Source organism: Pseudophryne corroboree, chromosome 6 (assembly GCF_028390025.1).
Source record: "Pseudophryne corroboree isolate aPseCor3 chromosome 6, aPseCor3.hap2, whole genome shotgun sequence".
NCBI lineage: Eukaryota > Metazoa > Chordata > Amphibia > Anura > Myobatrachidae > Pseudophryne > Pseudophryne corroboree.
The window spans coordinates 265,778,297-266,066,654 of record NC_086449.1 but is presented as its reverse complement, the minus strand read 5'-3'; the positions used below and the strand labels follow the sequence as shown (position 1 = coordinate 266,066,654).

The following is a 288,358-nucleotide window of genomic DNA, read 5'->3' as shown; positions in this document are numbered from 1 at the left end:
AGGATTGAGGCAATGAAAAATGTATTACACATTTATGATTATACCCCAGGTACCACATAAAAGGGTATTGTGTTTGGTGAGAGAAAACTATTAGTAGTTTTTCCTGCATCTGAGAAATTAAATGAGGTGTGTGAGGAAGAGTGGTCTTCCCCCGGTAAGAAATTGATAATTTCTAAAACGGTAATTGGCAGCGTACCCTTTCCCGCCAGAGGATAGGTCACGCGGGGAAACACCCCATAGGGTAGATACAGCGCTTACACGCTTATCAGAAAAGGTGGCACTACCGTCTCCGGATACGGCCGCCCTGAAGGGACCTGCTGATAGAAAGCAGGAGGTTACCCTATAAGATATAGTCACACACTAGGGCATTATATTGCGACCAGCCGTTGCTTCGGCATGGATGTGCAGTGCTCCCGCTGCGTGGTCAGATTCCCTGGGGTATATTTACTAAGCTCCCGATTTTGACCGTGATGGCGTTTTTTGTTCTAAGTGGCATCTCGGTCATTTACTAAACAGTAATCACGGCAGTGATGAGGCTATTCGTATTTTTTTTCTTGTCCAAGTGAAAAATTACGAATGAATACACCATCGGTCAAATTACGCCTGTTTAAGTATGAATCTCGGTCATTTACTAACCATTCGTAATTGTATTTGCTGCCGCGAAAATGGTTTCGCGGCCGCGAAAAATTACGATTCGCATTTTTTTCCTAAAAAAAAACGCGCCAGCCTTTGAAAACCGCGTTTACATGTGAACTGAATTATCCATTACTCACACCTGTTTTTTTGGCCCTATAAAAGTGTTTCAGGCACATTCTGAACTTCTCTCACTCTGAAATGGCGGCTGTGGTGTGTGGCAATGGATTTTTGTTGGCTGTGGGATACGTTAGACTGCTCCATGAGAATTCCAGGAATCAGGACCAGGTAAGTGAACATGGCCAACAGGTTGTCCAGGTACCGCGGAGGCTGCGCCAGCCTCGTTTTTTTAGAGGTCGTTTAAACCTAAATGCATTGTCCGATGATAGGGTCATACAGATGTTCCGCCTAAATAGAAACAACATTTTTCACCTGTATGACCTTGTCAAACTGGGCATAGACCCTGAGACAGCACGCTCTCGCTCTGTCTCAGGCCTACACAAACTCCTGGCTGTGTTACACTTTATGGCTACTGGGAGCTTCCAGGCTGTGGCAGGCGACGTCATTGGGATCTCACAGCCCACCTTTTCAAAATCTTTGATGCAGGTGAGTCTAAAAATACATATGCGGTTATGGCTAAGTGTTGCTTGTGTAAGTTGAAACACCACAGTATTGTAGAGAATACCTAACATGACACTCACCTTAGCTTATTTAATGTCCACTCAGGTTTTGGATGTGTTGGAGCCACACATTAAAGCCTCAATCTGCTTCCCTACTGAGGAGTCGGAGTGGAGTGCTGTCAGGGTAGCTTTCTATGAGCTTGCTGGCATGCCCAATGTGCTGGGGGCCATAGATTGCACACACGTTCAGCTGAGATCACCTAAGGGCCGCCAGTATATGTATACTAATAGGCATATGGATCAATCAACTAATGTCCAGGTGGTCTGTGATGCAAACTTAAAAATTATGAGTGTTGTTGCAGGTTACCCTGGTGCCTGCCATGACTCCTTCATCCTCAGTCAGTCATCGCTCTTCGATAAATTTGAGGAGGGACAAATGCCTGATGGCTGGCTGTTGGGTATGTTGAAAATATTATGTGTGTATGTCTTTTAACCACAGCCTAGATTTTGGAGGAGGTGAGAGAATAATCTAACATATGTCCTAATGTTGACTATATATGTTTTTCAGGTGATGGGGGTTACGGCTGCTACTCTTGGCTCCTTACTCCATTGTCCCTACCTGATTCTCCTGCTGAACACAGTTATAATCATGCACATAAGGCTACGCGGAATGTGATAGAAAGATGTTTTGGGGTGCTGAAGTCACGTTTTCGGTGTCTTGATAAATCTGGTGGCCTTTTGTTGTATAGTCCCTCAAAGGTGACTCGAATTGTGTTCTGCTGCTGTTTTCTCCATAATCTGTGTTTAAGTCAACATCTGGCACATGGTGAGGGAGAAAGCAGTCAGCAAGCAGAGGAGTTAGATACATCTGGTGACAGTGTGAGTACAATTGTAGGGAGGCAGGTACGTCAAGAAGTGATCCTGCGATATTTTACAGGTAAGTTTTATTATGCTGTAATTATCCTTCACTAAACACTTTGCTCTACTTTCTATTGTGTGTTCTGTTACTTACTGTTTGTTGTTTATAGTGGTGTGTCCATTGTGCTTAGTTGATGCTAACAAAACATTTACAGTCATTACCCTTGAAAAACATAACTACATACATACAGACCAGCTTCTTAAATTTTGGAGACGGACACAGGAATGTGTTTTTTTAACAAATTCTTTTATTTATTTGCACAAAAAGTTTTATGTTATTTTTTTCTTTTGTGTGTGCTGGGTGCTGGCTCACTGGCACGTGCTCTTGATGAACGCCGGACAGGGGAGGTTACTGGCGTTTGAACAGGGGTCGTGGTTCCCGAGCTGGAGGTAACTTGCTGAGCACCCATCATAGCAATATTGCTGCTCAGATTATTTAAACTGGCAATCAGCTGAGTGTTTGTAGCAGTGTGGCTGGCTACAATCCTGGATAAGGCCTCATTCACCACTTGATTGTGTTGAATTATCTGAACTAGTGCCTGCTGATGTCGCTGTTGTTCATCTATAATGCGGGATAAATTAGCATTCATTTGGCTGTTTTCTGCCCTAATTTGCTCCATAGAGGTAGCCATTCTCCCTACTTGTACTATTAGTCTGCCCGAGTTGCGACTAATACGCGGTAGATGATGGGGCAGACTGGCAAGGTGTTGTGTATGTTGGGTCAGGGTGGCATTGCTTTGGGCCTGTTGGCTTGTCCAACTTGCCCAAAAATCGTCCGGAATTTGGCTTGGGGGCGGAGCTTGTGGCAGTTGTGGACTGCTGGATGGTTGGGGTATATCCTGCAACTGGATTGGCATGCTTGGATCCACAGCTGTTAATTGCAGTGTGAAGGATGGCTGTTGTTCTGGTCCCTGCTGGTCCTCGGCGGACATCAGGTTGTGCTCTGTATGGGGTAGGCAACATGCAATGTTGTAATTTTTAGAATTTGTCAAGGCTAATGCAACACATTATTACATTCCTAAAACTACATTTTTGCATTAGTAGCTCTTGTTTTTTGCAACTTAAAAAATTGTTAACATTTTGTGATAAAAAAAACAACACAGGCGCAAACATTGGCAAATTAGCATATTCCTCACCTAACTAACTTCCCTCCACAACATTACACTGTTAGATTCCCTCCCCTCACCACGATATAGACTACTTACCTGTATAGTCCAGAGGAGCTGAGCAAGTAAGCCATCTACATACTGGACAGGGGCGATGTGTGAACACTGTAATAGGTTTTTTTTTTGGGCCCAAAATTTATTTGTCTTCATATTTTTGAAAAATGTGAACGTGTGTGTGCTTAATGTATACTCAAATCTGTTCTTTTCATACAAATAGGTTGTCTAGACCATCCACTAAGACCTTATCTATTTTTAATAAAGCACCTTGAGCAATTGAAGACGTGACATCACATTGCTTGTTGAGGAAAACATGTAAACTCCAAACCAACTAACAACATCTTAAGTGTACTGTGTATATTATTGCTTATGTGTTTAATTTATGTTTTTACTCACCAGATAACTGAGGTGATCTGGGCTCATCACTCTGCGAACTCGCCAATAGTGCCAGTGGTGGCTGGGGTGACACTGCCGATAGTCTTCGCCTGGGTGGGGATGATGGAGGTGCAGAATCAGAGCCAAGACGCCGTGTCTTAGTTGGCCTCCTGGGTAAGTGTCCCAAGCCCTGTGATGGGCGCCTTACAGGAGGTCGGCTTCCAGAAGCAGAACCTAGGTGCAAAATTTAGCATTATTATTTTGTACTTCTATGTGTTTTCAGAATATGTGACTACAGTGAAGACTTACCTGCAATACCACCATCATCCTGACTGGTCTGAGGCCTGTCTGGGCGGCTGGTCTGTGTGACTGTGGAAAAAGTGACCCCAACATTATTACCATGTTTTTTGTCAAATGAACCAGTGAAAACCATTAATGTACTGTAAGCATCTATTTGGTTTGGTTTCCAAAAAAAAAATAAGCTTAAGAGCTTCTATATTCATGATTTTTAGTTGAATATCAAAATGTACTTGATGTGGCACACAATAAAGTTTATACCTAAAAGATTTTGGACTCAGATATTGCAGAGATTCAGTACTTGGCAATTTTAAAATAATTTAATGTTTTAAAAATTGCCCCGCTTTTAAGTTTTTACTTAAAACAAATACATTTTGAGGTTTTAAAACAAACACACATGTTCAAGCATTATCGCAAAAAATTGCACCAAAAAAAAAAAAAAAAAATTTAAAAAAACTGCACGTTTTTGTTATAAAAAAAAATAAAAAAATAAAAAAGGAGCAAAAAAACACATTCAAAAAACAAACACACCTTAAGGGAGCATAGGCATGCAATCTGTTTTTTGCAAAAAAAAACATCCTTAAAACTTTAAAAATTACATTAAAGAAATTGAACACACATTTTAAGAACAATAATACAAAACAAACTTACCATCCTGCGTGGGTCGGTCCGAATCCCGGACATGAGTAGCAGACACCACCTCGCCAGGAATCAATGCCCGCACAGGCTCCTCCCAGTCCCGATAGCTTACACGTAAAGGTGGCCCACCTCCGGTTCTACGTGCAGATTTGGACTCTTTGGCCATCTTGGCCTTGACACGCCGCTTAATATCGTAAAATCGCTTGCGGCACGTGTCCTCTGTCCGCCTCACCACACCCTCACTATTTACAGCAAGTATAACTTGCCCCCACAGGGCAGACTTCCTGCGGGAGGACACCCTGGCAGCATCCTGACCAAACAATTGGCGATGGTGCTTCATCAGCTCACGTACCAACGCCATGTTTTCAGCATAGCTGAACTTTATATTCCTGCCAGTCTTGGTAGTGGTGCGTGGCTGCGGAGCCACAACACCATCACTATCACTGGAAAATCCAGCAACAGGCACCCCCTCCTCCTCACTAACCTCCTCCCTCTCACTACCCCCCTCCACCTCACTACCAGCCTCCACCTCACTACCAGCCTCCACCTCACTACCAGCCTCCACCTCACTACCAGCCTCCACCTCACTAACCTCCGCCACCACACTGACCTCTGAGTCGGACATGACAAACAACATAAAACACTGAAAAATGAAAACACAAAACACACTCCTCCACTACTCCTACTACACACCACACAGCCAACACACGCTCACTCACTCACAAACAATGACAAAAGACTGAAATAATAAAACAAGGACAAAAAAGCTTACAAACTGGGAAAAAACAATACTACAAAGTTCACAAGACTCCTAACACACACAGTACAGCACTCAACAATCACCAAACTCCTCTCCAAATCCACCAAAAACTCCACCAAACTCACCAACTCCAAATACACCTTCCTCTCTCCTCTCCACTAGCTAAACCCACGAGGTGCGGAGTGTTTGGGGCGTTTTTATAGTAACATGCACAGACACTCCTCCTTTACGAATACAACCAATCACGGCCGCGTGACGTAAACGAAACTTAGAAGTCAAAACGCGGCAGCAAATTCCAAATCACTGCCGTAACAGACTTGTGACGCAGTCGTAAAAAAAAAACCCCAACGCGGCCGCGAAATAGCAAACGCGGCCGCAATCAACAGCAGAAAAGCACGAATGACATCGACATCGGAAGATTGAAAAAATACGAATACGAACGCTTAGTAAATGAGTCGTAATCAATTCAAAAAGTTGCAAGTTTACACTGTCGATGTCAGTCGCGATTGAACTTGAACATGATTCTGAAATATACGAATCTTAGTAAATAAACCCCCCTGTCGGAAAATAACTATGGATAGGGACAATATTTTGCTGAAAATAGAGCATATAAAAGACGTGGTCTTATACATACGTGATGCACAGAGGGATATTTGCCGGCTGGCATCAAAAATAAGCGCTAGGTTCATTGCCGCCAGACGGGGGTTATGGACTTGGCAATGGTCAGGCGATGCCGACTCAAATCGGCACATGGAAGTTGCCCTATAAGGGGGTAAAACTGTTTGGGGATGGTTTTTCAGACCTCGTTTCCACAGCTACTGTTGGGAAATCGATTTTTTTGCCACAGGCTACCCCACAACAAAAGAAAGCACCGTATCATCAAGTACAGTCCTTTCGGCCCCAGAAAAGCAAGAGGGCTAGAGGTTCATCCTTTCTGCCGAGAGGCAAAGGTAGAGGAAAAAGCTGCAACACACAGCTAGTTCCCAAGAGCAGAAATCCTCCCTGCGTCCGGTAGGTCCACAGCATGGTGCGGGGGCTGCTCAGGCGGACTCGGGTACGGTGGGGGCCCGTCTCAGAAATTTCAGCGGACAGTGGGCTCTCTCACATGGATCCCTGGGTCCTTTAAGTAGTATCTCAGGGGTACAGGCTGGAGTTCGAGACGTTCTTCCCCCCGCCGTTTCCTAAAATCTGCCTTACCGGCACCTCCCTCTGCCAGGGAGACGGTGTTGGTGGATATTCAACACTATAATCACAACAAGTGATTGTCAAGGTGCCCCTCCTTCAGCAAGGAAGGGGTTACTATTCCACAGTGGTTGTGGTACCGAAACGTTTCGGTGAGACCCATCTTGAAATTAAAATACTTGAACTTTTATATCAGAAGATTCAAGTTCAAGATGGAATCGCTCAGGGCGGATATTACGAGCCTGGACGAGGGGGATTACAGGGTCTCCCTGGACATCAAGGATGCGTACCTGCATGTCCCCATTTACCCTCCTCACCAGGAGTACCTCAGATATGTGGTACAGGACTGTCACTATCGGTTCCAGACGCGGCCAGTGGAGTTGTCCACGCCACCGAAGGTCTTTACCTAGGTAATGGCAGAAGTGATGATACTCCTTCGCAAGAAGGAAGTTTTTATTATCCCGTACTTGGACGATCTCCTGATAAAGGCGAGGTCCAAAGAACAGTTGGTAGTGGGGGTAGCACTCTCTCGGGAAGTGCTACAACAGCACGACTGGATTCTCAATATTCCAAAGTCACAGCTGGTCCCGACGACACGTCTTCTGTTCCTGGAAATGTTTCTGAACGCAGACCAGAAAAGAGTGTTTCTTCCAGTGGAAAAAGCCGAGGAGTTGTCATCTCTAGTCAGAGACATCCTATAACCAGGACAGGTGTCGGTACATCAATGCACACGAGTCCTGGGAAAAATGGTAGCTTCGTACGAAGCATAATTCCATTCGGAAGACTCCACGCAAGGACGTTCCAGTGGGACCTGTGGGACTAATGGTCCGGGTCCCATCTACAGATACAACAGCGGATAACCCTGTCAGCAAGAAACAGGGTGTCGCTGCTGTGGTGGCTGCAGAGGGCTCATCTACTAGATGGCCGCAGATTCGGAATACAGGACTGGGTCCTGGTGACCACGGATGCCAGCCTTCGGGGCTGGGGTGCAGTCACACAGGGAAGAAATTTCCAAGGAGATTTCACTTCACATAAATATTCTGCAGCGAAGGGCCATTTACAATGCCCTAAGCCAAGCAAGGCCCCTGCTTCAGAACCAGCCGGTACTGATCCAATCAGACGACATCACGGCGGTCGCCCATGTAAACAGACAGGGCGGCACAAGAAGCAGGATGGCGATGGCAGAAGCCACAAGGATTCTCCGATGGGTGACCTACACCCAGGAGAATGGGGACTTCATTCAGAAGTTTTCCAAATGCGGGTAAACCGTTGGGAATGACCACGGGTGGACATGATGGCGTCCCGCCTCAACAAGAAGTTGAAAAGATATTGTGCCAGGTCAAGGGACCCTCAGGCGATCGCTGGGGACGCTCTAGTGACACCGTGGGTGTACCAGTCGGTTTATGTGTCTCCTCCTCTACCTCTCATACCCAAGGTACTGAGAATAATAAGAAGGCGAGGAGTGAAAACCATACTCAGGGTTCCGGATTGGCCATGAAGAGCTTGGTACCCGGAACTTCAAGAGATGCTGGCAGAGGACCCTTGGCCTCTGCCGCTTAGACAAGACCTGCTGCAGCAGGGACCCTGTCTGTTCCAAGACTTACCGCGGCTGCGTTTGACGGCATGGCGGTAGAACACCGGATCCTAAAGGAAAAGGGTATTCCAAAGGAAGTCATCCCTACCCTGATCATAGCCAGGAAGGATGTCACCGCAAGACATTATCGCCGCGTTTGGCGAAAATGTATTGCTTGGTGGGAGGCCATGAAGGCCCCGACGGAGGAATTTCAACTATGTCGATTCCTGCACTTCCTGCAAGCAGGGGTGACGTTTGGGCCTCAAATTGGGGTCCATCAAGGTCCAGATTTTGGCTCTGTCGATTTTCTTCCAGAAAGAACTGGCTTCACTGCCTGAAGTTCAGACTTTGGTTAAAGGAGTACTACATATTCAGCCTCCTTTTGTGCCTCCTGTGGCACTTTTTGGATCTCAACGTGGTGTTGGATTTCCTAAAGTCGCATTGGTTGAGCCACTTAAAACCATGGAGCTAAGGTATCTCGCGTGGAAAGTGGTCATGCTGTTGGCCTTGGCCTTGGCCAGGCGTGTGTCAGAATTGGCGGCTTTGTCATGTAAAAGCCTTATCTGATTTTCTATATGGATAGGGCAGAGTTGAGGACTCGTCCTCAGTTTCTCCCAAAGGTGGTCTCAGGTTTTCACTTGAACCAACCTATTGTGGTGCCTGCGGCTACTAGGGACTTGGAGGATTCCAAGTTGCTGGACGTAGTCAGGGCCCTGAAAATTTTATTTTTCCAGGACGGCTGGAGTCAGGAAAACTGACTCGCTGTTTATTCTGATGGCACCCAACAAGCTGGATGCTCCTGCTTCTAAGCAGTCTATTGCGCGCTGGATTTGTAGCACTATTCAGCTGGCGCATTCTGCGGTAGGATGACCGCAGCCTAAATCAATAAAAGCCCATTCCACAAGGAAGGGGGCTCATCTTGGGCGGCTGCCCGAGGGGTCTCGGCTTTACAACTTTGCCGAGCAGCTACTTGGTCAGGGGCAAACACGTTTGCAAAATTCTATGAATTTGATACCCTGGCTGAGGAGGACCTGGAGTTCTCTCATTCGGTGCTGCAGAGTCATCCGCACTCTCCCGCCCGTTTGGGAGCTTTGGTATAATCCCCATGGTCCTTACGGAGTTCCCAGCATCCACTAGGACGTCAGAGAAAATAAGAATTTACTTACCGATAATTCTATTTCTCGTAGTCCGTAGTGGATGCTGGGCATCCCATCCCAAGTGCGGATTGTCTGAAATACTTGTACATAGTTATTGTTAACTAATCGGGTTCTTGTTGTGAGCCATCTATTCAGAGGCTCCTCTGTTATCATGCTGTAAACTGGGTTTCATATCACAAGTTGTACGGTGTGATTGGTGTGGCTGGTATGAGTCTTACCCGGGATTCAAAATCCTTCCTTATTGTGTACGCTCGTCCGAGCACAGTATCCTAACTGAGGCTTGGAGGAGGGTCATAGGGGAAGGAGCCAGTGCACACCAGGTAGTCCTAAAGCTTTCTTTTTGTGCCCAGTCTCCTGCGGAGCCGCTATTCCCCATGGTCCTTACGGAGTTCCCAGCATCCACTACGGACTACGAGAAATAGAATTATCGGTAAGTAAATTCTTATTATTCTGCTCCTGCGCATAACTATACGCAGGAGCGTGCGATCTTCTGCAAACTAACACCGGAATATTGCTCTTAAAATACCCTACAGCTGGATACCAAACACCTCCTTATAACCTAGTTCTGTCCCCTCCTGTCCTGTAAAGGGGTGGTATTCATGTGACCGTCGGTCAGCTGACCGACAGTCACATGACCTCCTCCACGAGCCCGACGGCTCACTTTCCCGATGGTCGGCATGCCGACCAATAGGGACTTTTTCCACTCGTGGGTGTCCACGACACCCATAGAGTGGGAATAGAAACCGTGGCGACCGCAGGTCGCCACCGAGCCTGCAGCGTGGCGAGCCCGCAAGGGGCTTGCTGCACTCGCCCCTCCCCGGATCCCGGCGTCGGTAAGCTGACCGGCGGTCAGGAGACCGCCGGTCAGCCATACTACACCCCTGTTAAGGTGAATCCCTTTGTTCTTATACCATTTAAACGTGTAACTCACTGGTGTGGTGCAGGGAGACTATGTGTACATTGTGCACTATTTGGATTAAATATGTAATGTGTTTTTATGGCTTTTCCATGCGATTACAAACACTACCGTAATTACTCATACCACACGCTAATACGCAGGGCCGCGGGAGCGACCATATGCAAATTGCGAATATGCGCACGCACGGCAGAGCAAGTACGCGCACGGAGGCCATCTGTGTGTAGTTTGTACGTGATGTGTGCACTGCAATATTTTTCTACTTCAACAGTCCACCCTTTGGCAGTCATCAATAACTGCCACTAACTAATCGATAAACAGAAAAATATTACCTATACAATATATACAGAAGCTGGGAGAGTTGTAGGTGGGAAATGTATGACCTAGTGGGATAGTAAAAAGCATGTATGTATGAATCAATGTCTGAGGGGCATGTATCATTGTGCCGTATATGTTCTAAATAAACTTCGAGGTATTGCGAAGTATACATGAAATCCTTCTCATCCCGTATTAAGGGTCTGTAAATGGGCAAACAAACACTACCGAGCTCTTTTCGTCTTCTTATTCCAACAAATGGGGAGCACATTTAGTTGATGATACATGGAGGGGGAACATATGTGAGTGCTACTATATGTGGCTATCGCCTGTCGACTATGTGTGCCATTAACTGGAGGTTGCAGAGATGAAGATAAGACACATATATAAAAATACATTCACATAAACATTTTGGTAGGGTTGACGTCTTTTCCGGTTGGATGTATCTGGGCAAAGGGGAAGACAGAGAAAAATGGGTGAAAGAAACAGGCCATGAAATTCGTTTTTACAATCCTTATCATATCACAGTTTCTATCGAGGGGTCATAAATTAAATCTGCTGCTGTAACAGCGCCCTCGCTCCTTAGACTCATCAAATTTGTGCTGCGCTTGCGCCGCGTTAGAATTCGAACACACCTGAATATCAGACCAATAATTATGATGACTCCCATGATACAAAGGAGAAACTTCCCCACACTCATAATGGCATTTTGAGCCCACTCTCCTAACCCTGAGAACCATTTGCGTGGGTTCAACCATGAGACCCAGCCAGTCAGTTCATTACCCACAGTCGCTAAAGTAAGGTTGTGCTTCCTCCTGAACTCCCACTTCAACTGTAAGATCTCGACCATTTTCTGATCGATGATCTCCATGGGGTCATCAGTGCTATTCGTGATATACATACAACACTTCACGCCATATTGAGTTACCAGGGTAACACAGTACCCACCTGTCACGACTGTAACATAATTAAGGACCATCCTGTGCTGGATCAGTTCCTTCTTGTAGGCTTGTAACTCCCTTCCCGTATACCTGAAGGTGTCATCATACATCTCGGTGATATTGTCTATCAAGTTCGCTAGCGCATGGATGTACCTATAATTTATAGTTCCTCTGGCAGTACGGGTGATATCTAATGCGAGAAGGAACTGAATCCCGGTGGATTCATGGATCAAATCAGAGGCTGCGTGCTCTGCCCTATCTATGAGGTGTCTCTTGATGATGTGTTCATAGTGGGTATGAGTATAAGGAGTCTGAGCGCTGTGGTGAACGTCTTTTATTTTGTCGTGGGTTATGGTCATGACCTCTGGTAGTACTCTCCCAATATAACACAATCCCTCAGAGCTTGGAGTAAGCCACTTGTACGCTTTCCTCCCACATATGAAATAGGCATAATCTGGGAGAACATAGGGTACAAAATGTAACATCACCATATTGCAAACTTTCCATGTAAAGAAACCAATCCCTAGTTCTCTCCTCTGCTCAGTACAAGTTTCAGGCTGGATGATATGGGCACAATACCCTGATGATACTTTTCCAACCCACATGGTCTTGCTTCCACGTGTATACCTATACCGAAAATACCTCCCACTGTTGGCTATCTGGCGTACAAGTTCAGAGTCAATAGGAATCCTATCAGCTCTGTGTGAAAAAGTCATTGTCTGGTTATTCCAAGTCACTTCCCAATTTCCGGGTTTTCGGTAATTGGAAATATTGAAACACAACAGGGACCTATCTACATTGTACTGGTGGAGCTTCAAGCTAGGGGGCCTAGAGATATTGAATTTCTTGTCCACCGGTCTCCCACCCCGTAATTCGAGTACCTCATCTATTGCTAAAGGGTATGGTACTAATCCTGACTTACTCTGTCCTTGAGGTACTTGTGAGCACACCCAACATTCCGTCTGGTTTAAGACCTTACCCACTAGTGAGTGGTAATCACTCAACAGATGTCGGTCCATGTCGATATTAATGTTGGACTGACATCTCTGGATGCACCCATCTTCGACTATGTTCTCACAATTCCTACAAATACAGTATTCATCAGACAATAACCCTTCACATTGCCTCCGAGCTCCATGACTACCCGAGCGCTTACTGATACTAGCCTTTACTCGAGTGATGTGCTGCTCCTGCGATCCGACAAATTCGTACTCGCCATCAGAACCCATTCCAGATCCCCGCTTGACCTCTCTGGGACCCTCACTAAAACAAATTGTCCTGATCAAAAACAGAATTACTAGTAGAACCCAAAACTCAGTCTCTTGTGATAGATCCATTTTGTTAGGGGAAAGAAGGAAAATAAGGAAGAGAAAAGAAAGGAAAATGCAGGGGGTGAAAAAAAGAAAATGGTGCGACAGCCGTCCTTGGTCTTGTTGCTCTCCGCGCTCAGGTGCAGTTCAACTGTCCTGCCTCTCAACTTTCCACTCTAGTGATAGGAGGTTCTCTTCACCTTGCTCTTTGTCACGAGTTCTCTCCGGGTCAGCGATCTTCTTGCAGTGGGACGAGTGGACCCAAGTCTCTCTTTCGGTGACCTTTAGTGCTGTCGTGCTGGTTAACAAGACTTGGTATGGTCCTTCCCACCTTTCTATGAGGCAACCTGAGCGTAAGAAATTTCGAATCATCACATAATCCCCAGGCTCAATGTCATGACAATTACTGTTCGTTAGGTCAGGAATCACCAGCTTTAGATTTCTTTGTTGATTTCTCAGCTGCTGGTTCATTCTAACCACATATTTCACAGTCACTTCATTATTGCATTTCAATCATCCTGAGGGTCTATCATTACATGAGGTTGTCGATCAAAAAGAATTTCAAAGGGTGACAAGTTAAGCGGAGACCTGGGAGTGGTTCTGATGCTGTACAAAACTAGTGGCAAAGCTTCTGGCCACAGCAATCCAGTTTCAGCCATCACTTTGCTCAGCTTGTTCTTAATAGTGCCGTTCACTCTCTCTACCTTTGCACTTGCCTGTGGCCGGTACGGAGTATGCAGCTTGCTATTAATTCTCATCAGTTTGCACATGACCTGAAAGACTTCACCTGTAAAATGGGTACCCCTATCACTTTCAGTCATTCTAGGGATACCATATCTACACACAAATTCCTGCACAATTTTCTTTGCAGTGAACACAGCAGTATTTGTGGCAGCAGGGAACGCTTCTACCCAGTTGGAAAATACATCAATACATACTAACACATATTTCAAATTCCTACATAGTGGTTACTGTATGAAGTCGATTTGTATTACCTGAAAAGGTCCGTCTGTCGGAGGGATATGGGATGGCTCTGTTGGTATTGTCTTACCAATATTCTTCCGCAGGCAAGTAAAACATGTCAATGCTCTCTTACCTGCATGAGAAGAGAATCCTGGCGCACACCAGTAGGCTCTTACTAGCTTGCACATACCCTCTTTGCCCAGATGAGTCAGACCGTGTGCCGACGCAGCTAGACTTGGAAGATATGCTCTGGGGGCCACTGGCTTACCGTGTCCACCTGTCCAAAGTCCTGAGGACTCCTGACCATACCCCTTCGATTTCCAGACCGCCTTTTCCTGTAGGGAACACAAATTTTGCATTTCAATTAGCTGTTGTGTGTTGACCATGTTAAATGTCATCAGTGATGTGATGTTCATCTGTATGGGGGTGCTTGCTGCTGATTTAGCAGCTTCGTCTGCCCGGCTGTTACCATTTGAAATTGGGTCTTGGTTGTAAGTGTGTACTTTGCACTTGATAACAGCCACTCTGTCTGGTTCCTGTATTGCTGTCAAAAGCCTTTTGATGTGGGACGCATGTGCTACAGGTGTGCCAGCTGCCGTCATGAAATTTCTGAGGCGCCACAGGGCCCCCAAATCATGCACCACTCCAAAGGCGTACCTAAAATCTGTGTATATATTAGCTGACTTACCCTTGGCCAATTCACATGCTCTGGTTAGGGCGACCAGCTCAGCAACTTGTGCTGAGTGCGGTGGGCCAATGGGTTCAGCTTCTATGATACCTTCGTCATCTACAACTGCATATCCGGTGCACAAGTCTCCCGATTCCGTCTGTCTGTGGCAATTACCGTCAGTGTAGAAGGTAAAGTCTACTCCTTCCAGTGGGTTGTCACTGATGTCAGGTCTTGCAGTGAAAGTTTGGTTCAGGTATTCCATACAATCATGCGTATCAGTATTTGCACTAAATCCTCCTTCACCATCATTCTCATCCTCCACCCTTTGTGCCTGTCCAGGCACACTTGGCAAGTAAGTTGCAGGATTTAGTGAGCTGCATCTCTTAATGGTGATGTTTACAGGGGCCATCAGTGATAATTCCCACTTTGTAAGCCGAGCAGATGAGACATGTCTGGTTTGGGCGGAGTTTAGTAAGGCTGATATTGCATGAGGTGTATGGATGGTCAAGTCGTGTCCTAACACTACGTCCTCGCTTTTACTTACCAGCAAAGCTATAGCTGCAACACTTCGCAAGCAAGTGGGGAGAGACTGCACTACAGTGTCCAACTGTGCACTGTAGTAAGCTACCGGTCTGCTGGCATCACCATGTCTCTGTGTTAAGATTCCTGCCACGCACCCAGCACTTTCAGTACCGTATAATTCGAAGGGCTTCTCATAATCTGGCATACCTAATGCAGGTGCTTGTGATAGACACTGTTTGAGTCTCTCAAACGCCAGTTCAGACTCATCTGTGTGAGAGATCCGTTCCAATTTGTTAGAAGAGACCATTCCTTGCAAAGGTAAAGCCAGTATAGAGAACCCTGGAATCCAGTTTCGACAGTACCCACACATTCCAAGGAAAGTGCGGATCTGTTGCTGAGTTTGTGGCAGAGTCATGTCGCGGATTGCCTGTATTCTGTCAGCGGTGAGGTGTCTAAGTCCTTGTGTCAAGCAGTGTCCCAAATATATGACCCTGGTCCGGCACAACTGCAACTTATCCTTTGAAACCTTGTGTCCTGTATGGGAAAGATGAAACAGAAGCTGTTTCGTATGTTTCAAGGACGATTCGAGTGAGTCAGAACACAACAATAAGTCATCAACATACTTTATTAGCACTGATCCACTCTCAGGTTGAAAGGATTGTAAACAGTCATGTAAGGCCTGGGAGAAAATACTCGGGCTGTCAATGAAACCTTTGGGAAGTTGAGTCCAGGTGTACTGTACTCCCCTGTACGTAAAGGCAAAGAGGTATTGGCTGTCAGGGTGAAGAGGGACAGAAAATAAAGCAGAACAGAGGTCAATGACAGTGAAGAATTTTGCAGTAGAGGTAATCTGCATGAGGATGACAGCTGGATTGGACACTACGGGGAATTGGCTCTCAACTATTTTGTTTATCCCCCTTAGATCCTGCACTAGCCTGTAACCCCTCCCCCCACTCTCACAGGGAAGATGGGACTATTGGCAGTGCTGGACGTCCTGACTAGGATGCCTTGCTGTAGCAGCCGCTCTATGACGGGGTACACTCCTAATTCTACCTCTGGCTTCAGAGGATACTGAGGGACTTTTGGAGCTATCCTACCATCTTTTACTTGTACTGCTACTGGAGCTAGATTCGCCATCAATTCAGTGTCCTGTCCATCTTTGGTCCAAAGGGAACCCGGTATTTGCGAGATCATTTCCTCTACCTTTGATGGACACGTGTCTATAACAGTAGAATGCGACATTAGCCTTTGAGGAGTGTCTAGTATATCTTGCACTTCCTGAGCATGGTTCTCAGGTATATCCAAAAAGACACCCTCAGGAGTACAGTATATGACACACCGCATTTTACACAATAAGTCTCTGCCGAGTAGATTAGTCAGAGCCGATGCAGCCAACAGAAAAGAATGTTTGGTTTGCAAGGGCCCTATCGTAATCTCTGCAGGTCTACTCAAAAGGTATTGTTGCACCGTTCCTGTTGCTCCCATTGCCGAAATCGTTTTAGCCGTGGTTTTTACATCTGATGTGGAATTCAACACTGATCTGGCCGCCCCTGTATCTACAAGGAAAGGTAATGGTACACCAGCTACATCAACTATGACCTCAGGTTCACTACCAAGGCTAGCAATCAACTTCACTGGCTGCAGACTACAGGTGTGGCCCAATCCCTATTGTGTAGTGGGACCCTCCCACAGCGCATTGGCAGCTATAATATGTGAGGGGGGTAGCTGTGATTTTTCGGAGGTCTGCCAGTCCCTCCTTGGTGGGTACCTCCTTGTTTCCCCTCTATGTGGCTCATAATCTCTCCTATATGGTCCCTGATCCCAATTATGTGAATTGTAGTATGGCTCATATTCAGGTCTAGGGGGTCTGTATACGTTATGTGTCCCTTTATTCCTACAGTCCCTTGCAAAATGTCCTTCCTTATTACAATAGAAGCATACTATTGACCGTCACGTCAGGGGTCTGGGGTTTTGGCTGATGGGGTTTTACTGTAAGAGCCTGTATACTCACCGTCATCAGCTTATCCCCTTGCGACTCCCTGTGCTTACTGATGTTCCGATCGTGCTCGACAGCGGACTCTCTCAACGCAGCCACCGAGATACCTCTCCAATTAGGTAGAGAGGTTTGCACCCTTGTTCTCAGTGCCTCCTTTAACCCGTCCATTAATACAGAAACAGCTACCTCCCTGTGATGTGCATTATCCTTAATATCCTCTATCCCAGTATATCTAGCTATTTCCTGCAGTGCTCGATGGAAATATTCAGATGCCATTTCACCTTCCTTTTGACTTATGGAGAAGATTTTATTCCATTTAACAACAGTAGGGAAATACACTCCTAATTGCAGGTGGATTTGCTTTACATTGTCCTGATTGCATTCATCAGTGAGAGGTACCGCTGCATCTAACTTACAATCTGTTATGAATTTCGGGATGTCAATATTTGAGGGTAAACACACCCGTAGCACTGTTCGCTAATCTTTATTTCTCTGACGTCCTAGTGGATGCTGGGAACTCCGTAAGGACCATGGGGAATAGCGGCTCCGCAGGAGACTGGGCACAACTAAGAAAGATTTAGGACTACCTGGTGTGCACTGGCTCCTCCCTCTATGCCCCTCCTCCAGACCTCAGTTAGAATTTTGTGCCCGGCCGAGCTGGATGCACACTAGGGGCTCTCCTGAGCTCCTAGAAAAGAAAGTATAATTTAGGTTTTTTATTTTCAGTGAGATCTGCTGGCAACAGACTCACTGCTACGAGGGATTAAAGGGAGAGAAGCGAACCTACCTGCTTGCAGCTAGCTTGGGCTTCTAGGCTACTGGACACCATTAGCTCCAGAGGGATCGAACACAGGCCCAGCCTCGGTTGTCCGGTCCCGGAGCCGCGCCGCCGCCCCCCTTACAGAGCCAGAAGCAAGAAGACGTTCCTGGAAATCGGCGGCAGAAGACTTCGGTCTTCATCAAGGTAGCGCACAGCACTGCAGCTGTGCACCATTGCTCCCCATACACACCACACACTCCGGTCACTGATGGGTGCAGGGCGCTGGGGGGGGGGGGGGGCACCCTGGGCTGCAATAATAGTACCTTGCTGGCAAAATAAACACATAATATAGTCATTAAGACTATATATGTGTAAAATCCCCTGCCAGATATACATATAAAAAAGCGGGAGAAGTCCGCCGGAAAAGGGGCGGGGCTATCTCCCTCAGCACACTGGCACCATTTTCCCTCACAGCTCCGCTGGAAGGACGCTCCCCAGGCTCTCCCCTGCAGTTTCCAGACTACATAGGGTAAAAAAGAGAGGGGGGGCACTAAATTTAGGCGCAAATATGTGTAATATCAGCAGCTATAGGGGAAAAATCACTGTGGGTAGTGTGAATCCCTGTATATATAGCGCTCTGGTGTGTGCTGGCATACTCTCTCTCTGTCTCCCCAAAGGACTTTGTGGGGTCCTGACCTCAGTCAGAGCATTCCCTGTGTGTGTGTGGTGTGTCGGTACGGCTGTGTCGACATGTTTGATGAGGAGGCTTATGTGGAGGCGGAGCAGATGCCGATAAATGTGATGTCACCCCCTGCGGGGTCGACACCTGAGTGGATGGACATGTGGAAGGAATTACGCGACAGTGTCAACTCCTTACATAAAAGGTTTGACGACATAGCAGATGTGGGACAGCCGGCTTCTCAGCTCGTGCCTGCCCAGGCGTCTCAAAAGCCATCAGGGGCTCTAAAACGCCCACTACCTCAGATGGCAGACACATATGTCGACACGGATACTGACTCCGGTGTCGACGACGATGAGACTAGTGTACATTCCAATAGAGCCACCCGTTACATGATTACGGCAATGAAAAATGTGTTGCACATTTCAGATATTACCCCAGGTACCACAAAAAAGGGTATTATGTTTGGGGAGAAAAAGCTTCCAGTGGTTTTTCCCCCATCAGATGAATTAAATGAAGTGTGTGAAGAAGCGTGGGTTTCCCCCGATAAGAAACTGGTAATTTCTAAAAGGTTACTAATGGCGTACCCTTTCCCGCCAGAGGATAGGTCACGTTGGGAGACATCCCCTAGGGTGGATAAAGCGCTCACACGTCTGTCAAAAAAGGTGGCACTACCGTCTCCGGACACGGCCGCCCTAAAGGAGCCTGCAGATAGAAAGCAGGAGGCTATCCTGAAGTCTGTATATACACACTCAGGTACTATACTGAGACCTGCTATTGCTTCAGCATGGATGTGCAGTGCTGCAGCTGCGTGGTCAGATTCCCTGTCAGATAACATTGATACCTTAGACAGGGACACTATATTGCTAACCATAGAGCATATTAAAGAAGCAGTCTTATACATGAGAGATGCACAGAGGGATATTTGCCGGCTGGCATCTAAAATAAATGCAATGTCCATTTCTGCCAGGAGAGGATTGTGGACTCGGCAGTGGACAGGTGATGCTGATTCTAAAAGGCACATGGAAGTTTTGCCTTACAAGGGTGAGGAGTTGTTTGGGGATGGTCTCTCGGACCTCGTTTCCACAGCTACAGCTGGGAAATCAACATTTTTACCCCATGTTCCCTCACAGCCGAAGAAAGCACCGTATTATCAGGTACAGTCCTTTCGGTCCCAGAAAGGCAAGCGGGTTAAAGGCGCGTCCTTTCTGCCCAGAGGCAGAGGTAGAGGGAAAAAGCTGCAGCATACAGCCAGTTCCCAGGAACAAAAGTCCTCCCCCGCTTCCTCTAAGTCCACCGCATGACGCTGGGGCTCCACAGGCGGAGCCAGGTACGGTGGGGGCCCGTCTCAAGTACTTCAGCGACCAGTGGGCTCGCTCACGGGTGGATCCCTGGATTCTACAGGTAGTATCTCAGGGGTACAAGCTGGAGTTCGAGACGTCTCCCCCCCACCGTTTCCTCAAATCTGCCTTGCCGACAGCTCCCTCGGACAGGGAGGCAGTGCTGGAGGCAATTCACAAGCTGTATTCGCAGCAGGTGATAGTCAAGGTACCCCTCCTTCAACAAGGACGGGGTTACTATTCCACAATGTTTGTGGTACCGAAACCGGACGGTTCGGTGAGACCCATCCTAAATTTGAAATCCTTAAACACTTATATACGAAGTTTCAAGTTCAAAATGGAATCGCTCAGGGCGGTTATTGCAAGCCTGGACGAAAGGGATTACATGGTATCACTGGACATCAAGGATGCTTACCTGCATGTCCCCATTTACCCCCCTCACCAGGAGTATCTCAGATTTGTGGTACAGGACTGTCATTACCAATTACAGACGTTGCCGTTTGGTCTGTCCACGGCACCGAGGGTATTTACCAAGGTAATGGCAGAGATGATGATACTCCTTCGAAAAAAGGGAGTTATAATTATCCCGTACTTGGACGATCTCCTTATAAAGGCGAGGTCCAGGGAACAGTTGTTGATCAGAGTAGCACTGCCTCGGGCAGTGCTACAACAGCACGGCTGGATCCTGAACATTCCGAAGTCGCAGCTGGTTCCTACAATGCGTCTACTGTTCCTGGGGATGGTTCTCGACACAGAACAGAAAAAGTGTTTCTCCCGGAGGAGAAGGCCAAGGAGTTGTCATCTCTAGTCAGAGACCTCCTAAAACCAAAACAGGTGTCGGTGCACCACTGCACGCGAGTCCTGGGAAAAATGGTGGCTTCTTACGAAGCAATTCCATTCGGAAGGTTCCATGCAAGGATCTTTCAGTGGGATCTGTTGGACAAGTGGTCCGGATCGCATCTTCAGATGCATCGGCTGATAACCCTGTCTCCAAGGGCCAGGGTGTAGCTGCTGTGGTGGCTGCAGAGTGCTCATCTTCTAGAGGGCCGCAGATTCGGCATACAGGACTGGGTCCTGGTGACCACGGATGCCAGCCTTCGAGGTTGGGGGGCAGTCATGCAGGGAAGAAACTTCCAAGGACAATGGTCAAGTCAGGAGACTTCCCTACACATAAATATTCTGGAAATAAGGGCCATTTACAATGCCCTAAGTCAGGCAAGACCCCTGCTTCAACACCAGCCGGTGCTGATCCAGTCAGACAACATCATGGCGGTCGCCCATGTAAACCGACAGGGCGGCACAAGAAGCAGGATGGCGATGGCAGAAGCCACAAGGATTCTCCGATGGGCGGAAAATCACGTGTTAGCACTGTCAGCAGTGTTCATTCCGGGAGTGGACAACTGGGAAGCAGACTTCCTCAGCAGACACGACCTCCACCCGGGAGAGTGGGGACTTCATCCAGAAGTCTTCAAAATGCTGGTAAACCGTTGGGAAAGACCACAGGTGGACATGATGGCATCCCGCCTCAACAAAAAGTTGAAAAGATATTGCGCCAGGTCAAGGGACCCTCAGGCGACAGCTGTGGACGCTCTAGTGACACCGTGGGTGTACCAGTCGGTTTATGTGTTCCCTCCTCTACCTCTCATACCCAAGGTACTGAGAATAATAAGAAGAAGAGGAGTAAGAACTATACTATTGGTTCCGGATTGGCCAAGAAGAGCCTGGTACCCGGAACTTCAAGAGATGTTATCAGAGGACCCATGGCCTCTGCCGCTCAGACAGGACCTGCTGCTGCAGGGGCCCTGTCTGTTCCAAGACTTACCGCGACTGCGTTTGACGGCATGGCGGTTGAACACCGGATCCTAAAAGAAAAAGGCATTCCGGAGGAAGTTATTCCTACACTGATTAAAGCTAGGAAAGAGGTGACCGCAAACCATTATCACCGCATATGGCGGAAATATGTTGCGTGGTGTGAGGCCAGGAAGGCCCCAACGGAGGAATTTCAACTGGGTCGTTTTCTGCACTTCCTGCAGTCAGGAGTGACTATGGGCCTAAAATTGGGCTCCATTAAGGTCCAGATTTCGGCTCTGTTCATTTTCTTCCAAAAAGAACTGGCTTCACTGCCTGAAGTTCAGACTTTTGTTAAAGGAGTGCTGCATATTCAGCCCCCGTTTGTGCCTCCAGTGGCACCGTGGGATCTCAACGTGGTGTTGGATTTCCTAAAGTCGCATTGGTTTGAACCACTTAAGACCGTGGAGCTAAAATACCTCACGTGGAAAGTGGTCATGCTGTTGGCCCTGTCGTCGGCCAGGCGTGTATCAGAATTGGCGGCTTTGTCATGTAAAAGCCCTTATCTGATTTTTCATACGGATAGGACTCCAAGTTTCTGGACGTAGTCAGGGCCCTGAAAATATATGTTTCCAGGACGGCTGGAGTCAGGAAAACTGACTCGCTGTTTATCCTGTATGCACCCAACAAGCTGGGTGCTCCTGCTTCTAAGCAGACTATTGCTCGCTGGATCTGTAGCACGATTCAACTTGCACATTCTGCGGCTGGACTGCCGCATCCTAAATCGGTAAAAGCCCATTCCACGAGGAAAGTGGGCTCTTCTTGGGCGGCTGCCCGAGGGGTCTCAGCTTTACAACTTTGCCGAGCTGCTACTTGGTCGGGTTCAAACACTTTTGCAAGATTCTACAAGTTTGATACCCTGGCTGAGGAGGACCTTGAGTTTGCTCATTCTGTGCTGCAGAGTCATCCGCACTCTCCCGCCCGTTTGGGAGCTTTGGTATAATCCCCATGGTCCTTTACGGAGTTCCCAGCATCCACTAGGACGTCAGAGAAAATAAGATTTTACTCACCGGTAAATCTATTTCTCGTAGTCCGTAGTGGATGCTGGGCGCCCATCCCAAGTGCGGATTGTCTGCAATACTTGTATATAGTTATTGCCTAACTAAAGGGTTATTTTTTAGAGCCATCTGTTGAGAGGCTCAGTTATTTTTCATACTGTTAACTGGGTATGGTATCACGAGTTATACGGTGTGATTGGTGTGGCTGGTATGAGTCTTACCCGGGATTCCAAAATCCTTTCCTTATTGTGTCAGCTCTTCCGGGCACAGTATCCTAACTGAGGTCTGGATTAGGGGCATAGAGGGAGGAGCCAGTGCACACCAGGTAGTCCTAAATCTTTCTTAGTTGTGCCCAGTCTCCTGCGGAGCCGCTATTCCCCATGGTCCTTACAGAGTTCCCAGCATCCACTACGGACTACGAGAAATAGATTTACCGGTGAGTAAAATCTTATTTTCTGGGCTGGTGGGCGTTACCTAACTCTTTAATGAATCTCTGGCATCTGACAAGATCTTTCCTGGGATCGGGAAATTCTGACATAATTGACCTTAACTCTGCCCGGGACCAGGGACAATGCATGGCAATGTTCCTGATGGGAGTCACCCCCTGAGTGGCAGTTTTCCCGTTGGGAACTGCAATCACCCTGACAGAATTTAATTCAACTACATCATTCTGGCTTGACTCTATAATGTGGGGTGCTATTGTCTCTGCATAGTGTATGGTGCCGTACTTACCTGTGGACACGACCTCACTTATCCCTCCGCTAGGGTCCCTTGCTACAACTCTTGGTGGTTGGGCCGAGCCCACCTGGGCGTCCTGTATGGTGGCTGCTAGAGAGAGTGTACCGGTATCGTGCTGGGCTCGTCTTCCTGCTCACAGTCCTGAGGAAAATTTAGAACGGGATACAACTGGCAAGGGTTAGGGTTAACACATTTATCAATCATTTTCCTATCCTTTACCGATGCACCATTGCTTGTAGTCAATTTCTCCCCATCAATATATGGTGGTGTTGGTGGTGCGCTCGCAATTGCTTTTCCGCTAGATTTGGAACTTGCTGTGCAAGCCAGTTCCTTTTGCATCTCCCCCTCTTGCTGCCACAGGTTTAAACAATTAGTATGTCTGACCCTTTGTTTTCTGGATTTAATCAGACATACTTTAATCCTTATGTTCTGTAACACTTCTGATTCAAAGCAACCAACCTTTGGGAATGGGGCTCTATCTTCCGCAGTCATACGTACCCACTCATTGCAAAAAGCCTCCGTGTGTGAACCATATTTTTCACACATAAAAAACCTTGCTGACCCTTTCGGCCGCAATTCTGACCTTCTTGGTCCCAACTCTTCTGCCTGAACCCTAGCTACCAAACGCCCACTGCTTGTGCAATTGGATCCCATCGCGGACTTTTTGCCTATAAACACAATCCCCAAATGCACAATACAATAGACGGTGAAAGACACCTAACGCTTTCACTCGCTCCTTCTCCGCTGACGTACCACGACTCACTCCAATAGTGAACACCGCGTACCCAGTGAGGCCCTAACTGGCTTCTATTCACTGGCAGTTTTTTTTAGGAGTAACTTACCTCTTCCAGCGAATATCCGCCGCTGAAGATTTTCCTAAGAGAGACCAGCGAAAACTTCCCATTTTGACTTACACAAATCACGCTTGCGTATGCTCTACACAGCGATAATGATACTGTGATTTTACTCAAAAGCTCGTAAAAGGGGTATCAAGTTGCGCTATGTATCGCACCCACAAATCGGTCCAATCGCACAGCATATAGGTACTTGTTACCTATCCGCCCTACGACCACTGGAATCGAAACACAAGCTGCGAAACCTCAGCCGGAGTGTAATACAAAACCTTTAAACTTCAATTCACAATTTCTATACTTCTGCACAATGCACAATTCTATATCACGCTCCTCTACAAATCACCTCACGATTTGCGTATTTTCTCTACCTTTATTAACGTGAGTCAGCCGCCTCACGCCACCAAGTCTCCACCCACTTGGTGTACCCACGGGACCCGAATTTCCGGGGTTCAAATCCTCTCACTGCGCTTTCACTCACTCTAATACACCTTATTTTTCTTTTCTGTACATAAAATTTTTACTCCCTTTAGGTCAGTAGCTTTTTTCCAGAGGTGCTTACAGTTTTTAAACTACATTTTAGAGTAACCTGCTTTTGAAATCGGATAGTTATGTGCTTATTGTATTAAATGTCTACTATCCCACCTTAATTGAACAAATATCATGTCATTTGTACTCAGCGTCCGTATTCCTACGCAACCTTGCATAAACACGCGACCAGCGTGCCTTTTACGCTACGAGCGCTCTCCTGTACTTTGTTTGGACCACGTGTACAAACGTGCGTCCGCAATAAAACAAATCACACAATCTCTATAAATGTGAGCAATACAAACTATAATTACTCACTTAATACAGCCCACACTTGTTCCGTATAACCCTTTACGACTGGGCCAGAACTGCGTTTTGTGTTTTCTTATAATTAGTCCCTTAAATACATTTATTTCAAATTTATATAGCAAACAAATGTATCCGATTTCACACAGGTTTAAGAATGATTACTACCCTATGGCAACAATGTATGGGAGAGTCTGCAAACTATTGGTACGCTTTGTGTACGCTCTTGGCTCCAAAACTACACAGACTTTTAAATAGCTTTTTTCCTGTTTACCTCCGGGCTCTATCAGCAGCTCTATAGACCAGACAGAGCAGACGCAATCTAATCAGCACACAAATAGGGTTTTTAGAACATCCAACAACCAGGAAAAGGTTTAACGTAGATATCTTTCCACCCTTTGCTGATAGATGAAAGTCTGCTATGACCTGCTAGCCTTTGAGTATGTGAAAAAACCGGATCGAGCTCCCAATTGTAAATGTTGATTTACTTACAGGACTAAAAGCAACACTTTAAACAGACATTCAATACACTTTAAATGGAGCGCTGCGGCCGCTGTAATCAATCCTTAGCTTACGTACTTTTTACCCAGTTTGCGTACAAAGCCCCATACCGTGTACGCACTTTGCGTACAAACACCGCAATGGTCGTACAAAGTACACGCGGTGTGTACACACACAAAGACACGCCGTGAGCACTTTGCAGCTACACGTGTGACTAGATTACACTTATATAACACTAGCAGGGAAAGAGAGACACGACACCAATTTGTATTTCAAAGACTATGGGGGTCATTCCGAGTTGTTCGCTCGGTAAATTTTTTCGCATCGCAACGATTTTCCGCTTAGTGCACATGCGCAATGTCCGCACTGCGACTGCGCCAAGTAAATTTGCTATGCAGTTAGGTATTTTACTCACGGTTTTTTCTTCGTTCTGGTGATCGTAATGTGATTGACAGGAAGTGGGTGTTTCTGGGCGGAAACAGGCCGTTTTATGGGTGTGTGCGAAAAAACGCTACCGTTCCTGGGAAAAACGCGGGAGTGGCTGAAGAAACGGAGGAGTGTCTGGGCGAACGCTGGGTGTGTTTGTGACGTCAAACCAGGAACGACAAGCACTGAACTGATCGCAGATGCCGAGTAAGTCTGGAGCTACTCAGAAACTGCTAAGAGGTGTGTGGTCGCAATTTTGAGAATCTTTCGTTCGCAATTTTAAGAAGCTAAGATTCACTCCCAGTAGGCGGCGGCTTAGCGTGTGTAAAGCTGCGAAAAGCAGCTTGCGAGCGAACAACTCGGAATGACGGCCTATGTTGGGATCTGACCCACCAACGGTTCTTTACTAGCAGGGGGTTACAATAACAACAATACAATACAATAAGAGAAAAAGGCTACAGTCAATGGTACATACATTTTGGTTTTGCCTGCGCTTCCCGGTTCGGTCCTCAATCATCAAGGTTGATGATCTTCAGAGATTGAGAGAGTGACCTGGCCTGCAGCTGGCTATGTATACATTTGTCCAAAACCTAACACAATGGGAACTGTAATCTCTTTATCCATTGGACACAGGGATGGTCATTTACAGTACAGGAGAGGTCATAGGTTAGTTTGAATATGTGGGCGATGTCTGTTCCAGGTGTACTTGCAGATGGTCTCCTCTGGGTTCCCGCTGCATATCAAGTGTACAGTAAATACAGTTAATATTTATATTCTGCTCCTGCGCATAACTATTCACAGGAGCGTGCGATCTTCTGCAAACTACCACTGGAATATTGCTCTTAAAATACCCTACAGCTGGATACCAAACACCACCTTATAACCTAGTTCTGTCCCCTCCTGTCCTGTAAAGGTGAATCCCTTTGTTTTTATACCATTCAAACATGTGTAACTCACTGGTGTGGTGCAGGGAGACCATGTGTACATTGTGCACTATTTGGATTAAATATGTAATGTGTTTTTATGGCTTTTCCATGCGATTACAAACACTACCGTAATTACTCATACCAAGCACTAATACGCAGGACCGCGGGAGCAACCATACGCAAATTGCGAATATGCACACGCACGGCAGAGCAAGTACACGCACGGAGGCCATCTGTGTGTAGTTTGTACGTGATGTGTGTACTGCAATATTTTTCGACTTCGACACTAGGTCAACACCTGAAATAGGTAGACATGGAAAAAGGTCGGCATGAGTTTTTTGTAAAAATGTGGCCGGGAACCCCAATTAGTGCACTGTGTCCCCTCGCATGGCTTGCTTCGCTCGCCATGCTTCGGGCAAGCTGCTTCGCTCCACTACTGCTGTGCTTGGCACAGGTTACTGTTCCCATTCGTAGTCCACATGGATTGTAAAGTATTAAAAAGTTTTTAAAAAAAAATAATTTGTTAAAAACTCATGTCAACCTTTTCATATGTCGACCTTTGCCACGTCGGCCTACTGACCACGTCGACCTAAAGAACATGTCGAACTAAATCATGTTTACCAATAGTAGTTGACCTACTGACTGTTGACCTAAGTGTTGTCGACCTAATGACCGGATACCCTAGCCTGTAGTGCACATCCACGTACTTTAAAAGATGCACTTCCCTATTCACAATTCCTAATGGCTCTTCAGTAACAGGGAGGAAGGCATCAATCAAATGGATATTATGGACCGGATGTAATTAGATGCGATTTAATCAATAGTGCAAGTTTAGTGCAAAACTCACACGTTTTGACCATCTTGCAAATGTAATAGGATGCGAATGTGAGTAAACTCTAATTTTTCAACCTTACTACACTACAAACTCTCATTCAACAACTCGCATCCAGATGTTTTCCAATAGAAAAGATATGTTGCGGGCAATGTAATGCAATGCGAGTTTGTAACTCGCACCCAAAAACTTACTAAAAAATGCAAAAAATTTAGACCAGGTTCAGGTAGGCGAGTTTGATGGTATAATTACTTTCAAATATCCCAAAACACAGCTGAACCACATAATTAGCACTGACATCACATATCTCACACAACCACATAATTGAACATTTAACAACTCAACCTTTTTAGCACACCTGAACCCACTATTCAACAATGGCACCCCTATATCTACCACAGCCATTGCACTTGTGTGGGTGTAGCAATGGCGTTGATGCAGTATTCTTTGGAGCTGTATGTCGTGTTCTCATCACTTTGGAGGAGCTGCGCAGGAGGAGGGCTGAGGAGCGACACCAGATCCAGGTCCTAATTAGGATGTGTTGCAGGCGTACCTAAAGAGAGAGTGTGGACCTGGACTCACTCTCAGATAAGGAGGTGGTTCAGCTGTTTAGGCCAGGGATATGCTGACCTTGGGGACATTGCAGCTGTTGTGAAGGAGCCAGACCCAACAACACTAGGGGATGTGGTAAATACACAGGAGGGAAAGAAGGTTCCTTAGAGAATTATACACCAGCATTTTTCAGGTAAGTGTGCTTAAAATGATGATTTTTTTTTTTTTTTTTTTAGAATACTACTGTATTTACTAAATTATTTACTTGATAGGTTTGTTTTTCATTTTAATTTTTTATTTCAGAAATGGTGTAATGGCCTTGAAAAATACTGCCATAAGTTGACTGACGTAAATATTTTGTTCTCTATTGTTTTGGAAGTGTTTGTAAAGTTTAGAAATTAATGTAGAAAACATATCTGTTATATAGACCATCTTGATATTTTGAAAACATTTTTAATTGTATTTAAACATTTCACCAACTAATAATTTTACACTTTGTTGTGTGTATATTAAAGAAAACCAAAACACGTTATTTGTCTGACATATACATTTTTACTGAAATATGTCAGTTTCTGCAGAAAGGATGCAAAGTTTTTGGATATGTGTATTGAATACACGACATTTCAACATTAGGTCATTATCAAAAAATACACAAAAACAAAATTCACATTACATTAACAATTTTTTTTACATTTTGCCTGCATTATCAATGCCTCTACCCTGGCATTTTACTTTACCACCACGGGTGCGGGGAGGGGAGTAGTTGGTGACACTGACACAGATGATGTTGGTCCTCTACTAATGGTGTTACTTGAAGCTGCCTCAGATGTAAGCCTCTGTGCTACCAATTCAGTATGAACATTGACCAGGGCATGAGTTTGGGCATAAATAGCTTGTTGATTTTTGTAGTTGGCCGTAAGATTTTGGTTAAGGCTTTGTATTTGCATCTCTATATTATGGCCCAGCAATGCTCGAGCAATGATAGTTTGCTTTCTCATGTATCATGCAGTCAATTTTTTCAGTTTGTTTCTGCATGAATTGTAACTGCGAGTTCCTTAATGAGTCCAGTGACAGTGTAAATTTCTCCACAGATGGAGTGCAGTGTGGTGTAAGTGTACTTTTTTCCTGCTATTGGTTGTTGCTGTTGGGTATCAACATGACCCACATTTGGGATGTCAAGCGTGTCGATGGGTGTCAACATCAGCACTTCGTCAGCAGCTGCATCTTCACCCTTTTCAACCGATGGTCTGGGTGGTCGTGGACGTGATGGGCCTACAACATAAACATTATAGGTAAGTAATCTAAGTTTTCTAAGAATAATACCAGCCAACCAGCTCCTAACTGTCATTTTTCAAACACAATTGCAAAGACAATCCTATTTTCAGCGCTCCAATTGTTCTTATGTTCCTCAGGAAAAAGAAAATATTTCATAGTGTAGAATGTCTTTTTCACTTAGAGAATTGTACCACCAAAATATGATAAAGTCCACTCAATTTAATGTATACTGTATGTGAAAAATCACACACCTTTAATAATCACCCCTATGGTAATGAGGTTACCTTTAAGAAAACCCCACAGAGAGGTTTTTAAAACAGTGAGAATATTAATGGATTCCACTCTTTTTAGCACACAAGAATCACAACATGTAGAGAAAACGACCACCTTTTATCCACACCCTGGTTGTGAGGTTACCTCTTATTTCTCATACGTCCTAGAGGATGCTGGGGTCCACTTCAGTACCATGGGGTATAGACGGTTCCGCGGGAGCCATGGGCACTTTAAGACTTTTCAAGGATGTGAACTGGCTCCTCCCTCTATGTCCCTCCTCCAGACCTCAGTTTTAGAAATGTGCCCAGGCAGACTGGATGCACTCCAGAGGAGCTCTACTGAGTTTCTCTGAAAAGACTTATGTTAGGTTTTTTATTTTCAGGGAGAACTGCTGGCAACAATCTCCCTGCTTCGTGGGACTTAGGGGGCAGAAGTAGGAACCAACTTCCTAAAGAGTTTCAAGGCTCTGCTTCTGGCTGACAGGACACCATTAGCTCCTGAAGGAAACTGAACGCTAGCCGTGTCTAGATGCTCACTCCCACAGCACGCCGTCACCCCCCTCACAAAGCCAGAAGTCAGAAGACAGGTGAGTGTTAGAAGACAGGTCTTCAATCAAGAAAGTGACGGCTAAAGGTACCGCGCGGCTGGCGGGAGCGCAGCGCGCCATGTTGCCCACACATACACAGGCACTGCAGGGTGCAGGGCGCGGGGGGGTGCCCTGGGCAGCATGACACCTATGGAAACTGGCATAAATGAGGGGCATAAGTTGCTGAGGCACAGTCCTACCCCCGCCAGTATAAAAAAATTACCTCATACAAGCTGAGGAGAAACACACCATTGAAGAGTGGAGCTTCCTCCTCAGTCAGCCAGCACACTGCTCAGCGCCATTTTCTCTCTCTCCTCAGACTGCAGAGACAACGCTGGTCCTCCTCCACTACAGAACAAGTATCAAGGTGCAAAACAGGGGGGGCCACAGTGAATTTGGTGCTATATAATTGTGTGATTAACATTATAAAAGCGCTGCATGTCAGTGGGCATTTTGTGTTCACAGACATTGTGTTACTGGCGCTGGGTTGTGAACTGGCAAATCCTATCTGTGTCCCTCTGACAGATTTTACTGTGGGTCTGTCCCCTATAAGTCCCGGAGTGTCTGTGGTGTGTTTGTGCACGTGTGTGACATGTCTTTGGCAGGGAACTCTGTGGAGACATGTTAGGGACACAGAGGTGTAATATGACACCAAGAGCCTGACTGGGTGAAAGGTTACATGATAGTGTGAATCATATCAGTAAGAGGTTGGACTGAATCTCATACAGAAATGAAAATAATCTGTTGAAGATGTGATTTTTAATAGTTCTGCCTTTCATCCACAGGGACCTTTCTGGGTCACATACAAATTTGCACAAGTAGTACAAACTGATACCGACACGGACTCTGATTCCTGTGTCGACACTAGTGATTCCAGGGGAATAGGTCCTAAGTTAGCAAAAAAGCATTCAAAACATGTTTTAAGCTATAAAGGAGGTGTTAGAAGTTACGATGCCCCCTCTTTTACCACAAGGAGAGGGTTTACTTTAGTAAAGAAGAAAATGTTATTTTCCCTCCACCTCAGGCAGCTTACCTTTTTCCAAAAAAGGTGGGAGTCACCCCGCATTTCAGACAGGGCCCTGTCATAAAAGAGAAAAGGTGTTTCTCCCTGCGCCTGGAATGGCTTCACTTATGGAGCCGACAGACCGCAAGTGAGTGAGGTGATTTATTGATGTGGCCAATGGGACACTACTCAGGCCTACCATTGTCTGTGAGTGGGTGAGTACTGTGATGTGCACCGGACATTTTTCGGGTTTTGTGTTTAGATTTTGGATTCGGTTCCGCGGCCGTGTTTTGAATTCGGACACGTTTTGGCAAAACCTCCCTGAAAATTTTTTGTCGGATTCGGGTGTGTTTTGGATTCTGGTGTTTTTTTACAAAAAAACCCTCAAAAACAGCTTTAAATCATAGAATTTGAGGGTCATATTGATCCCATAGTATTATTAACCTCAATAACCATAATTTACACTCATTTTCAGTCTATTCTGAACACCTCACACCTCACAATATTATTTTTAATCTTAAAATTTGCACCGAGGTCGCTGGATGGCTAAGTTAAGCGACCCAAGTGGCCGACACAAACACCTGGCCCATCTAGGAGTGGCACTGCAGTGTCAGGCAGGATGGCACTTAAAAAAAATAGTCCCCAAACAGCACATAATGCAAAGAAAAAAAGAGGCGCACCAAGGTCGCTGTGTGACTAAGCTAAGCGACCCAAGTGGCCGACACAAACACCTGGCCCATCTAGGAGTGGCACTGCAGTGTCAGGCAGGATGGCACTTCAAAAAATAGTCCCCAAACAGCACATGATGCAAAGAAAAAAAGAGGCGCACCAAGGTCGCTGTGTGACTAAGCTAAGCGACACAAGTGGCCGACACAAACACCAGGCCCATCTAGGAGTAGCACTGCAGTGTCAGGCAGGATGGCACTTCAAAAAAATTGTCCCCAAACAGCACATGATGCAAAGAAAAATAAAAGAAAAAAGAGGTGCAAGATGGAATTGTCCTTGGGCCCTCCCACCCACCCTTATGTTGTATAAACAGGACATGCACACTTTAACCATCATTTCAGCGACAGGGTCTGCCACACGACTGTGACTGAAATGACTGGTTGGTTTGGGCCCCCACCAAAAAAAGAAGCAATCAATCTCTCCTTGCACAAACTGGCTCTACAGAGGCAAGATGTCCACCTCATCATCATCCTCCGATTCCTCACCCCTTTCACTGTGTACATCCCCCTCCTCACAGATTATTAATTCGTCCCCACTGGAATCCACCATCTCAGGTCCCTGTGTACTTTCTGGAGGCAACTGCTGCTGGTGAATGTCTCCACGGAGGAATTGATTATAATTAATTTTGATGAACATCATCTTCTCCACATTTTCTGGAAGTAACCTCGTACGCCGATCGCTGACAAGGTGAGCGGCTGCACTAAACCCTCTTTCGGAGTACACACTGGAGGGAGGGCAACTTAGGTAGAATAAAGCCAGTTTGTGCAAGGGCCTCCAAATTGCCTCTTTTTCCTGCCAGTATACGTACGGACTGTCTGACGTGCCTACTTGGATGCGGTCACTCATATAATCCTCCACCATTCTTTCAATGGTGAGAGAATCATATGCAGTGACAGTAGACGACATGTCAGTAATCGGTGGCAGGTCCTTCAGTCCGGACCAGATGTCAGCACTCGCTCCAGACTGCCCTGCATCACCGCCAGCGGGTGGGCTCGGAATTCTTAGCCTTTTCCTCGCACCCCCAGTTGCGGGAGAATGTGAAGGAGGAGATGTTGACGGGACACATTCCGCTTGACTTGACAATTTTCTCACCAGCAGGTCTTTGAACCTCTGCAGACTTGTGTCTGCCGGAAAGAGAGGTACAACGTAGGTTTTAAATCTAGGATCGAGCACGGTGGCCAAAATGTAGTGCTCTGATTTCAACAGATTGACCACCCATGAATCCTGGTTAAGCGAATTAAGGGCTCCATCCACAAGTCCCACATGCCTAGCGGAATCGCTCTGTTTTAGCTCCTCCTTCAATGTCTCCAGCTTCTTCTGCAAAAGCCTGATGAGGGGAATGACCTGACTCAGGCTGGCAGTGTCTGAACTGACTTCACGTGTGGCAAGTTCAAAGGGTTGCAGAACCTTGCACAACGTTGAAATCATTCTCCACTGCGCTTGAGTCAGGTGCATTCACCCTCCTTTGCCTATATCGTGGGCAGATGTATAGGCTTGAATGGCCTTTTGCTGCTCCTCCATCCTCTGAAGCATATAGAGGGTTGAATTCCACCTCGTTACCACCTCTTGCTTCAGATGATGGCAGGGCAGGTTCAGGAATGTTTGGTGGTGCTCCAGTCTTCGGCACGCGGTGGCTGAATGCCGAAAGTGGCCCGCAATTCTTCGGGCCACCGACAGCATCTCTTGCACGCCCCTGTCGTTTTTTAAATAATTCTGCACCACCAAATTCAATGTATGTGCAAAACATGGGACGTGCTGGAATTTGCCCAGATGTAATGCACGCACAATATTGGTGGCGTTGTCCGATGTCACAAATCCCCAGGAGAGTCCAATTGGGGTAAGCCATTCTGCGATGATGTTCCTCAGTTTCCGTAAGAGGTTGTCAGCTGTGTGCCTCTTCTGGAAAGCGGTGATACAAAGCGTAGCCTGCCTAGGAACGAGTTGGCGTTTGCGAGATGCTGCTACTGGTGCCGCCGCTGCTGTTCTTGCTGCGGGAGGCAATACATCTACCCAGTGGGATGTCACAGTCATATAGTCCTGAGTCTGCCCTGCTCCACTTGTCCACATGTCCGTGGTTAAGTGGACATTGGGTACAACTGCATTTTTTAGGACACTGGTGACTCTTTTTCTGAGGTCTGTGTACATTTTCGATATCACCTGCCTAGGGAAATGGAACCTAGATGGTATTTGGTACCAGGGACACAGTACCTCAATCAAGTCTCTAGTTGCCTCTGAATTAACGGTGGATACCGGAACCACGTTTCTCACCTCCCAGGCTGCCAAGGCCTGAGTTATCCGCTTTGCAGCAGGATGACTGCTGTGCTATTTCATCTTCCTCGCAAAGGACTGTTGGACAGTCAATTGCTTACTGGAAGTAGTACAAGTGGTCTTCCGACTTCCCCTCTGGGATGACGATCGACTCCCAGCAGCAACAACAGCGGCGCCAGCAGCAGTAGGCGTTATACTCAAGGATGCATCGGAGGAATCCCAGGCAGGAGAGGACTCGTCAGACTTGCCAGTGACATGGCCTGCAGGACTGTTGGCTTTCCTGGATAAGGAGGAAATTGACACTGAGGGAGTTGGTGGTGTGGTTTGCAGGAGCTTGGTTACAAGAGGAAGGGATTTAGTTGTCAGTGGACTCCTTCCGCTGTCACCCAAAGTTTTTGAACTTGTCACTGACTTCTGATGAATGCGGTCCAGGTGACTGATAATGTCGATATTATCTTAGACCGCAAAGCTATACCTCTAAATACACTTTTACCGTTGAGCCGCTATGGCCGCTAGACTTAATACACGTGCTACGCACTTTGTACGCTATTTGCGTACAGAGTCCCGCAGTGGTACGTACTTGGCGTACACACGCCGCGCTGAGTGTACAGAGTACGCTCAGCGTGCGCACACACAATGGATAACCTTTAAACCTTGTTAATGATGCAATGTAATGTAATGATACGCTTATACTTTAAACCCTTAACAGCAAAGTACTGTGATGATGTAATACCTGTAAACCTTAAGTAGCGCTGGCGATACAAAGTACCCGCAGTGCGTACACCTTATCAATGCTTATACACCTTATACAGATTAATCTACTTTAAAGCCCAGGCAGGAAAGTGAAAACACAGCACTAATTTGTTGTTGCAACCACAGGGTTCTAAGGCCTCAGTGGATTAATTCCAAAAGGTAAAAACAATACAAATCATACACTACAGGCTAACAAGTAAATCTACACAGAATAATGGCTACAGAGAATGTACATACGTGAGAATGTTCGCAAGCGCAACCCGAGTCGGTCCTCCGCTGGTCATACAGATAGCGTTCAAAGTCTTCTGACCGGCCAGGCAACAACGGTCTTTTTATACACAACATGCATACACAATACAATGGTCACTGTAATCTCATTGTCCATTGGACACAGGGATATGTCTCTACATTACAGAAAAGGTCATAGGTGGATTTGAATAGGTGGGCGATGTCTTCCCCCAACTGCTCTTGTTTGTGGTATCCTCTGGATACCCTTGCATACATAAAATACAGTAAATACAGCTAATGTTCATATTCTACTTTTGTACATAACTATATGCAGGAACAAGCGATCTTTCTATAACTAACACCGGAATGTTACCCTCAAAATACCCCACAGCTGGATACTAGACATCACCTTCCAACCTTTATCAGACCCTTCCTATCATGTAAAGGCGAATCCCTCTGTCCAGGAACTGTTTAAACTATTAATACTCGCTGACATGGTCTAGGGGAACTATATCTACAATGTACACTATTTGGGTTAAATATGTAATGTTCTAATAACCCGCTATGTGCTCACAAACACTACCATAAATGCGCATACCACGCGCTAAGGCGCATGGCCGTGAAAAGCTCCCTTACGCAAATTGCGGATATGCGCACGCACGGCAGACTGAGTGCACGCGCAGCGGGCATGTGCATGGGGTTAGTACGTTAGGCATGCATTACAATATTTTTCGACTTTGACAGTCCACCCTTTGGCAGTCAACAATAACTGCCACTATCTAAACATTAAACAGAAAAATATACAATACAATATCTATAAAATAATTGGATGGTAGGAGGTGAGGAGTAGGCGAGAAATGTATGGCCTAGTGAGATAGTAAAAGCATGTATGTATGAAATCCCTGTCTGAGGGGCATGTATCATCGTGCCGTACATGTTCTAGATAAGCTTCGAGGTATTGCGAAGTATACATTAAATCCTTCTCATCCCGTATTAAGGGTCTGTAAGTGGGCCAACAAACACTACCGAGCTCTTTTCGGCTTCTTGTTCCAACAAATGGGGTGCACATTTAGTTGATGATACATGGAGGGGGAAACACATGTGAATGCTAGTATATGTATCTATATCACCTGTCGACTATGTGTGTCACTACCTGAAGGTTGCAGAGATGAAGATAAGACACGTATCACAAATACAATCACATAACATTTGTGCAATCGTCCTTGGGTGTTGGTTGAAGTTTTGTCCGGATGGGTGTATCTTTGCCGTGAGTGTTAATCAAAGTCTTTTGAGTGTCCATAAAAGTCTCTAGAGTGTCCATCAAAGTCTTTAGAGTGTCCATCAAAGTCTTTAGAGTGTCCATCAAATAGTCTTTTCCGAATGGATGTATAATTCATCAACTCCTCTTCCGAATGGATGTATTTTTGCTTGAGGGAAAACAAAGGAGAAACGGGTGAAAGAAATGGATCGTGGAATCACGTCTTATCACAACATTGTCTCAATTGATGGGTCATAAATTAAATCACTTGTTGTAACAATGCCCCCGCTCCTCAAACTCATCACTTTGGTACCGCGCTTGCACCGCATTAAAACTTGAACACATCTAAATAGCAAACCAATCATTATGACAACTCCCAGGATACAAAGGAGAAACTTTCCTACACTCACGATAACATTTTGAGCCCATTCTCCTAAACCTGAGAACCAATTGCGTGGGTTCAACCATGAGACCCAGCCGGTCAGTTCATTACTCACAGCAGTAAGGGTAAGGTTGTGTCTCCTCCGGAACTCCCACTTCAATTGCAAGATATCGTCCATCTTTTGATCTATGACCTCGGTTGGGTACTCAGTGCTGTTTGTAATGTACGTGCAGCACTTCACACCATACTGAGTTGCTAAGGTGACACAGTACCCGCCTGTCACCGCTGTGATATAATTTAGAACCATCCTGTGCTGGATCAGTTCCGTTTTGTAAGCTTGCAACTCCCTCCCTGTATACCTGAAGGTGTCATCATACATCTCGGTGATATTATCTATCAGGTTCGCTAGCGCATGAATATACCTAAAATTTATAATTCCTCTGGCGGTACGGGTGATATATAACGTGAGTAGGAATTCAATCCCGGTGGATTCGTGGATCAAATCAGAGACTGCGTGCTCTGTCCTATCTATAAGGTGTCTTTTGACGATGTGTTCGTAGTGAGTGTGAGTGTAAGGAGCTTGAGCATTGCGGTGAATGTCTTTCATCTTATTATGGGTTATGGTCATAACTTCTGGCAACACTCTTCCAATGTAACACAATCCCTCTGAGTTTGGGGCAAGCCACTTATACGCCTTCCTCCCGCATATGAAATATGCATCATCGGGGAGAACATATGGGACAGAATATGACATTACCATATTGCAAACTTTCCAAGTGAAAAATCCTATCCATAAACTCTCTCATCTGTTCAGTACACGTATCAGGCTGTATGATATGCGCACAGTACCCTGGAGATACTTCTCCAACCCGCATGGTCCTACTTCCTAGGGTATACCTATACAGAAAATACCTCCCACCGTCGGCTATTTGGCGTATAAGTTCAGTGTCTACGGGCATTCTATCGGCTCTGTGTGAAAATGCCATGATTTGGTTATTCCATGTCACTTCCCAATTTCCCGGCTTTCGGGGATTGGAAATGTTGAAACATACTAAGGATCTATCCACATGATATTGGTGGAGCTTCAAACTAGGGGGCCTAGAAATATTAAATTTCTTGTCCACCGGTCTCCCACCCCTTAATTCAAGTACCTCATCTATTGTTAAAGGATACGGTACTAGTCCTGACTTGCTCTGACCTTGAGGTACTTGTGAGCACACCCAGCATTCTGTTTGGTTTAAAACCTTACCCACTAATGAGTGATAGTCACTCAATGTAGGACGGTCCATGTTGATATTAAGGCTGGACTGACATCTCTGGATGCACCCGTCCTCAACTATGTTTTCACAGTTTCTACAAATACAATTTTCCTCAGTCAGTAACCCTTCACAGTGCCTCCTAGTTTCTTGACTACCAGATCGTTTTCTGATACTCGCCTTTGCTCGGTGAATGTGTTGCTCTTGGAATTCTACAAATCCGTCCTTGCCATCAGAACCCATTCCAGATTCCTTCTCGACCTCTCTGGTACTCTCACCGAAATAGACTGCTCTGGTCAACAACAGAGTTAATAGGAAAACCCGGAATGCAGTCTCTTGGGGTAAGTCCATCTTGCTAAGGGGAGAGAAAAAGGAGCAAGGAAGGGGGGAAAGGAGGGTAATGGGAGATGGAGAAAATAATAAAAAGGAAAAAGAAATTTGGTGCGACAACCGCCTCTGGTCTTGTAGTTCTCTGTGCTCAGGTGCCGTGACAACAGTCCTGCCTCTCAACCTTCCTGGAACAGGCACTCCAGTGATACGATTTCCTCTACACTCTGCTCTTTGTCACGGGCTTTCTCTGGGTCAGCGACCTTCTTACAGTGGGACGAGTGGACCCAAGTCTCTCTCTCTGCAACCTTCAATGCTGTCGTGCTGGTCAGTAAGACTTGGTACGGTCCTTCCCACCGGTCAATAAGGCAACCTGAGCGTAGAAAATTTCGAATCATTACATAATCCCCAGGTTCAATGTCATGACAATTACTGTTTGGTAGGTCAGGAATCACCAGCTTTAGATTGCTGTTTTGATTCCTCAACTGTTTGCTCATCTTAACCAAATATTTCACAGTCACTTCATTATTGCATTTCAAATCATCCTGGGGGTCAATCATTACACGGGGTTGTCGACCAAAAAGAATCTCAAAGGGTGATAGGTTAAGGGGGGACCTGGGAGTGGTTCTGATGCTGTACAATACTAGTGGCAAAGCTTCTGGCCACAACAATCCAGTTTCAGCCATCACTTTGCTCAGCTTGTTCTTAATAGTGCTGTTTACTCTCTCCACTTTCGCACTCGCCTGTGGGCGGTACGGAGTATGCAGCTTACTATTAATTCCCATTAGTTTGCACATAACCTGAAAGACTTCACCTGTAAAATGGGTACCCCTATCGCTTTCAATTATCCTAGGGATACCATACCTGCACACACATTTCTGCACGATCTTCTTTGCAGTGAACGTAGCAGTATTTGTGGCAGCGGGGAACGCTTCTACCCAATTTGAAAACACGTCAATACAAACTAACACATACTTTAAATTTCTGCAGGGTGGCAACTGTATGAAATCAATTTGTATTACCTGAAAAGGGCCGTCTATTGGCGGTATATGGGATGGTTCTGTTGGTATTGACTTTCCAATATTCTTCCTCAAGCAGATAAGACATGTCATTGCTCTCTTACCCGCATGAGAAGAGAATCCTGGCGCACACCAGTAGGCTCTCACCAGCTTACACATACCCTCTTTGGCCAGATGAGTCAGACCATGTGCCGCCTCAGCTAAGCTCGGAAGATATGCTCTGGGGGCTACTAGCTTACCCTGTCCATCTGTCCAGAGTCCTGAGGACTCCTGGCCATATCCTTTTGACCTCCAGACTGCCTTTTCCTGTGGGGAACACAAATTTTGCATATCACTTAATTTTTGTGTGTTGACGGTATTGAATACCATCAGTTGTGTGATATCTGTCTGTATGGGGGTGCTGGCTGCTGATTTAGCAGCTTCGTCTGCCCGGCTGTTACCAAGTGACACTGGGTATTGACTGTAAGTGTGTGCTTTGCACTTGATAACAGCCACTCTGTCAGGTTCCTGTATCGCTGTTAGAAGCCTTTTTATATGGGATGCATGCGCTACAGGTGTGCCAGCTGCCGTCATGAAATTTCTGAGGTGCCATAGGGCCCCGAAATCATGCACTACTCCAAAGGCATACCTAGAATCTGTATAAATATTGGCTGACTTACCCTTAGCCAATTCACACGCTCTGGTTAGGGTGACCAGCTCAGCAACTTGTGCTGAGTGCGGTGGGCCCAGGGGTTCAGCTTCTATGATACCTTTGTCATCTACGACTGTGTATCCAGTACACAAGTCTCCCGAATCCGTCTGTCTGTGGCAACTACCGTCAGTGTAAAAAGTAAAATCTACGCCTTCCAGTGGGTTGTCACTAATGTCGGGTCTTGCAGTGAAAGTTTGGTTCAGATATTCCATACAATCATGTGTGTCAGTGTTTGTACTAAATCCTCCTTCACCATCACTCTCATCCTCCACCCTTTGTGCCTGTCCAGGCATACCCGGGAGGTAAGTTGCAGGATTTAGTGCACTGCATCTCTTTATGGTGATGTTTACAGGTACCATTAGTGCTAATTCCCACCTTGTAAACCGTGCTGATGAGACATGTCTGGTTTGGGCAGAGTTCAGTAAGGCTGACACTGCATGAGGTGTATGGATGGTCAGGTTGTGTCCCAACACTACATCTTCGCTTTTACTCACTAGCAATGCTATCGCTGCAACACTTTGCAAGCATGTGGGGAGAGACCGTGCTACGGTGTCCAACTGTGCACTGTAGTAAGCTACCGGCCTGCTGGCATCACCATGTTTCTGGGTTAGGACACCTGCCGCACACCCAGCACTCTCTGTGCCGTACAATTCAAAGGGTTTCCCATAATCTGGCATACCTAATGCAGTTGCCTGCGATAGGCACTGTTTGAGTCTCTCAAATGCCAGTTCGGACTCATCTGTGTGCGAAATCCGATCTGGTTTGTTTGAAGAGACCATCTCTTGCAAAGGTAAAGCCAGTATGGAGAAACCTGGGATCCAATTTCGGCAGTACCTACACATTCCTAGGAAAGTGCGGATCTGTTACTGGGTTTGTGGCAGAGTCATGTCGCGAATCGCCTGTATTCTATCAGTGGTGAGGTGTCTCAGTCCTTGTGTTAAGCAATGTCCCAGATATTTCACCTTGGTCTGGCACAACTGTAACCTATCCTTTGAAACCTTGTGTCCCGTATTAGAAAGGTGAAGCAGAAGCTGTCTCGTGTCTTTCAAGGACGATTCGAGTGAATCAGAACACAGCAGTAAGTCATCTACATACTGTATTAATACTGATCCGCTCTCAGGTTGAAAGGATTGTAAACAGTCATGCAAAGCCTGGGAGAAAATACTTGGGCTGTCAATGAAGCCTTGGGGTAAGCGAGTCCAGGTGTACTGTACTCCTCTGTATGTAAATGCAAGCAAGTATTGGCTGTCAGGGTGCAGAGGGACCCAAAAGAAAGCAGAACAGAGGTCAATGACAGTGAAAAACTTTGCGGTAGGGGGAATTTGCATGAGGATGACAGCTGGATTTGGCACTACGGGGAATTAGCTCTCAACTATCTTGTTTATCCCCCATAGATCCTGCACTAGCCTGTAACCCCTCCCCCTACTCTTTTTCACAGGGAAGATGGGACTATTGGCAGTGCTGGACGTCCTAACTAGGATGCCCTGTTGTAGCAAGCGCTCTATGACTGGGTACACTCCTAATTCCACCTCTGGCTTCAGAGGATACTGTGGGATTTTTGGAGCTATCCTACCATCTTTTACTTGCACTACTACAGGAGCTACGTTTGCCATCAATCCAGTGTCTTGTCCATCTTTGGTCCAGAGGGATTCCGGTATCTGGGAGATCATTTCCTCTACCTTGGATGGACACCTGCCTATAACAGCAGAGTGTGACATTAACCTTTGTGGGGTGTCTAATATATCCTGCACTTCCTGAACGTGATTCTCGGGTATATCTAAGAAGACACCCTCAGGAGTACAATATATGACACACCTCATCTTACACAATAAATCTCTCCCAAGTAGATTAGTCGGAGCCGATGCAGCTAGCAAAAAGGAGTGCTTGGTCTGCAAAGGCCCTATCGTAATCTCTGCTGGTCTACTTAAGGGATAGTGTTGCACTACTCCTGTTACCCCCATTGCTGAAATTGTTTTACACGTTGTTTTCATACCTACTGTTGAATTTAACACTGACCTGGCCGCCCCTGTATCTACAAGGAAAGGTAGTGATCTACCAGCTACATCAACTGTAACCTCGGGTTCATTTCCAAGGCTAGCAATCAACTTTACTGGCTGCAAACTACAGGTGTGGCCTAAACCCTATTGTATGTTGTGACCCTCCCGCAGCGCGCTGGCAGCTACAATATGTGAGGGGGGTAGCTGAGAATTTCCAGAGGTCTGCCAGTCCTTCCTAGGTGGGTACCTCCTTGCTTCCCCTGCATGTGGCTCGTAATTCCTCCTATGCGGTCCCCGATCCCAATTACGTGTGTCATACTGTGAGTCATGTTCTGGTCTAGGGGGTCGATATACCTTATGTGGGTTTTTAAGATTACATTTCCGTGCGTAATGTCCTTCCCTCTGACATTTATAACATTTTACCACATACGACTTACCATCAGGGGTCTGGGGTTTAGGCTGATGTGGCTTCGTTGTCAGGGCTTTTATACTTACTGTCATCAGCTTATCCCCCTGTGACTCCCTGTGCCTAATGATGTTCCGATCATGCTCAATAGCGGACTCTCTTAATGCAGCCACCGAGATACCTCTCCAGTTAGGTTGAGTGGTTTGTACCCTTGTTCTCAACATTTCTTTTAAACCGTCCATTAATACGGACACAGCTACCTCTCTATGATGTACATTTTCCTTAATATCCTCGACCCCAGTGTATCTAGCCATTTCCTGCAGTGCTCGATGGAAATTTTCAGAAGCAGCTTCACCTTCTTTTTGTCTAATGGAGAAGATTTTATTCCACTTGACAACAGTTGGGAAATATACTCCTAATTGCAGATTGATCTGTCGTACATTCTCCTGAGTGTATTCATCAGTGAGAGGTACCTCTGCGTCTAATTTACAATCAGCAATGAATTTCACAGGGTCAATATTGGAGGGCAAACATGCCTGTAGCACTGTCCGCCAATCTTTGTTTGTGGGTTCGGTGGCGTTACCTAGTTCTCTAATAAACCTCTGACATGCGGCTAGATCTATTCTGGGATCAGGAAATTCAGACATAATTGTCCTCAATTCTGTCCGGGACCAGGGACAATGCATAGCAATGTTCCTGACGGGAGTGATTCCCTGAGCGTCAGTCTTCCCATTGGGGACTGCGATCACCCTGACAGGATTTAGTTCAATTACATCATTCTGGGTTGCTTCTACAATGTGAGGTGCAATTGTCTCTGCATAATGTACTGTACCGTACTTACCTGTGGACACGACCTCACCTGTCCCTCCGCTAGGGGCCTTTGCTACTACTCTTACTGGTTGGGCCGTACCCACTTGTGTGTCTTGTATGGTGGCTGCCAGAGAGAGTGACGATATTGTGCTGGGCTCATCTTCTTGGTCGCAGTCCTGAGGGAAGTTTAAGATGGGATACAACTTGCACGGGTTAGCATTAATACATTTATCAAGTTCACTCTTATCATATATTAGTATGCCATTCTCTGTAGCCACTTTCTCCCCTGTAATATACGGTGGTGGTGGGGCAGTTGCTATCAGTTTCCTGCTAGGGTTGGAACCAGCTGTTTGAGCTAATCCCCTTTGCATATCACCCTCCTGTTGCCATAAATGTAAACAATCTGTATGTCTAATCCTTTGTTTTCTGGATTTTATTAGACATATCCTTCTCCTTAAATTTGCAACACCTCTGGACTAAAACTGCCTACCTTAGGGAATGGTTCCCTATCTTCCGCAGTCATACGTTCACATTCATTGCATAAAACCTCTGCGTGTGATCCATATTTCTCACACATTATGTACCTCGCCGACCCTTTGGGCCGCGGAATATCAACCTAACCCTGGTTGATCGTCCCTTACTTGAGCAACTGGCCCCCATCTTTTGCAGGTATTGCCTTCTCAGCTAATTCCTACAAAAAAAACAAAATACTCAGTGGTAAGGCAACGGTGAAAGTTCTCCGAGCGCTCTCACCCACTCATGCCCACGTTGGCCAATAAACCTAAACACTGTCGTCAGCGCCGGTCGTACCCAACCTAGGGCCCTGTGTAACCTCTATTTACTGAGAGTGTGTGGGAGTGACTTACCCTTCCCAGTAAATATTGGTCGTTGGAGATTTCCTGAGTGACCAGCGAAACTCCCTTAAAATAAAAAAACTTACACAAATCACGTTGCGTGTGCTACAATTAGCGTCTATGATCCCGCGATTTTATGCAAATTTCGTAAAGGGTATCACGTAGAACTAAATATTGCACACACTAACGCGCGGTACAATCGCACGGCGTATAAGTAACTGTTACTTATCCGCTGTACGACCAATGGAATCGTTTTTTCAGGCTGCTAAACCTCAGCCGGAGCTTTTCAGAACAGGCCTATATGGGTACTATGCCAACCCCCGGGGCTGCGCTCTCTATACAACTCACCGCTGACCTTTTAGGCCACGGTATTCAGAGCTTCGCGTGACTTTGTCAGTGGTTTTCTGACTTCGCTGACCTCTTGGTCTGCTGTTATACTAATTGCTCCTTTGTACTCTAATCAATGTTAACGTGAGAAAGCCACTCCCACGCCACCTAGTGTCCACTCACCTGATGTGGTCTCCTACGGGATCCCGAATTCCCTGGGTCCACAAAACCTTTATTGTTTGCACACTCACGCTCGTTCACTCATATACACTTTGGTTTTTCTGTACAGAAAATTTACTTTCATTCAGATAAACAGCCTTAGTCCCAGAGGTGACACAGTAAGAGAAGGTTCTTTTAAACTAAATATTGGAAACTGAACAAATTTGTGCTATTATCGCGTGGCTACCGTATCGCCTAAACTGAAACAATGCTATTGTGTGATTTGTATTTAGTGGGCATACCTGTACGCACGTTGCATACACACGCCACGTGTGTAGGCCTTTACGTTGCGTACGCAGTACCGAACGTTGTCTGAGACACGTGTACAAAGGCCGTACGTCCGCAGTACTACAAATCCCACACTTCTATAAATGTAAGCGGTATTTAACTATAATCACTTACTTAACACACACACAGTTTCTACTGTATAAACCTTTACAACTAGGCCAGGCTGCGTGTGCGTCTTACACTTCTTTAACTATTAACACAATATTTTAACTAAATAGCAACAAATTTTCTCAGTACAGGTCAAAATGAATATAGTAATCAGTAATTATGGCAATAGTGCGAGCAGATATGCACAGTACAAAATACCGGTGTGTGCGTGTGTTGCGTGCGCATTTGGCGCCAAAACAGAAATTTACAGATTTAAAAAAAAAATAGCTTTTGCGTTCTTACCTTACGGATCCCTCCAGCATCCCTTCAATCCGTGCAGGGCAGACGCTTATCTAATCAGCACTTATTGTATCCCCCGACCAAGAGAAGGTTTACAGGGGATACCCTTCCGCCCTTTGCTGATAGACAAAGTCTGCGAAAACTCTGCTAGGCTGCGGGTATGAGAAGGAACCGGACAAGCTCCCAATTGATAATGTCGATATTATCTTAGACCGCAAAGCTATACCTCTAAATACACTTTTACCGTTGAGCCGCTATGGCCGCTAGACTTAATACACGTGCTACGCACTTTGTACGCTATTTGTGTACAGAGTCCCGCAGTGGTATGTACTTGGCGTACACACACCGCACTGAGTGTACAGAGTACGCTCAGCGTGCGCACACACAATGGATAACCTTTAAACCTTGTTAATGATACAATGTAATGATACGCTTATACTTTAAACCCTTAACAGCAAAGTACTGTGATGATGTAATACCTGTAAACCTTAAGTAGCGCTGGCGATACAAAGTACCCGCAGTGCGTACACCTTATCAATGCTTATACACCTTATACAGATTAATCTACTTTAAAGCCCAGGCAGGAAAGTGAAAACACAACACTGATATGTAGTTGCAACCACAGGGTTCTAAGGCCTCAGTGGATTAATTCCAAAAGGTAAAAACAATACAAATCATACACTACAGGCTAACAAGTAAATCTAAACAGAATAATGGCTACAGAGAATGTACATATACGTGAGAATGTTCGCAAGCGCAACCCGAGTCGGTCCTCCGCTGGTCATACAGACAGCGTTCAGAGTCTTCTGACCGGCCAGGCAACAACGGTCTTTTTATACACAACATGCATACACAATACAATGGTCACTGTAATCTCATTGTCCATTGGACACAGGGATATGTCTCTACATTACAGAAAAGGTCATAGGTGGATTTGAATAGGTGAGCGATGTCTTTCCCCAACTGCTCTTGTGGGTCCTCTGGATTCCCGCCGCATACATAAAATACAGTAAATACAGTTAATGTTCATATTCTACTTTTGTACATAACTATACGCAGGAACAAGCGATCTTTCTATAACTAACACCAGAATGTTACCCTCAAAATACCCTACAGCTGGATACTAGACATCACCTTCCAACCTTTATCAGACCCTTCCTATCATGTAAAGGCGAATCCCTCTGTCCAGGAACTGTTTAAACTATTAATACTCGCTAACATGGTCTAGGGGAACTATATCTACAATGTACACTATTTGGGTTAAATATGTAATGTTCTAATAACCCGCTATGCGCTCACAAACACTACCGTAAATGCGCATACCACGCGCTAAGGCGCATGGCCGTGAAAAGCTCCCTTACGCAAATTGCGGATATGCGCACGCACGGCAGACTGAGTGCACGCGCAGCGGGCATGTGCATGGGGTTAGTACGTTAGGCATGCATTACAATATTTTTCGACTTTGACATGACGTATAAGGGAGGATGTTCCTAGGTGGTTAACGTCCTTACCCCTACTTATTACAGCTTGACAAAGGCAACACACGGCTTGACACCTGTTGTCCGCATTTGTGTTGAAATAATTCCACACCGAAGAGCTGATTTTTTTTGTATTTTGACCAGGCATTTCAATGGCCATATTCGTCCCACGGACAACAGGTGTCTCCCCGGGTGCCTGACTTAAACAAACCACCTCACCATCAGAATCCTCCTTGTCAATTTCCTCCCCAGCACCAGCAACACCCATATCCTCATCCTGGTGTACTTCAACAGTGACATCTTCAATTTGACTATCAGGAACTGGACTGTGGGTGCTCCTTCCAGCACTTGCAGGGGGCGTGCAAATGGTGGAAGGCGCAAGCTCTTCCTGTCCAGTGTTGGGAAGGTCAGGCATCGCAACCGACACAATTGGACTCTCCTTGGGGATTTGTGATTTAGAAGAACGCACAGTTCTTTGCTGTGCTTTTGCCAGCTTAAGTTTTTTTATTTTTCTAGCGAGAGGATGAGTGCTTCCATCCTCATGTGAATCTGAACCACTAGCCATGAACATAGGTCAGGGCCTCAGCCGTTCCTTGCCACTCCGTGTCGTAAATGACATATTGGCAAGTTTACGCTTCTCATCAGACGCTTTCAGTTTTGATTTTTGGGTCATTTTACTGAACTTTTGTTTTTTGGATTTTACATGCTCTCTACTATGACATTGGGCATCGGCCTTGGCAGACGACGTTGATGGCATTTCATCATCTCGGCCATGACTAGTGGAAGCAGCTTCAGCACGAGGTGGAAGTGGATCTTGATCTTTCCCTATTTTAACCTCCACTTTTTTTTCTCCATTTTTTAATGTGTGGAATTATATGCCAGTATCAATAGCAATGGCCTACTACTATATATACTGCGCACAACTGAAATGCACCACAGGTATGGATGGATAGTATACTTGACGAAACAGAGGTAGGTAGAGCAGTGGCCTACTGTACCGTAATGCTATATATTATATACTGGTGGTCAGCAAACTGTGCAAAACTGAAATGCACCACAGGTATGGATGGATAGTATACTTGACGACACAGAGATAGGTACAGCAGTGGCCTACTGTACCGTACTGCTATATATTATATACTGGTGGTCAGCAAACTGTGCAAAACTGAAATGCACCACAGGTATGGATGGATAGTATACTTGACGACACAGAGGTAGGTACAGCAGTGGCCTACTGTACCGTAATGCTATATATTATATACTGGTGGTCAGCAAACTGTGCAAAACTGAAATGCACCACAGGTATGGATGGATAGTATACTTGACGACACAGAGGTAGGTACAGCAGTGGCCTACTGTACCGTAATGCTATATATTATAAACTGGTGGTCAGCAAACTGTGTAAAACTGAAATGCACCACAGGTATGGATGGATAGTATACTTGACGACACAGAGGTAGGTACAGCAGTGGCCTACTGTACCGTACTGCTATAGATTATATACTGGTGGTCAGCAAACTGTGCAAAACTGAAATGCACCACAGGTATGGATGGATAGTATACTTGACGACACAGAGGTAGGTACAGCAGTGGCCTTCTGTACCGTACTCCTATATATTATATACTGGTGGTCAGCAAACTGTGCAAAACTGAAATGCACCACAGGTATGGATGGATAGTATACTTGACGACACAGAGGTAGGTACAGCAGTGGCCTACTGTACCGTAATGCTATATATTATATACTGGTGGTCAGCAAACTGTGCAAAACTGAAATGCACCACAGGTATGGATGGATAGTATACTTGACGACACAGAGGTAGGTACAGCAGTGGCCTACTGTACCGTAATGCTATATATTATAAACTGGTGGTCAGCAAACTGTGTAAAACTGAAATGCACCACAGGTATGGATGGATAGTATACTTGACGACACAGAGGTAGGTACAGCAGTGGCCTACTGTACCGTACTGCTATAGATTATATACTGGTGGTCAGCAAACTGTGCAAAACTGAAATGCACCACAGGTATGGATGGATAGTATACTTGACGACACAGAGGTAGGTACAGCAGTGGCCTTCTGTACCGTACTCCTATATATTATATACTGGTGGTCAGCAAAATTATGCACTGTACTCCTGCTATATACTGTCTACAATGCAGCACAGATATGGAGTGTTTTTCAGGCAGACAACGTATACTGGTGGTCACTGGTCAGCAAAACTCTGCACTGTACTCCTCCTATATAATATTATACTGGTGGTCCCCAGTCCCCACAATATAGCAGCACACTGAGCACAGATATGGAGTGTTTTTCAGGCAGACAACGTATACTGGTGGTCACTGTCAGCAAAACTCTGCACTGTACTCCTGCTATATAATACAGCTGCTCCCCAGTCCCCACAATTAAGCAGTGTGAGCATAGATATATGCAGCACACTGAGCACAGATAAGGAGCGTTTTTTTCAGGCAGAGAACGGATAAAACTGGTGGTCACTGATCAGCAAAACTCTGCACTGTACTCCTCCTATATTAATATACAGCTGCTCCCCAGTCCCCACAATTAAGCAATAAGTAAAGCAAGCACAAATATTTGCATCAACAATACACGGAGAGGACGCCAGCCACGTCCTCTCCCTAACATTTCCAATGCACGAGTGAAAATGGCGGCGACGCGCGGCTGCTTATATAGAATCCGAATCTCGCAAGAATCCGACAGCGGGATGATGACGTTCGGGCGCGCTCGGGTTATCCGAGCCATACGGGAGAATCCGAGTATGCCTCGGACCCGTGTAAAAAGTGTGAAGTTCGGGGGGGTTCGGTTTCCGAGGAACCGAACCCGCTCATCACTAGTGAGTAGTGCTATTGAAAAGTGGTCAGAATAAATGTCATTAGACATTGGCACAATAGATGGAGACGAGATACTCTTAAAGTTAGGTCATAACAAAGACGCTGCTGCGTACGTACTAGAAACCATGAAATATATTGGTTTCATGGGATCAAGAACCGCTACCATGGCAGTATCGGCTCGGAGGGCGTTGTGGATTCGCCAGCGGAATGCTAATACAGATTCCAAAAGAAATATGGAGGCTCTCCCGTATAAAGATGAGGCCTTGTTTGGTGATGGGCTGGATGCTTTAGTCTCGGCGGCTACCGCAGGTAAGTCGACATTCTTGCCTTATGCTCCTACACCGGCAAAAAAGACACATCACTCTCACATACAGTCCTTTCGGCCCAACAAATACAAAAAGGCCAAAGGTTACCCTTTTTTGCTAGGGGAAGGGGAAAAGGAAAGAAATCCGCAGCGTCTCCCGGATCGCAGGAGCAGAAGTCCACCCCTGCTTCTGCCAAATCTGCAGCATAACGTTGGGGCTCCCTTGCAGTAATCCGCTCGGGTGGGAGCACGTCTGAAACTTTTCAGCCAAATCTGGATTCAATCTGGCCTGGACCAATGGGTCTTACAAATAGTGTCCTATGGGTACAAACTAGAGTTTCAAGACGGCCCCCCATGCCGATTTTTCAAATCGACCTTGCCAGCTTCTCTTCCGTGAAGTGAGGCAGTAACAACGGCAATTCAAAAATTATGTCAGGATCAGGTCATTGTCCTGGTACCATTGGCACAGTAAGGAGAAGTTTTTTTTATTCAAGCCTCTTCGTAGTTCCGAAGCCGGACGGCTCGGTCAGACCAATTTTAAACCTGAAAAATCTGAATCTCTACCTGAAAAGGTTCAAGATGGAATCCCTGAGGGTAGTGATTTCCAGTCTGGAAGAGGGGGACTTCATGGTGTCAGTAGACATAAACGATGCTTACTTGCATGTTTCCATTTATCCTCCTCACCAAGCTTATCTGAGATTCGCAGTACAGGATTGCCATTACCAGTTTCAGATGTTGCCGTTCGGACTCTCCACGGCACCGAGGGTATTCACCAAGGTGATGGTGGAGATGATGGTCCTCCTTCGTTAAAAAGGAGTCAATATAATTCCTTATCTGGACAATCTCCTGATAAAAGCGAGATCCAGGGAACAGTTGGTGCAGAACATCGCACTCTCCCTGTCAATACTGCAACAACACGGTTGGATCATGAATTTTCCAAAGTCGCAGTTGGAACAGACGACAAGATTGTCCTTTTTAGGGATGATTCTGGACACAGAAGTACGGAGAGTATTTCTTCCAGTGGAAAAGGCTCTGGAAATCCAGAAAATGGTCAAGCAAATATTGAAACCAACAAGCGTGTCAATCCATCAATGCATTCGGTTGTTGGGGAAAATGGTGGCGACCAACGAGGCCATACAGTTTGGCCGATTTCATGCCTGAGTATTCCAGTGGGACCTGTTGGACAAGTGGTCCGGATCCCACCTACACATGCACCGAAAAATAATCCTGTCCCCCAAAGCCAGGATTTCACTCCTGTGGTGGCTACACAGTTCTCACCTACTAGAGGGACGCAGGTTTGGGATTCACGACTGGGTCCTAATAACCACGGATGCAAGTCTCCGAGGCTGGGGAGCTGTCACACGGGGGAAAGCTTCCAAGGAAAATGGTCAAGTCAGGAAGCCTGTCTTCACATAAACGTTCTGGAATTCAGAGCCATTTACAACGGCCTTCTACAAGCGGTACATCTTCTTCAATATCCCGTGCAGATCCAGTCGGACAATGTAACAGCAGTCGCGTACATAAACAGGCAAGGCGGAACGAAAAGCAGAGCGGCAATGGCATAGGTGACAAGGATTCTCCTCTGGGCAGAAAGACATGATAGAGCTCTGTCAGCAATTTTCATTCTGGGAGTGGACAACTAGGAAGCAGACTTCCTCAGCAGACACGATCTCCATCCAGGAGAGTGGGGCCTCCTCCAAGAAGTCTTCGCAGAGGTGACAAGTCTTTGGGGAGTTTCACAAGTAGACATGATGGCATCTCGTCTAAACAAGAAGCTTCAGAGATATTGTTCCAGGTCGAGAGACCCTCAAGCAATAGCAGTGGATGCACTGGTGACCCAGTGGGTGTTTCGGTCTGTATATGTTTTCCCTCCACTTCCACTGATTCCAAAAGTTCTCAAAATAATAATAAGAACAAGAGTTTGAGCAATCTTCATTGCCCCAGACTGGCCAAGGAGGGCTTGGTATCCAGATCTTCAGGAGTTGCTCATAGAAGATCCTCGGCCTCTTCCTCCTCGAGAGGACCTACTACAGCAGGGGCCATGTGTGTATCAAGACTTACCGCGGCTACGTTTGACGGCATGGCTGTTGAGCGTCGGATCCTAGCCCGAAAGGGTATTCCCAAGGAAGTCATCCCCACTCTTATTCAGGCCAGGAAAGGAGTAACGTCTAAACATTACCACCGTATTTGGAGAAAATATTTGTCTTGGTGTGAATCCAAGAAGGCTCCTATGGAAGAGTTTGAGTTGGGACGTTTTCTCCATTTTCTGCAGGCTGGTGTGGATGCGGGCCTTAGATTGGGGTCAATCAAGGTCCAGATTTCGGCCTTATCAGTTTTCTTTCAAAAACAAGTGGCCTACTTTCCAGAAGTTCAGACGTTCGTGAAAGGGGTTCTGCACAACCAGCCTCCATTTGTGCCTCCAGTGGCACCATGGGACCTTAATGTGGTGTTGCAGTTCCTTCAATCAGATTGGTTTGAACCTCTGCAGGAGATAACATTGAAGTTTCTAACTTGGAAAGTGGTGATGCTTTTGGCCTTGGCATCCGCAAGGCGGATGTCTGAGTTGGGGGCCTTGTCTCACAAGAGCCCTTACCTGATCTTCCATGAAGATAGGGCAGAGTTAAGAACTCTATGCAATAGGAAAATATGGAATGGTATATATCTATGTACAGAGCGCATGAGAAACACTTATCACGTAAAGTACATCCCTTATTACTGAGGAGAGGAGGTATCCTTCGTATGGAGGCTTGAGAACTTCTCTGGTTTATTATTCCTCCTCTCGAAGCACCGTGCAGTGGTCCCAATGTTCATAAAAGACAAAAGGCAAAGGAAACAAATGTGTAGAACAGTTTCACACCACTCTGGATAGTTCCACAACTCAGAAAACAGAAGGGCGTACCCCACTCACACAGAAACAAGTGAGTGGAAACCCATAAAGGTATCTTTGGTAAATGGATGTCCTTATGATATTAAGGTATAAATCACGGGAGCGTACCAAAACTCACACTGGAGGTACGATGATAAATCACATAAAGGTATCTTTAGAATCTGTCAGATGCGTACCCCAACTTACACAATTTGCAGTTGAAACATACATATAAAGGTATCTTTTATTTCCTAACACCAATAATATGCGTACCACAACTCACTGAGTATATGGATAGTCGACTCCTATCAAGGTATCTTTATCCAAAGTCACGTAAGTTCCAACAGAGCCTTAGTCCACATAGGATACACAGGAAAAATAAAAGAAGTTCCTCTTTGTATGTTTACAAAAAAAGGGGGAATTTATTTCCGAAATTCCAAAGTGCATCAGAAGTGAGTACTGTTTGTTCAACGCGTTTCGGTCTTTAGCAGGACCTTTATCAAGGGTTCTTTGCGCCACACAGGAGAACGGTTCAAAATCCCCTTTGTATAGAGTTAAGAATTTGTCAACAATTTCTTCCAAAGGTGGTTTCGTCCTTCCACATAAACCAACCTATTGTGGTGCCAGTAGCTACTGACACTTTCACTGAGTCACAGTCTCTAGATGTGGTTAGAGCCTTGAAGACTTATGTCGCAAGAACAGCTCGATTACGGAAAACAGAGGCTCTGTTTGTCCTGTATGCTCCCAGCAAGATTGGGTGTCCTGCTTCTAAGCAGACTATTGCGCGCTGGATCAGAGGGACAATTCAGCACGCTCATTCTACGGCAGGCTTGCCGGTACCGAAGTCTGTGAATTCCCATTCTACTAGGAAAGTGGGCTCATCCTGGGCGGCTGCCCAGGGTGTCTTGGCTTTACAACTTTGCCGAGCAGCTACTTGGTCAGGGTCAAACACATTTGCTAAATTTTATAAGTTTGACACCTTGGCCGATGAGGACCTCAAGTTCGATCAATCGGTACTGCAGGGTCATCCGCACTCTCCCGTCCGTACTGGAGCTTTGGTATAACCCCATGGTACTGAAGTGGACCCCAGCATCCTCTAGGACGTATGAGAAAATAGGATTTTATTACCTACCGGTAAATCCTTTTCTCCTAGTCCGTAGAGGATGCTGGGCACCCGACCCAGTGCGTACTTTACCTGCAGTTTGTTCTTTATAGTTACACAAGTTGTGTTTCATTTGTTTTCAGCATGTTGCTGTAAATGGTTCATGCCTGTTGGCGTGTGTCATGTTGAATGCCATGTTGTGCGGCATGGTTGAGGTGTGAGCTGGTATGAATCTCACCATTAGTATAAAAGTAAATCCTTTCCACGAAATGTCCGTCTCCCTGGACATAGTTCCTATAACTGAGGTCTGGAGGAGGGGCATAGAGGGAGGAGCCAGTTCACACCCTTGAAAAGTCTTAAAGTGCCCATGGCTCCTGCTGCACCATCTATACCCCATGGTACTAAAGTGGACCCCAGCATCCTCTACGGACTAGGAGAAAAGGATTTACCGGTAGGTATTAAAATCCTATGTTTATATGACGTTATAACCACACAATAACAACTCCCATAAGGCATCAGCACCTTCATAGGACAATTCTCCTTTATTCAATCTCCCTTTTTATAACTCCAAGGCAATTTGTGCAGAAAAAGATAAAATGTGCATAGCATACTATTGCTTTCAAAGTTTTTATTTTACACACATAAAACAAGAAAAATAAGGCCCTATAGGTTTAAATGCCTACCATATAAAAAAAAGATCTGAGCAGAATCAGACAAGGCATGAAATTTACTCCAAATGTCCAGTCCGATAATAATCACCAAAGTCCAGGCATTCAAGTCCACATGGGTTCCCCCACCAGCAACACATTTCAGTTACCCTTCTTCAGGCTGCGGATATTCTTCTTTTGGCTTCCTCAATATTTATCCCCTCTACAGAATCTCAGCTGTAAGACATCGGGAAGCCGGCATCCTGGCCTTAGGTGGAACACATAATGCGAGATCCCAGTAAGAGGGCAAGACGATCAAATCCGGACAGTGGCTGCACCAGGGTCAGTGACACCTGGTGCAATCAAGAAAACACCTACATGTACCCGAAAAGGGTGTGGCTTCGTGAGAGCTCTGCTGTCATCACTAAAAGGCGCATGATGATCTCCAAGCGTCACCCCTGCCACGTCACCGCTGACGTCACCAACCCGGCAATATGCCGGTTGGCAGACAGCCGATGTCTGGCACCCTGATCTCACATGCCTGATGCAGCGATCGCCGAGCAGGCTGATTACTGTCCCCTCTGTGCTGCACCCTGTCAGGACTGCATTACTGACCGGACGCCTGGGTTAATCAAGGGTGCCACTGGCACCGGCTTTCAAACTCCCGGCTCCACCTCCATGTACAAAAACAGCGTGATGTGATGTGATTACGTCATGCTGCTCGCACGCCCACCCGCCACATGCCCACCTCTCTCCTTCTATGCTATGCCAACGCCAGCCACTGATGAGTATCAGCATGCAGCCAGCGTTCCTCTTAGGAAGACAAATTCAATACTGGCAGGCGGTCCGCAGCAGCATTGACACGTCACTCGTTTTTCCAGCAGCAGCAGTACTAGTTTGCGACTGTCAGTGTCAGTGAGTTACTGCAGCTTGCAGGGGAAAGAGGGGGGGAGGGGAAGGGGGGCAGACCAGGCTGATCAGGAGCAGTGTAATTGCAGTGAGTGCCATCAGGGGTGCTTGTTTGGTGCACACCACAACATCTGACAATGTATCTGCTTTATTAGGATTGGTACAAGGGTGAATATTTTGTACTGCTTCGACCATCAATAGATGGTGCTAGACACGCCCAAAAGGTGGGGCTAGACACCCCTCTGACGGTGCACCCCCTAATAAAATGTGCTGCGCACGCCTATGCAGACAGCGCAGGTCGCACCCTGGGAGCTCCCGTGTCAGGCTCCCAGGTGCGACCTGCCCTTTAGGTGGTGTGAAAGGGGCAGAGGCGGAACTAGCGCCAGTGCAGGCAGTGCCTTGCACTGGGGCCCGCCTCTATCAAGGGGCCCAAAGCCAGAGCGGCATGTAATGAGTCAAACTGACTCATTACATGCCGCCTGGCTGCCGCTGTGTGCCGCCGCCGAGGAGAGGATGCGCACCGGCTACGGGAGGGGGGTGGGAGGAGGAGGAGGGGGGGTGGAGGAGGGAGCCGCAGCAGCGCTATGTCATTGGTAGAAGCGCTGCTGCTGCTGCTGGCCCTCTCCTTTACCATAGGCTGCCCTCCACTGCTGTGAATGCTGGGATGCGCATCCCAGCATTCACAGCGGCGGAGGGCAGCCTATGGTAAAGGAGAGGGCCAGCAGCAGCAGCAGCGCTTCTACCAATGACATAGCGTTGCTGCGGCTCCCTCCTCCACCCCCCCTCCTCCTTCTTCTCCCCTGCCAGAAGCTGCAAGAGGAGCCTGAGCCAGTGGAAACGGTAAGTATACCTATTCTATCTATCTATCTATCTATCTATCTATCTATCTATCTATCTATCTATCTATCCTGTTTGCCATAATGTGTAAAAAATGGGACGCTGTCTGCTGTAATGTGTAATAATTGGGACGCTGTCTGCCGTAATATGCAAAAAATGGGACGCTGTCTGCCGTAATATGCAAAAAATGGGACGCTGTCTGCCGTAATATGCAAAAAATGGGACGCTGTCTGCCGTAATATGCAAAAAATGGTACGCTGTCTGCCGTAATGTGCAAAAAATGGGACGCTGTCTGCCGTAATGTGCAAAAAATGGTACGCTGTCTGCCGTAATGTGCAAAAAATGGTACGCTGTCTGCCGTAATGTGCAAAAAATGGGACGCTGTCTGCCGTAATGTGCAAAAAATGGTACGCTGTCTGCCGTAATGTGCAAAAAATGGAACGCTGTCTGCCGTAATGTGTAAAAATGGGACGCTGTCTGCTGTAATGTGTAAAAAAGGAACGCTGTCTACCGTAATGTGTAAAAAGGGGACGCTGTCTGCTGTAATGTGTAAAAAATGGGACGCTGTCTGCCGTAATGTGCAAAAAATGGGACGCTGTCTGCCGTAATGTGCAAAAAATGGGACGCTGTCTGCCGTGATGTGTAATAAATGGGACGCTGTCTGCCGTAATGTGTTAAAAGGGGACGCTGTCTGCCGTAATGTGTAAAAAAGGGAACGCTGTCTGTCGTAATGTGTAAAAAAGGGGACGCTGTCTGTCGTAATGTGTAAAAAAGGCACGCTGTCTGCCGTAATGTGTAAAAAGGAGACACTGTCTGCCGTAATGTGTAAAAAGGGGGGACGCTGTCTGCCGTAATGTGTAAAAAAGGGGAAGCTGTCCGCCATAATGTGTAAAAGGGTCTCTACATGGTGTAGTGGTAGTACCGTGCGGCGTAATTTGAATAATGGAGACTACTGTGCACCGTTATATGAATTGGTATTATTTTGTGGCCACACCCCTTCCCCACGAAGCCACGCCCCTATTTTTTGGCGCGCCTGCGGCGCGCACTGCCCCTGTTTTGCATAGAGGAGCGGGGCTCCGATGCCGTTTCTTGCACAGCACTAAAATGACTAATTACGGCACTGTTGCTAGGTATCCATTTCCCTGGCCCTGAGCAGGTCCCCCTCACCAGATCCTCTCCAGGGGTGAGGCGGTGGACTTAGATGGGGGGGCAAAGCATTTTGTTGCACATGGGCCCACCGCTCGCTAGTTCCGCCACTGGAAAGGGGTATATTGTTCCCGGCATTGCAGGTTTATTACCACTGTTTTCCCCCACAATCCCATCTCTGTCTTGCTTCCACCACACACCATTTCTCTCTCTTTCTCTTGTATCTCTGTCCCCGTCTGTGTCTCTTTCACACTTATATTTGAGGAGGGACTCTGTCTCTTTCCCTCATCTTTGTCCCCCCCTCTTCATCTTTGCTCCTATCTCTGTGTTCTTTTTCTCCTCCGAGTTTCACCAAAAAGGCTGTTTCTGATAAGAACAAAAGTGAAGACAGCAGGAAGTGTTGCCCTTTAGGAGATGCTGTGTGTTCAGGGGTAGTGTCGACCTTCTGACCTGATACCTCTTGGAAGGTAGGAAAGAAGATTAGGCAAGCATGCTTACATTACGTAGAACGTGCATGCACAAACAATCATATTTTACGTAAACATTTCTAGTACATCATAACATTACATTTCTTTTCATGTGTTTGATTATCTGTTCATGATATTGAAACTCATCTGCACGTTTTCCCACGGCCAACGTAAGTGCCGGCAAATAGAGAAGAAAAGAACACGGTTTTGGGTAAACACTCATCTTGAACAATAGTATGATTTGCAAATGTCACTGTCACTGGCCTATTCTAGTCCATAGTTCACACATGCTCTCATTTCATATGTTGATATCTTTCTAATGCAAATGTGCTTATTGTCTCAGTAATTTCAACCAATTGCAATATACAATATGAAAGTGTTATTAGAAATGCAATATTCACAACAAATGAAAAAATTAAACCACTGCCTATTCTACCAAGGTCCATCTTCTCAGTTGGTAGCATGCACATTCAAAGTGGTCAGTAAAAAACTCGGGGGTCTGTTGGTGGACCATTATTCTGATTTGGACATATAAACATGTTTCACACAAGGAAAATGTAGGAATTATTTTAAGGCCTATTTACGAACTACAGAGGTGTAAAACTGGAGATAGGAGACAATTGCTTTTACGCAACTGCACTCTATTTAAAAGCAATCACATTGTTTTGCATTACAAGATGGTGCCTGTGTGTATACAAAATTAGCATTGACTGATGGCATGCATTGGTGTGTTGCTCACTGGGTGTAGATTAGGTAAATTATATTGCATTTTAGTCAAATACTTTTATTGAATATTATGAATCACCAATTCTCATTCCTGTTTGTATTCTGACTGTCTCCTAGCAACTAGGATGCTGGCTGCTATGTGCAGCAGCACACCTGTTTGGAATTCCTTGTTATCTGACTCCAGCCTGATTACTCCTCTGATTGGACTCTCTCCCTTTTATTAGGGATCCTAGCCAGTTCCTATTGCCAGTGATATTCCCTTGTTCCTGCACCCAGTGAGCTCATCAAACCGTTGCTGTACCCTGTACAGTTCCCAGTATGTCCGTTCCTGAGTCCTTGTTCCCTGCCTCTGTGTGTTGTCCGTGCTAGTCCTGCATCTGTGCCCTGTTGGATTCTGCCCTGTACCTGCGATCCAGTGTCCATTGCTGCTCAGTGTCCTTGTCTAGTTGTGGCCCTCCAGTTACTCTCATGTCTGGTCCTGATCCATGTCCAGGCTCTTGTCAAGTCTAAATCTTGCCAGCTTTGGTTCTGTGTACATGCAGCCTGTGTGTCCATGGTTACCCATTGCAGCAAGGTACATTCACTCCAGCCGTGCCAAAAGTTGCAAGTCTGCAGCATTTCCAATACACCTGAACCTGTACCCAAAGTCACAGCTTAGCCACTGTGTGTTATTACAAACTGCGGCCCAGTCACTATTCATCCAGGAAGTCTCTACAACTAGGTTCATGCTGCCAGCACTCTGCTTTCAATTGTCATGCTCGGCATAAATTGGGGTTCCGACATCCGAGTTTTGGCTGAAGGGACAGCTACCTGTGAGGAGAGTAAACAAGGTGGCTGAATGTAATTCCTCCTCATGGGGTGGAGGCCAAACTAAGTGTTAACATTGGCCGGAGGGCGTAAAGAAAAGGAGGACTCCGTAGGAAGATAACTGTAGTTTTAATGAATAACAGGCAGTACACGAATATTGGAGAAATTGACGAAACTGGAAGAATTAGAGTCTGTGGTTAAATGACTTGAAGAGTGAAGCTGAAGAACTCTTGTAAAGAAGAACTAAAGACTATGATTAAAAGACGAGGCTGAAGAACTTGGACTTTGAAGAAATGAAGACTTGTGATTTGTGATTGAAAGACGAGGCTGAAGAACTTGGACTTTGAAGAAATGAAGACGTCTGCGAGAACCACCGTTAGCACCTGGAGCTCCTCTACGACCTGGGACCCCGTTAGCGCTTCCACGAGTGGCGATGGACTTAGACAGCAAGACTGCAGCAGCGTTTAGGTAACCGATAGATGAGAGCAACCATGACCAGGGCACCAGAAGTAACCTGGGAGCACAGAGCTGGAGAACCTCTCACAAGGAGGTAACTTGAAGCACTGGCACTCTCCCTCTGAGCCAGCCCCCTTTTGTAAGGGGAGAACACGCAGGTTTGGCTGGACACAGAATGGGAACTTAATTGGTAATGCTCTGGTCTCCAACATGGCTGCCCCCAGCACAGTAGACATACTCAGCTGTTAGCACACAGTTTTAGCCATCTTCTGTCTCTGACAGACTATACTGTGTCACTACTAGAGGACCTTACCGCAGCGATCCTCGCCACAGACCCCCGCCCTCGGCAGTCGCACATCCGTCCAGGAGGACCCACCACCAGCAGCTCCCTGCCGCCGCAGCCGCACCAACCAACCAGCGGGACGGCAACCCCGGGAGCACCCGCCGGAGGTAAGGCTCTGGAGCCTGACATCAATCACAGTACACAATCTGCTTGCTTCCCAGCAGTTAACACAGCCGTTCACCTGCAATACACACTTTGTTACTTCAGTTATCATTGTTCAGTTACCATTGCATATCCTGCAGTCTTCAGTCATCATACCTTGTCAAGCCTGTCTGCAGTTACCATTTCAGTAGCCAGTCTGCCTGCAATTAACTGTTGCCTTGCCAGTTGCTACATTCCAGGTTTGTTACCTAGTGGTCTCCAGTCTATTGTGTGAGCCCCTTCTGCTAGAGGTTTAAGCCCAGGCGCCCCCCTCTAAGTTAAGGTGTGTGTGTTGTGCACTAAGGGAACAGCGGGTGGCTGTTCTTGGCAGAAGACCCTTTACCGGCTCTAGGGTCTCACACACATATGGGGGGGTCATTCCGAGTTGATCGCACACTGCAACTTTTTGCAGCCTGTGTGATCAACTAGACGCGGCCTATGGGGGAGTGTATTTTTGCATAGCATGGCTGCGATTGCTTGTGCAGCCCTGCTATGCAAAAAAAGTTTTGTGTAGAACAAGACCAGGGTAAGAGTTACTTACCCTGTGCGATGAATTCAGCGTTGCAGGTCCCGGAATTGACATCAGACATCCACCCTCCAAATGCCTGGACACACCTGCGTTCGCCGCAACACTCCTAGAAAACGGTCAGTTGACACTCACAAACGCCCTCTTCCTGTCAATCTCCTTGCGATCGGCTGTGCGAATGGATTCTTCGTTAAATCCATCGCTCAGCAACGATCCGCTTTGTAGTCGTACGATGCGCTTGCGCATTGCGTTGAATACGCATGTGCAGTAGTAGCCTGTTCACTGCCCTGCAAAAAATGGCAGCAAGCGATCAGCTCGGAATGACCCCCATAGTGCTGGAGTTCCCTAACATTGAAATAATAGGTAGAAACCACATTTACAATTCTGCTGTTTATCTGTGATCTGTTTCAAAGACTGCTCATTAGGCATATTTGCACCCATAAAGAAGCGCTGCAGATACAGACTTGTATCTATTTTAAATATGGACGGAGGGGACATGTCCAAATGGTTAGTCCATTTTCTTAACTTATCTATATCTACTCTGGAAAAGGCCCTTTTGTTTTATCGGAAAACATTACCAGCTGGTATGTACACTGAACTTTTTCTAAACATATATCACAATACTTACCTCTTTCCTCTCAGATGTTTCCATAAGGGAACCTCTGAAACCCACTCATGCCCAAAATGGCATCAAGAAGAGGCAGACACATATCATTGTCTTTGGGCCTGTCCCATTGTCCAATATTTGAGGCACCTAATACGTTGATACACAGAGGCTAAAGTTGTTAATTTTGTACCCTTCAATCTGAAATGGGCAATACCTGCGTGAGTGCGTTTGACCTTGAAGAGTAAGAAGCTCTTGCTAGCCCTAAGTGCTGCAAGCAAGAATACAATATTACAGGGCTGTCTCGATAGTACGTCTCTACAGATTTTTACTTTCCCACCACTGGTGCGCGGAGGGGAGTAGTTGGTGACACTGACACAGATGATGTTGGTCCTCTACTAATGGTGTTACTTGAAGCTGCCTCAGATGTAAGCCTCTGTGCTACCAATTCAGTATGAACATTGACCAGGGCATGAGTTTGGGCATAAATAGCTTGTTGATTTTTGTAGTTGGCCGTAAGATTTTGGTTAAGGCTTTGTATTTGCATCTCTATATTATGGCCCAGCAATGCTCGAGCAATGATAGTTTGCTTTCTCATGTATCATGCAGTCAATTTTTTCAGTTTGCTTCTGCATGAATTGCAACTGCGAGTTCCTTAATGAGTCCAGTGACAGTGTAAATTCTTCCACAGATGGAGTGCGGTGTGGTGTAAGTGTGCTTGGTCCTGCTATTGGTTATTGCTGTTGGGTATCAACATAACGCACATTTGGGATGTCAAGCGTGTCGATGGGTGTCAACATCAGCACTTCGTCAGCAGCTGCATCTTCACCCTTTTCAACCGATGGTCTGGGTGGTCGTGGATGTGATGGGCCTACAACATAAACATTATAGGTAAGTAATCTAAGTTTTCTAATAATAATACCAGCCAACCAGCTCCTAACTGTCATTTTTCAAACACAATTGCAAAGAAAATCCTAGTTTCAGCGCTCCAATTGTTCTTATGTTCCTCAGGAAAAAGAAAATATTTCATAATGTAGAATGTCTTTTTCCCTTAGAGAATTGTACCGCCAAAATGTGATAAAGTCCACTCAATTAAATGTATACTGTATGTGAAAAATCACACACCTTTAATAATCACCCCTATGGTAATGAGGTTACCTTTAAGAAAACCCCACAGAGAGGTTTTTAAAACAGTGAGAATATTAATGGATTCCACTCTTTTTAGCACACAAGAATCACAACATGTAGAGAAAACGACCACCTTTTATCCACACCCTGGTTGTGAGGTTGCCTCTTATTTTACCTCATATATGACGTTATAACCACACAATAACAACTCCCATAAGGCATCAGCACATTCATAGGACAATTCTCCTTTATTCAATCTCCCTTTTTATAACTCCAAGGCAATTTGTGCAGAAAAAGATAAAATGTGCATAGCATACTATTGCTTTCACAGTTTTTAGTTTACACACATAAAACTAGAAAAATAAGGCCCTATAGGTTTAAATGCCTACCATATAAAAAAAGATCTGAGCAGAATCAGACAAGGCATGAAATTTACTCCAAATGTCCAGTCCGATAATAATCACCAAAGTCCAGGCATTCAAGACCATATGGGTTCCCCCACCAGCAACACATTTCAGTTACCCTTCTTCAGGCTGCGGATATTCTTCTTTTGCCTTCCTCAATATTTATACCCCTCTAATTACAGAATCTCAGCTGTAAGACATCGGGAAGCTGGCATCCTGGCCTTAGGTGGAACACATAATGCGAGAACCCAGTAAGAGGGCAAGACGATCAAATCCGGACAGTGGCTGCACCAGGGTCAGTGACACCTGTTGCAATCAAGAAAACACCTACATGTGCCCGAAAAGGGTGTGGCTTCGTGAGAGCTCTGCTGTCATCACTAAAAGGCGCATGATGATCTCCAAGCGTCACCCCCGCCACGTCACCGCTGACGTCACCAACCCGGCAATATGCCAGTTTGCAGACTGCGCAGGTCGCACCCTGGGAGCTCCCGTGTCAGGCTCCCAGCTGCGACCCGCCCTTTAGGTGGTGTGAAAGGGGTATATTGTTCCCGGCATTGCAGGTTTATTACCACTGTTTTCCCCCACTATCCCATCTCTGTCTTGCTTCCACCCCACACCATTTCTCTCTCTTTCTCTTGTATCTCTATCCCCGTCTGTCTCTCTTTCACACTTATATTTGTCTCCCTCCTCTGTCTCTTTCCCTCATCTTTGTCCCCCCTCTTCATCTTTGCTCCTATCTCTGTGTTCTTTTTCTCCTCCGAGTTTCACCAAAAGGGCTGTTTCTGATAAGAACAAAAGTGAAGACAGCAGGAAGTGTTACCCTTTAGGAGATGCTGTGTGTTCAGGGGTAGTGTCGACCTTCTGACCTGATACCTCTTGGAAGGTAGGAAAGAAGATTAGGCAAGCATGCTTACATTACATTTGTTTTTAAGCAAGCGCTACTTTTTGTTTAGGATGGATTGGGTGGAAGCTATTTAAACTAAAGAGAAGCAGGTGCAACGCTTTTTTATGCTATGGGAATCATATTTGACACTCTTGCCCTCACTACTCGACAGCAAATACACCACAGTCTTAAAAATACTAACTGCTTTCTCACAAGAATGGCGGCGCAAGACCCACCTGTCTCGCTAAATTAAGGGGTATGATGCTGGTGGGCGTCCCTCTCCAGGGCTCCAACACTATGAGTCAGTGCTGAAGTTGATATAATTTAATTGCTTTTGATATGTTCCTGTTTGTCAAGTCTTTCTTTATGTTAACTCATTCTGTACCACACCCGATGAAATTGCTATGGATAGTACAGTCGTCATCATACCTTTGTTGTAATGCTAATGTCTATTGTATCTAATTTTTCTGTAACAAAGTATTAAATATTGTAGTGTAATTGATTCACGATGCCTCAATAGAAAATTTTGGAAAAAATATTGGGGTGGTTATTATCTTTCTGGCATAGGGCACCAAAGTTGAAAAGGTGGCACAATCTCTGGCGCTATGTATGCATCAAAGTTAGATGTATGTTTAGATTAGTGTAATGAAAGAATGAATATACATTCCTTTTAATTATGATAATCTTGTCCATGTAGCCTTGTTCTCCCCGACAGTTGCAATTCAGTCATTCATAATATTCAGAAGACACAGGGAAGATTAAAAATATAGTAATATGTTATGTTGTCTAAAAAAAAAAATCAGAATAATTAGGAAAGAAGCAGATGGATAGATCCAAAAAATGACTTTAGTCCCAGAGGGTGTGGAATGGCGTACCCAACTCACAATTAGGATGTGTCATGTGTACAATGGTTTCTTTGCTCTTCTATATATGTGGTTAGAACCACCACAAAAGAGCCTTATTGTTGGTAACGTACCATAACTCACATGATATATAGCAAGAGTGCATATGTAAAGGTATCTTTAAATAAACAAACACAGCACAAAATTGCGTGTCACAAGACTGGTGGATTTTCTACGCCCTTCTGGGTTGCTTTTATTTCCTCAAATTGCACATGGAAATACAAATAACAGGTGGGAAAAGGTATCAGTCCAAATGGACTATATTAAAAAAAATGTATTCACAAAAAAAAAATATCAAACAGATTCCCATAGGTGGGTTAATATATATACAAAAGTTTTTCAAGAAAAAGCAGGACACTTGAGTTAAAAAATACATCCTAAAACAGTGAATTGAACCTGGACCATCTAAAGATTCAGAATGATAGATTACCTCTTATCGTCCTGCAAGATGTAGTCCCAGTTATCGACTTGTGTCGAAAATGGTTGACACAAGTTTTTTGGGGGGGTTTAGGCCAAATCTTGTATATTCCATGTTATATGATCATCATCAGTACAAATGTGTACCCTCACAGGCGCACTTCGGGCAAGGCAACTCGCTGCTCCCCACTTCACTTGCCACAGGTTGCTATTCCCAATAGATGTCCACATGGATAGTAAATCAAGCAAATTTTGGGAAAACTTGAAAAATCCCAAAACACGTTTCAGCCATTTGTGTGTCGACAATTGTCACATTGACCTTTTGAACATGTTGACCTTTTGTACCTGTCGACCTTTCATCTGTTGACCTTTTGAATCTGTTTCAAGCATGGATATCCTTAAAACTTGGACTGTTAGTGTGCATTGAGAACCGTGGTTGGGAACCCCTCACCCTTTTTATTTTTCATTTGTAACCCTAGTCACAGAGATCTGTGCAGTTGTTCTTCCAAAACTGACTGCCACATGCAGATCCATTGTTTAGGTGGGCAACCCTCGATTTCGAGGTTGGTTTCTGATTTGGGGATCATATAGTCATCTGTGGAAAAACATTGGTGTCTTTTTTGGTGATTTTTCAGTCGGTTTTGCCGTTCGTAAATCTCCGATATGCAAGATCAAATGAAAATCTGGGGTTAGGGGGGTTAGAAATCGAAATTGACCTTTGTTAAACATATCCGTAACTGTAGGTGTCATTTTGGCTGTTCCTACACTGCATTGTTCGCTGACACTAGTTGTCACAGTTCTGTGTAGTATAGGAACGTTGGTGCTAGAAGAGACGTGTAGCAAGTGCTGATAAAATTTTTTAAAAGTGAGATAGGAAAGCTCTGGGAGGCCTTAGGCAATTACCCTGCTTGCCTCTCCCAATGCCAACTTTAGTAATCATAAGAGGAGGGAAGGTATGAATAGTGAGGGATATAAGGGGTGAAAGGAAGTATAGGGATGATTTGAGCGCAGCGGAGGGCTAAAGACCGTAATTTACTCCAATACAAAACTTTAAAAGGATTCAGGTGATGGCAACTTTCTGACAAGCTTTTTTTGAAACATTTTTCTACTGTCTACTTTGGAAGTTCTCAGATAACACATAACATGGTCAGGGCTTCTCATTTTACAAACAATGATGTGCAACACATCTGTGTCAAAATCAGAAAAATAGTTTTAGCTATTTTCTGCCTAAATATATGTGTCACGCATCTCTCATCCCCACATAAATGAAAACAATGAGTGTGTGTCATCATTAAAAAGAGATAGGCAAACAAGTAAGTACTTATGATCATACTTCCTAACCTGACTGACTTAGTCAGGATAGTCCCAATTTAAGAGAACTTTCCTGCAGAACAGAATATTTGTCCCTAAGACAGTTGGAAGGTGTGCCCTGATGACAGATGCTACATCAGTGCTGCATGTACATGTGATAGGTGTAATGGCATTGTAGGGCAGTTTTAGGGGCAGGGAGAGGCATTGTTAGGCAGTTTTTAGGGGCAGGGAGGGGGTATGGAGGTCACCAGGGGAGGCACGACATGCTGCAATGTGTTGTGACCATGCCTATGTGTATTTTGATCGTTCCCCCAAAATCATTCATATACAGTTTTCCTCTTTAGGGACATTCATACTTTTCCAATCTTTACATTAAACATGAACATGTAAATGCTATCTAGTGGTATCAAAAGTTATTGCAACTTTAAAAGACGGAATCTATTGCTTACAAAAGGTCTAGTAGTGTAATTAAACCATCCACCACAATGTGGTTGGGAATTTTATTAAGACAGCGCAAGATCCTTCGTTTTCTAGTTTCCCATTTCAACCACGTCTTCTGTATGAGACACTAGACAGATCAGGGTGGTTGCCTGTAAATTTAAATGTAAGTTCTACCCACATTAAGGCAAATCCAACTTAAGAGATTTATGTAGAGTGAGATTATTAACATAGTATTGCAACCTGCTTCATTTTAAAGAACTTCAACCAGTTTTCACTAACTGTGGAAACCCCAGGCTTGATTTTCAACAGTTAGCCCTGTAGAACTTGCCCAGATTCTGTGAAATGCCTGCAAAACTCCCATAACAAGCCCATAATGTCACGATCCGGGTATCTGGACGCCATTTCTTACCCATCAGATGCCTCCTAAGGCTGGCTCAGCGCTCCAGGACCGGATCCCATCTGTTATCCTAATGTTCACATTCCTGCATCCTCTCCTGTCTCTCTGAGACGCTGTCACAGTAACGCCTTATTACATCTGGCATGGCGTCTCCCGCGGCCTCCGCCGCCGTCCCTGAGCTTCTGCATGCAGAGTGTCAGAGTGGCGATTACGTCAGCCGCGGCCTCCGCTGTGTCCGCGTGGTTGGATGTGCACTTGTCAGCCTGGCGTCTCCTGTCTCCAGTGGCCGGCGCCGCCATTACTGTTTTCATTACCACATGGATTACAAACCAAACTTCCCTCCAAGTGTCTGCATGGGCGCAGCCATCTTGGATTCTGTCAGCTGATCATTTCCTCCAATCTGTTGTCAGTATTGTTAATCTGCATAATTGCCTAGCCAATCCCTTCCTTGCTGCAGGTATAAATACACTGTGCCTGAGCAAGGAAGGCGTCAGTGCTTTGGTTGTCAAACCTAGTTCCTGTTTGTCTCTCTCCTGTGATTGTCTTCCAGGTTCCAGCTCCTGTCTCAAGACTTCCACCATAGAGACCCGCACCAGCATTCCACCTGCGGTGTAGCCTGACTCTCCAATCCATTGTGGATTCATCTGTTTCCAGCTACAACATTACCTGCTTCCAGCTCAGCTTCCAGCAGAGTACAGCTTCCCTTAAAGGGCCGGTGTCCTTTCTACACTTTACCACTCTCCACCGGTATTATTATTTCTCCGCTCTCAAGTTCTACATTTCAGTTCATATTTCATCGCTCCCAAGTTCATTTATTATTTAACTGGTTCCAGCCAGTATCCACTCCGTGCTAACAACAGTCTGGTTCCAGCCAGTATCCACAGCAGCTGTTTTATCTTCAGCAACCCAGCTTTTCCTGGAACACCAGCTGGCACAATCCTGGGTTATCTCCATTGCTACAGTCGGGCCTGGTAAGGACTTTCCATCTAGAAGATCATAAGAACTATCTCACACTACCAGTGCCCTGTGGCTCCTGCCATCCTGTAGTACCCAGGAACTGTATTTATTCTTTGCTGACTTTTACGTTTTCTTTTACTGCTGCTGTGTTGCGGAGTTGTCATAATAAACATCATTGACTTTTATCCAAGTTGTCGTGGTCACGCCTTCGGGCAGTTATTATTCATGTTACTTACATGTCCAGGGGTCTGATACAACCTCCCAGGTTCCGGTACATCTCAGCCCCTACAACTGAGGCTGCCTCCCGTCAGCTCAGGCCCTCAGTTGTGACACATAAAATGGTAGATCTCCGTGCATCTGAATAGCCATCTCCCAGTCACCGCCCAGGAATGCCCATTACATTTCCAATACATTTCTGATACTGTGTGTCTCAATAGTCACTTGTTATGAGCCACCACGCTACCTGTGATGGCTCACACGGAGCCGAATCTCTTCTAGTGGCTGCACTGGCTGCTGGCCCTGGCTGTTACTAAGCAGCTGGGATGCCTTCATGTGCCACTTCCGCTGCTCACACCTGTGCGCTACAGCATGATTAGATTAGGGGGGTTTGTCCCTGTTGGAAAAGTCTGATTGGATTCTGTATATGGTAAAAGGCTGGAAGGGATTAGCCTACCTACCGGCAGAGCCGGCCCTAACCAACATGATGCCCTAGGCAAGATTTTGGATGGTGCCCCCTAGCACTACCGCTGGTTCCGCCTCTGACCTTGCACCTCTTTCCCAGCACCATCACCCCTCACCCATAGCAGTCCTTATTTTGGTGTTTGTACCCCTATATTTTAAATAGGAACAGTTCGCACATTTGGCGCACAGCCCAAAAAGGGGTTTGTTTGCTGGCAAGGGGCATGGCCACACAATAACCCCAATTCTAATTACGCCACACAGTACTGCAACTTTATTCACATTTGATCATGCGATAGTGTCCATAATTCATATTACATCCCACAGTAGTATCACTTTCCCTTATAAACGTTACTCCTCACAGTAGAGCCCCTTATTCACATTACATCACCCTGAATTGCTCCTTAGTCACATTACACCACACCCATTTGCTCTTTATTCACATTAGATGGCACAGTAGTGCCCTTTCTATATGCAACGCCACATAGTAGAGCACCTTATACACATAATGCCACACATTAGTAATGCATTTATACACATTCCATACAGTAATGCCCCTTACACATGAGATACCTTATTACTGTCTTTATAAACATAATGCGCCTTACACGTTATGACAACCTTTATTAATGCCCTTTTACACATAATGTCCCTTACAGTATACATACTGTATGCTGCACATTAATGCCCTTATACACATAATGACACATAGTGCCCCTACACATTTGCTGCACATTACTAGTGCCCCTATACACATAATGACACACATACAGTAGTACCCTGTTACACATATGCTGAACATTAATGTCCTTATACACGTAGTGCCCCTTATACATATGTTGCACATTATTAATGCATTTTTACATGACACACATAATGCTCCTTACACATATTCCGAACACTACTGCACAACCATCCCACTCACGTGCACACAGCACTCACACTGCCACTAACACTGTGACCTCTGCCTTTGCTTGGATACAGATGTGTCCTCATAAATCTTGCCTCAATGCTAACGTCGGGCACACCTTCTTTTTTTTTTAATGAAAATGCATCTTATTTGCATTGCTATGTGGCTAGGATGCACAATCAGTTTCTGCTGATTAAAATGATATGCAGCATGCCTATATATTGTGTGAGACTGTGGCTGTATCTGCATATGAAATGCTACACACAGAATATAGGCATGCCGCATATCATTTTAATCAGCAGAAGCTGCTGATGCCCCTAGGCATATCAAATGCCCTAGGCAATTGCCTAGTTTGCCTATGCCTATGGCCGGCTCTGCCTACCGGTTATAGCATTCTTGCCCTGCAGAGAAGCTGACTCGCCCGTGTTCCTGCCCTGACTGCTCTGAGTCATCATTATCTCCTGGATTCCAGCCTGTGTTATTACCAGTCAGCAGTGTCTTGCAATATCTCAGCACCTAAGCAATAATTGTTGGATTCCAATCTGTTACTTGTCAGCAGTATCCAGTTATACTTCAGTACCTCAGCATAACCTTATATCTCACCTGCATGTATTTGGCTACCATCAGTATCCATATCCTGGTTACTGACCAGTCTTGACCTACTCCAGCTGCTCTCACTGTCGCCATCTGGTTTCCGACATAAATTCCTACTACTATGAGTATAAGTACTGGGGTACCCAAGTACCTGTGAAAATATCGACCTCTACGAGAAAAGTTGCTGCTATCGATGATGAACTGTCTAGCCGGGGTCTAGTAGTTCATGCGGTTACCTGGGTGTGCCGTAAAACTACTGAGCCTCTGTGCACACACACCATGGAACGCATGCGCTGTGAGGCTTTTTAGCTACTTAGATGCATTCTCTTCATCTGCACTTCTCAAAGCTGCATGCATTCTCTCCCACTGATCTCATGCCATAGTCCATACCTCCCAACATGACCCTCTCAAGGAGGGACACAATGCTCTGCTCCTGGACTTCCCTCTTAATTTATGATTGCTATCACCTGTGCTGAAACACCTTTCTTATCCAATTCACTTGTTCAGCACAGGTGATGGCAATCATACATTAAGAGAAAAGTCCAGAAGCAGAGCATTCTGTCCCTTCTGGAGAGGGTCATGTTGGGAGGTATGCCATAGCCTGCCTCTCTGGCTGCCTCATATTAGATGTCTCCAGCCATGTTACCAGCTGCCTTCACATCTAAAAGTGCAAACCGATATATGGCATATAATGAAATAAAATATGAGATTGAACAAAACCAAAAATTGTGTAAAAGCAATGTAACCAAATTAAATATACAATTTTAGGCAAATATCTAGGGATGACATCATTAAATTGATAACCATTGGTAGTTTACATCAATGGCAGAAAACCATCAACAGAAAACCATTGATAGATTGCACTAGCTGGGGAGACGATGCAGATATCTGCCATTATAGTAAACCATCACTGGTTGCAAACCACCACTGGCCAATGGTCATCCCTATAATTATCTCTGTGGAATTTCCATAAATCCTATCTCCTTGTTACACACTTTTCATTTGAATAGCAAAGTCTTTCAAACCAAATGAAAGGGGATTTCAAAAGAGGTTCATAATGACTCTGAGACCCACGTATAGCTCCCTTCCCCCTTATAGGATCCAATCAAGTAACCTGCATTGGGGAGCTACCTACTTGCTAAATATGATCAGGGGCGGATTGGGATTGAAAACCAGCCCAGGAAATTTATGGAAGCAACCCTAATGGGGGTGTGGTTTGATGAGGGCATGTGGTCTGTTGAGTGGGCGGGATCCCTCCTCATAGGGTCTCATTGTACACAGTTGCGGCTTTCCTTTCGTCTTTTGCTGCAACTGTGTCTGAGACCGGGGGGCACATTGAGAACTAAAAGTGGCCTTGTGATCCAACCCGACATGGGCAGCACACGAGGTATAACATACCATGAAGCCATGGCAGCATCACTGGATGGCAGAGTTGCTTTACTGCAGAGCTGTAATAACAGAATGAATGGGGACAATGCAGTGTACTAAGTGTTATGGGCTGCCTATTACGTGGGGTGGGCACATGACAACACACAAAGCAGACCCCACAGACATGTCAGCCTATCAGGAATCATCCTGGTGAGCCCTACGGCCAATCCACCCCTGAATATGATGGTGCCACCCCTTTGTGGGCACTCATATCAATCTATAACTTAAGCTTGTTAAAATCTTGCAAATAGTAAACTAAGGGGCAGATATACTATCCATCAGCTTTGTCTGTTTTAAAACAGAAATAGGAGTTAATGCTAAATCAGGCTTATTAGGCATAAATTTACATCTCCATTTTAAAATGATCAGTCAAAGCCGCTGATGATCAATGTCTCACAAACTGCTCCTTATTAAATTTAAATCTACTCTTAAGTGCCCTGTTTAGTCCCCTCTAATAAAACCAATCAATACCTCTCTTGTACGTTCAATGGTGGTAACATTATTAAGCATTAGCATAGAAAATAGCAGCTGGTTATATGTATTTCCAGCAGAGAATGAGGCTCCTCGAGCATCCACTGTACTGATTATGAATGGAACTGGCTGTGTAGATACAGCTGAAGACATCAAAGATAACAGAGAAAGCAAATAGTGCTTGAGAGTTTCTTTTATTTCAAATCAACATGATGGAGTGGCATATGCAATAAATGGAATAAGATAGCCTGTTTGCGTAGACAGGAATAAATATAAGTGACGTATGACTGAGAGATAACAGGGGTATAAAATATTAGACATGAGAGGGAGGTTCATACAGACAACTCTCGCCAAAGCCGGATTTCACATACTGATATGCAATCTGCCATGGAATCAGAGGAATACAGGAGGAGAGGTATGTTACATGGGCTCTACGGATGTCAGATATGCAGATTAGGATATTATAGTCAAACTCTCTCTTCGGTAATTAAACTATATGTTTTACATATGATTTATATCTTCCTTAAATAAACTATTAGGTACACTGAAATAGTTTTTACATGAATCTAGAAAATGTGCATTTGTGTGTAGTAAAAGTCACATCCAGCTTCCAGGGACACGTTGCTGAATGACACGTTTACATATTGCTTGTTGCATATTGTATACTCTTCATCAATACAAGTCATTAATCTGTGCCTTATCGGGATATGTCGCCTCAAACTAGAAGTGCACTCAGATGTGCAAAAAGGTAGTAGAATCAGGAAAGGCGCACTCTGCAAAAGTGTAAATGTAACTTTAATGTGCAGCTTCCTTAGAGACACCCCTCTCAAATTTCAGTTTTTCTGCTAAAATAGTCCCTGGTTTAGCCTCATTCTTCCTTAAATCAACAGGAAAATCAGGACTGCCTATTGTGTGTATGGAGCTTTGTTTGCACTCGGCAAAGTGCACAAAGAAATACACTTCTCCGTCATAGTACAAATGAAAGCACAATGTATGTCTCATTAATAGTATAGGATGAGCATGAACTCTGGCAACTCAGAGTTTGTTTTGAATAGTGGACATAGTCACGTGTCCCTCACACAGCAAGGACTGTATAGAAAAGGGTATCAGGATGGAAGATAGACAGTAAATAGACAGTCGATAGGTCAACACCAGATGGCCGACAGGGTCAAAAGGTCAACAGTTAAATAGTCGACATGGACTTAAGTCAACAGTGTCAAATGTTTGACAGGATCAAAAGGTTGACATGTAAATGGTCAACACAAAATAGGTTGACACATGATGTTTCATGATTTTTAGAGTTAGGGGTTAGTATAAGGCATACAGTTAGGGTTAGGCACTTTGGGGAGGGTTAGGCAGGCAGAGGGGATGGTTATGGTTAAGGTGTCAACCTTTTTCATGTTGACCATTTACATGTCGGCCTTTTGAAACTGTCAACCTTTTGACCCTGTCGACCAAAGTCCATGTTTACCATTGAACTTTCGACCTACTGACAGTCTAACATCTGGTGTCGACCTATTGACTGTCTATATAGACACTGACAATCTTTTAATCCACACCCATAGAAATGCACCCTAACCTCCACTTCCATTGCAATCTCCTCCAATTCCCCTAACTTCTTCCCCCAACTCCCTTCCCTTTCATCTGTTCTTTCATGTTTCCCTCACCAACTCTGCCACATTTCCCCTCACTTCTCCTCCACTTCATCTCCACCACTTCCCGATATGTCTTCTCCCCCATCCCCTCACTTATTCCCCACTCCTTTCTCTTTTCCCTTTCATCTCTTCTCCCAAACTTCCCTCACCTTCTCCACTTCTGTCACCTTGTCCCACATTTCCCCACTCTTTTACCATACTTTCCCTGCCCCCTCTCCTCCAATTCTCTCCATCTGCATCTCCCCCACTTCCCCTCACTTATCCCCCACTCCTTACCACCTTCTCCTCCACTTATGCTTTCTCCCACATTTCCCCTCACTTCTCCCTTTCCCCCCCACTTCACCTCCACCATTTCCCTATACTTCTTCCCATCACTTATCCCCCATTATCTTCCCCTTCATCTCTTATCCTACTCTTCCCTTGCCTTCTCTGCCACCTCTGTCACCTTCTCCCACTTTTCCCCCACACTTTCTCTATCCTCTCCTTTACTTCATCTATCTACAGCTTCCCTTCGCTCCTATCCCACTCCATGCCTTCTTTATCTCTTCTCCCATGTAACCCTCACCTTCTCCTCCACTTGTGTCACATTCTCCCACACTTCCCCTTAATTCTTTTCAAACCTCCCCAAGCTACACTTTCCCATTTGCTCTGTAGTATATTTGTTTTGGTGGAACTGAGGAGCACTTGTGCAAACTGAAGTATACCTGGGCCATTGTTCTTTGTAACAGATCTTCTGTTTTATCCCCTTATTAATCCTGACTTTCTGTTGTTATTTCTAAAAACAAATAAGACAAATCAATCTATCCCAGATTTCTTTAATATAACATGTCAACCTCATGTAATCTTTATGCTAAAATGAAGAATACAATCTAGGGATGAGATAGTGATCGGTAGAACAAATCTCTCTCTATATAAAAAAAAACACATAAAAACCTTGGTCTCCTGTATAAAATGAAATATTATCTTGACTCTGATGCCCTTACAAATAATGGTTATTTTCAGTTTAAGTTTAGTGCAACAAAATGTTAAACTGGCATGTTCGTTATTATATAAATTACTCCTGGTCATAATATGGTTTTAGACATTAGGTATAGAAGGATATAAGATTTAAGACTGTAAGAACCATTATACCAATAATAGAAACATAGAATTTGACGGCAGATAAGAACCACTTGGCCCATCTAGTCTGCCCCTTTTTTTTTATCCTTTAGGTAATCTCAACCCTTTTTGAACCTTAATTCTTTGTAAGGATATTCATATGCCTATCCCAAGCATGTTTAAATTGCATAATACATGTGACAATAAACATACTGCTATCATATGTTATTTTTTTTTTTTTTTTATTATGGTGCAGAAAAGTGGTTTAAGTCATTTTTTTATGTAAGCAATAATCACCATATTCTATATTTAGTTGTATGTAGCTCAGGGGTATTGCCCCCCCGTATTCCTGCCCTGTCTAGTGTCAATGTTTTAGTCTCTGATAGTATAAACATTATCTTTGCACCCAGGTAAAGAATTGGTGGATTATATCTGTCAGTACCTCAGCACAGTGAGAGAGAGGCAGGTAATTCCAGATGTACAACCAGGCTATATGAGAGCCCTATTGCCTGACAGTGCCCCGGTGGAGTCGGAGAGTTGGGACAACATCTTCAGGGACATTGAGGACATCATCATGCCTGGGGTAAATGGATATATACCTATGTATAAGAAACTTCTAAAATGGTAACTATCACTTACCTAAAATTTAGATTTAGGTCTTACATATGGCACTTGTCACATGATAAAACAGTTGCAGATTTAAAAAAAAAATGCATGAAATATTTCACTTAGTGGTGAAACTATAAAGCTTCTGTAGCATTGGTTGCTAGGTCCAGGGGCACTATGGGAGCAGCTGCTTTTCCTACATGCAAAGAGAAGGCAATGGCGGCTCAGGTAAGAAATAAACAGGAATTAACAGGACCAGCACATAGAGCCTGAGGCAGTGTGGCTGAAACACCTATATATAAAATGTGTCTGATACGTGTGTATGTGGTGGGTGTGATTAATGGGGAGGGTTGTGAGTAGGTGCCCAGAATCCTACTTACCAGGCTTCATGGGCTGTGCCTTGTCACTTATAATGGGATTCCAGAATTCTGCAATTTGATGTGGGAAACTGGACAGAAGCTGGATGCATCTAAAACGTGTTTTGTTGACGGAAGCAAACGAAGGGGAACCATTTGTATTGTCTCTTTATACTTTGCACATCGAGCCTTCTCTCTATTGCATGTAAATATGGACAGGCTTCTAACAAACAAAGCACTTCTTTATCTTCACAACTGCCAACATCCTGAACTGAAAATCCAGGGTCAACCATGCTACAGGCTGCACAAAGTACTGCCATTTTGTTGTGCCTCTTCTGGCCTTGAAAAATTGGGAGTACATGAAGATATGTCATCTATCTATCTAATCTATCTATCTATCTATCTATCTATCTATCTATCTATCTATCTGTCACAAGATCATATATATCTATGTATCACTGCTGAAAGTATAGGAATTCCCATCATTTTTGCAATTTGCCAATTAGTGCAGAATGTTCCACTACTGTTATTTGTTATTGCAGGTGGTCCACTGGCAGAGTCCTCATATGCATGCATACTTCCCAGCGCTAACCTCCTGGCCTTCCTTGCTTGGGGATATGCTCGCAGATGCTATAAACTGCCTTGGATTTACATGGGTATGTCGAACCTGTCAAATCTACATTAGCTGAATGTGAGATTATTTTTTTCTTGATTGCTACACACACATTATTATTATTATTATTATTATTATTATTATTATCATCATCATCATCCTTTATATATATTGTGTCACAAGGCTTCTGCAGCACCTAAAAAAGTACATAAACAAATGAGCAAAATAATAAAACAGTACAAGACATTGGGGGTCATTCCGAGTTGTTCGCTCGTTGCCGATTTTCGCTATGCTGCGATTTGCTGCTAAATGCGCATGCGCATGGTACGCAGCGCGCATGCGCTAAGTTGTTTAACTAAAAACTAAGCAGTTTTGCTGGTGTTCGTACGACGCTTTTCAGACGCACTGCTGATCGATAAATGATTGATAGGAAAGGGGCATTTCTGGGAGGTAACTGAGCGTTTTCCGGGAGTGTGCTAAAAAACGCAGGCGTGTCAGGGAAAAACGCGGGAGTGTCTGGAGAAACGGGGGAGTGGCTGACCGAACGCAGGGCGTGTTTGTGATGTCAAACCAGGAACTAAACGGACTGAGCTGATCGCAATCTGTGAGTAGGTCCGGAGCTACTCAGAAACTGCAAATAATTATTTATTAGCAGTTCTGCTAATCTTTCGTTCGCACTTCTGCTAAGCTAAGATACACTCCCAGAGGGCGGCGGCCTAGCGTGTGCAATGCTGCTAAAAGCAGCTAGCGAGCGAACAACTCGGAATGAGGGCCATTGTAGGACAAGTACTTGGTATATAAACATTTCTGCATCAGCAGACACAACACTAAAAGATGCATCAGGGTGGCAGAGACCGAAGTTTAGTTGTTGTTGTTGTTGAGAGTATGGAGTAGAAGATAGTCTAAGTAAGTGAAAGAAAAACACATGAGGGGAGAGGGCCCTACATGTGAGCGCTTACATTCTAAAGGGGAGGTGAAGACAGACAAGGGTGACACAGATGGGGTAGAAGTGAGTATGGAACAGAAGGTTAGGATGAGAGACGCCTAGGATTGATGAAGTGGGTCGAGAGCCTGTTTGAAGTTTTGTAGAGAGGTGGAGAGTCTGATGGGGAAATACAGAATTCCAGAGGTAAGGAGCACCACAGCGAAAATCTTGGAGGCAGGAATGAGAGGAAGTAATCAGTAGGCAGGAGAGGTGGCATGCATCTGAGGAGGGAAGAGGGTGGGTGGGAGTGTAATGGGAGATAAGGTCATATATGTAAATGGGAGAGGAATGAGTGAGGGTTTTGTAAGTGAGTGTGAGAAGCTTGAATTGGATTCTGAAGGGGAGGCAGACATAGTATGTTTGGAGAGGAAGATGAGCAGGGCAGTAGCATTCAGGATAGATTGGAGTGGAGAGAGGCTGTAGTCAGGGAGGCCAGATAGGAGGAGATTACAGTAGTCCAATCTGGAGATGACTAGTGAGTGGATGAGGCTCTTAGTAGCATCTAAGGTGAGACAGGGTCTGATCCTGGAAATATTTTTGAGATGGAAATGGCAGGACTGTGAGAGGTACTGAATGTGTAGTTTGAAGGAGAATGAGGAGTCAAGGATAACTCCAATACAGGGGGCTAGAGGAGAAAGTAGTGGCATCAATAGATAATGAAATTGTGGGAGGTGAGGTTAGGGGTCAATCCAATTAGGTGCGAGTTTCTTTGTACAAACTGCGAATTGCCATTTTTTGGGAAAATTCCCTTGCTTACCCACCAACCCCCCAATGACTAATTAGGCATTTGGAATCTTTCAATAAGCTTAATTGGGCCAATAAATACATGTAATTATTGGGAAGGACACAAATTACCCCAAAAACAACTTTTTAAATTTATTATGCACCCCAATGTAATGAAAGTATTTATTTAAATGAGAAACAATTGCTTTTTATATTTTTTTTTAGAAAATATAAAGTCATCTCAAATTACCTCAAAATCACCCTTTTCCACTTTTTGAATTACATTTTCCGTTTAATTCCTCAGTAATTAAACAAAATTTGTTTGCTTAATATCATTTTTTTACTTAAAAAAATAAAAAAAATCCCAAAACAGCCATTTAATAACTTTTAAAGTGTCCAGTACTTTCCTTATGCCCACCAACAGCTGTCTGGATGATTCTGCTAATGAAGTTGGCACTCTTTTGGGGACCAGGAAGTTCTCCCCACTCTTTTGCATTCGTGCAAAGTCTGCGAGTTCCATGAAAGAAACTCGCATTCGCAGACTCGCACCTAACTTGATTGACCCCCTAACATGATAAAAGCATTGTCACTGCGATCTGTTTTTAGTAATAAAACCCTTTCACGTTTATATCCTCAGTGCTTATAGCTGCTCTGCCACCTAGGTAAAATATCAGAGGCATTACCTCTAGCCAGGGGCTACCACAAGCAGTCATTTTATCCAGGTCTCTGTTTGGCTAGGCGGTAGGGCACTTAAGTGAAATCTTTTACTTGCCGGTTGTACAGTTATATGAAACACTGGAAAAAATGTATGGAAATTGTTATACAGAAAACTGGAAAATCTGTGGTGTTGCCCACAGCAAGCAATGATTTGCTTTTATGTTTTTAATATGTACTAGAAAATCAGCATTTGAATTTTTTTTTTATTCTGGTCCAGTTATTTATGCACTTTAAAGTTACAAAAGGATGTTTTATATTGATTCAAATCAATATAGTAACCTCAGTGACATCTGACAGGGAGCCATCATGAAGAGGAGCCCTAAAGTGGACGCTGCTGTTTCCTATATACCCAGAGGAAGAAAATTGTATAATGACGGAAAATCTTATTTATATATATATATATATATATATATATATATATGTGTGTGTATATATATATATATATATATATATATATATCAGTTGTAGTTAATGAATATTATGGGGATACATTTTTGCTAGCTGACTGTCTTTGTCACTAAGAATGTGGGAGAGGCTGTCACAGAAATATGGCAGCACAAAGCTTCTAGCTGTGAGCAATAGCTAAGTATTTTTATTTTTCAATTAAACGCAACTGTTCTGACATGTAAAAAAAGACAGACAGTATAGCTGACTGACCTTTACAACAAGGCAATTTGCTGTTTCGCAGGTAATTATGCAAATAAATCTGCAATATATGGAGTTCACAGATCGTGGATTTAGACCAAAATTTGATTGTGATTGTTAAATCAGGGTCTCCAACATGTTGGGTTTCACAGATCAATTGGGGCTATAGATTGCTAGTATATGGCAACAATCAGCAACTTTGGAGACCATTTCTAGTAAACTAATGAGCTCTTCAAGATTGGCAGATCTGTATTTGTTGCAAATTATCTGCAAATCACTGAAATATATCTGTAATGTATGGGCGCAGATTGGTGGATTGGGGAATTTTTAAATTTGGGATAAAGGGCAGGATGTAATGAAGACCAAGTTCACCAGTACATCCCACCCAATGGGGCTAATTCGGACCTGATTGCTAGGGTGCGTTTTTTGCATCCCTGTGATCAGGTAGTCACCGCTTACAGGGGGAGGGGGAAATCGCTGTGCAAGTGTGCGATCGCATGTGCAGGAGAGCTGCACAAACAGAAGATTGTGCAGTCTCTGCACAGCCCAGGACTTACTCAGCCATTGCGATGATCGGGGCCGGAGATGACATCAGGATTCCTCCCTCCAAACGCCTGGTCCCTCCTGCGTTTTTCTGGACACTCCTTAAAAATGGTCAGTTCCCACCCACAAACGCCCTCTTCCTGTCAATCTCCTTGCGTTCGCCGGTGCAATGGGATTTTTCGCACCATCCCATCGCTGCCCGTCGCTCCCCGTTGCTGCGTACCGTCGCGCCTGCGCATTGCAGTGCATGCGCAGTTCAGACCTAATCGCCTACTGTGTGAAAACGCACAGCAGCGATCAGATCTGAATTGACCCCAATGTGTTATTCTGGTATTAACTCAAATGTATTTCTTACATCTCTAGGCTTCCAGTCCGGCATGCACTGAATTAGAAATGAATGTGATGGATTGGTTAGCTAAAATGCTGGGGCTTCCTTGTCACTTTCTGCACCATTATCCAGAAAGCAAAGGAGGAGGGGTGCTACAAGTAAGTTATTCTAAGGTGTGCTGAAATATATTTAATGTAAGTTACACACTGCAGAGTACAGACAGATGATACAAAGCACAAGCTATATAACTTGTTTATTTTTTTTTTATTAACTATTTAAAGATAAACATAGAGAAGTTACAAATAAATTGAGCAAATTTGAGAAAGAAACATTTCTCAACTTCCCCATTGGAAAATAACAAATAGACAATGGCATTTCTTTAACATGGCAGTCTATGTTGGGGTCTATTTATAAAGCAGTGATCAGTGGCATACACAGGACACACAACACACAAACACACACACACACACACACACACACACACACACACACACACACACACACACACACACGTTTGGAGATTACAAGAAAGCATTGTATTCGGAGGGAATTCCACAGATTAGGTGCTGGCCAAAAAAATACTTTAACCGATAGAGGAGCAGATGTATTAACCCGGAGAAGGCATAAGGAAGTGATAAACCAGTGATAAGTGCAAGGTGATAAACGCACCAGCCAATCAGCTCCAATATGTAAATTTACAGTTAGGAGCAGACTGGCTGGTGTGTCTATCACCTTGCACATATCACTGGTTTATCACTTCCTTATGCTTTCTCCAGGTTAATACATCTGCCCCAATGGGTGCAATGAGTGTGGATGACAGGCAAAGATCTTGCGCAGAGCAGGGAGGACAAGCTGGGAGATAGTTTGAGATAAGCAAGCTATATGTTGGTGCAGTTTGGTTGATAGCTTTACCCTTACACTGTATGTGAGCAGAGTATTAGCAAAGTATTTTATAGTGAATTCAGTAAATTACCGGCAACCAATGTAATGACTGACAGCAGAGCAGCTCTGGGGAAGATCAGTCTAGCCTCTGTATTCAAAATAGATTGTAGAGGTGAAAGTATGTTTATAGGAAGACCAGCAGTAAGGAGACTATTACAATAGCCAATACAGGAGATAAGTACATGAATCAGAGTGTTGCAGTGTCATGTGTAAGATATGGTCGTATTCTGGAAATATTTTTTAGATATATGTAACATGATTTGGAAATAAATTGAATGTGAGGATCAAAGAACAGTTCAGAGTCAAGGATGGCACTTAGGCAGCGAGCTTGTGGGGTAGGGTTGATTGTCGAGTTAACAGTGACAGAGATATCGGGTTGGTAACTACTATTGGCTGGTGAGTATATAATTAATTCTGTTTGGAAGATTTAGTTTGAGGTGGTCTGATAACATTCACAATATAATGGCAAAAATATATTTTGTAACACAGGCCAATACAGAGGATAGGTAGATTTACGTATCATCTTACAGTTACAGATGATACAGATTACTGGTTTTCCAAGAGAGGTGGGATAGATAAAGTAGAGGATTTAGGATTGAGACTTGCGGTACTCCAACTAATAAAGGAAGCAGAGAGGAGATGGAGCCAGGGAAGAGAACACTGAAGGCGGGATTTGATAAGTAGGACGAGAGTAAGGGTAGGACAGTATGCTGAAGACCTAGGGATTGTAGTTTTGTATGACAAGAGATGGGTCAACAGTGTCAAATGCAGCAGAGAGGTCCAATTAGAATTAGAAGTGAGTAATGGTTTTTAGACTTAGCAGTGACCAGATCATTCACTACCTACATGTAAGTTAGTTTCTATGGAGTGTTGGAAATGAAAGCTGTACTGAAGTGCGTCCAATATTAAACTAGCTGATGTGCCCGGTTCAGCCGGGCAAAGGTTTGCTGGAAGGAACATCTTACCCCTTTTCACCCTGCAGTATCCCTGCTTAGTGGGTGGCTGCACATAACTGTGGCCGTTTCCAGACCTCGCAGCAGGTCACATGGTCCAGGTCACTGGCAGATGCACATGCAGAGTTTATCAACTGTCACATTTTCAGAGAGCTCAATGGTGATGCAATGTGATTGGCTGGCACACGTTTTGCCACACAACTCTGAAATGAAGCAACTGATTACAACGGCAATATAATTCTGAACATCTATGGACCAAGAGCTTTCATTTGGTATTCATAGAAATGAGTCACTCATAAAAATTGTCCTTATGCTATTAATATATAGATGTATAACACATTATGAAATGTTTATTAAATTACATAGAAATATAGAATTTGGCGGCAGATAAGAGCCACTTGGCCCATCTAGTCTGCCCCTTTTTTTTTTTTACCGTATTTTTTTTTTTATCTCAAACCTTATTTGATCCTCATTTCTTTGTAAGGATATCCTTATGTCTACCCCATGCATGTTTAAATTGCTCAACTGTCTTAGCCTCTACCCCCTCTGATGGGAGGCTATTCCACTTGTCCACTACCCACTCTATATTTTAACTTGATATACAACATAAAATATACATTTCTATGTCCACTCTGTCATACTTCCCACTATTTAATAGCTGGAAGTCGGGCCCCGCACTCCTGAAAAAGGGGCTTGGCCTTGGGCATGGTCTCACGTCACATGCCCAATTTTTGTCATTTTGGGGGGTGGCTCCCTGAGCTGATGGGCAGCACCCTGGCTCACTTCCCTGCCCTGTTTAGATGCTGTGCGGAGCAGCGTGATCAAAGGCTCCCAACCTTCCTCCGCTGCCCGCAGGACACTGTGACCTGCAGATGGGACAGTGTCCAAATAGCGAGACTATTCCATTGGAATAGGGACAGTTGGGAGGTATGCTTTGTGTTGGAGGAAATATGGGAAACAGAGTTCATATATTTTGGGAATGTGCTGGAATTAGACTACGACAATAATTTTGCAACCAGAAACTGCAATTTACAATTCTACTCTGATATTTTCTCTTATAGGGGCAGATGTACTAAGCCTTGGAAAGTGATAAAGTGGAGAGAGATAAAGTATCAACCAATCAGCTCCTAACAGACCTTTTTTCGAACACAGCCTGTAACAAGACAGTTAGGAGCTTATTTGCTGGTACTTTCCAAGGCTTAGTACATATCTCCCATGAGATAGATTTGTTACAGGACACCCATCCCCTATGTTGGTGCTCACTCATCTCACCTAGTATAACTGACGTTGAGGCATAAGCTCATTGGCATTATGAGATTGTAGTAACTGATGTTGAACTCTTCACCTTTATTCTTCTTGGATGAAGTGATCTGAGTGGCATAGACACCACCCTGGTGATTAGAACTGTTAGCCTGGGGATGCCTTTTGTGTTCCACTCTCCCTTCCTCCTTCTTCCTTTGATGTTGGCCTTCCTGATAAGTTCTTTCTTGATTGGAACCTATTTATTTTATATGTGCCTTTAAATTGTTTATAACTGTTACTATGTGTCTATTCATATGTACCTATCCTTACCCTTTTTCTTTGTTGCTGTATCACAATTATATTTGAAAATGAATAAAATAGTAATTGGAAAAAAAAAAAAAAAGATAGGAGCGGTAGATAGCTTTAGATTTGTGTTATTAGGAATACAAGATTTATGCCAATGGTGTTATACTTTACAAGAACATTTTTGTAGATATTTGCTGACATCAATGTGGAGGGGGTAGAGTACCTAGAGTTACATCATCAATGGCTATTTATATGGCTTGACTAAGATGTGGCTCAGCTGTATCAGGAAAATCTACAAATTGGTGACAGAAGTTACTGCAGAGAGGTGGAAAGTTTGTCATATTTCTGCAGGTTTGAGGAGGCTTGGCAGAGAGCTTAGAGTCATAAGGAGAGCTTGCAGGTAGGAGTGTAACGGAAATCAGAACGCAAGCATAATCTAGTGAATGCAAGATCAAGGCAGTGGTCATGAATATGAGAGTCAGCCCATTGGGAGCGTCCAATAAGTCCAATAGAGGAGGTTGAGGGAGTAGTGTACAGGCACAAGAACAATGTGGGCTATCAATAGGGAGATTGATATCACCCATGAGGATTGTGGGGGATAAGAAATTAGGGAGTTAGGCAAAGAAATGTTCAAGAAATTGTTGGGTTGTGGACTGGGTTCAGTATGATTTACCGACGGCTACAATACCGACGGTCATAATCCCGACAGCCATTGACTTGCAGTCAAAATACTGACATGGTCAAAATACCGAAATTCATCATGCCGACATAGTCAGAATACCGACATGTTTTCTGGGGGGGGTTAATCAGTGTCGACATAGGTCGACACGGTCAGCGTCTAAGTGTTCCATGTCCCCTCGAATGGCTCGCTGGGCTCGGTACACTGTTATATTCCCCATCCAGGTCCACTGGGATGGTAAAGTATGAACAAGTCTGTTTTGGGCAAAAATTACTTAAAAACACATGTCGGCATTTTGACATGTCAGCATTTCAAACGTCGGTATTCTATGTCAGCATTTTTAACATGTCGGCATAATGAATGTCTGTATTTTGGCCGTGTCGTTATGTTGACTGACGGTCAATGACTGTCAGGATTATGACTGTCTGTATTGTGTCCGTCGGGAAATCAACTGCTACCCGGTCCAGGGGGATGATAGATCACAGCAACACATAAAGGAAAATGTTGAAAATCCTGATCGCATGCACTTAATATAATAAAATATGTTTATTTCCTTTCAGAGTACTGTGAGTGAGTCAACACTGATTGCTTTACTGGCTGCCAGGAAGGACAAAATCCTGAAAATGAAACTTTCTGAGCCTGAGTCAGATGATTCAAACCTGAATTCCCAACTCATTGCTTATGCATCTAATCAGGTACAGCAAATAACCATCATACATCTGATATCTACTGACAGTATGGAAAGAGACATAACCCAGTCATGTGTTTGCTGCAAGATTGTTTTTGCATTTTAATGTAGTGTTTTACATGCTTACATTAATGGAAAAGAGGAATCGGCAAACTATTAATTTTTCATCCTATATTATTTTATTACTAAGTCAAAGCTGTGCAAAATGCCTTGAAAGCCCCAGCGATATCCCGATCCAAAGGCTATGGGGCAGATGTATTAAACCTGGAGAAGTTTGGCCCAAATGTATTAAGCCTTAAAAAGTGATAAAGTGGAGAGTGAGAAAGAGTTAGAAAGTACCAGCCAATCAGCTTTCTAACTGCCATGTAACAGGATGTGTTTGAAAAAGGACACTTAGGAGCTGATTGGTAGGTGCTTTATCTCTCTATATCTGTCTCCACTGTATCACTTTTTAAGGCTTAGTACATTTGGGCCAACTGCCCCTATGTCTGAAAAATTGGTATTACTTACGTTTGCCCTCTTCCCTCTGGGATATGCCCAAAGTAGAGATGCAGCTGACTTAGGGGGAGATGTAATACGCATTGAAACGAGTGGAGAAGTTGCCCATGGCAACCAATCAGCATTGAAGTAACATTATAATTTGCATACTATAAAATTAAACTGAGCAGCTGATTGGTTGCCATGGGCATCTTCTCCACTGGCTCACTTCTCCACTTTTTTCACTGCTAAGTACATCTCCCCCTTAAGGTGGTGGTGGTGGTGGTGGTGCCTAGCGCTATACGCCAGTAGGCCCCTCTCCCTCATGGGGAATGCCGCGAATCACGGCTCGATCGAGAGAGGGCAGGGTAAAATTATGACATTTTCATAGACACACATCATATTGGCCCCCTCATCGTTTACACACATTTCGCTGCATAATCCTCCTGACTAGGAAGTAGACCACTATCTACTCACATTACATCTTTTGATGGACAGCAGTGTATTAAGAGGATTCACGTGTCAGGCTGAAATCTCACTTGAAACCAGTTTTGCTTAGTGGCACCTAACACATAACCAATGCTCTCATTTGCACAGGCTCACTCTTCAGTGGAAAAGGCTGGCCTCATCTCTCTGGTAAAAGTCCGGTTTTTGCCAGTGGATGAAAATTTCTCCCTTCGAGGAGAAACATTAAGAGCTGCAGTGGAGGAAGATAGAAAACGTGGGCTTGTTCCTGTCTTTGTGAGTGATAAAATGTATTTTAAACAGTTTTCTAAAATATTGGATAGAATACCATATGGTAAATCCCAAGTGTAAAACACTCTTGAAATGTCACCACTAAAAAGATTCCTATTGCAGTTCTCCCAGCTAATACGTATCCAATGTACTTAGCTAGAATGGAAATCTAAAGCTGAACGATGGTGCAGCCCAGTGACACTGTGATGTAATGATATATCTCATCACTGTACACACTACACAATTTACTGTACAATGACGCAATATATTGTTACACGTATAATGTAACAATACTGCGTCATCTGTGGCATTGTTCCATCTCATGTGCAGCACATCGGATGGGACGATGCCACCACCCAATCCATCAATTGATGACTTGTGTGGATTTAAGGCTACACACTATTCGATGGTCATTGTGATCCATCGTGGATCGCAACATTAGCCAATATATTGTATAGTGCCTACCCACACTGTCACCACACATGATCCTTTATACAATCTGATCAGTGTTTACGTTTTCTACACACCCATGTGTAGCCTGATTGTACTTTTATGTTATATGGTGCTGAATAACCAGGTAATATTGCAGACATGAGCTATAACACTGCCATGTCGAATGACAACTCTCATGATCTTTAATACTAAATCTTCTTTGGATATGATAAGACCACCATGGTTACAATTCTTGGTCAATTTGGTCTATATGACCAAATTAAGCAAGTCACATCAAACTATATGGGGAAAGTGGAAGCTACCTACATAACAGTGTTCAGGGCACAGTAGTATACGCTTGGACTAAATATGCCCCTACACGGAAGGTTTTGGATAACCAGTCTAATATTAGACCAAAGTCCAACAAACTGTTGCTCGTGTAGTCCCAGAACAACTTGCAGCAACATCTGGTCAAATGTCAGGTGACACAAAAACTAATAAACAGTATGTTAGCCTGTGTGATCATTAGCAAGTTATTACCATATACTACTACACAAATACAGTACTGTAGATCTTTGTCTAGTGGTGGAAGACAGAAGCTTACACATCTGTTTTTATTTTTACTGCCTGCAGCATAGATTCTGTTTCCTTTTATATTCCTGGAATAAATCACTCACACTGTCTGCTCCACCTATATGTACAAGGTCAGCGGCAGTAGGAATGGAGAGCACAGGCTAAAAGCCAATAATGGGAATTTCATATTGCTTGGACATTTGTGACAGAGATTTATTTATCCAATGTATGAATCAAAAGTGACGGTGACTGGTCGATTTTATAGAAAAGATGGTCACATGGTATCCTATCATCAACTGTGCAATCTTGTAATCAAATCTTTGTTCTATAAACAGTATGAAGTGTTAAGGAAAAACTAGCTGATCTTTTGTGTCAATAGTTATTATTTACTTTGGCACACACAGTACCCCCTTCTGCTTGGCACATACAGTATCCCTTTCTGCTTGGCACACACAGTACAGTATACCCTTCTGCTTGGCACGTACAGTACAACCTTCTGCTTGGCACACACAGTACAGTACACCCTTCTGATTGGTACATACAGTACACTCTTCTGCTTGGCACATACAGTACAACCTTATGCTTGGCACATACAGTACACCCTTCTGCTTGGTACATACAGTACAACCTTCTGATTAGTACATACAGTACACTCTTCTGCTTGGCACATACAGTACAACCTTATGCTTGGCACATACAGTACACCCTTCTGCTTGGTACATACAGTACAACCTTCTGATTAGTACATACAGTACACCCTTCTGCTTGGCACATACAGTACAACCTTCTGCTTGGCACATGCAGTACACCCTTCTGCTTGGTACATACAGTACAACCTACTGCTTGGCACATACAGTACACCCTTCTGCTTGGCTTATACAGTACACCCTTCTGCTTGGCACACACAGTACACCCTTCTGCTTGGCACACACAGTACACCCTCCTGCTTGGCTTATACAGTACACACTTCTGCTTGGCAAATACAGTACACCCTTCTGCTTGGCACATACAGTACAACCTTCTGCTTGGCACATACAGTACACCCTTCTGCTTGGTACATACAGTACAACCTTCTGCTTGGCACATACAGTACACCCTTCTGCTTGGCTTATACAGTACACCCTTCTGCTTGGCACATACAGCACACCTTTCTGCTTGGCACATACAGTACACCGTTCTGCTTGGTACATACAGTATACCCTTCTGCTTGGCACGTACAGTACAACCTTCTGCTTGGCACACACAGTACAGTACACCCTTCTGATTGGTACATACAGTACACTCTTCTGCTTGGCACATACAGTACAACCTTATGCTTGGCACATACAGTACACCCTTCTGCTTGGTACATACAGTACAACCTTCTGATTAGTACATACAGTACACTCTTCTGCTTGGCACATACAGTACAACCTTATGCTTGGCACATACAGTACACCCTTCTGCTTGGTACATACAGTAAAACCTTCTGATTAGTACATACAGTACACCCTTCTGCTTGGCACATACAGTACAACCTTCTGCTTGGCACATGCAGTACAACCTTCTGCTTGGCTTATACAGTACACCCTTCTGCTTGGCACACACAGTACACCCTTCTGCTTGGCACACACAGTACACCCTCCCTCTTGGCTTATACAGTACACCCTTCTGCTTGGTACATACAGTACACCCTTCTGCTTGGCACATACAGTACAACCTTCTGCTTGGCACATACAGTACACCCTTCTGCTTGGCACATACAGTACACCTTTCTGCTTGGCACATACCGTACACCCTTCTGCTTGGTACATACAGTACACCCTTCTGCTTGGCACACACAGTACACCCTTCTGCTTGACACATACAATACACTCTTCTGCTTGGTACACACAGTACACTCTTCTGCTTGGCACACACAGTACACCCTTCTGCTTGGCACACACAGTACACCCTCCTGCTTGGCTTATACAGTACACCCTTCTGCTTGGCACATAGAGTACACCCTTCTGCTTGGCACATAGAGTACACCCTTCTGCTTGGTACATACAGTACAACCTTCTGCTTGGCACATACAGTACACCCTTCTGCTTAGTACATACAGTACAGCCTTCTGCTTGGCACATACAGTACACCCTTCTGCTTGGCTTATACAGTACACCCTTCTGCTTGGCACATACAGTACACCTTTCTGCTTGGCACATACAGTACACCCTTCTGCTTGGTACATACAGTACACCCTTCTGCTTGGCACACACAGTACACCCTTCTGCTTGACACATACAATACACTCTTCTGCTTGGTACACACAGTACACCCTTCTGCTTGGCTTATACAGTACACCCTTCTGCTTTGCACATACAGTACACCCTTCTGCTTGGTACATACAGTACAACCTTCTGCTTGGCACACACAGTACACCCTTATGCTTGGCACATACAGTACACCCTCTGCTTGGCACACATAGTACACCCTTCTACTTGGTGCACACAGTACACCCTTCTGCTTGGCACATACAGTACACCCTTCTGCTTGGTACATACAGTGCAACCTTCTGCTTGGCTTATACAATACATCCTTCTGCTTGGCACATACAGTACACCCTTCTGCTCGGCACATACAGTACACCCTTCTGCTTCGTACACACAGTACACCATTCTGCTTTGTACACACAGTACACCCTTCTGCTTGGCACACACAGTACACCCTTCTGCTTGGCTTATACAGTACACCCTTCTGCTTGGCACATAGAGTACACCCTTCTGCTTGGCACATACAGTACAACCTTCTGCTTGGCACATACAGTACACCCTTCTGCTTGGTACATACAGTACAACCTTCTGCTTGGCACATACAGTACACCCTTCTGCTTGGCACATACAGTACACCTTTCTGCTTGGCACATACAGTACACCGTTCTGCTTGGTACATACAGTACACCCTTCTGCTTGGCACACACAGTACACCCTTCTGCTTGACACATACAATACACTCTTCTGCTCGGTACACACAGTACACCTTTCTGCTTGGCTTATACAATACACCCTTCTGCTTTGCACATACAGTACACCCTTCTGCTTGGCACACACAGTACACCCTTCTGCTTGGCACACTCAGTACACCCTTCTGCTTGACACATACAATACACTCTTCTGCTTGGTACATACAGTACACCTTTCTGCTTGGCACATACAGTACACCCTTCTGCTTGGTACATACAGTACACCCTTCTGCTTGGCACACACAGTACACCCTTCTGCTTGACACATACAATACACTCTTCTGCTTGGTACACACAGTACACCCTTCTACTTGGCTTATACAGTACACCCTTCTGCTTTGCACATACAGTACACCTTTCTGCTTGGCACATATAGTACACCCTTCTGCTTGGCACACACAGTACACCCTTCTGCTTGACCCATACAATACACTCTTCGGCTTGGTACACACAGTACGCCCTTCTGCTTGGCTTATACAGTACACCCTTCTGCTTTGCACATACAGTACACCTTTCTGCTTGGCACATACAGTACACCCTTCTGCTTGGTACATACAGTACACCCTTCTGCTTGGCACACACAGTACACCCTTCTGCTTGACACATACAATACACTCTTCTGCTTGGTACACACAGTACACCCTTCTGCTTGGCTTATACAGTACACCCTTCTGCTTTGCACATACAGTACACTTTTCTGCTTGGCACATACAGTACAACCTCCTGCTTGGTACATACAGTACACCCTTCTGCTTGGCACACACAGTACACCCTTCTGCTTGACACATACAATACACTCTTCTGCTTGGTACACACAGTACACCCTTCTGCTTTGCACATACAGTACACCCTTCTGCTTGGTACATACAGTACAACCTTCTGCTTGGCACACACAGTACACCCTTATGCTTGGCACATACAGTACACCATTCTGCTTGGTACATACAGTGCAACCTTCTGCTTGGCTTATACAATACATCCTTCTGCTTGGCACATACAGTACACCCTTCTGCTTCGTACACACAGTACACCATTCTGCTTCGTACACACAGTACACCCTTCTGCTTGACACATACAGTACACTCTTCTGCTTGGCACATACAGTACACCCTTCTGCTTGACACATACAGTACACACTTCTGCTTGGCACATACAGTACACCCTTCTGCTTGGCACATACAGTACACCCTTCTGCTTTGCACAATACAGTACACCCTTCTGCTTGACACATACAGTACACCCTTCTGCTTGACACATACAGTACACCCTTCTGCTTGGCTTATACAGTACAGCCTTCTGCTTGGCACATACAGTACACCCTTCTGCTTGGCACACACAGTACATCCTCCTGCTTGGCTTATACATTACACCCTATTGCTTTGCACATACAGTACACACTTCTGCTTCATACACACAGTACACCCTTCTGCTTCGTACACACAGTACACCCTTCTGATTGGCACACATAGTACATCCTTCCGCTTGGCACACACAGTACACTCTTCTGCTTGGCACACACAGTACACCCTTCTGCTTGGCTTATACAGTACACCCTTCTGCTTGGCTTATACAGTACACCATTCTGCTTTGCACACACAGTACACCCTTCTGCTTGGTACATACAGTACAACCTTTTGCATGGCACACACAGTACACCCTTCTGCTTGGCACACACAGTACACCCATCTGCTTGGCACATACAGTACATCCTCCTGCTTGGTACATACAGTACAACCTTCTGCTTGGCACCCACAGTACACCCTTCTGCTTGGCACATACAGTACAACTTTCTGCTTGGCTCATACAGTACACCCTTCTGCTTTGCACATACAGTACACCCTTCTGCTTGGCACATACAGTACACCCTTCTGCTTGGCACATACAGTACACTCTTCTGCTTGGCACACACTTCTGCTTGACACATACAGTACACTCTTCTGCTTGGCACACACAGTACACCCTTCTGCTTGGCTTATACGGTACACCCTCGTGCTTGGCACATACAGTATACCCTCCTGCTTGGCACACACAGTACACCCTTCTGATTTGCACATACAGTACACCCTTCTGCTTGGCACGCACAGTACACCCTTCTGCTTGGTACATGCAGTACAACCTTCTACTTGGTACATACAGTACACCATTCTGCTTGGCAAGCACAGTACACCCTTCTGCTTGGCACACACAGTACACCCTCCTGCTTGGCTTATACATTACACCCTACTGCTTGGCACATACAGTACACCCTTCTGCTTGGCACACACAGTACACCCTTCTGCTTTGCACACACAGTACACCCTCCTGCTTGGCTTATACATTACACCCTACTGCTTGGCACATACAGTACACCCTTCTGCTTGGTACACACAGTACAACCTTCTGCTTGGCACACACAGTGCACTCTTCTGCTTGGCACACACAGTACACCCTTCTGCTTGACACATACAGTACACCCTTCTGCTTGGTACATACAGTACACCCTTCTGCTTGGTTCATACAGTACACGTTTCTGCTTGGTACGTACAGTACAACCTTCTGCTTGCCTCAGCAGCAAAGAAATATATGAAGTTAGAGGCATTCTCTGATCCTACACCTCATAGTGAGACAATTCCCCATGTGTCTTTTTACAGGTTTGTGCAACACTGGGCACAACTGGAGTTTGTGCCTTTGATAACCTTGCAGAGCTGGGACCAATATGTAAGTAGGATCATCAATGCTAGTTCTTCAATAGTGATAATTTATTTGACTCTGTAGGGTAAATTTACTAAAGCTTCTAAAAGAGAGAATTGGTGATGTTGCCCATGTCTATCATTTCTCTATTGCCTTTTAGAAAATGATGGGCAACATCAGCAATTCCCTGTTTTAGAAGCTTTAGTACTTTTACCCCTGTCTGTTTTTATTGCTAGTCCTTATTAATCTCTAAGCCAACTTTATGACTGTGACCCTACTGTCCAGGTGCCAAAGAAGGACTGTGGCTCCACATTGATGCAGCATACGCTGGCACTGCCTTTCTGTGTCCTGAATTCAGATCACTGCTCAGTGGGGTGGAGTATGCGGATTCTTTCACCTTTAATCCATCAAAGTGGATGATGGTTCATTTTGACTGCACTGCTTTCTGGTGAGCCCTAACATTGTGTTCTGTCTGTCATTAGGTAGAATCAGATGCCTTCACTCATCAATCCAACCATTTCTCTAGGCAGCAAGGTCTAAAGAATTCAGATGTGGGGAATGGCTTGCAATTCCAGGGGTATCATTTAATATTGCTTAGTTCTTCCAAGAAATCAGGAAGAGTTTTAAGGAGAGATGTATCAAGCCTTGGAGAGAGAGAAAGTGTAGAAGTTGCCCAGAACAACCAATGAGCTTCTGTCATTTATCTAGCATAGTCTATTAAATGACAGAAGCTCATTGGTTGCTTTGTTCAACTTCTCCACTTTATCTGCAAGGCTTGATACATCTCCCCTTATATTAGAGTAAGCATAAATATGACTATGTAACAAGAGGGATGATTAAACATGAAGTAATGTGTATTTAAATGCTGAGGGCAGTGTCTGTCTTGGAAGATAAGCTCTTCCCCTCACTTCGGCGGCTTTTACTGATAGTTTTAAAATGGCAATAGAAATCATTGCTAAATCAGTTTTGTTTAGTATTAATTCCTGTTGCCATTTTAAAACTATTATTATTATTTATTTATTAACAGTTTCTTATATAGCGCAGAAAATTCCATTGCGCTTTACAATTGGACACAATGATAAAACAAAACTGGGTAGTAACAAAAGGTCATAGAGGTAGGAAGGCCCTGCTCGCAAGCTTACAATCTATAGGGAAATAGGCATTGATATACAAGGATAGGTGCTATCTATTGCATAGTTGTCCACCGGGTTGCAAAAGTTCTGGGTGGGCTGCATGATATCACATCACAGCAATGATGAACCAGGGTCAGAAGGAAGGGAAAGTGAAGAAATAGAAAATATGTGAAGATATGTGTGGATTGTACAGTGGGGATGTAATTGGATAGGAAAGCTTATAGAGGTTGAGTGAGTGGTTCTGGAATGTGATAAGCTAGCCTGAAGAGGTGAGTTTTCAGGGAAGGCTTGAAGGTTTGGAGACTAGGGGACAGTCTTATTGTGCGTGGTAGGGCATTCCACAGAGTGGGTGAAGCCCGAAGGAAGTTGTGTATGGGAGTGAGTAATAAGTATGGATGAAAGACGTAGATCTTGTGAAGAGCAGAAAGGTCGGGTTGGGAGATATTTTGAGATTAGCGAAGAGATGTACATTGGTGTAGTTTGGTTAATGGCCTTGTGTGTGAGAAATCATATTTTATATTGAATACGGTAGAATACAGGTAGGAAGTGACAGAGTGGATCTGCAGCTAATGAATGTCTAGCGAGGAAGATTAGCCTCGCAGCTGCATTCAGAATGGATTGTAATGGTGAGAGTCTCTTTTTGGTAAGACCTGTAAAAAGACTATTGCAATAATCAATGCCGGAGATAATGAGTGCATTGATTACAGTTTTTGCCATGTTTTGTGTAAGGTACGGTCATATTTGGATATGTTTTTTAGATGCATGTAACATGATTTTGAGACAGATTGAATGTGGGGAGCAAAGGACAGTTCTGCGTCTAGTATGACACATAGGCAGTGAGCTTGTGGGGTAGGATTGATTATTGAGTTCTCAACAGTGATAGAGATATCAGGTTGGTAACTTCTATTGACCGGTGGAAATATTATTAACTCTGTTTTGGAAATATTAAGTTTGAGGTGGCGAGATGACATCCAAGATGAAACGGCAGAAAGGTATTCAGTGACACGGACCAATACAGATGGTGACAAATCTGGGGAGGATAGATAGATCTGAGTATCATCTGCGTACAAAGCCTGACAGAAGTCAGTTCAATAAGTTGTATGAATTAAGAAAGTGTGTGAGGCGAGTGTAGGCAAGTCTCTCAAGTAGCTTGGAGAGACAGAGCCGGCCCTAACCAATATGATGCCCTAGGCAAGATTTTGGCTGGTGCCCCCTAACACCACAGCTGGTTCCGCCTCTGACCTTGCACCTCTTTCCCAGCACCAACACCCCTCATCCATAGCAGTCCTTATTTTGGTGTTTGTACCCCCTATATTTTAAATAGGAACAGTTCGCATATTTGGTGCACAGCCCAAAAAGGGGTGTGATTTTGCTGGCAAGGGGTATGGCTACACAATAGTAACCCCAATTCCAATTACGCCACACAGTACTGCAACTATATTCACATTTGATCATGCGATAGTGTCCATAATTCATATTACATCCCACAGTAGTATCACTTTACCTTATAAACATTACTCCTCACAGTAGAGTCCCTTATTCACATTACATCACACTGAATTGCTCCTTATTCACATTACACCACACCCTATTGCTCTTTATTCACATTAGACTGACACAGTAGTGCCCTTTCTATATGCAACGCCACATAGTAGAGCATCTTATACACATAATGCCACATAGTAATGCCCCTTACACATATGAGACACATTATTAATGTCCTTATAAACATAATGCGCCTTACACATTATGACAACCTTTATTAATGCCCTTTTACACATTATGTCCCTTACACATATGCTGCACATTATTAATGCCCTTATACACATAATGACACACATACAGTAGTACCCTGTTACACATATGCCGCACATTATTAATGCCCTTATACACATAATGACACACATAGTGCCCCTTACACATATGTTGCATATTGTTAAATGCATTTTTACATGATACACATAATGCTCCTTACACATATTCCGAACACTACTGCACAACCAACCCACTCACATGCACACAGTACTCACACTGCCACTAACACTGTGACCTCTGCTTCTGCTTGGATACAGATGTGTCCTCATAAATCTTGCCTCAATGCTAACATCGGGCACATTTTTTAACGAAAATGCATCTTATTTGCATTGCTATGTGGCTAGGATGCACAAGCATCTTCTGCTGATTAAAATGATATGCAACATGCCTATATACTGTGTGAGACTGTGGCTGTATCTGCATATGAAATGCTACACACAGAATATAGGCATGCCGCATATCATTTTAATCAGCAGAAGCTGCTAATGCCCCATGGCACATCAAATGCCCTAGGCAATTGCCTAGTTTGCCTATGCCTATGGCCGGCTGCGGGGAGAGACATGGGAGCTGAGAGATGGGATAGTAGTTTCAGAGAAGGTTAGGGTCAGAATTAAGTTTTTTCAGAATGGGAGTAATCACTGCATACTTGAGCAGTGAAAGAAAGATACCAGTTGAGAGAGAGAGAGAGATATTGGCCAATATATTAAACGTCCAGATATATTGCTGGTCCATCAGCCAGTGTGTATGAGCGATATGTCTGTGAACGCCGTTGTTCACAGACATATCGCGTCAGCCCTGCAGCACAGCCGACGGCCAATATATATAACGATATATTGGCGCATCGTGCTGTGTGTGCAGGCAGTCAGCCAACTGCCCTTACACTTGCTGCAGACACCGGCGGTGATTAACAGCACAACTGGGCAGGTGCATGTAAATAGGGTAAAATGGTGGTATCGGATTGCGCCAATATTTAACGGTAATTAGAGATATCTATCGTCAACTTCTTCTTAAGACTGGTTCATCTATCTTCACCAGTATGTGGGCTCATCAGAGAAGAATGTTCATATGAAAGAGAAACAAAAAGGAAGTCCCAATGTGTAGTAAAGTCTTGATAATGAAAGTCAAAGGGTCAAAGAAATAGTACGAGGGATCTTCAAATCCTCCACATATATATGATTTTGTTCCTAGGATTGGATTGGGTGGTGTTGGAGGGTATAATAAGGTCCTTGTTTCTTACGGATATATGAAAGAAACCGCGATAGGAGTGGACATCGCTGACTTCAAGTAAGCATACATGTACGATTCTATACCGGACGATTAAGAATATTTAAAAGATACCATTATATGAATTGATTCAGCTTGTCAGTGTAAGCACAAAAGTGAGCATCATGTATTTTTGAGACACACGTTGTGGGTGACCCTTTAACGTTTAGCGACACGGTTTTGAGGGCGACTATAACCCGTTTTTCCAAGAGGTCATACAATACAGTATTACACATTGGAATACTCTTTTTGTCTCCACCTGTATATATATCCTGCGGAGGGTGCCTGCATGAGATTGCTTTTAGAAGACGCTTCCCAGGACCCCGATAAAGATACCTTTATATGTATGGACCAGACTTTTTGAAAGTAAGGTTTGAAGTGAGCATCACCTTCTCTGATCCTTACACAGATTGGGTGATCCCATACACCTTTTCATCACTATATACTGTATGTGGAGGATTTGAAGATCCCTCGTACTATTTCTTTGACCCTTTGACTTTCATTATCAAGACTTTACTACACATTGGGACTTCCTTTTTGTTTCTCTTTCATATGAACATTCTTCTCTGATGAGCCCACATACTGGTGAAGATAGATGAACCAGTCTTAAGAAGAAGTTGACGATAGATATCTCTAATTACCGTTAAAGATTGGCGCAATCCGATACCACCATTTTACCCTGTACACTTGTTTTTCTGGTTTGATAACACCAGTAGGTATTGTATTTGCTGCCTTTTGTTGTCCAGCGCAGAGTTGTATTTTCCTTTTCCTAGGTGCATGTAAATGCCTGCCCAGTTTGTGACGTCAATCCAGACAGGTCAGACAGGTATGCACAACACACTGAAGCTATAGATATATATGCTGATCAATTGATCTGCAGATTTATCTATAAGCGTGTACCCAGCATAAGGCACATTTTTGTGTTTTGGAGGGTGCAGGGAGATATGTGATGTTTATGAGGTTGGCGGGATATCTACAGCATATTGCTGGGAATCAGGTGGATGTGAGTGGGCTAAGTGGTTGGGTTCCGGATTCAGTGAAATGTCACCAACTAATAGAAGTAGGAGAGAAAGATAAATAAAGTTGTTGGAGATTTGGGAATGTTTTTTATGGTGACCGTTTATGGATGTTATTGTCAAAGTAGAAAGAGAATAAAAAGCTCATGAGTGTTAATAAGAGGGGAGTGAATAATTGAGGCGGCAATGTGTACAGGGGGGTGAGTTGCAGGGTGAATGAAGGATGTTAATGTTTTTCAGTAAAAACTATGGAGTGCAATGAAGAAAGTAAATATGTGGTACATGGTTCGTTTGACATAAAAGTACAGTTCTTTAGGCTCGGAGTGTAAAGAAGTTGCAATATTTAAATTTAAACATTCAAATAGCTGTTTACTAGGGTTGTTCAGCTTTTCATTTACAAACACTTAGTATTACAAATAATTTGCGTATGTGAGCACAAATTTGTCAGCACAGCTGACCCTAGATTGCATCTAGGCAAATTAATAAAGGATTAGTGCATGAGCGGAAAGATCAGGGGATGAGATGGTTGAATCAAGAGAAGATAGGGTCACAGTCATTAAGGTTTCCCTATGTGGTTGCAGCTTAGGTGGTGAGTAGAGGAGTAGGTGGTAAGTAAACATAGAAGGAAAGAACTTGCAGTCAGATATGAGATGCTGAAATAGAGAAGTTAGCCATTTCACAAAGATGGTTGAACATGAGGTCCAAGTACTGACCATCAATGAGTTGGAAAATGAAGTCCATGGGAAGATGCTGTAGGAGGAGGACAGCATGAGGAGTTTGTCAGCAGCTCCAATAGGAATGTCAGTTGTCATGTTTAATTCCTTGAGAATGAGAGTGGGTAGATCAACGGAAAAGAAGAGGGAAAGCCAGCATGTTAACCCCCCCCCCCCCCTTCCCCCCGCATTGTGATCTTCTTTTCTTGTTCAATGCTGGTAATACAGCTATTTACCAGTATACTACTACGGGAAGCCTTGAAATGTGCTTCGTCCAAGGCACCATTGCAGCATGCAACACCTTGGCCTGGGTGTCTCTGTTTTCTGTTTCAAAATTATGGAAGCTTTATTACTCAGGCCCAAGCAAGATAAAACTGTGCAATTCCAAAAAACAAAATAAAACCCTAAACGCTACAAGTTTCCCATATATTTATTTGCCTATACATCTGCCTTATTTCCATAGGGTGAAAGATAAATACAAGCTGCAGCAAACATTCACAGTCAACCCTATCTACCTCCGGCATGCCAATAGTGGGGCTGCAACTGACTTCATGGTAAGCATGAGCGGACAACTGCCACATCCTGGATACATACCACATTACTGATTCTGGCTAAATGGAACAGAAGCTAAACTAAGCAAAGTCATTCAAGTGGATTTATCGCGTTGGGTATGGAATGCTGGCAGCCGGGATCCCGCTGGGTCCTGGCTGCTAGAATGTCAGCAGGGGTGCGGGCGCAACAAAGCCCCTTGCGGCCTCGCTACGCTCGCCACAGGTTCTGTTCCCACTGTATGGGTGTCGTGGACACCCATGAGTGGGAAAAGTCCTCGTTAGTCTGGATTCTGGCTGGCGGCATTGTCAGTGGTTGGGATTCTGACGTCGATATCTTGACCGCCGGGATCCCGACTGCCGACAATGTAACTACATCCCGATTTATCATGTTGTATTTAATAAAAAATAAAAAACCCTTAACCTTATAGAATATAGTGGAATGAATGTGTTCTAGTGGAGATAGCTTCTGATGCAAAGCATGGGGTATTTATTGACAAGGACAGCTGAGGTATAGCAGTAAAGGAAAAAAATATTCACTACTAAAACAATTATATTTTTACATTGATAAATAAATGATAGCTTTTGTACTAATGTAACAAGGCTTCCGAAGCAGTGAATACGTGTCCGGCTGTGCATGTGCAGAACCTGGACTGGACGTCAAAGCAGCAAGAGTGCTCTTACTGCTGCAGTTGTAAAAGATATTCTGTCACTATAAGCGACGATAGAAAGTCAATTATATTGGCCAGTATGGCTAAATATGACCCTTTGGCTTTATAGTAGAACATCAACAGAACAGAGATGGAGGCAGACAACTTTATAATTAAGTAAGAATCATATGTGTATTAATAACCAAACAACACAATTAGGCTGTGGGATTATTGTTAGATATGTCATTGCAGTACAACAGGTATGCTGTAAATTGCAGACACTGAGTAACAAGAAGGCTACACGGTTGTAGCGTCTTACTCCTTAATCTTGGATGATCCAAGTCAGTCTTCTTACTTACATTGGCTAGGTTTGTTTTGATTGGAGTTTTTGTGCCTTTCAAGGTGTGACACCTCAGAAATATGTATTTCATTGTATTTCTTTAATGGCAGCATTGGCAAATTCCTCTGAGTCGCCGATTCCGCTCCCTCAAACTCTGGTTTGTCATTCGATCATTTGGAATTAATAATCTTCAGGCTCACATCAGACACGTGAGTATCAGCATAATCTGTACTTTGGAACATAAAGGATACATACAGCAGAACATACAAGGTGCCTGTTTATGTGCAATACTATACACTTAGATTTCCTCATCTGTATTTTGAGCTACACTTATCAAGATAAGCAAAACATTAAATCTGGCATACATGTGCACCCATAGAATATATACTGTAAGGCACTTACCACCATCACTGCACCGGGAATATGCAGCAGGGCTGTAACTAGGAGTGTGCACCGCACATAGCGCTGCAGGGTAGGGGGAGCTGTTGGCAGCACTTGTCAATTATCTGTTTTAATTACTTTCACTTGCAGCTTCCCACTATTTTGGAGCCCAGCATCTCCTAATCGCCCCTGTCTCCTACCCCCACCCCTTCTGTCGCTAATAAGTATACAACATTCATGAACTTAACTTGCTAGCTCTTTGTTATTCAGCCACACTGTCCTTTATTACATTTCAAGATGCTGACATATCCGGGATTCAAACCCATTGCCTGTGGCCTTGCAGTCAGACACTCAATTCATGAGCTATCTGACCCCGGATAGAAAACTAGAGAATTCTAACTATTTAAAGCTTACGTTGCACTTTGATGAAAAAATGATCAGCATTACAGCTGAGCAGATCTATGTAGTGTGTGGCTGCACACTACAGGGATTGGATATGTGGCTGCACACTACATAGATCTGATCAATTGCAATGCTGATTATTTTTTACACAGTACAAGTAGCTTCATATTGTTATCTCATAGTTTTTATGCAGGATCACATAAACCAATGAGTAGGACCTTTGACTGGAATGCAACAGGTTATAAGTTTGAATCCTGGGTATGGCAGTATATTTAAATGTGTTATATAATAAAGGTTATTGTAACTAAATAACAGCGAGCTCTCAAGTTAAGTGCGCTAATCTGATATAAAGAGTAGTAGCGTCCAAATCCATTTCCTTGTAGTGCTCTGTACATGTGTGTGCACTGTATATATATATATATATATATATATATAATTGCAGAAATGAACCGTCACTCGTCACTGATGCAGGTAAGGTGTGGTGCCTTCAGTAAAAAAATGTAGCAAGCGTGGAGACTGCGGCACTCGTAGTAAATGAGAAAAAAGTGCTGTTTATTGAATCAAGCCCATAATAAAAATGCCATGCAAGGCCGACGTTTCGGTGCCATGCACCGTTTTCAAGGCAGGCATGGAAAGTGGACAAACAAACATAACACATAAATTGCACTCACCTAAATAGGAGACATGTCACTGCCCCATGGGAGAGCCGGGTCCGGCGTGTGCTTCCGCCAGCCGCAGCCGCGGGTGCGTCACATCCGGTGACGTCAGACGGCATCCGCTGTGGTTACCTTGGCAACGCGTTCCGTTTCCCTGGCGACGCGTCGGTTTGCCGGGCCAACTGCAGGATACCTCCGACTCATCTCCCCGGCCCTCACTGCGGGCACCTACAAACAAACAGAAGTGCATAATCCCAGAATGAGAGTTAAACATACAGATACATGTATTAAACATATACACTAAAATATAGCTCATTACTGTAGAAAATGCATATAATGAACAGCAAATGATCGCCCGGCACATAGCAGCAACAGGCAAGGCACCTATAGGTGGACTAAAGCTCCATGTACTGGCATAGCTAAGGTGCAAATCAAGCAAATTGCAAGAACATAGATATTACTAAAGTCTAAGTCCCTGCAAGAAAAATAAAGAATATAAAGCAAGGTGAAAGGCAGTCAAGAAGACAACCTCACAGCGAGGCTGTCAGCGAAATACGTTCCAGTTAAGTCGCTCGTTCATTCCATGGGGGGCTACAGTGTTCAGGACGTGAATCCACCTGCTCTCACACTTGAGCAGTTTACCGTCCCGATCACCTCCTCTAAGGGACACTGGTATATGGTCTATCAGGATATGTTTCAGTTGCGCCAGAGTATGTCCTGCTGAAAGAAAGTGATGGGCCACAGGTTGGTCCGCCACCTTCAACCGTCTGTCACAATTCAACCGGACGGCCTGCATACGGAGGTATACTCTAAGCCAACGGACAGAAACACATTCCTGTTGGCATCAAGTCACCATCCTAAACCCCTTAAAAAGGGCCTGCCGAAGTCCCAAATGATGAGGGTGGCCAGAATTGCAGATAATCCCGGCACAGCTGCTAGAGGGATTGATGCCGTTATTGATAAATCTATCACAAGGGGATATAGCCTAACCTCCTTGAAGCAGGGGGGGGGGGGGGGTGAGCGCAACAAAGCCCCTTGCGGGCTCTGTGGCTCGCTGCAGTCGCCACAGATTCTATTCCCACTCTATGGATGTCGTGGACACCAACGAGTGGGAATAGTCCCTGTCAGACGGCATGCCGACTGTGGGGATTCACTTGTGCGGGATACCGGCATCAGTATTGTGACTGGCGGTCTCCCGACCACTTGTCACATAACCACTTCCCGTCCTCCCCAGTATAGTGACTGGCGGTCTCCTGACCGCTGATTACATAACCGCTTCCCGTACTCCCAGGGGTGGGGTATAGAAGATCTACAGTAATTAGTTAGACATATGGTCGACATGCATAGGTTGACAGGATCAAAAAGTCAACTTTGGAAAGGTAGACAGTAGAAAAGGTTGACATGGAAATGGTTGAAACAAAAAAGGTTGAATCAAGTTTTTTATGTTTTTTGTGCATCCTTTTCTACGTTTCATGATATATGACTACAATTATAGCAAACCTAGACTCTTGTGGGCTCGCTTCACTTGCCGTGCTTTGGGCAAGGTGGCTTGCACTGCTACCATTTTGCTCGACACAGGTTACTGTTCTCAATTGTAGTCCCTGTGGGTGGTAAATGGCAAAAGTTGAAACATTTTTAAACTACAACCAAAACGTGCGTCAACTATGTGTATTTGACCATTATGTTGACATTTTTAACCTGTTGACTTTTTGTACCTGTCGACCTTAACCACGATCTACCTTTTTTCAAGCTGTGTCACAGCCATGTCAAAGCAGCTTGAAACCCTGTTCACACCACAGGCTGGACTAGGGTTAGTGGCAAGTCTTCCCTCTCCTGGTGCATGAAGATGACATCATCTACAAGTGTTCGTGAGTTGGTTCTTCATCCGACCCGGGTCACCCTGCTTACACTGTAGCCTTACCCGTGTTCTTCCCAGGTCCGACCCTGTTAGCTACCTGGGCTAGAGTCCCAGGTCACTGGACCTGGGTTGTTTTTCAAGGACCCTTTTCCATTGAGCTGTGACTCAGTGACTCAGCTTGATTCAGTGATTCCCAAGACTTCTATACTGCACTGCTGTTGACTACTGGTTACGTGATTTACACAGGCAGAACTTGTTGGGCTCTGTCAGGCCCCTAGTTTGTGGTGCCTTGTGACAATATGCCCAGTAAGTATAAAATAACTAGTAATAGTGCCCAGCAAAATAATTAATGATACTGCCCAGCTACACTCTATTAGCACTAGATAATATAACAGTGATACCACCCAACTACACTCTGCCAGCACTAGGTAATATATAGGGTTACCACCTCATCCCTTTAATTCGGGACACATATTAATTACACAGGATCTGTGGCTGGCTGACATCAAGACTCCATTTCACCTGGTTTTAATCAGCCACAGAACCTGTGTAATTAATATGTGTCCAGAATTAAAGGGATGAGGTGGTTACACAAATAATATACCAGTGATACTGCCCAGCTACATTCTAACAGCACTAGCTAATATACCATTAGTATCCTGCAGTATATACTGTCCCATTGCCGCCATATATTATTATGCCCTCCTCTGTCACTCAGGTTTACTAATCAGGACTACCCATAGAGGAGGGTGGGGCCCATGACAAGGTCCGTGGCTAGTACTGTTATTAGAATTTTTTTGAGCTGCCAGTGCTTATAATTCCACGTCATGGGACTGTGGTGATTGCCAGTGCCACAGATACTAATTAAAACTTTAAAAGCACAGCGTCTGACATTATCGACTACCCATTACTGAACATCATAAATAATGCGTAAGACTGATCTATGGAGCTATTAGCTGGTCATACACAGGAATTGCAGCCTGGTTACTATGACTGTAATTGGGCTGCAGTCAAGTCATGGTAACTCTGTCATCATCTGTAGTGTTGTGACTATCTCTCCAAGTTGAGAGGCCAATCCAGATGGAAGAAAGCCCCCCCCCCCCCCCCCCCTCCCCTATACCCTTAGCAGCTCTTGGTAGCATTTGTCAAAATTGTCAATGAGAAATACAGTGCCCCCTCTTGATTCCACTCTCCACGTGTACTTGCCATCAGGTGTACTGTATTTCACTAGTACAGGGCCTGTTCAGTTAGCCATAAGGTTCTATGGAAACCTATACCATGGGATATTACAGTAGAAAAACCTTACTTATTAGGTACGTGTAAGATACGTAAGGTCTTATTCTACCTATAAGCGGAAATGCACACAGCCACACATTGTACAAGGTTCTGATGGAAGCTCGTGGCTCACTGAATCTGCTGCCATGTTAGTTTCCCTAGCTATAACATCATCTTTATCCTGTGCTCAATTTGATATGATAAAACGAGGAGTGTTGGTAAAACCATTTATTAACTTATCTATCACCTTGTAATTATGTCGGCTTCCACTAGATGGTGGCAGAACATTTTTGTCAACAAGCCTCCCTTGCATTAACTAAATTAACCAGTACAAATCTAACTATTTATCATATTTCCACGAACATACATGTAGTACTTGCAGCATACTTGCCAACATGTGTACTTTGCTGCTGGGGATATACATCAAGAAATAACATATACAGACAGTATAGTGCACTGACTGCACTCCCAGTGACATTTAAAAAAAAACAATAAAAAACAAATCAGGAACATAGGGCCTAATTCAGCATCAGTTGTAGTTTTACGAGAAATCGCAAAACTACAACTCATTTTTGTAGCATACAGGGAGCCGCCCGGCACAGACAAGGCTACCCTGTATGCCGGGTCCTGCCCCCCCCACCGCTAAAATGCAAGCGTATCACTATACAGCGATGTGCTCACATCTTAAGGGTTGCCCCCTGCCTACGCAGCCTAGCTTCAAAGGCAGTTGCCAGGCAGCCATGTTTCGGGTCGCGGTGGCTGCGGCTGGTCTGGACAAGCCTCTGTTGTCCGAACCGCGCACCCCCAATGCAGCAAGCCGCCCCTAAAACACAGTGGGGATGCATGTGATTGCAGTTTAAGTCCTCGCACATGTGAGCAGCAGCGTACGCTAATGCGCAGAAGTGTGGAAATCGCCAAATAGAGATTACCGCACTTTAACAACTCATGCTGCATTAGGCCCATTGTCAAGAACAAACATTTCCAAGAACAAATCATCAAACTTTGATACTGCTGGAGGAACAGAAGATGCTGCCTTCACCTCCCACATGCTAAAGTAAGAAGAAGCTGGTGAGGGGGGCACCATTCTAAGTATGGGGGAGAAGGTGCACCCAGTGCCATAACTAGACATTTTAGCGCTGTGTGCAAGAAACAGCACCGGCGCCCCATCGCCCATATACAAAATAGGGCCAGTGCACGCCACTGGCGTGCGCAAAAAGTATAGGGCCGTGGCTTCGTGGGGAAGGGGCATGCCCACAGAGCTCCGTTTTACACATTACAGCAGGTAGAGTCCCCCTCTTCACAAGGGTCTGGGACTCCAGGTCGACACCAAAAAGGTTGACACACCTTAGGTCGACACTAATTTGTCGACACACCTTAGGTCGACATGGAAAAAAGGTTGACATGGACAAAAGGTCGACATGAACAAGGTCAACATGGAAAAAGGCCGACATGAGTTTGTTATTTTTTTGGGTGTCATTTTCTTTGTAGAGTGACCGGGAACCCCAATTAGTGCACCGCGTCCCCTCGCTTCGGGCAAGGTGTCTCGCTGCGCTCGGCACAGGTTACCATTCCCGATCGTAGTCCACGTTGGTCGTAAAGTATGAAAAAGTTAAAAAAATGAAAAACTCATGTCGACCTTTTTCCATGTCGAACTAAGGTGTGTCGACCAATTGGTGTCAACCTAAGGTGTATTGACCTTTTTGGTGTCGACCTGGAGTCCGGATACCCTTTACACATACTGTAACAGCAGGCAGAGTCCACCTTTTTTACAAATTAGGCAGGTAGAGTCCCCCTTTCTTACACATTCCAGAAGCAGAGTCCCCATTTTTACACATTAGGCAGGCAGAGTCCCCTTTTTACACATTAGAAAGCAGAATACCCCTTTTTACACATTACGGCAGGCAGAGTCCCTATTTTTTTTACACATTACAGCTGCAGAGTGGCACACTGGGTGAGAGCTAGGGAGAAAGCTGGTGAGAGGAACACTGGGGGAGAGCTAGGGATAGAGCAGGTGAGCGGCACACAGGAGGGAGGGCTAGGGAGAGAACAGGTGAGAGGAATGCGGGGGGATGGCTAGAGAGAGAGCAGATGAGAGGAACGCGGGGAAAGGCTAGGGAGAGAGCAGGTGAGAGGAACACTGGGGGAGGGCTAGGGAGAAAGCAGGTGAGAGGAACCAGTGCCGTAACTAGGCATTTTAGCGCTGTGTGCAAGAAACAGCATTGGCGCCCCCCCACCTTATGCAAAACATGGGCAGTGTGCGCCGCAGGCGCATGGGAAAAGGGTGTGTCCACAAAATAATACCAATTCATACTACGGTGCACAGTAGTCTCCATTATTCAAATTACACCGCACAGTAGCGCCACTACACCAGGTAGAGCCCCTTTTACACATTACGGCAGTCAGCGTCCGGTTTTTACACATTACGGCAGACATCGTCCCCTTTTTACACATTACGGCAGACAGCGTCCCCTTTTTACACATTACGGCAGACAGCGTCCCCCTTTTTACACATTACGGCAGACAGCGTCCCCTTTTTACACATTACGGCAGACAGCGTCCCCTTTTTACACATTACGGCAGACAGCGTCCCTTTTTACACATTACGGCAGACAGCATCCCCATTTTTACACATTACGGCAGACATTGTCCCCCTTTTTACACATTACGGCAGACATCGTCCCCTTTTTACACATTACGTCAGACATCGTCTCCTTTTTACACATTACGGCAGACATTGTCTCCCTTTTTACACATTACGGCAGACAGCGTCCCCCTTTTTACACTACGGCAGACAGCGTCCCCTTTTTACACATTACGGCAAACAGCGTCCCCTTTTTACACATTATGGCAGACAGCATCCCCCTTTTTACACATTACGGCAGACATTGTCCCCCTTTTTACACATTACGGCAGACATCGTCCCCTTTTTACACATTACGTCAGACATCGGGGTATATTTACTAAGGTCCCAATTTTGACCGAGATTCCGTTTTTTCTTCAAAGTGTCATCTCGAGAATTTACTAAGCAAAAATCTCGGCAGTGATGAGGGCATTCGTAATATTTTGGAAGTCCTAGGAAAAAATTACGAATCAATACACCATCGGTCAAATACGCCTGCAATTTGGTAGAAATCGGTAATTTACTAAAAAGTGCAAATCACAAACACTGCCGACAATAGCCAAACACTGCCGTGCTGAAATACAATTCGTGAAAAAGTGCTAAAAAAAAACAGACCTGCTTTTTTATCCCGTGTTTGGATAGGCATGCACGGATCCATGAGATCCGTGCATGTTTATCAGTGGGAAGGGGATGGGAAAGTGTTTTTTTGGGGGGGGGAAAAATGCGTGGGGTCCCCCCTCCTAAGCAAAACCAGCCTCGGGCTCTTTGAGCCGGTCCTGGTTGCAAAAATATGGGGGAAAAAATTATAGGGGTTCCCCCATATTTAAACAACCAGCACCGGGCTCTGCGCCTGGTCCTGGTTCCAAAAATACGGGGGACAAAAAGCGTAGGGGTCCCCCGTATTCCTGAAACCAGCACCGGGCTCCACTAGCCAGATACATAATGCCACAGCCGGGGGACACTTTTATATAGGTCCCGGCGGCCCTGGCATTACATAACCAACTAGTCACCCCTGGCTGGGGTACCCTGGAGGAGTGGGAACCCCTTCAATCAAGGGGTCCCCCCCCTCCAGCCACCCAAGGACCAGGGGTGAAGCCCGAGGCTGTCCCCCCCATCCAAGGGCTGCGGATGGGAGGCTGATAGCCGTTTTGTAAAAAAATTAATATGGGCCCTCATTCCGAGTTGTTCGCTCGCAAGCTGCTTTTAGCAGCTTTACACACGCTAAGCCGCCGCCTACTGGGAGTGAATCTTAGCATAGTAAAATTGCGAACGAAAGATTCGCAATATTGCGATTACACACCTCTTAGCAGTTTCTGAGTAACTTCAACCTTACTCGGCTTCTGCGATCAGTTCAGTGCTTGTCGTTCCTGGTTTGACGTCATAAACACATCCAGCGTTCGGCCAGACACTCCTCCGTTTCTCCAGCCACTCCCGCGTTTTTCCCAGAAACAGTAGCGTTTTTTCCCACACGCCCATAAAACGGCCTGTTTCCGCCCAGAAACACCCACTTCCTGTCAATCACACTCCGATCGCCTGAACGAAGAAAAAGCCGTGAGTAAAAATAAGAATTTACTTACCGATAATTCTATTTCTCGGAGTCCGTAGTGGATGCTGGGGTTCCTGAAAGGACCATGGGGAATAGCGGCTCCGCAGGAGACAGGGCACAAAAAAGTAAAGCTTTACTAGGTCAGGTGGTGTGCACTGGCTCCTCCCCCTATGACCCTCCTCCAGACTCCAGTTAGGTACTGTGCCCGGACGAGCATACACAATAAGGGAGGCATTTTGAATCCCGGGTAAGACTCATACCAGCCACACCAATCACACCGTACAACTTGTGATCTAAACCCAGTTAACAGTATGACAACAGAAAGGGCCTCTTAAGATGGCTCCTTAACAATAACCCGAATTAGTTAACAATAACTATGTACAAGTATTGCAGATAATCCGCACTTGGGATGGGCGCCCAGCATCCACTACGGACTCCGAGAAATAGAATTATCGGTAAGTAAATTCTTATTTTCTCTATCGTCCTAAGTGGATGCTGGGGTTCCTGAAAGGACCATGGGGATTATACCAAAGCTCCCAAACGGGCGGGAGAGTGCGGATGACTCTGCAGCACCGAATGAGAGAACTCCAGGTCCTCCTTTGCCAGGGTATCAAATTTGTAAAATTTTACAAACGTGTTCTCCCCCGACCACGTAGCTGCTCGGCAGAGTTGTAATGCCGAGACCCCTCGGGCAGCCGCCCAAGATGAGCCCACCTTCCTTGTGGAGTGGGCTTTTACAGTTTTAGGCTGTGGCAGGCCTGCCACAGAATGTGCAAGTTGAATTGTGTTACAAATCCAACGAGCAATCGACTGCTTAGAAGCAGGTGCGCCCAACTTGTTGGGTGCATACAATATAAACAGCGAGTCAGATTTTCTGACTCCAGCCGTCCTTGCAATGTATATTTTTAAGGCTCTGACAACGTCCAACAACTTGGAGTCCTCCAAGTCGCTAGTGGCCGCAGGCACCACAATAGGTTGGTTCAGATGAAATGCTGATACCACTTTAGGGAGAAAATGCGGACGAGTCCGCAGTTCTGCCCTATCCGAATGGAAGATTAGATAAGGACTTTTATAAGATAAAGCCGCCAATTCAGATACTCTCCTGGCAGAGGCCAGGGCTAGTAACATAGTCACTTTCAATGTGAGATATTTCAAATCCACCTTTTTCAATGGTTCAAACCAATGGGATTTGAGGAAATCTAAAACTACATTTAGATCCCACGGTGCCACCGGAGGCACCACAGGAGGCTGTATATGCAGTACTCCCTTGACAAAAGTCTGGACCTCAGGGACAGAGGCCAATTCTTTTTGGAAGAATATTGACAGGGCCGAAATTTGAACCTTAATGGATCCCAATTTGAGACCCATAGATAATCCTGATTGCAGGAAATGTAGGAAACGACCCAGTTGGAATTCCTCCGTCGGAACCCTCCGATCCTCGCACCACGCTACATATTTTCGCCAAATGCGGTGATAATGTTTCACGGTGACTTCCTTCCGTGCCTTAATCAAGGTAGGAATGACTTCTTCTGGAATGCCTTTCCCTTTTAGGATCTGGCGTTCAACCGCCATGCCGTCAAACGCAGCCGCGGTAAGTCTTGAAAAAGACAGGGACCCTGCTGTAGCAGGTCCCTTCTCAGAGGTAGAGGCCACGGTTCGTCCGTGAGCATCTCTTGAAGTTCCGGATACCAAGTCCTTCTCGGCCAATCCGGAACCACTAGTATTGTTCTTACTCTTCTTTGCCGTATGATCTTCAATACCTTTGGTATGAGCGGCAGAGGAGGAAACACATACACTGACTGGTACACCCAAGGAGTTACCAGTGCGTCCACAGCTATTGCCTGTGGATCTCTTGACCTGGCGCAATATTTGTCCAGTTTCTTGTTGAGGCGAGACGCCATCATGTCTACAATTGGTCTTTCCCAACGGTCTATTAACATGTTGAAGACTTCTGGATGTAGACCCCACTCTCCCGGATGAAGATCGTGTCTGCTGAGGAAGTCTGCTTCCCAGTTGTCCACGCCCGGGATGAACACTGCTGACAGTGCTATCACGTGATTCTCCGCCCAGCGAAGAATCTTGGCAGCTTCTGCCATTGCACTCCTGCTTCTTGTGCCGCCCTGCCTGTTTACATGGGCGACCGCCGTGATGTTGTCCGACTGAATCAACACCGGCTTTCCTTGCAGGAGAAGTTCCGCCTGGCTTAGAGCATTGTAGATTGCTCTTAGTTCCAGAATGTTTATGTGAAGAGACTTTTCCAGACTCGTCCATACTCCCTGGAAGTTTCTTCCTTGTGTGACTGCTCCCCAGCCTCTCAGGCTGGCGTCCGTGGTCACCAGGATCCAATCCTGAATGCCGAATCTGCGGCCTTCTAATAGGTGAGCCTTCTGCAACCACCACAGAAGTGACACCCTTGTCTTTGGTGACAGGGTTATTCGCAGGTGCATCTGCAGATGCGACCCTGACCATTTGTCCAACAGATCCCTTTGGAATATTCTTGCATGGAATCTGCCGAATGGAATTGCTTCGTAAGAAGCCACCATTTTTCCCAGGACTCTTGTGCATTGATGTACTGACACTTTTCCTGGTTTTAGGAGGTTCCTGACCAGATCGGATAACTCCTTGGCTTTTTCCTCTGGAAGGAAAACCTTTTTCTGAACCGTGTCCAGAATCATTCCTAGGAACAGCAGACGAGTTGTCGGGATTAAATGGGATTTTGGAATATTCAGAATCCACCCGTGTTGTCTTAGCACCTCTTGAGATAGTGCTAAAGCTGTCTCCAGCTGTTCTCTGGACCTTGCCCTTATTAGGAGATCGTCCAAGTATGGGATAACTAATACGCCTTTTCTTCGAAGAAGAATCATCATCTCGGCCATTACCTTGGTAAAGACCCGAGGCGCCGTGGACAATCCGAACGGCAGCGTCTGAAACTGATAGTGACAGTTTTGAACAATGAACCTGAGGTACCCCTGGTGTGCGGGGTAAATCGGAACGTGTAGATACGCATCCTTGATGTCCAAGGATACCATAAAGTCCCCTTCTTCCAGGTTCGCTATCACTGCTCTGAGTGACTCCATCTTGAACTTGAACTTTTTTATGTAGAGGTTCAAGGACTTCAGATTTAGAATAGGCCTTACCGAGCCATCCGGCTTCGGTACCACAAATAGAGTGGAATAATACCCCTTTCCTTGTTGTAATAGGGGTACTTTGACTATCACCTGCTGAGCGTACAGCTTGTGAATGGCTTCCAACACCCTCTCCCTTTCGGAAGAGACGGTTGGTAAGGCAGACTTCAGGAAACGATGAGGAGGATCCGTCTCTAATTCCAACCTGTACCCCTGAGATATTATCTGCAGGATCCAGGGGTCTACCTGCGAGTGAGCCCACTGCGCGCTGTAATTTTTGAGACGGCCCCCCACTGTCCCCGAGTCCGCTTGAGAGGCCCCAGCGTCATGCTGAGGTTTTTGCAGGAGCCGGGGAGGGCTTCTGTTCCTGGGAAGGAGCTGCCTGTTGGTGTCTCTTCCCTCTTCCTCTGCCTCGTGGCAGATACGACAAGCCCTTTGCTCTCTTATTTTTGTAGGAGCGAAAAGGCTGCGGTTGAAAGGTCGGTGCCTTTCTCTGTTGGGGAGTGACTTGAGGTAAAAAGTGGATTTCCCGGCAGTAGCCGTGGCCACCAAGTCTGATAGACCAACTCCAAATAACTCCTCCCCTTTATACGGCAAAACCTCCATGTGACGTTTTGAATCCGCATCGCCTGTCCACTGTCGTGTCCATAAGGCTCTTCTGGCTGAAATGGACATAGCACTCATCCGAGATGCCAGTGTGCAAATATCCCTCTGTGCATCACGCATATAGATAAATGCATCCTTTATTTGTTCTAACGACAGTAAAACATTGTCCCTATCTAGGGTATCAATATTTTCAATCAGGGATTCTGACCAAACTACTCCAGCACTGCACATCCAGGCAGTTGCTATAGCTGGTCGTAGTATAACACCTGCATGTGTGTATATATTCTTTTGAATAACTTCCATCTTTCTATCTGATGGATCCTTAAGTGCGGCCGTCTCAGGAGAGGGTAACGCCACTTGTTTGGATAAGCGTGTGAGCGCCTTGTCCACCTTAGGGGGTGTTTCCCAGCGCGCCCTAACCTCTGGCGGGAAAGGGTATAATGCCAATAACTTTTTTGAAATTATCAACTTTTTATCAGGAGCAACCCACGCTTCATCACACACGTCATTTAATTCTTCTGATTCAGGAAAAACTGTTTGTAGTTTTTTCACACCATACATAATACCCTGTTTTACGGTATCTGTAGTATCAGCTAAATGTAACGTCTCCTTCATTGCCAAAATCATATAACGTGTGGCCCTACTGGAAAATACGTTTGAATTTCTACCGTCGTCACTGGAATCAGTGCCCGTGTCTGGGTCTGTGTCGACCGACTGAGGCAAAGGGCGTTTTACAGCCCCTGACGGTGTTTGAGGCGCCTGGACAGGCATTAATTGATTGTCCGGCCGCCTCATGTCCTCAACTGACTGTTTAAGGGAAGATAAACCATCACGTAATTCCACAAATAAAGGCATCCATTCTGGTGTCGACCCCCTGGGGGGTGACATCTGCATATTTGGCAATTGCTCCGCCTCCACACCAATATCGTCCTCATACATGTCGACACCACGTACCGACACACACCGCAAACTCACAGGGAATGCTCTAATGAAGACAGGACCCACTAGCCCTTTTGGGGAGACAGAGGGAGAGTCTGCCAGCACACACCACAAAGCGCTATATATACAAGGGATATCCTTATATTAAGTGCTCCCTTATAGCTGCTTTAATATATATATATATAGCCATTAATGTGCCCCCCCTCTCTGTTTTACCCTGTTTCTGTAGTGCAGTGCAGGGGAGAGACCTGGGAGCCGTTCTGACCAGCGGAGCTGTGACAGAAAATGGCGCCGTGTGCTGAGGAGATAGGCCCCGCCCCTTTTTCGGCGGGTTCTTCTCCCGCTATTTTTCCAGTCAGGCAGGGGTTAAATATCTCCATATAGCCCCTATGGGCTATATGTGAGGTATTTTTAGCCTTGTATAAGGTTTATATTTGCCTCTCAGAGCGCCCCCCCCCAGCGCTCTGCACCCTCAGTGACTGCCCAGTGAAGTGTGCTGAGAGGAAAATGGCGCACAGCTGCAGTGCTGTGCGCTACCTTATGAAGACTGAGGAGTCTTCAGCCGCCGGTTTCCGGACCTCTTCACGCTTCAGCATCTGCAAGGGGGTCGGCGGCGCGGCTCCGGGACCGGACTCCACGGCTGGGCCTGTGTTCGATCCCTCTGGAGCTAATGGTGTCCAGTAGCCAAGCAGCAAATCCACTCTGCATGCAGGTGAGTTTACTACTTTCCCCCTAAGTCCCACGTTGCAGTGATCCTGTTGCCAGCAGGACTCACTGTAAAGAAAAAAACCTAAACTAAACTTTCTCTAAGCAGCTCTTTAGGAGAGCCACCTAGATTGCACCCTTCTCGTTCGGGCACAAAATCTAACTGGAGTCTGGAGGAGGGTCATAGGGGGAGGAGCCAGTGCACACCACCTGACCTAGTAAAGCTTTACTTTTTTGTGCCCTGTCTCCTGCGGAGCCGCTATTCCCCATGGTCCTTTCAGGAACCCCAGCATCCACTTAGGACGATAGAGAAATACCTAACTGTATAGCAAATTTACTTGGCGCAGTCGCAGTGCGAACATTGCGCATGCACACTAAGCGGAAAATCGCTGCGATGCGAAAAAAAATTACCGAGCGAACAACTCGGAATGACCACCATTGTTTTTAGTAGCAGTACTACAAGTCCCAGCAAGCCTCCCCCGCAAGCTGGTACTTGGAGAACCACAAGTACCAGCATGCGGAGGAAAACCGGGCCCGCTGTACCTGTAGTACTACTACTAAAAAAATACCGCAATAAAAACATAAGACACACACCTTGAAAGTAAAACTTTAATGCATACATCCACACCTCCATATACACATACTTACCTATGTTCACACGAGGGTCGGTCCTCTTCTCCATGTAGAATCCATGGTGTACCTGTTGAAAAAATTATACTCACAAAATCCAGTGTAGAAGGCTCCTCTTGTAATCCATTTGTAATCCAGGTACTTGGCAAAATAAAAAAACGGACACCCAACCTCGCACTGAAAGGGGCCCCATGTTTTCACATGGGACCCCTTTCCCCGAATGCCAGAAACCCCCTCTGATTTATGTCTAAGAGGGTTCCATCAGCCAATCAGGGAGCGCCACATTGTGGCACCCTCCTGATTGGCTGTGTGCTCCTGTACTGTATGACAGGCAGCACACGGCAGTGTTACAATGTAGCGCCTATGCGCTCCATTATAACCAATGGTGGGAACTTTGTGGTCAGCGGTTGACCGAAAGTAACCTCACCGCTGACCACAAAGTTCCCACCATTGGTTACAATGGAGCGCATAGGCGCTACATTGTAACACTGCCGTGTGCTGCCTGTCATACAGTACAGGAGCACACAGCCATGTCATCGATGTCATTCGTGATTGAACTTTGACCTCAAACGGGAAAATACGAATTTTAGTAAATATACCCCATCGTCTCCTTTTTACACATTACGGCAGACATGGGATCCGGTCTGAAGATCGACAGTATCTAGGTCGACAATGTTTAGGTCGACCACTATAGGTCGACAGTCACTAGGTTGACATGGATGGATGGTCGACAGGGTTTCTAGGTCGACATGTGCTAGGTCGACAGGTCTAAAGGTCGACATGAGTTTTTCACATTTCTTTTCTTTTTTTGAATTTTTTCATACTTAACGATCCACGTGGACTACGATTGGAACGGTAATCTGTGCCGAGCGAAGCGGTAGCGAAGGCACCATGCCCGAAGCATGGCGAGCGAAGCGAGCCATGCGAGGGGACGCAGTGCACTAATTTGGGATCCCGGTCACTCTACGAAGAAAACGACACAAAAAATAATAATCCTCATGTCGACCTTTAGACCTGTCGACCTAGCACATGTCGACCTAGAAACCCTGTCGACCTTTCATCCATGTCGACCTAGTGACTGTCGACCTATAGTGGTCGACCTAAACATTGTCGACCTAGATACTGTCGATTTGATGAACCACACCCGGCAGACATTGTCCCCCTTTTTACACATTACGGCAGACATTGTCCCCCTTTTTACACATTACGGCAGACAGAGTCCCCCTTTTTTTTTTACACATTACGGCAAACCCCCCCGCTGGGCCAAAGAGAGCAGCATCCCTGTCACACAGACGCCGCTCAGCCGCAGCAGCAGCTGGTTCAGTGGGACACAGGCGGGCGAGCGGCAGCGGCAGCTTCAGAGGAAGTTGCATGGGCGAACGGGCGGTCGGCGGCTTCAGAGGAAGTTGGGCGGGCAGGCGCGCATCCGGCGGCTTCAGAAGAAGTTGCGGCGGCTTCTGGGGGAGCACGGGCGGGCGGCGCCGCCGTCAGCGGGACACAGGCGGCGCCACCTTCAGCTGTCTGGGCCAGCGGGTGTGATGCACGATCGGCACACACCTAGTTACAGCACTGAGAGGAACACTGGGGGAGGGGGGGCAAGGGAGAGAGTAGGTGAGAGGAACGTGGGGGGAGGGCAAGGGTACTGTTCCAGGAGCACACAGATGACACAGTACTGTAACTCATTTCAGCAACTGAGTTTAGAGTTTATGTACACAAATGTGTTTTATGCCAAAAACTATAGCACCTATCAAGTTGCTGATGATGTACAGGTGGTGCTACATGGTGTCAGTGGGCACAGATTAGCCGCATAGTACCAGTGTACACAGGGTGGGGACACATGGGAGGCGTGTGGTGTCAGTGGGCACAGGTGGGGCTAAATAGTACCAATGTACACAGGGTGAGGGCACGGGGAATGCATGGTTTCAGTGGGCACAGGTGGGCTGCATAGTACCAGTTTACACAGGATGCACGGTGTCAGTGGGCACAGGTGGGCTGCATAGTACCAGTTTACACAGGATGCACGGTGTCAGTGGGCACAGGTGGGCTGCATAGTACCAGTTTACACAGGATGCACGGTGTCAGTGGGCACAGGTGGGCTGCATAGTACCAGTTTACACAGGATGCACGGTGTCAGTGGGCACAGGTGGGCTGCATAGTACCAGTTTACACAGGATGCACGGTGTCAGTGGGCACAGGTGGGCTGCATAGTACCAGTTTACACAGGATGCACGGTGTCAGTGGGCACAGGTGGGCTGCATAGTACCAGTTTACACAGGATGCACGGTGTCAGTGGGCACAGGTGTGCTGCATAGTACAAGTGTACACAGGGTGGGGTCACAGGGGGATGCACAGGGCAGTCGAGAGCCGGGCTGGTCCCAGGTACTTTTCAAGGGGTGTGGTCTAATCACAGGAGGTGTGGTCATGTACTTTTAGAAAAAATACTGAAAACCTCCATCAGACCTGGGCCCGGGTAATTTGTACCCTCCCCCCCCCCCCCCCCCCCCCCCTCTCTCGACACCACTGGGGATGCATGTTGTCAGAGGGCACAGGTTGGGCTGCATAGTACCAGTGTACACAGTGTGGGGGCACAGGGGAGATGCACAGTGTGTCAGTGGGCAAAGGTGAGGCTGCATAGTACCAATCAGTGGCAGATTTTACCTATGGGCTGTAAGACTTCGGGGCTGCAGGACTACCTACGGGCTACAGGGAAAATCCACCACGCTTCTCAGTGTCAGTGAAGCCAGATGCAGTCTGTGACTTTACTGGTTTTACTGTGACTGTCAGTGTCAGTCACAGACACAAAAGTCAGACCCATTGGGAGGTGTTTCCTCCTTTGGGACTGCCAGGCAGGGCTGTGATAAGAAGAGAGCTGGCTTCTTGTAAAAAGCCACTCCTTGCCTTTTGTGCAGCCTTATCTGGCTTCTATGGGCTGCAGTCAGTGCAGTCCATAGAAGTAAGGGTTTTCCACCTGTGCATGTGCCTGTCCTGAACATGCTGGATCTATTGCACAGGTGCTGGGACCCGGGGACTGACTGTCTCCTCTCCTCTTCGGGCACAGGGGTAGTGGCAGCCCCCCAAGTAAATGCATTTAGGTGCCGCCGCTGGTACCAGGGTAGGGGCACAAGTGGGATGTACACATAGGTGTGCGCAGGGGGGGTGCCTGGTACGCACAGGCACCCCCTAATGTCTGGCATCCCGATCTCACATGCCTGATGCAGCGATTGCCGAGCATGCTGATCACTGTCCCCTCTGCGCTGCACCTTGTCAGGACTGCATTACTGATCGGACGCCTGGGTTAATCAAGGGTGCCACTGCCACCGACTTTCAAACTCCCGGCTCCACCTCCATGTACAAAAACAGCATGATGTGACGTGATTACGTAATGCTGCTCGCACGCCCACCCGTCACACCCGCCACATGCCCACCTCTCTCCTTCTATGCTATGCCAACGCCAGCCACTGATGAGGATCAGCATGCAGCCAGCGTTCCTCTTAGGAAGACAAATTCAATACTGGCGGCCGGCAGCAGTACTGACACGTCACTCGTTTTTCCAGCAGCAGCAGCAGTACTAGTCTTCGACTGTGGGTGTCAGTGAGTGACTGACTTGTAAGTAAGCTGCTGCAGCTTGCAGGGGAAAGAGAGGGGGAGCCAGACCAGGCTGAGGAGGAGCAGTGTAATTGCAGTGAGTGCCATCAGGGGTGTTTGTTTGGTACACACCACACCATCTGACAATGAATCTGCTTTATTAGGATTGGTACAAGGGTGGATATTTTATATTGCGTTGACCGTCAATAGATGGTGCTAGACACGCCCAAAAGGCGGTGCTAGACACACCCCTCCGACGGTGCACCCCCTAATAAAATGTGCTGCGCACGCCTATGGATGTACAGTGTCAGTGGGCACAGGTGTAGCTGCATAGTATCATGTACCCAGGGGACAGAGGGGGGCTGCACACTGTCAGAGCATACAAAGTGGGGAAACAGGTACGACTGCACTGTGTCAGCTTTACAGTGTCACTGTCTACAATGTGGGGCAGAGGTGAAGCTATACAGTACAATACCAATGTACTAGTTTTCACCTTCTCTAGTTTGCAGACAGCTGCTGACAATACAATCTCTCCAGAGGTGAAGCTGGCCCAGAAGTTCATTCTTTATGCAGGGAGTTCACATAGCACTATTCTAGACTGCTTCTGTACCAGAAAGAGAATTGCCCCCCCCCCCCCCCCCCCCCCCACACACACACACACAAATTTTTTCAATAGGGACATAACGCGTATGTCCTTGTGGGGAAAGGACATGTCAAAATTGATCCCAGAGGAAGCCCATGCTATACATATATATATGTTATACACACACATTTACAGAATACTGCAAAAGAATGGATCTGGACACTAATCCCCGTTAAACCACATTAATGCACTTAATTTGAGAGTTTGTTGTTATTCGGTTACAATAACTACAAGTGAAAGTAATTAAAACAGATAATTGACAAGCCTGCAGCGCTACGTGCGGTGGAACACTCCGCACATACCTAGTTACGGCCCTGCCTATGTATAAGCCTGAACTGCTTCTAGTCATCATCATTATCAGTGTGTAGCTGCACCTACCCAATACTAGTTGGAAAAAGTACACCTGGAAACAGATATGGAGTTGGGGGGATATAACAGCTTCAGTGCAATCAAGAGAGAGATGGTAATGGCTATAGTAAAAAAGTTTTACAATTTTAGGGTGTACCTCACTGACTCTCCACGTTAAGATAAGCTAAAACCTCTCACTTATAAAACTTTTTAGTTGTAAAATTATTTTCTTAAGCATTTTTAGGCTATTTTACGTCTTTTATGTAGTTTTTGAAAAAGCATTTTATATGTACTTCTGGAAATAAAATTGTAAAAAAATTATTACTACAGTCATTACCAGCTCTCTCTTGATTGCGCTGAAGCTGTTATTTCTTCAGGAATAGTTAATCCAGATACCGTTGGTCGCTGACACCCTTATCCCGCCAACGCCATATTTTTTAAGTAGCATGTTACCTATGCTAAATACTTAGGGGCTAGCTGGCACCCTATAATAGTAAGGGAGTATCTGTCTAGGTCAAAGAGTGACCACTTATATAGCCTACTCACATTTGTATGTGGCGCCATACTCCCATTGCTCCCTGGAAACAGATGTATTTACACTTATGTCCAATACTGCGGAGCTCTCATTGAATTTAGCCTACATGATTAAGCCTCATAGCAGCCCAGGACAAGTCTGCAGGAATAAGTGTAGATGCCATTGAATGCATCAGACACTGCATCACTGTAACTTGTGTGCGCTCAATTCCAAAGTTCTTGTTAATGTCTTGAAAACTGCACCAGTTGATCTGATTATGTTCCCAATTTCAGGGTACAGAACTGGCCAAGTATTTTGAGTCTTTGGTTAAAGCTGACCAGCTATTTGAAGTACCTGCCAAGCGACACATGGGACTGGTTGTCTTCCGTCTAAAGGTAAACTGATAAGGAATGGGGACAGTAGCGGTGGGTTTGTGTTGCTAAATATTATCTCTCCTCTTGCCACTTACATTTCTTTTATCTTGGAATTTTATTACTCCCAGAATTAAGACTTCTGATAGACTTGATGGGCGGGATGCATTATTATTATTAACCTTTATTTATATGGCACCACAAGGGTTCCGCAGCACCCAATTACAGAGTATATAAACCAGGGTCGGTTCTAGACCTTGCGGTGCCCAGGGCGAAAGTTTCCTTGGGCCCTCCCCAATATAGAAGTACAAAAAAAATTGTGTGCGCTCCCGGCAAGGGGCGTGGCCTCATTAAAATGGGTGTGGCCTCGTCTGAAAAGACTACCTTACACCCCAGTTCTTTACCCTGCACCAACAGATCACGGCCACCACAGGAAGAAAAAAATAATAATCACCATACTAAGCCCCACACAGTATTGCCTCCTGCACCATATCATGCCACACACCGCAATGCCCTTGATACATTAAATCCCCATTTTACACATTACGGCAGGCAAGAGTCCCCATTTTACACATTACGGCAGGCAAGAGTCCCCATTTTACACATTACGGCAGGCAAGAGTCTCCATTTTACACATTACGGCAGGCAAGAGTCCCCATTTTACACATTACGGCAGGCAGAGTCCCCATTTTACACATTACGGCAGGCAAGAGTCCCCATTTTACACATTACGGCAGGCAAGAGTCCCCATTTTACACATTACGGCAGGCAAGTGTCCCCATTTTACACATTACGGCAGGCAGAGTCCCCATTTTACACATTACAGCAGTCCCCTTCTACAAAGAAAGAGAGAGTGAGAGAAAGTTATACTTATGTTTGCAGCCGTCCTCTTCCATCCCGCTTCCCGCTCTTCGTCTCCTTCCTCCTACTAGCTTGCTGGCTTCCTGGGCGGCTCCCCCTCCTCCCCATCAGTACTCCACTCGGAGGCAGAGTTTTGTGTACTGACGCGTTTGCGTCGTGACGCAAACGTGTCATTGCACAAGACTCCGCCCTGAACGGAGTAGTAATAACGGGGAGAAGGGGGGAGCATACAAACTGAGTCAGGACTCGGGGAGCTGGGACTCAGGAGGGTAGGCGGCGCAGCGGCGGTGCCCTTCAGGATGCGGCGCCCTGGGAAAGAATTCTGCTTGCCCGCAGCAAGAGCCGCTCCTGATATAAACAATCAAAACAGTGACTTACAGCTGAAGACAATATAGGACAAGTACAAGGTAAATAAACATAACTAAATCAGCAGATGACACTGGAATAAGTATCAGGTGGCAGAAGACTGCTGGATTTGGGGCAGTTGAAAATTATTTTAGTATGAAAAGTATAAGCACATGAGGAAAGAGGGCCTTACTCGTGAGAGCTTACATTCTAAAGGGGAGGGGCAGACAGACAGGGGTGACACAGATGGGGTAGACAGAGAGCACGGAACAGAGGGTTAGGATGAGATTTGGTTGGTTTTGGTGAAGAAGTGGGTCTTAAGAGCTCTTTTGAAGTTCTGTAGAGAGGTAGAGTCTGAGGGGGAGAGGTAGAGAATTCCAGAGAAAGGGAGCAGCATGTGAAAAATCTTGGGGGTAGGAGTGGGAGGAAGTAATCAGAAGACAGGAGAGTCAGCGTGCAGTAGCAGATCGAAGTGGATGGGTGGGAGTGTAAAGGGAGATAAGCTCAGAGATGTAAATTGGAGAGGAGTGGGTGAGGGCTTTGTAGGTGGGTGTGAGAAGCTTAAATTGGATTCTGAAAGGGAAGGGAAGCCAGTGAAGGGCTCGTAGGAGAGGGGAGGTGGACATAGGGGGTAATTCAGACCTGATCGCTGGGCAGCGATTTTTGCAGCCCTGCGATCAGATAGTCGCCGCCTACAGGGGGAGTGTATTTTAGCTGTGCAAATGTGTGAACGCATGTGTAGCAGAGCTGCACAAACTGATTTTGTGCAGTCTCTAGGCAGCCCAGGACTTACTTAGCCGCTGCGATCACTTCAGCCTGTCCGGGACCGGAATTGACGCCAGACACCCTCCCTTCCAACGCCTGTGTTTTTCCAGACACTCCCTGAAAACGGTCTGTTGCCACACACAAACGCCCTCTTCCTGTCAGTCACCTTGCGATCACCCGTGCGATCGCTTTTTTTGCACCATCCCATCGCTATGCATCAATCTCCATTGTTGCAGTCCGTCGCGCCTGTGCATTGGGGTGCATACGCATGCACAGTTTGGACCTGATCGCAGGCTGTGAGAAAACACATCCTAGCGATCAGGTCTGAATTACCCCCCATAGTGCATTTGGTGAGGAAGATGAGCCGGCTGCAGCATGGAGAATAGATTGGTGTGGAGAGAGGCATTTGTCTCGTATGCCAGTCAGAAGGAGATTACAGTAGTCTAGTTTGGAGATGACCAGTGAATGAATAAGGGTCTTAGTAGCATCCTGAGTCAGAAAGGGTATTTTTGAGATAAAAATGGCAGGTTTGTGAGGGGTGTAGTATGGTATGCCGGCGGCCGGGCTCCCGGCAACCAGCATACCAGCGCCGGGAGCCCGACCGCCGGCATACCGACAGCGTGGCGAGTGCAAATGAGCCCCTTGCGGGCTCGCTGCGCTCGCCACGCTGCGGGCACTACGCGTGCCACGCTATTTTATTCTCCCTCCAGGGGGGGCGTGGACCCCCATGAGGGAGAAAAAGTGTCAGTATGCCGGCTGTCGGGATTCCGGCGCCGGTATACTGTGCGCCGGGATCCCGACAGTCGGCATATTGAAGACCACCTGTTTGTGAGAGGTGCTGAATGTGTGGTTTGAAGGAGAGGAAGGAGTCAAGGATTACTCCAAGACAGTGCACTTGAGGACTAGAGGCGATAGTTGTGCCATCAACAGATAATGAAATTGTGGGAGGTGAGGTTGTGTGGGAGGATGGGAAGATGATCAGCTCAGTCTTAGATATGTTAAGTTTAAGAAAGCGCTGGGACATCCAAGAAGAGATAGCAGAGAGACAGTTGGAGAAGGAGAGCGGGGGAGAGATCAGGGGAGGAAAGGTAGATTTGAGTATTTTCAGCATAGAGATGATATTGGAAGTCAAAAGAACTAATGAGTTCATGTAAAGAGGATGTATAGAGAGAGAAAAGGAGAGGATCAAAAACAGAACCTTGGGGGACACCTAAGCTAATCTGTAGCCAAACCTCCGAAAATGCAGTTTTCAGAGGTTTGCCCACTTTTCTCATATGCACCAAGCTCCGAAATGTGAGACATTCTGGAGCTTGGATGCGATTTGCAACTCCATCTTCAGATGGCATTACCCTATAGAAGCCTATGTTTTCCATCTCCAAGCAATGGCCGCATAGTGAATGTGGTGCTGCTATCAGTTTTTTTGCTAGTAAAGCAAAATAAAGCTGAAACAATTATCTGTTTTATCCTTGGAAAAAGATGATTCTGTAGGCACTGGCGTATGCATAATGGGTGCAGGGTGTGTGGTGGACACTGGCCCACACCGCACACCCTGCACCCATATAATCATACTTACCTTTCCATAGTCCCTTGATGGCTAGTGCTGCAGACAGAAATCACTGGGAAATTGGTGCAGTGGCCATTTTCCTGGTGTTTGCTCAAACGTAATAGAGATGTACCCCGTAATATGGTGCAGGTCCCATGTTTCTGGAGACCTACACATGCGCAGTAGACTCTGGTTCAATAGTCAGAGTCTACAGCGCTGCGGCCGCTGACAGAGAGATAAAGTGGAGAGAGATAAAATACCAGCCAATCAGTTGCTATGTAACAAGCTGAGTTTGAAAAATGATAGGAGCTGGTTGGCTGGTACTTCATCTCCGTCCACCTTATCTTTCTCCAAGGCTTAGTACATAGACAAAACCATGATTGTCTCTTTAAAAAAAGTACGAGTTCGGCCGGCATCCCACATGGCTGCCATTCTCAGGCGTCATTACATCCCGCCCATTGTATTACAATTCTTAGAGCCCACCCTGCCACTATTAATTGACCCAATGGTCTTGTTGACTTACCAAGAGATCCTTGGGATGCAACTGCAAGAGATATTGGACCCAAATCAGACCTGATCGCAACAGCAACATTTTTCTCTAATGGGCAAAACCCTGTGCAGTGCAGGTGGGGCAGATATAACATGCAGAGAGAGTTAGTTTTGGGTGGGGTGTGTTCAAACGGAAATCTAAATTGCAGTGTAAATATAAAGCAGCCTGTATTTACCCTGCATAGAAAAAAAATAACCCACCCAAATCTAACTCTCTCTGCACATGCTATATCTGCCACACCTGCAGTGCACGTGGTTTTGCCCATTAGAGAAAGATTTTGCTTTTGCTATCAGGTCTGAATTAGGCCCATTGCTCTGTAGGAGCAGTGTGAGGCATTGTTATGGCACTGAGCAGAGGAGATGGGGCAGTATGATATAACCATTATTTTACTATTACTGCTGATAGGCACGGTCAGAAAACCAATAGAGAGAATCACAAAGTGGAGGGAAATTCCTGGCAATGTTTAGGTTATTTTATACAACCATTTATGAATGCTGATTCACCACTTACACATTAACCTGTATACAACATCCCTTCTAAGTGAATCAGTTCCTATAGTACGATCACTGTCTCATTATTGTATTCGCTAATTGGTTTAAAGTCTCCAGCATGGACAGCTTTTTGATACAGATTTCAAACCCAGATACATGTTTAGAAGCTGCAGGAAGTGAGGTGGCCGTACAAACAGGCTAAATGCAAATGAAAACAAACAAGTCTCAGATAAAAAAAATCAAATGACTCTAATCAAAATGGTTTAAGAAGAATGACCCTAATAAAGAAGACTCTAATTAAGTTACATCAATAATTGTAGATTTATCGTTTCAGTAGAAACAACTTGACTATCAATCAATCAATCTGATTTTAGATGTATTATCTCTTATTAATTTAACATTCTCTCTGTTGTTACAACCAGGGCCCAAATATTCTGACGGAAAAGGTGCTGGCAGAACTCACCAAGTCGGGGAACATATTTCTTATTCCAGCCACTATCAATGACAAGTACATCATCCGTTTCACTGTCACCTCTCAGTTCACCACTAGGGAAGACATTCTACAAGACTGGAACCTCATCAGAGAAGCCGCAATCAATGTTACCAATTGGCATCGAAGCACCATGACCAGTGATAAGATGGTGAATCCTCCAACCATAGAAGGCGAGAAAGAGGAAGACACTTTCCAGAGAATCACTGTGCAGCCCAAACATGGGAATTTCAGTCCTAAAGACTGGGTTGAGCAGATACCGGAAGATGACTTGGATCCCTTTGATGACTGCTTCCCAGAGAGTGTACCAGTGGCCAGCAAACATAAACCAATGTCATTTATGTATCGATATTGGTCTATCCAAGACAAGAAAAAGAGTACTCGTTCCCTTAGTTGTAATAGTGTGCCAGGACATAATAATCAAAGGGAGACAATAGTTGAAAAGATTGTACCACAATTTGAACTTCAAAAAGATGGTAGCATACTTTCCAAGCTCCCAGGTAAGGTCATGATTCTAGAAAAAAATGCTTTCAGGAAATTAATCAAGTTTTACAGTGTGCCCAGCTTCCCAGAAATAAGCATCCAGTGTGGTCTTAAATTGCCCTGCTGCCCACTCCAAGCATTAGTGTAAACTACTCTCACAAAGACTATTCAAATCTGTCGCATACACACAGTGGACACAGCCATTTTAGGCTACACATTATTCAAGCTGTCAATTCACTATGATCTAATGACATCACAGTCTACGTCATGCGTCATCATTTCAAAATCTGCTGCATAGACTACATGCTCATAAATATTAGTCAGAAAACAAAATGGCTGTCCCCACTGTTAGTAGATGATAGGTTCACTTTAATATACCAAACAGCTATATACCAAGGGTACATTGTAGCTTTTAACATTATAGTATACCTCCCAACTGTCCTAATTTCAGCGGGACAGTGCCACTGTCCCACCCATGAACAGCAGTGTCCCACGTGCGGTCGGGAGGTTGGGGGATACTCTGCAGAGTATTCGGCAGCAGTGAATGGATGAGTATGGAAGAGGCTGGGGGCAGCTGTCGAAGTGCTGGGACACACAGTCATGCCCCCAAAATGGAACACATCAGGGGGCATGGCCTAGCAGCACCAAGGCCACACCCCTTTCACATGAGGAATAACGCGTCAGTTGTTATCAATGTTGGGAGGTATGTATATGGCAGAGGAGTTAACTGCACTTATAATAAATTCCAATAATTAAAACCTTCATATGCAATCTAATGTATTATTGTGTCAATGTAATGCACAATTAAATCTATCTATCTATACATAATAAACAAGCTGATTATATTATAACTGATGTCTGAAAATGATTATCCATATCTAAAGCCTGCAAACGTTTATCACATACCTAAACACTGCAGACATGGCTGTGCTTGGAACAGCTGAGATACTGTATTTGATGTAGGTACATTTCTGAAAGTAGCCACAATTTGCTCAATTAAAGTATCCTGCATGTTTTATCCCAGAAAAAGTTAATCTGCCATTTGCCTGCTAATCCCTCCCAATCTGTAGTATTTTACAGCTGATACATACCATTACCAACACTGCAAGTAAATTGGGCACCACAAGCTGCAACAATCTATTCTATATTTAGATGAATACTCTTTAAGGCATATGTGTTATATTTTCTGTTCATGTTTAAAGAACCAAACTTGTGACTGATATCAGAAAGAAACTAATCATAAACATTAAACACTTTCTATGACCCGGCCTAGACCAATCTTTGTTTTCTTTCATGTTAAAGAAATTGCCCACTATGGGATAATGACTGCGTTCTAGGCAGTGCCTCTCAAGTAGCACATAGTAGCGTTCCTCACAACTTGGAAACTGTCAATTTCTTGTAGAGTAGGCCTTACTGTAAGACAGCTGGGCATGGCGCACATTTAGTTCACATTGGAGCCTCATGAGAGAGAAGAGCAGATGTACGAGTTTGCTCGGCAGACTGTCCCATTGCATGGAGCAAGACCAAGCCAATTTGCAGTGTTCATCAATCCACCCTCACTCCCCTCATGAAATGTCTGCTACTCCGCAAGTGGTGCCATCTTGAGCTGTAGGCTTACGCACTTGTACAAAGCAATGCCCATTACTAACTTCTGGCAACCAAAAAGGAATTTCTGGTTGATAGGATATATTATCACATTTAATTAATAAGGGGTACATTTCAGTGGCGTGCGGTGAGGTCAGTGGCTGGTGAGGCACTACAGCCATAATGTCTGCCGAATCCTGCCGATGACCCCTACCGCCGCTGAGCCAATGCCCGCTACTACCACTGCGCCGATGCCTGCTGCCACAGCCAATGGCTTACAAACTCGCCCACCATCAACTGACCCAGCCCTCCTCCACTACTTTGCATCTCAGTCCGATGCCACCAATGCCCGCTGCTTGCCTGCTCATCATAATTGTGATATATTGTACATTTTTATAAAAAAAAAAAAAAAAAAATAGTGTTTGGGACTGGGAAGGGAGTGGGAGGAGGACATGATTGAAATTTTGTTGTCCAGGGCTTCCATTAGTCAAATTACGCAGCACAGTAGCACCACTTACACAAATTACGCCAGGCAGAGCTCCCTTTTACACATTACGGCAGGTACAGCCTCCTATTACACATTACGGCAGGTAGAGATCCCTTTTTTCATATTATGGCAGACAGCGTCCCTATTTTTAAACGTAACGGCAGACAGCGTTCCCTTTTTACACCTTTACGGCAGACAGCATCCCCTTTTTTACACATTACGGCAGACAGCGTTCCCTTTTTACACATTACGGCAGACAGCGTTCCCTTTTTACACATTACGGCAGACAGCGCAGCCCTTATTACACATTACGGCAGACAAAGTCCCCTTATTACACATTACGGCAGACAGCGTCCCCTTATTACACATTACGGCAGACAGCGTCCCCTTTTTTACACATTACGGCAGACAGCGTCCCCTTATTACACATTACGGCAGACAGCGTCCCCTTTTTTACACATTACGGCAGACAGCATCCCCTTATTACACATTACGGCAGACAGCGTCCCCTTATTACACATTACGGCAGACAGCGTCCCCTTTTTACACATTACGGCAGACAGCGTCTCCTTTTTTACACATTACGGCAGACAGCGTCCCCTTTTTACACATTACGGCAGACAGCGCAGCCCTTATTACACATTACGGCAGACAAAGTCCCCTTTTTACACATTATGGCAGACAGCGTCCCCTTTTTTACACATTACGGCAGACATCGTCCCCTTATTACACATTACGGCAGACAGCGTCCCCTTATTACACATTACGGCAGACAGCGTCCCCTTATTACACATTACGGCAGACAGCATCCCTTTTTACACATTACGGCAGACAGCGTTTCCTTTTTACACATTACGGCAGACAGCGTCTCCTTTTTTACACATTACGGCAGACAGCATCCCCTTATTACACATTACGGCAGACAGCATCCCCTTATTACACATTACGGCAGACAGCGTCCCCTTTTTTACACATTACGGCAGACAGCGTTTCCTTACGGCAGACAGCGTCCCCTATTTTTACACATTACGGCAGGTAGAGCACTTTACATCCCCCCCTCTACCCTTAGGGTGTACTGTAGTGTTCTGTAGTGTAATGCAGTGTACTGCAGTGTAATGTAATGTAGTATAGTGTACTGTAGTGTAGTGTAATGTAGTGTAGTATAGTGTACTGCAGTGTAATGTAATGTAGTATAGTGTACTGCAGTGTAATGTAATGTAGTATAGTGTACTGTAGTGTAGTGTAATGTAGTGTAGTATAGTGTACTGCAGTGTAATGTAATGTAGTATAGTGTACTGCAGTGTAATGTAATGTAGTATAGTGTACTGTAGTGTAGTGTAGTATAGTGTACTGCAGTGTAATGTAATGTAGTATAGTATGCGGGGGCGGGGGGGCCGCGGGTGCAAGGGGGGTGCCGCGGGAGCTCAGCAGTCAGCATGGGGGCCAGGAGGGGATGCAGGCCGTTGAGCGCACGGAACACTAAGAGAGCGAGGGGGCCGAGGCTAGGAACACGGGGGATAAGGGAGCGGGAGAGGGGGGGGGCGGGAGCGCAGCAGAGTATGCGGAGGTAAAGGGGGGGACACAGCGCAGCACACAGATGCTCCCACTTGTCGGATCTCGGAAGGGTAGAAGCGGCTGTGAGCAGCGGGTACATGCGGCCAATCAGAATACTGGCATCTGACTCACTGCCCATCACAGTCCCAGCCTACCCCCTGCCGCTGACCAATGATTTGACAGGGGTGTGCCTTGATGTGAGCTAAAGGCACAGCCCCTGTCAATGAGGCAGGTCTGGTGGTGCCGCAGTACATTAGTTTTTCAATGGGCTTTTACAGCCCGTGATTTGGCTCCGCCCCCTGCCCGCCCCCCTCTTTAGATACTTTATCATTGTCATTGGGAGGCAGCGCTCTCGCTGCCTCCCATAGAGATTTAGATGCATTCTCAAGTAAAAATGACTAAAATAATACAAAGTAGAATGTGTTGTTAGTGTCTTCTTTGTATTATTTTAATCATTATGACAGGGGAGGCACTGCCTCCCCTGCCTCCCCTGACTGCACGTCCCTGGTACATTTACTAAGCAGTGATAAGAGCAGAGAAGTGAGCCAGTGGAGAAGTTGCCCTTGGCAACCAATCAGCACTGACGTAACATCTATAATTTGCATACTATAAAATGATACAGCTCTGCTGATTGGTTGATGGGGAAATTTCTCCACTGGCTCACTTCTCCGTTCTTATCACTGCTTAGTAAATGTACCCCTAAGTCTCATATGATGGGTATTGATTACTCTATGCTGGTTGTGGGAACAAATTAGATATGGAAATAGTTTTAACATTCCATGTATTTAAAATTTGAAAAGAAACACTAACTAATGTTCCTCAAGAATATAAACACCCCAAATCAATGTAAAAGTATTCAACTAATATCTAAAACACTTCAAATAAACAGTAAGCCAACAATGTTGATTTAAATAATTAAAACAAGCATACCCCATTATATTTATTATAATTGTTACAAACAACTAATGACTAAAATTTCGGGAAATAAATCTCAACAACTACAAATTAATAAATACCTCTCCTCATGCTGATTTTGGTCAGTACATAGATACGTAGTAGGTTATGTGGATTGTAGCTAAGACCTCTGTAGATCTCTTTATTTACAATTACAAATTCCAGGATGCATTGCTGAATCATATTCATATTCAAAGGGGAGTGGTTCAGTGGGAAATGTTGTGCCCACTAGCCACGCCCCCATTTTTTTTATCAGGCTAGGGGGCATGCCCATCCCTCTGGGAGCTGCTGGGCTGCCCCCAGTCCTTCTCTCTAGTGAATAGCTGTTACATGTGGGCAAATCCAGGAGGTAGGTGATCAGTGAAGTGCCCCCCCCCCCTCCATATCCTATAACATTTGTTACCTGCCTACTGCCACTGTATACCCTCCAACATGACCCATTCCATTATGTACAAAATGTTCTGTTCCTGAATCTCCTTGCCATGGGCAGCTGCAGAAATGGGGTTGCAACACAGTCCAAAATTCAAATAGGGAAGCCTCACCAATTGCCAATAAGTCCCAGCTGGCAATGTTTGTCAGTTTGTGATGGCAGTTGGTGTGGATCTCCTAGTTGAATTTTGGACTGTGCTGCAGCCCCTCCTCTGCTGCCGCCACTGGCAAGGAAGTCCAGGAACAGAGCATTTTGTACCTAATGGAATGGGTCATGTTGGAGGGTATGCCACTGGCCACTGTATAGCAACGCAGCTGCACCTCAGGCAGGGAATGAGAGGAGATTGCTGTTGCCCCCACAAAAAATAAATAAATAATAATTTGCACCAGGACAAACCATGTTGTAATATAAAGATGCAAATAAATTTTTTTCACATGTTTGGTAAATACTGGCCCTAGTGAGGTGGTGGCGGCGAGGACACCGGTCTGCATTTCCCGCATTCCTGCTCTCGAACGTGCGCTCACTGGCAAACAAGTTCGCCGAACTGTCCCTCCTTCTGGGCAGCGCAGGGTCAGGCATTACAGGGTCGTCTGTCCTCTGTGTTATGGAGACGTGGCTGGACGACCATTTTGCTGGTGACTCTAAGTCTCTGCCGGGCTTCGGCCTCTTTAGGGCCGATCGCTCCAAGGTTCTCTCAGGAAAAAGAAGGGTGGTGACATCGGCTTCTACATCAACGACAGATGGTGCACCAATGTCATAATCCTAGGCAAATCATGTAGCCCTCACCTGGAGATGCGGAGTATCAACGGCAACCCCTTCTACTCTCTCCCCCCCCCCTCGGGAATTTGCCTCAATTGTCCTTGTGGGAGTGTACATCCCCTTCTCGCCTGCGCGAACGAAGCCCTACACCACCTGGCCGTATGCATATCTGACATAAAACAAAAACATCCAGACTCTCTGCTTATAGTGCTCGGTGACTTCAACAGAACTAACCTGAGCAAGGAGCTACCTAAGTACAAACAACAAATCACGTGTCCCACTAGGGAAGGGAGTACCCTTGACCACTGCTACATTACCCTCAAGTCTGCCTTCCGGTCCATCTCGAATGCTGCACTCGGACTATCTGACCACTGCCTCGTCCACTTACTCCCTACCTATACACAGAAGCTGAGAGCGGTTAAGCCTATCGTCAAGACTGTTAAGAAATGGACAAGCTAAGATTTAGCTCCAGGCCTGCTTCGACTGCACGGAATGGGGGGTCTTCGAAGTCTTGGCAACTGACCTGAACGACCTGACAGACACTGTCACATCTTACATAAGCTACTGTAAGGACATGTGTGTACCTACCAAGACTTACTGCATTTACAACAACAACAAGCCCTGGTTCAACACCCAGCTCAGGCAACTTCGTCGGGCCAAAGAGGAGGCCTATAGCAGTGGTGACAGAGCACTATACAACCGAACTAGGAACTCTCTGACTAAAGAAATCAGGCTAGCAAAAAAGCAGTTCTCGGACAAGCTGACAAACGATCTCTCCACCAATGACCCTGTATCTGTATGGAAAGGAATGCAATCCATAACCAACTACAAGAAAACATTGAAGTCCACCACCATGCACCAAGACCTAGCAGACGAGTTGAACCACTTTTATTGCAGGTTCGGAAAAGAAGTCTCCTGTGACTCAAACAATCACCTCTACGATGCCCCGAACACCGACGGCCAACTCCAGGCACTGCAAGTCGCCCAAGAAGAGGTGGAGGCACTGTTCAAAAGGGCCAAACCCAGGAAAGCTCCGGGTCCTGACAGAGTGTCACCATATGCCCTGAGAGCATGTGGTTCAGCGAAAATTTAAGGAAAAATTACTTCACAGAAAGGGTAGTGGATAAGCGGAATAGCCTCCCATCAGAGGTGGTAGAGGCTAAGACTGTAGAGAAAGTTAAACATGATTGGGATAGGCATATGAATATCCTTACAAAGAATTAAGGTTCAAAAAGGGTTGAGATTGCCTAAAGGATAAAAAAAAGGGGTAGACTAGATGGGCCAAGTGGTTCTTATCTGCCGTCAAATTCCATGTTTCTATGTGCGGGGTCAGCTCGCTCCCATATTCACCAAGATCTCCAACAAATCACTGGAGCTACAGAAAGTCCCTTCCTGCCTCAAAAGGTCCTCTATCGTCACGGTCCCCAAGAAACCTTCTATCACGAACCTGAACGACTACAGGCCGATAGCACTGATGTCTGTGGTCATGAAAACATTCGAGCGTCTGGTTTTGAATCACCTGAAAACTGTGACTGGTCCCCAACTGGACCCCCTACAGTTTGCCTATCGATAGAATTGGTGTGTTGAGGATGCAGTCAACCTGGGCCTGCACTTCATTCTACAGCACCTAGACATTCCCGGTATCTACGCGAGGGTCCTGTTTGTCTATTTTAGCTTGGCCTTCAATACAATCGTCCCCAGCATCCTCCATCCCAAATTACTTCGGCTAGGGGTCCCTGAAGGTACCTGTTCCTGGATAGTAAATCCTCCTAACAGATGGTGAAAGTGGGGGAATTCACCACTCAAGCGTGGTCCATTAGTACAGGGGCCCCTCAGGGCTGTGTCCTCTCACCTCTGCTCTTCTCCTTGTACACAAATGACTGCACCTCAGAGGCGCAATCAGTAAAGATCATCAGACTCGCAGACAACACCACCGTCAACGGCCTTATCAAGGACAGGGACAAATCGACCTATAGACGGGAATTAGACCGGATGGCCCAGTGGTGCAGCCACAAAAACCTTGAGCTCAACCCCCTCAAAACTGTCGAGATGATAGTGGACTTCAGGAAGAAGTCAGCTAGTGCACCTCCACTAACGATTGCAGACAGTGTGGTATCGTTAGTGGACTCCTTAAAGTTCTTGGGGACCACAATCTCCCGGGACCTTAAATGGGGATCCAACGCTGACGCCACTGTCAGGAATGTGCAGCAGAGGTTGTTCTTCCTCAGGCAGCTAAGGAAGTTTAACTTCCCACAGAAGCTTCTGCTCCTCTTCTACTCCGCGATTGTGGAGTCGGTACTATGCTCCTCGATACTGATATGGTACGGCTCCGCCAGCGCGAGGGACAGATGCAAGCTCCAATAGGTGGTCAGAACCGCAGAGAAGATCATTGGGGCCGACCTTCCCTCAGTCCAGGGCAACAAAGATAGTAAAGGACCAGCTACGCCCCGGCCACAGCATGTTTAATTTGCTTCCTACAGGCAGCCATTACAGGGCCATCGCTGCCCGGTCCACCAGAATCCTCAAAAGTTTCTTTCCCCAAGCGGTCCGCATGCTGAACTCCTGAACATTGACTGACTAGATGTACATGTAACCAGTGGCGTCACAAGCCAGGTGCGGGGGGTGTGATGCCTAGAAGGGGTGACACCAATCTGTGGGCTCCTCCGCAATGACAGGAGTCAGGTGCTGCAGTGTGAAATTCTGCTGCAGCACCCGCTTCCTATTATAGAAGAGGTGCCGACAGCGCTGCAAACAGTCTCTGAGGGCAGCCTAGTAAAGCCCTGCATCTCCGGAGATGCTGGGCACGCCCCCGGAATGACAACACACAAGGACGCACCCCCTTTCTTTTGCGGCGTGCTGGCATATTAAGGGTGCACACCGGGTGTCACTACACCCGGTGATGCCCCTGCACGTAACTCACTTATATCCCTACGGTATACCTATCTGTATGACTTTACTTGCTTCCCCACCTGCTTATCTGTTACCTACTTGGCTGTTGTATAGCAAACTGAAGACAAATTCCTAGTATATGCAAGTATACCTGGCCAATAAAGCTAATTCTGATAATGATTCTACTGGCTGCTTTTGCATGTAGCCCACAAATACTGGACAGCTGTCTAATCAATAGCTCTCTTCACATTTTAATCTGCCCCATCTGTAGTGCAGCGTGGCTTTGCAAAAGGAGGGCATGATCACAGCTCATTGGGGGCTGCCACAAGTCACTGGCCTCATAGCACGCCCGATCTCTTTATGGGGGTAATTCTCAGTTGATCACAGCAGGAAATTTGTTAGCAGTAGGGCAAAACCATGTGCACTGCAGGGGGGGCAGATATAACATGTGCAGAGAGAGTTAGATTTGGGTGGGTTATTTTGTTTCTGTGCAGGGTAAATACTGGCTGCTTTATTTTTACACTGCAATTTAGATTGCAGATTGAACACACCACACCCAAATCTAACTCTCTCTGCAAATGTTATATCTGCCCCCCCTGCAGTGCACATGGTTTTGCCCAACTGCTAAAAAATTTCCTGCTGCGATCAGCTTGGAATTACCCCCATGGTTTTGCCCAACTGCTAACAAAATTGCTGCTGCGATCAACTCGGAATTACCTCCTATGCTGGGCACCCCCTGTCTATCTGAGCTGCGCATAGTGCCGGAAGGGTGAGCTACTCAGCAAGCCCTTTCTCATTCCAATTACCGAAAAGCCAGATGGGCAGTCCGGCCCTGCATGCACTTGTTTATCTTTCTTGCACTTGCAAGGTTTCACCACTACAGTATGTTTATCTATCTATCTATCTATCTATCTATCTATCTATCTATCTATCTATGGGGGTCATTCCGAGTTGTTCGCTCGTTATTTTTTTCTCGCAACGGAGCGATTAGTCGCTAATGCGCATGCGCAATGTCCGCAGTGCGACTGTGCCAAGTAAATTTGCTATGCAGTTAGGTATTTTACTCACGGCATTACGAGGTTTTTTCTTCGTTCTGGTGATCGTAATGTGATTGACAGGAAGTGGGTGTTTCTGGGCGGAAACTGGACGTTTTATGGGTGTGTGCGAAAAAACGCTACCGTTTCTGGGAAAAACGCGGGAGTGGCTGGAGAAACGGAGGAGTGTCTGGCCGAACGCTGGGTGTGTTTGTGACGTCAAACCAGGAACGACAAGCACTGAACTGATCGCACTGGCTGAGTAAGTCTCGAGCTACTCAGAAACTGCACCGAAAAGTCTTTTCGCAATATTGCGAATCTTTTGTTCGCAATTTTACTATGCTAAGATTCACTCCCTGTAGGCGGCGGCTTAGCGTGTGCAAAACTGCTAAAAGCAGCTTGCGAGCGAACAACTCGGAATGACCCCCTATGTACGTTAAACATTCATACATACATACATACATACGTAACAAACAAACAAACATACATACATACAATTTAGAGATGAGCGCCTGAAATTTTTCGGGTTTTGTGTTTTGGTTTTGGGTTCGGTTCCGCGGCCGTGTTTTGGGTTCGAACGCGTTTTGGCAAAACCTCACCGAATTTTTTTTGTCGGATTCGGGTGTGTTTTGGATTCGGGTGTTTTTTTCAAAAAACCCTAAAAAAACAGCTTAAATCATAGAATTTGGGGGTCATTTTGATCCCATAGTATTATTAACCTCAATAACCATAATTTCCACTCATTTTCAGTCTATTCTGAATACCTCACAATATTATTTTTAGTCCTAAAATTTGCACCGAGGTCGCTGTGTGAGTAAGATAAGCGACCCTAGTGGCCGACACAAACACCGGGCCCATCTAGGAGTGGCACTGCAGTGTCACGCAGGATGTCCCTTCCAAAAAACCCTCCCCAAACAGCACATGACGCAAAGAAAAAAAGAGGCGCAATGAGGTAGCTGTGTGAGTAAGATTAGCGACCCTAGTGGCCGACACAAACACCGGGCCCATCTAGGAGTGGCACTGCAGTGTCACGCAGGATGGCCCTTCCAAAAAACCCTCCCCAAACAGCACATGACGCAAAGAAAAAAAGAGGCGCAATGAGGTAGCTGTGTGAGTAAGATTAGCGACCCTAGTGGCCGACACAAACACCGGGCCCATCTAGGAGTGGCACTGCAGTGTCACGCAGGATGTCCCTTCCAAAAAACCCTCCCCAAACAGCACATGACGCAAAGAAAAAAAGAGGCGCAATGAGGTAGCTGACTGTGTGAGTAAGATTAGCGACCCTAGTGGCCGACACAAACACCGGGCCCATTTAGGAGTGGCACTGCAGTGTCACGCAGGATGTCCCTTCCAAAAAACCCTCCCCAATCAGCACATGATGCAAAGAAAAAGAAAAGAAAAAAGAGGTGCAAGATGGAATTGTCCTTGGGCCCTCCCACCCACCCTTATGTTGTATAAACAAAACAGGACATGCACACTTTAACCAACCCATCATTTCAGTGACAGGGTCTGCCACACGACTGTGACTGATATGACGGGTTGGTTTGGACCCCCACCAAAAAAGAAGCAATTAATCTCTCCTTGCACAAACTGGCTCTACAGAGGCAAGATGTCCACCTCATCATCACCCTCCGATATATCACCGTGTACATCCCCCTCCTCACAGATTATCAATTCGTCCCCACTGGAATCCACCATCTCAGCTCCCTGTGTACTTTGTGGAGGCAATTGCTGCTGGTCAATGTCTCCGCGGAGGAATTGATTATAATTCATTTTAATGAACATCATCTTCTCCACATTTTCTGGATGTAACCTCGTACGCCGATTGCTGACAAGGTGAGCGGCGGCACTAAACACTCTTTCGGAGTACACACTTGTGGGAGGGCAACTTAGGTAGAATAAAGCCAGTTTGTGCAAGGGCCTCCAAATTGCCTCTTTTTCCTGCCAGTATAAGTACGGACTGTGTGACGTGCCTACTTGGATGCGGTCACTCATATAATCCTCCACCATTCTATCAATGTTGAGAGAATCATATGCAGTGACAGTAGACGACATGTCCGTAATCGTTGTCAGGTCCTTCAGTCCGGACCAGATGTCAGCATCAGCAGTCGCTCCAGACTGCCCTGCATCACCGCCAGCGGGTGGGCTCGGAATTCTGAGCCTTTTCCTCGCACCCCCAGTTGCGGGAGAATGTGAAGGAGGAGATGTTGACAGGTCGCGTTCCGCTTGACTTGACAATTTTGTCACCAGCAGGTCTTTCAACCCCAGTAGACTTGTGTCTGCCGGAAAGAGAGATCCAAGGTAGGCTTTAAATCTAGGATCGAGCACGGTGGCCAAAATGTAGTGCTCTGATTTCAACAGATTGACCACCCGTGAATCCTTGTTAAGCGAATTAAGGGCTCCATCCACAAGTCCCACATGCCTAGCGGAATCGCTCCGTGTTAGCTCCTCCTTCAATGTCTCCAGCTTCTTCTGCAAAAGCCTGATGAGGGGAATGACCTGACTCAGGCTGGCAGTGTCTGAACTGACTTCACGTGTGGCAAGTTCAAAGGGCATCAGAACCTTGCACAACGTTGAAATCATTCTCCACTGCGCTTGAGACAGGTGCATTCCACCTACTATATCGTGCTCAATTGTATAGGCTTGAATGGCCTTTTGCTGCTCCTCCAACCTCTGAAGCATATAGAGGGATGAATTCCACCTCGTTACCACTTCTTGCTTCAGATGATGGCAGGGCAGGTTCAGTAGTTTTTGGTGGTGCTCCAGTCTTGTGTACGTGGTGCCTGTACGCCGAAAGTGTCCCGCAATTCTTCTGGCCACCGACAGCATCTCTTGCACGCCCCTGTCGTTTTTTAAAAAATTCTGCACCACCAAATTCAAGGTATGTGCAAAACATGGGACGTGCTGGAATTTGCCCATATTTAATGCACACACAATATTGCTGGCGTTGTCCGATGCCACAAATCCACAGGAGAGTCCAATTGGGGTAAGCCATTCCGCGATGATCTTCCTCAGTTGCCGTAAGAGGTTTTCAGCTGTGTGCGTATTCTGGAAAGCGGTGATACAAAGCGTAGCCTGCCTAGGAAAGAGTTGGCGTTTGCGAGATGCTGCTACTGGTGCCGCCGCTGCTGTTCTTGCGGCGGGAGTCCATACATCTACCCAGTGGGCTGTCACAGTCATATAGTCCTGACCCTGCCCTGCTCCACTTGTCCACATGTCCGTGGTTAAGTGGACATTGGGTACAACTGCATTTTTTAGGACACTGGTGAGTCTTTTTCTGACGTCCGTGTACATTCTCGGTATCGCCTGCCTACAGAAGTGGAACCTAGATGGTATTTGGTAACGGGGGCACACTGCCTCAATAAATTGTCTAGTTCCCTGTGAACTAACGGCGGATACCGGACGCACGTCTAACACCAACATAGTTGTCAAGGCCTCAGTTATCCGCTTTGCAGCAGGATGACTGCTGTGATATTTCATCTTCCTCGCAAAGGACTGTTGGACAGTCAATTGCTTACTGGAAGTAGTACAAGTGGGCTTACGACTTCCCCTCTGGGATGACCATCGACTCCCAGCAGCAACAACAGCAGCGCCAGCAGCAGTAGGCGTTACACGCAAGGATGCATTGGAGGAATCCCAGGCAGGAGAGGACTCGTCAGAATTGCCAGTGACATGGCCTGCAGGACTATTGGCATTCCTGGGGAAGGAGGAAATTGACACTGAGGGAGTTGGTGGGGTGGTTTGCGTGAGCTTGGTTACAAGAGGAAGGGATTTACTGGTCAGTGGACTGCTTCCGCTGTCGCCCAAAGTTTTTGAACTTGTCACTGACTTATTATGAATGCGCTGCAGGTGACGTATAAGGGAGGATGTTCCGAGGTGGTTAACGTCCTTACCCCTACTTATTACAGCTTGACAAAGGCAACACACGGCTTGACACCTGTTGTCCGCTTTTCTGTTGAAATACCTCCACACTGAAGAGCTGATTTTTTTGGTATTTTCACCAGGCATGTCAACGGCCATATTCCTCCCACGGACAACAGGTGTCTCCCCGGGTGCCTGACTTAAACAAACCACCTCACCATCAGAATCCTCCTGGTCAATTTCCTCCCCAGCGCCAGCAACACCCATATCCTCCTCATCCTGGTGTACTTCAACATCTTCATCTTCAATCTGACTATCAGGAACTGGACTGCGGGTGCTCCTTCCAGCACTTGCAGGGGGCGTGCAAATGGTGGAAGGCGCATGCTCTTCACGTCCAGTGTTGGGAAGGTCAGGCATCGCAACCGACACAATTGGACTCTCCTTGTGGATTTGGGATTTCGAAGAACGCACAGTTCTTTGCGGTGCTTTTGCCAGCTTGAGTCTTTTCAGTTTTCTAGCGAGAGGCTGAGTGCTTCCATCCTCATGTGAAGCTGAACCACTAGCCATGAACATAGGCCAGGGCCTCAGCCGTTCCTTGCCACTCCGTGTGGTAAATGGCATATTGGCAAGTTTACGCTTCTCCTCCGACAATTTTATTTTAGGTTTTGGAGTCCTTTTTTTACTGATATTTGGTGTTTTGGATTTGACATGCTCTGTACTATGACATTGGGCATCGGCCTTGGCAGACGACGTTGCTGGCATTTCATCGTCTCGGCCATGACTAGTGGCAGCAGCTTCAGCACGAGGTGGAAGTGGATCTTGATCTTTCCCTAATTTTGGAACCTCAACATTTTTGTTCTCCATATTTTAATAGGCACAACTAAAAGGCACCTCAGGTAAACAATGGAGATGGATACTAGTATACAATTATGGACTACCTGCCGAGTGCAGACACAGAGGTAGCCACAGCCGTGAACTACCGTACTGTACTGTGTCTGCTGCTAATATAGACTGGTTGATAAAGAGATGTCTATGTAACTATGTATGTATAAAGAAGAAAGAAAAAAAAACCACGGTTAGGTGGTATACAATTATGGACGGACTGCCTGCCGAGTGCAGACACAGAGGTAGCCACAGCCGTGAACTACCGTACTGTACTGTGTCTGCTGCTAATAATATAGACTGGTTGATAAAGAGATGTCGTAGTAGTATGTATGTATAAAGAAGAAAAAAAAAAAAACCACGGTTAGGTGGTATACAATTATGGACGGACTGTCTGCCGAGTGCAGACACAGAGGTAGCCACAGCCGTGAACTACCGTACTGTACTGTGTCTGCTGCTAATAATATAGACTGGTTGATAAAGAGATGTCGTAGTAGTATGTATGTATAAAGAAGAAAGAAAAAAAAACCACGGTTAGGTGGTATACAATTATGGACGGACTGCCTGCCGAGTGCAGACACAGAGGTAGCCACAGCCGTGAACTACCGTACTGTACTGTGTCTGCTGCTAATATAGACTGGTTGATAAAGAGATGTCGTAGTAACTATGTATGTATAAAGAAGAAAGAAAAAAAAACCACGGTTAGGTGGTATACAATTATGGACGGACTGCCTGCCGAGTGCAGACACAGAGGTAGCCACAGCCGTGAACTACCGTACTGTACTGTGTCTGCTGCTAATTTAGACTGGTTGATAAAGAGATGTCTATGTAACTATGTATGTATAAAGAAGAAAGAAAAAAAAACCACGGTTAGGTGGTATACAATTATGGACGGACTGCCTGCCGAGTGCAGACACAGAGGTAGCCACAGCCGTGAACTACCGTACTGTACTGTGTCTGCTGCTAATATAGACTGGTTGATAAAGAGATGTCTATGTAACTATGTATGTATAAAGAAGAAAGAAAAAAAAACCACGGTTAGGTGGTATACAATTATGGACGGACTGCCTGCCGAGTGCAGACACAGAGGTAGCCACAGCCGTGAACTACCGTACTGTACTGTGTCTGCTGCTAATATAGACTGGTTGATAAAGAGATGTCGTAGTAGTATGTATGTATAAAGAAGAAAAAAAAACCACGGTTAGGTGGTATACAATTATGGACGGACTGCCTGCCGAGTGCAGACACAGAGGTAGCCACAGCCGTGAACTACCGTACTGTGTCTGCTGCGACTGGATGATAAATGATATAAAAAATATATATATATCACTACTGCAGCCGGACAGGTATATATTATATATTATATAATGACGGACCTGCTGGACACTGTCTGTCAGCAGAATGAGTTTTATTTTTATAGAATAAAAAAAACAACAACACACAAGTGAAGTCACACGACGAGTGTTTAACTTTTTCAGGCAATCACAATATAAGTATACTACTAACTATACTGGTGGTCAGTGTGGTCAGGTCACTGGTCAGTCACACTGGCAGTGGCACTCCTGCAGCAAAAGTGTGCACTGTTTAATTTTAATATAATATTATGTACTCCTGGCTCCTGCTATAACCTATAACTGGCACTGCAGTGCTCCCCAGTCTCCCCCACAATTATAAGCTGTGTGAGTTGAGCAGTCAGACAGATATATAATATATATAGATGATGCAGCACACTGGGCTGAGCCTGAGCAGTGCACACAGATATGGTATGTGACTGAGTCACTGTGTGTATCGCTTTTTTCAGGCAGAGAACGGATATATTAAATAAACTGCACTGTCTGGTGGTCACTCACTATATAATATTATGTACTCCTGGCTCCTGCTATAACCTATAACTGGCACTGCAGTGCTCCCCAGTCTCCCCCACAATTATAAGCTGTGTGAGCTGAGCAGTCAGACAGATATATAATATATATAGATGATGCAGCACACTGGGCTGAGCCTGAGCAGTGCACACAGATATGGTATGTGACTGAGTCACTGTGTGTATCGCTTTTTTCAGGCAGAGAACGGATATATTAAATAAACTGCACTGTCTGGTGGTCACTCACTATATAATATTATGTACTCCTGGCTCCTGCTATAACCTATAACTGGCACTGCAGTGCTCCCCAGTCTCCCCCACCAGTCTCCCCCACAATTATAAGCTGTGTGAGCTGAGCAGTCAGACAGATATATAATATATATAGATGATGCAGCACACTGGGCTGAGCCTGAGCAGTGCACACAGATATGGTATGTGACTGAGTCACTGTGTGTATCGCTTTTTTCAGGCAGAGAACGGATATATTAAATAAACTGCACTGTCTGGTGGTCACTCACTAGTAAACTCTCTGCACTCTCTACACTTCTACAGTACTCCTCCTAGTCCTAAGCTCCAGTAAATCTCTCTCTCTTATAATCTAAATGGAGAGGACGCCAGCCACGTCCTCTCCCTATCAATCTCAATGCACGTGTGAAAATGGCGGCGACGCGCGGCTCCTTATATAGAATCCGAGTCTCGCGATAGAATCCGAGCCTCGCGAGAATCCGACAGCGTCATGATGACGTTCGGGCGCGCTCGGGTTAACCGAGCAAGGCGGGAAGATCCGAGTCGCTCGGACCCGTGAAAAAAAACATGAAGTTCGGGCGGGTTCGGATTCAGAGAAACCGAACCCGCTCATCTCTAACATACATAAATATTTGTGTATAAAAGGGTTTGAGGATTTAACATATACAGTATAAATGTTGCATGTACCAGTGTTTAAGAAGTTAACCTATTTGTATTCCTAAAAATAACAGCTTTCATCTCCACCCTCCCAAGGAGATGTTTTCCCTAATGATGCTATTCAGTTGGCTAAATTTAGACTTGACTTTAATTTGGTGTTTATAATTGTGCATTTTACACATGTATGTTTGTTTCGGTAAGACTCTGTCCCTGTTGCATTGTGAAGAAGACTTGAATAAATTAATTCCAGTGGGACCTGGAAAATACATTGGAGGATAAATAGTGGTTGTTAGATAATAAAAGTGAACAGTAAGGGCAGTGTACTAGCATGAATGTTACTTAGACATCACCTTTTACAGCCATATATAAGTATAAATATAAAACCCACAACCTGCTGGAGAAGCCAAAGTTGTCTGCACGTGAACATACGCATACCTGATTGTTTGGCATTATTACTAAATAACCAGATCTGTGCCATACATGTAAAAAAACATACATGTTGCTCAGTAACCAGGGCGTGAGGCCATCTGTTGACCCACACATATGCTGATTACAGACTTTCATTAAGTAGAACAATCACAGTGACAACAAAAATGACCAAATTAACCAGCCACGTATAAAAGAGCTTGTTTACGCCATATGCATTCATGTAAATAAATGCATGAAAAGCAGATTAAAAACACTTTACCTGTCAGTCAAGGTTGCCATTCCACAGTTGCAATAAAAAATAGAATTTTGGTACCTACCAGTAAATCCTTTTCTCGTAGTCCATAGAGGATGCTGGGGTCCACATTAGCACAATGGGGTATAGACGGGTCCACCAGGAGCCATTGGCACTTTAAGAGTTTAAGAGTGTGGGCTGGCTCCTCCCGCTATGCCCCTCCTACCAGACTCAGTCTAGAAACTGTGCCCGAGGAGACAACATACTTTGAGAGAAGGACTTAACACAGATAGTGGTGAGATACATACCAGCTCACACATACAAGGCAAGTCAAGACAACTAGCTTGAACTATTCAGCAACGGCTGAAAGATTACTTACCAAGTAACAATGCAGTACACAACTAAACGAAGTGGTACTGAAACAAATAACAACAGCAGGAAAACGAAGCGCTAGGTGGGCGCCCAGCATCCTCTATGGACTACGAGAAAAGGATTTACCGGTAGGTACCAAAATCCTATTTTCTCTAACGTCCTAGTGGATGCTGGGGTCCACATTAATACCATGGGGATGTACCAAAGCTCCCAGAACGGGAGGGAGAGCGCGGAGGCTCCTGCAGAACTGATTGACCAAAATTTAGATCATCAGAGGCCAAAGTATCAAACTTGTAGAACTTTGCCAACGTGTTCGACCCCGACCAAGTTGCCGCTCGGCAAAGTTGTACTGCCGAGACACCCCGGGCAGCCGCCCAGGAAGACCCCATCTTACGAGTAGAGTGGGCCTTAACAGACTTAGGACACGGCAGTCCTGCCGTAGAATAGGCGTGCTGGATAGTGAACCTAATCCAGCGAGAAATAGACTGCTTAGTAGCAGGACACCCAATTTTCTTGGGATCGTACAGGACAAACAGGGAGTCCGACTTCCTGTGATGAGACGTTCTCTTCACATAAATCTTCAGAGCCCTCACGACATCCAAGAACTTTGAAGAAATTGAGGGGTCAGTAGCCGCTGGCACAATAGATTGGCTGATATGAAATGCCGACACAACCTTTGGAAGGAACTGCTGACGAGTCCGGAGCTCAGCTCTATCCTCATGGAAGATCAAATAAGGGCTTTTGCATGACTTAGCCCCCAGCTCAGAGACACGCCTAGCAGAAGCTAAGGCCAATAAAGTGACCGCCTTCCATGTAAGAAATTTGAGCTTCACCTCCTGTAGAGGCTCAAACCAATCCGACTGGAGAAACTGCAAAACCACGTTAAGGCCCCATGGTGCCGTAGGCGGTATAAAGGAAGGTTGGATATGCAGAACTCCCTTCAAAGAGGTCTGAACCTCAGGGAGGGCAGCCAACTGCTTCTGAAAGAAAATGGACAGGGCTGAAATCTGGACCTTCACAGATCCCAATCTCAGCTCCAAGAGGAGGAAACGTCCCAGTTGAAATTCCACTGCAGGAAACTTCTTGGACTCACACCAAGAGACATATTTCTTCCAAATACGGTGGTAATGTTTAGACCTTACCCCTTTCCTAGCCTGTATGAGGGTAGGAATATTCTTCCGAGCAAGAATCAGGCGCTCAACTTCCATGCCGTCAAACATAGCCGCGGTAAGTCTTGATAGGCGAACGGCCCCTGCTGCAGCAGGTCCTCCTGAAGAGGAAGAGGCCTCGGCTCTTCTTGCAGGAGATCCAGAAGGTCCGTGTACCAAGCCCTTCTTGGCCAGTCTGGGGCAATGAGGATCGCTTGAACCCTTGTTCTCCTTATGAGCTTTAGGATTCTTGGGATGAGTGGGAGTGGTGGAAACACGTACACTGACTGGAACACCCACGGAGACACCAGGGCGTCCACCGCCACTGCCTGAGGGTCCCTCGACCTGGAACAATAACGCCGAAGCTTCTTGTTGAGACAAGAGGCCAACATGTTTATTTGGGGTAGACCCCAAAGATCTGTTACCTCCTTGAACACCTCCGGATGGAGACCCCACTCTCCCAGATGGAGATCATGTCTGCTGAGGAAGTCTGCTTCCCAGTTGTCTACTCCCGGAATGAAGATGGTCGACAGCGCCAACGCGTGCTTTTCCGTCCAGAGGAGTATTCTTGTGACCTCTGAAATAGCCGCTATGCTCTTCATTCCACCATGTCGGTTTATGTAAGCCACTATTGTTACTTTGTCCGACTGTACTTGTTGTTTCTGAGAAGAGGGGCCGCCTGAAGAAGACCGATGTAGACGGCTCTTAGTTCCAGAATGTTGATGTGCAGGCCGGCTTCCAAGCTTGACCATCTTCCTTGGAAGGTCACCCCTTGAGTGACTGCTCCCCAGCCCCGGAGACTCACATCCGTCGTTAGCAGGACCCAGTCCTGAATACCGAACCTGCGGCCTTTCAGTAGGTGAGACTATTGAAGCCACCAGAGGAGTGAAATCCTCGCCCTTGGTGACAGACGAATCCTCTGATGCATGTGGAGATGAGATCCCGACCACTTGTCCTGGAGGTCCAGTTGGAAGGTCCAAGCATGAAACCTTCCGTACTGGAGAGCCTTGTAGGAGGCCACCATCTTTCCCAATAGGCGAATGCATTGATGAACCGACACCCGAGGTGGCTTCAAGACATCCCGGACCATGGATTGGATCACCAACGCCTTGTCCCGCGGAAGGAACACCCGCTGTACTTCCGTATCCAGGATCATTCCCAGAAATGACAATCTCTGGGTTGGTTCCAAATGTGACTTTGGAAAATTCAGAATGCACCCGTGACTCTGAAGCAGCCGTGTTGTGAGAACAATGGATTGCAGCAGCTTTTCCCTGGACGATGCCTTTATCAGGAGATCATCCAAATAAGGAATGATGTTCACACCCTGTTTTCGGAGTAGCATCATCATCTCCGCCATCACCTTAATAAACACCCTCGGTGCTGTGGAGAGGCCGAACGGCAGAGCCTGGAACTGAAAATGACAGTCCAGCAATGCGAAGCGGAGATAAGCCTGATGCGGCAGCCACATCGGAATGTGAAGGTACGCATCCTTGATATCCAGGGATACCAGGAATTCCCCCTCTTCCAGACCTGAAATCACCACCCTGAGAGACTCCATCTTGAATTTGAACTCCTTTAGAAAGGGGTTCAATAACTGTAGGTTCAGTATGGGCCTGACCGAACCATCCGGTTTCGGTACCACGAAAAGGTTCGAATAGTAACCCTTTGTCAGCATGTGCGGTGGCACCGGTACAATGACTTCTGCCTCCACCAGCTTTTGGACAGCGTCCTGTAGTACTGTGCTGTCCTGCAACAGAGTTGGTAAGCCTCACTTGAAAAAACGATGAGGAGGGAGACTTTGAAATTCCAGCCTGTATCCCTGAGAGACAGTATCTACCACCTAGGGATCCAGGCCGGACGAGACCCAGACCTGACTGAACTGTCTGAGTCTCGCTCCCACAGGCCCCACCTCCGGCCCCTCCCATCCACCGTCATGCGGAGGACTTAGGGGTACCTGAAGCAGGCTTTTGTTCTTGGGAACCTGCAGCGGCAGGTTTCTTGGACTTAACCTTACCACCCCTGAAGAAGGTATTGGATGATTTGGCCTTTCTGGTCTTGTTGGGCCGAAAGGACTGCTGCTTAGTTGAGGAGAAGGATCTCTTCAGAGCAGGTGCTACTGAGGGAAGATACGGAGACTTACCCGCTGTAGCGTTAGAAATCCACGCCTCAAGGGCTTCCCCAAAGAGAGCCTAGCCTGTATAGGGTAGCGACTCCACACTTCTTCTGGATTCCACGTCGGCTGACCACTGGCGGAGCCACAGACCCCGACGAGCTGAAACCGACATGGAAGAAATTCCCGCAGCCATGGAACCCAGATCCTTCATGGAATCTACCATGAAACCTGCAGAATCATGAATGTTGCGTAAATACAATGCAACGTCATCCCTATCCATCGTATCCAAACCCTCCATCAAGGCAGCCGACCACGTCACTATTGCTTTTGCAATCCATGCACTAGCAATAGTGGGACGCAATATGGCCCCTGAAGCAGCGTACACTGATTTCAGAGTATTATCAATTTTCCTGTCTACCAGCTCCTTTAAGGTGGTAGATTCCGGTACCGGTAAAACCACCTTCTTTGAGAGTCTGGATACAGATGCGTCAACAATTGTCGGGTTTTCCCAATTTTTCCTATCCTCCTCAGGGAAAGGAAAAGCTACCAGAATCCTCTTAGGAATCTGAAACTTCTTTTCAGGATTCACCCAGGCCTTTTCGAATATAGCATTCAGCTCTTTTGACACAGGGAAGGTTAGCAAGGCTTTCTTGTTTTCAGTGAAGAAAGTCTCCTCAACCTGTTCAGGTGTGGTATCATTAACATTTAACACATCCCTGATAGCCTCTATCAACAACTGTACCCCCCTTGCGAGAGATGCGGACCCCCGCAATACATCCCCATCACCATCTGTAGTGTCAGAATCGGTATCCGTGTCGTCTTGTGTTACCTGCACAAGCGCACGTTTGTGGGGGTATATCGTGGGTGACCCGAGGTACCCGAAAAGGGCCACACAGCCATAGGGAACTGCAATACCTGGGTTGCAGACTCATTACTGGCAACCCTGTCAGAAATCTGAGAAATCCAAGTCTTGATAGAGGAAAACCACTCTGGATCCCTTGCTGGAATCTGTGCTAAACCAGTGCTAACCTGATTGCATGGAATGGGATCATCCTGTGAGGACAAATCCTCTGCAGCATATGACACTGTATCCCTGGACATTGCTGCTGGTGACCACCAAACACACCACACACACAGGATGGGGTAAGACAGAGTCCCCCCCAAGAATGGCAATAGAGAGACAGAGATTGGAGCCAACCCACACCAGCGCTTTACACAAAGAGAAAACCCCCTATCAGCGCTGACTTGTGCTCCTTAATAGGACATACAGTCAAACAATCAGCCTCCCCTCCCTTCTACAACCCCCTGGTACCGTGATACAGTAATCTGGAGCTGCTGTGGAGGGACCAGGATCTTCCTTCAGCTATCAGCATGCAGGAAAATGGCGCTGGAACGCTGCAGGGTCCCCTCTGAGGCGAAGCTCCGCCCCCTTCATGGTGCTGTCTTCCCGCTCTTCTGGATTTGAAAACTGGCCTGAGGAGTTGTGCTGGCTGGGATCCCTGGGGCCCGACAGGCTTGCTGACCAGTGTGAGGGGTAAGCACTGGCCTAGGGCGCCCCTCACAGCGCCGCACAGTGTGCCTCTGGTACCGTCCGGGAGTGCGGTTAATACTGCGCTCCATCCCCTGTTGCCGCCATCTTCACACCGGCCCCCCGCTTGCTAGGGGGGTCGTGACTAACTCACCACTGCTTCAGCTCTGTAAGGGGTCGGCGGCATGCTGCTGGGGTGAGCGGTTCCCCTGCGGTGGAGACGATCAGCCCCTCTGGAGCTCAGTGTCCAGTCAGCGGAGTCAGTGGCTCAGACCCCGCAGGGCGGACACTGCTCCCCCCCTTAGTCCCACGCTGCAGGGAGGCTGTTGCCAGCAGCCTCCCTGTAAAATAAAAAACTCTAAACTAAACTTTAAAATTAGGAAAGCTCAGGAGAGCTCACCTAGCTGTGACCGGCTCCTCTGGGCACATTTTCTAAACTGAGTCTGGTAGGAGGGGCATAGAGGGAGGAGCCAGCCCACACTCTTAAACTCTTAAAGTGCCAATGGCTCCTGGTGGACCCATCTATACCCCATGGTACTAATGTGGACGCCCAGCATCCTCTAGGACGTTAGAGAAATATGTTTAATATTTTAGATAGTAACCTATTTATGCCGTATTTAACCAATACAAAAGACACAAAATTGAGCAGCACTAGACAGGTGGTATAACAAGTTATACATGAAATGCATAAAAAGCACATGAAAATGCCAGACACAGACATAGCTAGTGTGCTACTTAGACACAGGGGCCTATTTATCGGTATTGACCAAGAAGAAAGATTTTCTTTGACCTCTTATTGCAGAATTAGAAATACATCTAAATTACCAATAAAAGTTTGCTGGGGTAGCTGAGCAATACTGGCATGCAGTGGTCAGAGGACTCTTACAGCTTTGTCAGCCAATCCAGGTGCCCCCCTCCCTGAGCATGAATTACTCTCTTTTGCCAGCTCATACAATATGTACTTTAAGCCCTGACTTGGCCTTCCCGTTGCAGACAAAATACAGAATATGCAATGTGACTGTGGTTGCCATGGTATTCCAGAACAGTGGCGGAAGTTACGCTGATGCAGCTTGTGCATTGTACCAGGGCCTGACGCAGAGAAGGGGCCCAAAGCCGCCAGCTCCATAATGAGTCACACTGTAATAACGCACAGCAGGCCATAAGCAGTTTAGGCTGAGCTTCTGTCAGAAGAGGAGGAGCCACAATTCTAGCTCCTCCCTCTCCTCTCCCGATTGCTCTGACCTGTGACCCAGCTTCCATCCTCTTTGGTTGAGGCTGTCCTGCTTGCCGCTGGTGCCAGGGTTCTCGTGCCATCCCCGGTGTTAATACCCAAGATGGAGCCGTCTTTGACGCAGTGCAGTTCTAGGGGCAGATAAGCACTGTAAATTGTAATATTTGTATCATGTAAAAAGAAAAAGGGGATCCCCCGCGCTCACTCTACACAAAGTTCCGGCACACATAACTTTGTTAAAAGATTTTTTTATTTTACTGTTAATGGTTAATAAAGTTTTTCAGAAAAAATAAATAAAAAAAATAAAAAAAATAATGAAAAAAATGTTTAAAAAAAAAATTAAGTTCATATATAAAAAAATTGTTTTGAAACTGTAAATTCATATATATATATAAAAAATTCATACACATAAAAAATTATTTCTATATGAGAAAAACTTAATATATATATATATATATATATATATGTACAGAAAAAACCTAATACCGGTATACAACAGACATATAAGACAATACAAGATAGTGGAAAAAAGGAGTAAAGGAATAAATGATAATTTAGACAGACACGCTTCAGCGTTTTACTCTGTCTGTATTCCTATTTATGTTTGTATCTCAGAATGCACCATTGTATGTCTCTATTATGTTCGTGTATCAATCTGTGTATATACACAAGTCTTTATCAGAGGTGCTCAGCTCGTCCTTATGCAGAAGGGGACGTCCCTCTAGTGAAGGGAAAGTAGACTGATGTGAAAAAGTTCTCCGTGGGTTAGGGGGTATATTGTGAAGAATCTTCTTTCCCCACTAACCTTATGGATGTCTTCCCGTGCTGGAGACTTATGTCTCAATTCGTCCAGAGGATGTTGGTGTCTGCCGGCAGACAGATCAGCTGTTCACAACGGCGGTCCGGCTTGCAGGCTTTTCCAATCCGTTGCTCCACAATCTTCCCAAAAAATAATTCATATAACCGCTCCACAAAAACTACTCAACTAGATTTCATGTGCGCCATTTATTCACAGGTGAATAAATGGCGCACATGAAATCTAGTTGAGTAGTTTTGTTGGAGCCAGCTGTTTTAGATGAACATTTTGAGCAAATAACTTACTTGTTGCAGCCGTGGACGAGGAAGATAGATGGGATCTTTTTTTGTGGAGCGGTTATATGAATTATTTTTTGGGAAGATTGTGGAGCAACGGATTGGAAAAGCCTGCAAGCCGGACCGCCGTTGTGAACAGCTGATCTGTCTGCCGGCAGACACCAACATCCTCTGGACGAATTGAGACATAAGTCTCCAGCACGGGAAGACATCCATAAGGTTAGTGGGGAAAGAAGATTCTTCACAATATACCCCCTAACCCACGGAGAACTTTTTCACATCAGTCTACTTTCCCTTCACTAGAGGGACGTCCCCTTCTGCATAAGGACGAGCTGAGCACCTCTGATAAAGACTTGTGTATATACACAGATTGATACACGAACATAATAGAGACATACAAATGGTGCATTCTGAGATACAAACATAAATAGGAATACAGACAGAGTAAAACGCTGAAGCGTGTCTGTCTAAATTATCATTTATTCCTTTACTCCTTTTTTCCACTATCTTGTATTGTCTTATATGTCTGTTGTATACCGGTATTAGGTTTTTTCTGTACATATATATATATATATATATATATATATATATATATTAAGTTTTTCTCATATAGAAATAATTTTTTATGTTTATGAATTTTTTATATATATATGAATTTACAGTTTCAAAACAATTTTTTTATATATGAACTTAATTTAAAAAAAAAAACATTTTTTTTTTTTAATTTCTGAAAAACTTTATTAACCATTAACAGTAAAATAAAAAAATCTTTTAACAAAGTTATGTGTGCCTGAACTTTGTGTAGAGTGAGCGCGGGGGATCCCCTTTTTCTTTTTACATTATCCATAGATAGGGGGAGTGGATAAACCCCCTTTTTCTCCCAGCAGCTACTTTATAAACAAAGTGGTATTAGCGCAGCCCCCAACCCCCAAATATCTAATATTTGTATCACCCTGCCTCTCCCTGTCACTTCTCCCTGGCGTCACCCTGCCTCCTTTCCCTGGCGTCACCCTGCGTCTCCCTGCCATCTTTCCCTGCCTCTCCCTGGCATCACACTTCCTCTCCCTGTCACTTCTCACTGGGGTCACCCTGCTCTCCCTGTCACCTCTTCTTGGCATCACGTTGCCTCTCCCTGTCACCGCTCAGTGGTATCACGCTGCTTCTCCATCACCCTCTCATCCGCTGTCTGTCACTTCTACCTGGCGTCACCCACTGCCTCTCCCTGTCACCCACTCCTGGTTTCCCACTGTCACTCCCTGCCATTACACACTGCCTGTCCCCGTTACTCAAGCTTCATCCTCTGCCTGTCATCCACTGTCTATCTCTAGCATCACCATCTCCCTTATCACACTAGCTTTCCTTTTATCCTTTCACCTTCTCTCTTCTTCAACCCACTGCCTCTCCCTGGCGTCACCCTACCTCTCCATGTAACCTCTTCCTGGTGTCGCCCTGCCTCACCCTGCCTCTCTGTCACCTGTTCCTGGCGTCACCCTGCCTCTTCCTCGCCTCACACCTCCCTGGCGTCACGCTTCTTCTCCTTGTCACGTCTCGCTGGCGTCACCCTGCTCTCCCTTTTCATCTCTCGCTGGGGTCACACTACCTCTCGCTGGCATCACGCTATCTCTCCCTATCACCTCTCCCTGGCATCACACTGCCTTGCCATGTCACCCTCTCATCCACTGCCTGTCACTGCTCCCTGGCATCACCCACTGCCTCTCCCTGTCACCCACTCCTTGTCTCCTACTGCCACTCCCTACCATCACACACTGCCTGTCCCTGTCACTCAAGCCTCATCCTCTGCCTTTCATCCACTTTCTCTCTCTAGCATCACTATCTCCCTATCTCACATCTTTCCTTTCATCTTTTCCTCTTCTTTCACACGCTGCCTCTTCCTGGCGTCGCCCTGCCTCTCTTGGTCACCACTTCCTGGCCTCACACTGCCTGTCTGTCACCTGTCCCTGGCGTCACCCTGCCTCTCCCTGTCATGTTTCCCTGGCATTACCCTGCCTCTCCTTGGCATCACGCTTCTCCCTGTCACTTCTCACTGGCGTCACCCTGTCACCTCTCCCTGGGGTCACACTACCCCTCCCTGTCACCTCACCCTGGCATCACGCTGCCTCTCCCTGTCACCTCTCCCTGGCATCACACTTCTTCTCCCTGTAACTTCTCACTGGCGTCACCCTGTCACCTCTCCCTGGTGTCACCCTGTCACCTCTCCCTGGAATCACGCCGCCTCTCCCTGTCACCTCTCCCTGGGGTCACACTACCTCTCCCTGTCACCTCACCCTGGCATCACGCTGCCTCTCCCTGTCACCTCTCCCTGGCATCACGCTTCTTCTCCCTGTAACTTCTCACTGGCGTCACCCTGTCACCTCTCCCTGGTGTCACCCTGTCACCTCTCCCTGGAATCACGCCGCCTCTCCCTGTCACCTCTCCCTGGGGTCACACTACCTCTGCCTGTCGTCACGCTGCTTCTCCCAGTCACTCATCCACTGCCTGTCACCTCTCCCTGGCATCACCAACTGTCTCCTCCTGTCACCCACTCCTTGTCTCCCACTGCCACCCCCTGGTGTCACACAGTGCCTGTCCCCATCAATCAAGCCCTATCCTCTGCCTGACATCCACTTTCTCTCCATAGCATCACCATCTCCCTATTACACTCTTTCCTCTCATCTTCTCTCCTGTTAACTCTGCCTCTCCCAGGCATCAGCCCCTGCCTCTCCCTATCATGCTCTACCAGTCACCCTCTGTTTCTCCTTTCCACCCACTCCTGATCACCCGCTGCTGCTCTCCGTCACCTTCTGCTGTGGAACGGCGCTGAAGAGGGGGGCCCAAAGCATATTTTTGCACCTGGGTCCACCACTCACAAGTTCTATCTCAAGACAATGTATGAGTTGATATTTTTAACTGCTTTTTGACTCCATGTTGTTCATAGAAGCTTTTTTGTTTTAAATAAAATCATATGACTGGTTGTCTTGTCATGTCATCTAACAAGCTTCTAAGTAGATCCTAGATCCTACAAAATATTGGGGTCTACGTACTAAGGGGTCTATGGGCCTAATTCAGACCTGCATTTTTGAACAGCATCCGATCAGGACTGAACTGCGTATGCGCCGCAGTGCGCCAGTGCATGCCAGACAGTCAACGGCCATCTCATCCCTGCGATCGCCTGATTGACAGGCAGAGGCGGTTGCTGGAAGGGAGGGGGCGGGCCGGCGGCGTTTGGGGCGCGGTCCGGGCAATGCAGGCATACCCGGACCGTGCAGGGGGTGGGCCGCGGTGGCTGAGCGGCGAGTAGCTCCCTGCCAGCGCGCAGGAACTGCGCTAGCAGGGAGCTACTCGACAAGTACAAAAGCATCGCTGCTGTGCGATGCTTTTGTATTTGTGCGGTGGGGCAGAGCCAGACATGTGGGGCAGACTAGTCCTGTGCTGGGCGTCCCCCCGCATATCCGAGTAACTGATCGTAGCTGTGAAAATTTTGCATGGCTACGATCAAGTCTGAATTAGGCCCAATATACTAAGCCTTGGCAAGAGATTCTGGGGTCTATTTACTAAGCCTTGGATGGAGATAAAGTACCAGTCAATCAACTCCTGTCATTTTTCAAACCCAGCCTGTGACGGGTGTGGTTCGTTTTATCGACAGTGTCTAGGTCGACAATGTTTAGGTCGACCACTATAGGTCGACAGTCACTAGGTCGACATGGATGGAAGGTCGACAGGGTTTCTAGGTCGACATGTGCTAGGTCGACAGGTCTAAAGGTCGACATGAGGTTTTTTTTTGTGTCGTTTTCTTCGTAAAGTGACCGGGATCCCAAATTAGTGCACCGCGTCCCCTCGCATGGCTCGCCATGCTTCGGGCATGGTGCCTTCGCTCCGCTACCGCTTGGCACACTTTACCGTTCCAATCGTAGTCCACATGGATCGTTAAGTATGAAAAAAATCCAAAAAATAAAAAAAATGTGAAAAACTCATGTCGACCTTTAGACCTGTCGACCTAGCACATGTCGACCTAGAAACCCTGTCGACCTTCCATCCATGTCGACCTAGTGACTGTCGACCTTTAGTGGTCGACCTAAACATTGTCGACCTAGACACTGTCGATCTTCAGACTGGATCCCCCTGTGACATGGCAGTTAGGAGCCGATTGGCTGGTACTTTCTGTCTACTTCATCTCCATCCAAGGCTTAGTAAACAGACCCCTAAGTGGATGGAGATAAACTACCAGCCAAACGGCTCCTAACTGTAATTTTTCAAACATAGGGGGTAATTCCAAGTTGATCGCAGCAGGAATTTTTTTAGCAATTGGGCAAAACCATGTGCACTGCAGGGGAGGCAGATATAACATGTGCAGAGAGAGATAGATTTGGGTGGGGTGTGTTCAATCTGCAATCTAAATTGCAGTGTAAAAATAAAGCAGTCAGTATTTACCCTGCACAGAAACAAAATAACCCACCCAAATCTAACTCTCTCTGCAAATGTTATATCTGTCCCCCCTTGCAGTGCACATGGTTTTGCCCAACTGCTAAAAAATTTCCTGCTGCGATCAACTTGGAATTACCCCCATAGCCTGTAACATGGCAGTTAGGAGCTGGTTGGCTGGTACTTTATCTCTGTCCACTTTATTTCTCTCCAAGGCTTAGTGCATAGAGCCATACGTTTGGAGAGAGATAATGTGGACAGAGATAAAGTACCAGCCAATCAGCTCCTAACTGCCACGTTACAGGCTATGTTTGTAAAATTAGTTAAGATCCGGTTGACTGGTACTTTTTCTCTCTCCAGGGCTTAGTACATAGACCCCAATATCTGTAGACATTAAGTATTTACCATATTTATAAGAAGGATTAATTTTCAATCATTAAAATAAGCTCATTTAGATTGACATCCAAGTGAAGATGGTGCATAGTCACAGCAAAATAGATTAACTCACCTGGTGCAAGATCATAGGAATCCACAAAACATGGCATGTTGGTGATGCAGTACTTGATGACGAGTTGAAAAAATTGTTATAGGACATGGGCTGATTTACAAAAAGGTAGAGATCACCTTTGCTGGAGAAAATGTGTTTTATCTGGCAAAGAGATTTGCTTTTGCATCACCCTGTATACTAAAGGGGTTAACGCCAGAGATATTCTCTGTTGGGGGAGCCTAGTTATAGTTTGTAACTCCCTAAGGATATTAGAGGATTGACTGGTGTGGTCTGTTCACTGTTCTGGTTGTACTGGGGCTTATCCAGACTTTGCAAGCCCAAAGCGAGAGGCAGGCGGTTCTACAAAAACAACTCAGTAACTTACTCAATAAATAAAAATAATATGTTTGTTTTATTAATCTGGAACTCTCTGCAATCCAGCTTTAATTTATGTGAATAGTAATAATACTTCACACTAAAAAAATTTCTATGTCACTTAAATAAATCAATATAACACTCACGAGTCACGACTTGTTACTACCAGATACCAATTTAGTAACTAGTTAAAATCTACAACATTCTATAACTAAACTGTAAGTTTACATCCATCACTTGCCCAATATTAACATTTACAGCAAGGATATATGGCCCATATATCTTTATTAACCAGTTGGGGGACCCGAGTCATAATCAGTTCTAATTTGTAGTGAAGTAAGGAGGAACAGCCTTGGATATCAGTTAAAAGAGCTGGTACATTACACATGGGTCTCATTGCTCAAACTACTTGAAAGTCTGTATAGCTGAGCTGACTAAAGGTGCATACACACTGAGCGATTTTCCCTTCTGCCCAGCGATGTCAGGGGGGGGTGAGCGGCTTTCCATAGAAAGACGCTATGGAAAGCCGCTCACCCCACCGTTCATCTACTGGTAATACCAGTAGACGAACGGCGGCCGCTGGCGGGTAAGCGGGAGCGCGCATCAGCACTCACCGCTCATCGTTTGGGCATACACACTGGGCGGCTTTGAGCTGAAAGCAGCTCAACACACCAAAAGTGAACTGCTTTCAGCTCAAAATCACCCAGTGTGTATAGGCATTTAAAGTGCATATACACGGAGAGATTTTAAGTATGAGAGATTTTGACCGAGCGTTTTCCCTAGAACTGCCAGTAGGAGATTTTGACTAACTTTTCCAGCGATTTTGACTAAGTGTGTAAGCGATTTTGGCTATGGGCGATTTTGGTTAACTCATTTAAGCAATGGGATGCTTTTTCTTTTCCAGTGACCTAGCCAAAATTGAGTTGCCTGCACAGTCTATTTTTAGCAGCGATAGTGACATGGCGGGGACGCACATCGCTATCTGTGTACACACAGAGCGATATGCACTAACTTTCTGAGCGATTTTGACTATATAGTCAAAATTGCTCAGCTATATCGCTCCGTGTGTATAGACCTTTACATATTACAAAGGTGCTGGCTGCAGTGTTATGCAGATGTGCAGCTGTCACTGGATATGCTGGGGTTGGGTTTGATTTTCAAGAATCTCGACAGGGGAAGGTAAGTATACCACCCCTGGCCCCCCAACCCTTCCTCCACGCAGCCTAACCCTTGGCAGTGGTGCCTAAACCTATCCCCCCCTCCTGCGCAACATAAACCTAATCCTCCTCCCCACAGCTTACCTCTCCAGCAGTCACGGTGAACCTATTCGGAGTGCCGGTTGCCTGCATTCCGGCGTCGGTATTCTGACTGGCAGGATCCTGACAGCTGGTATCCCCTTTAGTAGAGGACTGAGATTATCCCTGAAAAAGTACAATGATCCAGCATCAATGTCTCTGTATACCAGTGCCAGTTAGCAGGGTCCTCTCTGAAAACGACAGTACTGTCAGCAGTAAAGGTGCATACACACGGTGAGATTTTGGCTATCTTCGATTTTGACTATGCAATATTGACTATGTGTACTTGCAATACTGTCTACGTGCGATTTTGACTAAGTGCCAATTTTGACTATACTTTAGTACTAGATAGTCAAAACTGATTTGCTTGCCCAGTCTATCTAACCTTGCGATACCGACCCCGCGGGAGTGTGCATTGGGATCGAATCGGTATCGCAAGGAGGCTAACACCTTGCGATTTGCACTAACTTTCCTTGCGATTTTGACTATATAATCAAAATCGCAAGGATATATCTCACCGTGTGTACACTCCTTTAGATATGGCCCAGATTTACCAAGCCTTGGAGAGTGATAAATTGCATGGTGATAAAGTACCAACCAACCAGCTCCTAACTGCCATGTTACAGGCTGTGTTTAAAAATGACAGTTAGGAGCTGATTGGTTGGTACTTTATCAGCGTGCAATTTATCACTCGCCAAGGCTTTATAAATTTGGGCATTAATATTAGAAGTGCCTCTCTGGGATGTAGCACTGTGTATAGCGTGTAACAGACCGGATGAAGAGCATGCAGACGATTCAGCTCCTTTATTCACACAGATGCTGCAATGAGTCCTTCCTCCCCAGGCAGACTGCAATCAACTGGGCATGGGGCACACTACCTCACAGGGCTGGATCTATCACACAGGGATCGATATGGTCCACTTCCAGCTCTACCCAACAAGGGAGTCGCACTTCCTAATCCACCTCTGGGATGTCTCTATCCACAGCCACTGTCACTCACATGGACCTCACGCAGTGCAGCTCCCATTTTCTCTAAAATGGTTACACCAGCTGTCAGTCCTTACCAACTGTCACTCACTTCCAACTGCCACCACCTGACACTGGTCATGTGACATGCTCTTTACCTCTTGTGCAGCTGCGAGGCTGTGTAATCACATGCACTGTAGCTCACTCCACAGTCTCAGGCGTAATAGCTTGCATAGCGGGGTATTACAAAGAGATTTGGTTTTGATTCACCCTGTATACTAAAGGGGATACCACCAGCAATATCTTCTGTTGGGTGAGCCTATTTATAAAGTGCCACGGTGATGCTCCCTGTTCTGGTAATCTGGACACATGCAGCAGGGGAGTGGGAGGAGGGAAGAGATTGGATCAGCCCAGGACTGATATGCAGCACTTTTAAAAAAGCAATTGGTTGCTGGGGTCCAAAACCAGGAGGTGGACCTGATTGGCACAGTAAATGGAAAACGATTGCTTTGATGTGGATAGCATAATAAATGGAAATGTACCATATTGATTGAATGAGATAAAGAACTGTGAAATTAGAATGAATCCAATAATAGTAAAATGATGTTAATATGTCATGACATATATATTTCAAGGTACTTGATCTGTCAAATGCAGGTGAGTTAGGCTGGATGATCTGCCAACAGGCGGATCCACTGACATAGCGGACTATTTGGTATGTATATACACTTACCAATCTACCAGTTTTAGGGCGGGATTCAAATCTTCTATTGCCCCCGATCTCCCGTCTAAAGTGACGGGAGATCGCGGGGCGATATTCTAATGACCCCCGTTTTCACGCTGATCACGCCCATAAGAGACGGGTTTAGCCGCGTAAAGCAGCTAAACCCGACTAAAGACATGGGCGCGATCGTGAATAGTCCCGTTTGGGTGTCCAATGAGTCACTTTTCATGCATTTCAGCTCGCCACCCCTGAGTGGCCATTTGAATTTGCCTGCCCAGTTGTGATGTCACGCCCTGCAGCCAGTGCACACACAGCCAGACATGCTAATATTTCTGCAAGATATATTGGCATTGGCTGTACTGTAGGGCCGACCCGATATGGCTGTGAACAATGTCGTTCACAGACATATCATGCTGACACGCTGATGCACTACAGATATATCGCCCGTTCAATAGAACAGGCAATATATCTATTAGTGTGTAACCCGGCTTACTGTCTTACTGACCCTGTCCCAGCTCCCGGCAGGCAGAGAACTTTACAGCTCTTGGCTACTCACCGTGTAAAGAGAGAGATGTATCAAACCTTTTTGAAAGATCAAATTGAGAAATTGCCCGCAGCAACCAATCGGCTTGTAACTGTCACACCTGATGTTTGCTTAATCTGTCCAGTGCGAGAACTTAGATAATACTGGCACTTGTGATGATGTGTGACCTCAGCAGTTGCTGGTGCAGCAGAGAGTGCTGGTTGTGCTGTGTTTACTATATATGGCTTACCCAGGTCTCAGCCTATTGGTGGGCAGGCATAATCAGCCCACCTGCCATAACAAAAAAACAAACAAACAGCGGCACCCTGGGAAGTTGGCTAAAGACTTTGCAAGACTATTTCCACTAGTGCTCCGCGTGTTGTGCTACAAGTGACAGTCAGCTCTAGAATGTAATCCTCAGAAAAACTACAACAGTTTGAACAGATATTTCAGTACATTACAGTATGTTACTTTACCTATTAAATAGGTGTCCCTTGACTTCCCGGAGCCATCATCTTCAATTATTTTATTTGTATTATTAATAAATACAATAGAAAATAATATTTGTTACTTGTACAGAATAATATTAACATTTTATAATTATAATAATAATGGTTCTCAGAATACGGTTCCTGGCAACCCATCCACCCAATGTAGCGCTCATAATAATCTGTAATCATGCATTTTTCTTTTTAAACCCACAGAGTACAGTATATTTCTGTAAAGTAGCATATATTTTCTTATCAGAGACATAAAACTGGATTAGCTGACAATTCACCACCTGAGTGGTAGAGTTGTTGTTGGTCACCCACCAGTAATGCTTCAGTGTTAAATTACATTTATAATATAAGAAGTGAAATAAACATGACCTGAAAATGTTTAGTACACATAATGAAATATATACTGTATACATTATGTGTGTAAATATAGTCTTCATGGGCCCCAAAAGGACCTGGCAATGTCACTTGGCCTGTGTACCAAAAAGCTGGGACTGTCCAATGTGGCCAAACTGGAAACAGATCCTGGTGTCCACTGCTCAGGCCGAACAATAGGATCCATTAGAGTGCAGCTGGGACAACGCCTAGTATTGCATTTAATGATCAACCAAATCATTATTAAGGGTCTCAATGGTGTCTTACCTATAGGGGTATACAGTATAACTCAAGCCTACCATGAGTCTTCTTTTTTAAAGGGCAAGCAGTATCATCTTTTGTAATGTATTACAAAGATTGCTCTAAATGAGCAGTGCTGAGTATTGCAGCTGTATTACAACATATGCCGCTCATGTTGTTTATTTTTGTAACCAGTTCAGGGGGTCAGAGCCGACAAATTGGTCCCAGTGGGGCCAGTAATGGTGTCCTGATGGGATTGATGTTGTTACTACGTTACCCTCTTAAGAAAGGACAAACATACACTTATAGTAACAATCTCTTTTAATGCAATATTAACTAGCTGAAATGTCAACACCCTGGATAAGATGGACGCAGAGTAACCAAAGTTTACAGGTGTTCCGGAGCCTCACAGTTTTATTCTTTTATTCTTTATATCTTCATAAATGGTCTGAGTCATGGGAACATATTTCTTTTCTCTCTCATCCAGGAAATAGAGGGGGTCAATGATGGTTGAAGGGTCAAACCCTTGTTTTACAAGCTCCACTTTACGCTGCTTAAAGGTTCCTGTGGTCTCCAACACTTCCTAATCAAAGACACAAAAACAAATTTGCTCAGCAGAAATATATATATACACACACACACACACACACACACACACACACACACACACACACACACACACATAAAATTTCACTAAGTTAAAACTAGAGATGTGTTCAGATTTACTACGTTTTTAACGCTAAACTACTGTAAGTTTGGATTTATTTGGTTCTTCTTATTGGCTATCCAAAACATGCTGGATAGCCAAAAAGATGCCGTTTTTGAGATCCAAGTAAACCCGAGTATATCTGAACCACACATCTCTATTTAAACCTCTATTGTTGTGAAATCTGTGCTAAATTAAAAAACAGACCCTTTTATGTATATTATCTATTTACGGTAGAGCATGTAGACAGCATATTCATACAATAATTATGTCATAAATAGTTGTATTTAAAATGGATATAATTAAGTTTAAGGAAAAGCTACCATACCTGAATCCTGATAAAGCGCGGCCTTGCATAGTTTGGTAGGAAGTCTCGGACATGTGCATACAACTTTCTACCATCAAAGGTCTCATACTCCCTAAGTTTCAGTGTGGCCATTCCTATTCTGCCTTCTTGATCTATTAAAGAAAGCAAGTAGCAAATCAGATTACAGCTATACTGATTATATTTAAGCATATATACATGATGACATAAGAACTCCCAGCACAAATTTGCACACATTACGTTCACAAACTGAATATTCATCAGTCGTGTCTACAATGGCAACTCACAGTACTACTCAGGGAAGGCAGGGCTGGCAACTTTTAGGCAGGGGCAATTGTCCAACACACTGTAACAAAGTGTTGTGTGTGTGTATATATATAAATATATATATATATATATATATAAAGAGCCAACCTTAGCAGCCCAACATAAGACTGGCGTAAGGGACTCACTCCTGATATTGCTTTATGAGGTATATTTACTAAAGTGCAGGTTTTTAGAAGTGGAGATGTTACCAATGGCAACCAATCAGATTCTAACTATTGTGTTCTAGAACAGGCATTCCCAATCTCAGTCCTCAAGGCACACTAACAGTCCTGGTTTTAGTGACATCCAGGCTTGAACACAGGTGACTTAATTAGTACCTCAGTTATTTTGATTTAACCATCTGCGCTGAAGCCTGGATATCACTAAAACCTGCACTGTTGGTGTGCCTTGAGGTCCGCGGTTCGGAATGCCTGTTGTAGAAGTTGCTAGATAGATGATAAGTAGAATCTGATTGGCTGCTATGTGCAACATCTCCTTTTCTAAAAACCCTGCTCTTTAGTAAATATACCACTATGTGTTTTATATGTGTAAAGTGGTTCCCCTTAATTTTTTACCATAAGCACAAACATTTGATTTGTTATGAATATATTCACCAAAACATTTAATATGTTCTGTTACGAACAATGCAACATGAATTGACATTAAATAATGACTAGGGGGCATGGGAAATATCTGACCTCTAGTGGGTATAAACATTATGAATAGCTAGAGACAAAAGCAAGCAGAGGTCACAGAATACACAAGACACCAGATCATTCTGCAGCACTATTCTTATTGTGTATTATAACTAAGGCACCATAACATTCAGGACACAGCACAACTTATTGGTATAGAAACCACTGACACATACCCTCCAGCAATTTACACATAAAAATCGGTACAAATTCTAAAAGGGTGCGTGACCACGGGTAAAGTGGCGTGGCCACACCCCCTTTCCTATACTTTCAATGGAGGTTTGGAGAGACAAAAATCGGTACAGACCATAAAAAAAAGGTCCTGTACCTGCCAAAAAGGTCCAGCTGGAGGGTATGCTGACACATATTTATACTAACAGCAGCTAGTAATGGAAGCACACTGTATTTAGGGCTGGATACAAGACATTACTGAGAGGGCATTATTGTCTGACTCAGGTATAAGCTGCATAGGACACACTGCTTTCTTTTCATGCTGCAGTCGGTTTATAAAACGGGTTCAACAGAATTGGATGAATATCATCATTTAATGGAAGAAATTTAAAAGGGAATCGCCATGTAATGCAAATGATTGTGTCTCTACTTCTTTTGTACGGCACAGTGTTATAGGCCCTACACACATGCCGATATTCTGAAAGATATGAACGATCTCGTTCATAAATGAACGAGAACTCGTTCATATCTTTCAGTGTGGAGACTCCAGCGATGAACGATGCGCGGCCCCGCGCTCGTTCATCGCTGATCTCCCGTCGGCTGTGCATGCAGGCCAATATGGACGATCTCGTCCATATTTGCCTGCACTTCAATGCAGCCGGGTGACGGGGGGAGTGAAGAAACTTCACTCCCCCCGTCACTGCCCCCCCGCCGCCGGGTTGCTCGTCGGCCGTATCGGCCGTCGGGCACCTCGGCGGCGCATCGCTGAGTGTGTAGGGCCCCTTAGGTTTGTATGGCTGCATTTTTCTGTAATGATCTGCGGTCCTAGACACAGCAATTGCCTTTACATCTTTTTCTTTTCTTTTTACTTTTTTTTTCTTATTTCATATTTTTATATTACTTTTTAAATTGTTTGATACAGTATATGCTATTTTAGTATTTATGCTAAATGATATGCTAACTGAATGTTTCATTAAATATTAATGCACATTTAGAAGCGTCCTTGTTTTCATGACAGTAACCAGACAGTACAGTTACTTAGTACAGCGATGACCTTTTCGGGCTTTTGTGTAATGTAAGTTATGTCTCTTCAGTTTTTAGATCCAACGTTATACATGGGTGCTGTTAGGGTAGCGACCATGAATCCCCTCTGCCTTACACGCTGAGTGACAGCACTGGTTGCTCAGCCCTTGTTATGGCACTGTTATTACAAGTTCAATAGTGCTACAGCAGATTGTTTTTGATGTTTAAGTTCTATTGCCTGTCTGGGCAATGTGAGGAGCTAATGTCCCCAGTTTCATATGAGGATCAAAAGCATAGGACAAAAAATAAAGATAAAGATTAGTAGTAATCAGGGCTGGGCCCTCAGGCTTTCAGGTATTTTGGCCCCCCTTCGGCACGTCAATCTTTCACCCCACAACAGCTGACATTTGGGAAGCAGAGCTTATGCCATATATTATACTTTCAGTATTCACACGGACACCAATACCCAGTTGAAATAAAGTCTTCTGACCTCTTTTCTCACAGCGCAATCGTTCTCCCTTTTCTTTTCTCTTTTGAAATAGCGCTAGTGCGCTATTAGTCTGCCCCCCCCCCCCCCCCCCACTGTCTCAAAACAATTCTCAGCTGACTACGAGTGTGCCACGGCACAGGGTGCAAAGTTCCTTTAACCACTGGAGCCCTTGGGAGCAGGAAACGGTGCCTCAGCAAAAAAACTGATGGGCCCTTAGTCCCTGCAGAGCCTCTAGGCTTCAGCCTAGTCAGCCTTATGAATAATACTGCCTGGTAGTAATAAGATGCAATCTATACCTATATAGTATATGACTGTCAATATAACCTGTAATCTTGTTCATACACTTCAGGCCAGCAGGAAAGAAACACAATCAGAAATGGTTCAGTGTGAGGGCTTGTATGGTGCAGGGAGAATGGTGCCAAGAATTGCATTATCGAGCCCCTGGACCACCCACTCATCAGGGGAAGTGAACAGATCTGGGAGGCTGGCTTATTCTCTCGGAAGACCATGAGGGCATTCTGAAATTTGTGAGCGTCTTTGAAATTCTGGGAGGTAGGTGAATACTCACTAAACAAATACAGTAGGTGAAAGAACAATGTCATGTACTTAACCGAATACTAAAACCACAGAAACTTCCTTACTTGGGACAGGTACTCCGTATACATTCACTTCTTCAATAAAAGTTAGAAGACACAAAATATCGGCAACCTCTGTAGTGGCTACATTTTCTCCTTTCCACCTGAAACGATAACATGATTCTTAAAGCAGACATTAAGATTTAAGAGGAAATCAGAATCTTAAAGTATGAAACAGCCATGCAATTAAAACCTCTATAGCTGTTGTAATATTCTGACACAAATCCATCTCTGAATTAAGTAGAAAAGCTGGCATGCATTCACTGGACAGTCGTTTGGGTACGGCCTTTCCAAGCTACTCTACCGGGCTTCTTACAATGACCCTTATGGTGATTCTGGCAACAGCCTACAGTATTGTGGCCTCCTTGCTGTCAGCACTATAGATAGAATGCAACTCTGATGTTTCTCAATAAAGGGAATATGTTCTTTACAACAAAAAAAATGTGGCATTGTGGTTCTTTGCAGATACTCAACACTTGAATTGTACAGTAAATGTGCTCATGAATTTAGGTGGCTGTCTATATGATCCATACAGTGTTTTAATAGCCTTGCTTCTCTGGTCTATAGACCATATGAGGGGTTATGAAAACATTGGGACATGTAACTATAAATGCTTCACACTTCCAATTTTAAAAGAAAAACAAAACATACTTCTACAAAGCTGCAGGAAGTTAGGGTTAGAATTAGGGTTTAGGGTGAGGGCTAGCGTTGGGGTTAGGTACTTGGGGGAGGGTTAGGTTTAGGCACTAGGGGGAGGGTTAGGTTTAGGATTAGGGTTAAAATAACTAAAATAAAAAATGTGTCAATCTTTTCAGTGTCGACCCTTTCCATGTCAACCTTTTGACCTTATCCATCTTTTGTCCCTGTCAACCATCTGGTGTGGACTTATTGAATGTCTATCTATATACTGTGAAACTTTTAATCCACACCCAAGTGTTCCCACCAACGTCAGAAAGATTTGGTGGGAATAAACTCATAGGGAATATTTTGTTCTATTTTAAAGGTGACCAAATGGCATGAAGAAAACCTTTTTTGATAATACAAAAGCCGATTAAAAGGAGCTCTATGTTTCTATCAGAGGTGCTGCTTATACATACTCAGCGTGTAGTCATCACAAATATGGCTGCTCAGCAAAAAACCCTCCCACCAAAGTGCTGACTTTCTGACTCCATACATGGCCACGGTTATTTCATCAGTACATCTGTCTCACCACCTTCTCTCATGTTTCTACAATGTTTCTATGTATTTTACAGGGGTGCGTGAAAAAAATGAACTGTCTCCTCAATACTGTATTTTCTATAAAAGTAAATATTTGGTTGCACTTTTGCTGTAATATACAGTATGAAGGAGAGTTTCCAAAGCTTGGAGAGAGATAAAGTGGACCCTGTCGACCTAGTTACTGTTGACCAATAGTGGTCGACCTAGTTACTGTCGACCTAGAGACTGGATCCCATTTTATTACCTTGCATTATTTCAATACCATAAATGTCATATAGATATGTGATATTCTATATTACTATTCAAAATACGGGATATCACCATCATGAAGTGTCACTATTGCTGTCCGTAAACGATAAGCAACAAAGGGTCTGGGAAAGTTCTTCATCCATCAAATAAAATGTCAAAACATGTTTCTATATCTGCAACTGTAGGCAAAGCTGCAAGCTCTGCACCATACACTTTGTTATATACACTACCACCATTATTTTACCTGAAAGTATCACCAACACGGTCATGAAAATAAACAAACTTTTGCTGGTCCACCATCAATATATCACCGGTGTTAAAGTACATGTCTCCTTTCCGGAACACATCTCTCAGTATCTTATTTTCTGTGTGAGACCTATCTCCTGCATAGCCTCCAAAGGGAGATAGTGCTGTGATCTTGCTCACAAGAAGTCCAGGATGCCCTGGAAAAACAGAAAGCCCTACTATTCAGCAGAGATGTCCAGAGTCACAATTACCAGTCTTAAAAGCGACAGCAGCGATTGCCAGCTAGTGTGCAGGGACATCGCCGTGACAGACGATCAGACTTTGGCAACAGTCCATTATATTCAGCAAATTCACATAAAAAAGTCAACAAATGTAATTTAAAAGAATATTATTTGTTTTATTTAGTCCAAAGGATTTATTTACTGGGCACTCCACGCAGATTACAGAAACAGATTACAGTGAAGAGCGAATTGAGCCAGTAGAGAACCATGGTAACCAATCAGCTGCTCTGTATCATTTTATAGTATGCAAATGATAAATGTTACTTCAATGCTGATTGGTTGCCATGGGCAACTTCTCCACTGGCTCACTTCTCCACTCTTATCACTGCTTCATACATTTACCTAAATATTACATGTTTTGCCGGTCTTAACTTTTTTTCTTTTTTTCCATTTTATCAATTGTGTTATTGGGATTTTTTTTTAAAGTAAAATAAAGGGTGTAGGATTAGGATGGCACATCTTGTGCTGGCCTATGGCATTACCATCCTAATGTTTGATAAATATAGTTCCCCAATGGGGGTCATTTTCTTCAGCAAAAGGAATTTTCATAAATTAGCCCCTAAATTCTGTATGTAACATTGCATTTGTTTGGATGCAGTTCATGTGCAAGTGTCGTGTTCTTGCCTCTGAAAAGGGGGTACTCACAGAGCGATATTCTAAGCAATCTGACTAGATTGCTTAGAATATCAGCATGATCGCTCCGTGTGTAGCCCCCTGCATGCAGGCCAATCTAGCCCCCTGCATGCAGGCCAATCTAGCGGGTCGCTCACTTCACCCGCTGGGTGAAGTGAGTGGCCCCCCCATCTCCCCCCGCACGCTCAGCACAGATCGCGCTGTGCTGAGCGGCAGGAGAGATGTGTGCTGAGCGGTTCGCTCAGCACACATCTCTCCTGCATCGGCCCGTGGGTACTGGGCTTTAGCTACAGTTTGCCAGCCGCCACTGTGCATTAGGGACATTTGTGACCTGTATACAAGATAATAAGATATATAAGACTATTCCCATTTAGAGCCTGTTCACATGTGTCTCTTTGTATCAAGTTAATGTTTGTGACCAGTTGGACAGACTGCAAAAGAACTGTAATGAAATTGTAACGGAGCTGTAAATAACGGAATACGCTGACGCTATATAGGTAAATGTTAATAAATATGTAAACCGTCATTGTGACAGTCCTGCACACAAACTCATGGTGCATATGGAAAATGTGTCATATATAAAGAGGTTGTATCTCCAGATCTTATGCACAGTGGGCCTGATTCAGGTCTGGTTGTAATGGCTGACAGTACGCAATGTATAGATGTTTGGTAAATTGTTTATGCGCAGGACCCATACTATGCATGTGCAGTATGGGTTCTGCATCATCGCTCGCAAAGCAATTGACAGTCAGGTGATTGACAGTCTGCAGCCGTTTGGGGCAGGGACGGGGCGGCGTTGGTATCTCTCTCACAAAATGGAGGCGTATCGCTTCCATTTGATGGGAGTGCTGAGGCCTGACAGAGATTTCCTGGCCTCAGTGACAGAGCTGCAGTGGCCGGTCTGCATAGCCTCAGGGTTACTCAGCCAGTGGATGGTGCTGTAGAGTGCATCCTCGGACGCAGCACTGGATCACACATGCATGCCGGAGCAGTCTACTTATACCAGACGCGTCCTGCTGCATTACCACATGTAACCATCGCTGCTGCTATGCTTTTAACTACCACACCTGAATCAGGCCTAGTGTCAGCTATTTTATAACCAGCATTCATAGCAATGAAACATATTAATTAACTAGTAACACCACCAGCACCAAAGCAGCTATTTGTGCGGTGACCCACGAGAATATGAATCTCCTAACAGAAAGAGATGTCCAATATCACACATGCAGAACACACCAGCCATTACATACCCTTCCGTGTCTTCATGCACCGTCCTTTGGCATCTCTGACAGGCTCATCCTTTTCAATATCATATTTAATAAATTCAAAAGGGAAAAATTTCTGTAAAGAGAACAGGGTGAATTACAACTCAAATATACACTTCATGTGAAGGTGATACAGATAGATAGATAGATAAATAGATAGATAGATAGATAGAGTACAGTGATGCTTAAAGAATAAATAACTGTTTTATTCACGCTGTAGGCTTTATAGTTTCTGCAAAAGTAAATATGTGCTTGTATTTCCTCAGTTGTATAATTACAGAAGAGCGCAAGATATAACAAATGTTATAATTAAGGGCACACACGGTACGATATGAACTACAGATATGGACTGTATAGCACATATGCGTAGAAAACATAGTACATATCACACGGTGTGTATACAGCTTGCGATGCAGATGCGCACTCCCACGGGGTCGGTATCACAATGAAAAAAAATAGACTGTACAGGCAGCTCAATTTTGACTAGAGAGTGTACAATCTACAATGAGCGATTTCTAGTATAGTCAAAATTGGCCATAGCCAAAATCGTACCGTGTGTATAGTCAATATTGGTGGTTCTGGGCCCCGGGGAGTTCAAGGGAAATCGCAAAGTCATAGCCATAGCCAGAATCGCACTGTATCTATGTACCTTTAGTTTGAAATCTCTTGAAGAACCGAAACAATTGATGTTTGTGATAGAAATCACCAATAAAACATGGCTTCCTATTGGCAGTTCTATCATGACTTTAGATCCTCCAATCTATTTCTGAAACTCGTTGTATCCTATACTTATCTCAAATTAGCAGAAACTTCTGTAGATTATTGTTTACATGGTCAATGGGGAATATGTAATAGCCTGGAATTTGCAGACATCAGCAAGGTTCCGGTGAGTCTGCCGGATGTTTTAAAGTGGCGATCATTTAAAGCTAAAACCAACCTGGTTTAAAACACCGGGCAGACTCGCCGGGATCTCGCCAATGACTGCAAGTTGCAGGCTATTACATGTTCCCGATTATATTAGTTTTAAATCAGCAGTGGCCATGTGGCTAGATTGTGTGGCTGGCCCTTCGGATGTGGATGATAGGGTCGACATAAATAGGTCGACAGTCATTAGGTAGACCACTACTGGTCGACACCTGAAATAGGTTGACACGTTCATTAGGTTGACATGGAAAAGGACAACATGCATTTTTTTTGTGTCGTTTTCTTCGTAAAGTAACCAGGAACCCCAATTAGTGCACCGTGTCCCCTCGCATGGCTTGCCATGCTTTGGGCAAGGTGCCTTGCTCCGCTACCGCTGCGCCCGGTACAGGGTACTAGTCCCAATCGTAGTCCAAGTGGATCTTAAAGTATGAAAAAGTTTAAAAAAAAATGAAAAAAAAATGTGAAAAACTCGTCAACTTTTTCATGTGCCGACATTTGCCACGTCGGACTAGTGACTATGCAGACCTATTGACCATGTTGACCTAATGCATTTTCGACCAATAGTGGTCAACCTAATGAGTGTCGACCTAAGTGCTGTCGACCTAAAGACCGGCCCTTCATGCCCTAGATTAATACAGAGTATACAGATTTTTTATTAACATACCTTGGTTATAAAATTGACTCTTCCTACTGCACCAACTGTGTTGGTGTGATTCACAAAGACAACATTTCCTTCCGTGGCTGCATAAAACTCGTACATCTGAATGTCACCAAACCTCCTCAGAAATTCACTCCAGACGTCAGTCCGCAGACCGTTCCCGATGGCCATTCTGACATTATGTGAGGCATCATCGTCACTCTGAGGAAAAACAGGAATGAGGAAAACTAGTGTCAGAATCTGTAGCTCATCAACAACTGAAAGGCCACAGTACTGTATATACCTTGCATGTTATATGTGATTTTTTTTTTGCTGAAAATCTCTCCATAAGATATAGTGTAATATTTTCTCCTATACAGATATTCTCACTTTTTGTCTCATTGTCTGTTGGATTTCATTGAGCTATTAAACTGCCACAAGTAAATTTTTTTATATTTCTCTGGTAATCCAAATATTTCTAGAGCAAGATATAGCACTAAATGAGATATGACATGCAGAGGGATGCGGTCAATTTACCTACAATCAAAATCCCATCGACAACCATTGACAGACGGTCAAAATCCTGACAAGTTCAAAATTCCGACATGGTCAAAATCCCGACGTTACAAATACCAACAAGGTCACAATACAGACATTTAAAATGTCGACAGTTCAAAAAGTCGACATGAGTTTTTCATTGAAACCGACTTGTTCATACTTTACCATCCCAGTGGACCTGGAATATAATAGTGTGCAGAGCGCAGCGAGCCAGGGGGGTAATTCCAAGTTGATCGCAGCAGGACATTTTTTTAGCAGTTGGGCAAAACCATGTGCACTGCAGGGGGGGGGGGGGGGGCAGATATAACATTTGCAGAGAGAGTTAGATTTGGGTGGGTTATCTTGTTTCTGTGCAGGGTAAATACTGGCTGCTTTATTTTTACACTGAAATTTAGATTGCAGATTGTACTCACCACACCCAAATCTAACTCTCTCTGCACATGTTATATCTGCCCCCCCTGCAGTGCACATGGTTTTGCCCGACTGCTAAAAAAATTCCTGCTGCGATCAACTTGGAATTACCCCCCATGTGAGGGGTCGCGATACACTTATACGGTGTCCATGTCAACCTATGTCGACACACAAAACAATGGAAAAACTTGTGTCGACTTTTTGACCTGTCGACATTTTACATTTTGGTATTTTGACCTTGTCTGTATTTTAAATGTCAGAATTATGACCTTGTCGGGATTTTGACCGTCTGTCAATTGTTATCGGCATTTTGACCGTCGGGATTCTGATTGTAGGTATTTCATACGAAACCCCATGCAGATGAAACAAGCTATTATGGCATACTATATTTACCATTTGTTCCTGATTTCCAAGGCCAGTGCCAGGTTTGTACAGTTTTGTCCATTGCAATGTATGTTCCTTTAGACATACACTGCAGTTTCTCCTATATTGCATATACAATACTTATAATCAGGTTTTTTTCATTGGGCTTAGTAAGTTAATATTTATTACATTTAGTTATTTTACTTACAAGAATATTGCATTATAATACCACCAATACATTGGACACAGTATATGCTGGGTCACCTCAGTCTCCACACTCCTGCTCTGCCCCTCCCCTCTCTGCTGTTCTCCTACCCACTCGTCTCAGCTCCGTCCTTACGGGTCCTCCCCTTGCTCCCACACTGCAAGTGACCAGTCATCCTCTCCTAAGTATGTCCTGTCTCCCTCACAGTGGAAACCACCGGTGTGCGAGCCCATGCTTCCACTGCGTGAGCATTGAGGAAGATGTAAAGGCAAAGGAGATTAACCAAGACTGCAAAAAGCAAAATACATTCATAAAATATATGGCTATATGGTACATAGGGAAAGTGATTTCAAAGGAAAACTCACCCCACAAATTGCAATAATTGAATATTGTAACTGCTAACATTCAACAGCCTGACATATTTATCTATTTAATAATCCTGTACAGTATGATCTGTTCTCTCTCCATCATGTGCAGTGAGAGCCGAAGCAAGTGCTTATGGCGTGCGTGCCAATCACCCCATTACCCACCAACAGATCCCACTGCAGGATACAGAGAAAACAGACTGTGGGAAAAGCGTAACCAGGTTAAGTGTAAGAGACGGGGTATAGTACAGCTGCTCTAACACATAGTAAGCACTGGTCATGCCCCCAATGATAAGTTTTCATGGCCTGCACTGTCCCAATTCCCTAAATGCATTGTTTGTTGTGGTCAAGCTTCAGCAGCATGTGGTGCAGTAAGTGAAGTTCGCAAGGGGTGGTATTCAGTATGCCGGCTGTTGGGATCCCGTCGCTCAGTATACCGGCGCCGGAATCCCGACACCCAGCATACCGACATCTAGTCTCCCTCCTGGGGGCCCCCCTTTGGAGGGAGAATAAATATCGTGTTGCGTGCGTAGCGCTCCACTGTGCCCGCATCGTGGCAAGCGCAGCGAGCCCGCAAGAGGCTCATTTGCGCTCGCCCAGCTGACGGTCGAGATCCCGGCGCCTGTATGCTGGGATACCGACCGCCGGCCACTAATACTACACCCGTTCGCAAGATGTGCCTCTTTTAAAGGTGGTAATTTTCTTTCTATTTCCTCTGTGCTGATGTACTGCAATAGGGCACCAACCACAGATTAACTGCAAGTAGCTGCACTGTGATATTAAAGAGAATCATACAATAATGTGACATTGCCTAGATATGATGGGGAGATTAGATGTTCTCTTATTTTGTGGCACCGGTCACATCCATACCGCACTGACCATAACCCTACACTGCTCACAATGGGCCTTCAATTATTATCAGCCCCAGGCCCATGTGAACCTTAATCTGGTCCTGGTCCTCAGCACAGCATGAGTTTAAAAGGGGGAAAACTTCCCTATAGTCCCTGCTAGTTTGGGCTATTTTAAATCAGTGAGGTGCAAGGGACAATGGCCCTCATTCAGATTCCAAAGTATCTGTGCACATGCAGCAAAGTACTGATGCAGAAACTCACATAAAAGGGAGGAGGATACATTATTATTACTTTACAATCATTTCAGTCCTCTCTTTCAAATTATTTGGCCCCTTAGTAACTATTTTTGGATGATCACCAGACAATATGACCCTACGCATCAGAAATACGAGAAGAGACAGGAGATGAATGAGGAGGGCACTAAGGGTGCTTGGTCAGTGGCTCAAGAGGGGGGACATGTACTAATTATCAGAATCTGATGGAGGGGTCTGGGGTTGCCGCTAACACCAGCCCCCTTAACTAGCACACGGCAGCTGCGGCGGCTGTGCAGGTGGGAGCGATCACACTGATTGCACCTCCCCGATCTTCTCCTGGCTGAAAGGAACTATTGCATCCCCTATGGACTGAACAGCATTGCTTTGTAACAACACAAACGCTCATTTCCTTTTTTTTTTGTAAGGAGGTGTGGCCACGCCTCCTTACATTAGGGCACACCCCAGTACCGTGGAACGACCATCCTCTCTACGACCCTGTGGTTGCCCCCCCCCAATCTTGGTGTTTATACATTCAATCTTCCTCCCATTTGAAAGAGGGAATTAGAAACTAAACTATACTATATAAAGCTTTAAGAAGTCTAAAGGCTAAAGCTGGGTACACACTACCGCTATGTGTACGAAGGCGATATATGTCAGCCCGAAGGACCACCATGTCGTTACCTGGGTACACAACTGAGAGAGGTAATGAAGGGCACTCCTTCCTTCATTACATATGCTGTGGTCACCAACGTTATTGCTAGATTTGATGTGCTGACATATCGGCCCGACGTCACGTCAGTGTGTGCACAGCTTTAGTCTTCAACAATTTATAAATGTAAAACAGTTAAGAAACTATTTTTGGGAATAGCACTAAAGCTTAGCTCACAGATGGGCATGGTAATTAATTTGGGCTGTTTCTTAAATTTATAATGACGAAGTGTTGTCGTCTGCTGTTTGCTACTTGATTCCACTGTATTTATTTTATATGTAGCAAAACATTAACTGTTTTTTGATCAAGTAAAACTTTAATCAATAGTGAATTAATGTTAAAAATATATTAAAATGGCTAAACAGAATAACATTGATATTGTGAATACATACTGTAGCGGAATAGTGTGATTATCTACAGATGTGGACAAATGTTTTGGTAATCTTTACTGAAACAATGTTTCATTCATCCTGAAAATTGAAAATGACAAGCTATTGTCTCATCTATACCCACATGTCTTTCCTATTTCATAGAAAAAAAGCAAAGAAACTGTGAAAACAGATACATTATTGCCTATTCTCCAAATATATTCTAAAATGACCTGGACAGATGGGCTGGCTCCCCTTAGAAAAGATAATACACAATTGGATGGATATTTTAAACTAATTGTTTATTGAATTAGCACACGTTTTCAATCTTCTAATCAGTCATTCAGCCTATTTAAAAGGGGAAACGTAGTCACTCTGCTGTTTGGTATCACTATGTGCACCACACTGAACATGGACCAGAGAAAGCAAAGGAGAAAATTGTCTGAGGAGATCATAAATAAAATTATAGAAAAGCACGTTAAAGGTAAATGGCTACAAGACAATATGCAAGTAGCTTGATGTTACTGTGGCTACAGTTGCGAATATTATTACATAGATGAATTTAGGGATCAGGCCACCTGAAGGCACACTATCCCCCCCTTCCCCTTCACAACTGCCCTCACCCTCTGCAGTTATTGCAGTTTAGCATGGCTGCAGAGCAGGGATGTTTCTAGAGAGGAGGAGGCTCGTGTAAAGGCTCCGTCTGGGGCCCCTCCTCTCTGGCCGGTAGCACTTAGCGCTGTCCCAGAGTTTACAGTGCATGCGCAGATCTCCGGGAAAATGGCACGGAGGACATTTTCCCAGTGATTTCTCTACTGTGCATGCATGAAACACCAGGAAGTGATTCCTGCTGTGCTGCTGCTATGCCGCAGGGCTCCAGAGGGTAAGTGTTAAAAATAATGGGTGCAGGGTGTGGGCCCCCCTGGACCCATTATAAATACGCCGGTGTTGCGGAGTCATCCAGCACCAGTGACAAATGGCTTTGCATAGAGATCATGACCGTGTCACTGCCGGCTCAGGCTTGCCCCTGGTCCCAAGCTATAGTCTCCCAGCAGACAGCACTTAAGTGAGTAGCCCCAAACTCTACCGCACCTCCTGCACACAAATAGATGCCCAAGACCTCCCCCTTCCCTTGTGAGTGCGAAGTAAAAAAAGGATTAGCGTCTCTGATGCAGGAGGCGGGTGGCCCTGCTATGCCACCTCCAGCCGGTGGCACCCATAGGTATGTGTCTAGTGGGAACTCGGCCACTGGTCACAAGAGAATAATTAACTATGGGTTAAACATAATGATAGTGACAGTGATAAAAAAGGAGCCAAGGAAACTTCCAAAGAGAGACAAGCTGAACTTCAAGGCCAAAGTATGTCAGTGGCTGATCACATCATCAAATGCTTTTTGAGAGACAATGTGCTCCAGGGAAGAAGACCCAAGATGACTCCACTTTTGAAGGAAAAAAATCTTAAAAAATCCAAGCTGGAATTTTTTTAAATGCAAAGTGATACAATGCTTCTGTGAGAATGTCCTATGGACAGATGAGTCAATACTGGAGTTTTTTGGCAATTTACATTTGTGCACAGATAAAAAAAGATGTAAATGTAAAACAAAAGAACGCCATAACTACTGTGAAACATGGAGGAGGCTTGGTTATGTTTTGGGCTGCTTTGCTGCATCTGGCATGGGGTGAACTGGGGGCCTTATTCCGGTTGGAGCGCAGTAAGCGATCCAACCGCAAATATTGAGAAAAAGATGCATGCGCATGCGCAGCGTCCGTCCAATCAGGCAGAGGCGGTCGCAGGATGGGAAGGGGGGGATGGGCAACGCTCCGTATCCAGGGAGGAGATTCAGCTTTGTGGGGGCGGTGCGGCGCGAACGAGGGCTGGAGGCTGCCAAACAGGGGCGTGATCAGGGCGGATGCGTGACGTCACATGCAGCTGCCTTAGTTTATGCTACCAAACAGAAATTGTGATACGTTCGCAATTTCTGCTTGTTCAACAGGGGGAGGCTGCGGTCAGCATGCTGGGCGGCCTTGCCCAGTGATGGGCAGCCCCCAGCATGCGCTCCAAAGGATTGCAAATTCTGCTAATTAGCTGAATTTTCAATCCTTACTGAATTAGGCCCTGAATCTGTGCAGGGCACAATGAAATCTTAAGACTATCAAGACTATCGAGTGTCAGGTCATAGGTCCTCCAACCACACAGCTAAAACCACACAAGAATGAATAAGAACAGAACTTTAGAGTACTCTGAAGTGGCCTTCTATGGGCTCTGATCTAAACTCTGTTGAACATCTATGGAAGCAGCTTAAACAGGCAGTCTGTAGAGGGCACCCATCACACCTGAGGCAGCTGAAGCAGTTTGCTCAGGAAGAGTGGGCCACACTAGCTGCTGACAGATGCAGAAGTCTCACTGAGAGCTACAGAAACCGCTTGATTGCAGTGATTGCCTGTAAAGGTTGTGCAACAAAATATTAGCTTAAGGGTCATATGCAATAAGCAGTGAAAAGAGTGAAGAAGTGAGCCAGTGGAGAAGTTGACAGTGCAACCAATCAGCATTGAAGTAACATTTATATTTTGAATATAAATTATATAGAGCAGCTGATTGGTTGACATGGGCAACTTCTCCACTGGATCACTTCTCCACTTTTAACTACTTAGTACATCTCCCCCTAAGTTTCTCAGAATTTTTGCCCATGTCATTTGTTCAATTATTTAAAATATTCTATTGAATGAAAAATGAAATGCATAGTCTGATTTATATTAAATATTGAATAAACAATTATAGATTACAATTACTTTTTTTAACTTTCACGTTTTTTCCGTAAAAAACATGGGATCTTTTTTTTCATGGAAGGTACCTACAAATTTGTCCACGTTTCTACATGTAAAAGGATGGTTTTAGTAGTTAAAATGCAGGGTATAAATTATATAAAAGTATACAAGGTATGCATTATTAAACAAGACTTTATAAGGCGGCTGTGCTGACTGACTTACTTGAGCTGAACAAAAAGTATTTCACATATCTAATCCTATGAAAGGTATACATTGCACCAGACGGTAAAGGTACCTTAGGGACATTGCAGAGGTATCGCAGCACCTCCCCAATGTATTGCACAACAGTCACATTATATTTTCTGCAATCATCCCAAAATTGGCTGGCTGAAAACTTCTTACGCAAGACTATAGTGGCACCTGAGAGCAATGAGAACACACAATGAATGATAAACTCTAAATGAGACAGATTGCATCACAATTAAGCTTATACCTTTATAAATGTCTATAATATTCCTGAGCCAGAGAATTACAAACTAAGGCAAGAGGGGAAACTACATAAACGAGTCTGATTTCAGGGTACTACTAGTCCCATTATTACTGTATGATACGCTCTATTATAATTAAATATATTACTATGTGCACATATATACTGTACATACAAAACTCACATTTATACATACATATACAGTATACATAGATAGATGGAATAAAAGCAGCCATCTTGTAGACTGAATGGAATGAAGCCATATGAACAGAAATAATTGAGAGCGCACCTCATATCAGTCCTACTGCACCTTAGTCATAGATTACCATATTTCCTAGTTTTTGGTTCCTTGAAAGTTTATAAAATGGATTCCCATGGATTCTGCATCAGACCATAAAATGGCTACTACCAATATGTACAAAGGACAAGTGGTTTTATTTGCCTTGGGTGACACATTAAGTAAAAAAAAAAAAAGAACTTTTCCAAAACCATCATTAAATAGTTTGGGATTTGATGCATTATATTAGGTCAAAGTACTTATAGGTCACTTGCAAGGCTGTAACACAAATGTCAATCTTTCAAGTCATTCACGTACAACTTCTACAATTGCAGTGGTGTGGCTCATTAGGTCAACCCTAATTAGGTTGACAGTTAATAGGATGACCCCATATCATACTCGATTACTCTCCCAGAATGTCCGCGAGGCTCCTGAAAATCTGGTGGTGTGCGATCAAGCATCTATGCCCCAGCACCGCCCACCTAGGATTAAACCACGCCCTAAATTGTGCCAAGCTGGCTTCTCCCTCCCGGATGGGGTAACCACAAAGTCGGTAAGTATGCTCCATAATGTCAACATGGTCAAAAGGTCAACAGTGTCATTAGGTCGACATGACAAAAGGTCAACACATGAAAAGACTGACATGGAAAATGGTCAACATAAAAAAGGTAGGCAATATATATATTTTTTTTTGGGTGTCGTTTTTGCTGTCCAAGCACAGGGAACTCCAATAAGTGTACCACTTGCCATGATGCGGCCATAGTGCCATTCTGCGGGCACAGTGCCTTTCTGCGCTCGGCACAGGTTACTATTCCCACGTGTATGAAAAAATGGGGGAAATTAAAAAAAAAAAATGTTTAAAAAAAGTTGTGTTGACCATACTGTGTGTATAGACCATTGTCATGTCGACCATCTGAACCTACCTGTTGACCATAAGTACCATCAACCTTTTGACAATGTGGACCTAATGCATGTCGACCTATTGACTGTCGACTTATAGTCCGGATACCAATTGCAGTGGTGAGAAATTTGCTAGAGCTGGATGGATAAACTGTGCAGTGTTCACTACTAAATGCTGGTAGAGTGCAGGTATGCAATTAATGCAAATTAATTAAAAGAAGTGCTAACTAAATTAACGTAAGGGACTGATTCAGAGATGTAAGTAAACCTGATGGTTGGTGCACATCTCAGTTGGTGGGGCGCCTGCAGTGTCCCCAAGCCGCAGGCTGCTAGTGTTTTGGGGTGAGTGTTGGGTGGAACAGGCCAGCATTCCTGAAAACGAGGGCATGTAGTCCCCTTTTTCTGGGAGTGGCAAGGCCAGGGTTTGTTTCCTAACCCCGGCATAGTGAACAGCCCGGCCATCCTAAGTAGCCCGAGTGTTATTCAGATGGCCGATGCTCATTCAAGTGATGAGAAGCTGTGTCTTCAGACGCAGCAGCGCATCACACAAACATGCAGGAGGTGTGTACTCACGCAGGCCCCTCCTATTCATTAGCATACTTTCGTACAGCAGCTCTGTCCATCCCTGAATCATGCCCTAAATTCATATGTAGACAATGGCTTGGAATCACTTACATAATTGAAGATTTTAACATATAAAAACCATCTTCTTTTGCTGTTATTAAAACTAAAAATTGGTGTTTCTGTGGTTAATATTACGGTAATATGAGCGTTACATATTTAAATACTTTTTGTTTCAATTTTTTTTATTATTCAGATTTTTTCTAATTTGGAGAAAAATTAGAGGGAATGCCCAAATCATCCATTTTATCAATTGTGTTATTGGGATTTTTTTTAAAGTAAAATAATAAGAATTTACTTACCGATAATTCTATTTCTCATAGTCCGTAGTGGATGCTGGGGACTCCGTAAGGACCATGGAGAATAGCGGCTCCGCAGGAGACTGGGCACATCTAAAGAAAGCTTTAGGACTATCTGGTGTGCACTGGCTCCTCCCCCTATGACCCTCCTCCAAGCCTCAGTTAGGATACTGTGCCCGGACGAGCGTACACAATAAGGAAGGATTTTGAATCCCGGGTAAGACTCATACCAGCCACACCAATCACACCATATAACTTGTGATCTAAACCCAGTTAACAGCATGATAACAGAGGAGCCTCTAGAAAAGATGGCTCACTACAGCAATAACCCGATTTTTTGGTAACAATAACTATGTACCAGTATTGCAGACAATCCGCACTTGGGATGGGCGCCCAGCATCCACTACGGACTACGAGAAATAGAATTATCGGTAAGTAAATTCTTATTTTCTCTGACGTCCTAGTGGATGCTGGGGACTCCGTAAGGACCATGGGGATTATACCAAAGCTCCCAAATGGGCGGGAGAGTGCGGATGACTCTGCAGCACCAAATGAGAGAACTCCAGGTCCTCCTCAGCCAGGGTATCAAATTTGTAGAATTTTACAAACGTATTTGCTCCTGACCAAGTAGCTGCTCGGCAAAGTTGTAAAGCCGAGACCCCTCGGGCAGCCGCCCAAGATGAGCCCACCTTCCTTGTGGAATGGGCTTTTACAGATTTTGGCTGTGGCAGGCCTGCCACAGAATGTGCAAGCTGAATTGTACTACAAATCCAACGAGCAATAGTCTGCTTAGAAGCAGGAGCACCCAGGTTGTTGGGTGCATACAGAATAAACAACGAGTCAGATTTTCTGACTCCAGCCGTCCTGGAAACCTATATTTCCAGGGCCCTGACAACGTCTAGCAACTTGGAGTCCTCCAAGTCCGTAGTAGTCGCAGGCACCACAATAGGTTGATTCAGGTGAAACGCTGAAAACCACCTTAGGGAGAAACTGAGGACGAGTCCTCAATTCCGCCCTGTCCGAATGGAAAATCAGATGAGGGCTTTTACAGGATAAAGCCGCCAATTCTGACACGCACCTGGCCCAGGCCAGGGCCAACAGCATGACCACTTTCCATGTGAGATATTTTAACTCCACATATTTAAGTGGTTCAAACCAATGTGGCTTTTGGAACCCAAAACTACATTAAGATCCCAAGGTGCCACTGGAGGCACAAAAGGAGGCTGTATATACAGTACCCCTTTTACAAACGTCTGAACTTCAGGGACTGAAGCTAGTTCTTTTTGGAAGAAAATTGACAGGGCCGAAATTTGAACCTTAATGGACCCCAATTTCAGGCCCATAGACACTCCTGTTTGCAGGAAATGTAGGAATCGACCTAATTGAAAATTCCTCCGTCGGGGCCTTACTGGCCTCGCACCACGCAACATATTTTCGACACATGCGGTGATAATGTTTTGCGGTTATATCCTTCCTGGCTTTGATCAGGATAGGAATGACTTCATCCGGAATGCCTTTCTCCTTCAGGATCCGGCGTTCAACCGCCATGCCGTCAAAGGCAGCCGCGGTAAGTCTTGGAACAGACAGGGTCCTTGCTGGAGCAGGTCCCTTCTTAGAGGTAGAGGGCACGGATCCTCCGTGAGCATCTCTTGAAGTTCCGGTTACCAAGTCCTTCTTGGCCAATCCGGAGCCACGAATATAGTGCTTACTCCTCACCATCTTATGATTCTCAGTACCTTGGGTATGAGAGGCAGAGGAGGGAACACATACACTGACTGGTACACCCACTGTGTTACCAGAGCGTCTACAGCTATTGCCTGAGGGTCCCTTGACCTGGCGCAATACTTGTCGAGTTTTATAAACATGTGGAAGACTTCTGGGTGAAGTCCCCACTCTCCCGGGTGGAGGTCGTGTCTGCTGAGGAAGTCTGCTTCCCAATTGTCCACTCCCGGAATGAATACTGCTGACAGTGCTATCACATGATTTTCCGCCCAGCGAAGAATCCTTGCAGCTTCTGCCATTGCCCTCCTGCTTCTTGTGTCACCCTGTCTGTATACGTGGGTGACTGCCGTGATGTTGTCCGAATGGATCAACTCCGGGTGACCTTGAAGCAGAGGTCTTGCTGAGCTTAGAGCATTGTAAATGGCCCTTAGCTTCAGGATATTTATGTGAAGTGATGTCTCCAGGCTTGACCATAAGCTCTGGAAATCCCTTCCCTGTGTGACTGCTCCCCAGCCTCGCAGGCTGGCATCCGTGGTCACCAGGACCCAGTCCTGAATGTCGAATCTGCGGCCCTCTAGAAGATGAGCACTCTGCAACCACCACAGGCGAGACACCCTTGTGCTTGGTGACAGGGTTATCCGCTGATGCATCTGAAGATGCGACCCGGACCATTTGTCCAGCAGGTCCCACTGGAAAGTTCTTGCGTGGAATCTGCCGAATGGGATTGCTTCGTAGGAAGCCACCATTTTTCCCAGAACCCTTTCATTGATGTACTGAGACTTGGCTCGGTTATAGGAGGTTCCCGACTAGCTCGGATAACTCGCTGACTTTCTCCTCCGGGAGAAACACCTTTTTCTGGACTGTGTCCAGGATCATCCCTAGGAACAGAAGACGAGTCGTCGGAATCAGCTGCGATTTTGGAATATTGAGAATCCAATCGTGCTGCCGCAACACTACCTGAGATAGTGCTACACCAACCTCCAACTGTTCCCTGGATCTTACCCTTATCAGGGAATCGTCCAAGTAAGGGATAACTAAAATTCCCTTCCTTCGAAGGAGTATCATCATTTTGGCCATTACCTTGGTAAAGACCCGGGGTGCCGTGGACCATCCATACGGCAGCGTCTGAAACTGATAGTGACAGTTCTGTACCACAAACCTGAGGTACCCTTGGTGAGAAGGGTAAATTGGGACATGAAGGTAAGCATCCTTGATGTCCCGAGACATCATGTAGTCCCCTTCTTCCAGGTTCGCAATCACTGCTCTGAGTGACTCAATATTGAATTTGAACCTCCGTATGTAAGTGTTCAAGATTTTAGATTTTAGATTTAGAATCGGTCTCACCGAGCCGTCCGGCTTCGGTACCACAACAGTGTGGAATAATACCCCGTTCCCTGTTGCAGGAGGGGTACCTTGATTATCACCTGCTGGGAATACAGCTTGTGAATGGCTTCCAAAACTGCCTCCCTGTCAGAGGGAGACATCGGTAAAGCCGACTTTAGGAAACGGCGAGGGGGAGACTTCTCGAATTCCAATTTGTACCCCTGAGATATCACCTGAAGGATCCAGGGGTCTACTTGCAAGTGAGCCCACTGCGCGCTGAAATTCATTGAGACGGGCCCCCACCGTGCCTGATTCTGCTTGTAAAGCCCCAGCGTCATACTGAGGGCTTGGCAGAGGCGGGAGAGGGCTTCTGTTCCTGGGAACTGGCTGATTTCTGCAGCCTTTTTCCTCTCCCTCTGTTACGGGGCAGAAATGAGGAACCTTTTGTCCGCTTGCCCACGAAAGGACTGCGCCTGATAATACGGCGTCTTCTTATGTTGAGAGGCGACCTGGGGTACAAACGTGGATTTCCCAGCTGTTGCCGTGGCCACCAGGTCTGAAAGACCGACCCCAAATAACTCCTCCCCTTAATAAGGCAATACTTCCAAATGCCGTTTGGAATCCGCATCACCTGACCACTGTCGTGTCCATAACCCTCTACTGGTAGAAATGGACAACGCACTTAGACTTGATGCCAGTCGGCAAATATTCCGCTGTGCATCACGCATATATAGAAATGCATCTTTTAAATGCTCTATAGGCAATAATATACCTTCCCTATCTAGGGTATCAATATTTTCAGTCAGGGAATCCGACCACGCCAACCCAGCACTGCACATCCAGGCTGAGGCGATTGCTGGTCGCAGTATAACACCAGTATGTGTGTAAATACATTTTAGGATACCCTCCTGCTTTCTATCAGCAGGATCCTTAAGGGCGGCCATCTCAGGAGAGGGTAGAGCCCTTGTTCTTACAAGCGTGTGAGCGCTTTATCCACCCTAGGGGGTGTTTCCCAACGCACCCTAACCTCTGGCGGGAAAGGATATAATGCCAATAACATTTTAGAAATTATCAGTTGTTATCGGGGGAAACCCACGCATCATCACACACCTCATTTAATTTCTCAGATTCAGGAAAACTACAGGTAGTTTTTCCTCACCGAACATAATACCCCTTTTTGGTGGTACTCGTATTATCAGAAATGTGTAAACATTTTTCATTGCCTCAATCATGTAACGTGTGGCCCTACTGGAAGTCACATTTGTCTCTTCACCGTCGACACTGGAGTCAGTATCCGTGTCGGCGTCTATATCTGCCATCTGAGGTAACGGGCGCTTTAGAGCCCCTGACGGCCTATGAGACGTCTGGACAGGCACAAGCTGAGTAGCCGGCTGTCTCATGTCAACCACTGTCTTTTATACAGAGCTGACACTGTCACGTAATTCCTTCCAACAGTTCATCCACTTATGTGTCGACCCCCTAGGGGGTGACATCACTATTACAGGCAATCTGCTCCGTCTCCACATCATTTTTCTCCTCATACATGTCGACACAAACGTACCGACACACAGGGAATGCTCTGATAGAGGACAGGACCCCACTAGCCCTTTGGGGAGACAGAGGGAGAGTTTGCCAGCACACACCAGAGCGCTATATATATACAGGGATAACCTTATATAAGTGTTTTTCCCCTTATAGCTGCTGTATTATTTAATACTGCGCGTAATTAGTGCCCCCCTCTCTTTTTTAACCCTTTCTGTAGTGTAGTGACTGCAGGGGAGAGCCAGGGAGCTTCCCTCCAACGGAGCTGTGAGGGAAAATGGCGCCAGTGTGCTGAGGAGATAGGCTCCGCCCCCTTCTCGGCGGCCTTTCTCCCGCTTTTTTAAGGAAAAACTGGCAGGGGTTAAATGCATCCATATAGCCCAGGAGCTATATGTGATGTATTTTTAGCCATCTAAGGTGTTTTTATTGCGTCTCAGGGCGCCCCCCCCAGCGCCCTGCACCCTCAGTGACCGGAGTGTGAAGTGTGCTGAGAGCAATGGCGCACAGCTGCGGTGCTGTGCGCTACCTTATTGAAGACAGGACGTCTTCTGCCGCCGATTTCCCTCTTCTGTCTTCTGGCTCTGTAAGGGGGCCGGCGGCGCGGCTCTGGGACCCATCCATGGCTGGGCCTGTGATCGTCCCTCTGGAGCTAATGTCCAGTAGCCTAAGAAGCCCAATCCACTCTGCACGCAGGTGAGTTCGCTTCTTCTCCCCTTAGTCCCTCGATGCAGTGAGCCTGTTGCCAGCAGGACTCACTGAAAATAAAAAACCTAAACTTAAACTTTTCACTAAGCAGCTCAGGAGAGCCACCTAGTGTGCACCCTTCTCGTTCGGGCACAAAAATCTAACTGAGGCTTGGAGGAGGGTCATAGGGGGAGGAGCCAGTGCACACCAGGTGACCTAAAAGCTTTTACTTTTGTGCCCAGTCTCCTGCGGAGCCGCTATTCCCCATGGTCCTTACGGAGTCCCCAGCATCCACTAGGACGTCAGAGAAATATTTTTTTTTTGTGTTTTTAAACATTTTTAACCCAAAATTGGTGAAATTTGTCCGCTCGCCACGCTTCGGGCTCGGTGTCTCATTCCGCTCCGCTTCGCTCACCACAACTTTAATAAAAGGTAATAGTTTGTGTGACATGGATAGTAAATGAGGCAAAAGTTGTAAAAAACTGAAAAATCAAACATTTTTTTGTGTCTGACTTTTGACTGTCTGACTTTTGACCCTGTCTGACTTTTGACTGTCTGACTTTTGACCCTGTCTAACTTTTGACTGTCTGACTTTTGACCCTGTCTGACTTTTGACCTTGTCTGACTTTTGACCGTCGACCATATAGTGTCTAACTAATGACTGTCTATCTTTTAACTATCTGTCTATAGACAGGAACCCGATACTTATTGTGTCTACACTGCTTATCATTCCTCTTAGTTCCAAATCTAACCCTGTGCTTCGCATGATAAGATCTAGTGTATGTTTCAAACACACAAGTTATACAAAACAGAAAACACACACTTATGACAATAGTTAATTACAAATAAAAATTCCCCAAACCATTGGTTTTGTGCCTAAATAGCATTGAAAGTCCATTATTCTCTGTATGGATACCAATTTCTTCTAGATACTAAATATTTCTAAATGCAGTTTAGAGATACAAAAACAATCAATCCATTAAACATGTTAGCCAATTAGTATTTTTTATTTATTTTTAGAAACTTCATGGGTTGGCACCCCAGCACAGAGTACTATGCTCAAATAGATTTACTAGCTTGTTTCACTTAGAACTATTGCAGTAAAAATATTACCTTTAAGTATACATCCATGAACTCCTATCAACAGAGCTGAGCTGTGGTACAATGGAAGGGTAATGTACACAATATCTCGGGGCCTGACGCTGCATAATTCAAACATGCCACTAGCCAACAAAAGGCGTTTATGATTTATAACAGCTGCTTTTGGAAGTCCTGTTGAGACATAACAATCAAGGATATTTTTATAATAACTACTACTACTTACTACTACTACTGTTATAAATGTGTTTTATAAAACGTGATCATTCATAACCTATAAAATGTATCAAATATAGCAATCACACAAATCTGTTTTGGAGAAATAAAATAGCTAAGGGGGAAATATATCAAGCCTTCTAAAGAGGGCAATTGTAGATATTGCCATATCAACCAATGTACTAGATAAATGTCAGCTAGAAGCTGATTGCATGCTATTGGGAACTCTTTCAGTTGTTCTCTTTAGAAGACTTGATACATCTCCCCCTTGGCCTTATAGAAGTAAACGTAGTGACCATTCCATCAATTTTTAAGTAATTAATTTTCCACAATTCGTGTTTTATATTGTGATGAGGAGCACACTGGCACAGTTGTGTGGAGCAGAGGGGACAGAGTAATGAAGGAGCGGAGGGTGAGATGAGGCAGAGCAGTGGGTGAAGAGGTTGAGGTGACCCAGGTCCATTATACTAGTAGTATATATTTAGCAATCTCTGGGTAGGGTTACATTTATAGGAATGCCCATTAGTATACCCCCCCACCCACCCCCCAGTAATGGCAGTTCCAACAATACATTCCACACTGTAAACTTTAGTTTATTCTGTTAACCCACAAAGCAAGGCACTGTATGCTATGAGGCTGATGATGGGAGTGCACCTAAAGAAGCCTTACGGCATAACTGCCCACTTTTATGATGTTGCCACCCTATAATGACTATTAGCTTTTGAAGTTACTATTTGTGACTGTCTTCCATCTATTGGTACTCACTTATTTGGACATACCAGTGGCCCACTAGAACATCTTGATTTTCCCTGAACACAACTGGCCTGTGTTTTATATGATCTCTATGTATGTTTGTAATTGCATTATCATTGATATTTCCATATTAAATATTACACACTTTTAATGCACTTTTAAGTCAAATGCGAAATTATTTTAATGTTGTTTAGACTTCCTTAGTGCTGTATAAACCCGTTTTTATTACTTGTTTATATCCTTTTAGAGGCTATACCCTCCTCTATATAGCTGCTATACAACTCATCTGACAGCTTCTATCAGATAAAATCTTTAGCAATCCTCCATATTTTATGTATTGTACCATTCTCTAAAAATGATATAATGAAGCAGAGAGAAATAAAAATGTCTAATAGTCCTTAATTGGTATTAACCCAAATCGGATAACAAAGGCAACTTCAGTATTCTAAAGAGTGAAGATCAACCAATTTATTGGGAGGAAACAGCTTTCTTGACCATATTATTACTTTAGGATATTTCCACATTTTCTTCCACTTAATAATGAATTATGTAACAAGTGCTCATCTTACATTCGGTTTCACCTCTTCAGCACAGTTAACAATAATCGAAATGTAAATAAAAAAAACATATATATTTCTGTAAAATAACAGATCCGGTGGAGGGGGATCGATCTATCTATCTATCTATCTATCTATCTATCTATCTATCTATCTATCTATCTATCTATCTATCTATCTAAACTTGCAAAACTCCCGGCACTCGTCTGGAACTGAGTGAAATGCTGCGGTGCCTTCCCAGGGGAACAAATCCTCCATAGAGTATGTGGAATGAAGGCGGCACTCAGACAGGCTTAATTAATAGTGAAGCAAAGTCAGCTTTATTCGACCGACATGTTTCCTGAGGAAGGGGTTGAGCCCCGAAACATGTCGGTCGAATAAAGCTGACTTTGCTTCACTATTAATTAAGCCTGTCTGAGTGCCGCCTTCATTCCACATATCTATCTATCTATCTATCTGTCTGTCTGTCTGTCTGTCTGTCTGTCTGTCTATCTATCTATCTATCTATCTATCTATCTATCTATCTATCTATCCCACTCTCTGCAATGCCTTTGTTTTGTGCGCAGCAGCTCTATTTTTAAGTATGGTTCTCTAGGATTCACAATATCTAAAATCTAGGAAAAGTAGGTTATAAAGGTCTATTTACTAAGCCTTTGAGAAAGATAAAGTAGATGGAGATAAAGTACCAGCCAATCAGCTTGATAACTGCCATGTCACAGGCTGAGTTTGAAAAATGACAGTTAGGATCTGATTGGCTGGTACTTTATCTCAGTCCACTTTATCTCTTTCCAAGACATAGTAAATAGACCCCAAAGACAGAACACAAATATTATAATACAGGGCTGGCCAACCAGACAGAGAATGTGAGGTATATTTACTAAAGGTCGATCTTCATCGATTTTCATTGATTACAAATTGATAGAAATCAATCTAAATGTTGTGCTTCCAGGGCTAAAGAACACATTTACTAACATTTAAAAATGAATATATAACAAAAAATAATCTGTTAGAAAAAATGTATTTCAGCCCCCGAAACCCAACATCGATTTAGGTCACTTTGGAATCATTAAAAATACATGAATTTTAGTAAATAAACTCCTAACAGTCTAGAAATAGCTATAAATTCTTGGAAAGAGCCATGCCCATCAGACATCTCCACATGCCTCTTACATGCCCCCTCATAATGCCATACTGTCCCCTCTGCATGCCCATAGTAACATAGTCCATGACGGGGTGTGTGTGCATCCCAGGGACGTGCAGTCAGGGGAGGCAGTCATCCTGAAGAGCGCATGTGATGTAGAAGTTGGCTGCTCCTGGCCATCTTACTATGTACTTCCTGGAGCATCTGCAACTGGGACCCACATATACAAGTTTAAAGGGCCACCAGCGGCTCAAGAGCAAGGAACAGTCCACCACTGATCAAATATATGCATGAGCAATAAAGCAAGAAAGTACCTATCAGATTCAGGAGCAGTATAGTGGCTAGCTAGTACTGGCAAGTGTCATCAACAGTATTTGCAACAGTCTGCAGTCACTCACAGTTGGTATGGCTTTAAAAGCCTATATGCGCCACTGTGCAGGTCTGCATCTGCCCTTACTCTACCTGGCCTGCTCATTCAGTACCCATCCCACCTTGCCAGCCATACTGGGGCCTGAGGACCGTTGTCTATTTTACACTGTTCAAACTGGCATAAATCCAACTCTTCACAGCCCATTACTAGTGGTTTTTATTTTACTCTTTTTTTTCTGTGCAAAATATCATCTATGTGTAACATATACAAGAGCTTGTTATAACTAAAGATATTGGAGGCAGTCTATTGCTAGAGGAAAGGTTTTTTTCTGTTTTGTAGAAAATTAAATCCTGCGCTAAAATGAGTTAGAGATTTGGAGGTTTATTATCGGCAGCTTTGATCACTAAATTTAAAACGTCAATAGTAATAAATGCTCGATCATGCTTGTTTCACATTTATTGCTATTTTAATCTAGCGGTCAAAGCTGCTGATGGTCGGTGGATTCGAAAACCTTGAGTTTAGTAAATAGAGCCTTTAATCAGAGTCAGCTCAGATCTTTATTTACCTGTGGTTCCAGATGTGTAGATGTACATTGCAAGAGAGTCTCCACTGATAAATGACCTTAAAGATTTTGGAACGGAGTCACATGATGCAGCTTTAACTTTGTCCAGGAAGGTTTCAGCCCCCTCGCCAATGGGCGTTTCCGTTAAATAAAATACATTCACATTGTCTTTATGGAGTTCTGGCATAACTTCCTCTATGGCATCCTTCATCTCTTAAAAAAAGAAAAAAAAGAAAAAAACAAAGCACACAATAAATGTAAAAACATTCAATTCTAATTTTGAAACAAAATAAAAAAAATTCTATACATGGCTGATGTTTTTCATGTGATCATTTTCCATTTAGAATAAAGCACATTACAGAAAGAAAGACATCAGGTGACAAACAGAAATTATAGTTTGTACTGAAATTTGCATATTGATTTAATGAAAGATAAATCATACAAGGTGAGCAAACAGATCTACAGCTTTATAAATTGCTACTTTTATCCCAGAGAAATTTCTGCCCCCAATACGGGGGGACTTGGATGGCGTTTGTAAGCTATACTGTAAGTAAGATCAGAACCGTAACCAGCAGTTGGCCAGTATGGCGTCAAAAAGAAGATTAGATTATACCTCCATCTTGTCCTGGCCTGAACAACCTCTAGTTATCACCCTCTGACTAGCTAGGGGCGCCCCTTGGTTCTGCTTCCGTTATCAGTCACCTCCATCTTTCACAAGTATACGTCACTCTGCCTGCAGGGCAGGAAGAGCTCTGGAAGGCTGCTGGAATATGCTGGTCTGTGTACCAGTACCGTAGCTGCAGCATGCAGCAGTAAGAGACAGTCACAAGCTCAACACATCGCAGCACCCTGAGCCGGCCTCGAAATGGTAGTAATGATGTTGGAGATCCTGTCTACTTACATTTGATAATCACCACTGCGTCTGCCATCTATCCAGGCTTACCGCAGCACTCCATATAAAAAAATGCAAGATATACCCAAAAACCATGACTACCCTAGAGCAGTTGATTTGCCAATTCCCCTGGACCCTGAATACATCCAAGGGTATATTTGCAGGACATTGCTTGTTAGGATCTAAGTCTGGATAAATAACTTGTGTGCTTTCCAATCTGTATACAGACAGATCAAAAAGAACAAAAAAATGTTTGTTTGTTTTCTGGGCGGGGCAAGACCTTCACTTTGCCAGGTGTGCCCGGACCACTAGAAACAGAACTGACTAAAGGTACACAAATGTATACTTTGGAAATAAAGGGACAGCTTCAACTAATTGCACAGTGCCGACCCAATGTGGTCTGCACGTTGGCACTTACGGTAGAGCCGCCTTTGTTTCTGTTCGCACCTAGTAAGGTTGTGAGCAGAAACAAATGAAGAAACTCTTTCAATGATAACTGCAATCGACACTAAATTCTCATAAACGCACAATCCAAAAACTTACTGCAGTAAAGGTCCAATTTATCAAAGAAACTTTTACTGCAAAATTACTCACAATGGGGTATAATTTTGAAGGTGTGAGGTTTTTTTTATAAGTGGAGATGTTGCCAATAGCAACCAATCTAATTGTAGCAATAATCTTCAAGAAGCAGCTAGATAAATGTGAAGTGGAATCTTGACTGGTTGCTATGGGCAACATCTCTACTTCTGAACAACTCACACCTTAGTAAACATACCCCAATGACTCTGAAGCAATTTACCAAGCTTTTTTGGAGATTGACCATGTTAGCAAATGCTATCTTTGCAATCACATTGTAACAGATGGACTAAATGTTTACTTTTTTTTTTTCGGAGAGGTATCTGAAGTTACTCTCTCCGTGACCCCACTTGCTCATGTGCGATCTGACGGCCGTGCATGCACACAATCTTAGCTGGGTCCGAACACAGAACAAGCAATCACTTCACTCTTTAGCCACTGCTGGGAGGCATCTGCTATAATAAATACATCACCAAAAGATAATTCCCCTCGGTGGTGCTAATATAAATGTGCAGGTGCAAAACAATGTTCTTATATCCAATCAGATATTGAAAACAAATACAAAAAAATTATATATTTTAGCAGCTAGGTCCAAAGGTGAATAGTGAACTAATCCAGCATACAAAGAAACCTAAAGCAAAATAAATATTGTGGATTTGCATTTATACAAGATAATCAGTAGAAAACACTGGTAAGGCAGAAACATTGTCAGGACATGCTGCTTGAAATTATTATCATCAGAGTTCCAACTCTGACAGTGGGTTTAAAAACTCCAGCGATAGATACTGAAGTGCGCAACTACAAGTCCCAGGATATACATTTAAGAACACACAGTATTGGACCAACACTTGTGGGAAAGTCAATTACCAGATACTCCAGCTGTTGTTCCCAAGTCGGGCACATGTGCAGGTGGCCACCTGGCATACTGATCTCCGACAAATGTAACTGAGCAAATGTAATACAGTAATACTGGCCACACACTGCAATACCTGCAGCAATATTGGGCAATTTCTGTGCGGGGTCCCAAAACAAACCCCATGCCTGATCATATTATTGCTGACAAATTTGTAATCACTAATAGACATGTTGGAAAAAGCGCAGAGATGATAACTATAGATGACCTATAAATGTTTGTGTGTAGTCCAGAGGTTCCCAAATGGGGATCCTCAAAGCACCCTTACGATCCAAGTTTTAACTATAACCATGCTTGGCCACAGGTGACTTAACCATCTGTGCTGAGCTATGAATATCTTTAAAACCTGGACCATTAGGGTGCCTTGAGGACCGAATTTGTGAACCTTTGGTGTAGACATCTTCTGACTGCAGTGATGAAGAGGTATGGATGCTTGGACATATCTCAGCAGATATTCCCATTTTCCAAGGCTTGTACCAGGCGAGGTAAGCATTAGCCACCTATACAATCTCTGTCCTCATTGGGTGGCCACTTGAAAAAAACATACTGCAGAAGCACCATCTGTAAATTTCAATGTTTACCATAGGTTGTGTTTGAGTTCATGTTTTATTTAGTATGAATACTGTATCTATGTTTTCTTTTGATTACCTTTTCTTCTCTCCTCTTCTCTTATTTGTTGTTTTCCCTTTTATTTTTTTCTTATAAATCTTATCTTACTTTCCGGTGAACTTTGCTTATTATTAAATTCTTTGTAACATTCCCCACGTATGACTGATGTAATCTGTAGTTGGAAGCAAATGTTATACTGGCAGGCAAACCTGGCATGTAGATGAAGGAAGTGGGCAACCTTGAAACAATGCATTGGTAGCAATTAGAAAATAAAACCGTGAGGAAATATTTCTTTGTCCCTATAAATGTTCCTAGCTTTCTAATAAATGACCTGTTAAGACTTTTTTTTAAAAATTTGCGAGTGCCCTCCTATACTCTGTGCATATTATTTATTTATATATATATATATATATATATATATATATACATACACACATACATATACATATACACACACATACACGTATACACACACTAAATGCCCAAACTGTCATCAAGTCTCATCTCATCAAGCTTAGCAAAACAGACATTTCCTGGGGGTTTAAAATACACAGGCTACAAACCTGGGACACACAAATCTCCCGTTTATCACTTTACCAATGTTTCTATCACTATATATATATATATATAAATAAAACTAAACAACAATAACCCAAACTCGCGCTATATAGGATTTGGCAGCACCTCATATGAAAATCTCCCTGCTAGTGGGAGATATATAAAGATAATGGATAAAAGTATTCAGAGGGCGCACTATGACTTCAACTCCAAATATTTGAAACCAGCATGAACCGAATAGCAATATTTTTTAATACAACATTAAAAACATTAAAATCATACAGAAGTATAATAGTTCATAAGCACATTATTCGTTTGTACATGTGTGACACTTCATAAATACTATCATAAACCCAACGCGTTTCGTCCTATAAGGACTTCATCAGGGGTACAGTTCGTAGTATGGATACTGTTTCGGGTGGGTCCCGTGTAACCATAAGGTTTATTATTAGTGATAACCGTATTCCACTGTTAATAAAGGTATTTGATGTGTGGTACTATTAAATGATACTCAAACATCAAAGGTCTTCCATGTAGAGTATGGTGGAGATATATTTGAGTTCAGAAAGTGCCCATAGCCAATAATGAACTGTCTTCAATGGTTTGGGGGAGATCAGATAGAATATAGTAAGATCCTGGACCTAGTGACTGCCTTCTCTCCTCAATTTCAAGACTATATATATTAGAGATGAGCGCCTGAAATTTTTCGGGTTTTGTGTTTTGGTTTTGGGTTCGGTTCCGCGGCCGTGTTTTGGGTTCGAACGCGTTTTGGCAAAACCTCACCGAATTTTTTTTGTCGGATTCGGGTGTGTTTTGGATTCGGGTGTTTTTTTCAAAAAACACTAAAAAACAGCTTAAATCATAGAATTTGGGGGTCATTTTGATCCCAAAGTATTATTAACCTCAAAAACCATAATTTACACTCATTTTCAGTCTATTCTGAATACCTCACACCTCACAATATTATTTTTAGTCCTAAAATTTGCACCGAGGTCGCTGTGTGAGTAAGATAAGCGACCCTAGTGGCCGACACAAACACCGGGCCCATCTAGGAGTGGCACTGCAGTGTCACGCAGGATGTCCCTTCCAAAAAACCCTCCCCAAACAGCACATGACGCAAAGAAAAAAAGAGGCGCAATGAGGTAGCTGTGTGAGTAAGATTAGCGACCCTAGTGGCCGACACAAACACCGGGCCCATCTAGGAGTGGCACTGCAGTGTCACGCAGGATGTCCCTTCCAAAAAACCCTCCCCAAACAGCACATGACGCAAAGAAAAAGAGGCGCAATGAGGTAGCTGACTGTGTGAGTAAGATTAGCGACCCTAGTGGCCGACACAAACACCGGGCCCATTTAGGAGTGGCACTGCAGTGTCACGCAGGATGTCCCTTCCAAAAAACCCTCCCCAATCAGCACATGATGCAAAGAAAAAGAAAAGAAAAAAGAGGTGCAAGATGGAATTGTCCTTGGGCCCTCCCACCCACCCTTATGTTGTATAAACAAAACAGGACATGCACACTTTAACCAACCCATCATTTCAGTGACAGGGTCTGCCACACGACTGTGACTGATATGACGGGTTGGTTTGGACCCCCCCCAAAAAAGAAGCAATTAATCTCTCCTTGCACAAACTGGCTCTACAGAGGCAAGATGTCCACCTCATCATCACCCTCCGATATATCACCGTGTACATCCCCCTCCTCACAGATTATCAATTCGTCCCCACTGGAATCCACCATCTCAGCTCCCTGTGTACTTTGTGGAGGCAATTGCTGCTGGTCAATGTCTCCGCGGAGGAATTGATTATAATTCATTTTAATGAACATCATCTTCTCCACATTTTCTGGATGTAACCTCGTACGCCGATTGCTGACAAGGTGAGCGGCGGCACTAAACACTCTTTCGGAGTACACACTTGTGGGAGGGCAACTTAGGTAGAATAAAGCCAGTTTGTGCAAGGGCCTCCAAATTGCCTCTTTTTCCTGCCAGTATAAGTACGGACTGTGTGACGTGCCTACTTGGATGCGGTCACTCATATAATCCTCCACCATTCTATCAATGTTGAGACAACCGACACAATTGGACTCTCCTTGTGGATTTGGGATTTCGAAGAATGCACAGTTCTTTGCTGTGCTGCTTTTGCCAGCTTGAGTCTTTTCATTTTTCTAGCGAGAGGCTGAGTGCTTCCATCCTCATGTGAAGCTGAACCACTAGCCATGAACATAGGCCAGGGCCTCAGCCGTTCCTTGCCACTCCGTGTCGTAAATGGCATATTGGCAAGTTTACGCTTCTCCTCCGACAATTTTATTTTAGGTTTTGGAGTCCTTTTTTTTCTGATATTTGGTGTTTTGGATTTGACATGCTCTGTACTATGACATTGGGCATCAGCCTTGGCAGACGACGTTGCTGGCATTTCATCGTCTCGGCCATGACTAGTGGCAGCAGCTTCAGCACGAGGTGGAAGTGGATCTTGATCTTTCCCTAATTTTGGAACCTCAACATTTTTGTTCTCCATATTTTAATAGGCACAACTAAAAGGCACCTCAGGTAAACAATGGAGATGGATACTAGTATACAATTATGGACTGCCTGCCGAGTGCAGACACAGAGGTAGCCACAGCCGTGAACTACCGTACTGTACTGTGTCTGCTGCTAATATAGACTGGTTGATAAAGAGATGTCTATGTAACTATGTATGTATAAAGAAGAAAGAAAAAAAAACCACGGTTAGGTGGTATACAATTATGGACGGACTGCCTGCCGAGTGCAGACACAGAGGTAGCCACAGCCGTGAACTACCGTACTGTACTGTGTCTGCTGCTAATATAGACTGGTTGATAAAGAGATGTCGTAGTAGTATGTATGTATAAAGAAGAAAAAAAAACCACGGTTAGGTGGTATACAATTATGGACGGACTGCCTGCCGAGTGCAGACACAGAGGTAGCCACAGCCGTGAACTACCGTACTGTGTCTGCTGCGACTGGATGATAAATGATATAAAAAATATATATATATCACTACTGCAGCCGGACAGGTATATATTATATATTATATAATGACGGACCTGCTGGACACTGTCTGTCAGCAGAATGAGTTTTATTTTTATAGAATAAAAAAAACAACAACACACAAGTGAAGTCACACGACGAGTGTTTAACTTTTTCAGGCAATCACAATATAAGTATACTACTAACTATACTGGTGGTCAGTGTGGTCAGTCACACTGGCAGTGGCACTCCTGCAGCAAAAGTGTGCACTGTTTAATTTTAATATAATATTATGTACTCCTGGCTCCTGCTATAACCTATAACTGGCACTGCAGTGCTCCCCAGTCTCCCCCACAATTATAAGCTGTGTGAGCTGAGCAGTCAGACAGATATATAATATATATAGATGATGCAGCACACTGGGCTGAGCCTGAGCAGTGCACACAGATATGGTATGTGACTGAGTCACTGTGTGTATCGCTTTTTTCAGGCAGAGAACGGATATATTAAATAAACTGCACTGTCTGGTGGTCACTCACTATATAATATTATGTACTCCTGGCTCCTGCTATAACCTATAACTGGCACTGCAGTGCTCCCCAGTCTCCCCCACAATTATAAGCTGTGTGAGCTGAGCAGTCAGACAGATATATAATATATATAGATGATGCAGCACACTGGGCTGAGCCTGAGCAGTGCACACAGATATGGTATGTGACTGAGTCACTGTGTGTATCGCTTTTTTCAGGCAGAGAACGGATATATTAAATAAACTGCACTGTCTGGTGGTCACTCACTATATAATATTATGTACTCCTGGCTCCTGCTATAACCTATAACTGGCACTGCAGTGCTCCCCAGTCTCCCCCACAATTATAAGCTGTGTGAGCTGAGCAGTCAGACAGATATATAATATATATAGATGATGCAGCACACTGGGCTGAGCCTGAGCAGTGCACACAGATATGGTATGTGACTGAGTCACTGTGTGTATCGCTTTTTTTAGGCAGAGAACGGATATATTAAATAAACTGCACTGTCTGGTGGTCACTCACTAGTAAACTCTCTGCACTCTCTACACTTCTACAGTACTCCTCCTAGTCCTAAACTCCAGTAAATCTCTCTCTCTTATAATCTAAATGGAGAGGACGCCAGCCACGTCCTCTCCCTATCAATCTCAATGCACGTGTGAAAATGGCCGCGACGCGCGGCTCCTTATATAGAATCCGAGTCTCGCGATAGAATCCGAGCCTCGCGAGAATCCGACAGCGTGATGATGACGTTCGGGCGCGCTCGGGTTAACCGAGCAAGGCGGGAAGATCCGAGTCGCTCGGACCCGTGTAAAAAAACATGAAGTTCGGGCGGGTTCGAATTCCGAGGAACCGAACCCGCTCATCTCTAATATATATATACACAGTATATATATAGATCGCACAGGTTCTATTCCCACTCTATGGGTGCAGAATAGTGGGAATAATCCCTTCTAGTCGGCATGTCGACTGTCGTTAGGAATGCCGGGGGAGTTATCGTGGCCGTCGGTCTCCTGTCGGTCACATAACTACATCCCTAATTGTCCAGTACAAGATATTGCAGTTCTGCTATATTTAGATCACGCAGTATTTGCTAAAAAAATGAATACTTTTGGCCACCCTTGGGTGTAACCTCGCATCATCGTAGTCGACACTGGAATCAGACTCCGTGTCGGTATCAGTGTCTGCTACTTGGGACAGTGGGCGTTTCTGAGACCCAGAAGGGCCCTGTGACAGTTAAAGCCATGGATTGACTCCCTGCTTTATCTCTGGACTCTGCTTTGTCCAACCTCTTATGTAATAAAGCCACATTTGCATTTAAAACATTCCACATATCCAACCAGTCAGGTGTCGGCGTTGCCGACGGAGACACCACAATCATCTACTCCACCTCCTCCCTAGAAGAGCCTTCTACTTCAGACATGCCGACACACACGTACCGACACCCCCACACACTCAGGGAAATTTCTATCTGGAGACAGTTCCCCAATAAGGCCCTTTGGAGAGACAGAGAGAGAGTATGCCAGCACACACCCAGCGCCAACTGACACTGGAAACAATTCCCAGATAAACAGCGCTTTTATATATATATATGACAATATACACTCACTGCACCAATTATAAGTGCCCCCCCCTCCCCCTCTTTTTGCCCTCTGTCACTGTGTTCAGCAGGGGAGAGTCCGGGGAGCCAGCGTCTCTGCAGTGTACTGTGGAGAAAATGGCGCTGGTTAGTGCTGTGGTACCAAGCTCCGCCCCCTCAGCGTGGGCTTCGGTCCGGCTCAAATCTACAAACACTGGCGGGGGATTGTATATCTACTGCCTCCGCAGCCTATATAATATAGTAGCCAGTCCTAGAGGTTTATTATTGCTGCCCAGGGCGCCCCCCCTGCTCCCTGCACCCATCCGTGCCTGCAGTGTGTGTTGTGTGTGGGAGCAATGGCTCAGAGAAGAACTGAAGTCTTCTGCCGCCTTTGAAGTCTTCTTTCTTCTAATACTCACCCGGCTTCTATCTTCCGGCTCTGCGAGGAGGACGGCGGCGCGGCTCCGAGACGAACGGCTAGGGTGAGATCTGCGTTCCGACCCTCTGGAGCTAATGGTGTCCAGTAGCCTAAGAAGCAGAAACTATCACTTAAGTAGGTCTGCTTCTCTCTCCTCAGTCCCACGATGCAGGGAGCCTGTTGCCAGCAGTGCTCCCTGAAAATAAAAAACCTAACAAAATTATTTTTTTTTTTCAGAGAAACTCAGGAGAGCTCCCCTGTAATGCACCCAGTCTCCTCTGGGCACAGGATCTAACTGAGGTCTGGAGGAGGGGCATAGAGGGAGGAGCCAGTGCACACCCATTCTAAAGTTCTTTATAGTGCCCATGTCTCCTGCGGAGACCGTCTATACCCCATGGTCCTTACGGAGTCCCCAGCATCCTCTAGGACGTAAGAGAAATCCCTGATTAGTGCTGGTCCCTTTGTCTCAGTTTTTCTCCTGCAGTATAAATCTGGAAAGCATAAAGAAAATCGGAAGTACTTCCCAACTCGTATTCCACTTACACCCTAATGAAGATTAGGACAAACTGGTCAGAGACGGCTAAGCTGGTGAGGCACATGTAGTTCCCCGATGCTAGAACGATGAATCGGGTGGATGGTGTAATCCTGCAAGAGTGCGATCAGGAGACCTGGAAGTGCGGATACTGTGGAAGCCGGTTAGCACTGGTGTTTAAGTATACATGCGTGCAAATCATGCACTTATCTAACATGTTTTTTTTCTCATCAAAAACTGTATAAAGCTACTTCTTGAATGAACAGTAGTCAGCAGCAGGGTTGAACATTCCTAAGAATCGCCCATCTCTGCTGCTGCAATGCTGTTTGGGAGCGGGTGGAGGCACAGCAGGGGGCTCGGAGTAGACTGTGGGCGATCCTATAAGCATCACTGATCACAGTATGGGTGGCCAGATCACAGTCTGGGACAAACACCCGCAGCTGCCCTGAGCTCGGGCTGCAGAAAGACTGTCTTCCTGCACCCATGGGCTGGCAATCCATTTTGGATAACCCCCTTTCTGTAGCCTGGCCGACAGGAGGGGTTGAGGAGAGATTGTTGCAGCAACTGAGGGACCAGCCAGGTGGGCTGAGCCCAGTAGCTGCCAGATGATTAGCTTCCTTCAGCCCCCGGCAGGTTTCTCTGACAGGGTCTCATCTGATAGGTATCAGTCAAGTGGTTATGGCAGTTCACACTTTGGATTATTTATTTGATAGTCATTCATTAAATGCATTTATTATTTTCTGGGTAGTCATTGTTTTGTATTAACTATACCTCTGATACACAGTTGAACCAAAAAAAGAGACTTTGAGACTTACATTCAACTTGCAGATTTTTTTTGACCAAAGTTGCATTTTTTAGTGCGCACATTTTTCCAACCCACCTCCTTTCAGAATCAGAATCAGCTTTATTGGCCAGGTGTATTCTCGTACACTAGGAATTTTTTGCGGTACAATGCATCACCAAGCAGCAACATGAAGGGGGAATACGTAGCATAAGAAGGGGGGAAAACGTAGCATACATTGCAAACATTACACGTATGCGTTCATGCTGCACATTGCAACTGTACGATAGACTCGACATATTATACATGTTAGACTTTTAATATATTGTTCAGCTGGTGAACAGCTAGCGGGAAGACGCTTTTAATGGATCTGGTCGACTTCCGGGAATGGACCTGTAGCATCTGCCTGATGGAAGCGGTTCAAACAGTTTGTGACCGGGGTACTGCATATCTGCCACGATTTTTTCCGCTCGCTTCCTGACACTTGACTGGTATAATTCCTGGACAGGAAGGAGGTCAGCCCCAACGATCTTCTCAGCTGTCCTCACCACCCTTTGCAGCCTCCGTCTGTCACTCTCATTGGCAGCTTGATACCAGACTGATCGAGGAACATAGGACCGATTCTACGATCGCTGTGTAGAAGATGAGCAGCAGCTTCTGCGGGATGTTGAATTTCCTGAGTTGCCTCAGAAAGAACATCCACTGCTGGGCCTTTACGACAGTGCTTACGTTGGGTCCCCATTTGAGGTCTCGGGAAATTTTTGACTCTAGGAATTTGAAGGAGTCGACCCACGAAACCACGCTGTCGGCTATTACGAGTGGTTGCATGGCACTGGGTTTCCTTCTGAATTCCACCACCATCTGAACTGTTTTGAGGGGATTTAGGTCAAGGTTGTTCCTGCCGCACCACTTCATTAGCCTTTGCACTTCGCATCTGTATGCAGATTCATCTTCGTCCTTGATTAAGCCGATGACGGTGGTGTCATCTGCAAATTTTATAATTTTTACTGATTGCTCAGCTGAGGTGCAGTCGTTGGTATATAGAGAGAAGAGCAGGGAGGAGAGGACACATCCTTGAGGGGCCCCCGTGCTGATCGTGCACCCACTAAACGTGAATGACCCGTCTTTCACCACCTGCTTCCTTGCTGTCAGGAAGTCGACGATCCAGAAGCATGTTGATTCTGAGACCCCTAAGGAGAGGAGTTTGGCTTGCAGGATACTGGGGACGATTGTGTTGAATGCTGAACTGAAGTCGACAAATAGGACCCTCGCATAAGAGCCCAGTCGGTCTAGGTGCTGTAGGATGTAGTGCAGCCCCAAGTTAACTGCGTCCTCGACACTCCTGTTCGCTCGGTATGCGAACTGCAAGGGGTCTAGGTGGGTGTTAGTCGCTTCTCTCAGGTGGTTCAGCACCAGCCATTCAAACACTTTTATTGCCACAAATGTTAGTGCGATCAGCCTGTAGTCGTTTAGGTCTTTTGCAGCTGCACGCTTTGGAACCAGGACGATTGTTGAACATTTAAATCAGTAGGGAACCTTGCACGTCTCCAGTGAGGTGTTGAAGACCCTGGAGAAGATGGGGGCGAGCTGAACAGCACAGTTCTTTAGGGCAGATGGCGATACTCTTTCCGGGCCTGTGGCTTTCCTAGGTTTGACCCTTCTGAACATTCCTTCTACCTCTTTCTGATCCACCCGCAGTGCCTGGGAGTGGGGACCAGGATAGGGGAGTGGGTGGTCAGCTTCGCCCGGGATATGGGTAGGACAGGGGGCCTCCTTCTTACATCTGCAGTAAAAGTCGTTCAGCTCGTCCTGGTGCATGACAGTGGGTTTTCGGGTTTTCCTGTAATTGGTTATGGCTTGCATACCTCTCCAAACTGATGCAGGGTCGTTGGCCGAAAGGTTGTTAGTCGGCTTGTTGGAGAATGGTATTATAACGAGCCTGATTTTGCGTGTCAGGAAGTTCCTGGCCTGTTTGTACAGGGTTATTCTCTAGGGAGAGACAACAAAGTCCAGAGGACACTGCACAAGTAATCAACAATTCATCAATAAATTGTAGAAAAACCAACCAGTGAAAAGAATAACTTGGCCTTTCTTTTATAAAAAGGCCCAAAATTGTATCAGGTTGGAGGTGCGCCACTAAGCTGAGGTCCCTGTCCCCGTTGCTGTATGCCTCCTCCTTGGCCCCCGACGAAGCTTCCTGAGCTGGGAGTTGAACCAAGGCTTGTTGTTATTGAAGGTGCAGACTGTTTTTGTTGGCACACGTGTCCTCGCAGAAGCTGATGTAGGATGTCACTACATCAGCCAGGTCGTGCAGGTCGGTAGCAGAAGTTTAAAAAACCCTCAAATCTGTGCAGTCAAAACAGGCCTGAAGCTTCAGCTTTGCTTGTTCTTGACGGTCCTGATCACAGGTTTTTCCGTCCTCAGCTTCTGGATGTATGTGGGGAGCAGGTGGACTATGCAGTGGTCGGAGAGGCCTAGGGCTGTGCGGGGGATGGACCGGTAAGCTGTCTTGATGGAGGTATAGCAGTGGTCCAGGGTTTGCAACTCCCTGGTATGGCACATGACTTGCTGCTTGTACTTAGGTAGCTCCTGGCTCAGGTTGGCGTTGTTGAAGTCTCCAAGTGCTATAAGCAGTGAGTCCGGATATTTGAGTTCTGTATCTTTTATCCTGGTGGCCAGCTGTTGCAGGGCATCGTTTGCACTTGCTTGGGGGACGGGGACATTTCTCATAAATACACACGATCTGCAACTACATATAACTAGGGGGAAAGTATCAGGGCTGCAATAGGTGTGCAAACATGGGCAGTGGGTATGCAGAAGTGACCAAAGTACACTAAAAGTGTGCTGTGGGCGTGTAGTCGAAGAGTGACTAAATGGCTGTCAAAAAGTCACAAGCGCTGCCACCTGGTAGTCACTGCTGCTCCTAGTGTAAGTGTAATACTGATCCACCGTGCTCCCAAACACCAGGAAACGGGCAATAATAGTTGTTCTGACAAGTTGGTTAAGGTTGAACAACCTATTCCTAAGACCCTCATTCCCATAGCATGTGACCTCAATTCACTCCTCTCCCCTATAGAATGCTCCCACAATGCACACCTTGTCAACTCTCCTCTGGTACCTTCCCTTCATCCTTCAAGCATACCCGGGCCTTGATTTTTAAGAAACCCTCTCTTAACTCAGCACCCCATCTCTCTTCATTCCTTTACCTCCAAACTCTTTGAGCAGATGGTGTACAACCACCTTATCTATTTCCCTTGCACCAACTACCTCCAAGACCCACTTCATTCTAGCTTTCAGTCTCTTCATTATGCCAAAACTGCTCTCACCTCAAGCTCACTAATGATCCCCTGATGGTCAAATCCAAAGGACAGCTCTCTATTCCTATACCTCACAGTGGCATTTCACACCACTGGCCTCCCCCTTCTCCTCCATATAGGCTGGCTCACCACCTATTTGTCCAACTATTCCTTCTTCATGTCTACAGCCACCTCCCCTCCACTACCCTTTCATATCAGGGTTCACCAAGGGGTTGCCTTGGCTCCATTTTCTAGTCAAATCTTCCCTTGGTGAGCTTATCAGTGCCTTTGGATCTCACTACCACCTCTATGTCAATGATACCCAAATTTACACCTCTTCCCCCTACCTCCCTACCTCTCTCCATCTGTTCTCTCCTGTGTCACCTGCTGTCCATCATCCATTTCATTCTGGATAGCCAAGGCTTCCTCTACTACCATCCCCTCTCTCTCTCTCTTCACATCTGTCATGATTGGATATGTCTGTGCAACAGGACTGAAGCACTTGGCTGGATGGGTATCTAGGGCGAATGGCTGAAATCTTGGAAGTCTACTGTAACTCTTGCTCATAGGTATAGAACAAGGATAGATGGTGTTTGGGTGCCCTTGTGTGTTTTAAACTGGTGAGCAAGATGTGGCTGCTGGAGACTGAAGGCACTGGTGGAACAGCCTGAACCAGTGGATAGATACTGAGCATACAGGTACAGGCAGATAGAATCTGATAGCTGAAGTCTCTGAAATGCTGCAGTAACCAGAATACTGTAGTCTCCGGAATGAATGCAGAATAGATGAGGATGCTGGTTGGTATGTGGGAATTAACTGAGAGCTGGTACAGAGGCACGGATTTTAATGAGCCCCCCCACAAGGAAGTTTGGGCTTAGCTGCACCCGATGCGCAGGTCGTGGCCCCTTGACCAGGTTTTAGTGCACCGGTGCAAGAATACCACAGGTGAAAAGAGATAGCAGGCATCAGGATTGTACCGGATGCTGGATAACGGGATGAAATCAGAACATAATGGAACCGATGGTACAAAATATCGGACTAGAAGGAATTAGTGGTGCAAGATGTCGGACTGGAACCGACGGTGCAGGATGTCAGACTGGAATCGACGGTGCAGGATGTCAGACTGGAACCGACGGTGCAGGATGTCAGACTGGAACCAACGGTGCAGGTCGTCAGACTGGAACCGACGGTGCAGGATGTCAGACTGGAACCGATGGTGCAGGACGTCAGACTGGAACCGACAGTGCAGGACGTCAGACTGGAACCGACGGTGCAGGATGTCAGACTGGAACCGACGGTGCAGGATGTCAGACTGGAACCGACGGTGCAGGATGTCAGACTGGAACCGACGGTGCAGGTGGTCAGACTGGAACCGACGGTGCAGGTGGTCAGACTGGAACCGACGGTGCAGGTGGTCAGACTGGAACCGACGGTGCAGGATATCGGTCTGGAACTGATGGTGCAGGTGGTCAGACTGGAACCGACGGTGCAGGATATCGGACTAGAACCGATAGAGAGCCAGGAGTGCAACAGGATGGTAATTTGCATGTGGGAGTCACTAGGAAAGACAAGAATCTGAATTAGCACACAGCTAGGCTGTGGACAACATTGGACTGGCTCCTTCTGTCTCTCAAGAAAGTCCTTTTATGCCCCTGGCTGATCAAGGTTAGGCTATGGGCGTCATGTGACTGCAGACTGGTCTCCCATTTGAGTTTAGGCAATCACCTGACTAGACCAACATGGCGGCAACCAGCAATTGGAGATGGAGGGAAAACTTATGTGATACACATAGGGAAACTAGGGTGCACTTTGGGCAACAGTAGGCTCTAAGGGACAGATAGCACTGCTGCAATCAGGAATCTGCACACACACACACACACACACACACACACACACACACACACACACACACACACACACACACACACACACACACAAACTCTCAGGTGCATAATCATCCCGGAGGGAGATTCAGCAATGTGTCTCAGTTCCATGCTCAAACTGAATGTGTTGCAGTTTGTATGCTATGCAGACTTCTCAGACAAGAAACTCAGCAAAGCAGGATACTGACAGATATGACATGCTTGCTGAGGAGCAGGAATCAGGAATGGAATGGCAGGTGAGTAACCCAGCAGTGGTGTAAACTGGGATGTTTTGTGACACTTACTATCCTCCGTTCAGGTATGGGTCGTTGGGTCGACACAACTTAGGTCAACAGTCATTAGGTCGACCACTGAAGGCTGACATGGGCATTAGGTTGACATGCACTAGGTCGACATAGGCATTAGGTCGGCATGTACTAGGTCGACAGGTGAAAAGGTCGACATGAGTTTTTGGACTTTTTTTGGTGTAGTTTTCTTCGTAAAGTCACGGGGAACCCCAATTAGTGCACCGTGTCCCCTCGCATGGCAACCATGCTTCGGGCAAGGTTGTGGTCGACCTAATGACTGTCGACCTAAGCTGTGTTGACCTAACGACCGTATCTCCTCCGTTCTCCAAGTCCAATGACATCCTCTCTAGTCTCTACCAATCAATCCACTGGCCTTCTATCTCTCTTACATTTTAAATTCATCTCTTTAACCTACAAAGCTCTCAACCTCACAGGTATTCCATCTTCAACCTCATAACAAACTCCCTCTTGCCCTTTTCGTTCTGCTAATGAGTACTGCATCACATCACTTTTAGGATTTCTCCCAGGCTGCCCCTGACCACTGGAATCCCTCGTTCCACTTAACTTTCACCCAGCCTCACAGGGGTGTAGTATGGTATGCCGGCGGCTGGGCTCCTGTCGACCAGCATACCGGCGCCGGGAGCCCGACTGCCGGCATACCAACCGCCGGCATACCGACAGTGTGACGAGCGCAAATAAGCCCCCTGCGGGCTCGCTGCGGGCACGGTGGCGCGCATATGTGTTCTCCCGCCAGGGGGGTCGTGGACCCCCATGAGGGAGAATATCTGTCGGTATGCCGGGTGTGGGGATTCCGTCGCCGGTATACTGTGCGCCGGGATCGCGACATTCGGCAACCCGAAGACCACCCCCTCACAGCTTTCAAGCATGCCCTTAAAACGTTTTCTAGGGTATTCAATTATCCGCAAATTCGCTGCAATTTTTCACCTGGAAATTTTTTGCGGCAATCGGGCGAAAATTGCCGCGAAAACACTCCATTTTTCGACCTATTTAATTCCAAACGGGTTTCACGTGAAAATTCTTGCAGTGAAAAGTGCAGGTGAAAATGGGGAAATCAGCCTGTACCCCCAAAAATGCTAAACTAACAGGAAAACAGAAGAGAAGTGTGTTAGAGATCACATTAGAGAGTTTTTGGGGACTTAAATTGTGTGAAATGGCTGTTATATGCATTTTTTTTTTAAAATGTAAAAAAATGATAGAAAGCAAGTTTTTTTTAGCAAAATAAATGCTCTCATTAAATTTGGGGTACATGAAAATGGGTATAAGTATATATTTGGGTCATTTTAGGGTACTTTAAAAAAAAGTGGAAACAGACCGATTACTCCCATCTGCAAGCCTAAAAACACCTGTCCCGCTCATAAAGCACCCCAATATACCTGTCCCATACCTTGAACCCCAATTTCCATCACTTTGTACTTGTTCACCCCAAAAATGACATGTCATTATTGGCCAATTAAAAATAATTAAAAACTTCAACGTGCCTAATTAGTCATTAAGGGGGGTGTCCTAGGAGTTCTGTACCATGGGGGTCATTCCGAGTTGTTCGCTCGCAAGTGGATTTTAGCAGATTTGCTCATGCTAAGCCGCCGCCTACTGGGAGTGAATCTTAGCATCTTAAAATTGCGAACAAAGTATTCGCAATATTGCGATTACACAGCTCGTAGCAGTTTCTGAGTAGCTCCAGACTTACTCGGCATCTGCGATCATTTCACTGCTTGTCGTTCCTGGTTTGACGTCACAAACACACCCAGCGTTCGCCCAGACACTCCCCCGTTTCTCCGGCCACTCCTGCGTTTTTTCCGGAAACGGTAGCGTTTTTCCCCACACGCCCATAAAACGGCCTGTTTCCGCCCAGTAACACCCATTTCCTGTCAATCACATTACGATCGCCAGAACGATGAAAATGCCGTGAGTAAAATTCCTAAGTGCATAGCAAATTTACTTGGCGCAGTCGCAGTGCGGACATTGCGCATGCGCATTAAGCGGAAAATCGCTGCGATGCGAAGATTTTTACCGAGCGAACAACTCGGAATGACCCCCCATATCCAAACATTTTTACCTTAAAATAGTGACTTTTCCCAACTTTTCACCTGCTTCAGAGTAGGTAAAGTGAAATTAGTGAAACAATTATCACCGATAAATTTTCCCGGAAAATTGAATAGGCTGTAATTGCGTTTCGCGGGAAAAGTCAGTTTTTTCGCGTGAAAAGTCCATTATCACTGCTAATTGAATATCCCCCTTTGTCTTCTCTACATAACTGTGCTAACTGCACACTGTAATTATAATTGTCTGCGGTAGTCTGTACTCATGTTTCCTTTTGTCAGTTTTATCCCTTTTGTATAGTGCTACAGAACCTTTGTGGTGCCTTATAAATGAAATATGATAATAATAATAATAATAATAATAATAATAATAATAATAATTAAAAATTTAATGCACCTGGACAACTACAGCTATTTCCAGTCCTATGTATTCATGGCAATAAAATGTTACTCACTCTTAACAGCAATTGTTTATTGACAGTCAGCAATCATAGAGTACGTTTAAATTGTTTTTTCTACCAATGTTTTGAACTTTGAGCTAATTCTGTGTTTAGAAATCAGGACAAAAGTGAACACCTGGGTACAAGTCTTCAATTACACAATAATAAAACTAGGTGAAAGGGAACTAGACAATCTAGGCATGAAGCAACGGACAGTGGTGGTCATTCCGAGTTGATCGCTCGCTAGCAGTTTGTAGCAGCTGTGCAAACGCTATGCCGCCGCCCACTGGGAGTGTATTTTAGCTTAGCAGAAGTGCGAACGAATGTATCGCAGAGCAGCTACAAAGTTTTTTTGTGCAGTTTCATAGTAGCTCAAAACCTACTCAGCGCTTGCGATCACATCAGACTGTTCAGTTCCTGTTTTGACGTCACAAACCCGCCCAGCCACGCCTGCATTTTTTCTGGCACGCCTGCGTTTTTCCGAACACTCCCTGAAAACGGTCAGTTGCCACCCAGAAACGCCCACTTCATGTCAATCACTCTGCGGCCACCAGTGTGACTGAAATGCTTCGCTAGACGCTGTGCAAAACTACATCGTTCGTTGTGCTCGTACGACGCGTGTGCGCATTGCGGCGCAAACGCATGCTCAGAAATGCAGTTTTTTAGCCTGATCGCTTCGCTGCGAACAAATGCTGCTAGCGATCAACTCGGAATGACCCCCAGTATTCAGAACCAGGCCTTTGGCAGTTATTATTGGAAGTCATAAATAGAAATGCTCAAATTATTTAAAGTGGTCAAAATTCAAATATGTCACAAAGTCTTCAAACTTGTTTGTGACAAATTCCTTATTTCTGGGCTAGTTCAATTAGGATTTATGGTTCTAAAGGTGCATACACACGGTGAGCTATTGACTAAGGCCGATTTTGACTATGCGATTTCCCTTGAACTCCCCTGGAGCCCAGAAGCATTGCGATTGTCTATACACATGGTGCGATTTTGGCTAAAGTTTTGCCCTGTGCTGGGTCCCCCCCCCGCATGTCTGAGTAAGTGACGTAGAATCACCCCATATGTTCCTACTAGTGTGCACGGTATCTACCCTGATGTTTCAGATGCCTGTTGGAGGAATTGCGGCCAGCAGGTGTCTTTTTGCATGTGTGGTGGAGTTGTCCTAAACACCAAACATTTTGGAAGGAGGCTGTTACCCTGGCCTCCCAGGTTCTCAAGTATAACCTCCTTCCCCTATTTAACTCAGACTGTCCCAAGCACACATATAAACTATTCCTCCACATTATGAGTGCTTTTAGAAGATGCTTCTTGGCAGGGCCAGATTAGCAATGGGTCAGATGGGACTACAGCTCCAGGCCTTCACAGAAAAAAGGCCCACAATCATGACAGCATCTTAATAATCACATGCCCAGCTGGCCCCACATTCATAAACCATAAGCATTCGTATTGTATGAAAATTTAGGGCTGATTGTGTGGGCTGACACCCCCTCTGCTTCTCGCAATATAATATTGATCATTTTCATCCCCCATGTGACCCTTAATCCAGCAGCTCACTACTGTCACATCTCTCCACAACAGGATATGGTACATACTGTATTAAATAAGCTATATTATAAACATCCTGAGGAACTCCTCTGCTACCTCCATAGAGTGTGGTACCCTTGGACATCATGGTCCAATCAACCCCTGCTTGACCTCTAATATATTTGAATTTAGCTGTCATTCTTAAAGATCCCCCCCCCCCCACACACACACACACACACACACACACACACACACCGCTAGCAGGGGTGGATTGGGCTGGGCTGCCACCCTCTCCTTCCCTATCTCTCTCCTTTATTTCCACCCTGCGGGCCTATTAACAGCTGCCGCAATTGGAGCACAGCTTTGCATGTGCAGAAGCTCACTGCAGGGACAGAATAACCAACAGTGCAGCTGGTCTGCTGACAGCTCTTTTGTTGGTAAACTAAAGCAAATGACCCAGCACAGCAGCCATGGGACATTCATACTCATAGTGGCTGGCCCCTACCCAGGGCCAAGCCAGCCTACCACAGGCTCAGAGTGGGCTTCTTGTATAAGCTCAGCTAGGGATGGCCATCAATCATCGATGATTCAAAATCATCAATGGTCTATGATCGATGGTAACTACTTTTACCATCGATGGGGGAGAACCAGATGGTTTCCCGCCATCGATTGTAAAGAGCTATCAAATTTTTTATTTTTTTTCCTCTAGGGTGTCAGGGACACAGAGCATAGCTCCGCCCCCACACACCCATGAAGCCATGCCCCTAAGCTCTGATTGGCCCACGTCTACCTCAATAATAAAGTAATGGGACCATCGATGGGCAAAACCATCGATGGTTCCCTTACACATGGTTGCCCACCATCGACGTTATCCACCGATGGTACAATCAATGGTAACCATCGATGGATAACCCACCGATGGCCATCCCTAAGCTCAGCCCTCCTCTTCCTGTTCCTAAACTGTATGTGTCACACAGGGTTTCCTCTCACCACACTGTCCTGGCTCCCTGCAGCTGCTCTTTACAATAAGCAGCAAAAAAGCCAGGTACCAAGGGGGTGCTGTGCATACTGAGGGGTAATATTAGGGAGTAGGGCTGTGTATACTGGGCTGTTAATATGTGGGTGCTATGTGTACTGGGAGTAATATTGGTGGACTGTGTATACTAGACTGTAATATGGGGTTGCTGTGTGTACTGGAGGGTAATATAAGTTGTGTATACTGGACTATAATATGGTGGTGCTATGTGTACTGAAGGGATATGTATACTGTATTGTAATATGGGGGTGCTGTGCGCACTAATGGTAATATAGGGGAGGGAGTCTGTGACTATTGTACTGTAATATAGTGGTGCTGTGTGTATTGAGGGGGTAATATGGGGGTCTGTGTATGGGATGTAGTTAAAATGCCGCCAGACGGGATCCCACGGTTGGCATGCCGACACTGGAATCCTGAATGGTGGCATAATGCCGGCATCACAATCCCGATAGAGCTCGGGATCCCGGCGTTAAAATACCTACGTCTGGAATCCCTATCAATCTGTTAGCTGGCGTCCTGCCGTGGGGGGCGGGAGGATAGATTTAGACATTAGAAGGGGGGTTAGGGTGCAGGGACGGGAATAGGATGGTTAGGTACTGGGGAGGGGGTTAGGCACTTACAAGGGGAGGTTAGGGTTAGGCACCGAGCAGGGAGGGTTAGGTTTTAGGTAGCGGGGAAGGGAAGGTTAGGGTTAGTCACCACCGGGGAGGATTAGGCACCCACAAGGGAATGTTAGGGTACTTTATGGGGGGCTGTCTGCATTTTGATGGTTGCGATGCCGCTATCGGTCTTATCACTGCCGGCATCCCATCCATCTCATACTGAATCCCTGTGTATACTGGACTGTAATATGGGGGATGGGGACTGTGTAAATTGGAATGTAATAAGGGGGTCCTCTGTGTACGGGGGGGGGGGGTATTATGGTGAAGAACACTGTGTATACTGAATTGTATTATGGAGGGGGGGGGATTAGTGTATACTGAGAGTATCCAGATGACAGGTCGACATGCATTTGGTCGTCATGGTCAACAGATGGACGCCAAACGGTCCACATGCATATGGACGACATGGTCAAAAGATCAACATGACAATGGCTGACGCCAGGGACGTGCGGTGAGCTAAATGGCTCAGGAGGCACCGGCTAACTCCTGAGCCAGATTTACATGCAATATATGAGCCAAAGGGTACATCTGGGCATTATACACAGGTGCAGCATCATAAACTCTCGGAAATCTGGTGAGTTTTGATTAGAGATGTGTGGAAAGGATACACAGGTGAGGCACTGCCATAGACTTTTTACTCTAGAGTTTGGGCTATAAAAATTATTAGACTAATGCAAAGAAGATATTGCAAACAAATTATCAGTATTTTTCATATATTTTATTCAGTCAAAGCTCTGGTTTAAACGTAAGTATGACAGGAAAGGCTCTGCCTCACCTGCCTCACCCCACCGCACGTCACTGGTTGACGCATGCAAAGGTTGGCATGACTTTTTTATTTTGTCATCTTCAGGACTTTTCATACTTTCTCTTATCCAAAATTCAAGATCATACATTTTTGGTTCCCCTACTGAGATAATTACACAAGTATATATACACACACACACACACACACACACACACACACACACACACACACACACACACACACACACACACACATATTTTATATATATATATATATATATATATATATACACACACATAATATAGAATATATATGTCATCATCTCAGTAGGGGCCCCCAAAAATGTGGGATTTAGAATTTTGGATAAGGGATACTCAGCCTGTAATAACCTTTCCCGAACCATGGTGAGCAAAGCGAGTCATGCGAGGGGACACGGTGCACTAACTGGGGGTCCACGTGCTGGAAGGAACTATTTGCCATCCAAAAAGACATTAAAAAGTCATACTGACCATTTCATGTGTTGACCATTTCCATGTGAAACTGTTGACCATGTGAACCTTGTGTATGTCGACCATTTGGTGTCGACCTAGACATTGTTGACCTTCTGATGGTTGACCCATTGATCCGTAAACCTACTGATTGGTATTATGGGGGTCGATTAGTGTATGCGGGTATGGGTCGTTGGGTCGACACAACTTAGGTCGACAGTCATTAGGTCGACCACTGAAGGTCGACATGGGCATTAGGTCGACGTGTACTAGGTCGACAGGCGAAAAGGTCGACACGAGTTTTTGGACTTTTTTTGGTGTCGTTTTCTTTGTAAAGTGACGGGGAACCCCAATTAGTGCACCGTGTCCCCTCGAATGGCTCGCTTCGCTCGCCATGCTTTGGGCAAGGTACCTCGCTCCGCTGCGCTCGGCACAGGTTACCATTCCCTATTGTAGTCCACGTGGATCGTAAAGTATGAAAAAGTCAAAAAATTTTTTTAAAATGTTACAAACTCATGTTGACCTTTTGACCTGTCAACCTAGTACATGTTGACGTAATGCCCATGTCGACCTAGTGCATGTCAACCTAATGCCCATGTCGACCTAATGACTGTCGACCTAACGACCGTATCCCATGTATACTGAGTGGTATTATGGGGGGTGCTGTGCATACTAAGGGATACTGTGTCAACAATGTCTATAAGTATAATTAGGAGATAAAGCTATGAGGGCAAAATGAGAGGGCTTCACACAACATGTGTATGTATTACAGGTCAGAGTAGTGATGTGATCATGGACATAACTACACTGCTCAAAAAAATAAAGGGAACACTAAAATAACACATCCTAGATCTGAATGAATGAAATATTCTTATTAACTACTTTGTTCTTTAGATAGTTGAATGTGCTGACAACAAAATCACACAAAAATGATCAATGGAAATCAAATTTATTAACCCATGGAGGTCTGGATTTGGAGTCACACTCAAAATTAAAGTGGAAAAACACACTACAGGCTGATCCAACTTTGATGTAATGTCCTTAAAACAAGTCAAAATGAGGCTCAGTAGTGTGTGTGGCCTCCACGTGCCTGTATGACCTCCCTACAACACCTGGGCATGCTCCTGATGAGGTGGCGGATGGTCTCCTGAGGGATCTCCTCCCAGATCTGGACTAAAGCATCCGCCAACTCCTGGACAGTCTGTGGTGCAACGTGGCATTGGTGGATGGAGCGAGACATGATGTCCCAGATGTGCTCAATTGGATTCAGGTCTGGGGAACAGGAGGGCCAGTCCATAGCATCAATGCCTTCATCTTGCATGAACTGCTGACACACTCCAGCCACATGAGGTCTAGCATTGTCTTGCATTAGGAGGAACCCAGGGCCAACCGCACCAGCATATGGTCTCACAAGGGATCTCATCTCGGTACCTAATGGCAGTCAGGCTACCTCTGGCGAGCACATGGAGGGCTGTGCGGCCCCCCAAAGAAATGCCACCCCACACCATTACTGACCCACTGCCAAACCAGTCATGCTGGAGGATGTTGCAGGCAGCAGAATGTTCTCCTTGGCGTCTCCAGACTCTGTCATGTCCATCACGTGCTCAGTGAGAACCTGCTTTCATCTGTGAAGAGCACAGGGTGCAGTGGCGAATTTGCCAATCTTGGTGTTCTCTGGCAAATGCCAAACGTCCTGCATGGTGTTGGGCTGTAAGCACAACCCCCACCTGTGGATGTCGGGCCCTCAAACCACCCTCATGGAGTCTTTTTCTGATGGTTTGAGTAGACACATGCACATTTGTGGCTTGCTGGAGGTCATTTTGCAGGGCTCTGGCAGTGCTCCTCCTGTTCCTCCTTGCACAAAGGTGGAGGTAGCGGTCCTGCTGCTGGGTTGTTGCCCTCCTACGGCCTCCTCCACATCTCCTGATGTACTGGCCTGTCTCCTGATAGCGCCTCCATGCTCTGGACACTACGCTGACAGACATGGCAAACCGTCTTACCACAGCTTGCATTGATGTGCCATCCTGGATGAGCTGCACTACCTGAGCCACTTGTGTGGGTTGCAGACTCCGTCTCATGCTACCACTAGAGTGAAAGCATCGCCAGCTTTCAAAAGTGACCAAAACATCAGCCAGAAAGTATAGGAGCTGAGAAGTGGTCTGTGGTCACCACCTGCAGAACAACTCCTTTATTGGGGGTGTCTTGCTAATTGCCTATAATTCTCACCTGTTGTCTATTCCATTTGCACAACAGCATGTGAAATTGATTGTCAATCAGTGTTGCTTCCTAAGTGGACAGTTTGATTTCACAGAAGTGTGATTGATTGGAGTTACAGTGTGTTGTTTAAGTGTTCCCTTTATTTTTTTGAGCAGTGTATAATGGAGCATGTGATCAAAGGGCTCATAAAATGAAAAATTGCTAGGGAAATAAAGGCCTGATTCAGAGGTGGCTGCAATGCCAAGGTTTGTGCAGTTGAGCGATTTTTTGTTCGGAATGCGCACGCACCAACTTAGATTACAGATGGTCGCAGTAAGGACTTACGGGGGTCATTCCGAGCTGTTCGCTCGCTGCCGATTTTCGCAACGGAGCGATTAAGGCAAAATGCGCATGCGCATGGTACGCAGTGCGCATGCGTTAAGTAATTTAGCACAAAACTTAGTAGATTTACTCACGTCCGAACGAAGAATTTTCATCGTTGAAGTGGTCGGAGTGTGATTGACAGGAAGAGGGTGTTTCTGGGCGGAAACTGGACATTTTCTGGGAGTGTGCGGAAAAACGCAGGCGTGCCAGGATAAAACGCGGGAGTGTCTGGAGAAACGGGGGAGTGGCTGGCCGAACGCAGGGCGTGTTTGTGACGTCAAACCAGGAACGAAACGGGCTGAGCTGATCGCAGTGTAGGAGTAAGTCTCGAGCTACTCAGAAACTGCTAAGAATTTTCTATTCGCAAATCTGCTAATCTTTCGTTTGCTATTCTGCTAAAATAAGATACAGTCCCAGAGGGCGGCGGCCTAGCGTGTGCAATGCTGCTAAAATCTGCTAGCGAGCGAACAACTCGGAATGACCCCCTACATGCGGAGTGAGTGACAGACAGGGAGCGTGTGTGTGTGTGTGGGGGGGGGGGGAGTGAGTAAAATAGGATTTTAATACCTACCGGTAAATCCTTTTCTCGTAGTCCATAAGGGATATTGGGGACAGATTAGTATGATGTGGTATAGACGGGTCCAAAGGAGCCAGTGCACTTTCAATTTCTTCAACTGGGTGTGCCGGCTCCTCCCTCTATGCCTCCTCCTACAGCTCAGTTATAGGTAAACAGTGTCCGAAGGAGAAATGACATACTTGAGAGAAGGAACATAACAATAAGTGTGGTGAGATTTACACACCAGCACACCACAACATAACTGGGCCAGCAACAGCTGGCAACATAAACAGCAACAGCTGAACAGGTAACACAAAAAAGAGAACCTGCAGAAAGTCACCGCAAAGAGTCGGGAGCCCCCAATATCCCTTATGGACTACGAGAAAAGGATTTACTGGTACTTAAAAACCTATTTTCTCTAGCATCCATAAGGGATATTGGGGACAGATGAGTATGATGGGGATGTCCCAAAGCTTCCAGAATGGGTGGGAACGTGCGGAGACATCTGCAGCACCGCCTGCCCAAACTGGGTATCCTCTTTGGCCAGGGTATCAAACTTGTAGAACTTCACAAAGGTGTTCTTCCCCAACCAGGTAGCAGCTCGGCATAGTTGCAAGGCCGAGACTCCCCGGGCAGCCGCCCAGGAGGAGCCCACCGATCTAGTAGAGTGGACCTTTAGAGACTTAGGAACCGGCAAGGCTGCCGACATCATACGGGCCTGATTGGTGGATTGCTGCATAGATGGTTTGTCCTTCTGGAAGGTTCTCCTCTCTCCACAGAGGAATGCACAGAGTGACCATTGGGTTCTTGGTCACCTCCCTGACTAGGGCCCTTCTCCCCCCATCACTTAGTTTAGATGGCCGGCCAGCTGTAGGAAGAGTCCTGGTGGTTCCGAACTTCTTCCATTTACGGATGCTGGAGGCCACTGTGCTCATTGGGACCTTCAAAGCAGCAGATATTTTTCTGTACCCTTCCCCAGATTTGTGCCTCGAGACAATCCTGTCTCGGAGATCTACAGACAATTCCTTTGACTTCATGTTTGGTTTGTGCTCAGACATGCACTGTCAAGTGTGGGACCTTATATAGACAGGTGTGTGCCTTTCCAAATCATGTCCTATCAACTGAATTTACCACAGGTGGACTCCATTTAAGCTGTAGGAACATCTCTAGGAAGATTAGTGGAAACAGGATGCACCTGAGCTCAATTTTGAGCTTCATGGCAAAGGCTGTGAATACTTATGTACATGTGATTTCTTAGTTTTTTATTTTTAATAAATTTTTAAAAATCTCAAAAACTTTTTTCACGTTGTCATTATGGGGTATTGTGTGTAGATTTTTAAGGGGAAAAATTAATTTATTCTATTTTGGAACAAGGCTGCAACATAACAAAATGTGGAAAACGTGAAGCGCTGTGAATACTTTCAGGATGCACTGTAGATATATTGCCAGTTCTATTGAACAGGCACTATATCTGTAGTGCATCAGCATCTGTGCACACCCGATATGTCTGAACGACATCGTTTATCATTGGTGCCTACACACTGAAAGATATGAACGAGATTGTTATTATCGCGTAGTGTGTAGGACTTATAAGAACTGGTCTCTTCTCTAGATGTAATGTTATAACTTTTTCTTACTGACCCTACTTTGTACCACAGATATATGGGGAGGAGGGTGGGGGAGAGCAAGCAAGTTGTATTTCATTGCATTTGCTCCTTGAATTTCAAATTCAGGGGTTACTGTATGAGGAAGGGTGATCCTGCAGCCTGGCTGTGTGATCACTGCTTAAAGGGGCAAAGGTAGCCAAAGATCTCCGCCGCAGCCCGGTAAGGGGGAGGGGCGCACGCCAGCTGGTGGGTCAAAGGCAGGAACCCCCAGCAGGGGGGGAAGGGGGGGGTGGTGGCAGCCAGCACACCGGTCCCCCTTTTAGCACCTGGCCGGTCAGAACGGCCAATGAGCGACAACGGAGTTAATTGCAGGGAAGGGGGTAGCAGCAGGCTTATAAGCTGGGAGCCGGGGGGGGGGGCTGAGTACATTCACCCCCCCCGGCAAGGACAAGACGCAGCAGCTTACCTCCAGCTCAGGTCACCTCCAAGCCAGAACAAGGCAGATCCAGAGCATATTCAGCAAGGGGGTTGCTTCCAGCCACATCCAGGCAGGCACAGGGAGCCCCTGCAGCAGCTCACTTCCAGCCAGAGCAAAGCAGATCCAGAGACCAGGACATATTCAGCAGGAGGGTTTGCCTCCAGACACAGCCAGGCAGACGAAGGGAGCAGCAGCAGCTACATCATATACAGTGAGAGGGCATGGAGGTTAATCGCACAGCTCCAGCAGTCCAGTGCAACAATCAGGCATTTGGAGACACAGCAGCTCTTCCTGGGAGGAGCAGAAATCGACCAGCTCGCTACAGGGAAAATGAGGCAAGGGTAGATGCTAGATCCAAGTGGCCTAAGGGACCGATGACGTCAGGGGGAGGAGCCATGTCACCAGGGGGAGGAGCTAGGCCAGCGGGATAGTTCTACTACTAATCACGCCACCAACTACTACCTTTAGTAACCCGGTGGCAAGGGTACTTTTCGGGTACCCTGTTCGGTCGTGGATGCTCCCCCTGGTGAAATGGCTCCGCCCCCTGGTGATGTCAAAGGTCCCTTACCCCACTCGGATTTAGAACCAACCATGAGGCAAGTGGGAACAAAGGGACTTCCTGTCCAGTGAGCCAGCAGCACAGCCAAAGGAAAGGGAGCAGAAAGGCGCCATCTGGTGGTCAGAGGGCGGAAAAGACGGACACAGGCAGATCGTCTGGGACGTCCAAGCAAGAGTGCGGGGCACAGAGGTTCAATCGCATCCAGGGCAGCGGAGGCAGTAGTGGAAGATGAGAGCCAGCGCATGGAGTCGGACGGGCACGAGGAGGAGCAAGGCAGCAGCAGGGTACAGCAGGCACCCTTACCCACAGCATCACATCGCCAGCAGCACTCGCCTCCATCACGGGCAGTCATCAGGCACGTTTCGAGGCACAGGGGAGAGAGCAGGGGCGGCAGAGGGAGCTGACCACGGTCGCCAAAGATGCAGGGAAAGTGGGTTTTTCTTGCGGAAACCCAGAAATACAACAGCCCAGCGCGGCCCCCAGGATTTACCCCCAGCCGCCGGGGATATAGGGAGCATCACCAGGCAACATCAGAGGACAATGGATCGTGGGAGGGTAGGCAGGGGTACTTCACCCATTCCACCCTGTTTATCTCCCCCCCCCCCCAGTAGGGGTTACCACGACCTCGCTACCCCTTCCAGTGGACAGCAGGCAAGGGCGGAAGGCAGACAGCAGGAGAGTTTTGGCCACGGGGAAACTATACCTGCCCTTCTGACGGAAGCCAGAGGAGGGGAAATGGCGAACTAAGGCATACCCAAGAGCGACGTGGTCTTCGCCTCGTCCAGCAAGAAAGCAGCGCAGTTGTGCGCTGCGGCAAGCGCAGCAGGGGCTTCTGGGACAGAGGCCGTCGCCCAGGCAAGTGCGGCGATGGGAAGCAACGGATCGTCGTCACACAGGAACGGTGAGATAACAAATGCTTGTAATATAAATGCTGTTAATGAAATGCTAGTGCAGGGTAATAGCACGCAAAGTGTGGTAGTTTCCAATATAGCGGGTGGAGCGCACGGCAGTATACAGAGTTCAGGGCAAAGCCCGGGGGTATTGGTGGCCAGTGTTAGCGCGCAGGCTGAAGTGGGGGAAAGCGGGTCTGAAGCAGAGGATGATGAGCAGTTTAAAGAGCTAAGAGAGCGTCTGCGCTTGGCACGCAAGATTATTAAGAAAAAGAAGTTGGCAGCCCCAGGGGCTGACGCGGTATTGAGCAGAATAGGGCAAGCTGAGACGATTAAGTCGGGTTTCTTGCAACAGGGAGGAGCGGTGGACCATGAGCTAGGCGCGCTAGACTCGCACCTACCCATGCGGCTCAGGAAGGAGATTATGAAGGGAGACTTTATAGATATATGCTCCCTTACTGAGGAGGGCTGGTTGGAGAAAGAAAAATGTAGTGAGAAAGGGAGATGGCAGAAAGAATCCTATAAAACCATTGAGCATTGGGTATCCGGAATGTTGGCGTACTCAGGCTATTACGTGCTTGTGTACCCCGACATGGTGATGAATATGATGAAATACATCAACCTCATCTATTCCATGTACAAAGAGCAAGGGGGACAAGCTTGGTGCAGGTATGATGAGGCGTTTAGGCTCAGAGCACAGGGGCAGAAGCCCATTAAGTTTGGCGCAAGAGATATAGGACTATGGTTTAAAGCGCAAGCAAGGGTCGGAGCCGAGAAAGGTAGCGCGACGCAAAAGCTAGCAGGGAGGCCTGGCACGCACAAGCAAGACAAGCTTAAATGCTATGCCTTTAATGATGCGCATTGTACCAGACCCTCCTGTAGGTTTAAACACGCTTGCACCCTCTGTAGCGGGAGTCACCCAGCAAAAGAGTGCTTTAAGCAGAAAGGGCAGCAAAGAGAGAAGGTATCCGGAGCGACTGTCTCTGGCAAAAGCATCTAGCCCAGTGAGGCTAGGGGGAATCTGGTAGTGGCTGTCCAGATACCCCAAACGGGCAGAAGCCAAGCTGCTGCTGGAGGGCTTCCTGGGGGGGATTTAGGATCCCTATAAGGAAGCCCGTTGCCCCAAGCGCATGCACCAAGAACCTGCACTCCATCTGCGTGCAGCCAGAGGCAGCGCGTGAAAAAAATGTTAAGGAATTGGTCCTGGATAGGATGGCGGGCCCGTTCAAGGCCCCTCCGCTGCCGGGTTTAGTAATTTCACCTTTGGGCTTAGTACCAAAGAAAGTGACGGGGAAGTTTAGGCTCATTCAGCACCTATCTTTCCCGGAAGGGGCGTCAGTAAATGACGCCCTGGACGAGGAGCAGGGGCCCTCATTCCGAGTTGATCGCTCGCTGTTTTTAGCAGCCGTGCAAACGCATAGTCGCCGCCCACGGGGGAGTGTATTTTCGCTTTGCAAGTGTGTGAACGCCTGTGCAGCCGAGCTCTGCAAAAACATTTTGTGCAATTTCAGAGTAGGTCTGAACTTACTCAGCCTTTGCGATCACTTCAGTCTTTTTGGTGCCGGAATTGACGTCACACACCCGCCCTCCAAACGCCCGGACACGCCTGCGTTTTCCCTGCCACTCCCAGAAAATGGTCAGATGACACCCATAAATGCCCTCTTTCTGTCAATCTTCTTGCGATGGGCTGTGCGAATGGATTCTTTGTTAAATCCATAGGTCAGCAACGATCCGCATTGTACCTGTACGACGCGCGTGCGCACTGCGGTGTATACGCATTCGCAGTAGAAACCTGATCGCAGCGCAGCGAAAATCGGCAGCGTGCGATCAACTCGGAATGACCCCCAGTGTTCCGTGTAATACCAGTCATTTGATCAAACAATTGCAATGGTGAAAGGGCAGGGGAAAGGAGCTTTGTTAGCAAATCTAGACATCGAATCACCATTTAGGTTGCTCCCCCTGCACCCGGAGAGTTTCCATCTCATGGGATTTTGCTTTCATGGATGTTTATTCATAGACAAATGCCTGCTCATGGGTTGCGCCATATCCTGCGCATTGTTCGAAACATTCAGCTCATTCCTGCAATGGTGCCTGGAGGCGCGAGCAGGGTGCAGGGTGGTGGCGCATTACTGGACGATTTTCTGCTGGCGGGTCCAGCGCAGTCTGAACAATGCGGTCGGTTGCTGCAGGAGCTAGAGCTTATGATGGTCATTCCGAGTTGATCGCAGCCAGCAACTTTTTGCTGCTGCTGCGATCAACTAGCCCACGCCTGGGAGTGTATTTTAGCTTAGAAGGGCTGCGATCGCTTGTGCAGCCCTGCTAAGCTAAAAAAAATTCACACAAAACAAGACTAGGCCTATACCTACTTACCCTGTGCGATGGATCCAGCGATGATGGGCTCGGTTTTGACGTCACTCCTCCGCCCTCCGTTCTCCTGGGCACGCCTGCGTTTTACTCACCACTCCCCAAAAACGTCTCCAAACGGTCCGGATCTGCCCTGCACCGCACTCTTCCTGTCAATCTTCTTTGCGGTCCGTCCTGCTACCGCTTTCTTCTTAAGCCGCGACGTAACTCGCCGGGCAACGTTGCGCACGCGCACTGCCATTCCGCACCCGTTCGCACCGCAGCGATAAACCACTGCGTGCGAACGGGTCGGAATGACCCCCTATGTTAGGTGAATTTGTGGTCCCAATTGCCACAGAAAAGACAGAAGGCCCAAATACAAACATTTCTTACCTGGGCATAGAGATAGACACTGCGAGAATGGAGTGCCGGCTTCCGGCCGAGAAGGTGGAGAAGCTGGACAGCGAAATAAGGGCATGTGCCAGGGCTAGCAAAGTTACCCTAGAGAAGATGCAATCGTTGCTAGGCCTCCTCAATTTTGCCTGCCGGGTAATTCCCTTGGGTAGAATTTTCAAGAGTGCGTTGCGGCATTGCAGGGGCGAGGTCCAGACAATGGAGGTGTGTCTGGACCATTTTAGTTGCAGCCACAGGACGTCACACACAACCTCTGTGAGGTGAAATATGGTGGCAGTGCGCCTGTATACACAGCCGTGCTGCATATGCACGGGGGCTACCGCTTTGCCGGCGCCTGTGATGCAATTGCATTTTCAAAGGCAGGGTGGACATTCTCATGCTGCCCAGTCTTGCCCTGTGCCGGATGGCCCACAGCATGAGATTTTTTCAGTAGCAATTTTTGCGATTCAGCAACAACTGCTACGGATACTCAATGCGGTCCATAGGTTGTAGTACATATAAATTCAAAACTGTACCTGTGTGAACCTGGGGCTGGTTGTTAGTACATATATGTATACTGTACATATTGTAGCCATTTGTGCTCAATAAAACTAGAACATGATTGAATCAATAACAATTTTTTTTATCAACTATGTCGAGAGAGGCTAGGGAGGATACAAACTGTCTAAAAGCATGATTTCAGGCTCATCACCAATATGATTAATTTTATCACTGGATTAGCCTTTATGCACAAAACTCACATACAGTAAAATAGCACCCTAGACGGACCCTAGTTGGAATCAAACTCTAAACTCCAGTGCTGCATATAAAGTGAATATTAATTTCTTAGCAACAAACCTGAATGTTTAGTTATGTTTGCCGTCACTTAAAATAAATGTAACATCAATGTTTTATCCACCAACTCTCACAGTAGCAGAACAGTAAAGAACTGCAGGAGAATCACACTATTCTCTTGGGTAAGCCAAGAACATTTGCCTCTGTGACATGTATATGCTGAGACTAATAAAACTAAAGAAACTAATGCGTGCCATACATCAGCCCCGCCCTTCCCTGACTGAACTGGCGTTTCTATAATGGGTGAAATGTGTGCGGTGCGAACGGGCCTCTGAGTCCAGAGGGGGCCCCCACCACACACACTGCATCCATTTTTAAAATATTCACCCCTCCGGAGTCCAGCGCCGACATCCGCATCGCTGTTAAAACACAGTGAAAATGGCTTAGCGGCCATTTTCACGGAGTTCTGCGCATGCGCAGTAGAGAAATCTCAGGGAAAATGGCCGCTGTGCCATTTTCCCAGAGATCTGCGCATGCACAGTAGAGTCTGAGCCCTCTAGTGCTCATACTCTCAGCGCTGCTGGCAGAGAAGAGGGGGCCCGAACCGAGGAGGCTGAACACAGACCTCCTCCTCTCATAAAACGCCCCTGGCTAACAGCGATCCGTCAGGGAATCAGGGGAAATTCAGATATAGGGCAATCCATCACAGATGCATGGGCCCCATCACTTAAACAAACGACAAAACTGGTGTGTAAAAACTGGAATGTGATTGCGTGTTTAGTGTGTGATAGCTTTTCATAATATAAAAGTTTTTCTAAACCACAACAAACTATTTCCAGTGATGTGCCTCCTATTTCTTTGTATCAAGAGTGATCATTTTACTGGGATTGTAGCATGGATAGGTATGACGCACATGTGCTTAAGGTAAAGAAAACATCTCCTGATTAGTAGGGTAATGAAAAACCGGACATAAATAAACTTTTGCCATCGAATCCAATCATTATTTTATAGAGGCAACAATGAAGATTTTATAGGGCATGGGAGCAGATGTATTAACCTGGAGAAGTGATAAAGCAGTGATAAGTGGCAGTGGCGTAACTAGAAATTTTTCTCCCCCAAGCCAAAAAATTATTCGGCGCCCCCCCCCCCTTCATGCTCCATAATTGGGAGCAAGAAAGGGATAAATATGCGCGCGACAAAGGGGTGTGGTTTTGTTGGAGTGGGCGTGGTTTCACATAAAGGGGCGTGGCATTGCAGGAAAAGACTACCTTATACCCCAGTTTTGCAACCTGCACGCCCATACGTTGGCCACCACAGGAAAGAAAAATAATCCTGATTCATGCCCCTTACATTATTTGTCATTTTTCCTCCTTATAGTAATGCCCAGTATACATTATGCCACATACTGCAATGGCCCTTAGACATTATGCCGCACACAATAATGCACGACACAATATGCACACACTGTAATGCCCCCGACACATTATGCCACACACCGTAATGTCTGTGACACATTATGCCACACACCGTAATGCCTGTGACACATTATGACAGGAATCGCAATGCCCGTTATACATTATGCTACACACTGCAATGCCCCTGATACATTATAGCACATACAATGTTTGTGACACATTATGACACACACCGCAATGTCCGTGATACATTATGACACACACTGCAATGCCCGATACATTATAGCACATACAATGCCTGTGACACATTATGCCACACACTGCAATGACCTTGAGACATTATACCACAATGCCCGTGATATAGTATACCATACACCGTAATGCCTGTGACACATACCGCAATGCCCTGCCCGTTATACCCTATGCCACACATCGCAATGCCCGTTATGTATTATGCCACACTGCAATGACCCTGAGACATTATACCACATACCACAATGCCTGTGATATAGTATACCACACACCGTAATGCCTGACACATTATGACACACACCGCAATGTCCGTGATACATTATGCCACACACTGCAATGACCCTGAGACATTATACCACATATCACAATGCCCGCGATATAGTATACCATACACCGTAATGCCTGTGACACATTATGACACACACCGCAATGTCCGTGATACATTATGCCACACACCGTAATGCCCATTACACATTAAGTCCTACAGTAAGGCTTCTAATTACTTTTTAATTACCTGCTCGTTGTCAGGGGTTTCATGCACTGGGTGTCATGCACGTTGCCAGGGGTTTCATGCTCTTGGTTCCATGCACGGTGCCAGGGGTTTTCATGCTCAGGGTGTCATGCTCGTTGCCAGGGGTTTCATGCACTGGGTGTCATGCTCGTTGCCAGGGGTTTCATGCACTGGGTTTCATGCTCCTTGCCAGGTGTTTCATGCACTGGGTGTCATGCTCGTTGCTAGGAGGTAGTCCTTGTTGCTAGGGCTGTGCTCCCAGTGCCACATATGTCCCCAGTGCCAGATATTCCCCCACGGTGCCAGGTACTTACATGCCCCAGTGCCAAATATAGTCGTCCCCCCCATGTGCCAGGTACACATATACCCCCCCAGTGCCACATATGCCCCCAGTGCCAGATATTCCCCCCCAGTGCCACATATGCCCCCAGTGCCAGATATGCCCCCAGTGCCATATATTCCCCCCCAGTGCCAAATATGCCCCCAGTGCCATATATGCCCCCAGTGCCAGATATTCCCCCCCAGTGCCAGATATTCCCCCAGTGCCATATATGCCCCCAGTGCCAGATATTCCCCCCCAGTGCCAGATATTCCCCACGTGCCATATATGCCCCCAGTGCCAGATATCCCCCCCAGTGCCAGATATTCCCCCCCAGTGCCATATATGCCCCCAGTGCCAGATATTCCCCCCAGTGCCAGATATTCCCCCCAGTGCCATATATGCCCCCAGTGCCATATATGCCCCCCGTGCCATATATGCCCCCAGTGCCAGATATCCCCCCCCAGTGCCAGATATGCCCCCAGTGCCAGATATTCCCCCCCAGTGCCATATATGCCCCAGTGCCAGATATCCCCCCCCAGTGCCAGATATTCCTCCCAGTGCCAGAAATGCCCCAGTGCCAGATATTCCTCCCTCCCCCCCCACCCCCGCGCCATATATGCCCCCAGTGCCAGATATTTACCCCCCCCCCGTCGCTTTTTGGAGGGACACGGAGGGCACAGCTCGCCTCTCCTGTGTCCCTCCTACTGCATCATCTCCGGCGGCCGCGGGTCTAATAGGGGGAAGTGCCGGTTCGTGAGCCAATTAGAGCTCACGAACGGCACTTCCCCCTATTAGACCCGCGGCCGCCGGAGATGATGCAGCAGGAGGGACACAGGGAGGCGCGCTGTGTGCCCTCCGTGTCCCTCCAACAAGCGGCGGAGGGAAGGAGACTGCAGACTGACATGCGGACGCTCGTCCGCATGTCAGTCTGCTGTAAATCAGTGGCGCCCCCGCAGCCCCTCGCCCCCAAGCCACCGCGAGGACTGCGGGGGCAGTAGTTACGCCACTGATAAGTGGTAGGTGATAACACACCAGCCAATCATTACGGATTTGACAAAACGAGATTCATGGTAAAAACTTACCGTTGTTAAATCTCTTTCTGCGAGGTACACTGGGCTCCACAGGGAATAACATCGGGGTGTAGAGTAGGATCTTGATCCGAGGCACCAACAGGCTCAAAGCTTTGACTGTTCCCAAGATGCATAGCGCCGCCTCCTCTATAACTCCGCCTCTGTGCACAGGAGCTCAGTTTTTGTCAACCAGTCCAATGCAGTAGCAGGTAAAAGAGACGACAATCGTTAGTAGCCACATACACCACACACTCACGACAGGAGAGGGTGTCAGCGGCTAAGGCCATACCAACCCAAAGAAGCTAAGTGCGTCAGGGTGGGCGCCCTGTGGAGCCCAGTGTACCTCGCAGAAAGAGATTTAACAATGGTACGTTCTTACCATAAATCTCGTTTTCTGCTGCGGGGTACACTGGGCTCCACAGGGAATAACATCGGGGATGTCCTAAAGCAGTTCCTTATGGGAGGCTACGCACTGTAGCAGGCACAAGAACCCAGCGTCCAAAGGAAGCATCCTGGGAGGCGGAAGTATCGAAGGCATAGAACCTTAGGAACGTGTTCATTGAGGACCACGTAGCCGCCTTGCACAATTATTCAAGGGTCGCACAATGGCGGGCCGCCCAAGAAGGTCTAACAGACCGAGTAGAATGGGCTTTGATGGTATCAGGAGCTGAAGGCCAGCCTGTACATAAGCATGTGCAATCACCATTCTAATCCATCTGGCCAAGGTCTGCTTATTAGCAGGCCAGCCACGTTTGTGAAAACCAAACAGCACGAAGAGAGTTTCAGACTTCCGAATGGATGCAGTTCTCTTCATATAGATACGGAGAGCCCGTACCACATCCAAAGACCGCTCTCCGGAAGACAACTCTGGAGAATTAAAGGCAGGAACCACAATCTCCTGGTTAAGGTGGAAGGAAGACACCACCTTAGGTAGGTAACCAGGGCGTGTTCTAAGAACGGTGAAAAATCAGATAGGGAGACTTATAGGATAAGGCACCCAAGTCTGAAACACGTCTAGCAGAAGCAATGGCTAGAAGAAACAAGACCTTAAGGGAAAGCCACTTAAGATCTGTGGATGCAAGAGGTTCAAATGGAAATTCTTGCAAGGCCTCCAACACCACCGACAAATTCCAAGGGGCCACAGGTGGGACATAAGGAGGCTGAATGCGCAACACACCCTGAGTGAAGGTATGAACATAAGGGAGAGATGCAATTTTTCTCTGAAACCATACCGACAAGGCAGAAATACAGTATGAACCTTGAGGGAAGCCAGACGAAGGCCTAAGTCCAGGCCTTGCTGTAGAAAAGCCAAAAGTTTGGCTGTACTAAACTTGTAAGCATCATGATTGTTATTTGCGCACCAAGCAAAGTAAGAATTCCAGACCCTATGGTAAATCCGAGCAGAAGCCGGCTTACGGGCCTTCAACATAGTTTGAATGACCGCCTCTGAAAAACCTTTGGCCCTCAGTACGGAAGCTTCAAGGGCCACGCCGTCAAAGCCAGTCGGGCCAAATCCTGGTAGACACAAGGGCCCTGAACAAGGAGGTCTGATCGTTGTGGAAGTAGAAGGGAGAGTGGAGTTCTGAGAACCAATGCCGCCTGGGCCACGCTGGAGCAAGCAGAAGTAGCATGCCTCCTTCTTGTTTTAACTTCCTTATCACTCTGGGCAGTAGAGACACTGTTGGGAACACATATGGCAACCTAAAGTTCCATGGGATTGCCAGTGCGTCCACGAACGCTGCTTGAGGATCCCTTGTTCTTGCTCCAAAGACCGGAACCTTGTGGTTGTGTCGAGGCGCCATCAGGTCTACATCTGGAGTGCCCCACTTGTCCACGAGGAGTTGAAATACTTCTGGATGGAGGCTCCACTCCCCGGCGTGCACGTCCTGACGACTGAGAAAGTCCAGTTCCCAGTTGAGGACCCCCACAATGAACACCGCCAATATGGCAGGTAGATGGCATTCCGCCCATTGAAGAATCCTTGAAACTTCCCTCAAAAGTTTATGCCCGAAATTGGTAATGGAGGTTGCCCACTGCAGACCTCAGGTACTGCTGATGCGACATTGCAATGGGAATATGCAGGTAAGCATCCTGTATGTCCAGGGAGACCATATAATCCCCAGGTTCCAAGGCCAGAACAATAGAGCGAAGGGTTTCCATACGAAACTTGGAAACCTTTGACAAATTTATTCAAGGACTTGAGGTTGAGAATGGGCCGGGAGGACCCATTCGGTTTCGGGACTAGGAACAGCGGTGAATAGTACCCTTGGCCTCTCTGAGCTAGAGGCACTTGTACTTCCACTCCTGTGTCCAGGAGGGACTGTACCACCAAATTAATTTTTTGCCTTCACCTGATCCGAAGGGATGTCTGTCAAGCAAAATCGATGAGGGGGCAAATGGGGAGAAAAAAACCCTAAGGTGGATTTACTCCTGGCGCTGAAAGGGGAGGTTCAGCACAGCAGCTAAACAAAAAAGAGGTTGGTCAGACCCCCAAGACACAAAACAGAATACAGATAAAATTGTAGCGCTAGTGTCACGATCCGGGTATCTGGACGCCACTTCTTACCCATCAGATGCCTCCTAAGGCTGGCTCAGCGCTCCAGGACCGGATCCCATCTGTTATCCTAATGTTCACATCCCTGCATCCTCTCCTGTCTCTCTGAGACGCTGTCACAGTAACGCCATAATACATCTGGCATGGCGTCTCCCGCAGCCTCCGCCGCCGTCCCTGAGCTTCTGCATGCAGAGTGTCAGAGTGGCGATTACGTCAGCCGCGGCCTCCGCTGTGTCCGCGTGGTTGGATGTGCACTTGTCAGCCTGGCGTCTCCTGTCTCCGGTGGCTGGCGCCGCCATTACTGTCTTCATTACCACATGGATTACAAACCAAACTTCCCTCCAAGTGTCTGCATGGGCGCAGCCATCTTGGATGTTGTCAGCTGATCATTTCCACCAATCCATTGTCTGTATTGTTAATCTGCATAATTGCCTAGCCAATCCCTTCCTTGCTGCAGGTATAAATACACTGTGCCTGAGCAAGGAAGGCGTCAGTGCTTTGGTTGTCAAACCTAGTTCCTGTTTGTCTCTCTCCTGTGATTGTCTTCCAGGTTCCAGCTCCTGTCTCAAGACTTCCACCATAGAGACCCGCACCAGCATTCCACCTGCGGTGTAGCCTGACTCTCCAATCCATTGTGGATTCATCTGTTTCCAGCTACAACATTACCTGCTTCCAGCTCAGCTTCCAGCAGAGTACAGCTTCCCTTAAAGGGCCGGTGTCCTTTCTACACTTTACCACTCTCCACCGGTATTATTATTTCTCCGCTCTCAAGTTCTACATTTCAGTTCATATTTCATCGCTCCCAAGTTCATTTATTATTTAACTGGTTCCAGCCAGTATCCACTCCGTGCTAACAACAGTCTGGTTCCAGCCAGTATCCACAGCAGCTGTTTTATCTTCAGCAACCCAGCTTTTCCTGGAACACCAGCTGGCACAATCCTGGGTTATCTCCATTGCTACAGTCGGGCCTGGTAAGGACTTTCCATCTAGAAGATCATAAGAACTATCTCACACTACCAGTGCCCTGTGGCTCCTGCCATCCTGTAGTACCCAGGAACTGTATTTATTCTTTGCTGACTTTTACGTTTTCTTTTACTGCTGCTGTGTTGCGGAGTTGTCATAATAAACATCATTGACTTTTATCCAAGTTGTCGTGGTCACGCCTTCGGGCAGTTATTATTCATGTTACTTACATGTCCAGGGGTCTGATACAACCTCCCAGGTTCCGGTACATCTCAGCCCCTACAACTGAGGCTGCCTCCCGTCAGCTCAGGCCCTCAGTTGTGACAGTAAGCACTGACCTAATGAATCCAGCCGGAGACCAGGATCAAGCGGCCAGGCCGATGCAAGAACTGGCAGCCCGACTAGAACATCAGGAGGCTGCACAGGGCCACATCATCCGCTGTCTCCAGGATCTCTCTACTCGGCTGGATGGGATTCAGACAACTCTCCGTGGATCAGGCGCGTCTGGTGCGTCAACCACAGTGACTCCAGCTATAACCCCACCCACCTTACCCATTTCTGCTCCACGTCTTCATCTTCCAACGCCAGCAAAATTTGACGGATCTCCAAGATTCTGCAGGGGATTTCTCAACCAGTGTGAGATTCAGTTTGAGCTACAACCTGGCAATTTTCCCAGTGACCGTACAAAAATTGCCTACATTATTTCTCTTCTCAGTGGCTCAGCCCTTGATTGGGCATCACCGTTATGGGAGAGGTCCGACACCCTGCTATCTTCCTACACTGCCTTCGTGTCAACATTCAGGCGCATCTTCGACGAGCCAGGCCGGGTAACCTCAGCTTCATCCGAGATTCTCCGTTTACGCCAGGGGTCACGTACTGTAGGACAATATCTGATACAGTTCCAGATCCTGGCATCCGAACTGGCATGGAACGACGAGGCCCTGTATGCTGCATTCTGGCATGGCTTATCTGAGCGTATTAAAGATGAGTTAGCTACCAGAGACTTACCTTCTAAGTTAGATGAGCTAATCTCACTCTGCACGAAAGCTGATTTACGTTTCAGAGAGAGAGCAACTGAGCGTGGAAGATCATCTGCTCCAAAATCTTCTGCTCCTCCTCCTCGTCAACTGTCACCATCTAAAGATGAGCCCATGCAACTTGGCCGTTCCCGTTTAACTCCTGCTGAGCGCCGAAGACGTCTCTCCGAGTTTCTCTGTCTCTATTGTGCAGCTCCGTCTCACACCATTAATGCCTGTCCCAAACGTCCGGGAAACTCCAAATCCTAGCTCGCCAAGGAGAGGGCCGGCTAGGAGTAATGATCTCCTCTCCATCTCCTCAAGATTGTAATCTCCCAGTCTCACTTCAAGTTGCTCAACGTTATCGGAACGTCATTGCCCTCCTTGATTCCGGAGCAGCTGGGAACTTTATTACCGAAGCCTATGTTAAACGGTGGTCCCTACCCACCGAGAGACTTCCTTCGTCCATTTCTTTAACTGCCGTGGATGGCAGCAAAATTTTTGATGCAGTTATTTCTTTAAGGACTCTACCAGTTCGTCTGAGAGTGGGAGTTCTTCATTCCGAACTTATTTCTTTTTTAGTGATTCCAAGAGCCACACATCCTGTGGTCCTGGGCTCCGTCTTCACAATCCTACAATTGATTGGACGACTACGCAAATCCTGGTATGGGGTTCCTCCTGTGCTGAGACATGTTTGTTTAAAGTATTGCCTGTCTGTTCTTCCTCCCCCAGGTCGTCTGATGTTCCACCTCCTCCATATCAAGATTTCACGGATGTGTTCAGTAAAGCTTCTGCTGATATCCTTCCTCCTCATAGAGAATGGGACTGTCCGATTGATCTCGTTCCAGGGAAGGTTCCACCTCGAGGCCGAACTTATCCGTTGTCTCTGCCTGAGACGCATTCTATGGAGGAATATATTAAAGAGAACCTAGCAAAGGGGTTCATTCGACCTTCTTCTTCTCCAGCCGGCGCAGGCTTCTTTTTTGTAAAAAAGAAAGATGGTGGTCTGCGGCCGTGCATCGACTACAGAGGTTTGAACGACATTACCATCAAGAACCGTTATCCTTTACCCCTGATTACTGAGCTCTTTGACAGAGTTAGCGGAGCTACCATCTTTACAAAGCTGGACTTGCGAGGTGCATACAATCTCATCCGGATCCGTGAGGGTGACGAGTGGAAGACCGCCTTTAACACCCGTGACGGACATTATGAGTACCTCGTCATGCCCTTCGGATTGAGCAATGCTCCAGCTGTCTTCCAGCATTTTGTCAATGAGATCTTCAGAGACATTCTATACCGTCATGTCGTGGTCTATCTAGACGATATCCTCATTTTTGCCAACGATTTAGAGGAACATCGTTTTTGGGTTAAAGAGGTTCTGTCCCGTCTCCGTGTCAATCATCTCTATTGCAAATTAGAAAAATGCGTCTTTGAAGTCAAGTCCATTCCGTTTCTAGGGTACATTGTGTCCGGTTCCGGACTAGAGATGGATCCTGAGAAACTACAAGCAATCCAAAATTGGCCGGTACCCTTAACCCTCAAAGGGGTCCAGAGGTTCTTAGGGTTCGCCAACTATTACCGAAAGTTTATACGAGACTTTTCCACCATTGTGGCGCCTATTACTGCTTTCACTAAGAAGGGTGCTAACCCGTCCAAGTGGTCTGAAGAAGCCATGCAAGCATTTCATCTTTTAAAACAAAGGTTCATCTCTGCGCCTGTTCTGAAACAGCCTGACATCGACTCTCCTTTCATCTTAGAGGTGGATGCCTCCTCCGTTGGAGTAGGAGCGGTGTTATCTCAGAGGGCTAAAGATGGCCATTTACACCCTTGCAGTTTCTTCTCCCGGAAGTTCTCCCCAGCTGAGCGCAACTATGCCATTGGCGACCAGGAGTTGCTAGCCATCAAGCTCGCTCTAGAAGAGTGGAGGTATCTGTTGGAGGGAGCTTCTCATTCAATCACCATACTTACAGACCACAAGAACCTTTTATACCTGAAGGGCGCACAATGTCTCAACCCTCGTCAGGCCAGATGGGCACTTTTCTTTTCCAGGTTCGACTTTAAACTCCAGTTCTGTCCGGGCTCTCAGAATCGCAAGGCCGATGCCCTTTCCCGCTCATGGGAGCAAGAAAATGAGTCAGAGTCTTCAGACAAGCATCCTATTATAAATCCGTTGGCATTCTCCACGGTAGGGATGGACTCTACGCCCCCATCAGGGAAAAGTTTTGTGAAGCCGATGCTAAGGAAGAAGCTCATGCATTGGGCCCATGCTTCCCGTTTTGCCGGACATACAGGTATCCAAAAAACCCTGGAGTTTATCTCTAGGTCCTATTGGTGGCCAACTCTGAAAAAGGACGTCTTGGAGTTTATTGCATCTTGCCCAAAGTGTGCCCAACATAAAGTATCCCGCCAGTCGCCTGCGGGGCAACTGGTTCCACTATCCGTTCCCCGTCGACCATGGACCCACTTGTCGATGGATTTCATTACAGACTTACCCATGTGCAACAAGTTCAATACCATCTGGGTGGTAGTTGACCGGTTCACCAAGATGGCACACTTCATTCCTCTCACCGGTCTTCCGTCAGCTTCCAAGTTGGCTCAAGTATTCATACAAGAGATCTTCCGACTCCACGGTCTTCCTGAAGAAATTATCTCAGATCGAGGAGTTCAATTCACAGCCAAATTCTGGCGAAGTTTATGTCAAGTCCTCCAAGTCAAGCTAAAGTTTTCCACGGCTTACCATCCTCAGACCAATGGTCAAACCGAGAGGGTGAATCAGGACTTGGAGGCCTTCCTCCGCATCTATGTGTCCTCCTCTCAAGATGACTGGGTTCAATTACTTCCCTGGGCCGAGTTCTGTCATAACAACCAGTATCATTCTTCATCTGCTTCAACACCATTCTTCACTAACTTTGGATTCCACCCTAAAGTCCCTGAGTTCCAACCGCTTCCAGCAACTTCTGTTCCCGCAGTGGATATCACCTTGCATCAGTTTGCCAATATCTGGAAGAGCGTACGATCAGCTCTGCTCAAGGCATCGTTCAGGTACAAGAAGTTTGCGGATAAGAAGCGTCGAGCAGTTCCTGCTCTCAAGGTGGGTGATCGGGTATGGTTATCCACGAAGAATTTGAGGTTAAGAGTTCCCAGTATGAAGTTTGCACCTCGCTATATCGGTCCTTTCAAGATTGAACAAGTCATCAATCCTGTTGCTTACAGACTCCAGTTGCCTCCCTTCTTAAAAATACCCAGGACATTCCATGTTTCCCTGTTGAAACCGCTGATCTTGAATCGGTTTCATTCCTCACTTCCTCCAACTCCGAAAGTCCAAACTCAACGAGGCGTCGAGTATGAAGTGGCCAAGATCCTGGACTCACGTCACCGTTACGGTCAACTACAGTATCTTATTGACTGGAAGGGTTATGGCCCTGAGGAACGTTCATGGACCAATGCTTCTGATGTCCATGCTCCTGCCTTGGTCCGGAGATTCCATTCCAAGTTTCCTCAAAAGCCAAAGAAGTGTCCTGGGGCCACTCCTAAAGGGGGGGGTGCTGTCACGATCCGGGTATCTGGACGCCACTTCTTACCCATCAGATGCCTCCTAAGGCTGGCTCAGCGCTCCAGGACCGGATCCCATCTGTTATCCTAATGTTCACATCCCTGCATCCTCTCCTGTCTCTCTGAGACGCTGTCACAGTAACGCCATAATACATCTGGCATGGCGTCTCCCGCGGCCTCCGCCGCCGTCCCTGAGCTTCTGCATGCAGAGTGTCAGAGTGGCGATTACGTCAGCCACGGCCTCCGCTGTGTCCGCGTGGTTGGATGTGCACTTGTCAGCCTGGCGTCTCCTGTCTCCGGTGGCTGGCGCCGCCATTACTGTCTTCATTACCACATGGATTACAAACCAAACTTCCCTCCAAGTGTCTGCATGGGCGCAGCCATCTTGGATGTTGTCAGCTGATCATTTCCACCAATCCATTGTCTGTATTGTTAATCTGCATAATTGCCTAGCCAATCCCTTCCTTGCTGCAGGTATAAATACACTGTGCCTGAGCAAGGAAGGCGTCAGTGCTTTGGTTGTCAAACCTAGTTCCTGTTTGTCTCTCTCCTGTGATTGTCTTCCAGGTTCCAGCTCCTGTCTCAAGACTTCCACCATAGAGACCCGCACCAGCATTCCACCTGCGGTGTAGCCTGACTCTCCAATCCATTGTGGATTCATCTGTTTCCAGCTACAACATTACCTGCTTCCAGCTCAGCTTCCAGCAGAGTACAGCTTCCCTTAAAGGGCCGGTGTCCTTTCTACACTTTACCACTCTCCACCGGTATTATTATTTCTCCGCTCTCAAGTTCTACATTTCAGTTCATATTTCATCGCTCCCAAGTTCATTTATTATTTAACTGGTTCCAGCCAGTATCCACTCCGTGCTAACAACAGTCTGGTTCCAGCCAGTATCCACAGCAGCTGTTTTATCTTCAGCAACCCAGCTTTTCCTGGAACACCAGCTGGCACAATCCTGGGTTATCTCCATTCCTACAGTCGGGCCTGGTAAGGACTTTCCATCTAGAAGATCATAAGAACTATCTCACACTACCAGTGCCCTGTGGCTCCTGCCATCCTGTAGTACCCAGGAACTGTATTTATTCTTTGCTGACTTTTACGTTTTCTTTTACTGCTGCTGTGTTGCGGAGTTGTCATAATAAACATCATTGACTTTTATCCAAGTTGTCGTGGTCACGCCTTCGGGCAGTTATTATTCATGTTACTTACATGTCCAGGGGTCTGATACAACCTCCCAGGTTCCGGTACATCTCAGCCCCTACAACTGAGGCTGCCTCCCGTCAGCTCAGGCCCTCAGTTGTGACAGCTAGATGGTCATATATGAAAAAGAAAAAGGTCACATATTAAACACATGAATTTATTGAATTGGTGAATAAATATGATTTAAAAGGTAATTAAAAACAATGAAGGGTTAAAAAACACAAGTGAGTGTCAAATCTCAAGTGAGCTGTGCCCCTCTCAATCCCAGTGGGAATCGATGTATAAAGTTCAAGCCTGTTCCAATAACAGTCCCCTGTTGATTAACTTTGGATTTCCCGTTAGTGTCCCACCGTGTAAAATATTTACCACCAGCAATTGTCAAGGCGTTTAAGCGGTTGGCATCCGCAGAAGGCTTTTCCCTTGGTTGGCTGTGTGAAAGTTCCACGGTGGGGAGATGTTCTTCCAACGGGGTCCACAGAAAGACAATGGTGGGGACCTGGTCCAGGTGTGAATTCCTCAGGAGATCAAGTCGCAGAGAGTGGGCACGCACAGCAGCAGTCACCAACGCGTTTCGTTGCGCTCACGCAACTTTTTCAAATCGATGAGGGGGATGTTTCTTGAAGGATACGGCGTAACCTCGAGTGACGGCTTCTCGTACCCAGGCATCAGAAGTGGTCTTCAGCCATTCCTGGGTAAACCCTAGAAGTCAGCCCCCCACCCTGGGATCCCGTCATGCGGCAGGCTTGTCAGTTTTGGAAGCAGGCTGACGGGCAGCCCAGGCCCATTTGGGTTTGGGCTTAGAAGGTTTGGAAGTGCGACCGTGTTTCGGGTACGCCTGACCTTTTGCTTTTCCTGGAGGACGAAAGGAACGAGCGAAGTACTCTTAGCCTTCGGCGCAGTATTAGGCAGACATGCCGTTTTAGCAGAAGCTAAGTCAGCCACTATCTTGTTGAGGTCTTCTCCAAAAAGAATGTCTCCCTTAAAAGGGAGCACCTCCAGGGTTTTCTTAGAGTCCAGATCTACGGACCAAGACCGCAACCAAATAATCCAGCGAGCGAGGATAAATGTAGTAGAAGCCTTGGCCGCCAGAATATCGGCATCAGAGGCCGCCTCCTTCACATAATGAGAAGCTGTGACAATATACGACAGGCATTGTCTAGCGTGATCAGAAGCATTGGAAGGCAACTCAGCTTCCAACTCCTGGGCCCACGCCTCAATGGCCTCTGCAGCCCAAGTTGCTGCATTAGTGGGCCTATGTGCAGTACCAGTGAGAGTGTAAATCGCCCTTAAACAACCCTCCACACGCTTATCCGTCGGTTCCTTCAGAGATGTGACGGTAGTCACAGGCAGAGCTGAGGATACTATCAGCCGCGTCACCTGCGAATCCACTGGCGGGGGAGTCTCCCAATTTTTTACTTAGCTCCGCAGCAAGAGGATAGCGAGCCAGCATCTTCTTGTGAGGTGTGAATTTCTTACCTGGAGTTTCCCAGAATTCCTGACGTATGTCTACTAAGTGGTCAGAGTGAGTTAAACTTGCTTAACCACTTTCTTACGTTTGAACCTGTCCGGTTTCTTAGGAACGGCATCAGGCTCTGCGTCATCAGTGATCTAAAGAATCATCCTGATCGCCTCCAACAAGTCGGGAACATCTACCTGCGAACCAGCCTCCCCATCAGAACTATCAGGATCAGTATCTGAGGGGTCAGTATAAACACCATCCTCATCAGAGGAGGTGTCTGGGACAGTGGTAGACTGTGAGGAAGTAATGGTCCGTTTAGATGACCTCTTGGTCTTAGGCGGGCGAAAGTCAGATTTATTTTTAGTCAGTGACTGGTTTAATTGCTGTAACTGACTGGAGACTTGATCTGCCCAGGGCGGATTAACTGCAGGGACCATAATCAGTTGTACCGGCACAGGAGGTCCCATAAGGGGCGTAAGTTTAGTTACAAGCGTAGTGAATAACCAGGAAAATGTAGACCAAGGTGGGTCATTTTGAACCCCCATTGCCACCATTCCACTGGGGGGTAGGGAACCCCAAGAACCTGAACTCTCTGCTGCCAAGTTTTCCTCAAACATGCCTGCAGAGTCACCTCCACACACTGTGGGATCAGCTCCAGCTCTGTTGCCCCCTGTAGCTGACATAGCTAAAAGCACAATCTCAGGCAACACAGTACAATATCAGCAGCAATATACAGTACCTGACAAGCACCCCCTGTGCAGCTTATACACTCCTCAGACAGGGGATTCAAGAGGTATATGGTGACTAAAAATCACAAAGAAAAATACACAACGAGTATATCTTGTGAGACACCTATATCAGATAATAAGCCTGATGTACTGAGCCCTCTCAGGTCATAGAATATAGGGATAGCAATCGGAATGAGAGACACGAAATGGAGGTCACACAGCAGCTACATGCACACACATATAGTCACAATGTACAATGCAGAAATTATGACATGCAATAAAACTGCACTGGACTAGCAATACTAAGTAATACTCAGTATAGCTATATAATTAGTAGATATATCAATGCACAGTAAAGACTGGATGTATATCACAGGGCACTTGTACTACATTACCCTGACCAACACTGTCAATAGACATGTAGAATACTTAAGTGTCTTGTAAAATGCACAGCGCTGACATGCAGGCGGCTTTACAAAGGAGGATTTGCCCAAACAGTCCCAGGAACAGTGCTGCTCTGTGTAATGGCGCCCAAACACTGACTGGGAGTGAGGGAGAGAGATATATGCAGCTCCAGGGCGGGAACATTACTGTAAATGGCGCCCTGGGGCTGGGGGGAGGGGCTACAGGTCCAAGCCTTAATCCCCTGCTGGATCTCACCACTGGTACTATAGGCTGTAATAAAAACGTTTTTTATGAGGTAAAAACCAACCTGTGCCCTTGCCCTGGTGGTTTAGTGGAGTCCCTGCTCAAACACAGTGTCCACGCCAGCACGCGCGGCCCGCCTCCCACCGGCCGCGCCGGACTGCGATTTCAGCAGGATCCGCCTATGGGACCCACTTACCTCCTCCCTGAGTGCAGCCACGCGATCCAGGAGAACTTTGGCGAGTGTGTGACTAACGGGGAGCAAACCGGAGCCTCCGCTGTAAGTACCCTGCAACCAGCTGGGGGAGGTGATGGAGCTGTAGCAGGAGATGTCAGACTGACATCTATCACTGCTGTAGCCCTTGAAGTCTTCTATCTTCGCTTAAAAAGCTCTTCTCAGGGCTGCTGTAGCAGCCCACCTGTTGTATGCCTGCTTACTGCATGGCACCAACTACAAACCTGAGCTCCTGTGCACGGAGGCGGAGTTATAGAGGAGGCGGCGCTATGCATCTTGGGAACAGTCAAAGCTTTGAGCCTGTTGGTGCCTCGGATCAAGATCCTCCTCTACACCCCGATGTTATTCCCTGTGGAGCCCAGTGTACCCAGCAGCAAAAATTACAGTTAGGAGCTGGCTGTCATACCCAGGACTAGAATCCACGACCTATTACACTGGAAGCAAGCACTTTACTGATGGAGCTATTTGCTCCTGTAGAGGAAGCTTGAGAATTCAAACTAAGTAAGTAACTTCATATAGTTTAAATTCTCATGCTTCCTATGCAGAAGCAAATAGCTTAATCAGTAAGGTGTCTGCTTCTAGTGCAATAGGTCTTGGGTTCTAATACTGAGTATGACACTTTTAAAATGTGCATCTATAATAAAGAGTGTGTGACTTGTAAGGTGCAGGCACTAGTGAGGGAGGGGAGTTGCCACGGAAGAGATAGCAGCGGCTGTCAATTAACTTAATTGAATGGTGTCACAGAATGGGAGGAGATGTGCCCCCCTACAGAGTAGGAACATGGCAGCTGCCGACTCTGTTGCCTCCCACAGTTACGCCTCTGCATCTGCCCCCAATCTTTGAGACCATTGGTGGATATGTTCGTAAGTGACTGGCATCTCTAATCTTAAAAGTGATACTAAAAGCATATTTTTTAATTAATGCCTCACCACTCGTATTTAATATGAATGTGCAGTACGGCAGTGATTAAAGCGGTCCTAGAGAGGTGGTGGAACTCCCCCCCCCCCCATGCAATAAAGGTATTGCGCGCGCCAAAAAGGGATGTGGTCTCAAAAAGAAAGGGGCGTGGTCACACAATAGTAATAACCCGCCGTAGTAGCACCCTTAATACACATAATGCCCACAGTAGTAGCACCCTGTAATACACAATGCCCACAGCAGTAGTGCCCCTTTTACAATGCCCACAGTAGTAGTGCTCCTTATGCAATGTCCACTGTACTGGTAGTGCCCACAGTGGTAGTGCCCCTTATATAGAGCCCATAGTAGTGGTGCCCCTTATGCAATGCCCCCAGTAGTAGTGCCCCTTATGTCCCCAGGAGTGATGCCCTTATGAAGTGCCCCCTTTACAATGCCCTCATTAGTATTGCCACCATTAGTAATGCCCCTGTGTAGTATTGCCCCCAGTAGGAATGTTGCCTGTAGTAATGCCCCCAGTCAATTAGCCCCCCGTAGTTTAGCCCCGGTAGTTATGCCTCCAGTAGTTTAGCTCCCAGTGGTAATGCCCCTGCAGTTATGACCCCAGTAGTTTACCCCCACTTTAGTTTAGCCTCCCAGTGGTAATGCCCCCAGTAGTTTAGCCCCTGTAGTTTAGTCCTCGTGTAGTTTGCCCCATGTAGTTTAGCCCCCAGTGGTAATGCCCCCTGTAGTTTAACCCCTGCAGTTCCGTCTCCAAGTGGAACTGACGGAACGCAGTTCCGCCCCATTCCGGCTCACTTTAGCCCCCGAGTACGGCCCACCAAAAGGAGGCCTTTTCCCAATCCTGTCAAGCCATCCAGCGTACAAGCGTTGGGAGGCAGTTGATAGACAGTTAAAAGATAGTAATTTTAAAGGATAATTCGGATATTACTAGTCCATGTGAACGGTGTCTCAAGCTCTTACATTCCACATATTTGCAAGAAGTCCACCTACGTACCCTTCATAGGGCATATATTAGCCCTCTACAGCATAGACATACTGTATGTCACAAACTGAGACGGGTTGCTGTTTAAAATGTGGAGTATTTTCTGCATTGTATGCTGTTTAAAATGTGGAGTATTTTCTGAATTGTATGTGGGAGTGTACAAAACTTGAACGATTTTGGTCTAAACTACTAACTTCTATAAATCAACTATTTTCTCTACAATTAACCCCTGGCATGTTTGTGCCTAAATTATAAGAACTGGTTGTTAGGACCAAACAAGCAAGTTCACCTACCCCTACTCAGTACCCTACTTACTGTAGACTGGGAAGAAAATGTATTTGAATTCATTGGGTAAAACGCTCAGCTCCCTCCCTGATGGAGGTACAACAAAAGCTTCTTCAAATCCTATATTGATAGGAAAACAATGTATTTTGATGTGGAAAATGGAGCATGTAAATTCTATGCTAAATGGAGTGATAATATTGGTACTCTTGACCCCCCTATCCAATTACATATCTCGAAAATATTTGACTGTAATGTAGCCAGTTACCAGATAAATAACCATAAATAACCATAGCTGATTCTCTCACCCGCGGTGTGATTCCTATTCCTTCTTGCTCTCAAATTGGGTGGAGTTATACTGCAGTCCATTTCCCCCCTTCCTTACATCTCCCTCCCCCTTCATGTTGTCTTCCTTTGTGCATGGATCCCTTTACCCCCCCCCCCCCCTTTTCTTTTTATGTGTTCTGTGCTTTATTGTTTATTGTTTAGAATAAAGATTGTTACTGATTAAAGTCACTGGAGATAAAGGTCAAACCAATCAGCTCCTGACTGACATGTTACAGGCTGTGTTTAAAAAAATGACAGTTAGGATCTGATTGGCTGGTACTTTATCTCCAGTGACTATTTCTATCCAAGGCTTAGTAAATAGACCCCTATGGCACTGGTGGTCCGAAGTCTTGTCACGACTTCTATATCTTATTGGAATTTAATTCAAGATGTTACGTAACTATCTACCAAACTCAGTTCTTATGCAAATCCACCTACCTCGCATGTATGAGACCTTTTCAACTTTGTTTGCTCAACTGATGCAAATTTGGATTTGTTCTTGTTTAATGTTTTAAAATGTTCTAGGCTACTAGTCACAAACTTCTATTTACCATTTCAGATTGGATTTGTATATGTGATCATTTTCACTATGGCTATCCTGTGAGTGTATACTATTTGACTTTGTTGTTTATTCATAAAAAAACAAATAAACATATCTTTAAAAATTTTTTTTTAAAAAGATAGTCATTAGGTCGACACCATATGGTCGACAGTCAAAATGGTCACACGTTTTCAGGGTTTTTCATGCTTTCAACTTTTTTTCCCCTTTACTATAAATATCACAAACAATTGCCTTTAGTAACCTTATGGCGAGCGGCCGAATTTCAACAAATTTGGGAATAAAATGTTTAAAAACATATACAAAAATGTTTTGTGTCAACCTTTTGACCGTCGGAATTTTGACCCGTTGCCCTTATGACCCTGTCAGACTTTTGATTGTTGACCATATGGTGAAGAACTAATGACTGTCTTTTAACTGTCTAACTTGTATACCACACCAAACGTGTTACCAGAACATTTTGTCTACCTGAAAGAATGGCAATTCTATGGTAGCCACACAGAACAACCTGTCCAGCCTCATGGAGGAACTTGGATACCCCTGGGAGGAAGTCATTAGCTGGAGGAAGGCCGTTAGAAATTTACAATCATACTGCTTTTCTATAAACTAGAACTGGCTATCTACACCCTTGATTATAAGGAATTAGTTCTATTTGGAACATTTGGCTTCCAGATATCTTTATTTGGCTATATTACACACTGGATCTTAGCTAATGATATACCTGCCATTATTTCAAGGCCGTGGCATGGAAACTATTAGTGCTCATTATATGTAACTGCTGTTGGTGCATACATTTATATTTAGCCAACTGACTTTTTTTTATCATGTTTGCTTTTTATAAATATGCTATGTAATATACATTAAATGTTCTGCATTTGAACAGGCTATTCACAGTGGTATTAAACATTTTTTTAGTGCAGGTTGTTAGTCATTTTTGCATATTACAGCATGCCACCTACAGTGAAGAGCATGACCACCCTGATCCAGGGTTGATGCAAAACCTTATGTCTTGCAATTTGATATTAACGGATGGATGAGGCCGGTTTGGTCACATGGATGAGGCCAATTCTGAATACAGGTGAAGTTCCACATTTATTACTGAGCACACAATGTGGCACGTATCTGCAGCCGACTTTGCATGCAACTCTGAATTAGGCCCTATATATTATGATTTTAGATGATCAGTGCATGGGCAGGATATGTATACCTTTGGGGGCGGACAGGGGGTAGGGATGGCCAGTATTCTCGAGAACTGGGGCGTGTCGCCAACATTTTCTGGTAGTTCTGAGTCCAGGGTCTGCACCTTCTGACACAGCTTGCTGGCCTCAGGCTCACTCAGATGGCTGATGGTTTTGTAGAGTGATCCGATGCTGCATTTTAGGACGCAGCAGCAAATTACAAAAACAGGCAACAGCCTCCTGCTGAATTAGCATATTTCCACATGTGAACTGCTTCCATCTCTGTACCAGACACTTAGGGGGGGGGACGGGGACGGTGTCGGGTATTCATTTAGTGCCTTTTCTTCGGCTATCTGAAAAAATGGCACTAATTCGACCTTGTATATTTAACTGCGGACGTTTTCGCCCATTTTTTTATCATATTTTTTCGCTCAGGCCTTTTTTGATTCGGCATGGGCGAAACCGGACCTAAAAATGGGTGAAAACGCCTGTGAGTTCGCCAAAACACGTGGATCGGAGGCGAACTCGCCAATCCACGTGGTTTTTGCCTGTGCCGGATTTTTCAACCCGTCGAAAAAACGTCACAGGCATTGAATAGGTCAAATATAAATTAGACATAAAAACTGTTGAAAAATACAGTTTTTTCGACTGGTTGATAAACGTCACTAATTGAATACCCCCTTAGTACTATATCATCAGAAACAAATTTCTAATTAAGAACTGTTATTGCATTGTGATGTAATGTGAAACACACCATTTGTATACATTCCATTGATCACATGCATACAGCTCTCTACTGAGGGAATAACCTTCATTTTGAGCTTACTGGATTCCACAGGTTAGTTCAATTATATGAGCGTATGACTGCCTTTATCAATGTTCAACCTCCTGGTCTATACTCATGGTGCTTTGTGGTACCTACTAAAAGCTTCAGCAAAGATGGAGGCCATCACCTTTTACTTGTAAGTACAATTTTCTCATTCAGTGGATGTGTATCAGGTCAGCCTTGTTCATGGTATTGTAATCTGACATGTGCCAGAAGATGAACTCTAGCAGGACGGGAGAGAGATGTGATAAAAAAGACAAACTGCTGTAACTTCAGCCGAACAGGACTGGTTTGATTAATACTGAATCCTTTCATGCAATAGCAGAAGTAATAATAGCTAGAATACTGTATGTATTATTAAACAGAGCAGCACTTTAGTCTAATGTTTTATATCTGTTCACCTAGGAATAACTTGAAATTCTAGGGCCATTTACTGCATTTTTTATGGGGCCTTTAAATGTTCTAGCTTTCAGAGGTGATGCAGGGGAGCTGCAATGTCTGCATGCGCAGTACGGTTCCGGCATATGGCAAAGTACCGAACACTGCTACTACATCAGGACCTGAATCACGCCCACTCTCCTTGCAGACGCCGGGATACTGAGCGATCAAAATGCTGGCAGACAGAATGCCGAATCACAGGGACTATGGGGGTAATTCAGAGTTGATCGCAGCAGAAAATTTGTTAGCTAATGGGCAAAACCATGGGGGTAATTCTGAGTTGATCGCAGCAGCAATTTTGTTAGCAATTGGGCAAAACCATGGCCCTCATTCCGAGTTGTTCGCTCGCAAGCTGCTTTTAGCAGCATTGCACACGCTAAGCCGCCGCCTACTGGGAGTGAATCTTAGCTTATCAAAATTGCGAACGAAAGATTCGCAATATTGCGAACAGACTTCTCTGTGCAGTTTCTGAGTAGCTCGAGACTTACTCTGCCAGTGCGATCAGTTCAGTGCATGTCGTTCCTGGTTTGACGTCACAAACACACCCAGCGTTCGCCCAGACACTCCTCTGTTTCTCCAGCCACTCCCGCGTTTTTCCCAGAAACTGTAGCGTTTTTTCACACATTCCCATAAAACGGACAGTTTCCGCCCAGAAACACCCACTTCCTGTCAATCACACTCCGATCTCCAGTACGAAGAAAAAACCTCGTAATGCCATGAGTAAAATGCCAATCTTCATAGCAAATTTACTTGGCGCAGTCGCAGTGCGAACATTGCGCATGCGCAATTAGCGGAAAATCGCTGTGATGCGAAGAAAATTACCGAGCCTTAAATCATACCTCCCAACATGACCCTCTCCAGGAGGGACAGAACGCTCTGCTCCTGGACTTCCCTCTTAATTTATGATTGCCATCACCTGTGCTGAAACAACTTTCCTATCCATTAACTTGTTCAAAACAGGTGCAGACAATCATACATTAAGAGAAAAGTCCAGAAGCAGAGCGTTCTGTCCCTCCTGGAGAGGGTCATGTTGGGAGGTATGCTTAAATGCCTTAAACCACAGGTTCTCAAACTCGGTCGTCAGGACCCCACACAGTGCATGTGTTAGGAGCCGGGGTCCGCTCGTCGGTGCGGCCCGGCGCCTAGCAACCAGGGACGCCGTGCGCGTACAGCCGCCGGCTCCCTGGCAACGCTAGACGCCGGGCGCACGGAGCCGCACGGACCCTAGCAACGGGGACGCCACTGGCGGACCGCGTTCCCCGTTGCTGGGTCCATTTAAATTAATAGGGCACCTGTTTCCTGGCCGTGCAGCAAGGCAGCTGCACGGCATTTAATCCAATCAGCCTCTGAACAGCTGATTGGAGGACTCCCTGTTAAGTACACTTCCAGGGCTTCTCACAGACGCCGGTAATAGCTTCCTGCATGCTGTATCTGTTTGCTGAGAGTGTTTCCAGTCCTGCTGTACCCGGTCGTTCCTGTCCTCAGTTGTCCTGTACTCGGAAGTCGTCATCTGTTCCTGGAGTCCTGACTGAGCACCTTTTAACATCCAGTGGTGTTCGTGAGTCACGGCGTAGCCGTGTGTTGCGGCTTGGCCGCTTTATTACTTATTATTTATCATTTGTGTTTCGGAGCTTTTGCGGGGGATTCCGCTCCCACAGATCCACTCTGGTATCCAGCGGTGCTGGGTAGGAGTAACGGACTAGTGGATTTAGGTTGTCCTTTTATCTGGCGGTTTTTCCGCGCATACTTCTGGTTTGGTTAGTTAGCTTGTTGCCCCTGGCCTGTTGTCAGTCAGAGGTCCTCTTGTCATCATCCTGCCTCGGATTTCCCTTTGTCTCTCACTAAGACCGGGGGGCACCGGAGTTGGGCAGACATAATCCGCCTTTCAAATGTGGCTGCCAGGGGCTCAAGAAACCATAGTCTCGCAAGGGATTTTCGATAGCACGGGTGAGACAATAGAGTTAGGGCGCCAGGGGCAACTAGTCTTTCTAGCTCCCGTAACCAGCCTTCCCCTTCCAGTACTCTGGCCATTGTCATTAGATCTCCTCCGGTCAGGAGTACTGGAATCATAACATTATTACCGGCCATACCAAAACTTAAAATTAAACAGGGTTTGATTTTTTCCTTATACAGTTTTGTAAGAGTTATCGGCCTCATGAATCCCACAGGTTTAGGGCCAAATCCTGGCCAGCTCCTAGTCAGCCAGATTCAAGAACTTACTCAGATGGTTCAGGATCTTTCCCTTCGGGTGAAGTCGCAGGAAGATCTTTTACGAACTTCCCCGAGGGTAGTCCCTGAACCAAAAATGCACTTGCCTGACCGTTTTTCTGGTGATAGGAAGGAGTTTTTTAATTTTAAAGAATCCTGTAAACTTTATTTTCGTTTAAGACCGATCTCCTCAGGTACTGAATCTCAGCGGGTCGGAATTATTATTTCTTTGCTCCAGGGGGATCCTCAGACCTGGGCTTTTGGTTTAAAAGCAGAGGATCCGGCATTGTTGTCAGTAGACGCCTTTTTGGGGTCTTTAGGGCTTTTGTATGATGACCCTGATAGAGAGGCATCCGCTGAGAGTCAGTTACGCGCTCTCAGACAGGGTAGAAATCCTGCAGAGGTTTATTGTACAGAATTTCGCCGTTGGTCGAACGACTGTGGCTGGAATGACCCAGCCCTACGCAGTCAGTTTCGCCTCGGCTTATCTGAGTCTATAAAAGACAGTCTCCTTCAGTATCCCGCTCCTGAGACTCTCGATAAACTCATGGAGCTTTCTATTAAGATTGATCGTCGTCTCAGAGAGCGGAGGGCTGAAAAAGGAGCACCTGTCAGGTCTACTCCATGTGTATTTTCCATTCCTGAGGACATAGAGGAGCCCATGCAGATGGGTCTCTCCCGGCTGTCTCCAGAAGAAAGAGCCAGAAGGCAAAACTCTGGTCTTTGTTTGTACTGTGGGGGTAAGGGACATTTTGCCCGTAATTGTCCGAACAAGTCGGGAAACGCCTCGACCAAGTGAATTGTGAGGGGGTTCACTTTGGTCTGCAGCTTATCTCCTCAAATAACTCCCTTTTAGTCCCAGCTAAAGTTTCCTTTGGCAGCCTCAGTTCTTCGGTGTCGGCTTTTGTTGACAGTGGAGCTGCAGGGAACTTTATGGACTTAACGTGGGCCAAAGCCTTAGGTATTCCTCAGTTAGCCTTGGGTAGGTGTATCACCATGTATGGTTTAGATGGGAGTCCCTTGTCCAATGGGGTTATTTCCCTCCGTACACCCCCTATACTACTTACGGTAGGAGCTCTTCATTCCGAAAAGATCGAGTTTTTCCTTACCCATTGCCCAGCAGTTCCAGTGGTTCTGGGTCACCCTTGGCTGGCCTTTCATAATCCCATCATTGATTGGCAGTCGGGGGAGATTTCACAATGGGGTACCATCTGTAATAAGGAATGTATTACGTTTCCCGTCAGAATAGCTGCTGCCATTCCCGAACTCATTCCCGTGGAATACCAGGACTTTGTTGATGTGTTTTCCAAGGGCAATGCGGACATTCTGCCTCCCCATCGGCCTTATGATTGTGCTATTGAGCTAATTCCTGGTGCCACATTGCCAAAGGGAAGGTTATATGCATTATCCGGGCCAGAAACTGCGGCCATGAATGAGTATGTTAAGGAGAGCCTAGGGAAAGGATTTATCAGGCCATCTAAATCCCCTTTAAGTGCAGGTTTCTTCTTTGTGGAGAAAAAAGATGGATCACTCAGACCTTGCATTGACTTTAGAGCCCTGAATAAGATCTCAGTTAAAAATACTTACCCTCTGCCGCTGATTTCTGTCCTCTTTGATCAGCTGCGTTCGGCTGTGATTTTTTTCTAAAATTGACCTGAGGGGAGCGTATAACCTCATCCGAATCAAGTCGGGAGATGAGTGGAAGACGGCTTTCAGTACTCAGTCGGGTCACTACGAGTATCTGGTGATGCCGTTTGGCTTGTCTAACGCTCCGGCAGTTTTCCAGGATCTCATTAACGATGTGTTCCGTGATTTTCTAGGAAGATTCGTGGTCGTTTACTTAGACGACATCCTGATCTATTCTGACTCAATTGAACAACATGTTACCCAGGTGCGTCAGGTTCTTAAAAAATTACGTAAAAATCACCTATATGCCAAGCTGGAGAAGTGTGAGTTTCATGTCACGGAGGTATCCTTTTTAGGGTACATTATTTCCCCTCGGGGATTCTGTATGGAACCTAAGAAGCTCCAAGCCATCCTTAGTTGGGCGCAACCCACCAACTTAAAAGCAATTCAGCGCTTTTTAGGGTTTGCGAATTATTATAGAAGATTTATTCATTCTTTTTCCGACCTGGTTGCTCCCATTGTGGCACTGACTAAGAAGGGAGCGGATCCTACCAACTGGTCACGTGAAGCTGTGAAGCTGAGTTATCCTTTCAGGCCTTGAAACAAGCTTTTGTTTCAGCTCCAGTCCTCAGACATCCCAACCCAGAATTGCCCTTCATTGTTGAGGTTGATGCCTCGGAGGTTGGAGTGGGGGCTATCCTATCTCAGAAGGATCCGGACTCTCTGGAACTACATCCTTGTGCCTTTATGTCCAGGAAATTCTCATCTGCTGAATCCAACTACGATGTTGGTAACCGGGAGTTACTGGCTATTAAATGGGCTTTCGAGGAGTGGAGGCATTGGCTTGAGGGAGCAACACATACCATTTCAGTATTGACTGACCACAAAAATCTTCAGTACATCGAATCAGCTAAGCGGCTGAATGCCCGGCAGGCTCGTTGGGCTTTATTTTTTACTCGTTTCAAGTTTATTATCACTTTTAGGTCAGGTTCCAAGAATACCAAGGCGGATGCCCTGTCACGCAGTTTTCTTCCAGTTCATAATAACAGTCCTGTTACTCCCATACTTCCGTCTTCAGTCATTTGGGCAGGCCTCACACAAGATTTGTTTACCCAGTTAAAGCAGCTTCAACATCAAGCTCCTGGAAATACTCCTGCTGGTCGTCTTTACGTCCCTGAGTTTTTGAGAGCTACTGTTTTGACTGAGTTTCATGATAGCAAAGTTGCCGGGCATCCGAGGATCTCTAAGACTTTGGAATTAGTCTCCCGCTCAGTATGGTGGCCTGGTCTTTCTAAAGACATTAAGGAGTTTGTTTTTTCTTGTCAGGTCTGTGCACAGCATAAGGTTCCCCGTTCCTTGCCTATCGGGCAACTTATGCCCTTAAATGTTCCTCTCAGGCCATGGTCTCATATTTCCATGGATTTTGTGGTAGACCTCCCTCTGTCAGCCGGATTCCGAGTCATATGGGTGGTAGTGGACCGTTTTAGCAAGATGGCCCATTTCATTGCTCTTCCCCGACTGCCATCTGCCCAGGGATTGGTTGTTTTGTTTCTCCGCCATGTTTTCAGACTTCATGGGTTGCCCACTGATATTGTTTCTGATCGGGGTCCACAATTCATTGCACAATTCTGGAAGTCTTTTTGTGCCTCATTAAAGATGAAATTGTCTTTAACATCCGGCTATCATCCCCAATCCAACGGGCAGACCGAGCGAGTTAATCAATCATTAAAACAGTATTTGCGTTTGTACTCAGCCAAACTCCAGAATGATTGGTCCGAGTTTCTTCCTTTGGCGGAGTTTGCTTACAACAATTCTTGTCATTCCTCCACTAATGTGTCTCCATTCTTTTCAGTTTTTGGTTTTCACCCCAGAGCTAATTCTTTTTTCCAACATTCCTCTGTTTCTTCGCTAACCTTAACCTCTCATCTCAGAGTCATTTGGAAAAAAGTGCACCTTGCTCTCAGAAAAGCGGCATTTCGAGAGAAAAAGTTTTCTGACAGGCTCCGGCGTCCTTGCACTTTTAAGGTGGGAGACAGGGTATGGTTGTCGACTCGTAACATTAGACTTCGACAAACCTCAGCTAGATTGGGCCCCAAATTTATTGGACCATTTCATATTATTAAAAAAATCAATCCAGTTGCTTTCCGGTTACGTTTACCAAGAGCTCTCCGAATCGGAAATACGTTCCATTGCTCCCTGTTGAAACCATACGTTTCTTCCAGTAGATTTCCTCGGAAGATCTCTCAGGGAAAATCACCAGTAGATGTACAGGGACATCAGGAGTTCTTGGTGGAGAAGGTTCTCGATTCCAAATTGTCCCGGGGTCGGCTTTATTTTCTGGTGCACTGGAAGGGCTATGGTCCAGAGGAAAGGTCTTGGGTCCTGGATAAGGATCTCCATGCCCCGAGGCTCAAGAGGGCATTTTTTCGGGAATTTCCTCGGAAACCTGGCTTTAGGGGTTCCTTGACCCCTCCTCAAGGGGGGGGTACTGTTAGGCGCCGGGGTCCGCTCGTCGGTGCGGCCCGGCGCCTAGCAACCAGGGACGCCGTGCGCGTACAGCCGCCGGCTCCCTGGCAACGCTAGACGCCGGGCGCACGGAGCCGCACGGACCCTAGCAACGGGGACGCCACTGGCGGACCGCGTTCCCCGTTGCTGGGTCCATTTAAATTAATAGGGCACCTGTTTCCTGGCCGTGCAGCAAGGCAGCTGCACGGCATTTAATCCAATCAGCCTCTGAACAGCTGATTGGAGGACTCCCTGTTAAGTACACTTCCAGGGCTTCTCACAGACGCCGGTAATAGCTTCCTGCATGCTGTATCTGTTTGCTGAGAGTGTTTCCAGTCCTGCTGTACCCGGTCGTTCCTGTCCTCAGTTGTCCTGTACTCGGAAGTCGTCATCTGTTCCTGGAGTCCTGACTGAGCACCTTTTAACATCCAGTGGTGTTCGTGAGTCACGGCGTAGCCGTGTGTTGCGGCTTGGCCGCTTTATTACTTATTATTTATCATTTGTGTTTCGGAGCTTTTGCGGAGGATTCCGCTCCCACAGATCCACTCTGGTATCCAGCGGTGCTGGGTAGGAGTAACGGACTAGTGGATTTAGGTTGTCCTTTTATCTGGCGGTTTTTCCGCGCATAATTCTGGTTTGGTTAGTTAGCTTGTTGCCCCTGGCCTGTTGTCAGTCAGAGGTCCTCTTGTCATCATCCTGCCTCGGATTTCCCTTTGTCTCTCACTAAGACCGGGGGGCACCGGAGTTGGGCAGACATAATCCGCCTTTCAAACGTGGCTGCCAGGGGCTCAAGAAACCATAGTCTCGCAAGGGATTTTCGATAGCACGGGTGAGACAATAGAGTTAGGGCGCCAGGGGCAACTAGTCTTTCTAGCTCCCGTAACCAGCCTTCCCATTCCAGTACTCTGGCCATTGTCATTAGATCTCCACCGGTCAGGAGTACTGGAATCATAACAGCATGTTTTGCAGGTAACCCAGCAGGTGCACAGGTGTATTAATTACTCACCGACACATTTTAAAAGGTCCACAGGTGGAACTGATTATTTCACTTGTGATTCTGTGAGGAGACCTGCAAAACATGCACTGTGTGGGGTCCTGAGGACCGAGTTTGAGAACCTGTGGTTTAAGGCATTTAAGCATACCTCCCAACATGTTTCTTTTTAGATAAAGATATATAAAAATGTTTTTTAATGAAATAATTAATCATTGACGTGTACCCCCAAACAAGATTTTCTTTGTACTTTGCAGAAAGCAAATATGTTTTACAATGTAATATTATGCCATTGTTATGGCCTTGTGGGATGGCCATGTCCCTTCAGTTAACCTTTTACCCACCGCAGCATGAAACGGGATCCGGTCTCTAGGTTGACAGTAACTAGGTCGACACTATCTAGGTCGACCACTATTGGTCGACAGTAACTAGGTCAACAGGGTTTCTAGGTCGACATGTTCTAGGTCGACAGGTCAAAAGGTCGACATGGGTTTTTCACGATTTTTTTTTAACCTTTTCATACTTAATGATCCACGTACACTACAATTGGGAATGGTAACCTGTGCCGAGTGCAGTGGTAGCGGAGCGAGGTACCTTGTCCGCAGCATGGCGAGCGAAGCAAGTCATGCAAGGTGACACAGTGCACTAACTGGGGCTTCCGGTCACTCTATGAAGAAAATTACACTAAAAAACCCGCATGTCGACCTTTTGACCTGTTGACCTAGACCATGTCGACCTAAAGACCCTGTCGACCAAGAGACCCTGTCAACCTAGTTACTGTCAACCAATAGTGGTCGACCTAGACACTGTCGACCTAGTTACTATCTACCTTCCATACCACACCCGCATGAAACACTTGCTTTGAAAAGTTAATATGGTGAATTTAAATTGATTCTAAGGTTGTTTGAAAAATTTGGTGCTGCTATGTAAAATTAATGAAAGATAGACATACAGTATGTTCCACGGCAGGTAGTTACGTGACCGGCGGTCAGGAGACCACTGGTCACAATATCGACGTAGGAATCCCACAACCTTACGGTCCCGACAGTCAGCATGCTTACATCCTGCCATCAGGGTACCTCCCGCTTGCTTGCACCTCATGTCATCTGTCTGTCGCCCCTTCCTACTAGATTGTAAGCTCCTCAGAGCAGGGCCCTCTTTCCTCTTGTTGTCAAAATCCTCTTCTCGGCACATTTCACTCACAGCCCTCTCCTACTCAGCGACCATCTTTACCCGCTTTTTCCTCCTGCTAGTTAAGGCTCATCTCCATCTATGGCCACCAGCTTCTAGTAATACGCTGATCACTCACTCGCTACTTACATCTAAGCTGTATTATGTTTTGAGAATTGTGGTGCTCTTTGTTACCTGTACTCTATTTTGTTATTTATTTACTGTAATGTTAAACGTTCTGTCTCCCTGTGCTGTCCTTTGTACGGCGCTGAAAAACACTTGTGTCGCCTTATAAATAAAATGTAATAATAAGAATAATCTTGATCAGCGCTACAGTATGTTTTTACCTAGCCACATTTTTAGTGGTAAGTGCCAAGGATTTGGTGCTGTCCAGTTGCTGAAGCTTGGCACACGCTAAACAGAACAAAACGATCAATAAATTATTATGGTCATCTCTGGCTCCACCTTGGTAATACTAAATAAAATCCCTCTGCCAAATTGCCACATGAGGTCTATTTGAGTTCTTTGTTGAGAATATGGTAAACTTTAATTTATGATAATGTGTGGCCACATGTCTGCTGTGGTGTTTATGCAACAAAACCTGCAACAACTTAGAAAACCACTCTGAGATTCCCTCATCGAGATTTGTAATGATGAAAGGTGTGGATCAGTCAGGCAGTTGGAAAGGTGCATTTCACAGTATGCTCAGCGGTAGCCTGTTATTTTCCAGGAGAATCCCGTTGACAGTTTACCCAACGGGGTCTCCAGCCTCAAATGACCCTGCCAGGCACTAATGAATTAGATGTGTTACCCAAATCTCAAGCTATCCAATCTGTACATGGTAAAGGATGTTCCTGTATAAAGTAGATCTAGTAACATACGCGCACGCAGGGGGGGTTTCCGAGTACCTAGAAACCCCCCCTGACCGACGATGTATCGAGCAACTGACCCTTTTTTTTTTTAATACAAAAAAAGACTACCGGTGCACTCCCAGCGACCCTCAGCACTTGTGAAACAGACCGTGCTGCTGCCGAGTTTAGTGTGTGGGAAGACAGTCCGACGAGTCCGTCCATCGCCGCTGTCTACCCTGCTCCTCACCGCTCTCTCAAGCAGCACGCAAGAACAGCCCGGGAGGAGCTGCTTCCCCTACATGCAGCCAGGGGTCAGCTCCCAGTTCTAACATCTCAGTGTGTAGTATGCGTAACGGAGGCGGCTGCTTATGCTGCGGGAGCTCCGGAGAGAGCGGTGAGAAGCAGGGTAGGAAGCGGCGATGGATGGACTCGTCGGACTGTCTTCCCACACACACAAACTCGGCAGCAGCAAGGTCTGTTTCACAAGTGCTGAGGGTCGCTGGGCGGGCGCCGGTAGTCTTTAATTATGCTGGCCGAGTCATTGATGCTGCCTGTGTTTCTGTCTATGGAGGAGGGAGGGGGGATTGTGCTGCCTGTGTTTTTGACTATGGAGGAGGGGGGGGGGGGGGGAGAATTATGCTGCCTGTGCTTTCTGACTATGGAGGAGGGAGGGGGGATTGTGCTGCCTGTGACTTCTGACTGTGGAGTGGGGAGTACTGGGGGGAGGGGGTGTCTGTGCTCAGATAAAATCAAAATATAAATAATACACAAGACATTAATAAAATGAAAAATCAAATCCAGCAGTCACATGACCTAATTTGCTATTGCCTATATATATATATATATATATATACATATACATATATATATATATATATATATATATATATATATATATATATATATATACATATACACTTCGTTGTTTGCAGTTTATATATGCATGGAAACCCCCCCCCCCTAGAAATCCTGCGTTTGCCCCTGAGCAACACTTGGGGAATGGAATAAATTCTTATTTGCAGTTAGCACAAACAGACAACAGCCCTACTCTGATGGCAGCAAATGGAATATACATTGAATATGTCCCAGGTTCCCAAATCCCAGAGGACTTTAGTCTGGGGGTATATATTTTAATTAACGGTTACTATAGCACTAACTGTTACTATTATTATCTTTTGCTGATGCACAATAGTGTAAAATAACCCCTTCACTGCCCAGGTATGACGATGGGTACTTTTTATTTACTTTTTCTATAAAATTTCCATTTATCCCTTTAAAGCTGCAATCATGAGCCATGTGGTCATCATCATTATAGCTTTTTTTTTGCCATTGTATTTTATTATTTGCATACAATTTCCCCCCCCCCCTTACCTTCATTTTAATAGTGTTTCTATATTGTCACTTGCGGACCTATGTATGAAACCCAACCACTAAATTCTGCGAATTCAGACATTTTTGCACAGTTACAGCAATATTAAGGAAAGTTGCTATTTAGTATTAGTTTAATGCAAGAGATACAGTGGATCTCCCCTATAAACAAGCGCTAAACCAATTGCAGCAGACACCCATATGGGGATTTAGTCATGTACAATGTCGACACCACAATGTTGACGTGTAAATATACTCAGAATGTCAATATTAGGGTAAGGCTGCAGGCATTAGGAAGGTTAGCTTAGGGCAGTGTTTCCCAACCTTGGTCCTCAAAGCACACTTATACCCCTTTTCCACTAGCTCAAAAAACACGGGTAAATGCACGGGGGCGCGCATTTACCCGTGTTTTTGGCAAGTGGAAAAGGGTAAACCCGGATCAAGTGACCCGTGAATCCTACCCGGCTATTTACCTGGGTAGGACACGGGAATGATCCGGGTAGGGTGTAGTGTAAACGGGAGCCGTGTCGATGCGACACGGCTCCCGTTTACACTGTATGGATGGGCGGCGCTGGGAGATCATGTGATCTCCCTGCGCCGCCCCTGCCGTGTAGCTAGAAGCGTCACCAACCCGGCATATGCCGGGTTGTGACTGCTAATGGGAAAGGGACTGAGCACGGGTCGCAGCAGGGGGCAGCTCCCGTGTCAGGCTCCCGGCTGCGACCCGTGCTCGTAGGTGTAAAAGGGGTATAACAGTCCAGGTATTAGTGATATCCAGGCTTAAGCAAAGGTGGTTAAATCAAAATAACTGAGGTACTAATTACGTCAACTGTACTCAAGTATGGCTGTTCTTAAAACATGGACTGTTAGTGTGCCTTGAGGACCGTGGTTGGGCACCCCAGGGTTAGAGGTGCGGATTAACATTAATGATAGCGGATAAATACTTATTATAATTGGAACAGCTTCACTTCTTTGGAGCTTGCTTCTGCTAGCGAATTACATATGAAGATGGCATTAGCTTGGTGATGCAGTCCCGGAATTATATAGGTAGAGGTGATGCAAAACACAGCATCTTCGGAGGGCAGAATTAGAGATGATTCATTTCGAGTGAGGGTTCGGTAGGTAAACACACCAACATGCAGAAATTACATGTAACTGATGTGATTGGTCCTAAAGCATGTAGGAACTTCAAATGACATTTTCACTGTTTCTAACAAGTGCATTTTCAGGTGGTGTCCCAATCCTGCTACAGTAGGTCAGACTGATTTTCTGGGGAGTTGGATGTGGGCGTGCAACTATGAATGCACAAGGTGGCAAAAACTATATATATATATATATATATATATATATATATATATATTATTTTTATTTTTTTTAAATTGTAATCCGTTTTGTTGCACAACATAGGGGACCCTGAAGCCACAACTTCCCTGGAGCAATTAGTCATGTTTACGTAAACTGAAAAGTTTTGCTCACCCCTAAATTCTGCTTCCAGTGGGACAACTCTGTCACACAGCATATTCACTTGGCAGGTAGTGATACCTTTTACTGGACTGTTTGAGCCAGCAAGAAAGCACCCAACACCAATATGGTTACATATGATCTACTGATTGGTTATTACAATAAACCTGAAGTGCTGACACAGGAATGAGAATGTATTACAAAGACAGAAAATGACAAACGTCGCAAATACATATCGCAGTTACTGTTGCGCGCAACTCACCTGGTTCTGTGAGGATGGTCTTTGCCCCGCTACACCTGAAGCAATGCAGGAAAGACTTGGATCGGATGTTGTTATTCAGGCAGGCTAGGGAGCAGCCCAGCTTGGCCACCCCGAGCCACAGCCAGATGTAGGCGGGCGAGTTGCTCATGAATATGGCCACACAGTCCCCCGACTTCACCCCGGCGTGCTTGCGCAGAGCTCTGGCCGCCTGGTTACTCAGCCGGTCTATCTCCGAGTAAGTGTACACCTCCTCCTGGTAGATGACGAAGGGTTTGTCCGGACACTTCTCCACCTGCTCCAGGAACACGTCCAGCATGGTGTGCGCCGGGGTCTTACTGACATAGCGCCTGCTCCGGATGCCGAAGCGCAGGACGGTGATGAAGTGGGCGATGTCCTGGAAGATGTAGGGGAAGATGAAGCTGATGAGGAGAGGGAGCAGCAGCAGCCCGGGAAGGGCGGTGAAGAAGATGGTGATCATGTGCGCTCGGGCTGGCTAGGGGTGCTCGGGAGAAGTCAGGCGCAGCGCCTGTCCTGCTGTGTGTGTACGGGAGACTGCTATAACCATAGGTGACAGGGTACCGGTGACACTTAGCAGCAACTCTCACATGGGAGGTGGGGTCTGTGTGCTGGTACTCTGGCACTGCCCGCCCATTCCACACACTGCCCCAGGTGACTGGGTGCAGGCTCAGCCAGGTGGTACTAGTGGTAGAGGTAGAGCTGAATGCTCTGGGGCTGACGCAGACTTCTGTGTATTGGGGCCCAAGCACACTTCACGCCCACAAACAAAATGCAAGTTCGTGTATATGACAGATATGTATGTTTAACCCGTTTAAAGGCATTTTCCACATTTTTATGTAGCCCCCTAAGAATCCCCAAGATCCCTCTACAGTACTCAGGGATCCTTAATATTTGCAGTTACCCCCTTTTAAAACAGCTGTTTTAATATCCCGCAAAATGTTACTCTAATATATAAAAATAAAAATTTGTCCTTCTGTCTTTCTATACAAATCCACAGTTTACAAGCGAAGATCGTGACATTTTACATACAAGCGTATTAAAACATGGCGTAGGCAACTAAAACAATTAGAACTCTCTAGCACCCCTAGGGGGTCAGACAGCAACACAGAGTATATCAGGAGACAGCATAATTCCGGAAATCTTAGAGCAATGTACTAAAAAATTGGTACACATATGCCAGGGCCGGTGCTAGGGTGTTCGGCGCCCTCCTGCAAACTATAAATTTGCGCCCTCGCATACTTTACAAAGGGACAGCGCACATAATGCTTTTACACATAATGCCTCCTGTAGTAGTGCCGCTTACATACGTAACGCCCCCTGCAGCAGTGACACACGCAACGCCCCCTGTACCAGTGCTGCTTACACACGTAATGCCCCATGTAACAGTGAACGCTTACATGTAACTCCCCCTGTACAAGTGCCGCTTACACACGTAACGCCCCCTTTACCATTGACGCTTACACAGGTAACGTCCCCTGTACCAGTGACGCTTACACGCGCAACGCCCCCTCTACCAGTGACGCTTACACGCGCAACGCCCCCCTCTACCAGTGACGCTTACACGCGCAACGCCCCCCTCTACCAGTGACGCTTACACGCGCAACGCTTCATCTACCAGTGACGCTTACACACATTATGCTGCACAGTCACACATATACCACATACACACTGTACATACATGACACACATACAGTACAAACACACACACACTTTCTCACTCACTCTCCCTCAACTCACCATCTGGCTGGCCGACTCTGTATTCTGCCTTCTGACTTCCTCTGTAGCATGGCCATGGTCCCGTGTAGCTCCGCCCCTCAGCACTGGTAAGCCCTGCCCCTTTTTTTGGACAGGAGTCGCTGGACACACACAGACACTGGAGACTGGACTACTGTCAGCCAGGGAGGTAAGGGGAAGCTTCATGCTGCCGATGCCGCTGCCTGTCAAACAGTGTGACAGGTACAGCAGCATAGGCGTTACCATTCCCCTCCCCACACCCCACGCCTCGCACCCCCCCAGCACCTACACCCTGATTTTGAGTGGACCACGCTGAAAAATATGGCAGACTTAGGGTGGCCGAACATTTCAGTTTTAATATAACACAAGTAAGGCTTATAATTTACACATGTGCCATTAGAGCCACATCTGCCTCTTTCTATGCCATCAGACCCCTCCTCCGCAGGACACCAGCATTTGTCACACATGTCCATGCTCACCAGCTACTGACAGTAGTGCCACTTATTCACATTACGCCAACCAGTATGAGCTTAAATTCACACTACGCCACACTATATGAGCTGAAATTCACTTTACACCACACGGCATTAGCTGAAATTCACATTACGCTACACGGTATGAGCTCAAATTCACATTATACCACGGTATGAGCTGAAATTAACATGACACCACACAGTATGCGCCAAATATACATTACGCCACACAGTATGAGCCATATCTACATTACGCCACACAGTATGAGCCGGATCTACATTACGCCACACAGTATGAGCCGGATCTACATTACGCCACACAGTATGAGCCGGATCTACATTACGCCACACAGTATGAGCCGGATCTACATTACGCCACACAGTATGAGCCGGATCTACATTACGCCACACAGTATGAGCCAAATCTACATTACGCCACACAGTATGAGCCGGATCTACATTACGCCACACAGTATGAGCCGAAATTCACATTACCCCACAGAGTATGCCTCCAGCAGTGCCAGATACACATAATACCCCCAGTGGTCACCGTTGTAATATAAGAAAAACACATTAATAATATTCATTTTGAGGGATATAAATAATCTAGAGTAATAAAAAATAGAAATGTAACATATATATATATATATATATATATATATACACACACACACACACACAAACACAGATATATATATATATATATATATATTTATTCTGTGCATGTATATTCTGTGCATGTATAAACAGGCTTCCTTTCTTTTTTTATCTTTAATATTTTTCCTTTCTTTTCTAAGTGCACTCGAGTCCTACAGTCTAGCGATCTCCACTTTTTTTTGAGGGGTGAGGGGGGGGGGGATAACTTTATAAACAGGAACTGGCTAAGCTGCAGGCCTGCAGCTTACTGAACACTCACCGACAGTCCCGAGAGGAATGCTGGTCTGTGGCATGCACACCGGCAGAGAGTGCGGGCAGGAGGTGGGAGAGAGAGCCACGGACTGGAGGGGGGAGAGACAGATGCGAACGGGAGGGGAAGAGGGAGCCACGGGCGGGAGGGGGAGACAGAGCCGCAGACGGGAGGGGGAAGAGAGAGCGCGAACGGGAGGGGAAAGAGCCGTGACGGGAGGCGAAGACAGAGCCGCGGACAGAAGGGGGAGTCACAGCCGCGGACGGGAGGGTGTATAGAGCCATGGGTGGGAGGAGGAAGACGGCGCACGGACGGCAGACAGAGCGTGGATGGGAGGCAGGAGGGGGCACAGGAACTAACAGCTATCACTGTGCTGCAGGCATAGAATGTGCGCACGCCTATGCACAGCAGCCGGCAGGAGCCCAGGCGCAGCAGCGGGGATGCAAAGCAGGGAGAGCGCCTCTACAACCCCGGCGCCTCCCTGCTTTGCATCCCTTTGCTGAGTGGGTAGCGCCGGGCCTGACATATGCCTTACACTCTGGCAACAAACACTGTGGGAGGAAGACACCCCTAGGGGTGGGACAGCAGCACAGAGTATGTCAACATACAGCAAAACTGGAAGGCCTGGAGCAATTTACATCAAACTTGGTACACATATGACTTACACTCTGGAAATAAACACTGTGGGGGTCAGACACCCCTAGCACCCCTAGGGGTGGGACAGCAGCACAGAGTATGTCAGAAGACAGCATAACTGTGGAAGGCCTGGAGCAATTTACAGCAAACTTGGTACACATCTGACTTCCATTCTGGGAACAAACTCTGTGGGGGTTAGACACCCCTAGCACCTCACAGGGGGTGGGACAGCACCACAGAGTATTTCAGGAGACAGCATAACTCCAGAATGCCTAGACCAATTTACAACAAACTTGGTACACATATGATTTACAAGCTGGGAACAAACACTGTGGGGGTAAGACACCCCTAGGGTTGAGGCAGCACAGAGTTTTTCAGCAGACAGCATAACTCTGGAATGCCTAGAGCAATTTACACCAAACTTGCTACACATATTACTTACACTCTGGGAACAAACACTGTGGGGGTAACACACCACTAGCACCCCTAGGGGTGGTCCAGCAGCACAGACTATATCAGGTCATGCATGATACAGTATGTCAGTGATGACAGGGCTGCATGTGACAGGGGTAGTGACATGATGTGAGGAGGGGAATGGAGGTAGCACGAACCCACACACTGAGAGTTATATAGTGGAAGTAGCACGGTCCCCCAGCAGCACAGAGTATATCAGGAGATACATAATGTGCTGTGCTATTTTTAAATTGGGTTTTCATTTTATTGATGTGTATAACATTTTACATGATTTTTTATATTATGTTATTTATACTGTGTGTTTAATATTTAAATTAATTTTTGTAAACAAACATTCTTAAAATCCCGGGCAACGCCGGGTACTCCAGCTAGTGGTAAATAAACCCCTGAATGTGTAAGGCAGAGATTTTCAACCTTTTTCAACTTGTAGCACACTGAGCTAGATGGTAAAACTGTCAAGACACACCAAACTCTTTTTGTAAGAGATTATAGTCTTTACATGATGTAGTTATGTGACTGGCGTTCAGGAGATGCCGGTCACAACACCTCCACCTACATCCCGCCCCCTCACTATCCCGACGGGTGGCAGGCTGACCAATAGGGACTATTCCCATTCGTGGGAATAGAACCTGTGGCGGACCCCCCACCGGCATTCTGCGTCCGGGATTCCAGCATCGGAATGCGATACACACCCGTCTTTACAGTGCCTTAGTTCATGTTAGTTCATGCCCTTAGGTCAGATTATGCCACATTGCAGTGTAAAACTAAAGCAGCCAGTATTTACCCTGCACAGAGACAATATAACACACCCAAATCTAACTCTCTCTGCACATGGTACACATGCCCCCCCCCCCCTGCAGTGCACATGGTTTTGCCCGTTAGCTAACAAATTTGCTGCTGCAATTTAATTTTTGTTTGCCTTAATCTTTATGAAACTGAACTACAGTCAATGCAAGCTAACATCTACTGTTACCTGAGCCCTGAACTGTGTACTGAATCTTTGTGCTAAGGCTGCCTCTGCCACCTGCCCTGCCACCTCTCTGCTGTACAACTGGAGAGGGGGCTACTTGCTTGCTATGCTATCCTTCTGAAGAGCTTTACCACACAACTTATTGCTTCTAATCTACTCATCAACTTGCTTAAACCTTGTTTCAGCCATCGGTAAGGATTGGGATAGTGCTATTGGGGGTAATTCTGAGTTGATCGCAGCAGGAACTTTGTTAGCAGTTGGGCAAAACCATGTGCACTGCAGGGGAGGCAGATATAACGTGCAGAGAGAGTTAGATTTGGGTAGGGTGAGTTCAATCTGCAATCTAAATTGCAGTGTAAAAATAAAGCAGCCAGTATTTACCCTGCACAGAAACAAAATAACCCACCCAAATTTAACTCTCTCTGCAAATGTTATATCTGCCCCCCCCTGCAGTGCACATGGTTTTGCCCAACTGCTAAAAAATTTCCTGCTGCGATCAACTTGGAATTACCCCCATTGACCTATCCCACTGCTTTCACTCATCTCTGCTAGTACAAAGGGATCTACTGTATGTTTGCCTACTGCACTGTGGAATTACCTAATACTGCTTGGGGTCACTAACCCCTTTGTAGTATTGCTTATCCCCGAATAGGATCAATTTCAGGACCAGTGACTTTCACTCAGCCAGCAAAGGTCCAGTGTTAGGGACACTGATACCAAGCGAGATAGGTCTAGACGAGTTACAGGTACTCGCATGCTGCCACCTGGTGGTCCTTACATATGTTGCATAAAGGATACAGACTTGCTAGTCAATTCTGAACAGCATTCATTTCAGTGTACTGTGGTTAATGATGCTTGTCAGGGGCGGTTCTTGCCCTTGTGGCGCCCCGAGCAAAACATTAGGGGCGTGGCTTAATACAGGGGCGTGGTCAATTACGCCCCCATTTGTAGCGCCGCTGAAAGAAAAGAAAAAAAAAGTATACTTACCTCCCCGCTCCTGATTCCAGACCTCCGCCGCCGCCGCTCCTCTCCTCGGATGCATAGATACTAGAGGTCAATTATGACCCCTAGCGTCTGTGCCACAAAGCTGTGCGGTGCGCGTCATCGCGCACTGCACAGCAAAGGTCCTCTCCACGAAGGGAAACTAGACGCGTAGCGTCTGGTTCCCTTCACAGCAGGGGGGGGGGGGGGCGCACAGCGGGGGGCACAGTGGTGGATCTTGCCATGGTGCGGCGCCCTCCGGATGGTGCCGGCGCCCTCCGGAAGGCGGCACCCCGGGCAAAAGTCCTGCTTGCCCGTGGAAGATCTGCTACTGATGCTTGTGTACTGTGTGATAAAAGCACTATAACTGTCATCCAATGTGATTGTTAAGTATCTAAACAAGTTAACCCCTTATTATTACAAAAAGAAGTTACATGGTTTGATCCTACAGCAGTAACCAGATACGTTACTGATTAGTAAAAAACCCAGTTTGGCTGGTGGCTTTGTGTTGCTTTGGGGTTTTGTTGGGAAGGGGGTCTCCCCGTCCTTCTGCCTAGGGTTACAGCAGTGAGATCCATGTGAGACAGGTGATTCCAGCTCGAAGAAACAGGTACGACCACCAATATCACAGACACTTCACTTACCAGTTCTGACATCACATGAATATGTCCTTAAGGCACAACATGCCACCCTGTAGTGCCCTTTAGATCACATTATGGGCCAGATGTACTAAGCCTTAAAAAGTGATAAAGTGGAGAGTGATAAAGTACCAGCCAATCATATCCTAACTGCCATTTCACAGGCTGTGTTTGAAAAATCACAGGAGCTGATTGGTAGGTAGGCTATCACTCTCAGCTTTATCACTTTTTAGGGATAAGTATATCTGGCTGTATGTCACACAGAACCCACATTCATGCTGTGCGCACAGTCATGTCTTTTCTGTTCCTGGCTTGGCCAGTGTGCGTTTGGTGTTGGGCCAGCGTCTTTCCTGCGTGACGGAGCCTGGGCAGGCCAGTGTCTGCCTGGAGCTGGGTCATTGTGTCTCTGAACTGTCAATCCATCTGTGTCATAGAACACTGCACCCCAGTTGAAAATCACTGGTATAAAGTGTACAATCTCATGCTGTAGAGACATATGTGGGAGGGCCCCCAGCAGGGCTGTGTGAAACCGATGTGGTGTGGGTGGATTCAACACTTACCGAGTGCCATCTCTCTATCCTCTTCGGGCACTCCTAGGTCACAGCCAGGGTGGTTCTGGATCACAAAACGAGACAAACACGTACACACGCATGAACCTCCCCCAGCGGTCTCAATGATGGGTCATCACTGGCACTTATGGCCTCAGACTGGGTGCCCGTAAGGTGTGAGGCACCGCCGGGCAGCGGCGCAGTACCGGGCAGGAGCGTAACGGGCGCTCCTGACAAGTTACCTGACTTTGCTTTGCAAAACAGCCTACCTTTCCTGGGGAGGAGGGGGTTTGCTGTAGAGCGACTATGCGGAGACGGCCTATGCTCTGCGTACCCGCGGCTCAGCACCCGCGAACAATACCTGCGGTCTAGCACCTGAACAAAGCAAACACCGCCTAACTAATGGGGCCTAGTGCTCACTACAATCTAAGCACAGGAAACACAGCAAAGTAAAGGGGGCCTAGTGCTCACTACAATCTATGAAAAACACAGAGTAAGCCTCAATAAGGACCTACCTGGGCTGCAGGTCCTTGCCTCCCCTGCATCTCAGCAGCAACAGCCATAGCAGTCGTGGCAGCAGTGTCTGTTGCCGGGCTTTCCTTCCTCTCTCCCTCCAGAGCAGGAGCAGCAGCAGATCCTTCCTTGCTCCTGGGCTCCAAGTGCAGCACCCTGATCCCTTTTCCGTGCTGCTCCTTAAATACCCCACCACCGGGGCTTCTGGGCCGGGTGACTTGGTGACCCCTGATTTGTCACCCAGTGATGATGCGCCACACCACGTGGGGACCAGCCACGGCTTGGGGGGTCACCCAGTGTCAGCTTCTGGCCCAGTAGCTGAGGCTGACGGCCGGGGGGACTGAGTGTCACCCGTGGCATCCCACACTACTCCCTCCTTTTCCTTTGTGGACCCCACAGACATTTGATTGGTTGTCCGGTCAAAGTCTGGGTTCGCAAACCGTGGGCTGGCACCGCCAGATAGGTCCGGCTTGATCTTTGGGGCAGCACAGCCTGGACACCATCTTCCGGTGGTGCCAGCGAGGGCATTATGGAGGTTGGGCCCACATCCTGCAGTGCTTTCTTCTGCAGGAGGTGGCGGGGGAGCGGTTTCGCACACAAGTACAGGGTGGCGGGGGTGGAGGCTTGTTCTACAGAGTTGGGCATCAGGGGACGGGATGCCGGGCTGCACAGGGTCGCAGCATGTTCCAGTGTACGACACTGTCGCTCCTGCTACCATCCTCGGTGCATACCTCGTAGACAGGGTTCCTGAGGGATACTTCCCATTGGACAATAGAGGGCATTGTCTCCCATCGGTCGCTCAACTTGTTTTGTAGCAGTTTGTCACCTCCACTAGGGGTGCGCCTAGGGATCGACCTGGTTGAGGGTGAGTTGTGGATTCCATGTTCCGCTTGGCAATCTCAACAGCAGCACTCAAATGGTGTCTTAGCTGTTCGACCCACTTGCTTTGGGTCTGCTGTCCTTTTGCCGTCAGGGAAAGGTCAAGGTCCTGTAACTTCCTCAAATCTACCAAACATCATGAGGTAGGGGGAAAAGTCCATGGTGCGTTGGATTCTGTTGTATACCCACACCAACTCCTGGATGATGTCTGGCCACCATCTCTTCTGCTTGGTCTCTAGGGTCCTGAGCATCTGCAGGAGGGTCCGGTTGAATCGTTCACAGGCCCCTCCAGGTGATAAGGCACGGTCCTGGATTTTTTCATGCCGTATGTTTGGCAGAGGCATTCCATCACTCGGCCTTGGACGCATGCTCCTCGGTAAGAAAGAATGCGTTCAGGGCAGTCGTACCTGCGGATGAACAGTTCGATGATGGCCTTGGCTGCCGTGTGGGCAGGCTGATCCTTGGGGGGCAACCACAGTGAACTTGGTGTGGTACTGGTATCCTTACACTGACTCCCCGATGAGCACGTAATCGACCATCAGGATGTTCCAGGGGTCAGGTGGTAATGGTGGTTTGTACAGGCACCATTGACTCAATGGGTTTGGTGGCCTCACACCTCTTGCACACTCGACACACCTCTTCCACCACCTGCTGGAGTACCGGGCAGAAGTACTGTCAGCATAGCCACTGGAGCGTTTAGACCACACCGAGGTGGGCACCTTCTTGTTGGGATTCCGCCACCAGGTCCCAGGCGGCTTTCTCTGGGATAATGATCTGCCACGCGGTGCAGAGTTCTTGCTCGAGTTAGGTGTGCTGACACACCACACCTTCCCGGATGGTCAGCCGGTCTGTTTGGTGCAACAGCCCCTGATCTACTTTCCCGAGCTGGTCTCATTCACAGTGGGATGGCCAGTGTCCTTGTTCCTTCCAGCGGCAGACGTTCTGGATCCTGTCCTTGTTCAGTGGCCCAACCCTGGAGGGATTTATGCAATTGGAGGCCACAGCTGGTAACTTGATGGTCCTCCGGAGGGGGCCCAATTCTAACGAAGTTGGTTATCTCCAACCCTTCTTATTCTTCATCGGTGGGGCCAGTTTGGGTGTCTACTGGGAACTGGGACAGGGCGTTGGCATTGTCCTTCCCGGGCCGATAGCTTATTTTTAGAGGGAACTTGGATACCCAGTGTTGATCCAAGGCCCCCAGTTTGGCAGTGTCCAGGTGAGCCAGTGATTGTTGTCAGTAACCACTTCGACTTTGGCCGCCGTCAGGTATTCTGGAAATTTCTACATCACGGCCCACACCAGGCTCAGCAGCTCCAGCTTAAATGAGCTGTAATTCTTGGGGTTTCGTTCAGACTCCCGAAGACCCTGGCTCCCGTAGGCGATTACTCTCTCCTGGCCTCCCTTGACTTGGGACAGCACAGCCCAGACCTTTGTGACTTCCATTGGTGTAGAGTAGGAACGGTTTGTTGAAATCCACATAAGCCAACACTGGTGTTTGGGTAAGGGCTTCCTTAAGTTGGTGGAATGCATCATCCTGCGCCCGGTCCCACTCGATTGCTCTTTTCTTAGAGTCCGTTGCTATACCTCTTACCAACTCGTGTAGGGGACTAGTGATCTTGGCAAAACCCTTGATAAATCATATATAGTAGCCTACTAGGCCCAAGAAAGCCTGCACTTCTGTCACAGTGGTTGGCATCTTCCATCAATGTATTGTGGCCAGCTTGCCAGGGGTTGGTTGCACCCCCTCTGCGGAGACCACATGGCCTTAGTATACCAGGCTGGGCTTCAGGAGGTGACATTTACGGGGCTTCAGCTTGAGGCAAGTTTTCCAACCACTGTAGGACCAGATTCAGCCTCCGCAGGTGCTCGTCCAGGGTGGGGGCAAACACAATAATGTCATCCAAATATATGAAGATGGCCTCGAACTTTAGGTCCCCAAGGCAACGTTCCACGAGGCGTTGAAATGTGGCGGGCGCATTGGAGAAGATGAAGGGCATCTTGCAGTAGTCAAAAAACCCTATGGGAGTGATGAAGGCAGTCTTTTCCTGGTTTTGTTCCACCACTGGTACCTGGCAGTACCCGCTGGCCAAATCCAGCGGCTAATAACTCCCTAGGGCGGCTAATGACTCTTCGATGTGGGGCAGGGTGTACGCCTCCCTCACCGTGCAGCAGTTCAGGTTCCAGTAGTCCACACAGAAGCATAGCGCGCCATCCTTTTTCTTGACCAGGACGATCGGGACCACACAGGGGCTTTGCTCTCTTTAATGACCCGGTTGTCTAGCATTTGGCGGATCTTCGCCTCCTGATATTACCGGGGTAGGATAGGATAGTAGCGTTTGCGGATGGGGAGACTGGCGCCAGTGTTGATCTCGGGTTCTAGCTACAGGTTGTAGCCAAAGTCCTCACTGCGTGAAAACGCCTTCTGCCTCTCTTACAGCATCCTCTCTAATCGTCTGACATCCCCTGGGTGGACTTGATCCAGGGTCACGTCCATCTGCTCCAGTATGACCCAGCCATTCCAGTTGTCAGTGGGCACTTCCCTCTCCTCGACCGTCACCGCCAGTGTCCAAGGTCTCTCGGCGTCCGGGTGGGGTATCACACCTTGCTCCGGCCTGATGTGATCTGCGGGGATAATGTGTAACTGGGCCATGGTCATCCTTGCGGGTATTTGTGCGGGCTGATTCCCGAGATTACAGATCCAGATTGGCACCGCGCTGCCCCGGACCATGGCCATGGCATGGGCCACTACCAGCTCGGTTTCTGTTTGTCTGAACCAACATGGCTCGATTAGTACTTCCATCCCCTCCAGCCGTTGCTGTGACCGTACTGGCAAGTCCAGGATTACCTCTTGTCGAGAGGGTATCTTCACTTTCTGCTGGTGTTGGTTTCTGATTTGGCCAACGGGCCCCCCTATCCTAGCAGGTCTTGGCTCTTCACAGGGCCGGCTCGAGCCTAATTTTTTGGGGTAAGCGAACATATATTTTGGCACCCCTTAATGGAATATATTGGGCGTGGCTTCATGGGGAAGGGGCATGGCCACAGAATAGCATCAATTCACATTACACAGCACAGTAGAGCCGCTTATATATGTTACACCACAGAGGAGCCGCTTATACACGTTACACCACAGAGGAGCCATTTATACACGTTACACCACAGCGGAGCCGCTTATATACGTTACACCACAGCGGAGCCGCTTATATAAATTACACCACAGAGGAGCCGCTTATATACGTTACACCACAGCGGAGCCGCTTATATAAATTACACCACAGAGGAGCCGCTTATACACGTTACACCACAGCGGAGCAGCTTATATAAATTACACCACAGAGGAGCCGCTTATATACGTTACACCACAGCGGAGCCGCTTATATATGTTACACCAGGAGCGGAGCTGCTTATGGTGGCACAAACACTGGGTTTCAGGGGTCACCAGCCATACAAACTAATACACTATCCATTGGTATCTGGACTCCAGGTCACCACCAATTAGGTCAACACCAATTGGTCGACACACTTTAGGTCGACATGGACAGAAGGTCGACATGAAAAAGGTTGACATGAGTTTTAAAAAAAAAGAATAATTTTTTGAACTTTTTCATACTTTACGATCCACTTAGACTACAATTGGGAATGGTAACCTGTGCCGAGCGCAGCAGTAGCCGAGCGAGGCACCTTGTCCGAAGCATGGCGAGCGGACACGGTGCCCTAATTGGGGTTCCCGGTCACATTACAGAGAAAACGACACCAAAAACACGTAAAAAACTCATGTTGACCTTTTGTCCATGTTGACCTTGTTCAGGTCGACCTTTTGTCCATGTCGACCTATTTCAGGTGTCGACCCAAGTGGAGTCGACCACTTGGTGTCAACCCAAGTGGTGTTGACCCTAAGTCCCAGACCCCTATTCTTTACATCAATGATCTCACACACACATATAAATATATATAGAAAATCATTACACTAACCATTACACACACATACACAAAAACGTTAATGAGATAAATAGATTATAGAAGAACCGTAACACAAGAAAAGTTCTATGTTTAGTAATAAAGCTTATGGCCTGTCCCACTCCCTTTCTGCACATGGGGGGTCATTATGACCCGTTCACTAGCTGCTTTTTATCGCAGCTGAGCGAAAGGGTACCCACTGCGCATGCACCGGCGCATGCCAGACGACTGAAGGCCATAGCTGGGCTGCGATCGCCTCTGCCTGATTGACAGGCAGAGGCGGTCGCTGGCCGGGAGGGGGTGGAACGGCGGCGTTTGTCTGCCGTTTCGTGGGCCGGTCCAGCCAACGCAGGCGTGGCCGGACCGTGCGGGGAGCGGCCCGCAGTGGTTGCGTGACGTCATACGCAGCCGCTGCGGGCCGGGGAGCGTCGAGTAGCTCCCGGCCAGCACGCTAAGACTGCGCTGGTCGGGAGCTACTCTTGAAGTGCAAAGGCATCGCCGCTGTGCGATGCCTTTGCACTTCTGCGGGGGGGGGGGGGGGGGGGGGGGCGTCACTGACATGTGGGGCGGACTAGCCCTGTGCTGGGCACCCCCCCCGCATGTCACTGTGAATGATCGTAACTGTGCTAAATTTAGCACAGCTACGATCATCTCAGAATGACCCCCATGATCCTAAAACAGATGTGTAGCTGCAGGATTTACCATGGGGGTCAATCCGAGATGATCGTAGCCAGCAACTTTTTGCTGCTGGTGCGATCAACTAATCTCTGCCTATGGGGGAGTGTATTTTAGCTTAGCAGGGCTGCGTTCACTTATGCAGCCCTGCTTAGCTAAAAAAGTTTTGTGCAGTCGAAGAGTAACCCTGGAGCTACTGACCCTGTGCGACGGATCCCGCGACGTTCCTCCCGGCTTTGACGTCAGACATCCGCCCTCCGTTTGCCTGGACACACCTGCGTTCGGACGACCACTCCTCGAAAACGGCATCCTACGGTGAGTATCCGACCCGGAACACCTCTCCGCTGTAAATCTTCTTGCGGTCGGCACTGCGTCTTCTTTTTTCGCTGTGCACGTCGTTGCCCGGCGACGGACGTTGCCGGGCAATGACGCGCATGTGCAATGCGCACGCGCAGTTCTGACCCATTCACACCGCAGCAAAGAACCGCTGCGTGCGAATGGGTCAGAATGACCCCCAACGTATGGTGACTTACGCAAGGCTGCAACACCCTCTGCTAGATAATCCCCAACGCAACACCCTGTATGTTTTGAATGAAGCATACAGAAATTATCAGTCAAGGCCATCATCCGGTCTTATTGTAGTGGGGCCAACACCACGCCTAAGGTAGAGGGGCCAACCCCATGCCTAGGGTAGAGGGGCCAATGCCACGCCTAGGCAGTGGTGCAAGTAGAAAAAATGTCTTACGGGTACTGTGTGCAAAAAAATGGGTGTGGCCAAATGTCACATGGGGCGTGGTCAATGAAAATGGGGGCGTGATACACATATGGGGGGAGGGGCAGATACACGTATGACCCCAATAGTGCCAGATACACGTTGCCCCACAGTGCCAGATATACATTGCCCCACAGTGCCAGATATACATTGCCCCACAGTGCCAGATACACATTGCCTCACTGTGCCAGATACACAAATGCCCCCAGAGTGCCAGATACACAAATGTTCCCAGAGTGCCAGATACACATTGCCTCACAGTGCCAGATACAGAAATGCCCCCAGAGTGCCAGATATACATTGCCTCACAGTGTCAGATACACAAATGCCCCCACTGTGTCAGATATACATTGCCCCCCAGTGCCAGATACAGAAATGCCCCTACAATGCCAGATATGCCCCCAGTGCCAGAAACAGAAATGCCCCCAGTGCCAGACACACAAGTATGCCCCCAGTGCCAGATATGCCCACAGTGCCAGATACACAAGTATGCCCCCATTGCCAGATATGCCCTCAGTGTCAGATATGCCCCAGTGCCAGATACACATGTCCCCGCAGTGCCAGATATGGCCACAGTGCCAGATACACATGTCCCCCCAGTGCCAGATACACATGTCCCCCCCAGTGCCAGATATGCCCCCAGTGCCAGATACACATGTCCTTCCAGTGCCAGATATGCCCCCAGTGCCAGGTACACAAGTCGCCCCCAGTGCCAGATATGCTCCCAGTGCCAGGTATACATGCCCCCCCAGTGCCAGATATGCTCCCAGTGCCAGGTATAAATGCCCCCCCCCCCCCCAGTGCCAGATATCCCCCAGTGCCAGGTATACATGCCCCCCCAGTGCCAGATATCCCCCAGTGCCAGGTATACATGCCCCCCCAGTGCCAGATATGCTTCCAGTGCCAGGTATAAATGCCCCCCCCCCCCCCAGTGCCAGATATCCCCCAGTGCCAGGTATACATGCCCCCCCAGTGCCAGATATCCCCCAGTGCCAGGTACACAAGTCGCCCCCAGTGCCAGATATGCTCCCAGTGCCAGGTATACATGCCCCCCCAGTGCCAGATATGCTCCCAGTGCCAGGTATAAATGCCCCCCCCCAGTGCCAGATATCCCCCAGTGCCAGGTATACATGCCCCCCCAGTGCCAGATATCCCCCAGTGCCAGGTATATATGCCCCCCTGTGCCAGATATGCCCCCAGTGCCAGGTATACATGCCCCCCCAGTGCCAGATATCCCCCAGTGCCAGGTATACATCAGTGACGTGCGGTGGGGTGAGGCAGAGCCTTTCCTGTCATACTTACATTTAAACCAGAATTTTGACTGAATAAAATATCTGAAAAATACTGATAATATCTTTGAAATATCTTCTTTGCATTAGTCTAATAATTTTTATAGCCCAAACTCTGGAGTAATAAGTCTATGGCAGGTGATGCAGTGCCTCACCTGTGTATCCTTTCCACACATCTCTAATCAAAACTCACCAGATTTCCAGGAGTTTATGATGCTGCACCTGTGTATAATGCCCAGATGTACACTTTGGCTCATATATTGCATGTAAATCTGGCTCTGGGGTTAGCCAGTGCCTCCTGAGCCATTTGGCTCACCGCACTTCCCTGGTATACATTCCCCCCCCCCCCCCTACCCCCCGAGTGCCAGATATCCCCCAGTGCCAGGTATAACATGCCCCCCCCCAGTGCCAGATATCCCCCAGTGTCAGGTATACATGTGTCCCCACCTCCTCCCCTGCTCACCGCTGCCGTCTGTCTGTGTGAGGGGAGGAGAGCGCAGCCTGCGCCTCTCCTTCCCCTCAGTCTCCGGCGGGTGTCTCAGTTTAATTCAGCGCCTATCCGTGAGCCAATCAGAGCTCGCGGTGCCAACGCCATGCCTAGGGTGAGCGCCATCAATGCTATATGAGGCAGCATCATCTTTTTTGGAAGTCAACATAAAGTATACTCATAGGAAAGGTAACCTGTGGCTCCCAACCTGTTGTGGAACTACAAATCACAGCCAGAAGTTTGCATTGTCCATGCTGGGATGTGTAGTTCCACAGAGTTCCTGTGCCTGAGCTATAAAAGGGCAAACCAAAGGGACTGGGATTAAACTAGAACTATAACCCTCAAACAAAATTGTGACAGTCTCTCACCTTGAACTCGCGGCTGTGCTGGGGATTGTACTCCAGGGTCCAGAGGGAGAGCAGGATCTTGGCCAGGTGCTCGGTCACCTTCTTGCGGTCCTGGCTGTGGTGTTAATGAAGCAGATGTTGCCATGGTTGCGGTGGCCGGACCTGCCGAGGACCCTGGGGCTGGGAGGGGGGAGCTGCAGGGAGGCCGACTGGCTGTGGGCCGGGGAGCAATTGGGTGAAGGCAGTCCGAACAGCTTCTTCCCCGCTGGTAACAAAGGGGTTAGGATATGTCCCTGCGCACAAATGCCGCCAACCCAAGGTCTATCCTAGTGTGTCACCTAACACACTGAAATAATGCTAGAAAGGGAATATTAGAATAATCCCTAGGTGGCGCAAATAGTAAAAAGTCCAAAGAAATTACCCGTGTGGGCTAAAGTCCGTTCCTTTTCATACAAGTGAGTTCATATATGAATCCGTCGTCCAAAGATGATGTATGAAAAAAAAACACAATATAAACACAAATGTTCAGTACAGTCTCTGTGGGTATTAGAGGAACAAAATGTACACCCAGGTTCCTTCGACTATTCAGTACTTGGGATGTGCAGTTCTACTCGTAAGGTCCACCTCAGTGACTCGCATAAATGGACTGCTTACATGTGCTTACTTCTAAAACAATTGTATAAATCACATCAAGGTTTCTTTCACCCATACAAATGCAGTATCCAAAATAATCAAGCACCCACGAGTAGGTCTCTGGGTATATAGGATGCTCACGTGTATGCTTACTTCAAGGTGCGGTGTACTTTCACATCAAAGGTTTCTTTCGATGTTTTCCGCTGTCTTTCTCCTTTATTCCTTCAATTTTAATTATTACCAGCAGCCTATCGTCTTCCCAGCTGGGTGCTTGATTATTTTGGATACTGCATTTGTATGGGTGAAAGAAACCTTGATGTGATTTATACAATTGTTTTAGAAGTAAGCACATGTAAGCAGTCCATTTATGCGAGTCACTGAGGTGGACCTTACGAGTAGAACTGCACATCCCAAGTACTGAATAGTCGAAGGAACCTGGGTGTACATTTTGTTCCTCTAATACCCACAGAGACTGTACTGAACATTTGTGTTTATATTGTGTTTTTTTTCATACATCATCTTTGGACGACGGATTCATATATGAACTCACTTGTATGAAAAGGAACGGACTTTAGCCCACACGGGTAATTTCTTTGGACTTTTTACTATTTGCGCCACCTAGGGATTATTCTAATATTCCCTTTCTAGCTTCTTCCCCGCTGTCAGAATAGCTTCTTCCTGGGTGGTATTCAGTATGCCGACTGACGGGATCCCGGCGCACAGTATACCGGCGCCGGGATCCCGACAGCCGGCATACCGACACTTATTCTCCCTCGTGGGGGTCCACCCCCCCCCCCCCCCTGGAGGGAGAATTAAATACGCGCCACCATGCCCGTAGCGTGGCGAGCGCAGCGAGCCCGCAAGGGGCTCATTTGCGCTCGCCACACTGTCGGTAAGCCGGCGGTCGGGCTCCCGGCGCCGGTATGCTGGTCACCGGGAGCCCGACCGCCGGCAGATCGTAGTGAACCCCTTCTTCCCTGCTGCTTCTTGCCGGGGATGCGCTAGACACCAGCTATATGAGGGAATACCCTAAGCTCCAGCTTCCGCTCCAGTGGCACCACGCACACAGAGGTACAATTGGGTGGTGAGTGGTATTATTCTGGGCGGGCGGGTGGTGAGCGGCGGGCGGCAGAGAGAGTGACACTGATTTCAACAGCGCACTCACACTGGGGAGTGTATTTTCGCTTTGTAGAAGTGCGAACGCCTGTGCAGTAGAGCACCTGCAAAATCTTTTTGTGCAAAACAAGACCCTGTAGTTACTCTTCGTGTGCGTTGATTCTAACGATGGAGGGATGGCTTTTGATGTCACACACCCGACCAGCGAACGCCCAGCCACGCCTGCAATTTTTCTGCCACGCCTGCGTTTTTCTAAGCACTCCCTGAAAACGGTCAGTTGGCACCCAGAAATGCCCTCTTTCTGTCAATTTACTTGCGGCCGGCTGTGCGATTGGAATCGTCACTAGAACCAGTGCAAAACTACAATAAACTTTGTACCCGTACGACGTGCGTGCGCATTGCAGAGCATACGCATGCGCAGATTAGCCGTTTTTTTCACTGATCTCTACGCAGCGAACAATGGCAACTAGCGATCAACTCGGAATGACCCCCATCGTCCAGCTGGAGTACTTCAAGATTGTGAAGGACTTTTTATACTAAGTATCATGTGCGCTTATTTGTGGGGTGGATCTTTTCCTGTTTAATAAAGAAAAAAACATCCATCGCAATGCACAATATGATCGCATAACCATTCGCCAGTACCAGAAAAAAAGAGTTTTTCCATCTGTGCCAGGCAAAGTCATCCACAATTCTGCAAATGCAAGAGACTGGAAGTGGTCATCGCTGATGTCAGAGACCCACCCGAAAAACGCCTTGCCACGCCTGCGTTTTTACAAACACACCCACAAAACGCCATATTTGCTACTCTAAAAGCTGGCTTCTTGTCAATCAAAATTTGATTGCACTGAAGCACAATGCATTCGTAGAAATAATTCCAATCATGGGTGCGCATGCACAGTGTGAACGATGCTCATGTGCACTGATTTGATAATCGTCCGGATTTCGTTTTACGATCCGTGCTGTATAGAGTCCTATACCCCACAGCAGACAGGTTGACTACGGTGCAGAAGTGAGACAGTGTCATTGCAGGACAGCAGTCTGAAGACCCCCATCCACTAGTGAGACTTGTCTGAGCTGAAAGTCGGATCCGATTTTCTCCTGACCCTCCCGGCAGCTTCCCGGGAGTCTTACGATTACGATTTACAAGTAGTGGGGGGTTTTTACATCTCATGTATCACATCTGATTTATCAAGCATGAATGCATCTGATATATCTGAAAGAACATTTTTAACATACGATTTACACATCAGATTTATCTGGTGGGATGGGCTAAATAAGCATATGTAAAGAGCAGCCATTTTTAACTCGGGCACACTCTGCTTTGTGATTACTGAGGCTGGTTTATACACCTACCAAGCATTCCACATTGCAACCATGCACTGCTTTGTTTGGCTTGTCTCAACAAAGTGCTGTATCTTATTCTGTGATGGATCCCTATCGCTATAAACTCCTGCTAGCCTATGGCTTTCTGAAGGGGAGACGTGACAGGGCTCAGAAAAGAAGGAGGGTAATGTCCTGCTGGACAAAGGACTGGCCGAAGAAGAGGGACACTCTCACATGTCTCTCCTGACTGAAATTAAGGAGAACAACCCAGAGGACTATCATAACTACTTGCGTATGGATGATACATTCCAGGAGTTACTGGCCCTGGTGACTCCCTATATTCAGAGGCAGGATACCAAGACGTGGAGGGCCATATCCCCTGAGGAGAGACTGACGGCTACCTTGAGGTCTCTGGCTACCGACTGTTCACTGGAAGATCTAAAGTTTGGGACCCTCATCTCTGCTCAAACTTTGGGGCGAATCATTCCTGACACCTGCAAGGCCATCGTGAAGGTGCTGCAGAACCATTATTTAAAGGTAAAAGAACAACACGACACACTTGTTTACTTGAGTAGTAAAAATTTTTTATCATAGGATAAAACATCAGAAAAAGTACAAATACCAACATGGCATATATTTTCAGTGTAGTCAACATGGCTTAAGTAGTAAAAAATTTTGCTAAAGTAGCATACAATTTTAAAGTAAAAAGTACAGGTTTTTTGCCAACATGGTTCATATTTTCAGTAGAGATGAGCGGGTTCGGTTCCTCGGAATCCGAACCCGCCCGAACTTCAGGTTTTTTTACACGGGTCCGAGCGACTCGGATCTTCCCGCCTTGCTCGGTTAACCCGAGCGCGCCCGAACGTCATCATCCCGCTGTCGGATTCTCGCGAGGCTCGGATTCTATCGCGAGACTCGGATTCTATATAAGGAGCCGCGCGTCGCCGCCATTTTCACACGTGCATTGAGATTGATAGGGAGAGGACGTGGCTGGCGTCCTCTCCATTTATAGAGAAGAGAGTGAGACTAGAGTAGAGAGAGACACAGTATTTACTTTAGTAATTTTGGGGAGCATTAGGAGGAGTACTACTACTTGCTGAAGTGATAGTGTGACTGTATATCTGACTTGTGGGGGAGACAGTGGGGAGCAGTTAGAGTCTGAGAGCAGGAGTACATATTTTAACGTACAGTGCACACTTTTGCTGCCAGAGTGCCACACTGCCATTGTGACCACACTGACCACCAGTATATATTGTGATTGTCTGCTTAGGAGTACTACTTGCAAGTTGCTGATAGTGTGACCAGTGACCTGACTACCAGTTTAATTAATCACCACCAGTTTAATATATATATATATATATATATATATATATATATAATTGTATATAATATATATATAATTGTATACCACCTACCCGTGTTTTTTTTTTTTCTTTCTTCTTGATACATACTACTATAGTAGCTTACTGTAGCAGTCTGCGGTGCTGCTGAGCTGACAGTGTCCAGCAGGTCCGTCATCAGTCATTACATAATAAATATATATACCTGTCCGGCTGCAGTACTAGTGATATTATATATATATATATATATTAATTTCATCTCATTATCATTCAGTCTATATTAGCAGCAGACACAGTACGGTAGTCCACGGCTGTAGCTACCTCTGTGTCGGCAGTCGCTGGTCCATCCATAATTGTATACCACCTACCCGTGGTTTTTTTTTTCTTTCTTCTTGATACATACTACTATAGTAGCTTACTGTAGCAGTCTGCGGTGCTGCTGAGCTGACAGTGTCCAGCAGGTCCGTCATCGGTCATTACATAATAAATATATATACCTGTCCGGCTGCAGTACTAGTGATATTATATATATATATATATTAATTTCATCTCATTATCATCCAGTCTATATTAGCAGCAGACACAGTATGGTAGTCCACGGCTGTAGCTACCTCTGTGTCGGCAGTCGCTGGTCCATCCATAATTGTATACCACCTACCCGTGTTTTTTTCTTTTTCTTTCTTCTTGATACATACTACTATAGTAGCTTACTGTAGCAGTCTGCGGTGCTGCTGAGCTGACAGTGTCCAGCAGGTCCGTCATCAGTCATTACATAATAAATATATATACCTGTCCGGCTGCAGTACTAGTGATATTATATATATATATTTTAATTTCATCTCATTATCATCCAGTCTATATTAGCAGCAGACACAGTACGGTAGTCCACGGCTGTAGCTACCTCTGTGTCGGCAGTCGCTGGTCCATCCATAATTGTATACCACCTACCCGTGGTTTTTTTTTTTCTTTCTTCTTGATACATACTACTATAGTAGCTTACTGTAGCAGTCTGCGGTGCTGCTGAGCTGACAGTGTCCAGCAGGTCCGTCATCAGTCATTACATAATAAATATATATACCTGTCCGGCTGCAGTACTAGTGATATTATATATATATATATTAATTTCATCTCATTATCATCCAGTCTATATTAGCAGCAGACACAGTACGGTAGTCCACGGCTGTAGCTACCTCTGTGTCGGCAGTCGCTGGTCCATCCATAAGTATACTAGTATCCATCCATCTCCATTGTTTACCTGAGGTGCCTTTTAGTTGTGCCTATTAAAATATGGAGAACAAAAATGTTGAGGTTCCAAAATTAGGGAAAGATCAAGATCCACTTCCACCTCGTGCTGAAGCTGCTGCCACTAGTCATGGCCGAGACGATGAAATGCCAGCAACGTCGTCTGCCAAGGCCGATGCCCAATGTCATAGTACAGAGCATGTAAAATCCAAAACACCAAATATCAGTAAAAAAAGGACTCCAAAATCTAAAATAAAATTGTCGGAGGAGAAGCGTAAACTTGCCAATATGCCATTTACCACACGGAGTGGCAAGGAACGGCTGAGGCCCTGGCCTATGTTCATGGCTAGTGGTTCAGCTTCACATGAGGATGGAAGCACTCAGCCTCTCGCTAGAAAAATGAAAAGACTCAAGCTGGCAAAAGCACCGCAAAGAACTGTGCGTTCTTCGAAATCCCAAATCCACAAGGAGAGTCCAATTGTGTTGGTTGCGATGCCTGACCTTCCCAACACTGGACGTGAAGAACATGCGCCTTCCACCATTTGCATGCCCCCTGCAAGTGCTGGAAGGAGCACCCGCAGTCCAGTTCCTGATAGTCAGATTGAAGATGTCAGTGTTGAAGTACACCAGGATGAGGAGGATATGGGTGTTGCTGGCGCTGGGGAGGAAATTGACAAGGAGGATTCTGATGGTGAGGTGGTTTGTTTAAGTCAGGCACCCGGGGAGACACCTGTTGTCCGTGGGAGGAATAGGGCCGTTGACATGCCTGGTGAAAATACCAAAAAAATCAGCTCTTCGGTGTGGAAGTATTTCAACAGAAATGCGGACAACATTTGTCAAGCCGTGTGTTGCCTTTGTCAAGCTGTAATAAGTAGGGGTAAGGACGTTAACCACCTCGGAACATCCTCCCTTATACGTCACCTGCAGCGCATTCATAATAAGTCAGTGACAAGTTCAAAAACTTTGGGCGACAGCGGAAGCAGTCCACTGACCAGTAAATCCCTTCCTCTTGTAACCAAGCTCACGCAAACCACCCCACCAACTCCCTCAGTGTCAATTTCCTCCTTCCCCAGGAATGCCAATAGTCCTGCAGGCCATGTCACTGGCAATTCTGACGAGTCCTCTCCTGCCTGGGATTCCTCCGATGCATCCTTGCGTGTAACGCCTACTGCTGCTGGCGCTGCTGTTGTTGCTGCTGGGAGTCGATGGTCATCCCAGAGGGGAAGTCGTAAGCCCACTTTTACTACTTCCACCAAGCAATTGACTGTCCAACAGTCCTTTGCGAGGAAGATGAAATATCACAGCAGTCATCCTGTTGCAAAGCGGATAACTGAGGCCTTGACAACTATGTTGGTGTTAGACGTGCGTCCGGTATCCGCCGTTAGTTCACAGGGAACTAGACAATTTCTTGAGGTAGTGTGCCCCCGTTACCAAATACCATCTAGGTTCCACTTCTCTAGGCAGGCGATGCCGAGAATGTACACGGACGTCAGAAAAAGACTCACCAGTGTCCTAAAAAATGCAGTTGTACCCAATGTCCACTTAACCACGGACATGTGGACAAGTGGAGCAGGGCAGGGTCAGGACTATATGACTGTGACAGCCCACTGGGTAGATGTATGGACTCCCGCCGCAAGAACAGCAGCGGCGGCACCAGTAGCAGCATCTCGCAAACGCCAACTCTTTCCTAGGCAGGCTACGCTTTGTATCACCGGTTTCCAGAATACGCACACAGCTGAAAACCTCTTACGGCAACTGAGGAAGATCATTGCGGAATGGCTTACCCCAATTGGACTCTCCTGTGGATTTGTGGCATCGGACAACGCCAGCAATATTGTGTGTGCATTAAATATGGGCAAATTCCAGCACGTCCCATGTTTTGCACATACCTTGAATTTGGTGGTGCAGAATTTTTAAAAAAACGACAGGGGCGTGCAAGAGATGCTGTCGGTGGCCAGAAGAATTGCGGGACACTTTCGGCGTACAGGCACCACGTACAGAAGACTGGAGCACCACCAAAAACGCCTGAACCTGCCCTGCCATCATCTGAAGCAAGAAGTGGTAACGAGGTGGAATTCAACCCTATATATGCTTCAGAGGTTGGAGGAGCAGCAAAAGGCCATTCAAGCCTATACAATTGAGCACGATATAGGAGGTGGAATGTACCTGTCTCAAGCGCAGTGGAGAATGATTTCAACGTTGTGCAAGGTTCTGCAACCTTTTGAACTTGCCACACGTGAAGTCAGTTCAGACACTGCCAGCCTGAGTCAGGTCATTCCCCTCATCAGGCTTTTGCAGAAGAAGCTGGAGGCATTGAAGGAGGAGCTAAAAGGGAGCGATTCCGCTAGGCATGTGGGACTTGTGGATGGAGCCCTTAATTCGCTTAACAAGGATTCACGGGTGGTCAATCTGTTGAAATCAGAGCACTACATTTTGGCCACCGTGCTCGATCCTAGATTTAAAACCTACCTTGGATCTCTCTTTCCGGCAGACACAAGTCTGCTGGGGTTCAAAGACCTGCTGGTGACAAAATTGTCAAGTCAAGTGGAACGCGACCTGTCAACATCTCCTCCTTCACATTCTCCCGCAACTGGGGGTGCGAGGAAAAGGCTCAGAATTCCGAGCCCACCCGCTGGCGGTGATGCAGGGCAGTCTGGAGCGACTGCTGATGCTGACATCTGGTCCGGACTGAAGGACCTGACAACGATTACGGACATGTCGTCTACTGTCACTGCATATGATTCTCTCACCATTGAAAGAATGGTGGAGGATTATATGAGTGACCGCATCCAAGTAGGCACGTCAGACAGTCCGTACTTATACTGGCAGGAAAAAGAGGCAATTTGGAGGCCCTTGCACAAACTGGCTTTATTCTACCTAAGTTGCCCTCCCACAAGTGTGTACTCCGAAAGAGTGTTTAGTGCCGCCGCTCACCTTGTCAGCAATCGGCGTACGAGGTTACTTCCAGAAAATGTGGAGAAGATGATGTTCATTAAAATGAATTATAATCAATTCCTCCGTGGAGACATTGACCAGCAGCAATTGCCTCCAGAAAGTACACAGGGAGCTGAGATGGTGGATTCCAGTGGGGACGAATTGATAATCTGTGAGGAGCGGGATGTACACGGTGATATATCGGAGGATGATGATGAGGTGGACATCTTGCCTCTGTAGAGCCAGTTTGTGCAAGGAGAGATTAATTGCTTCTTTTTCGGTGGGGGTCCAAACCAACCCGTCATTTCAGTCACAGTCGTGTGGCAGACCCTGTCACTGAAATGATGGGTTGGTTAAAGTGTGCATGTCCTGTTTATACAACATAAGGGTGGGTGGGAGGGCCCAAGGACAATTCCATCTTGCACCTCTTTTTTCTTTCATTTTTATTTGCGTCATGTGCTGTTTGGGGAGTGTTTTTTGGAAGGGCCATCCTGCGTGACACTGCAGTGCCACTCCTAGATGGGCCAGGTGTTTGTGTCGGCCACTAGGGTCGCTTATCTTACTCACACAGCTACCTCATTGCGCCTCTTTTTTTCTTTGCGTCATGTGCTGTTTGGGGAGTGTTTTTTGGAAGGGCCATCCTGCGTGACACTGCAGTGCCACTCCTAGATGGGCCAGGTGTTTGTGTCGGCCACTAGGGTCGCTTATCTTACTCACACAGCTACCTCATTGCGCCTCTTTTTTTCTTTGCGTCATGTGCTGTTTGGGGAGTGTTTTTTGGAAGGGCCATCCTGCGTGACACTGCAGTGCCACTCCTAGATGGGCCAGGTGTTTGTGTCGGCCATTAGGGTCGCTTATCTTACTCACACAGCTACCTCATTGCGCCTCTTTTTTTCTTTGCGTCATGTGCTGTTTGGGGAGTGTTTTTTGGAAGGGCCATCCTGCGTGACACTGCAGTGCCACTCCTAGATGGGCCAGGTGTTTGTGTCGGCCACTAGGGTCGCTTATCTTACTCACACAGCTACCTCATTGCGCCTCTTTTTTTCTTTGCGTCATGTGCTGTTTGGGGAGTGTTTTTTGGAAGGGCCATCCTGCGTGACACTGCAGTGCCACTCCTAGATGGGCCAGGTGTTTGTGTCGGCCACTAGGGTCGCTTATCTTACTCACACAGCTACCTCATTGCGCCTCTTTTTTTCTTTGCGTCGTGCTGTTTGGGGAGTGTTTTTTGGAAGGGCCATCCTGCGTGACACTGCAGTGCCACTCCTAGATGGGCCAGGTGTTTGTGTCGGCCATTAGGGTCGCTTATCTTACTCACACAGCTACCTCATTGCGCCTCTTTTTTTCTTTGCGTCATGTGCTGTTTGGGGAGTGTTTTTTGGAAGGGCCATCCTGCGTGACACTGCAGTGCCACTCCTAGATGGGCCAGGTGTTTGTGTCGGCCACTAGGGTCGCTTATCTTACTCACACAGCTACCTCATTGCGCCTCTTTTTTTCTTTGCGTCATGTGCTGTTTGGGGAGTGTTTTTTGGAAGGGCCATCCTGCGTGACACTGCAGTGCCACTCCTAGATGGGCCAGGTGCTTGTGTCGGCCACTAGGGTCGCTTATCTTACTCACACAGCTACCTCATTGCACCTCTTTTTTTCTTTGCGTCATGTGCTGTTTGGGGAGTGTTTTTTGGAAGGGCCATCCTGCGTGACACTGCAGTGCCACTCCTAGATGGGCCAGGTGTTTGTGTCAGCCACTAGGGTCGCTTATCTTACTCACACAGCTACCTCATTGCGCCTCTTTTTTTCTTTGCGTCATGTGCTGTTTGGGGAGTGTTTTTTGGAAGGGCCATCCTGCGTGACACTGCAGTGCCACTCCTAGATGGGCCAGGTGTTTGTGTCGGCCACTAGGGTCGCTTATCTTACTCACACAGCTACCTCATTGCGCCTCTTTTTTTCTTTGCGTCATGTGCTGTTTGGGGAGTGTTTTTTGGAAGGGCCATCCTGCGTGACACTGCAGTGCCACTCCTAGATGGGCCAGGTGTTTGTGTCGGCCACTAGGGTCGCTTATCTTACTCACACAGCTACCTCATTGCGCCTCTTTTTTTCTTTGCGTCATGTGCTGTTTGGGGAGTGTTTTTTGGAAGGGCCATCCTGCGTGACACTGCAGTGCCACTCCTAGATGGGCCAGGTGTTTGTGTCGGCCACTAGGGTCGCTTAGCTTAGTCATCCAGCGACCTCGGTGCAAATTTTAGGACTAAAAATAATATTGTGAGGTGTGAGGTATTCAGAATAGACTGAAAATGAGTGGAAATTATGGTTTTTGAGGTTAATAATACTTTGGGATCAAAATGACCCCCAAATTCTATGATTTAAGCTGTTTTTTAGTGTTTTTTGAAAAAAACACCCGAATCCAAAACACACCCGAATACGACAAAAAAAATTCGGTGAGGTTTTGCCAAAACGCGGTCGAACCCAAAACACGGCCGCGGAACCGAACCCAAAACCAAAACCCGAAAAATTTCAAGTGCACATCTCTAATTTTCAGTGAAGCCAACATGGCTTTCAACAAGCATAAATACACCCTTATAAACAGTATAAAATACTAAAACTTTAATATTAGAGGGATTGGGTAAAAGCCAGAACCATCCGTAGCCCCCTACGCCACACCAAACCGGATCCCTGCAGCAATCCCAGCAATTTTGAAGATAGTACTGCACATACCCATATGTCCCGGTTTGTGGGGTCTCCAGCCCGATGGGGTGTATATGTCAGCGATCATTGCAAAACACGGGGAGAGATTACAGCATCTCTATGGTCTAGGTTTTTCCAGTTTTTAAAAACATCCCAGAATCATGCAGAATAGCTGTAATCTCTCCCCCCCTTTCTCCACAATGACTGCTGTCACATAAACCTCCAGGCAAAGACACCCACCCCCGGATGGGAACCTGCAGTACTTTTTCCAAAAAGTGGTCAAGATTAGTGTGGGGGTTCAGTATGGTCTGGTGTTCGGGGATCTGGCCCTGTCTGGTTTTTGCCCAATCCCTCTAATTCACAATAAATGTGGTGCGGTATATATATATTCCGAGGGATATATGCTGTTTTGGAGAATATACACATGCTGTAAGTGCAGAATCAATGGTCCCAGCCCTATGATTATACACTTGCAGCATGTGTGTATCCTCTACCAAAAGTCTTCATCCAAAGCATCATACAGCGCCATATTTATTGTGAATTAAAAAGTAAAAAAACAAAACTAAAGGTCAGACAAATTGGGCACATTGTCATCTTCTTTCTCCAGCACAGCTGTATAAATAGCAGAAGAGTAGGTGTGTGGGAAGTAGCCTCTTTTTTTACAGAACCCACGTGGATTTTGCTTTCTATGTTTTAAAGTTGTTTTTTTTTTCATATATGGAATAATTTTTATCGGACTCTTTTTCCATTTGTGTTTTTGTATTTTTTGTATACTCCGGTGTGGAGCTCTGTGTAGTTCAATAAACCTATGTTTTTATGGAAAACCGTGATTTGGATTGGAAGTGCCTGATATACCGCATAAAGATACCTTGATAGGAACGGCGCCTCATTTGCATGTGTGAGTCCTGGTACGCAATATATGAAGATTGTTGCACATTATAAAGATACCGTGATGTGTTTGACACTTGTGGTGTTGCTGTGAGTGTTGGGGTACGCCACTCCATCTGTTTTCCACTTAACATTTCTTTATGAATTATCCAGTCTATAAGGTCAATATATATCACTCTAATAGCTAAATTAAAATAGTTAAAGAGGATATTGTTTCAAAAAGTTCCTGCATCATTGAATACATCCTACACATTGGCCTCTCTTTTTTCCTTGTATATAATACATCGAGGATATATGGGATTTTCTTGAGAAAGAAATATTGGTCGAGGAAATCGATTAAAGATACCTTGATAGGAATTGCTTCACATCGTTAAGAGTGAGTTGGGGTACGCTGTGTATGAGAAATCACACACTCTAAAGAAACCTTGATGTACTTCATAGCTTCTTGTCACCTGTGAGTTTCGGGGTATGCACTGTATCAGACGAATTACTCTATATCTATCCCCACTGCGCACTTCAAGGGTGTATGGATACGGCAATTTACTGCACAAAGATACCTTGACATATATATATCCACCCTTTATTGAGTGAGTGGGGTACGCTGGATCTAGACACTTGCTTTCCTCGTTTTCAAAGACTTTTTACAGTTTATTATTGTGAATTACTACACATTGGTTGTTTTGTTATTTTATGTTTCATATTTGGAATACTCAAACTGGATATTACTTACCTGGAGGATTCAGCCAGAGACATCTGATCCTGCACATTTAACCAGGAACATAGCCCCCTTTTTTTCCCTCTTTTTGCGCTGTATGTACTAGGAAGGTTTATACTTGTTGTATCCGATTATAGTCTTTAAATGTGGTGACATTTATTTTTAAACCCTCAAGTACTCTAGCTGCATTGCGCCACTTGATACACTTTTCTACTTTCCTTTACTACAAATTGGGCACATTGTCATCTTCAAGTTCTTTCTACAGCACAGCTGTATAAATAGCAGAAGAGTAGGTGTGTGGGGGTGTAGGTTGGACTTGGGTGGGAGGAATACCCTGGTGATCGGTGTGATCAATAGGCTGAAGTTGGTTGGGAGGATGTTATGAGCCACGGCTGTGGCTCATTCCTGTTTTGCATGTCAGTTAGGTATTTTATGTTTATTAGTTGTTTCGCAGGCCAGGATTTCCCGTTGCTCTGTTTAAGAGTACTCTTGGTTGCTGCCGCTGGTGAGTCTGTGTAATTGCAGCTTGTTCCCATGTGTTCAGCCTCACCTGGCTGCTAGTTGCATCTTGTCAGTTTGGAGTCATGCAACAGGGCAGCTGCATGAGATTATTAATTAGGCCTCTCTGTTATATGCTGGCTCAGTGCTATTCTCAGACGCTGGTGATATTTCTGGGTTTCCAGTCTGCTTGAGTTCTGAGCTTGGTTCCTGCTAGTTCCTGAGCTTCCTGTGTCGATTCCTGTGTCAGTCCCTGTGTCGATTCCTATGTCTGATCCCGTGTCCTGCCGTGAGGCGTTCCTGTCCTGAGGTCCAGTAACTTTGCCTGTGCCTGGTCAAGTTTCTGGCTTCTTGGTGTCCACCGGTCTGTCGTTTGGGATTCTGCCTGTCCTCCAGTTCTGAGAGTCTGTGTCAGCAGCATTGGGAGTTCCTGTCCGTTTGCCAGTATTCGTACCGGTTCCGTGAGTAGCGGCACTGCCGCGTCCGTCGGCCTAGGCCGCTGTATTCCCTTATTA

The 288,358-nt window shown here is 46.1% G+C and overlaps 2 protein-coding genes and 1 long non-coding RNA gene across 4 annotated transcripts; 1 reads left to right on the top strand and 2 right to left on the bottom strand.

Annotated features, from left to right (window-relative positions):
* Positions 1 to 73,086: 73,086 nt before the first annotated feature.
* Positions 73,087 to 127,437, top strand: HDC (histidine decarboxylase). Its single transcript, XM_063925987.1, has 12 exons — positions 73,087 to 73,114; positions 75,863 to 76,035; positions 76,957 to 77,070; positions 81,004 to 81,126; positions 85,651 to 85,785; positions 86,853 to 86,996; positions 93,606 to 93,672; positions 93,931 to 94,093; positions 100,049 to 100,139; positions 101,234 to 101,332; positions 121,250 to 121,351; positions 126,305 to 127,437. Exons 1-12 carry the CDS (start codon positions 73,087 to 73,089, stop codon positions 127,001 to 127,003), a joined length of 1,938 nt encoding a protein of 645 aa, XP_063782057.1. The 3' UTR covers positions 127,004 to 127,437.
* Positions 100,950 to 159,832, bottom strand: LOC134931999 (uncharacterized). 2 transcript variants are annotated; one of them, XR_010179216.1, is made up of 5 exons: positions 159,653 to 159,832; positions 158,781 to 158,900; positions 104,063 to 104,163; positions 102,578 to 102,790; positions 100,950 to 101,354 (listed from the first exon to the last, which is right to left on the bottom strand). It is a non-coding gene; the product is annotated as an uncharacterized LOC134931999 (long non-coding RNA). The 2 variants fall into 2 exon arrangements; XR_010179215.1 differs by having other exon boundaries at positions 100,950 to 101,349.
* A 2,570-nt stretch (positions 159,833 to 162,402) lies between these two features.
* Positions 162,403 to 258,833, bottom strand: SLC27A2 (solute carrier family 27 member 2). Its single transcript, XM_063925986.1, has 10 exons — positions 258,181 to 258,833; positions 191,308 to 191,517; positions 187,721 to 187,879; positions 179,048 to 179,172; positions 171,931 to 172,125; positions 170,328 to 170,418; positions 168,162 to 168,360; positions 166,457 to 166,554; positions 163,134 to 163,264; positions 162,403 to 162,682 (listed from the first exon to the last, which is right to left on the bottom strand). Exons 1-10 carry the CDS (start codon positions 258,656 to 258,658, stop codon positions 162,506 to 162,508), a joined length of 1,863 nt encoding a protein of 620 aa, XP_063782056.1. The 5' UTR covers positions 258,659 to 258,833; the 3' UTR covers positions 162,403 to 162,505.
* Positions 258,834 to 288,358: the final 29,525 nt, after the last annotated feature.

What these genes read in the sequence shown, in the direction of transcription:
- HDC (XM_063925987.1), top strand. Translation starts at nt 73,087, where the DNA reads ATGGAATCAGAGGAATACAGGAGGAGAG. An exon ending in GTGGGCTTGTTCCTGTCTTT is followed by an intron (nt 86,997 to 93,605) that starts GTGAGTGATAAA and finishes GTCTTTTTACAG; the next exon opens with GTTTGTGCAACACTGGGCAC. An exon ending in TTTGACTGCACTGCTTTCTG is followed by an intron (nt 94,094 to 100,048) that starts GTGAGCCCTAAC and finishes TTATTTCCATAG; the next exon opens with GGTGAAAGATAAATACAAGC.
- SLC27A2 (XM_063925986.1), bottom strand. Translation starts at nt 258,658, where the DNA reads ATGATCACCATCTTCTTCACCGCCCTTCCCGGGCTGCTGCTGCTCCCT. An exon ending in CTACACATCTGGAACCACAG is followed by an intron (nt 187,880 to 191,307) that starts GTAAATAAAGAT and finishes ATGTCTCAACAG; the next exon opens with GACTTCCAAAAGCAGCTGTT. An exon ending in ATACGGAGTACCTGTCCCAA is followed by an intron (nt 163,265 to 166,456) that starts GTAAGGAAGTTT and finishes TTTCTTTAATAG; the next exon opens with ATCAAGAAGGCAGAATAGGA.